This window comes from Dipodomys merriami, unplaced genomic scaffold (genome assembly GCF_024711535.1).
Source record: "Dipodomys merriami isolate MVZ:Mamm:240054 unplaced genomic scaffold, mDipMer1.0.p SCAF_71, whole genome shotgun sequence".
NCBI lineage: Eukaryota > Metazoa > Chordata > Mammalia > Rodentia > Heteromyidae > Dipodomys > Dipodomys merriami.
The window spans coordinates 1,517,958-1,798,162 of NW_027206302.1; the positions used below are offsets into that span (position 1 = coordinate 1,517,958).

A 280,205-nucleotide genomic window follows, 5' to 3' on the forward strand; every position below is an offset into this window, starting at 1 on the left:
CTAGCACTCTACAGCTCCACTTACAGCTTTTTTGCTAGTTAATTGAAAATAGGAATCTTGGAAGTGGCACTGTGGCTCAAGCGGTAGGGTGCTCGCCTTGAGCTGAAGAGCATGCAGGGACAGCGCCCAAGCCCAGAGTTCAAGCCCCATGACAGACCAAAAAAAAAAGCTTTGAAAATAAGAATCTCACAGATTCTTATGGTAGGGCTGGCTTTAAACCTTGATCTTCAGATCTCGGCTGTCTTAAGTAGCTAGGATTGCAGGCATGAGTTACCAATGCCTGTCTCAAGTGTACATTTTTCCTCCTCTTCTTCTTCCTCCCCTCCCCCTCCTTCCCCTCCCCCCTCCTCCCCCTTCCTCTCTTCCCCCTCTCCCTCCTCTCCCTCCTCCCCCTCTTCCTCCTCTTCTCCCTCCTCCCCCTCCCCCCATTCCCCACCCTCTCCCCTCTTCCTCTTCCTCCTCCTTCTGCCTGTCTTGGAGCTTGCAATCAGGGTTTGAGTGCTGTCCCTGAACCCCTTTGTGCTCAAGGCTAGTACACTTGAGCCACAGTGCCACTTTGGCTTTTTCTGAATAGTATAACTGGGAGTCTCAGGGACTTTCCTGCCCAGGCTGGCTTCAAACTGCTATCCTCAAATCTCAACCTCCTGAGTAGCTTGGATTGTAGGTATGAGCCACCAGCACCTGGCACGTGTACATATCTTTCTTTTTTTTTTTTTTTTGTCAGTCATGGGGCTTGAACTCTAGGCCTGGGTGCTGTCCCTCAGGTCTTCAGCTCAATGCTAGGGCTTTACTGCTTGAGCCACAGCGCCACTTCCAATTTTCTGAGTGGTTTATTGGAGATAAGAATGTCACAGACTTTCCTGCCCAGGCTGGCTTTGAACTAGGATCCTCAGATCTCAGCTTCCTGAGTAGCTAGGATCACAGGCATGGGCCACCGGCACCCATGAGGCTTGAAACTAATCAGTTATTTATTCTGCCTAGTAATAACTGGGCAGTAAGTGTTCAAAGTAGTCTGGGTAAAGACTGACAGTAGAGAAAAATAACTTGACTTTCTCCCTTCTGCCCTCTAGCGCCCTCACAAAGCTAATGCTGAGGAGATGACCAAGTACCACAGTGATGACTACATTAAATTCTTGCGCTCCATTCGTCCAGACAACATGTCTGAGTACAGCAAACAGATGCAAAGATGTAAGTCTCTTCTGTTCCCTCACTACTCTTAGTCCCCAGCTGGACTTCCCTTCCATTAGAAACGCTGTTTCTGTCTTCCTTGGGCTTCCTTTTGACTAACATCTGTTTTTTTCCTAGCTTCCACGGGTGCCTTTTTTCCCCCCCTCAAGTCTGGTTTTCTTTGTTTCCTGATTGTAAATAATAGAGGTTAGACATTCTCCAATTAGGTTTATAACTATCTTGAATATACAGTCATTGTAATGGGAAAAGCACTGAGCTGGGAAGTGGACAATGGGTACAGGGCCATCTTTTAACTCTTCACTGACTGGCAGGTCACTTCCCCTTAGATTTGTCTTTTGTAAGATGGGTTGGGCCATGTGATCTCTGACTCCTGTCCAACTGCACCTGGTCTGACTTTGTGAGAATTGAGAGTTTAGACGCTACTTGATAGACTCTAGATGATCTCATCTTTGAGATGAGGTGATTCTATGCCTTGCCCCCTGGGACCTGAAACCCTAGAACCCATCCTCTCTCAGAAGCCACACATTGAGTGAGGATTACTTTCGCTCTGGGAAAAATCTCTTCAAATTTATGATAGGCTGGGAATGTGGCTTAGTGGTAGAGTGCTTGCCTAGCTTATATGAAGCCCTGGGTTCGATTCCTCAGTACCACATAAACAGAAAAGGCCAGAAGTAGTGCTGTGGTTTGAGTGGTAGAGTGCTAGCCTTGAGCAAAAGAAGTTTATGAGTTCAAACCCCGGGACTGGCCAAAAAAAAAAATCAAATTTATGATAGCCAAATATGGTATATGTACCTGTAATCCCAGTACTTAGGAAGCTGAAGCAAGAGGCTCTCAAGTTTAAGGCTAGCCTGTTCTATACAATGAGACCATGCCTTTTAAAAAGTGGGGGGAGGAGCCGGGCGCTGGTGGCTCACGCCTGTAATCCTAGCTACTCAGGAGGCTGAGATCTGAGGATCTCAGTTCAAAGCCAGCCCGGGCAGGAGAGACCGTGAGACTCCTATCTCCAATAAACCACCAGAAAACTGGAAGTGGCGCTGTAGCTCAAGTGGTAGAGCGCTCGCCTTGAGCTGAAGAGCTGAGGGACAGCGCCCAGGCCCAGAGTTCAAGTCCCACAACCGACAAAAAAAAAAAAAAGTGGGGGGAGGGAACCAAATTGTCACATCTGACTTTCCTTTATGGTTATCTTATATCACTTAGGGTCTCATAAAATACAACAGTATTTAAGTATGTTCTTAAGTTATGTTTTAAAATGGCTCTGGGAGGGCTGGGATGTAGCTCAGTGGCAAAGCGTTTGCCTAGCAAGTGCAACGTCCTGGGTTTGATCCCCAGTACCAAAAAAGAAAAGACAAAAAAAATAGTTAAAAAAAAAACCCCAAACTAAATGGCTCTGGGGTTTTAAACTCAGAGTCTCATACCCCAGCATTTTTTGCATTAATATTTTTTTGTGTTTGTTTGTTTGTTGCCGGGGCAAATTCAGGGCCTTGTGCTTACTTGGATTGGCTTGGTCACAGCTGGTATTCTATCTTATGAGACGTGCCTTCAACCCAGTTTTTTGCTGGTTAATTAGAAATGGTGTCTCATTTGGTCATGGGGCTTGACTCAGGGCTCTGGCACTGTCCCTGAACTATTTTGCTCAAGGCTAGCACTCTACCACTTTGGACTACAGTGCCACTTCTGGTTTTCTGGTGATTAATTGAAGATAAATCATACTTTCCTTCCTGGTCTAGCTTTGAACTGTAATCCTCAGATCTCAGCCTTCTGAGTAGCTATGATTACAGGAGTAAGCCACCAGCGCCAAGCTTTTAAATTTATTTATTTTTAGGGTTTTTTTTTTGCGTGAACTCAGGGCCTCAGCACTGCCCCTGAGCTTCTTTTGCTCAAGGCTAGCAGCCACTTGAGCCATAGCACCACTTCCAGCTTTTTCTGTTTATGTGGTACTGAGGAATCAAACCCACAAAGCACATTCCCAGCCCTTAATATTTGTTTGTTTGTTTGTTTACCAGTCCTGGGGCTTGAACTCAGGGCCCAGGCACTGTCCTTGACTTCTTTTGCTCAAGGCTAGCATTCTACCACTTGAGCCACAATGCCACTTCCAGCTTTTTCTGCTTATGTGGTGCTGAGGAATCGAACCCAGGCTTCATGCCTGCTAGGCAAGCACTCTACCACTAAACCATCTTCCCAGCCCTTAAAAATTTTTTTAAACGGGGCTGGGAAGGTGGCTCAGTGGTAGAGCGCTTGCCTTGCATGCATGAGGCCTTGGGTTCAATTCCTCAGCACCACATAAGAAGAAAAAAAAGCCGGAAGTGACACTGTGGCTCAAGTGGTAGAACGCTAGCCTTGAGCTGAAGAGCTGAGAGACAGCACCCAGGCCCAGAGTTCAGGCCCCACAACTGGACCCCCACCCCCCCAAATTTTTTTTTTTATTTTAAACAAGCTTTAGTACCAAGGATTTGAGCTCAGGGTTGTGTGTACTCTGCCTCTTGAGCCATGCCCAATTCTTTTCCTTTAGTTTGTTTCACAGATAGATTAAATGGCTGGCCTGGAGCTGTAATCCTCCTCTCTCTACCTTTCAAGTAGCTAGGATTGCAAGCATAAGCCACCTGACCTGGTTTATGAAGCTTTCTTTTTTTTTTTTTTTTTTTTTTAATCAGTCGTGGGGCTTGAACTCTGGGCCTGAGCGTTGTCCTTCAGCTCTTCAGCTCAAGGCTAGTGCTCTACCACTTGAGCCACAGCACCACTTCCCATTTCCTGGTGGTTTATTGGAGATAGGAGTCTCACGGACTTTCTTGCCTGGGCTGGCTTTGAACTGAGATCCTCAGATCTCAGCCTCCTGAGTAGCTAGGATTACAGGCATGAGCCACCAGTGCCTGGCTTTTTGATGCTTTCTGTGTGTGTTGGTCCTGGGGCTTGAACTCAGGGCCTAGACACTGTCCTTTATCTTTTGTATTTAAGGCTAGCACTCTACCTTTGAGCCACAGCTCCACTTCTGGCTTTTTTCATGTTTAATTGTAAATATGAGTCTCACACTTTCCTGCCCAGGCTGACTTCGAACTGTAATCCTTAGATAATTGCCTCCTGAGTATGAGCTACCTGAACCTGACCTAACGCTATTTTTTTTAATGGACTTGACCACTCATAGATTTTGGTTTCTGATTAATATCCTGGAACTAAGCCTTTCGTTGACACTGAGATGACTATTTCTAAATATGATACATATGAAATATTTCAAATACAAAAATTATTTTTTTTAAAAGTCATGTAGCAACTACTAGCCTAAGAAAGAAGACATGGTGCAATACAGTTGAAGTCTGCTTCTTGATCATATCCACTTTCTTATGGTCATTACAGTATAAGCTGTGCTCTAAAGTTCATGTTCAATCCTGTATATCTCTGTATAGGATAGGATTCCTTTGCTGTGTTTTTGGAGTTTTTACTTTGTTTTCTAGTACTTGAGTTTGAACTCAGGACCTTGCACTCCCACTTGGCTTTCTACTTCAACCACCTCCACTTTCGAGTTTTTACAGTCTATCTACCTGAGCTTAGTCTGAACTGTGATTCTAAGATCTCAGCCTCCTGAGTAGCTTGGGTTATAGATATGAGCCACAGTGCCCGACTTAATTTGCTTATTTGTTTTCTGAGTTTCAGAAGGTTGTACAAGGGTATACAATCTAACATGTCCATTTAAGTGTCCAGGCTAGGTGCCAGTGGCTCGTGCCAGTTTTTCTAGGTACTCAGAAGGCTGAGATCTGAGGATCATGTTCCCAGGCAGTTCTCGAATTAACCACCAAAAAAACTGAAAGTGGAGTTGAAGTGTCATTGCTGCACACTGGTTACTTTTCTTTTTGAGATTGGGTTCTTAGATGTGTTGCCAGGTTGGTCTCAAAGCTGCAATCCTCTCGCCTCAGTTCTTAGTGAGTGCCACTGCTCTGAGAAGGTGATTATCTGTTTATTCATTTTCCCTTTTCCCACATCTAATCCCATAGGTCCTTGAACCTGAGGAAAACAGATTGGCTGCTGGATTAGTGCCCGAAGGAAAATATTTTTTTCCTCATATCTAAAATTTTTACTCCCATGGTGACTTCGAACTCCATATGGGAATATAAACAAAACTTTATTTATTTATTTTTTTGGGGGGGTCCGGTTGTTGCGCCTGAACTCTGGGCTTGGGCACTGTCCCTCAGTTCTTTAGCTCAAGGCTAATGCCCTACCACGTGAGCCATGGCGCCACTTCTGGCTTTTTTCTTTTTGCTTAGGTAGTGCTGAGGAATTGAACCCAGGGCCTCATAGCATGCAAGGCAAACACTCTACCACTGAGCCACCTTCCCAGCCCTATTTATAACTCTATAGTAGAGAGCTAAAGCTCTTATTGACATAGCCTCCCAGTGTTTACCCAGGAAAGGGTAAGGAAGAGCTGCCTATTACTCACTTCCTGTGCAGCTACAATGTCAGAGCACCAGATCTTTGGCACCCTCCAAGTTAGAGTGCCAGTGTTGGTCAGTCTTGAGGTCATCACAGATTCTGAGCTTCAGCTGTGTCTTGATGTTAACCACAATCAGGCTGGCTTCTCCCACCCTCTTCATCTCAAGGCTTTTTCTCCTTGCTGCACTTTGGGAACCCATGATTAACCATGGGAAAAACCCAGGGGTGAGGGATGGGATCTAGCACAACTCCTGTCTCTGACTTCTACATCATTGAAGCCCCAGTAGTGTCATTTCCTGTGAGAGGAGACAGCGCACTGGGCTTCCTCTTTAGCTCTGTGAGACTACGCTGTCCAGGTGTGCTTTCCTTCCTGTCTGTTTTGTTTCATTTGCATTACTGTTTGCATGTGTTTCCACATTATGCACTAATGTGTACTTTTACCCCTAGAGGCCTGAAATAACTTTGGTGTAGCTCTTGTGGGTGTGGTAGAAAGCACACAGAGTGTGGGAGTTCAGACACTTGGGCTCTTGATTCTGGCTCCATGGTTCTGTTGTCTTGGACAGGTCACTCAGCTTCTCCCTGTTCTTTTCCCTCTGTATAGTCGGCTTGATATCTGTCTGGCCTGATTCATGGAGTTGTTGTGATCATCAAACAAGATTGTATACATGAAAGCCCCTCTGAAAAGGAAAAGGACACATTTCCCTCAGGGTATATTCTTTTAGGCTTTTAGGACAAGCTTGAAGCTGGAATACTGATTTCTCCACTTATAAGATTTGACCAAATCCTACCTGAGATTTTGTGAGGATAAATGCACCAGGTAACAAAAGCAATTAGCATTGTGGTGTGTTGTGAGCACGTGATGAAGGGTAGTTATGTAGGCCTTTGTTCTTCATGTCCTTCTTGATCATCTGGAATCAACTCAGGTTGGAAAAAGAAGAAAAGCTTTCTCAAAACCTCAAAGAGGTAGCTCAGTGGTAGAGTGCTTGCCTTGCATGCATGAGGCCCTGGGTTCAATTCCTCAGCACCACATTAAGCAGAAAAAGCTGGAAGTCGTGCTGAGGGACAGTGCCCAGGCCCAGAGTTCAGGCCCCATGACCAACAAAACAACAACAAGAACAAGAAAGACCTTAAAGAACTAACTACCTGGGGCTGGGAAGGTGGCTCAGTGGTAGAGCGCTTGCCTTGCATGCCTGAGGCTCTGGGTTCAATTCCTCAGCACCACATAAGCAAAAAGAAAAAAGCCAGAAGTGGCGCTGTGGCTCAAGTGGTAGAGTGGTAGTCTTGAGCTGAAGGGCTAAGGGACAGCACCTAGGCCCAGAGTTCAGGCCCCACGACCGGACCCAAAAAAAGGTAGATAGTTCTTTTTTTTTTTTAACCTTTTTTTTTTTTTTTAAAGTTGCTAAAGACCTCTCCATGTAAGATTTCTGATTCTGGATGCAGTGTTTGCCTATAGTCCTGGATTGCTTGACCCTAGGAGTTTGAGACCAGTATGGGCAGCATAGCAAGATCATGTTTTTGTAGTGCTGGTGGTGATAGTATTTGTTTTTATTTATTGGAGGGAGGGTTGTCTTTTTAGGGAAGGTAAAGGGAAGTACAGAAAGGTAGGTATTTAGTATATATATTGGGTGGAAAATAAACTATGTAACTTGTGGGCAGCAGGATGCGAGAAGGATAAGTGGGGAAAAGTGAAAGAAGGGGTGACATTGCCCAAAAAGGAAATGTGCTCGTTACTTGGCTTATGGCATGTAACCCCCTGCACAACATTTTAATAATAACAGTAAAATTACATAAAAAAGAAAAAAAGAGCTGGGTGCTGGTGGCTCACACCTGTAATCCTAGCTACTGAGGAGGCGGAGATCTGAGAATCACGGTTCAAAGCCAGCCTGGGCAAGAAAGTCCATGAGACTCTTATCTCCAATAAACCACTAGAAAACCGGAAGTGGCACTGTGGCTCAAGCCGTAGAGCGCTAGCCTTGAGCTGAAGAGCTGAGGGACAGCGCCCAAACCCAGCGTTCAAGCCCCACGACCGACCAAAAAAAAAAAAAAGAGGTCTTAACCCCCATTTCCTGCTTGGGGAGCGGGAAATGTTTCTCTTCTTTATTTCTCCCTATCTTAACTTGCTGTACTATAATGTAGGTCTTGTGAATATATATTCTTTGTGGCTTTTTGTTTTTTGTTTTTTGTTGTCCCCTCATCCTCCATCAGCTTATTAAGTACCTAAACAAAAAACAGAAGAAAATTGTGGAAACTGACATTTGGCTTCTCTCTTTCAAGTCAATGTAGGTGAGGACTGTCCAGTATTTGATGGCCTGTTCGAGTTCTGTCAGTTATCTACCGGTGGCTCTGTGGGTAAGGAATATAAATCCCCTGCCCCAGGGCTGTGCTGCACTTTTCTAGATCAAGATTTTTAAGGGTGTGATGTTATCATAAGGAATACTCCTGTGGCTTTTTCCTTTGGGTCTCAAAAGTGTCCTTCTAGATCAGTCACAACCTAAGTTCACTCTCTGGTATGGTACTGATAGGTGTCCTTAGCTGTCCTCTCCTTGCAAGAGATTTTACATGTGGGAGTTTCTTGCAGGCCTCATGGTGTTGTTGAGACACTATGCAAAAGCAATTTGTAAACTGCAAAGTGCTATAAAACAGAAGTGTCATCATCTGTGTCTAACGAAACAGTATGGTAATTAACTTCAGAGGTCATAAATATTCCCTCCATGTCTGCTACTTCCATTTGTAACTCCTGGGTTGCCTCTAGGATTACTCCAAGACACTTATTTTTTTCTTTTCTTTTTTTTTGGGGGGTGGGTAGAGGGACAGTTTTGGGCCTTGCTCTTTCTAGGCCTAGTACTGTAGGCCATGCTTGCAGCCCTTCTTTGCCCTAATTATTTCTTTATTTGGGGGGTCCAGTTGTGGGGCCTGAACTCTGGGCCTGGGCACTGTCCCTCAGCTCTTCAGCTCATGGCTAGTGCTCTACCACTTGAGCCACAGCCACTTCTGGCTTTTTTCTTTTTGCTTATGTGGTGCTAAGGAATCGAACCCAGGGCCTCATACATGCAAGGCAAGCGCTCTACCACTGAGCCACCTTCCCAGGCCTGCCCTGATTATTTCTAACGTGTTAAATGTCTGGACCATGATCCCCCTATTTATGCTTTTCAGGATGCTAAAATGACAGGCTAAGCTACTGACTACAGTTCTTGTTTGAGAAGGAATCTTGAGAACTTTTTTTATTTTGCCTGGGCTGCCCTTGAACTACAGTCCTCCTTATCTCAGCTTCCAATTATCTAGAATTGTAGGCATGAGCCACTGATACATGGCTTAATATTGTTACTGTTGTTATTTGCCCTACTGGGTGTTAAACCTAGGATTTTATGTGTGCTGGACAAGCATGCTACTACTTTACCCATATTCCCACCCCTTAGCCTGATTTCTAGTGGCTATGTGATTTCCCCATGTTGTGGACTTACTTTAATTGATTTGAATAATTCCATGCTCTTATTGCTATTAAAGTCAATACTGCCACAAATACACTTAGGTGTATATTTCTCTCACTTCTTCTTAGACCTATTACTTTGAGCCAACATTATCTGTGGTAGCTTTTCTGTTTTTTGACTATGAACCATAGTAAGAAATACTTTAACACATGCACCCTGTGGTGCATTTGTGAATGTGTGTACTTTCATTTCTCTCATTCACTGATGTCCAGGTTTTCACAAAAGACTATTTTCTCTTGCTATAATTGATACTTAATTATGAGCCACTAAATCAGTATGAAAGCTTACTAATAGATTACTGTCCTTAGTTTGGAAAATAGTTTTTTAAGGGTAGGGAAACAGAAAAAGAAAATTGAAGGATGAATAATTTTGGAATACATTGCAACTATGAAAGTGACATGAAGAATTTCAATGAAAATTGATGGTCAATAGAGGGTTGGGGGCAGGGAAAGGAAAGTAATAAACAGGATTATTCTGATTAAAATATACAAAAAAAAAAGTAGCCATGTTTATTTTCCGTTGGACTAGGGTAGCAAGAGGGAGCTTACTTATGAGTTGCAAAGTGCAGTGTCAAATAGGCAAGTTCTAACCTCTCACTGAGTTCTCTGGGCTTCTTGGAAGAAGGTGAGAGTAGTTTAGTAACTTATATTCTTTCTTTCCTTGCCCCAGCAAGTGCCGTGAAACTTAATAAGCAACAGACGGACATCGCTGTGAATTGGGCTGGGGGCCTGCACCATGCAAAGAAGTCTGAGGCATCTGGCTTCTGTTATGTCAACGATATCGTCTTGGCCATCCTGGAATTGCTAAAGTATGCCTGCCTGGCCTTGTCTCTTGGAGGAGCATGTTAGGCCAGGTTCCCACTTCCCTCTCCCTCTGGGCTTGCCTCCCTAGTTTGCTTTTCCTACGGTGTGCTGGCTAGGATGTGTTTGGTGAGTGTCTCTGGCCATCCTCTCCTTGGCGAGGGTCTTGGTTTGATCTGAGCCCACGGCAAGATCAGGGGCAGGTGCTGCTCAGATCCTGCCTCCAGAGGTCCCTGTGTGGCCGGAGTTGACCCTGGCTGTAGAGTAGGAAGATCGGACTTGGTCGGCTTGGTCAGGCCTCTGGAGACACCCGGCCGCTCTTCCACCTTCCTTCAGCCAGTTTCTACGTCTCTGGTGCTTAGAGATACCTGAGGGAGGCAGCTAGCCTGGTAAGCTGGGACCTGGCGCCCTTGGCGCGTCCCATCCCCAAGAGCCCCCGGACCCCTGACCCCTTTCTGATCCTAGGTATCACCAGAGGGTGCTGTATATTGACATTGATATTCACCATGGTGATGGCGTGGAAGAGGCCTTCTACACCACAGACCGCGTCATGACTGTGTCCTTTCATAAATATGGAGAGTACTTCCCAGGAACTGGTGACTTACGGGTGAGAACTCCCTTTAGGGGCCAACCAGATCACAGTTAGCTACTAGCTCTTAAGTATCTTATCATATACCACTAACACCTACTTTCTGACTCTTCTGCCACTCAACACTGCAGCCTGAAACGCCTACTGTGGTGTGTGTCTGTGTCTGTGTCTATGTCTTTCTCTCTCTCTGTGTGTCTTATTCTGTAGGAAGGGAATGATAGGACATACAGGATCAGAGAAAGAACATGGTCTCCAGATTCATAGTAATTCCTGGCCACAATTGGGTTGCATCATACTGCTTCTTGTGACCCATAAGGCCTTAGATTGGGGATAGGAATTAGAACTTATATGTCTCATTTTTTGCTCATCTTTCCCATTTGGTCATCTGACTCAAAGCAAAGGACATACCCCAGAAAAGTACATGGAGTTTTACATGTAGAACAGTAATATGTAAGCCTCCTTACTGAAGCTGTTAACTGTTAGCTTGAATACAGTGAAATCAGCCACTTTGCCATCCCAGTAACCCTTGTGTGGAAAAGTGGCACTAATTTAGATGCTTGCTATGACTAGCATTACAATAACTGAGAGTGGACTGTTTGGAAATTAGTTGGAAGAACTTGTCTTCCTCCTTCAGACCTCTCTAGAGAGAACAAAGGATAGAGTTACACATTAAAACTCTCTGGAAAGGAAAGGGTTGTTGGGGGTGGATATCATTTCTGTGATCCAGCTGCCTGCCAGCTCTAACTCAATATGCTTTGGGGTAGGTTAGGCAGCTCTCAGCTTCAGTGTCTCCAGAAATGTGAACTGGACTTGCCAGTTAAGGAAATGGTACTAACCAAGGTTACCCTGGTTCTCTCTTGGCTCCCCTTCCTGAGCCTACTTGACTCTTTCCTTAGTCTTGTAGCCCCATCCTTGTGCTCCTTCCTGGCTTCATTTAGCAGTTTTACTTTTTATTGTTCCTCTTGATTAGGATATTGGGGCTGGCAAAGGCAAGTATTATGCTGTTAACTACCCACTCCGAGATGGCATCGATGATGAGTCCTATGAGGCCATCTTCAAGCCGGTAAGTGGCTTTATCCACCCCTTGGGCTGCAAATAGGATTGGTCTAGGGGAAGGGTAGCAAAGTACTATACCCTGCCCCAGGGTTCTCTCCCATTACAGCTTTTGGGAAAGGAGAGGTGGTTCAGTACTGGATTGTGTGGTTAAGGGAAGAAAATTTGTTGATGTCTTCTGTGGGTCTTGCTCACTGCTAGATGTAAGAAATTTGTTTTTGGTCGGTTGTGGGACTTGAACTCTGGCCCTAGGCACTGTCCCTCAACTCTTCAGCTCAAGGTGAGCACTCTACCACTTGAGCCACAGCACCACTTCCAATTTTCTGGTAGTTTATTGGAGAGAAGAGTCTCACAGACTTTCCTGCCTGGACTGGCTTTGAACTACAATCCTTAGATCTCAGTCTTCTGAGTAGCTAAGCCACCAATGCCTGGCTAAACGCAAGAATGTTTAAAGCAGTGGAACGCTGTGGTTCATGCCTCTAATCCTAGCTACTCGAGAGGCAGAGAGGAGCTAGAAATGTGGTTTAATGGTAGAGTGCTTGCCAAGCATTCATGAAGCCCTGGGTTCAATTCTTCAGTACCACATAAATAGGAAAAGCAGGAAGTGGTGCTGTGGCTCAAGTGGTAGAGTGCTAGCCTTGAGTAAAAGAAGTTCAGGGAGCCGGGAACTGGTGGCTCACACCTGTAATCCTAGCTACTCAGGAGGCTGAGATCTGAGGATTGCGGTTCAAAGCCAGCCCGGGCAGGAGAGACTGTGAGACTCCTATCTCCAATAAACCACCAGAAAACCGGAAGTGGCGCTGTAGCTCAAGTGGTAGAGCGCTTGCCTTGAGCTGAAGAGCTGAGGGACAGCGCCCAGGCCCAGAGTTCAAGCCCCACGGCCTACAAAAAAAAAAAAAAAAAAGAAGTTCAGGGACAGTGCCTAGGCCCTGAGTTCAATCCCCAGAACTAGCAAAAACAACAAAAATCAAGAGGAAGAGATCTGAGCATTGAGGTTCAAAGCCATCCCAGGCAGACAAATCTGTAACTCTTACATCCATTTAACTACCAAAAAGCCAGAAGTAGATGTATGGCTCAAGTGGTAGAGTAACAGTCTTGATTGAAAAAGGCATAGTGCCTAGTCCTGAGTTCAAGCCCCAGTATCAGCACAAAAATAAATAAAATGTTTAAGGCATGATCTTTGCCCTCATAGTCTAGAATGTTTGGTGGGAAGTGTAGAATGTGGTCAATCCATTTTATATCACCATTTCTTGGGGGTCTGTTTTGTTTTGTTTTGTTTTTATCTGGTCCTGGGGCTTGGACTCTGGTCCTGGACGTTGTCCTTGAGCTTCTTTTGCTCAAGGCTAGCGCTCTACCTCTTGAGCTACAGCACCACTTCCAGCTTTTTTGAAGTTTATTAGAGACAAGAATCTCATGGGCTTTCTTGTTTAGGCTGGCTTCAAACTTCGATCCTCAGATCTCAGCCTCCTGAGTAGCTAGGATTATAGGCTTGAGCCACCAGCACCTGACTCCTGGACTTTTTTTTTTTCATATTTCTTTTTTCCTTGACATTTGCACATTTGAAGAAGTAGAATTTATTCTAATTTTTGCCCTGTGACTCTACCTAGGAAAGCCCTTTACTATCAGCTTATTCAGATATTCTGGGAAGGTCTTCAGGTGGTATGTTCTATAGGCAGGCTGCTTACCAGAGTCCTTGGGCAGATTGGTGTGGGGCTTATGTTTTGAACAAAAGTGAGAGACAAGGGGCTGGAAATGTGGCTTAGTGGTAGAGTGCTTGCCTAGCATCATGAAGCCCTGGTTTTGATTCCACAGTACTATATGAACAGAAAAAGCCAGAAGTGGTGCTGTGGCTCAAGTGTAAACTGCTAGCTTTGAGCAAAAGAAGTTCAGGGACAGCTTCCAGGCCTTGAGTTCAAGCCCCAGGACTGGCAAAAAAAAAGTGAGAAACACCTACCATCCAGGCTGGCAGAGGATAGTCAAGGATGAGTTCACAAAGATAGAGACATTGGAACTGGAATCGTGAGGGACGTGTTCGTGTGAAGGAGGTGGGGAAGAAGAATGGCATTCAGCAGAGGCAATAGCAGAAGGGCAGAGGGGCCAATGTATGGAGTGGCATGTAGACAGGTATGTGTGGGAGGAGTGAACTAGTAATAGGAGATAGATGTTGGAGTCCATGTTTCTTTTTTCTTATTTTTGCCAGTCCTAAGGCTTAAACTCTTGAGGGCCTGGGCGCTGTCGCTGAGCTTCTTTTGCTCAAGGCTAGCTAGTGCTCTACCTCTTGAGCCACAGCATCACTTTTGGCTTTTTCTGTGATTTAATTGGAGATAAGAGTCTCACAGACTTTCACAGACTTTTCCTATCTGGACTGGCTTTGGACATGCTTTGAACTATGATCCTCAGATCTTGGCCTCTTGAGTAGGTAGGATTACAGGCGTGAGTCCTTGGGGCCCGGCTTTTTTTTTTTTTTTTTTTTTTATAATTAACTTGTATTGGATTCTGTGTATTTCAAAGGGAATCTTGAATGCCACACTAAGGTGTTAGATCTGCACTAATGTGCTGTTAAGAAGCTTAAGCCAATTCAGGTAGACCCTCTGCAACAAATAAGCTGCAAAAATAAAGCCTATATTCCTAGCTACTCAGGATGCCCATATTTGATGATTGTGTTGGTTCAAAGCCAACCTTAGCAGGAAAGTCCATGAGATTCTATCTCTGATTAACCAGCAAAAGATCATAAGTAGAGCTCTAGTTCAAGTGGTAAAGCACCAGCCTTGAACAAAAAAGCAAAGGGACAGAACACACAGGCCCTGAGTTCAAGTCCTAGTACCAGTGTTAAAGATAAGTAAAGGGCTGGGAAGGTGGCTCAGTGGTAGAGTGCTTGCCTTGCATGCCTGAGGCCCTGGGTTCAATTCCTCAGCACCACATAAGCAGAAAAAAAAGCCAGAAGTGGCGCTGTGGCTCAAGTGGTAGAGCACTAGCCTTGAGCTGAAGAGCTGAGGGACAGAGTTCAGGCCCACGACCAGACCCCCCCCCCCCCAAAAAAAAAGTAAGTAAATAAATACAGCATCTTTGTAATATAAAGCTAGAGTCAAATGAGTACAGCACAAGCAGTTTGGAGTTGGGGAGCTTCCCAAAGGAAGTGGCATGGCAGGGGAAGTTTAGGGAATTAACAGGGAGACTATTCAAGGTTCAGAATTAGGAAATCTCAGCGATCCTTTCACATTGTGTCCGTAACACAAATGAGAAAGAATGATAAGAAACAGAAGAAAATGTTGTGCCCACCTTCTCTACATGGTTTTTCTTGAGGTTAGTGACCAATATGTGTACTTTTAGGTCATGTCCAAAGTAATGGAGATGTTCCAGCCTAGTGCAGTGGTCTTACAGTGTGGCTCAGACTCCCTGTCTGGGGATCGGTTAGGTTGCTTCAATCTGACCATCAAAGGTGAGAGCAGGTAGCACAAGTGGAGGTGGGTAGGGTCCTTGCTGGGTGCTCCTGTAACACGGCACTGTTTCTCCAAAGGGCATGCCAAGTGTGTGGAATTTGTCAAGAGCTTCAACCTGCCCATGCTGATGCTAGGAGGAGGTGGTTACACCATTCGAAATGTTGCCCGGTGCTGGACATATGAAACAGCAGTGGCCCTGGACACAGAGATCCCAAATGGTATTAGCTCCAGAGCCAGGGTGGGTGGGGTGGGAGCTCGTGCTCTTATGCCATTGAGGATACACCTCCCTCCCCATTTGATTGTAAGATTCCTCATCTTCTGACACCAGTCACTGAGTCTTCTGCCTAGCCTCCTAGGTTGCAGACCAGAGCCATCAGCTTTTCCCTAGTCCCTTTTTATTCAGTCCCCTCCCTCCTGCTTTTGGAGTGAGCATTATCAGTGCTTGTTGACAGCTTTGGAATTTCTGCTTTAGGGTAACTGCATGAGTGAAAGGAATGCTCACAGTGAGCCATGCTTAGTGTCCTACACCAGGAGCTCACTCCTTCCCTTTCTAATTACACGTGTACAAGTGGACACTAGAGAATGGTGTTGGAAAGGTTAAAGTTCAGTGGTAGAGAGCCTGCCTGGCAGGCAAAAGGCTCTGAGTTCAAACCCCAGTACTGAAAAAAAAAACAAAAAAAAGAAACAAGAGATTAAAATTCTGTCAGTACTCTGTTCTCACACCATCTTGGGGGATTCTTACTCTTTTGTAGATGGGTAAAACCTATAGAATCTTTTCTCAGAGTTCCATGGTATCAGGTCTCTTGACTCTTCTCTCCCCTACCCCAATCAGAGCTGCCATACAATGACTATTTCGAATACTTTGGACCAGACTTCAAGCTTCACATCAGTCCTTCTAATATGACTAACCAGAACACTAATGAGTACCTGGAAAAGATCAAGTGAGTGAATTCCCCAGCCATCCTTTGGCTGAACGTGCCATGCTCTGGTGTTCCTAACTAGAACCTAGCCACCTTTTCTCCCTTGGCCATAGACAGCGGCTCTTTGAGAACCTGAGAATGCTACCCCATGCACCTGGGGTCCAAATGCAAGCAATTCCTGAGGACGCCATCCCAGAGGAGAGTGGTGATGAGGATGAAGAAGACCCGGACAAGCGCATCTCAAGTAAGCAAGAGCCTGTATCTCCCCACTCAGTGGGCAGCTTGGACTACCCTCCACCTTTTCTGGGGCCCATCTGTTGAAAACTTAAGTTTCAAGTTCCAGCGCCTCTAGGAACAGGTTACAGAGCCCAAGACCCCTCTCTTTTCCCTGGTGCTAGGTATTGAACCCATGTCCTATGCTAGGCAAGTACCCTCTCTATTACGAATATGTCTAGTGTGCCCCCTCCCCCATCACATGGATGCGCTAGGCACAGGTCCTGAGATTAAAAGCCCCTTGCTTTCTCACCCATGTTTTCCATCCACTGCCTCAGTCTGCTCCTCTGACAAACGAATTGCCTGTGAGGAAGAATTCTCCGACTCAGATGAGGAGGGAGAGGGTGGCCGCAAGAACTCTTCCAATTTCAAAAAAGCCAAGAGAGTCAAAACAGAGGATGAAAAAGAGAAAGACCCAGAAGAGAAGAAAGGTGGGTTTGTGTTGGCCCGTACTTGGGTCTAGCGTCCTGGGCCCTGGAGGATGAATCTATGTAGGGCACCAGGGGGAGGGAATTGACCCAGGCCCTGCCAGCTCCTGTGGGGCTCTAACTCAGCTCCTTGGGCCTTTCAGTGGCTCTCAGAAGTGGCCGGGCCAAAGAAACAATGACACTCTGGCTCTCACATACCACCCAAGCCCTTTTCCCAGCACTTCACCCCAGTTTCCCAGGGGGCTGCCTCCGCCCACCGGGTTCTGGCTCCAGCAGGCTGTGAAACCGGTCCAACCTGTTTGTTTTTAACAGGGCTCACTGGGAGGACCTGGGATGAGCTTTTCTTGCTTTTCTATGTCCATTGAGCTGTCGTGTAGGGAAGGGGTTTCAGAGGAAGTGAGGATCCCACGTTCCCCCCCCCCCCTTCCCAGCTCTTTCCAGAGCGGCTTCCCTTAGCCATCCCTGCACTTTTTATGTTCTAGAAGTTACAGAAGAGGAGAAAACCAAGGAGGAGAAGCCAGAAGCCAAAGGGTGAGGAAGGAGCTGTCGGCCATCCCCTGGCATTGGAGCATCACCCCTTTTGTCCCCCCACTCTGAGAGGAAAGGCACAGGGACAGCTGGTCCAGCTTACAAAGGCCCCTTTCAGGGACCAGTCTGTCTGTCTCTGCAGTCCTAGGCAGAGCTAGGAAGCCCCAGCTCCCAGCAGTCACCTGGGCAGCCAGGGTCCTGTGGAAGTCATTGTATTCATACTTGCCTCAAGGCCTCTGGAGTGGATTTATCTCATGCCAGTCTCTGTTTTCTCCACAGGGTCAAAGAAGAGGTCAAGTTGGCCTGAGCAGACCTCTCCAGCTCTGGTTTCTTAGCAAGTTCCCTACCTTTCTCCCTAACCCCTCAGATTTTATATTTTCTATTTCTCTGCGTATTTATATAAAAATATATTAAATATCAATATCCCCAGGGACTAGATAGGAACCAGGGCCCTACGCCCAGGGCAGCAGTGCTGGGGGAACTTCCAGCAGCTGCCTTGCCCCCATCCCTCCCCAAGTCCTAGTTCTGAAGCATAAAAGGTGCAGGTCTGGGTGAAGGATGCAGCCATGACAAAAATCCTGAAATACCAAGTGCCTGCTTAGTAGTCCTGGAACAATGCCCTTATTAAGAAATAGTGGCTGGGTCTTCAGGCACCTCCTGTTCTAAATACTATCAGCCATTTTTAGACTGGTTCTGTTTTCATACCTTGCCATTGGCCTCAGGTGAGTCAAGAAACTCCTACTACCCTGTCCTCCCCAATTCTGTAGGTGGTTGGTAGTCTAGCTTCCTTTTTGAGATACTATTTTCATTTTTGTGACTCTTTGTAATAAAATGGTACATTTCTATACCCTTCTGAGCTTGTTTGCCATCAGTATCCCCAGCTCTACTTTCCTGTTTCTTTGTCCCTTCTAGGTAACCCCATGCCCAGGAACCTACCTATCCTAATCACCACCCACCCAGGGTCCCCCAATCTTCTCACCCTACCCCCAACACCACCCATTAAAGCACTACTAAAGGGACAACATTTATTCCTTTTCCAAATGTTACAGTAAAACCAGGTGAAAGAGGATGGTTTTAGCAATTAGAAAAAAAAAAAGTACAAATCTGGGATTTGGCCATTAAAAGTTATTTACAACAATGGGAGAAAAAAAAGACAACAAGAAGTTGTTTCACATTACAGACCTCCCTCCCGCCCCAAAGCCTAATACTTGCTTACCAAGTCAAAAAAGAGACACAGTTGATTCACAAGCTGGAGGTTTGAACTTGAGTAAGACATTTATAAAAACCTAGACAGGGGCAGTGTCCTCCCCAGCCCAGGTGCCACTAGGCACAGCACAGAGACTAAAAAACAACAGGGGAAGGCTGGACACTAGGGTTTGGGAGTATAAGCACCCCACTTCTGGCTCAGGGATTCGAGGAGTAGGATAAACAAAACCTACTTGGAAAAGAACTGGGGGAGAAAACCAGCAACTGCCTTCTGCAGGGGTGGGATAAGAAGGAAGGTAGGGCCAGGAAACAGGAGCATTTCACATCACTAACCTAACTTGGGAAACTGTAAGGGACCATCTCCAACTGGCAGTAAGAGAAAGCCCAGATGGATGATGGGAGAATCCACAAGAGGGAGAGGAGAGGGAACGTGGCTAGGAGGGGGGCAGTAAGCCCGCCCTTTCTGGGCACAGGAAGGCAGCCAGGGCACCAGATCCAGGCAGTGACCTCTTAAGGGCAGCACAGTTTTTGCAGCTTCGAGAGATCACCCACCTGCCCCCACCCAGCTACTCATTCTGCTCAGCGCTGGCCGATGCAGGGCCACTCTCAGGCCCCGAGGGAGTAGACGGCTCTGCAGCCTGGGGCCCTGCCTCCTCTTCTGCGTCTCCTCCCTTGGAGGCAGCACTAGCCTCTGCCCCTTTGGCCTGGGGTTCCTGGCTCTCAGGGGTGGCAACAGCCTTCCCTTCCTGGGCAGTGCCCTCGTCGCTGCAGGCGCCGATCTCTCCCTGCTCCTGCTCTTCCTCTGTGGGTGAGGAGGCAGAAGAATCACCCCCGCCCTCCTTCCGATTTCTCTTGAAGGACAGGCCGCTCAATTTGAAAGGCTTCTTGAAAGAGAATTTCTTCTTCTTCTTGGGGGTCTCCTTGGGGGGAGCCTCCCCCTTGGCCTCGGCGCCCTGGCTAGGGGGTGCTGGCTCAATGGCATCGCCAGCCGCCCCAGCTGCCTCTTCTGTTCCGTTCACGGGGGGCGACTCCCCTTCACCCTTGGGGGATAAGTCTCCATTGCTTTTCACGTGGCCATTCTCCTGCAGGGCAGAGGAGACAGCAGCAGTGAGGCCCAGACTCTGCTCCCTGTCCCCAGACCGGTGCTAGCCCCTCCCAAGCAGCCGAGGACACCACTAAGGTCTACGGCACCCCAAAAGCCGGGCTCTGCCTTCCACCCACACCCGGGATTCCGTCAAACATCGTCCTCGCCCCTCATGGGGCGCGCCGGGACAGCCATGGCGGCCACGGCCGGCAGGAGGCGCTGGGGTCCCGGGCCCCCCCCTGCCTCCCCGGGGGGGCGCGCTCTCCCCTCGAGGCGGAACCGATCCCAGCCTCGGATCCCGGGCGGGCCAGCGAGCCCCCACCCCCCACCCCCGGGCGGCATTGGGCGGGAAGCCGCCTCGGGGCGCTGCCCCACCACACCTGGACGGCCTATTCCCCCGCCTCCCGCTTTGTGTAAACGGCCCCCACCCACCCCGGCCTCTGCCCACATCTGGCTCCCCCCCTGCCCCCAAGGAGAAAGACCGCGGACCACCGAGGCCGGGCCTGCCCACGGGTGGGGTGCCCTCCCCGCCGAGCACCCGCCCCGCGGCCCCTGGGCGCCCCCTTGGCGCGGCCCGGCAGCGCCTTTGTTCCCCCGCGCGGCAGTCGGGGCGGCCGGGGGGCAGCGCCGGGGCCGGGACCGCGAACAAAGAAGGCGGCGGGGCCCGGCCGGCGCCCCCTCCCCGCCCCTCCCCTCGCTTCGCCCGCGGGGGCTGCGGCTCCGAGAACAAAGGGACCGAGCGGGGGAGGGGGCGCCGCGTGTCCCGGGCCGGACAAAGCGCGCGGCCCCGGCCCCAGGCTCGAGAAGGGGCGAGGCGCGAGTAGAGGGGCCCGGGACCGGAGGAGCCGAGCGCACCCACCTGTCCGTTGGCCTTCGCGGGGGAAGCGCCTGCAGCCTCGTCGGTGGTCACGTCGCCCCGGGGAGCCTTGGAGCTCTGGCTGCCCATGATGGGGGGGGTCTGCTGGGGGGAACGCCCGGAGCCTCCCCGGGCCCGCGCCGCAGGGGGTAGTTCGGTGGGGTCGGCCCGGCGGGCGCAGGGGTGGAGCTGGCGCCTGAGGGGGAGGGGTGTGGGAGAAAAAGAGGGGGGGGAAACAGCTGCACCCCGGCACCGCGGCCGACCCGCTAGCTGCGCCCGCCGCCGCCGCACTCCGCGCCAGAATGCCGCCCGCCGCCCGCCGAGCCGCCTTTATATATGCGCCCAGGGCTCGGGGCGGGGCCGGGTATTTAAATAAGCGCCCAATCGAGGGGCGGAGGCGGGGTCGAGTCGCGAGCCCCACTTGCGCAGTGGGCGACGCTGAAGGTCTGATGCCCCATCCCACCCCACTGCCAAGGGCAGGTACGGTCCGGCGCGGGAAGGAAAAGTGTGGTTTTCCAGAGAGCTGGTCGAGGAAGGGCGGAGCGGGGCGGTGGATGGGGGGGGGGGGAGTCCTCGAGGAAAGGGGGCGAGCATTCTCCGCCCTCCCCGCCCCCTCTCACGGTGGGCGGCCCTGCACGGCGGAGTGGCTCCCGAGGTTTGGTCCTGCACTGGCAGCCCCGCAGCCTCTCCTTGAACTCGGGAGGGCTCACTTGCCCAGACTCGTCAGACGGCTGGTCCCGAGTTGTGCTCCAAAATACAGTATGTGGTCATCGCAGCTGCAGGGCCTCGCACAGAGTTCGGCACCACCTTAGGCCAGAGATTCCACCCACGTCCCTGCCTGCCTGCTGCAGCCAGCCTGGGGGGGTCGGACGCGACTCCGTGTCACTCTGGTCAGACTGTGAAGGACGCCCATGATCTCTCTCCTCTCTGCTGATTGGTGGCCTGGCATCCTGATCCAGAACGGAGAAATCAACCCTACTGCCTTCAGCCTGGACCCATTATGAAGTTCAGCTAGGGGACAGGAGTGGGGGTGCCCTTGACGGATATCTCCACGGTCCCTTTGAAAATCGAGTGGTGTGAAGCTCAGATATGCTAGTATAATTTGTCTGACTTGCGGTAGAGCACTTACCTTGAGCTGAAGAGTGCAGGGACAGCGCACAGGCCCAGAGTTCAAGCCCCACAACCGACCAAAAAAAAATAATATTTTTGTCTGACTTGATTTTTATGTCCTCTCCCCCTAGGTCTGCTTCCCTACATCAGAATTCCCCTCAGAACCCCAGTGTGGGACTCAAACACTCCAGCTCTGAAGGATAGGGGCACACTCCCTTAGGAACAACTCCTAAGACTGCCCATCCTTCAACCCTGCCTGAGAACTTGGGAGCTGGAAGCAGAGCAGGGTAGAAGGTGGCTGAAGACCTTTTCCCTCTTCTACATCTTCCAGCGAGAACCCCAGACTACTGGATAGCCACAGATGTATGTCCATGGCTGTCTGCCCTCAAATCCCAGGAGTACAGTGATGATAGCTGGCGGAGGCAAAGTTTTGCAAAAGTAAGGCTGTGTCCTAAATGGTTCAGCATGTCCCTCCCTCCTACAGGCAAGGCTTCCTGGGAGGCCCAAAGCTGTGCAGTGTGTTGACACCCCAGGGCCTGAGAAATTGGAAACTCCCCACAGATCTAGCCACAGAGCATTGGGGAGGGCCGAGGTGGCTTCTGTATTGGTTACTTCTGCATCCTTCATCCCTCGCCCCCACTCTGAAACCATAGAATACTTTATTAGCCTCACCCTCAAATTTTAGAGACCTGGATATCAGGTTCAGAATGGGAAAACCCAAATGCACACAGCAGTTCCCTGTAGCTGAGGGTGAGAGAGCTGGGAGAGATCTGGGCTACCCAGATCTCTTTTCCAGGATACCCCTGGAAGAATTTCTTGTTGAGATTTAGTGAAAGCTAGAAGCAAGAGCTAGTTTGGGGATGGGGAGAGGCACCATGCTCCTACAGCTCACTAATAGTACAGTGACTTCACCTGCTACTACTAAGGGATGGCCATCATGACCTGATCTGTCTCAGCCACAATAGGAACTTGCAGTGTTGCCAAGAACTGGCTAGTAGGATTCAAATGGACACCCTGTGAGTCCTGGGAGGGCTGAAGTCAAAGGTTCTAAGCAGAACTCAAGGCATTGCCTGGCAGGGATAAGAGGCAAATCTAGAGAGAGAGGAGCCATCAAGGCTGAGAGCCTGAAAGGGAGTCTGGTTCACTCCAACAGGCATCCCAGGAGTCTGGGGAAGGAGCACCTGGGAGCCCAATCACTGAACACATCCAGGCCCCAGAAGAATCTGACTTCTGGAAGAGGGAAAAGGAGGGTTAGGATGCTTAGAATGAAAGTACAGCACCCCCACAGCCTCCTCTGTCTACACTGTGGCTCCTTTCTCCCCAGCTGCTGCCAAGCCAGACAATGTATCCATTGTTCTGAGTCTCCCAGGGCCAGTGTACAACTGTGTGTGTCTGTTTTTCTCTGTTTGTGACTGTGTGTACTGCTCTGTGTCTGTGTGTAAGACTTTGGGATGGTTTTGTGGGGGGGGGGGGGGAGGGGAGAGAGAGAGACCAGGTGTGTACATTTGTGGCTGTATATGCCTGAACCTATGGATTCAAGAGAGAGCCTTGATATGATAATGCCCAGAGATTTTCTGGGTGTGTGTCTGTCCTTCCTGAAGACTGTTAGTGACTTTGTCTGACTGTGATTGGGTGTGTCAGTGAGTGGCGGGGAGAAGGAGGCCTGGGTGAGTGAATTCTGCAGGTGTGGGCATGGCCCCATTGCTACTTTCTGGTATGAGTATTCCCATGGGGGTCTGTGTAGCACAGTGACTCACTGAGACTGTGGTAGTCAGACATGTGAGGTGTCGCCAGAACGGAAGGACAGGATGATGAGAATGGACAGGGGAAGAGAAGCTGCAGAGACCCGATGCCCATATTCACACATCCCCTATCTGTCCCAATTCTCTGTAAGGGAGGGCTCAGACCCAGAACCTAGGGATTAGAGTTTCTAGAAGAAACCTGGGGCCTCTGCAGAGATACAGTGTGAGATGGACAATGGAAGGATAAAAGAGAACATTGCCGCCGGGCGCTGGTGGCTCACGCCTGTAATCCTAGCTACTCAGGAGGCTGAGATCTGAGGATCGCGGTTCAAAGCCAGCCCGGGCAGGAGAGACCGTGAAACTCCTATCTCCAATAAACCACCAGAAAACCGGAAGTGGCGCTGTAGCTCAAGTGGTAGAGCGCTCGCCTTGAGCTGAAGAGCTGAGGGACAGCGCCCAGGCCAGAGTTCAAGCCCCACGACCGACAAAAAAAAAAAAAAGAGAACATTGCCCCCTGAAGAAGAGGGTACTGTGTGGCCGCTGAGGCCCTGGGGAACCTGAGGCTAGATTAGATGCCTGGTAAGGGATGGGTGGGAGTATCTAATCAGAGGAGGAATGAGCTTCCTGGTGAAGGAACTTGCCTGTGTAAAGGCCTCAAAATGAAAACAAACATCGGCACAACTCCATTCCAATGGAAGCTGCAGGGACTGTGACTTAGCATAGCCTAGTTCCCAGCAACAGGGGCCACATCTCTGCTGGGGGCATCTGCTTCACCTGGAGTCCTCAGTCTTGCTGAGCTTGGCCTCTTCCTGCTCTCACCTGCTCTGTGCACCAGTGCCCTCTCAGCCATCAGTGTGCTTATCTGTACAGTAAGAAGATAGGCACCTGATTCATAGTCTCAGAGACTCCAGTCCCTCCTGCTCACACTTGAGTGGCTAAGTAGTGAATCATCCAAGATCCCTGCTTTCAGGGGTTTTCCAGGCAGCTAGGAGGTAAGCCATTGCCTATCTCTCTCCATAAGGGGGAGAGAGGACAGGTATGTGCAGTTGGGGGTGGAGGGAAAGACCTAGTCTAGAGCAAGGTTTGAGACAGAGGATTCCAGGATTCAGACTAACTAGGTACTGTGATCATGGGGACATAAGAGGGGTGTTAGCAATGCTACCACTGCATTTCTTTGAGTGAAGCAGATCCATTGACTGAGGCAGAAGAACTTGGAAAGTTGCTGAAACTCACTGAGTTTGCGGGGCCCTGGGAACATTCCATCCGGCGGATATCAGCAGGCAGACTGAGGTCAACACTGCTTTAGCCCACACATGCACACATTTCCTGAGCCAAAGGCCAGGGCCCAAAGTCTGGCTAGTGACCTTATGGGGACAATAGCTGTAGAGGTTTTAAGGCAGGACCAGCCCCAGGAAATCTGGGCCTCTGGTGGCTGCCAATAAGAGGGTAACTGCAGTCCAGGAGTGCAGGCAGCAGCACCAGGAAGTACCTGGGCAAGCAGGAACTGCATGGGTGGAGCAGGCAGGAGGGCCAGGAAGAGGCCAGCAGACTAGAGACAGGAAGGACCTCAGAGTGCCCAGCCGTGTATGGGGAAGACATAGGAAGGTGGGAAGGAGGCGGGAGCTTGCTAGTGACTCACACCTGTAATCCTAGCAACTCAGGAGTCTGAGATCTGAGGATCATTATTTAAAGCCAACTCAGGGAAGAAAGTTCATGTGACACTTAGCTCCAATTAACCACCAAAAAAACTGTAAATGAAGGTATGATTCAAGTGGTAGAGTGCCAGACATGCAAAAAAAAAGCTCAATGAGATTGGGTAGACCCTGAGTTCAAGGACCAGTACCTTTAAAACAAAAAAAGGAACAGCAAAGCAGGAAGGACCAATATATACTAATACTCATGTCTGTGAACATTGACTAAGAGTTTACTGTATGCCCTGCCCTTCTGACTGTTCTCTATACCTTATTACGTCAGGACCTGGTGAGCTGTGCACCATCTGATGGTCCCATTGGAGAAGAGGAAGCTGAGGCCAGGGAGTGGAGAGTGCTGATAGGAACAGAGCAAGAGGGGGGACTAAGAGAAGTTTCCAGAACTCTTGATAGTTTGGTAGTGCTTGGCTGAAGCTCAGCCATCCTGAAAGGCACTTCAGGCTGAGAGGGCAGTCAGGGGTTTGGCAAGGAGAAGCAAGGCAGCTGCAGGGACTCCCACGGCCTCACTCCCAGAACCAGGGCTCCTCATGGGCGTGGATTTGCTGAATTCTGGCTTGGCCATCAGCAGTACCTGGTCTGTAGCTTCCCTGCCATTGATAAGGCCTTGAACTCAGAGATAGACTTTGGGCCACCTCAGGGATTCCCTCCTTGGGACCCAGCATCCAGTGATCAAATCACAAGGACAGGAATTCTGAAAATTCAGAACTTTAAGCCTGCCAGTTCTTCTGTTTCTCCCCTTCCCCTTCCCCTGGAGTGTAGGAAGGGATTGGAGTGGGAGGCAGAATAGGTGGTGAGGAAGAGAGGGGAGTAGGACATGGGTTGATGCATAAAGTACATGGAGTCCAATCAGTCTCCTGCAGTAGAGCTGTCTCTGGTGCTTAGTTCCCCCATAGCCATGAGGCCCATGTTCCTAGCTTACCTGCTTACCTTTGCTGAGTTGATGAGGTCATCAGAAATCCAATCCATTCATCTTGGGCTTCTGCTCTCCCCCCCCCTCCCTTCTTTTCAACTCCCTGTGTCTATGAGAAAGGACTGGCCTAGCAGTAGAATGTGGATTGCTTATAACTTTCCAGCCAAGGGGAAGTCCCTTCAAAAGGGAAACTGAAGCTCTCTCCCTGTCCTGTCCCTAATCACTCCTACCCACTCCTCCATCTACAGGATGTAGCTTCACTCCTCAGCTCTCTTGTTTCAGCCTCTTCCCCCCAGATGATCTGGGCTATTCCTATTGCTACCTTCCTGCTTTGTCATTCTGGACAAGTCCCTACAGTGAGGGGGGGGGGGGGGATTCTGGGGATTTAACTCAGGACCTGGACAGTGTGCCTTAGCTTTTTTGTTCAAGGCTAGTGCTCTACTACTTTGAGCCACAGTTCTACTTCTGGCTTTTGGGGTGATTAATTGGAGATGAGAGTCTCAAACTGTGATCCTCAGTCTCAGCTCCCTGAGTAGCTGGGATTAGAGGTATGAGTCACTGGCACTATTCTTTTCCCATGGCTGAGCCTTGAGTCTTGGCCTCTCTGGCCTTAGTTGTGCCCTAGCTGTTCCCTACTATTTCAGGGTCAATTTCCAGTAGAAAAATACATCTGAGCATCCGGGTGCTAGATGGAACCCAGGGTCTCATGAATTTAGGCAAGTGCTCTATCACTGAGTTATACCTATCTGACTGAGTTATACCCCCAGCCAATACTTGTTGACAAGACAAATGGAACAAATGAATGAATGAGTGAATAAAATGTGAAATTACACATTCTCCCCTTTGGATTTAAGCCTTCCAGTGGTTCCCTAGGGCTCTTAGAAGCAAGTCTGCACCTTGCATCTAAGTTCTTCCCAATATAATCCCTACCAAATGGCCTGGTTTCCAGCCTAGCCATGCCTCCTTCTCCTTCCTGCCTCTTCCCAGGCAGTCTTCTCTGCTGGATTGTCCTCTTTCTCTGCCCCACAGGAGCTCGGCTCTCTGCAGTAATCCAGGCCAGAGATGATGAGGCCCGAAGGAAAATGGCAGGGAGAGGCAGCCAACCCCAATCCTCTCCGAGGCATGTGTTCTTTTTTTTTTTTTTTGGTCCAGTCGTGGGGCCTGAACTCTGGGCCTGGGTGCTGTCCCTCAGCTCTTCAGCTCAAGGCTAGCGCTCTACCACTTGAGCCACAGCACCACTTCCGGCTTTTTTCTTTTTGCTTATGTGGTGCTGAGGAATCAAACCCAGGGCCTGAGGCATGCAAGGCAAGCGCTCTACCACTGAGCCACCTTCCCAGCCCCGAGGCATGTGTTCTTCACTGCTCTTAGTGCTGGGCTAAGAGTGTAGCCTGGAGCCCAAGTTGGAGATGTTTAGATAGGCCCCTGGGGACAGCAGGCTGGCAGCTAGTGGATAATGGAGGCTGAACTTCAGAGATGTCTCCTGTTAATGTAACAGCTGGAGGTGACCACAAACTTGAAGCCCTTGGACTGATGAGATCTACTGGAGGCCAAGTGTGGCTTAACAAGACAGAAGACTCTGCATGGAGCTGTGGGGTTGGAGACGGGAAGCCCCCTGGGTGATTCAGTGGTGGCCAGTGAGGAGGAAGTGAGCCTGGGGAAGGGGTGTCCTCAAGGATGAAGGCAGAAATGGTTTCCAGAGGGACCAGATCCACGGTCAGATGCTGCTAGAAGGCAGAGGAAAATAAGAAGTGAAGGAGAGGGGGAGGGGTTCAGGGCAGCAGACAGGATGTGAGTGAGGAAGAAAGGCAGTGGATGCTGCTGAGGATCTGGCTGGGGCCAGTGTGGAGGAGTAACCACCCCACACTGCAAGGCTTAAGGAAAAGTGTTGGGTGTGTGTGGAAATAGAGGTTGGGTGGGGCAGGCTGACTTGAGGAGGCTTTGGGATATCATTAGCTCTATAGGTCTGGGATGGGGAGAAATCGTCATTGGAGAGTAAGAAAAAAATAGATCTGGGGCTGGGAAGGTGGCTCAGTGGTAGAGCGCTTGCCTTGCATGCCTGAGGCCCTGGGTTCGATTCCTCAGCACCACATAAGCAAAAAGAAAAAAGCCAAAAGTGGCACTGTGGCTCAAGTGGTAGAGCGCTAGCCTTGAGCTGAAGAGCTGAGGGACAGCGCCCAGGCCCCACGACCAGACCCCTCCCCCTGCAAAAAAAAAAGATCTATCTGATAGATCTGTCTGTGCTTGTGCCCATTTCTCTCCTTTGTCCTATGTGTATCTATGAGACAATCTATGATGATGACTGGAATTAAGCTCTTCAGCCCAGACCTCTGTTCAGTAATCCAGCTGCCTTTAGAGGTCACCCTGGATGGTCCACAGAGACTTGTAGAGCACAGATATCAGGCCAGGGAGGCTCTGGGAGAGACAGGATTAGAGGTAGGGAGCCCAGTAAGAATCTATTGGCCTGGGGGCTGGGAAGGTGGCTCAGTGGTACAGTGCTTGCCTTGCATGCATGAGGCCCTGGGTTCAATTCCTCAGCACCACATAAGCAAAAAGAAAGAAGCCGGAAGTGGTGCTGTGGCTCAAGTCTCAGAGTGCTAGCCTTGAGCTGAAGAGCTGAGGGACAGCGCCCAGGCCCAGAGTTCAGGCCCCATGACTGGACCAAAAAAAAGGCGATAGTAGCTCTAACTTGAGAGATGTCCAGGGAACAAAGAGCCCAGGGATGGAGCTGGGCTGTTTGTGGAGGAAGGGAGCTGGCAGTGGCAATCTGTTCTCATGGGCCACCTCTGTGGTTAGAGGTTTATGTGATTGAGAGTCCCACAAAGGGCCAAGGATGCTGAGAAGTGGGTCTATGGACTGGGGAGGATGGGCCACTGAACAGAGGCATCAGAGTGGCAGCCTGAAGACTCATTCCTTTGTCAGTCACCCCTTTGTGCCACACCTTGGGTAGGACTGCTGCCAGCTTCAGTCCCACATTTGACCTGGAACAGTGGGTAAGAGAAAGCACAGGGGGCTGGGAAGGTGGCTCAGTGGTAGAGCACTTGCCTTGTATGCTCGAGGCCCTGGGTTCGATTCCTCAGTACCACATAAGCAAAAAAAGAAAAAAGTTGGAAGTGGCACTCTGGCTCAAGTGGTAGAGCACTAGCCTTGAGCTGAAGAACTGAGGGACAGTGCCCAGGCCCAGAGTTCAGGCCCCACGACCGGACCTCCCCTCCCCCCCCCAAAAAAAAAAAAAAGAGAAAGCACAGGGACAGGCATCTTGAGGCCCTGAAACCAGTCAAGGGCCAGAGATTCCTGCCCTTCCCCTTGGGCCACATTCCTCCTCTTGACACTGGTTTGGAGTTTCCTGTTTCCTCCTGTACCAAGTCTTCTTTCTGGCCATAGAGGTGCTTGAAGCTCTGGTCCTTGCTGGAGGACCAGAGGGCCTTGCCAGAAGGCCTATCTAGCTGCCAGTCTCATGGATGGTTATTGGAATGACCATTTCAGCCTGTAATTATACCATCCCTCTTCCTAGAATTCTGAGTCCTAAGTACAGCCTCCTACCTGTCAAGGGCTGGGAAGGGCTGGGAAGGAGTCTTAGTGGTAGAGTGCTTGCCTAGCATGCATCAAGCCCTGGGTTTGATTCCTCAGTACCATATAAACAGAAAAAGTGGCACTTTGGCTCAAGTGGTAGGGTGCTAGTCTTGGGCAAAAGAAGCTTAGGGGCCAGGTGCTGGTGGCTCATGCCTGTAATCCTAGCTACTCAGGAGGCTGCAATCTGAGGATCACAGTTCAAAGCCAGCTTAGGCAGGAAAGTCTGTGAGACTCTTATCTCCAACAAACCACTCAGCAAACCAGAAACAGCATTGTGGCTCAAGTGGTAGAGTGCTAGCTTTGAGCTGAAGAGCTGAGGGACAGTGCTCAGGCCCAGAGTTCAAGCCCCATGACCGACAAAAGAAGGAGGAGGAGGAGGAGGGGAGGAAGAAGGAGGAGGAGGGGAGGAAGAAGAGGAAGAAGAGGAAGAAGGAGAAGAAAAAGAAGAAAAAAGAAGAAGAAGATGATGATGATGAAGCAGTAGCAGAAGCACCAGCAGCAGGAGCAGCAGCAGCTCAGGAACAGTGCCCAGGCCCACAGTTCAAGCCCTGGCATTGGCAAAAAAAAAAAAAAAAAAAAGAACCAGCTCAAAGCACCCTCTGGAAATCTTTCCTGACCAATCAGAGGACTCACTGTACCCAAAACTGCCACTCTCTTGAGACTCTATTCAGCTGTAGGTCTCTCCTTTCTGTGGTGAGGAAAGTGAGAGAACAAGAACTGGTCTGGCTGAACTGACTTACCCTTCTGGGGGTTCATAAGTGGGACAGTGGGATAGGTGATGTAGGCCAAGAGAGTGGGGGGACAGCAGCCCCTACCTCTGTAGGTTCAGTCAGCTTAGAGTATGTCAATGGAAACAAAACAGATTATATTCCCAAGAAAGTGGAGTCGGCCTGAGAGAGGCAGGAGCTCTTTTACTGGGAGCATGAAGGGCAGAAATTCAGAAGGTCCAGGAGGGAAAAGTTGATCTTCATCCAGAGAGAAGGACAGAGGACCTTGGATGGTGCCATCTTCCTGCTCATCCCTGGCTTGACACAAATCTACTTTGGGATCATCCTGCAAAGAGCCTAAATGAAGCCTGTGTCCCCAAATCCCTGGAAAATAGGGGCATGTGACACTTCTGTGGAGCCCCAGGCTATTAGGAGTACAACTAAGCAAAATGGAGGCCTGGATTCCAATCCAGTTCTGACATGAACTCGATGGTGTCTTCGGAGGAGTCATTCAATGGCTGTGAGCCTCAGACTTCTCTGAAGACAATGCAGATATTGATGGCACCTACCTCACAGGGCAGAGATGAGGCTCAAAGAGGACATAGTCCTTGGCAGAGTAAGTATAGAATAAATACTAGTTGTTGTTATTGCTTTGTGTGTGTGTGTGTGTGTGTGTGTGTGTGTGTGTGCTGATCCTTGAACTCAGGGCCCAGGTACTGCCCTGAGCTTTTGTGCTCAAGGCTAGTACACTACCACCTGAGCCACAACTCCACTTATGACTTTTTTCTGTTGGTTACTTGGAGATAAAAATGTCATGGACTTTCCTTCCCAGGCTGGCTTCGAAGTATGATCCTCAGATGTCAGCCTCCTAAGTAGTTAGCCATCTGCACCTTGCTTGTTATTGCTATTTTATCAAGACACTTGTCTTCTGGTCCCCAGTTCTGCCACTGTTTCCCTCTCTGTACCTCCCTGAGTTTCCATCTTTAAAGTGGTTTAATAAGGATTTAATAAGACAATACACATGAGAGGAGCTACTAATACAAGTGATTATCCTTGACTTTTGAGGTTTATCAACTTGGTACACACACACACACACACACACACACACACACACACACACACACACACACACACACATACACACACACACACACACACAGAGCCATGTCTTTACTTAGATCCTTGTCCAAGCCAGCCCATCTCCTCCCCTCTTCCCACATGAATGAAAGGAAAGGGCTTGGGTTGCCTCAGCAGGGGCTGTGGTTAGACAGGACTAAAGACTTCCTTCCCAGCTGCAGGATGCTGCCCTACGTCAAAGGCCTAGGTCATGGGACCGATGCTGCTGGGGGAGGAGTTGCTTCCAGGGGAGTGGCTAGGTCCTGCTGGTCAGTCCAGAGTTGGCCAGTGGAGTGAATTAGCTTGGCAAATACCTTGGGGACCTAAGAGGGGCCCTGTTTAAATCCAAGCTAGGTCTCCTTAGATCACAGACACAATAGATAGGAATAAAGAGAACAATAAGATTCTCCATCACAGAGCCAGAAGCAAGGGATCACCAACCACACATACTCTGTTCTTCCCAGCCCCAAAACTTCTCAGGGACTGGAAATAACCATCCTGCATCCTTCAAGACTAGTTTAAGACTTAGCTCTTCAGACAGACCCTCTTGACCAACCCAGTAACTCATTCAACATTATGGAGCTCCACCATGTATCTGGCACTGTCTAGACCTGTCAGCAAAACAAAATCTCTGCCCATCCCAGGTAAAGAGCACTTGGCCCACCTCTGATCTTCTCACACACCAGGCAGTTTGTCTCCGACCTGTTTTGATGGCTCCCCAGAGTTCAAGCTCCAGGAGAGCAGAAACTTCAACTACCCTATGAATGTGTACCAGTGATTAAGTTGATGTATAAACCTGGGACAGGGCTGGGAATGTGGCTTAGTGGTAGAGTGCTTGCCTAACATGCATGAAGTTCTGGGTTCCATTCCTCAGTAACACATACACAGAAAAAGCCGGAAGTGGCACTGTGGCTCAAGTGTAGAGTGCTAGCCTTGAGCAAAGAAGCTCAGGGACAGTGCCCAGGCCTAGAATTCAAGTCTCAGGACTTAAATGCCTGGTCTGACTCTGAACCTAGATTCTCAGATCCCAGCCTCCTGATTATGGGTGTGAGCCCCGGGCATCTGGCCCAAATCCTGATTATGGGTGTGAGCCCCCGGCATCTGGCCCAAATCTTTTACTAACCCCTTTAGGGCCGTTTGCAGGCAGGGTGCCTCCCACTAGGATTCAACTGCTTTGTGTCCTCTGACCTCTGACCAAATCTGCAGGTGACAACTTTAGCTCCACCGGGCCCTTCTCCATACCCCCAGCTAGCTCCGCCCCTCACGAACCCCGCTCTCCGACCACTCCCTCTGTATCCCCGCCCCTCACTAGTTCTCAAGGGCCTTAGGCTTCTCTTCCTTTTGCCCAGGTACCGGTAGTTAACGTTCTGCCACCAGTACTTCCACCTGCAGCTGGGGAGCCACGGGTAGACAAGGTAGAGACTAGGATCCCTCATCTTCTGGGTCTTCACCCCCTCCACCCCGCCTCGCCCCTTCGCTTCCACGCCTGTAGGTATCCACCCCCTCATCAGACCACGCCCCCAGCAGACCACGCCCATCTCGCCCACCAGGGCTCCGCCCTCCGCTCGCGCCGTAGAAGCTGGGTCAGTGTGTGGACCGCACGCCAGCCAGCCCGGCTGGTGGTCCCCGGCTGCAGCTGCAGTTTGCGCGCCGGCCGGCGCCGGGCAGCCTGGCTGTGCCATTGCGGGCTCAATCAGTAGTCACCCATGCTGCGGGAGACCGCTGGGCTCCAGCAAGCTTCCTCCCCACCCCTGCACACCGCCCTCCCTCCCCCTGCCCCAGAAATAGCTCCTGGTCCAGGTGGTGTGGGAGCGTGGCCTGGGGCCTTCTCTGGGGGAGTCGGTCACCCCAGAGGGCCTGCTCACCTGGGGTTGACGAAGCCGGGCATGGGTCAGGGTGGATCTGGTCAGTTTAGAAGGATGGAGATTGGGAAGGAGATTGAGGGACCCCCACCGTCACCTTCCCGAGGACCTAGGCCATGGGGGCTTTATCTCACCCCTGCCCTCCTGTGGGCTCCTCAGCCGGACAGAAGAAAATCCACCACGAAGTGGGCAGCCTCGGTGAAGAGCATGCTTGTCCCAGTTTTGGCCTCTTTAATATCTGGGCTTGGAGGGGCAGGTCTGAAAGCCCTGTGTGTCCCCCACCCCAGGCGTGCTGTTTTTAGCAGGCGGCATCAGCCGGCAGAGGGGTCCAGGAGCTGAGAGGGTTGGGACAGAGCTGGTGCCGGGTTAGGCCTAGTCTGAGGTTTACCTCTACCAGCCACATCAGCCCCACTGATCACCAGATCTTCAAGTTCCCCAGAGATATATCCCACCTACCAGGTGCTGGTGGCTCATGCCTGTAATCCTAGCTACTCAGGAGGCTGAGATCTGAAGATCATGGTTCAAAGCCACCCTGGCAGGAAAATCTGTGAGATTTATCTCCAATTAACCACTAGAAAACCAGAAGTGGGGGCTGGGAAGGTGGCTCAGTGGTAGATCGATTGCCTTGCATGCCTGAGGCCCTGGGTTGGATTCCTCAGCACCACATAAGCAAAAAGAAAAAAGCCAGAAGTGGCACTGTGGCTCAAGTGGTAGAGTGCTAGCCCCACGACCGGACCCCCCCCCAAAAAAAAAAGGCAAAAAAGAAAACCAGAAGTGGTGCTCCGGCTCAAGAGGTAGAGCACTCAGCAGAGGCAGTGAGAGCAAAAAGATCTCCACTGAGAGAATTCCATTTCCCCCTCTTATCCAGGGGCCTCCAGCCTCTACTTTCCCACCCTGGACAGAATCCTCAGAGGAAACTACTCTTTTTTTCCCCCTGGATTGTAGGGCTTGAACTCTGGGCCTGGGCGCTGTCCCTGAGCTCTTCAGCTCAAGGTGAGCGCTCTACCATCAGAGCCACAGCGCCACTTCCGGTTTTCTGTTAGTTTATTGGAGATAAAAATCTCACAGATTTTCCTGCCTGGGCTGGCTTTGAACCATGATCCTCATATCTCAGCCTCCTGAGTAGCTAGGATTACAGGCGTGAGCCTCAGTGCTCAGCTAGGAAACCCACTCTTCATAGTCCCCTCCTTAGCAGTCTGTAAACTTCCAAGCACACATGTTTGGAAAGAATAGAAAATGCTTCTTCTCAAGAAAAGTTAAAAATCCTTGGTCTGATTTGACTCACTCTTGACTAAAGCAGAAACTGAGGTTCAAAGAGAAGTAGAGAGAAACAAAAGTAAAACCCAAGCTTCTGACAAACCTACCTAAACCTGTGAGTAGTGTGCGCCCCCCACCCCACCCCTCCCCGCCAATGTATGGCCCTGTGCTACTCAGAGAATGGGGTTCAGGGCTCCCAGCCCAGGCTGGGCTCTACTCCTTGCCCCCCTGGGGATCCTGAGGAACTTGCTGGCCCAGCTCCTTTTCCCACACTGCCAGTTTGGGCTATTTCCCCCCCAGTGACTCACCCTGGCTGCCAGGGATAGTGGGCAGCTGTTTTGAGCCCCCAGAGCCCAGCACAGGCCCTGGCTTGTCCCCACCCCCACCAATTGTGCAGCCATATTTAGGAATCTAATCTCTTTTCCTTCCTTGGGGGAATCTCCCTCCTCCAATCCCCTTTTCCCATTTTCAACCTATCCCTCCCTGATGGCTCTTTACCAACAGCAAACAAGCAAGCTCCAGTTTGCCTATCTTTGAAAGAACAGAAAACCCTCCTTGACCTCACACCCTGCTCCAGCTACTTTTACAGCCAGAATTCTTGACAGAGTTTGTTTCTCCTTCTTTGTCTGACCCCTTGCAATCTGACTTCCTCCCCCACCATTCCACGGGAACAGTTCCTCAAGGTCACCCCTGACCTCCTAGCTGCTAAAGCTAAGGGATGCTTGCGATTCTTTATCTGACTTGATCCTTCAGCAGAGGCAGACTTGGACCCAGTCAAAAACTCCCTCCTCTTTGAAATACTTTGGGGCCCTTGTTTTCGGGACAGTGTGCCCTCTTAATTTTCTTGCTATCTTACCAGCTGTTGCAATGTTGCAAGATCCTCACTCTCTGCTCCTGGGCAATCGTGGCTGTTTTGGGGCTCTGGACAAGTCTGTGCCTGGGAGACTCATGGTTCCCATGCCTTCAGCCTGCGTCAGAAACATTTCTGTGCTTCAGCCCAGCCCCCTCTCTTCCACTCCATACCTATCTCCTGAAGGTCTCCCCTGGAGGCCCCACCTCACAGGAATCATCCCCCACGCCTGCTCTTCCCCATGTTCCCCCGTTTGGTTATTTTCTAGGTGCCTGAACCAGAAATCTGGGTTTGTTCTAGACTTGGCCCCATCTCCTTCTATCCATATTCAAGAAACCCTGCCCTCTCAGGGACACATCTAACATTACTTCCTTTTTTTTTTTTTTTTTTTTTTTGACGGTTGTGGGACCTGAACTCTGGACCTGGGCGCTGTCCCTCAGCATTTCAGCTCAAGGCTAGCGCGCTACCACTTGAGCCACAGGACCACTTCTGGCTTTTTCTGCTTATGTGGTGCTGAGGAATCAAACCCAGGGCCTCATGCATGCAAGGCAAGCACTCTACCACTGAGCCACCTTCCCAGCTGACTTCCCTCTATTTTTTACTATCTATACCTTGTTCAAGGTCCAATCACCCGACTCTGGAGAGGCTGCAACATCTTCCTGCCTCTTTGCTGCCACCCTAGATCTCCTATTGGCTGTCTCAACAGGGCAGCCAGGTTTGTCCTTCCAAACCATGGGTATGTTCTATGTCCCCTTGCAGTTTCCTCAGTTCCAGATCACACACAATCCCAGTGCAAGAACACTTTCTGCTCTTAAGTTTTCCTCATCTGTCAGTTTCTTAATCAGAGCCATACCCACTCCCGAGCCAGGCCAGGTAGTCCTGCTAGTTCTTTCCACAGCACCATGGCTGCACTGTGAAGTCTATGGGTTTATCAAGTAGCCATTCACTAGCTAGTCTAATTTGAAGGTTCCTGATGCAAGGAGGAATATGACATAGCCCTGCTCTCAGTGAGTCCAGACAGCATTAAACAGGGACCAGCAACGTGTGAGACAGCCAATGCTCCAGGAGAGGATGGGAGGAGAGTGAAATGGGAGGCAGGTACTCTGGAAGGAGTCCACCCTGACAAGTGACAACTGGTGGCAACCTGAGAGGTACATGGGGTTCTCAGGGAAACTGTTCCAGGCAGAAGGCACAGGTGCTTAAAGGTGGAAGGGATGGGCTGGAAATGGGGCTTGGTAGAGTGCTTGCCCAGCATGTATGAAGCCTTGGGTTCCATTCCTCAGTTACCACATAAACAGAAAAGGCCAGAAGTAGCACTGTGGCTCAAGTGGTAGAGTGTTAGCCTTGAGCAAAAGAAGATCAGGGACCGTGCCCAGGCCCTGAGTTCAAGCTCTAGGACTGGCAAAAAAAAAAAAATAAATAAAAGGTAGGAAGGATACTTTGTGAGGCACTGAGTGTTGTTCCAATGTGGTTGGACAAGGCATTGATGAGATTTCAACAAAGGAGTGGCATGGCTGGGGTTATGGTCTTTATGAATTATGTAATTCAGGGATCAATTGAGGAAGGACAAGGAGAGATTGGTTATGGAATTCCCAGAGGCATCTGATGGGTAGTAACCGGGGCCTCACTCAGGTGGTGGCAGTGAGCTTGGGGCAAAATAAATTGTGGTTGCCTGGACTGGGGGTTGGGGAAGAGGGAGGGAATGAGAGTGACTCTGTTCTTACATTTCAAGGGTGGTGGGGCCTGGTCACCAGTTTCCTGTGACGCTCAGCCCCTGTTCTACCTGGTATGGGGCTGATGTCCACTGCTTTCACTGTCCACCCTTCTTCTAATGCTTAAGAGGCCAGAGACTGCTGAGAAGGCCTGTACTAGGCAGCAGGGAGAAGAAAGTCAGGCTTGAACTCCAATATGGTAGGGCTTCAGCCTTGAATTCCCACTCTGGCCCCAATGAAGACCCCAGCCCTGGGATGTTCAAACCCTGAGGCCCAGTCCTTGGAAGTCTTGGGGCCCTCACTAGGGACTGAAAGGCCACAACCCTTCAAACAGGTCAGAAAGCTTGTCAGCTAATGTCAATGTGTATGTCCTGTGAGTGGAGCCCCAGCAGTGCTCACCCTAGCCCTCAGAGGCTGGCTCATCCCCATCCAACCCAGGAGCCAAGGGGTTAAAGAACTTGCTGAAATTCACACAGCTCAAATGAGGCAGAGTGAAGATTTGAACCAAGGTTTGACTGACATCAGAGTCTGTGCTTTTACCTCTTGTGCTATATTAAGCTTGTCCACCCCTTGGCTGATTGGCTCAGCAAGGGGAGGAGGCTTTGTGGGGGATTTGCTGATGGTTGGGGTGGCTGCCCCCCTCTCATATCAAGCAATGGGAAAGGGTAGTGCTGACGTCAATTGTTGCCATGGTGATACAGCAACCCTTTCCCTGCCATCTCCATGGAAACGTGGGGGGTCCATCTGTACTTCGCCCCCTTCTTCTAAAAGGGGGTCTCTTAGGGAGGGGCTGTCTAATGAAATGTCTGAGAGAGAAGTCAGGGAAGGCAGTGATTCAAAAATCCTCTGTTGCTGGTCCCTCCTCATTGCTCAGGCCCGGAAAATAAGGCTGAGGCCTGGAGGTCCTGCACTGGAGTCTGCGGATAGTTTTACCCTTCAGATGACAGAGGTAGTTCTGTCTTCTCAAAATGCCCCTCCTTTTAGAAATATCCTTAGGCTCCTGAGCAGAACTGTTAGGAAGTTGACAGATCAAGGCAAGAGGGTTTCCCCTGTCTCCTGCAGAGCTGGCCTTCACCCAGCCCTGGGGGGGGGGGGGGGGGGAGATATCGGTGTCCTAGGCTGGCTGGCTCTTTACTGCCCCCTGTAGCTACAAATTGGCATAACAGCAATCTCCACCTCTTTTTTCAAGGGGCTGTCCCAGGGATTGCCTCATTGTTGCAGAAGGTAACTTTAGTTCCATTTTCCAGATCTAAAAATGGAGGCTTAAGAGAGACTTAATGGAGGCTTAAGAGAGACTTAGAAAATCAGTCTGATGTTGTACAGTTAGAAAATGGGCCGGGCGCTGGTGGCTCACGCCTGTAATCCTAGCTACTCAGGAGGCTGAGATCTGAGGATTGCGGTTCAAAGCCAGCCCGGGCAGGAAAGACCGTGAGACTCCTATCTCCAATAAACCACTAGAAAACCGGAAGTGGCGCTGTAGCTCAAGTGGTAGAGCGCTTGCCTTGAGCTGAAGAGCTAAGGGACAGCGCCCAGGCCCAGAGTTCAAGCCTCATGACCGACAAAAAAAAAAAAAAAAAAAAAAAGAAAGAAAATGGGAGAGCCGGGCGCTGGTGGCTCACGCCTGTAATCCTAGCTACTCAGGAGGCTGAGATCTGAGGATCGCGGTTCAAAGCCAGCCCGGGCAGGAGAGACCGTGAGACTCCTATCTCCAATAAACCACCAGAAAACCGGAAGTGGTGCTGTAGCTCAAGTGGTAGAGCGCTCGCCTTGAGCTGAAGAGCTGAGGGACAGCGCCCAGGCCCGGAGTTCAAGCCCCATGACCGACAAAAACAAACAAACAAACAAAACAAAGAAAATGGGAGAGGCACGACTTGAACTTGGGCTTTTGCAGAAGGAAAGACAAAGGAACAGAAGAGAAATAGGAGAATGAAATGACACAGATTGGAGCCTGATACTTTGTCACCTACAAAGTTCGAATTCCTCAGCCTGTTTCTTTAAGTGTTCCTAATCTAGCTTCTTTTCTATTAAGCCATTCCTGATCCTTCGCATTAGATGGGTCTCTCAGCACCGGGGATGGGCCTGGAGTGTTTCAGTGAAAACTGAATTCCTTGAACTTGTCCTTCTGCTTCTGGATTGTACCCACAATGCTTACTCTACCTGGGGCCCCAGGGTCTGGCCCTCACTGGCAAGATCAGTTTCCTTTAAAAAACAAACCAAAAACAAACCAAAGACCAAGAACAGTAGGGAAGGGAAAGGAGAGAGATTAAAAGAGAAAAAGCCTGGCACCAGTGGCTCACGCCTGTAAACCTAGCTACTCAGGAGGCTGAGAGCTGAGGATTGCGGTTCAAAGTCAGCCCGGGCAGAAAAGTCTGTGAAACTCTTATCTCCAATAAACCACCAGAAACTGGAAGTAGCACTGTGGTTCAAGCGGTAGAGCGCTCACCTTGAGCTGAAGAGCACAGGAACAGCACCCAAGCCCAGAGTTCAAGCCCCACAACCATCAACAACAACAACAACAAGTCTATGAGACTCATCTCCAACTAACCATAAAAATCTGGAGATGGAGCTGTGACTCAAGTAGAAGAGCACTAGCCTTGAGCAAATAAAGCCTGGGTTAGTACCCAGGTTCATAAAGACTCTGGCTAAAGGCCTGGTAGTACATATCTAAATCCCAGCACTTGAGAGGCAGAGGCAAGAAGACCACAAGTTAGAGGACAGCCTGAGGTACATAGTGGCACACTATCAAAAAGGAGAAAGGGGCTGGAAATGTGGCTTAGTGGTAGAGTGCTTGCCTAGCATGCATGAAGCCCTGGGTTCAATTCCTCAGTACCACATAAACAGAAAGGCCAAAAGTGGTGCTGTGGCTCAAAGTGGTAGAGTACTAGCCTTGAGTAGAAAAGCTCAGGGACAGCACCCAGACCCTAAGTTCAAGCCCCATGGACAAGAAAAAAAAAGTGTCTATTTTAGTGACCACAGGATCTGAAGTGCACTAATGGAGAGCTTGGATTTCTACCCTGTGTGGGTTAGGGAAGAGATGATGAGTGAATTGTACTTGGATCTCAGCGGGCAAATGACTTGATATGTGTGTCCATTTTTTTTCCAATACTAAAAAACATATACAAGCTCCTGGTAGCAAAATTGGAAATTGCTCAGCTTAAACACTACCACACCTGGGCAGCCTTGGTGTCAACAGGCTTGCCTGTGGATCTTAAGGCATTAATCTGAGGAGTATACCAGCATTGCCCATCATCCGGGGGTTTTAGAGCAAGACCTTCCCCTGAAAACCAAGAAATGAAACCAAGGTTTTCCCAATGACCTCTTTACCCAACGTGGGAAACCAAAAGTCAAAACATTCTTGTGCAATCCCAAACCTCAACACCAAAGTCACGGGTGCTAGCAGGCACTGGTAGCTCATGCCTGTAATCCTAGCTACTCAGGAGGCTGAGATCTGAGGATTGCTATTCGAAGCCAGCCAGGGGAAGAAAAATTTGTGAGATGCATCTCCAATTAACCACAAAAAAGCAAGAAACGGAGATGTGGCTCAAGTATTAGAGAGCATTAGCCTTGAGCAAAAAAGCTCAGGAGCAGCACCCAGATCCTGAGTTCAAGCCTCAGGACTAGCACACAAAGCTACAAGTACTGCAAAACAGGAGGTTGCAAAACCTAATTTTAGAAGGCTAGGGTATAGTTCATGTGATAGAGAATTGGTCTGGCAAGCTGGAGGGCCAAAAACAAAAACACGAAATACAATTCCATCATGGGAGAATGACATGGGCATTGTATGGTCGTCTCTTTTTGTTTTTGCCAGTCCTGGGGCCTGAACTCTGGGCCTGGGCGCTGTCCCTCAGCTCTTCAGCTCAAGGCTAGCGCTCTACCACTTGAGCCACAGCGCCACTTCCAGCTTTTCCTGTTTATGTGGTGCTGAGGAATGGAACCCACCGCTTCATGCATGCAAGGCAAGCACTGTACCACAAAGCCACATTCCTAGCCTGAAGTCTCTTTCTGTTCTAAGCTGACATCTGCCCAGCAATTAGTTGGGGATGGAGAATAACACAGGCTGGTGCAGAAGGGCGGGGTCGCAAGGGCAGGGGCCAAGGCAGGAGGCCGTCAGAGCGAAAGGAAGGTACTACTGCACTCTGCCGGAACCGACGGACAGACACACACGGCCAGCCCGGAGTGGAAAGAACAGTTTATGCTGTGCTTTATTAAAATGTGCATCATTCTTTTATTTTAAAATGTGCATCATTGTCTCGTGCTCGGCGCGTGCGACCTCGGCGTGGTGGCCCGCAGCGGGCCTCGTCGGGCCTCTTCCAGCCCGGCTCCCGCGGAGCCGCCGTGCGCAGGCGCGCTCAGGTGGCGCGGGCCCGCGGGCTCCCGCCCATGGCCAGGTAGACGTCGATGGGCACGTGCAGCAGCGTCAGGCAGTGGCAGCCAGGGCAGCGACGCAGCGGCCTGAGGAAAGCGGCGCGGACAGGGCCGCTGAGGCCGGCAGGCCGGGCCCCCGAGCTGTGGGGGCGCCCCGGGGATCATCCGAGGCCCGAGTTGGGGGCGGGGTGGGAGCTGGGGTGCGGGGCGGGGCCCGCAGGGCGCCGGCCTCACCTGACAGGGTTGTGCTCGGTAGTGACCGGCTCCGGGCTGTCCTGGGCCTCGGGGGCGGCGGCAAGGCCAGGGGAGTCTCCGGCCTCAATGGGGAATCGTCGACCCTGCGGGGGCTCCTGGGCACTCATGTCCAGGCCCCAGGCGCTCTGCGCGGGCCGCCGGGCGCCCCCTGGGCGGTGGCTCACCTGCCGGAGGCCGAGGCCGAGGCCGGTCCCAGGCTGGAAGCAGCTGCCTGAGCCCAGGCCGCGGGAGGACGCTCCGGTCCAGGCGGAGCCGGGCAGGTGTCTGCGGCGCTCGGCGGCCGTGGCCTCCAGTGGAAGGGCGGCATTGTGACCTCACAGAGCCCGTTCCTCTGCCCGGGAACCCGGGCCGCCTCGGCACTTTGTGCAGACCCGATCCGGGGTCCCAGGACTTGGCCATTGCGTCTGGACATCCGGGCCCCCCACGATGGAGGCACTGGGGTCAAGGACGGCCTGCCGAGGCAGCATCCACACCGGGGGGCGTGGCACTCCCGAACCCCCACACACACCCCGAGCGCTCTCGGGGGCAGGGCTGCATCTCACCGCCGGGCCGGCGGCGGCGGGGACCTGGCCCAGGCTGTTTTGCAGGTGTGGTGCGGGAAGGTAGGGCTACTGCCCATTTTGGCCAAGGGTCACACAGCATTTACATCACAATTGGGCTAGAGTTTTAAAATGTCTGACCCTCTCCCTCCCCACCACCCGTGGCTGTGTCCGGACGGAGAATGTTCTAGCGCTGGAGGCGGCTGTGGATGAAGTCCTTGGGAGGAAAAGGAGCAGGCCGAGGGCGATGGTGGAGTAGCGCTGCCTCGCAGAGGCAGCATGAGCTGAGAGGGTGATAGAAGGCGCTAGACAGCATGGAGGAATTTCTGCTCTCCAATGGGTACCAGCTGGGCAAGACCATTGGGGAAGGGACCTACTCAAAAGTCAAAGAAGCATTTTCCAAAAAACACCAAAGAAAAGTGGCAATTAAAATTATAGACAAGATGGGAGGGCCAGAAGGTGAGCTGGGACCTCTCTGAAGGGGGGGAGGAAGGAAACATTCCTTCTCCTTTAGTTGGGAGCCCAGGAAAGGGAGCCAGATTATGGTCTGGGGGTGAGAAATAGCGGGATGTGGGAGTCCAACAGCACCCAAGACTAAGATTCAAGGTGAAGAATCCTGGGACATGTATTCCAGGAGGGGCCAGACTGGCAGAGGCCATAGCTAGGGCTAGTGGAGGGCAGGACCTGGTGCTAAGACAGGTAGAGATGGGAAAGGGGAAGCTCCGGCTCCAGGAAAGAACTAGTCAGTAAGCACTGGTGGGAGGAACTGGCTCTCCACTCTGGCTATTGGGCCTCCTGAGATTCCATCCCTCCACCCCAAGGCTTTGATATCTGAAGTTTCAAGGACTGCTCATGCTAATCCTTTTAAGTTGGCAGGGAAGAGTTCTTATGACAATGTATTAACTACCAAAATAAATAGATGTAAATTCTTTGCAATGTTCTGGCTGCTAGGCACTTTTGAGACCACCAGCCATAGTGGGTGGTAGACTGAAGGCTGGAAAGCAAAGTCAGGACTCTCTCCTTCCCATGTTTCCTCAGAGTTTATCCAGAGATTCCTGCCCCGGGAGCTCCAGATCGTCCGTACCCTGGACCACAAGAACATCATCCGGGTGTATGAGATGCTGGAGTCTGCCGATGGGAAGATCTACCTGGTGATGGAGCTGGCTGAGGGCGGGGATGTCTTTGACTGTGTGCTGAATGGGGGGCCACTGCCTGAGAGCCGGGCCAAGGCCCTCTTCCGCCAGATGGTCGAGGCCATCCGCTACTGCCATGGCTGTGGCGTGGCCCACCGAGACCTCAAATGTGAGAACGCCTTGTTGCAGGGCTTCAACCTGAAGTTGACTGACTTTGGCTTTGCCAAGGTGGTGCCCAAGTCACGCCGGGAGCTGAGTCAAACCTTCTGTGGCAGCACAGCCTATGCCGCCCCTGAGGTGCTGCAGGGTATTCCCCATGACAGCAAGAAGGGTGATATCTGGAGCATGGGCGTAGTCTTGTATGTCATGCTCTGTGCCAGCCTACCTTTTGACGACACAGACATCCCCAAGATGCTGTGGCAGCAGCAGAAGGGAGTGTCCTTCCCCACTCATCTGGGAATCTCGACCGAATGCCAGGACCTGCTCAAGCGGCTCCTGGAACCAGACATGATCCTCCGGCCTTCAATTGAAGAAGTTAGTTGGCACCCATGGCTAGCAAGCAATTGATAAAAGCAATGGCAAGTCCTCCCCAATAAAGTAGGGGGAGAAAGCAAACCTAAAAACCCGCTTCTAAAATGGTGATATATATTTTACATTTTAAGCTTACTTATCCTGAAACTAACATATACCCTTCCCTAGACTTACACTACTCTTCCCCTCTAAAGATCTTTATGAACCAAGGATCTCATTCACAATTCCCTTTTATTATTAACAGCTGGCAAGTACTTTTCATACAGGTGTTTAAAGCTAATTAAATTAGACCCCAGAAAGGGGAGGAGCGGAGACAAATGACTGGAGCAGTTGGAAACACTGTTGCTACAGCTTCTTTTCCAAATAAAAGCAGAAGTGATGGGAATGCAGAAACCACCTCCCGACTCCTTGTTTTGCTGAGAGGCCTACTGAGGCCCCGTCCCTTTCTCATCCCAGAGGACAAGCTAAGTCTGAGGTAAGGATAAGGTTAGGACCCTGGCTATGCCCCAACTTATACCCCCAGTTCCAAGTGGGAAGCTACCCTGCAGTGTGAGTCCTGCCCAGGCTCCAGTGTGGCTGCCATGGGGGACAGAAACAGATCCCTGGACACTTCCGACTTCTGTTGAATTTCTTTAATGCTGTTATGGCAAATCTGTAAAAGGTTCAAGACAAAGTTTTTTTTTTGTTGTTGTTCCTTTTAATTACAAAACTAACAGCTGTTAGAATCTTTTTTCTTTTTCTTTTTTTTTTTTAAACCTTTTCCTGTTTTCTTTTCTTGGCTACAAAATACTCTGGGGAGATGCATTATAATTTAAAATATATAATATTGCACAACAACCAAAAGGTTAATTAAACTAAAGAAGTAATTACAAAGAGAAAAACCCCATCCCGTCAAAATAAGATTGAGCATTCTCTCTACCCCACCCCTTATTGAAGGTTTGCAGTGAAGTGCCTACTACTCTTGTGTCCCCACCATGATCCCTTTAAATCACTGGTGGACACACCAGCTTACAAACAACAATCATCAGGCAACACCTGTGAAGCACCAGAGGTCTCCAGGAATCCCTGCAGTCCTCATTGCCCCAACAAAGGTTCAACTTCACCAGAGTAGAGGGTAAGAGCCATAGGCTAGCTTTGTCTTCTGAAGGATTGCCTCTGCAGAGTCTGCTAAGTCTCAGAACTTTTACCCAGCCCTGTTCCTTTGGAAGCAGAGGGCCGAGGCAGAGAAGCCTTACCAGAGCTCTTAAGTCCTCACTTTTTGCTCATCAATTCATACCACTGATAGCTACAGGGAGTCAAGGTAGGTAGCTGCTTGATTAGGTATTTTGTCAGGCAGCGCACAGAAAAGGGCCTGAAGTGGTCCCCTCCCTTGGGGAAAGGGAGAGAATGCAAGAGCAGACTCTTGCAGTGGCACAGCTGGGCTAAGGACTTGGGTGCATCTGATGTAAAGAAGCCCTAGGAAGTGAGGGGACATCCCAGTTTGGGCTGGAGGAAAAGGAGAGGGTTAAGATTTGGTCTTAAGATTCTGAACCCCAGTGAACTTTTCTAGGAGTAGAAAATGCCTTGGAGGGGGAGACTCCCGAGAGAGGCACATTTCCCAGGGATAAATGCCTCTTATCCACTGAGACAGGAGCAGTTTGGCCGTGGGCAGGTGGCTCGGCCCTCCTCCTGTGCTTATGGGAAGCCAGCGTTGTCTCGGCTTCCCTCAGGAGACTGGTGGCTCAACTGTCTCCACACAGAAGGGCTAGCGTTCTCCCCTGGGGCTTCCCAACAGAAGATCATGGGATCAGTGGACATTCAGCAAGAAATGTAGGCTCTCCAGTGACAGGGTAGTGTCCTTCCCCTTAGGTGATCCTAAGGTTGGCACAAGTCAGATTTCTGGGTTTTGGATTTAAGAAAGCCCCTTCCCAGGTGTGATCAGAGGCCCAAAGAGCAGCAGGGAGCCACCAGTCTCTGGATGGTAGAGACCTCTGGAGGGACATTCTCAGTCAGTGTCTTCCAGGGCTTGGCTGAGATGAGCGAGGGAGGTGAGAGGTGTCGCAGAGGTTGGGGAGCAGCTTGCGTGGCTCCCCTCATTCCCAGTCCTCCCACTCTACATCTTCCAGCTGCAAATGTAAGAGGATAATGGAGAACACAAACACACTTACTCCTCTGAGTCAAGCCCGGACCCAACTTCCCCTTGCTAAGCAAAGCCACCTCCATTCTGGATAGCTGACCCCAGCCCCAACTCTGAGCCATACCCTGGCCCTGCTGTGAAAGAGAATTCATGACCTTCCAGACAATGTAGGACCATATCTGGGCAAGAATGAGGGAAGGGCTTGTTGCTTTGACTGTTTCATACCCAAAGGAAGTACTGACACCAACCAATTCTGGACACTACAAGGGACACCTAAAGAACGAAACCCTTAAGTCATTTCCTTAAGAGAACCTGGCTCAGCTGGATGCTGGTGGCTCATACCTGAATTCTAGCTACTTAGGAGGCTGAGATCTGAGGATTGCAGTTCAAAGCCAACTCAAGCAGGAAATCCATGAGACTCTTATCTCCAATTAACTACTAGAAAACCATAAGTGGCACTGTGGCTCAGGTAGAGTGCTCACCTTGCGCTGAATAGCTGAGGGATAACGCCTAGGGCCAGAGTTCAAGCCCCCCCAACCAACCAACAACAAAACAACAACAAAAGAGAACCTGGCTCCTGTTGAACACACTTGGCACTGTAACTAAAAGCAGGATATAGTACATGTACATGCTCACAAGGTCTTTATCAGTGGCCAGCACCTTAGCTCTTGGCTTAAGTCTCTTTTCTCTTGCCTTGTTACTCCTGGCCTACTATCAGCTCATCCCTGATATGATGGGCTGCAGAATGACTGATCAGGTATACTGCATGGTAGGTTGGGGTTTATATTACATTGCTAAGGATCAAACCCAGGGCCTCAGCGCATGCTAGGCAAGTGCTTTACTACTGAGCTGCATCCCTAACTCTACTCATCAAGGTTTTTTTTTGTTTTGCCAGTCCTGGGGGTTTGAACTCAGGGTCTGGGTACTGTCCTTGAGCTAGCATTCTGCCACTGGAGCCACATGCCACTTCTGGGTTTTTCTGTTTATGTGGTATGGAGGAACTGAACCCAGGGCTTCATGCATGCTAGGCAAGCACTCTACCACTAAGCCATATTCCCAGCCCTACTCATCAAGTTTTAAAGAGAGTTGCCAAAGGCACAGAAACTAGCAACTGCTTATATATCATGAAAGGACACTGTGGGCCTTCTCTGCTGGGTACAGTGAAGTTCTAGGTCCAAAATAGTCTTGAATACAGGTCACTATGTCCTTTGAGGCTTTAGCTTCCCAACTGGAAAGACTAGACCTCCACAGGTCTTTCTAATCTGCCCATATGACAAAGGAATTACATGATTTTTTTTCTTTTTGTTGGTTGTGGTGCTCAAACTCAGGACTTGGGTGCTGTCCCTGAGTTCTTTTGCACAAGGTTAGCAATCTACCATTTTGAGCTACAGCACTATTTCTGGTGGTTAATTGGAGCTAAAAAATCTCATGACTTCCTGCCAGGCTAGACTTGAAACATGATCCTCAGAGTTCAGCTTTTTTTTTTTTTTTTTGGGGGGGGGGGGAGGGGGTCTGGTCGTGGGGCCTGAACTCTGGGCCTGGGCACTGTCCCTCAACTCTTCAGCTCAAAGCTAGTGCTCTACCACTTGAGCCACAGAGTCACTTCCGGCTTTTTTCTTTTTGCTTCTGTGGTGCTGAGGAATCGAACCCAGGGCCTCATGCATGCAAGGCAAGCATTCTACCACTGAGCCACCTTCCCAGCCCTAGAGCTCAGCTTTCTGAGTAGCTAGGATTACCGGCATGAGCCACCAGCGCCTGGTGGTATGATTCTTATGTAATAATGGAAGTAACACATCTATCTTTTCTAGACTGAACGTTTGGTCTTGTCAAAAATTAGCTGTGAGAACCTTTAGCTGTTTTAGACTCTCATTCTAAATAATCTCTCAATTGTAGGCAGTTGCCTAGTATGCATGAGGCTCTGGGTTCCTCCATTCCTAGCACCATAATAACCAAATAACCAAAGCCTCATTCTGGGAAGAAGCAAAGAGTAAAAGCAATTAAAGGCTTATTTAAGGTCAGTAACTGGAGTGGGTTTTTTGGTGTGCATCACTAATGTTTACTGAAGGCTACTATATAACCCAGTCACCATGGTTGACCTGTTTACATGCATACCTCATTGTAACTTATAAGTCAAGTAGTATCATCAATTCCATGTATTAGATCAAGAAAGGTCAAGTGAGTGACTTGCTGTCTATCACATTGGTCTTTTGTCTTTAAGGACAGGAACTTGCTGAGGCCCCACATTTGGGAACCATAAGTCATAAGGTCTGGGCAGGGCTCATTATCTGTAGCTATATATGTATCCATATTGAGACAGGGTCTTGTTATGTAGTCCAAGTTGCCCCTTGAGCTTATGCTTATGAGTGCTGGGATTACAGATTGACCCTGATGTATGTTTTTTTTTTTTTTTTTTTTTTGTGCTGGTACTGGGGCTTAAACTCAGGGCCTAGGAGTTGTCCCCTGAGCTTTTGTGCTCAAGACTAGCACTCTTACCACTTGAGCCACAGCTCCATTTCTGGCTTTTTGTGGTTAATTGAAGACAAGAGTCTCATGGACATTCCTGCCTGGGCTAGCTTCAAATCACCATCTTCAGATCTCAGCCTCCTGAGTAGATAGGATTACAGATGTGAGCCACTGGCACCTGGCTAGTATCTGTTAAGTAGTTCCTTGGTAAATTATGATACAAAGCTAAGGCCAAGGATTTTTTCATTCATCCACTCTTGAATTGAAAAAAAGCAGAGCTGCTACTGACAATTGTCAGGGGGTAGAGAGCTAGGCCTCACCTACTTCTTGTACAGCCTGCTAGCTCATCCAAATGCAGGGATACTCTCTGAGTGGACAGCACAGTTTTATGGGAAGTGTCTTGGAGCCTGGCACCACTGGCCTGGCTTGCCTGTGGCTGACTGGGCTCACTCACCTCACCAGAGGCATCCACTTTGGAAAGTGCCATCTGTACTTCTTCTTCGGTCATGTCCAAGTCAAAGTCTTTCTCCCAGTCCTCACTGATGTCTGTGCTTGAGCCTGAAACCACAAATCACAGTGTAAAAGGCAACACAGGACAGGAAGGGGGTATCTCAAGGGTTTTACTAGATGTAATAACAATCTTTAAAACAGCTGGAAATATACAACACAGCTTTTTGCTGTTCCTTTAGGGGCACTCATGAGGCTTTATTGCTCACAGCTGGTACTTACCATTTAAGCCATGCCTCTAGCCTTACAAGAATGGGCTTTTATTCCCGCCCCCCCAGTCGTGGGACTTGAACTCTGGGCCTGCACACTGTCCCTGCACTCTTCAGCTCAAGGCTAGTGCTCTACCACTTGAGCCACAGCATCACTTCCAATTTTCTGGTGGTAATTAGAGATAAGAGTCTCAGGGACTTTCCTGCTCGGGCTAGCTTTGAACCACGATCCTCAGGTCTCAGCCCCTTGAGTAGCTAGGATTACAGGTGTGAGCCTGGCTAAAAAGTAGTCTTTATAGACTACTTTACTCTTGGCTTAGTGATTTCACTTCTAGGAGTCTAAGGAAAAGTATTAATTCAGTTAAAAAAAAAAAGTGGTCAAACGATTTTCACTATAGTGATACACTATAGTGAAGAAAACTCAGAATAGAGAAAAACACAAATGGATGATAATAGTTACCTGACAGAAAATATGACTTTTTAAAGGGAGGCTGGAGAACTTTATATTATGGCAAACTAGTCTGAAACCATTAAGTTAGAAAAGGCAAGTGAAGAATGGAGAGGTGGACTGGAGATGTGTCAAGTAGCAGAGTATAAAGCAAGCACAAAGCTAAATTCCAGCCCCAATACTGAAAAAAACAGTGGAGAAGCACACTGGCCCAGAGGCCTTCAAGGAGCCACATGAATCTACAAGGAGAAACATGAGCCTCTTTCTCCTTACCATTCTACCTGCACTGACCTGGTTCCTATTGGCAGATACGAGGCAATGCCTTTTAGTGGTTGTTTCTATACCAGAATCCTCCTTGGTTATCTGTAAGGCCAACTTCCCAACCCTTCATGCTTTCCTCAACCTCACCTTTCTTCAACCTTTTCCAGCATATTTATCACTTTCTAATATATTACATAGTCACATTTACCATACTTACTAATAACACAGAGGCTACAATGGGAGAACCAGGAGCTTATGTATTCCTGGTACCCAGAACATGCAGGTGAATAATGAATATTCCAAGACCCTTTCTCTAAACCAGTAGGTGAAATCATGGCCCAGGGATCAAATCCAGCCTACCACCTTTTTCTGGAAGTAAAATTCCAGAATAAGCCATCCATTTGTTTACCTGTCTGGCCACTCTCACGTGTTCACAGCAGAGCTCAGTAGTTCCCATACAGACTGTATGGGAACATTTGTGACCTGGCCCCAGGCAATGTTTACCAACTCCTTATCTACATGAATCTACACCACTAAAGTATGGTGTCTAGACTACTGTCATAAACATTGCTACTTGGGAATGGTCTAATAGGCAAACTAAAAGCCTCCATGTGAAAGTTATCAGTAAGAAGTGAACTACATAAATTGGCTTGCTCTGCATTCTGTACAAGCGGCTAACACTGCACCTTCTTCCTCATCATGAGTGTTGTGGTCTCTGGAGCCAGCAGACCTGGTGGAGTATCACTCACTCCTAGACCTACTGTACAGTCATGGACAAATTATTCTGGGTTTCAGTCTATTTATAAAATTAGGATAAAATCACTGTCTTTGCAAAGAACTTTGGAAAAACTTATCAGAATGTAATTCCTAACCTCCCTATCTCCAGTCCCCTATGGGATTCAGCAACCAGGTGGTCGCCCAGGATTCTGCTTTACAAACTGGGTGATTCTTTGGAGACGTGGGCCTGCAGTTTGAGAAAAAGAATTAAAATATGAACGTAAAGTAACAATTACATATGTACACAGTGAATATGTACCCTCTAGTGTAGCTTGATGTAGCTCGGTAGCTTGACTTGGGAGTTGACTCTTCACCTAAGAGGTGTGGATGTGGCATGACATTTCCTTCAGTCTTCAGGACCTGAAATCCCCTCATTAGGCTTAAATGCTAGGGCAAATCCTTCCAGCTCTTTTTTTGTTGTTGTTGTTGGTCATGGGGCTTGAACTCGGGTCTTGGCACTGTCGCTGAGCTCTGTCAGCTCAAGGCTAGCACTCTACCACTTAAGCCACAGTGCCACTTCTGGTGTTCTGGTGGTTAATTGGAGATGAGAATCTCATGATAGGGCTGGGAAGGTGGCTCAGTAGTAGACTGCTTGCCTTGCATGCATGAAGCCCTGGGTTCAATTCCTCAGCACCACATAAGCAGCACCCAGGTTCAGGCTCCACAACCGACAAAAAAAAAAAAAAAAGAAAGAAAGAAAGAAAAATCTCACAAATTTTCCTGCCTGAACTGGCTTTGAACTGTGATCCTCAGATCTCAGCCTCTTTTTGTTGTTGTTGTTGGTTGTGGGGCTTGAACTCTGGGCCTGGGCGCTGCCCCTCAGCTCTTCAGCTCAAGGTGAGTGCTCTACCACTTGAGCCACAGCGCCATTTCCGGTTTTTTCTGCTTATGTGGTGTTGAGGAATCCAATTCAGGGTCTCACGCATGCTAAGCAAGTACTCTACCAATGAATCACCTTCCCAGCCTTCTGAGTAGCTAAAATTTATAGGCATGAACCACTAGTGCCAGGCTTTACCAGCTCATTTTTTTTTGGGGGGGGAGAGGTCCGGTCGTGGGGCCTGAACTCTGGGCTTGGGTGCTGTCCTTCAGCTCTTCAGCTCAAGGCTAGCGCTCTACCACTTGAGCCACAGTGCCACTTCCAGCTTTTTTCTTTTTGCTTATGTGGTGCTGAGGAATCGAACCCAGGGCCTCATGCATGCAAGGCAAGCGCTCTACCACTGAGCCACCTTCCCAGCCCTACCAGCTCATTTTTGAAGCATGTCACATTCATCCTCTGGGTAAATATACCAGTTGCAGTTTATACACTGAATGAAGGCTTCACCAGCAGGGTTGGAGGTGAATCTGGCCACCAATGGCCTCTTCTTGCCACCCTGTCCTGTCACATCATGAGTGTGCTAAGCTCTCTATTGCACTGTGCATATGACACCTGATCTATACAACGCAGGACTTCAAGACAGAGTCTGACTCCTCCTGGTTTTTGTTCTCAGTTGACTACTAACCTCAGAGCGAGGTTACAATTAATCTTATTTTGCATAAGTGGTTCTGCTTCCTCAGACAGACAAAAACGGCTTCTATGTTCTATAGTTGATGGTGAAGGCCTTCAAACCAGGGCCTTGGGCTTTAGACCTGCCCTCAGCTTCTCTCCCCTGACTGAGCAGCTGAACAGATAAACCCTGGGACATAATGCAGGTGGAAACAACTCTGCAATGACACAGGGTCTTGCTGTACCCAAAGGCCATGCTTTGTGTCATCTGAGGATATGGGTGTGTAAGGGAAAAGAGTCACAGTTCCCAAACCTCCATCTTTTTTTTTTTCTTTCATGCTGGGGACTAAACCCAGGGCCTTGCACATGCTACAACCACTAAGCTACAACCCAGCCTTCTTTTTTGGAAAGTCTCACTATATAACTCAGGTTACCCTGGGATTCTCTAGATAGCTCAGGCTGGTCTCAAACTCCTGATCCTCCTGCCTCTGTCTTTTGAGTGCTAGGAATGTATTACCAAGACTAACATCATTCTTTTAAGATTTCCTCCTGGGTTGGGGTGTGGCTCAGTGATAAGAATGCCTACCTAGGGGGCTGGGAAGTTGGCTCAGTGGTAGAGCGCTAGCCTTGAGCTGAAGAGCTGAGGGACAGTGCCCAGGCCCAGAGTTCAGGCCCAACAACTGGACCCCCCCCCCCAAAAAAAGGAAGCCTACTTAGCATTCATGAATACCTGGGTTGGATCTCCAGTACCTCAAAAAACAACGCAAAATCACGAATTTTTTTGCTAAAGGGGAAATTTTTTCTTCTACTACATTCCCACTGTTGTAACCTGTTCTAAGTCACTGGCTTTTCCCACCAAACTGACTAGTAGAGTGGCTGTGCATCATATCCACAGCTCCTCCTTTCACATGCCCTCAAATGTACTCAAGGCAACACAGAGTAGTTGAGTGCCTTTTCTGCAACTCCCCCATCTCAATTTCACCTCTCCAACCAGTACATTTTCTCTTTGCAGCCCAATTCCAAATGGAACCTATAATTCTTTAGCTCTAATTGTTTCACTACCCTCTCATTCCCTCCCCTACCCAGCTAAGAATACAAGACCACATTCTGATCATTTCTTACATATACTTTCCTTTTCTTACATTGATTTTTTTTTTTTTTTTTTTTTTTGCTGGTTGTAGGGCCTGAACTCTGGGCCTGGGCACTGTCCCTCAGCTCTTCAGCTCAAGGCTAGCGCTCTACCACTTGAGCGGCAGTGCCACTTCCAGCTTTTTCTGTTTATGTGGTGCTGAGGAATCGAACCCAGGGCCTCATGCATGCAAGACAAGCACTGTACCACTGAGCCACCTTCCCAGCCCCTCTTACATTGATTTTACCTTATTAAATGTGGACTCTAGTTAAATCCAACTTCCCATCTGCTCTGTGCCTGCACCTTTGCAACTGAATGTAGCTGGGAAAAAGTACAAAAGAAATGCTGGGTGTAGTGGTACATGGATATAATCTCAGCTCTCAGGCAACAAAGGCAAGAAGTTTGTGAGTTATAGGCTAGCCAGGTTACAGTGAGATACTACCTCAAAAAAAAAACAAAAGACAAGGTGCCAGGCACTGATAGCTTACACCTGCAATCCTAGCTATTCAGGAAGCTGAGATCTGTAGACTGAGGTACAAAGCCAGCCTGGCAGGAAAGTCTGCGAGACTCATCTTCAAAAACCAGGAGGTAGGGTCTGGGAAGGTGGCTCAGTGGTAGAGCGCTTGCCTCGAATGCATGAGGCCCTGGGTTCGATTCCTCAGCACCACATAAGCAAAAAGAAAAAAGCCGGAAGTGGCGCTGTGGCTCAAGTGGTAGAGCACCAGCCTTGAGCTGAAGAGCTGAGGGACAGCGCCCAGGCCCAGAGTTCAGGCCCCACAACCGGACCCAAAAAAAACCCCAGGAGGTATGTATAGCTGTGGCTCAAGTGGTAGAGTGTAAGCCTTGACTAGGAAAAGCTCAGGAACAGTGCCCAGGCCTGAGTTCAAGCCCCAGATGAGTTCAAGATCAGGTGTAGCATAGCTCTCTATTTAATTGGGAAATGGAGATAAGAGAAGAAGTTTGAGGCTAGCCTAGGCAAGTTAGCTAGACTTCCATCTCAACAAAACAAGCTGGGTACAGTGGTTCCAGACTGTCAACCCAGTCACAGATAGGATTATGGTCTGAGGCTAGCTGGGGCAAAAAGTATAAGACCTTATGTGAAAAATAACCCAAAAAGAAAAGGGGCAAGACTCAAGGGGTGAGTGCGTGCCTACCAAGCACCCAGGGTATGAACTTAAATCCCCATACTTTCAAAGGGCCCTGATGCTACCCATCCAGCCAAGTTACTATACCTGTCAGGCCCATCACCTTCTTTTACCCTTCTACATGGTTATTTTACATGCTGCTCAAAAATTAGTGATCTCGGGGTAAGTGATCTTAGGTTTCTACCAAACAAAAGATGAGAAACTGCACAGTTCTTAGAAGGCTTTGGGGAGGATTGAATGATAGGCACATTCAGTGCTTTGCATAGGTGTAGACACATAGAAAATGCTCAACAAATGTTACCTCTTGCTATTATTATCTTCACTTCCCAGGTCAGAGATCTCCCAAGTTTCCTGAGAAAGTCTATCCCAAAACAATTACCTTCAATATATTAAAGGAGTAAATAGAGGCTTACAGAAAATCAGAAATTTCTGAAGTCATGTGGCTTAGTAGCAAAGTTGAGACTTGAACCAAGAGCCTTAGATACAGAAAGCCTTAGCCTCTCTATCTGCTGCTTTATGGCACGAGGTCCAAACTTCTGATTCCAGCTTAAGATATTAAGCTCTTAAATTCTGCTCAAGAACCAATCCATCTGCCCTTCTTGTACCTCCCTCTCCAGGGAGACAACCGGAGTTGTCAAGGGAGTTTTGTCATCACCTATTAAACATGCCTTCAGCCTAGACTACCACCAGCACCTGCCCCACCTCTCCAAAACTGTCTCCTCGGTGAGACAGCGCTGATGCTCAGATTCCTTCTTTCTCTCAACACCTCCAGTATCTAGCCTGTCCCATACTGCTTCATGCTTCATCACAAAGATCTCCACTTCTGCCCCTCCCCCCTCATGTCTCATAAAGAGCAAGCAGGAGCTGAATGGATGACCTCACTGAACCAGGCAAAAAGAAAGCACTGTGTTAAGACACTGGAAACCCTGAAGTTTCCATCAGCAAGAAGAGAAGGCCAGGATGGGTCCATTGTCCATCCACTACATCAAACCAGTCCCTCATTGTGCAGTAGGCCAGGCCTCACCTGATAGACAAGCTTTAGGCTGTGACAGGTACTAAGTGTTAGTGCCAAGAGCAGCATGTGTGTCAAGTGGGGTGGGGCAGTCTTGCTAACAACTGGTAATCTCCAGAGAGGGGATTCTGTAGGTGACAAGCTAACATTATGTCTATCCTTGTCCTTTAATTCCTGGAGCTAAAGAGGTTGCTCTTTGACATAAATTGTAGTGTCTAGTCTAAATCTCCCTGATACAGATAAGAAACTAAAGCTCTATAATGGAAGCGGGGTCACCCCAAATTCATTCTCATTAAATAGTATGTGGAGCTTTTACTTATTTCCTAATAATAATGAACGTTTAGGGAAGCTGACATTTTTCCAAAGTTCCAAAGGGGAGAAGACCCTGCTGGTATGAACATCATAGAACTCCCAACCCAGGCAAGGTTGAACTGTCCAAAAGGACAGATATTGGCAGAGTATAGCAGTTATGAGCATGGCTATAAAATCAGGCAGGCTATACAATGAGGAACCAAGTCACCTAACATTTCTGGGCCTCATTTTCTTCCCTGTAAAATGAAGATAACAGTGCTGACCTCATAGGTTGTGAGGTGCAGATGAAACTGAAATGCCATGTGACATTTAGTACAAGGCTTAGCATACACCCTACTTCATTGACACTAATCCCAAATGTATGGCGCTGCCTTCTTTCAGAGACCATGTGCATGACAGACTTAATTAAAATACGTAACAATAAATACTGTCCTCATCAGTAGCTCAAAGAAAATCTGCTCTTAGAACTGTGAAAAGAACAAAGAGGCACATCTACCTTTTAAGGTGGCAACTCTTTCTTGGCCTGCCCACCCCAAGTTTGGGCTGCCAGACCTACCTTTCTTGCCATTGTTAGAAGGGGTAGACTTCCCACTATCTGAATTCAGTTCGAACACTCGTAAGTCTGTAGGTGCCTCCTCCCTCAGAGTCTCTACTCTGGCTGGAGGCCTAGGCTCTGGGCCACTGGGGCGACCAGCTGGGGTTAGAGGCTTGGAGGGAACTGGGGGTGGTGGACCAGTCTCTCCCTCATCCACAGTCAGGCTCTGTTCCTCCAAAGATGCTTCAAACAGCTTTTGGGACAGGTCTTTGGGTAGCACTGGTGCCTCAAGTGCAGTGGCAGGGTTGGCAATCTGTGTTACGAGTGAGATGCTCTCGCTGCTCTCTGATGGAGTCACCTCTGCTGGGGGCTCCACTGAGGTCCCAAGGGTCTCTTCACAGGAACCCTGGGGGACAGGCCTTCCTTCAGGGGATATAGAAGTTTTGGTCACAGGAATATTTGCCTCTTTTGGAGATGGTGAAATGCCCACAAGATCCTCTGTAGAGAAAGAAAGGTAGAAAACAGAGGGCAGTGACCCCAGCCAACTTCAAGACAACCAAATTTTTTACTCCAATGAAGACTAGCACCATTTCCTTCACCCCTGCCCCAACATGGTTCTTCTGCAGACATTCCCTGTAGTCAAAGTTCTGCTTGCTTCCAGGGCTCTGCTGGGCTGCTTGAAAGTGGGTTAGCTGGGGTTCAGACTGGGCTGTGCTACATCTTAAGTTCATAATTTGGCAAGCCCATTTCTCTTTTAACTTCCGGCCTCAATGGTGAAAGTGACAATGGAGTCCTTCCTACACAGTAAGGACTATACATATAAAGCTCTTAGCACAGGCTGGGAAGATAGTATAGTATAAATACTTAATAAATTAAAGTATCGGGCTGCGAAGGTGGCTCAGTGGTAGAGCGCTTGCCTTGCATGCTCAAGGCCCTGGGTTTGATTCCTCAGCACCACATAAGCAAAAAGAAAAAGAGCCGGAAGTGGTGCTGTGGCTCAAGTGGTAGAGCGCTAGCCTTGAGCTGAAGAGCTGAGGGACAGTGCCCAGGCCCAGAGTTCAGGCCCCACGACCGGACCCCCAAAAAAAAAAAAAAATTAAAAAAAATAAATAAAAGTATCCTTTCCCTCCACCCTCCCATTCCTGGGGCTTGAACTCAGGGCCTGGCCATTGTCCCTAAAATTCTTTTTCTCAAGGCTTAAGCTCTACCACTTGAGCCATAGCACCACTTCCAGATTGTTTCTGAGTAGTTTACTGGAGAAAAGAGTCTCAGGAACGGGCTGGGAAGGTGGCTCAGTGGTAGAGCGCTTGCCTTGCATGCGTGAGGCCCTGGGTTCGATTCCTCAGTACCACATAAGCAAGAAGAAAAAAAAAGCCGGAAGTGGTGCTGTGGCTCAAGTGGTAGAGCGCTAGCCTTGAGCTGAAGAGCTGAGGGACAGCGCCCAGGCCCAGAGTTCAGGCCCCACTACCAGACCAAAAAAAAAAAAAAAAAAAAAAAGGAGTCTCAGGAACTTTCCTGCCCAGGCTGGCTTTGGGACAGGATCCTACAGTCTTATTTAAAGGTAAGGGGGGCTGGGAAGGTGGCTCAGTGGCAGAGTGCCTGCCTTGCATGTATGAGGCCCTGGGTTTGATTCCTCAGCACCACCTAAGCAAAAAAAAAAAAAAAAAAGCCCAAGTGGTGCTGTGGCTCAAGTGGTAGAGCACTAGCCTTGAGCTGAAGAGCTGAGGGACAGCACCCAGGCTGAGTTCAGGCCCCAAAACTGACAGAAAAAAATAAATTAAATAAAAAATGAGGAAGGGAAAATCTGGATTTTTCATTCTGTTCCCAGGGACAATGAAGTAATTGGTCCAGGACAGTATGTCCAAATGACAGTGGTGATTTCTCTAAACGTAGGTTTCCACCAACCTTGTTTGACATTCTGTTATCCACCTATGCTCAGCACATATACTGTGCTCACTGGCTAGAGCCTCACAGACAGACTTGTCATTTCCCTACCACACCTCAACACCACTTACCTTCTTCCTCTTCCCAGCCAGGCTCTTCAGTGACACTCTGTTCTGCCCGCTGCTTCAGGGCATCCCTTCGGGCCTCCTCCTGCAGAAAGGGGAGGAATGTCTAAGAACAGTCAAGGTACCCTCTTCCTAGTCTCAGCCTGCTTTTTTTTCTGTACCCCAGGCTGAACGGTTACCTCCCAAGTTAGACCAGCATACCTGCTCTAGTTGATGGACTTTATAGAAATACCGATGCCAGAATTCTGAATGGGAAACAGCTGCTGGAACCTAGATAGAGGGCAAAGTAGAGGTGAGAATTTGTAAATATTGTGCAGGTTTTGGGTCCCCAGCCTTATCAGTCTGCCCCCAGGCTCTGAATTGCAGACTGAGAAAGTGGCTTTGCAGTTAACTGTACAAGTTCTTCTATCTCACCTTGTTTGAGCCACACCCACCTTCCCTTGGAGCTTGGCCAAGAAAGGACAAAGTAACTCCCATCTGGCTTTGCTGGCCCTTCCCTTTCTTACCATTTTCTGAGAGCCAGAGCCTTGGCCAACCTGCCTCTTTTATGCAGATTCTTGGCTCAGGACAGTCTGGCATGTTTTCCCATTGCATATGTCCCTCCCACTTCCCAACACCTCAAGCCTGGAGCCAGCAGAGATCTTGCTGACTGAGCCCTCACCATCTTGGTGTAGAGGGCCCGGATGGAGGGGCTGCCTACAAGGAGTTCTGAGATCTCCCCCTTCTTCTCCTCCAAGCAGAACTGGGAAAGCCAGGCGTCAAACAATTCCGGGGGCCCTGCAGGGGGACAGACGCTGATGGTCAGATCCCTGGGTCTGGGGAAAGAACATGGGGCCTACAGAATATACTTAAGGCTGGACAAGGGCAATAAAGAAAACTTAAGGTTTTTATTCTTTTGGCCCAAGGTTGGGGAGAGGTCAAGGTGAGAAAGTGGTTGGGCCCTACTAGGATGAGGGTGTAGCACCTCAGTGATCTGTAGAAAATGATGTGCTCTCCATTTTCTCATGCCCCAGCTAGCATTTAATCCATTGCACCTGGCTATTGAGTCCCCATCTCTGAAATAGCTGTCCTCAGGTCACCAGTGGATCCAAGGATTCAGTCACTGGCTGCTTTCCTGTCTTCTCTCATCTAGCTGCACAAATCAATTCTGACCAGGAGCTCCTGGTTTCTGTGAGTCTTCATGGGCTGCTTATTTTTCTTTCCTTTCCTTTCCTTACCTCTTCTCACTTTCTATTTTACTCATAAGATAATCTTCACTAAACCATGAATTTTAACCTTCTCCTCCCTCTTTTTAAATTTATTCAAAAATATTTTGGTACTGGTACTGGGACTTGAATTCAGGGACTTGTGCTCTTGTTTGGCTTTTTTTTTTTTTGCTAGTCATGGTGCCTGAACTCTGGACCTGGGCACTGTTCCTCAGCTCTTCAGCTCAAGGCTAGTGCTCTACCACTGGAGCCACAGCGCCACTTCCAGCTTTTTCTGTTTATGTGGTGCTGAGGAATCGAACCCAGGGCCTCATGCATGCAAGGCAAGCACTCTACCACTGAGCCACCTTCCCAGCCCCTTGTTTGGCTTTTTTGCTTAAGACTGGTGCTCTACTACTTGGGCCATGCCTCCACTTCTGACATTTTTTGCTGAATATTAGAGATGAGTCTCTTGGATTTATCTTCCTGGGGCTGGCTCTGAACCTTGATCCCTAGATCTCTCCCTCCAAAGTAGCTAGGATTATAGATATGACACACTAGTGACCAGCTCTCCCTTTTTTTTTTTTTTTTGGCCAGTCCTGGGCTTGGACTCAGGGCCTTGGTGCTATCCCTGAGCTCTTTTTGCGTAAGGCTCTAACACTTGGGCCATACCACCACTTCTGGCTTTTTCTATGTATGTGGTACTGAGAAATTGAACCCAGGGTTTCATGCATGCTAGGCAATCACTCTACCACTAAGCCACATCCCCAGCCCCTCTGACTATTTTTGCAACCCAGACTACTCTGCTGAGCTTCAGATTCATTGCAAATCTGTGTGCTCATTTTTCTTCTGAGTTGCCCATCAGAAACCTGGGGGCTATTTGAAACTCCTCCTTTGTCTACTCACTCTTACTTACCCAGTGTCTCCTACATGCACTCCATTCCATACCATCTCTGGTCTTGCCTCTGACATAGGGATTCCTATCATGCCTCCTACTTCATCTCTGTCTGTCTATTTCATCCTTTACAACATGGCCTCAAAGGTTACTTCATGATTCAATAAGTGATTACCCCAAGCCTCAAAACCCTCCAACAATTCTCTACAGGAGGGCTTTTTGTAGGGTCCTCAGATGCTTTTCAAAGGGTCAAAGAATTCCCACACTGCACAAAAAAAGCTGTCATTTTCAATAGGTTTTTTTTTTTTTTTTTGTCGGTCATGGGGCTTGAACTCTGGGCTTGGGTGCTGTCCCTCAGCTCTTCAGCTCAAGGCGAGCACTCTACCACTTGAGCCACAGCACCACTTCCGGTTTTCTGGTGGTTTATTGGAGATAGGAGTCTCACGGTCTCTCCTGCCCGGGCTGGTTTTGAACCGCGATCCTCAGATCTCAGCCTCCTGAGTAGCTAGGATTACAGGCGTGAGCCACCAGCGCCCGGCTTCAATAGGTTTTTAAAAGGCCTCTGTGACTAAAACAGGACCAGAACTACTACTACGAACCTTTCAGAGCCAAATTAAAGCTGCTTGGCCTGGCACAAACAGCTCTCTGTACCTGGTTTTCTCAGCACTCAGCCTGCCTTCACTATCCCATGTACTCTCTTTAATCCAGTGTCACCAAAATGTGACGAGCTCTCTGCTCAGATCTACCATTGCCTTGCCTGAATGCCCTTCCCTCCTTCTAAAAATAAAACATTTAATTTACTACTAATTCATCCTCTCCCTCACCCTCCCCACCTCTCTTTTTCTTTCTTGTTGGTCCTGGTTCTTGAACTCAGAGCCTGGGTGCTGTCCCTAAGCTTTTTTTTTCCACTCAAGGCTAGTGCTCTACCACTTGAGCTACTACCACTTGAAATACTTCTGGCTTTTTAGTGGTTAAATGGAGTTAAAAGTCTCATGGACTTTTCTGCTCAGGCTGGCTTTGAACTGTGATCCTCAGAGCTCAGACACCTAAGCAGCTAGGATTACAGGCTTGAGCCATGGGTACCCACTCTAATTCATTATTAAGTCCTCAATTCAAGTTCACTTCCTAGGCTCATTTAGTTGGTTTAGTGTTCTCTATCTTCCTGCAGAAGCAGGCACTCTACTCCTTACCATCTCTGCTTGATTCTCCTTTCCCTTTGTCTCCCTCTTAACAGCCTGCTCCTGGAAGAATGGGCCAGTTTGAGGGTTTGACTCTTCCTGGTCTCTAGTTCCCAGCATAGGGCTCACTGAGTGACAGGGTCTTAGCGAACAGGAACTAAACAAATGCAGGTACGGAAGGGCTGGGAGGAGGCTGGGCAAAGAGAGTAAAGAGCAAGGTTTTTAAGCAAAGTCTCTGTAGAGGACAGAGCTGGAGTAAAGGCAGTGAGGAAGAAGGACCACCAAACCATCCCAGGATGAAAGGTATGTGAATCCTCAACTTAGGAGGTATTTGGCCCTGAGACAAACTGAGCCCACCATGCATCCCTTCTTGGGCTGCCTGCCCCACAAGTCCCTCACTGCTACCCCCTCACCATCGGGTTCATTGCAGTAGGTTGCTGGGTCTGACTGCAGACTGTAGAGACGAGCCTGTGAGGCAGAAAAGGGAAAAAGAAATTCTGCAAGCTGGACATAGAAAGTATCCTTCTATATAGGATATCAACCACAACCCAATTCCACAAACCCACAGGGCCCATGGCACTGGACTAAAACCTAGAACTGGGGCTCCCCAAAAAGTGCTCTTTAACTCAATATTCTACACCAGGAAACTATACAAATAAAGTAAGCAGGCTATAAAATTGTTTAAAATGCTAAAATAGGTGAAATTTGAGAGACAGAAAATGCAATTATATTAATAGGGTCCAAATTTAGTGGCAAGTCATGAAATAATCCTACTATCCCTAAATTGAAACCATTCATCAATCATTTCTAGGGCTAGGAGTAGAGTGGCAGGTAGCTTACTCAGCATTTATTAGGCAAAAGGCTCAATACTCTAGCAATGAAAAATTTTAAAATTCAAATTCTGGCACTGGTCAGCCAAGTGTCATATATGCTATGTTCCCACTAGGGCCACAGGGGGGCAGAGCTCAGTTGATAAACAGAAATGTTTATCTTTCTCAGCATTACATGAAGCACAGAACTTCAGCAAATGGTTTTGGTGATGAGTCATTGTTGTCACAACTTAAAATCTTATACTTAATAACTTTCAAGCCGGGGGGGCCAGTGGCTCACGCCTGTAATCCTAGTTACTCAGGAGGCTGAGATCACGGTTCAAAGTCAGCTTGGGCAAGAAAATCTGTGAGACTCTTATCTCCAATAAACCACCAGAAAACCAGAAGTGGCGCTGTGGCTCAAGTGGTAGAGTGCTAGCCTTAAACAAAACAAGCTCAGGGACAGTGCCTAGGCCCTGAGTTCAAGCCCAAGGACCAGCAGAAAAACAAAAACAAAACATAAAGTGCCTATTTGTTAAAAAATAAAAACTCCAACCTATCTTTACCTGTGTTTGAACAAAAAGAAATGGAGGGCTATAGACCAACAAGAAGTCAGATTATCATTAGGTGATGCAATTAGGGGTTTAATGATACAGTAAGTATCTTCTCCTTATTGGTGTTCTCTATTTTTTGCCAGTCCTGGAGCTTGAACTCAGGGCCTAGACACAGTCCCTGAGCTGCTTTTCTTTTAGTCAAGGCTAATGCTCTACCACTTGAGCCACCATACCACTACTGGCTGTTTATGTTTTCTGTTTATGAGGTACTCAGGAATCAAACCCAGGGTTTCATGCATGCTAGGAAAGCACTCTACCAATAAGCCACATTCCCAACCCTTTTTGTTCTTATGAGTGGACCAGAGTTGGAAGCTAAGACCTAACATATATTCAGAACACTGTCAGTAAATACCTTGGTGCCATCATAAGGCTCAGCTGTGCCAGAGGGAGTGCCCATCAGGGTGATGACATCGCAGTCAATGGTTTTGTCCGGTGAGGGGGCAAAGGTGTCTGAGATCACCCCTAAGAAGTCAGACAACCCCTTCTTCACTTTTTCTGTTGCCCCTGAGGAGCCTTCAGTCTATAGAGAGAAGCAATAGAACAAATGTTCCAGAGGCAAGCTGCAATCTGGGATCTGGAGCACAAAGCATCAGAGCAAAGGTGTACCAATTGTGGGGACAGAAGAGTGCTCACAACTTTGTACCCTATCTCTGGGGCTGAAGGAGAGGGAAGGAAACAGAGCCCTCTATTCATAATGATACAGAAAGGGTCAAAGTAGTCCTGTGTAGATCAGAGCAGAAATCTGAGTGGCTATTTCATCAAAATATCAGAGCCAATTAGGCTAATCAAAAATTGTCAAGAGCTGGGCGTGGTGCACACCTGTAATCCTAGCTACTCAGGAGGCTGAGATCTGAGAATCATGGTTCAAAGCCAACTTGGATAAGAAAGTCCATGAGACTCTTATCTCCAATTAACTACCAGAAAATTGGAAGTGGCACTGGGGCTCAAAGCAGTAGAGTGCTAGCCTTAGGAAAAGAACTCAAGGACAGTGCCCAGGCCTGGAGCTCAAGCCCTATGGCCAACAACAACAACAAAAAGGACAAAAGTCACATGCTCTTGGATTACAGGCATGCGCCTGTAATCCTAGCTACTCAGGTAGCTGAGATCTGAGGATTGCAGTCTGAAACCAGCCTGAGCAGACAAAACTGACACACTTATCTCCAATCAACCACCAAAGCAGGAAAGACTTGGGGCTCTAGTGGTAGAGTGTTAGATTTGGGGGGAGGGGAGGAGAGGCAGGGTTGGTTGGTGACAACGTGCAGGCCCTGAGTTCAAGCCCAAGCCTTGAACCAAAAAAAAAAAAAAAAGGGGGGGGAGGGGGGAGGTGGGGAAGGGAAGTGAAGGGTAAACAAAGGAGGAGGCTGCAATGCTTGGTAAGAAATGTATGCATTATCCTGCCCATGTAATTGTAGCCCCCCTGTACAGTATGTTCTCAAATAAAATAAAATACAATTAAAAAAAAAAAAAAAAAAAAAAAAAGACCACAAAACTACAATTTCAAATGATCCTTGTTTTGGGGCTGGGAAGGTAGCTCAGTGGTAGAGCGCTTGCCTTGCATGCCTGAGGCCCTGGGTTCAATTCCTCAGCACCACATAAGCAAAAAGAAAAAAGCTGGGAAGTGGCGCTGTGGCTCAAGTGGTAGAATACTAGCCTTGAGCTGAAGAGCTGAGGGACAGCACCCAGGCCCAGAGTTCAGGCCCCACGACCAGACCCCCTCCCCCCCCCCCAAAAAAAATCAATCAAATGATCCTTGTTTTGAAAAAGAAATGTACAGTTATATCTGGGAAATGTTTTTTTTTATTTTTACTACTCTTTTATTTGTATTTGGGGGGGGGGGGTGGGTTGGTTGTGGGGCTTGAACTCTGGGCATGGGTGCTGTTCCTGAGCATTTCGGCTCAAGGCTAGCGCTCTACCACTTGAGCCACAGAACCACTTCCAGTTTTCTGGTGGTTTATTGGAGATGAGTCTCACGGACTTTCCTGCCCAGTCTAGCTTTGAACCTCAATCCTCAGATCTCAGCCTTCTTAGTAGCTAGGATTACAGGCGTGAGCTACCAGCACCCGGCTCTTATTTGCAATGACTTTGCTAAAATAGTAGGTATATGCACATATGTGTGCAATATATGCACACATATGTAAATACATGCACATATAGTGTGTTTGCACATATGTAAACATATATACATACATATACATATGTGTGCATATGTATATATACACATATATACAGTGTGTGTGACAAGCAAAATTCTTTCAAAATAAGAGAGTATTTCTATAGTTTCCCCACATAGAGGAAAAAACAGTCACCTAAGGACAAAAAGTTGGGGGTCCTCACCAGGATCCAGGGCAGGGCAGGATGTGAGGGGCAGTCACTCAAGGTGTGGACAGTACTTACAGCCAGCTTCTCCTTGACCACGCTGGCTGTGGCTGCGATGGTGCAGGCCGTGTCATGCTGTACCACCTGAGTAAACTCCGTCAGGTCCCGCTTCATGAACTCCAAAGCTTCAGAGGACTATGGGAAGATAGAGAAGGATGACAGCTGTCGGAGCACCATCACTCCTATTCTTTTTTTTTTTTTGGTTGGTTGTGGGGCTTGAACTCTGGGCCTGGGTGCTGTCCCTCAGCTCTTCAGCTCAAGGCAAGTGCTCTACCACTTGGGCCACAGCTCCACTTCTGATTTCTGGTGGTTAATTGGAAGTAAGAGTCTCATAGACTTTCCTGCCCTTTCCTGGCTTTGAACCATGATCCTCAGATCTCAGCCTTCTGAGTAGCTAGGATTACAAGCATGAGCCACCAGTACCTGGCCTATCACCTCATTCTTATTTGCTGTGCTCCTTCAGAACCAGACAGCTAAAAGGAAATGGCAAGTGACATGGGGGCCTGAGCTCAGAAACAATGCTAACTTCCCCAATTCCACAACCTGGAATTACTGCTAGCAGAGAGAGAAAAGACCCCTACTCCTTGGCACAGGGACTGTGTCTCAGCCTAGGAGTTCACAGTTGTGGGGCTACGAGTAAGTCTCATCTGGTCCTCGTTTTTTTCCTCATAAATGTGGAAGGCAGCCCAGGTCAGTGATTGGGAAAGTGGGACACATTCTGTAAATAAAACAGACTTTGAGAAGCTGGGCACTGGTGGCTCACAACCCAGGTAGTAAATTCTTAGGATTCTTATCTCTAATAAAAAAAAAAAACCCTGGGAGCATGGCTCAAGTGGTAGAGCACCAGCCAGGAGTAGAAAAAAACTGAAAAAGTGAGTTCTGTGCAGCTACTGGGGCTTGAATTCAGGGCCTCTCATTCTTGATAAGCTTTCTTTGCTCAAGGCTGGTATTCTACCACCTGAACCATGCTTGCAGTTCCAGCTTTTTGCTGGCTAATTAGTCATAAGTCTCTCAAATTTGTCTACCCAGACTGGCTTTGAACCTCAATTCTCAGATCTCAGACTCCTCAGTAACTGGAATTATAGGTGTGAGCCAGTGGTACCTGAATGAGAATAAGGTCTTTACCAAAACATAGTATTCCTCTCCCTGAAGCTAACTCTTCAGAACAAACAAGCAAGAAAACACATGACTGAACCCTCTCACCAGGTTAACTCATGTTAATCATTCTGGTCTAAGCTTCAATGTCACTTCCCTAGGGAAACTTCCTCCATCCCTCCTCACACTTGGTTTCTCCTACTCAAATTTACCCCTCTGGTCCTAGGGTTTGAACTAAGGGCTTTGTGTTTGCTAAGCAGGTGCTCTCTATTTCTTTAGCTACTCTGTCACCCCTTGCTCATTTCTTCTTAAACATCTACTATACTGTAAATTCTCCATTACTTGTTAACTGTCCTTGTCCCTAGATAAAGCATGAATGCAGAGACTGTATGTTTTACTCACTGATGCTCACCTGGTATACATGCTCAAACACTGTTGCTTGGCGAACACCTAGCTCGCAAGCTCAAGGCCCTGATTTCAAACCCCAGTGCTGTCCCCTGCCCTCTAAAAAATAAACCAATCAGAACGTATTGTTTGTTACATGTACCAAGGCAGTTTTAATTATGCAACCATTAGCATGATTATTCCATGAATGGTTGTCTCCTCCACTAAATGTGAACTCTGAGGACAAACAAATACACATGGTGCTGGCCTGTAAGAAGGCTGCAGTATGTTGGGGAAGTGCTCACATAACAGAAGAATGGGCAGGGACACAGCAGAGATGGACACTTTATGGGGAGGTAGGGTGAAGGGTGAAGGTTGAGGTGAAGGGAAGCCTGGAAAAAACTCTTTAAAAATGAACAGGAGGGGCTGGGAAGGTAGGTCAGTAGTAGAGTTCTTGCCTTGCATACATGAGGCCCCGGGTTCAATTCCTCAGCACCACATAAGCAGAAAAAGCCAAAAGTGGCTCTGTGGCTCAAGTGGTAGAGCACTTGCCTTTAGCTGAAGAGCTGAGGGACAGCCCCAAGGCCCAGAGTTCAGACCCCATGACCAACAACAACAACAACAACAACAACAAAAAAAAAAAAGAATACAAATCAGCTAAGGAACTCTGGGGACGGGGTTTACTGAAGCTTTTAAGCATTTCAGTCCTGAGGAACACAAAATCCAAAGCAAAAATGGTGAGGAACAAAGCTTGAGAGGTGGCTGGATGCTAGTGGCTCACACCTGTAATCCTAGCTACTCAGGAGGCTGAGATCTGAGGATCACAGTTCAAAGCCAGCCCAGGCAGGAAAGTCCATGAGATTCTTATCTCCAGTAAACCACCAGAAAACCGGAAGTGGCGCTATGGCTTAAGTGGTAGAGCACTAGCCTTGAGCTGAAGAGCTGAGGGACAGTGCCCAGGCCCAGAGTTCAAGCCCCACGACTGACCTACCCTCCTACCCTCCCACCCTTCCCCCCCTTCTTCCCCCCCCCCCCCCCGCAAAAAAAAAAAACTGGAGAGGTTGCCTTTCTCTGGTAGAGGAGCCACCAAAGGTGAAGCAGGTGGGACATGTGAGATTCCCTTTCACTCTAGGTTACTCTAGTAATGCTTAGAGGATTGGTCCAAGGGTGACAAAATTAGGAGAGTAAGGGAAAACAGGAAGCTATTATAGTAACCTACGAGGGGGGCAAGATGGGGTGAAAAACATGAACCTGGTGATTAAACAGATAGGCAGTAAAACAATCAAGGAAGGAGAACTGGCTATAAAACAGGTGACTGACTAAATCAAGTACTGCCAGCAAGGTGAAAAAGTACTAATGAAGAGAAGGTTTAGAGCAGAGGTGGGAAACCTTTTTTCTGCTAAGGGCCATCTGGATACTTATAACATCTGCAGGCCATACAAAATTACCAACACGGGAAGATGGCCAAAAGCAGTGCACGAGCCACCTACAAGCATATTTGTCTGTCTGTCTTATCATGTACCAAATAATTTCAAAGGACCTATACTGCTGGATGCTGTCCATTTCCAGTAATGACTTTGGGCATATAGAATCTGAGGTGATAGCTGGATATCTAAGAGAGTCATCCAACAGAAGCGAACCTCAAACACTGAAGCACAGGGGGAAAAAAAAGAAATCACCTTAACATGAAGGGAGGAGCACACCCACAGAAGAGTCTGACAGTGAATGGAGAAGTATGCTGAAGACAAGCATCCTCAGAACCCACCTTTATGGGGCAGGCAGAGGAACAGGAGCTCACAATCACAAGGTAAACTAGAGATATATATGGTAATTGGGTGAAAACCATGTCAAGAGTTTCAAGGAAAAGAAGTAATCACTAGTTTTGAATACAGCAGGTCCAGGAAGATAAGAGTTGAAAAACCACCCATTAGATTTGGCAAGCAGTAGGTGAAGCAGAGTATGACTACAGATAAGTTTATAGGCAGTGGCTTCAGTAAATTCAGATCATGTGTTGACCTCAAATTTCAAAAAGTATGGGAGGTTGTCTTGTGGGAATGAAAGGGACAGAGCTGTGGAACAGGACCATGAGGGAAGACTTTCTTTTTTTTTTTTTTGTCGGTCGTGGGGCTTGAACGCTGGGCCTGGGCGCTGTCCCTCAGCTTTTCAGCTCAAGGCGAGCGCTCTACCACTTGAGCTACAGCGCCACTTCCGGTTTTCTGGTGGTTTATTGGAGATAGGAGTCTCACAGTCTCTCCTGCCCGGGCTGGCTTTGAACCAGGATCCTCAGATCTCAGCCTCCTGAGGAGCTAGGATTACAGGCGTGAGCCACCAGCGCCCGGCTGAGGGAAGACTTTCTGAAGCAAATTCAAAGCTGAAAGGCTTTCTGAGGAGCGCTCTGGCTCAGATGAGGTCAGGTCTTTGGTGAACCAAAGATCAATGTGCCCTTCTCTATTAGTGTGTATGTGCTAGCATTCATGAGCATACATAGGACACAACAGGAGGAAGTGAGGAGCAGAGGAAGGAAATTACAGCCCTCTCAGACCTATAAGGACCAGGTATGTTAATGGGAGTGGCCCTAATGGAATCAGGACAGGAAGTAAGACCAGGAAAGGAACCAAAGACCAAGAAAAGAAATGGTTGGAGCTGGGTGCTGGTGGCCTATAATCCTAGCATATTCAGGAGGCTGAGATCTGGTTCAAAGCCAGACTGGGCAAGAAAGTCTTAAGACTCTTAGCTACAAAGAGCTGGAAGTAGAGCTCAAGTGGTAAAGCACTAGTCTTGAGCAAAAGAAGCTCAAGGGTATGCACAGGTCCTGAGTTCAAGCCCCACATAAAAACAAAAAAGGGCCAGGCACTAGTGGCTCACGCCTGTAACCCTCGCTACTCAGGAGTCTGAGATCTGAGGATCCAGGTTCAAAGCCAGCCCAGGCAGGAAAGTCTGAGATGCTTATCTCTAATTAACCACCAAAAAAAGGAAGTGGCGCTGTGGCTCAAGTGGCAGAGCAATCGCCTTGAGCTAAAGAGCTCAGGAATAGCACATAAGCCCAGCCTTCAAGCCCCACAACTGACCAAAACAAACAAACGAAAAGGGTAGAAAATAGACTGATAATGCTGCCCAAGAGTTTTCCTAGCATTAACACATGCTTGTAAGTATTTAATGTTCTAAGAATTATTTTTTGTGTATTATATTCATGTAATTCTCATTTCATTTAATTCTCATGACAATCACATTAGGTAGGAATTATTTTCATTATACACTTGAGCTAAGGCCTCAAGAGGTTAAATAATGTGTTGAAGTTCATATAAAAGTAGTATATAAGAAAGGAAAATTAAGTCTTTACATTCCAAAAAAGCAGAAACAATATCCATCATCTCTCCTGCTTTAAACTGGGAATTCCAATTTTAGGCTGACCAACTACCTTCCTAGTTTAGGCAAGAACATCCCTCAGAGAAATACACAGGAGGCCCTCCTGCAAAACTTTTTTTTTTCCTGGTTTAGGCAAGAACATCCCTCAGAGAAATACACAGGAGGCCCTCCTGCAAAACGTTTTTTTTTTCCTGCAAAACTTCTGAATGTTACTTTCCTTCCATGATTACTGATCAAAAGTAAGCGCACTACTCTGGGTCTCTCATCATTAACATAAACAGCTCTGGGTATTTTCTAATTTGCTGAGCTGTAGCTCAGAGAAGTAAAGGGCTAACCTTGAGCAAAAATATCTCAGGGACAGTGCCCAGGCCCTGAGTTCAAGCCCCAGGACTGGCACCCAAAAAAAAAAAAATGCTGCCAGAGAGTGGATGGCTGAGTCTTCCTAAAGCAAGACTCACTCTGCTTGCTTGCAGTAGATAATAATTTTTCCACAACCCAATTGGCTGTTTTTTGTTTTTGTTTTTGTCTGTCCTGGGGCCTGAATTCTGGGCCTGGGCACTGTACCTCAACTCTTCAGCTATAGCCCAGCGCTCTACCACTTGAGCCTCAGCCCCACTTCCGGCTTTTTCTGCTTATGTAGTGTTGAGGAATCGAACCAAGGGCCTTATGCATGCAAGGCAAGCACTCTACCACTGAGCCACCTTCCCAGCTCCAAATGGGCTCTTTTAAACAAATTACTGAATATCCATTAGCATTACCCACTGTAAGGACAAGAGCTGTTTATCTTACAGGGATTGCTTAGCTAGCCTGCAAAGATTTCCACTCTATGAGTATGGAGCTCTCCAGCCCTCTTTGCAAATCATTATTCAATGAGAATTCATCAGGCATCAGTGTGTATGCCTGAAGCTCTTCACTGGCCTGGGTTCTTGCTCCTCACCCTGTCTGGGCAGGTTGGCTTGGATAGCCTTTCCTCATCCCTTTCCTGTCACGTCCTTGATTACCTAGACTGGACAAACATTTTGGTACTCTCCTTTCACAGCACTTACTATATAACAGTAAGTAAACAGCCTTTTGTGGGGGGGGGGGAGGACACTGGGGCTGGAACTCAGAGTCTAGATACTGTTCTTTAGCTTTTGTGCTCAAGGCTGGTGCTCTGTCACACCTCCACTATTGACTTTTCTGCCTGGTCTGACTTAGAACCGTGATCCTCAGATCTCTGCCTCCTGAGTAGTTAGGTGACTGACTTAAACAGCCATTTTTGACTATTTGGTTAATGACTGTCTCCCCACCAGACTCTGAGCTTTGTAAGGTCTGCAGCTGCTTCTTCATCAGGACGTGTCAGAGTGTGCTGGTTGGCACATACTTTAATAATTCAAATGACTATAGGAATAAGTTTTTTCATTGTTAGAACCCTTCAAGGCTTGCAGTCAATGTCCTCGGTCCCACCAGGAAGTTGTCAATTTCCTGAGCTCGAATAAATAGTTCTTTTCTATGGATTCTTTGGAAAGGGTTGCTTCAGTTTTTTTTTTAAACAATCTGTAGCTGGTATTACACTGGTCTGAGTTGGGACCCACCTTCTCATAGTCAGGGGTCAGGGGACGTGGGGCTCAAGTAAGCCTCAGGGAGGCCAAGGGCCCCAAAAGTCGGGCAGGACAGGTTGGACCAGGTCGCAATACGGCGGCGCAGAGCCCGACCGGGCAAAGAAAGGCGCTGGTCCAACTTACCTTCTCTTTGACGGCCTGGTAGCTCTGCTGCAGCCAGCTTCGCCACCACCCCACGTCCTCCCTGCGGAAGACAGACACATCTGGCGGCCCCGCCGTGCCACTACGACCCTCCATTTCCCCCTCCGAGGTGTCCCTCGGCCGTGGCTTCGCAGGCCGCTGCCCCACCCGCCCGGACTGTCGCCCCACTCTGTCCTCTCGGCTCCGTCCGAGCTCACGCTGATCTCCTGTTCCCCACAGGCACGCTGGCCAGGCAATCCAAACCCCAGGAGGACTCAGGCCCCAACGCCTGGGAGCCGAACGACAAGCTCACCCTTCCGCCATCTTGCCTGCATGACATCACCACTATTTACCGACCTTTGACTTCCGACACGGCACCGCCCCCTTAGGCACCGCCCCGGAGCACACCGCCCAATCCGTGCACCGGCCCCACCCTCAACCCAATCCCTCCTTCCGCTCCATCATTAGGCTCCGCCTCTCTAAGCTCGGTCCAATCTCAGCTCGAAGTTAGCCTTTAAACTCCGCCCCTAAACTCTCGACCCAATCTCGATTTAGTTCTGTCCTCAGGTCCCACCCCCCCACCAACCTTGGTTCTTTCTGGGTAGCGGCGGACATGAGTTACGGTGGCCCAGTGGGCTAACTTTGGGGTTGTCGGGGGCCGAGGGAGGAGGGAGGTGGGAGGGAAGAGGGGGCCGGGCTCGAACGTCTGGATCCCGGAGCGCAAGGCGAGGACCGCCCCCCTTTGTGAAACCAACTGCGTAGTCGCAGCTCGGTGTCTCTTCAGGGTGATTCAACGTACGCAGACTGCGGGGCTCCGGGGCCGAGTTTGAAGGGGTTGCAGAAAAATTAAGAGGCGACTGCGAGGCCGCCTTTGGGGGATTCCTGGGGGATGCTAGAGAAGCGGACACAACTTCAGTTATCGTAGCTCAGAATACACAAGCTAACCGTCCAGAATAATCTGGAGGCCACCAGGAAGAGGGAGATTGCGTTTCTATGAGTTTGGCGAGGGGGAGTGTCCGCAGATCTCACCGCCCCATCGGCCACCTCCACCTCCGCCTCCATTCTTTCCCTTCCCTCCTGCAAGGGTGCTTCTTACCTGTGGTCAACCGACCAACTTGATCCCATAGCTTTTTGTCTGCCTAAAGACCATCTCTGGTGGTCCACCACTCCAAACCACATGTTTTCCCCTCTTCAACGAGATCATTCCTGCTGTTACACATGTTTTATCTCTTGTCCTAAAAGCAAGCAAATAATAATCCCCGCAAGCCATGCTCCCAGGTCTTTTCCTTTTTGTGGTGTTTTTTGATATTTTACTGAGCAGCCTCTGTGATCTTTATATTTTTGTCTACCGAGTAGATGGCTGTGGGGCTTGAAATCATAGCCTAGGCGTTGTAGCTGACCTTTTTGCTCAAGGCAAGCACAACTTCCTGCCTTTTTTTCTTTTCTTTTCTGGTTTAATGGAGATAAGAGACTCTTAGACTTTCCTGCCTGGGCTGGCATCAAACCTCCAACCTCAGATCTCAGCCTCTTGAGAAGTTTAAATTACCTATATGAGCCACCAGCATCCAATGATGGCTTGTTTTAGAGACTGGGTCTTGTTGACTTTTTTTGTTGTTGGTCATGGGGCCTGAACTCTGGGTCTGAGTGCTGTCCCTCAGCTCTTCAGCTAAAGGCTAACTCTACCACTTGAGCCACAGCGCCACTTCTGGCTTTTTCTGCTTGTGTGGTGCTGAGGAATGGAACCCAGGGCCTCATGCATGCAAGGCAAGCATTCTACTACTGAGCCACCTCCCCAGCCCACTTGTTGACTTTTTGATCAAGCTGGCTTGGAACTGCAGTCCTGTTTAGATTTTTTTTTTTTCAAGGGCTGAGGACCGAACCCAGGGCCTTGCGCGGGCAGGTGCCCTACTGCTGGGCTAAACCCCCAGCCCCAGTCCTGTTTAGTTTTAAATTGCTGAAGTTATAGTTTTGCACCACCACACCTAACTTCTACTCTTCCCCCCTCCTGCCCCCCCTCCTTTTTTTTGTTTTTGAGACCAAGTCTTGTGGTATAGTCCAGACTGGTCAGGAATCTGCTATATAGTCTAGCTAGCCTAGAACTCAAAACTCCTGCCTTAAGCTTCTCAATGTTGGGAGTACAGACTTGTGTGTGCCTCCACATCGTGTGTGTGTGTGTGTGTGTGTGTGTGTGTGTGTGTGTGTGTGTGTGTGTGTGTGTGTGTGTGTGTGTGTGTGTGTGTGTGTGTGTGTGTGTGTGTGTGTTGATCCAGGGGCTTGAAAGGCCTAGGTGCTATCCCTGAGCTTTATCTACTCAGTTGCTCTACCACTAGAGCTACAGCTCCAAGTGGTTAGTTGGAGATAAGAGTCTCACAGACTTTCCTGCCTGGGCTGGCTTTGAACCGCGATCCTCAGATCTCAGCTTCCTGAGTAGCTAGGATTACAGGTGTGAGCCACCATCACCCGGCTAAATTTTTTAATTATTATAAAAGTGAGTTACAATTAAATGAGTCAGATAAAGAGTACATTTCCTTTTGGACAGTGTCACCCCTTCCCTTGCTTTCTCCCAGTGTAAATTTTTTTTTTTTTGGGGTCCGGTCGTGGGGCCTGAACTTGAACTCTTGGCCTGGGCGCTGTCCCTCAGCTCTTCAGCTCAAGGTTAGCGCTCTACCACTTGAGCCACAAGGCCACTTCCGGCTTTTATCTTTTTGCTTATGTGGTGCTGAGGAATCGAACCCAGGGCCTCATGCATGCAAGGCAAGCACTCTACCACTGAGTCAACTTCCCAGCCCTTTTTTTTTTTTTGGTTGGTTGTGGGACTTGAATTCTGGGCCTGGGCAAAGTCCCTCAGCTCTTCATCTCAAGGCTACCGCTCTACCACTTGAGCCACAGTGCTACTTCCGGTTTTCTGGTGGTTTATTGGACTTGCCCAGGCTGGCTTTGACGGGTGATCCTCAGATCTCAGTCTCCTGAGTAGCTAGGATGACAGGCATGAGCCGCCAGTGCCTGGCCATTTTTTTTTTTTTCCTAAGACAGGGTTTCAGTATGTAGCTGGCTTAAGCTCTCTGACCTCTTGCCTCAGCTTCCTGAGTGCTGGGATTATAGGTGTGAACTACCATGCCCAGCCTCACTAAAGTTTTCAAATAAGAATGTAACTTGGGCTTTGAAGATGATATGATCAAATGATCATGTGTTACTAAAGATCTAACAGATGGATTGGGATGTAGCTCAGTGGCAAGACACTTGTCTAGCAAGAGAAACTTCCTGTGTTTGATCCCCAGTATCAAAAAAGAAGAGACAAAAAAAATACAGCTAAACAAACAAAAGGAGGCTGGGAAGGTGGCTCAGTGGTAAAGTGCTTGCCTTGCATGCATGAGGCCCTGGGTTCAATTCCTCAGTACCACATAAGCAGAAAAAGTAGCCGGGCGCTGGTGGCTCATGCCTGTAATCCTAGCTACTCAGGAGGCTGAGATCTGAGGATCACGGTTCAAAGCCAGCCCGGGCAGGAGAGACCCTGAGACTCCTATCTCCAATAAACCACCAGAAAACCGGAAGTGGCGCTGTAGCTCAAGTGGTAGAGCGCTCGCCTTGAGCTGAAGAGCTGAGGGACAGCGCCCAGGCCCAGAGTTCAAGCCCCACGACCGACCAAAAAAAAAGCAGAAAAAGTTAGAAGAGGCACTGTGGCTCAAGTGGAAGAGCACTAGCCTTGAGCTGAAGAGCTAAGGGACAGCGCCCAGGCTCAGAGTTCAAGTCCACTACTGACAAAAAATAAATAAAACAGGGGCTGGGAAGTTGGCTCAGTGGTAGAGCGCTTGCCTTGCATGCCTGAGGCCCTGGGTTCGATTCCCAGCACCACATAAGCAAAAAGAAAAAAGCCAGAAGTGGCGCTGTGGCTCAAGTGGTAGAGCACTAGCCTTGGCTGAAGAGCTGAGGGACAGTGCCCAGGCCCAGAGCTCAGGCCCCAGGACCGGACCAAAAATAAATAAATAAATAAATAAATAAAACAAACAGAGCCACCAGTCAAACAGGTGAACATTTTGTAAAGAAATTAAAATTCAGGGGCTGGGAAGGTGGCTCAGTGGTAGAGCGCTTGCCTTGCATGCCTAAGGACCTGGGTTCAATTCCTCAGCACCACATAAGCAAAAAGAAAAAAGCCAGAAGTGGTGCTGTAGCTCAAGTGGTAGAGCGCTAGCCTTGAGCTGAAGAGCTGAGGGATAGCACCCAGGCCCAGAGTTCAAGCCCCACGACCGGACCCCCCCCCCAAAAAAAAAAAAAGAAATTAAAATTCAGAGCTGAGAAGGTGGCTCAATGGTAGAGTGCTTTGCTTTGCATGCATGAGGCCCTGGGTTTGATTCCTCAACACCACGTAAACAGAAAAAGCCGCAAGTAGCACTATGGCTCAAGTGGCAGAGTGCTATCCTTGAGCTGAAGAGCTCAGGGACAGTGCCCAGGCCCAGATTTAAAGCCCCATGACCGACAAAAATAAATAAATAAATAAATAAAATTCAGAGAAATGGAACTTCTTTCCAAGGTCACAGAACTAGAAAATGACAGAAATCTGATTTGAATCCAAGGCTGTCTGCCCTTGTACCTCTCATAAGTTATGACTTACCCGCCAACCTTGCATTCCACCAAGATAATAAGCTGCAGACAAGCAGGGACTCTTTCCTGTTCTTTGATCTATGCAGCATAGCTCATCTTTCCACCCCAGGCCTAGCAGAGTGCTTGCCCATGTGATCCTCAGTGTTTGTGTACCACATGGAACTCTTCACTTAGAATTCCAGTCTTCCTCGTTTGTTCATTCTCATGCCTGGACTCCTTTTCCTTTCCCTGGTATAACCTTCCCTTCTCTGGTATCAAGAGGATATGGGAGGGGCTGGGAAGGTGGCTCAGTGGTAGAGTGCTTGCCTTGCATGCCTGGGGCCCTAGGTTCGATTCCCCAGCACCACATAGGCAGAAAAATCCGGAAGTGGGGCTGAGGCTCAAGTGGTGGAGCACTAGTCTACAGCTAAAGAGCTGAGGGACAGTGCCCAGGCCCAGAGTTCAGGCCCCATGACCGACAAAAAAAAAAAAAGGATATGGGTTCAAACCCCACCTCAGCCACTTCCCAGTAATGTGGCCTGAGAAAAGGTAGCTTTCCCAAGCTACATGGGAAACACAAGTAGGAGGATCATGACAGAAGCTGGCCTGGGTATACAGTGAGTCCCTACCTTCTAAATAACCAATGAAAAAAGGGTCTGAAAGCTGGGCACCAGTGACTCACTCCTGTAATCCTAGCTACTCAAAAGGCTGAGATCTGAGGATCACACTTCAAAGCCAGCCCGGGAGACTAGGAATGAGGCTTAGTAGTAGAATGCTTATCATGAAATCCTGGGTTCAATTCCTCAGTACTACATAAACAGAAAAAGCTGGAAGTGGTACTGTGGCTCAAGTAGTAGAGTGCTAGCCTTGAGCAAAAGTAGCTCAGGAACAGTGCCCAGGCTCCAAATTCAAGCCCAAGGATGAAGAAAGAAAGAAAGAAAGAAAGAAAGAAAGAAAGAAAGAAAGAAAGAAAGAAAGAAAGAAAGAAAGAAAGAAAGAAAGAAAAAGAGAAAGAAAGATGGAAGGAAGCAGAGAGAGAAAGAAAGAAAGAAAGAAAGAAAGAAAAAGAAAGAAAGAAAGAAAAAGAAAAGAAGGAAGGAAGGAAGAAAAGAAGGAAGAAAGAAAGACAGACGATGGGCTGGGAAGGTGGCTCAGTGGTAGAGTGCTTGCCTTGAATGCATGAGGCCCTAGGTTCGATTCTTCAACACCACATAAGCAGAAAAAAGCCAGAAGTGGCGCTGTGGCTCAAATGGTAGAGTGCTAGCCTTGAGCTGAAGAGCTGAGGGACAGCGCCCAGGCCCAGAGTTCAGGCCCCACAACCGACCAAGAAAGAAAGAAAGAGGAGAGGGGGCTGGGAAGGTGGCTCAGTGGTAGAGTGCTTGCCTTGCATGCATGAGACCCTGGGTTCGATTTCTCAGCACCACATAAGCAAAAAGAAAAAAGCCGGAAGTGGCGCTGTGGCTCAAGTGGTAGAGCACTAGCCTTGAGCTGAAGAGGTGAGGGACAGCACCCAGGCCCAGAGTTCAGGCCCCACAACCAGACCCCCCCAAAAAAAAATAAAAGAAAGAAAGAAAGAGGAGAGGAGAGAGAGAGAGAGAGAGAGAGAGAGAGAGAGAGAGAGAGAGAGAGAGAGAGAGAGAGAGAGAGAGAGAGAGCACACCCCAGCCTGGGTAGGAAATTCCATGAGACTCTTTTAGGGATAGTGTCCAGGCCCTGAGTTCAAGCCCCACAACCAACAAAAAGGAAAAGGAAAGGAAAGAAGGTAGGAAGGAAGAAAAAGTAGCTAAAATCCGTCACCAGCACTTCACACCTTTTTTTTTTTTTTTTTTTTTGTCAGTCATGGGGCTTGAACTCTGGGCCTGGTTGTAGTCCCTCAGCTCTTCAGCTCAAGACTAGCATTACAGTTGTGAACCACTAGTGCCCAGCTACATCTTTAATCCTAGCTACTCAGGAGGTTGAGATCTGAGTATCAGTTTAAAGCCAGGCTGGACTGAGAAGTCCATGAGACTCTTATCTCCAGTTAACCATCAACAAGCTGGAAGTGGAGCTGTAGTTCAAGTAGTGGAGAATCAGCCTTTAGCAGAAAAACCTAAGTGAGAGTGTGAGGCCCTGAGTTCAAGCCTCAGTAGTGGTATACACAAAAGAACATTGAACCAGCCGGGCGCTGGTGGCTCACGCCTGTAATCCTAGCTACTCAGGAGGCTGAGATCTGAGGATCGCGGTTCAAAGCCAGCCCGGGCAGGAAAGACCGTGAGACTCCTATCTCCAATAAACCACCGGAAAACCGGAAGTGGCGCTATAGCTCAAGTGGTAGAGCGCTCGCCTTGAGCTGGAGAGCTGAGGGACAGCGCCCAGCCCCAGAGTTCAAGCCCCACGACCGACAAAAAAAAAAAAAAAAAAAAAGAAGAACATTGAACCAGGCACTGGTGGTTCATGCCTGTAAGCTTAGCTACTCAGGAGGCTGAGATGTGAAGATTCTGGTTCAAAGCCAGCACTAGGAGGGAAGTCTGTGAGACTCTTATCTACAATTAATCACAGAAAAAGCTGGAAGTGGCACTGTCCTGGGTTTTTCTGTTTATGTAATACTAGCATGTACTCTACCACTAAGCCACATTCCCACCACTCATGGAGACTTTTCTACTGGGGCTGGCTCCAAACCACAATCCTCAGTGTAAGCTACCAGCATCTGGCAGGTGCAACATTTTTGCTTGTAAGATCTTAGCTGTTTCCCAAAAATGCCCTGATACCCAATGGCCACTAGATGATGCTGTATATCCATGTGTGAAGCCTGTTCCTAGTCCTCAGCCAGGGTTGATGGGAGAGCCTCTGGAAGGCTCTCTGGCTCTGTACTTGGAAGGCAGCCAGGCCTGGGAGGATCCTGAGAGGTGACTCAGTCTTTAGACTTCCCAGTAACTTCAAATGCCCAAGTCCACCCTAGTTCTGCTGTGGATATTCTAGTATAGGGTTGGCAAGCAAGAAAGGCACACTGGGATCCAGTGTAAAATTAAAATGCCTAAGTTGCTGACAGAGGCACATGGAATGACTAAAAGCCACCTGGGTGGTTCTAGTCCAACCTTCTAGGTTCTAGTTCTAGCCTTCTTTTAACTAGTTGTTGAAGTCATTATAAAGTATTAAATTAAATAAGCTTTTTTTTTTTAAATTGGTCCTGGGGCTTGAACTCTGGGCCTGGGCACTAACCCTCAGCTCTTCAGCTCAAGGCAAGGACTCTACCACTTGAGCCACAGCACCACTTCCATTTTCTGGTTTATTAGAGATAAGAGTCTCACGGATTTTCCTGTCTGGGCTGGCTTTGAACCGAGATCCTCAGATCTCAGCCTACTAAGTAGCTAGGATTGCAGGCGTGAGCCACTGGCGTCTGGCTAAATAAGCTTATAATTAAATAAACTATATTAAAATGAACATACTAAATATCTGAAACTCATCACTATGTAATGGGGCTTGAACTCAGGGCCTCAGCAATGTCCCTGAGCTTCTTTTGCTCAAGGTTAACACTCTACCACTTGAGCCAGAGCACCACTTCCTATGATGAATTTTTTTTTTTTTTACTGTGAAAATACCGTATAGAGGGGTTACAATTAATTACATGGGCAAGATAAGATGATTTTTTTGTGTGCGACAAGGTCTCACTCAATTGCTCAGCCTGGATGGAACCTGTGATCCTTCTGCCCCAGTCTCCCAAGTAGCTAGAATCACAGACTGCAATTGTTTTTATATAGTTCACTATCATTTATGTGTGTGTGCATGCATGTGTGAACACATGTACATGTGCACACACATACACATAGGTTTGGACTCAGGGCTTCAAGCTCTTGCTCAGCTTCTTGCTCAAGACCGGCACTCCACCACTTGAGCCAAGCCTCCACTTTGATATTTTGTTGGTTAATTAGAGCCTCTTGGATTTGTCTGTCCAGGCTGCCTTTAAACTGAGATTTTCAGATTTTAGCTTCCAGAGTAATTAGGATTACATGCTTGATCCCCTAGTGCTTATGGGCCTAGAAACTAAGGGCCAGACTATTTGGGGCCTGATTCCATCTAGGAAACAGGGTCCTTTATTTGTGATAAACAGGAATCAGAGAGTCAAAGAGAGTATTGTTTGTCAGAAAAGCGAACTAATCAATGTTTGCACAAAATGCTACCTTAGGTACACACCCCAGTGGCATCTGGATATCAGGTGTACTTTATGTAAAAATCTGTTTGTTTTTTTTGGGGGGTCCGGTCGTGGGGCCTGAACTCTGAGCCTGGGCGCTGTCCCTCAGCTCTTCAGCTCAAGGCTAACGCTCTCTACCACTTGAGCCACAGCGCCACTTCCGGCTTTTTTCTTTTTGCTTATGTGGTGCTGAGCGATTGAACCCAGGGCCTCATGCATGCAAGGCAAGGGCTCTACCACTGAGCCACCTTCCCAGCCCTAAAAATCTGTTTCAAAAGCTGGCTTGCACAAGTCTTGAATAAAACAACAACAAAACAAACAGCAACAACAAAAACCCAGAACAATTCTGACTGGCAAATTAACTTCCCTGTGGTTGGGGTATAAAAGACCAAGTCAGAGTTACCCACGGTGGCTTGAGATGTCCTCAGCCCCTGCAGCAGTTGTGGAATCCAGTCTTGTCATTGTTTTTGTGGGCACCAGACAACAATTCCAGCTCAATCACTACTTAATAAAGACAGGTTGCAGGTGTGCAAGGAAAACATTTTGGTGCAGGTACTAGGGTTTGAACTTAAGGCCTGGGCGCTGTTCCTTAGCTTATTCCTCTCCAAGCGGGCACTGTGCCACTTGAGCCACACCTCCACTTCCGCCTTTGTGTAGTTAATTGGAGATAATAGCCTCCTGGTTGGATTTGTCCAACCAGTCTGTCTTTAAATCTCGATCATCAGGTCTCAGCCTCCTGAAGTAGCTGGGATCACAGGCATGAACCACCAGCACCCGCTAAGGAAAACCTGTGGAGCCGATGAAACCTTTTCGCTCATTTCAATTTCTGCCGAGAGCTCGGTGCGGACTGCTAAGTCATAGCTTTTCTTCTCCAGGCTGCATTACTATCCACGGCCTGATCGTTCAACTCTCGGGTCAAAGAGTCTCATTCTTGGCGAGTCTCTTCGAGTGAAACTCAAAAGACCAAACCGAAATACAGTTTTTGCCAGCACTGGTCTTGCCCCTTGGCATCTTGGTACTTGTAGTTTGGTCCAAAAAGCGGGCGCCGAGACCACAACTCCCATCGCCCTGAAAAACGCTCGAGCCCTCAGAGCGCATCCTCCGGCGGGGTGCCAGGGCCATTGGCCAACCTGGTGGCTGAAGGTCCCGCCTCCCTGAGGCCACAAGCCTCGCCGATTGGCCAGCTGCCCTGCTTGTCAGCGAAGCGGGCTCCAGATGAATGAAAGGGGGGGGGCGTGTCGCTGCGTGTAGCTGGGTGGCCGTGCCTCTGGGAACCGGTGGAAAAGCGGGTTCGCGCTGCCGCTTTCATAGGGTTTGGGGGAGATTCTTTCTCCCCGCCGGAGGCCGACGGGGAAGGAGGACAGACAGGGCTGCCTCTGACAATCAGCCTCCTTTGGACCTCCTGGCCCTGGCAACTCCTAGGACCTCCAGGGCGCAAACCCGCGTTCAGGAGCGGACTCCTTCCCTCCTCCCTCCCGGGAGGCGCGGGCGAGGTGGCGCGCTTCCCACCCCTCGCAGGCTTTGGGATGTCTCTCTTGCAGTGCAGCCCAGGGCTGGTTGGCCAGGCGGGGACAGTGTCCTGCCGTGATTCCGATGGTCACTTTGTCCACCGGAGGCCTGGGAGGGGCCTCAGTGGAGGGAGCAGCTGCCTGGTTTCTGGTGAAATCAGGACGAGTGGTTTAAGAGTTGTCAGCAGTAGCTGGCAGCTCCAAGTCGGCCTCGGGTCATTCCTGTAGAGGGAGATGGTTTCGGTCGGGGATTGTTTGCCAGTCCTGATTGCTCACACCTCTTCTAGAAAATGGCATAGCGGGGGCTGGTAGAGTGCTTAGTGGTACAGTGCTTGCGTAGCATGCATGAAGCCCTGGGTTCGATTCCTTAGTACCACATACACAGAAAAAGCCCGAAGTGGTGCTGTGGCTCAAGTGGTAGAGTGCTAGCCTTGAGCAAAAGAAGCTCAGGGACAATGCTCAGGCCCTGGGTTCAAGCCCCAGGACTGGGGGAAAAAAATGGCATAGTATTTACATATGTAACGTAAATATACCCTCTCAGGCCTTTAGCAACATCTGTAGATTTTTTGCAATACCTAATATAATGTAAATACTATTTAAATGGTTGTTAGACTGCTATGAGGTTTTTTTCTTTTCTTTTTTCTTTTTTTTCAAGTCATGGAGCTTGAATTTAGGGCTTGGGTACTGTCCTTGAGCTTTTTTTTTTTTTTTGTCCAGTCGTGGGGCCTGAACTCTGGGCCTGGGTGCTGTCCCTCAGCTCTTCAGCTCAAGGCTAGCGCTCTACCACTTGAGCCACAGCGCCACTTCCAGCTTTTTTCTTTTTGCTTATATGGTGCTGAGGAATCGAACCCAGCGCCTCAGGCTTGCAAGGCAAGCGCTCTACCACTGAGCCACCTTCCCAGCCCTGTCCTTGAGCTTTTTTACTCAAGGCTAGCCAGTCTATCACTTTGAACCAGAGCTCTACTTCCTATTTTTGAGTGGCTAATTGGAAACAAGAGTCTCCTGAGGACTTTTCTGCCCTGACTGGCTTTGAACATGATCCTCAGATCTCAGCCTCTTGAGTAGCTAGAGTTATAGGCATGAGTCACGGGTGCCCAGGTTTTTTTTTTTTTTTTTTAACTGTAACTGGATTTGAACTGAGGGCCTCAAGTTTGCTGGGCTTGCTTACAACTTGAACCATTCTTCCAGACTTTTTGAGCCAGTAGCGAAGCTTGAACTCAGGGTCTGGGCACTGTCTCATAGCTTTTTGCTCAAAATTGGCTCTCTAATACTTCACTTCCGTCTTCTTTTTTTCTTCTGGTTAATTGGAGATAAGAATGTTATCTGGGTGCTTGTAACCCATGCCTGTAATTCTAGCTACTCAGGAGGCTGAGATCTGAGGATTGCAGTTCAAAGCCAGCTTGGGTAAGGAAAGTCTTTGAGACCCTTATCTCCAGAAAACCAGAAGTGGCACTGTGGTTCAAAGTGGTAGAGCCAGCCTTGAGCAAAAGAGCTCAGGGACAGCACTCAGGTCCTGATTCCAAGCCCCGTGACAAAACAACAATAACAACAAACAAAAAACAAGAATGTCAGATTTTTTTTTTGAGGGGGGGTCCAGTTGTGGGGCCTGAACTCTGAGCCTGGGCGCTGTCCCTCAGCTCTTTAGCTCAAGGCTAGCACTCTACCACTTGAGCCACAGCGCCACTTCCGGCTTTTTTCTTCTTGCTGATGTGGTGCTGAGGAATCAAACCCAGGACCTCAGGCATGTAAGGCAAGCGCTCTACCACTGAGCCACCTTCCCAGCCCAAGAATGTCAGATTTGTTTGCCAAGGCTGGCATCGAATGCTTTGAAGTGTGATCCTAGTCTCTTGAGGAGATTCACTAGTGTGAGACACTGGCACCCAGCCAGCCTTGTTTTTTTTTCTCTTAAACCTGGTGTTCTACCATTTTGAGTCAAACCTTCACTTGAGATCCTCAGATCTCAACCTCCTGAGTAGGTAGGATTATAGGTATGAACCACCAGCTCAACGATACTACTGTATACTTTAGGGAATAATTATAAGAAGAAGGTCTGCACATGTTCAGTACAGACACAATTTTGTCTCCCAAATATTTTCAGTACACAAGTAATTAAATATGTAGATGAGCTGGGCACCAGTGACTCACGCTTGTAATCCTAGCTGCTCAGGAGGCTGAGATCTGAGGATTGCGGTTCAAAGCTAGCAGGGGCAGGAAAGTCCGTGAGACTCTTATCTCCAATAAACCACTAGAAAACCAGAAGTGGCACTGTGGCTCAAGCGGTAGAGCACTTGCCTTGAGCTGAAGAGCACAGGGACAGCACCCAAGCCCAGAGTTCAAGCCTCACAACCAACCAAAAAAAAAAAATGTAGATGAATGAATAGATGCAAATGTGAAGGGTTTATTGTATTAGAGGAACTTCTCTGTGTTCAACGGATCAGTTGGTAAGGGAGTAATTGATGAATTCTTGTGATTTGTATGGTGGGTTATGGAAGAAGGGAATGCTTGAAAAAGAATGTAAGGATGTCTGTCTTTATGCTTCACCAGACAGATTTTCAACTTGATTTATACTGTCCTACTTAGCAGTTTAAAACGAAGTATGTGCTGGGCTCTGGTGGCTCACCCCTACAATCCTAGCTACTCAGGAGGCTGAGATCTGAGGATCTTGGGTCAGAGCCAGCCTTGGCAGAAAAATCTATGAGACTCTTATTTCCAAATAACCACCAGAAAACTGGAAGTGGCACTGTGGCTCAAGTGGAAGAGTGATCGCCTTGAGCTGAAGAGCTGAGGAACAGCTCCCAGGCCCAGAGTTCAAGCCCCATGACAGAAAAAAAAAAAAAGTATGTATGCCTTTTAACTTGAAAACATTTTATATCCAGAGCTCTCTGCCAGGTGCTGTGAGGGATATAAAACTGGATAAGACAGGACTCATCCCTTCAAAGGATTTGTGATTCACTGACAGAGTTGCCAGGAAAAAAATAATAGGAAGGAGCTAACCAACAAGATTTCAGTCAGGAGTCTGTCCATTGTAATAGAAAATCAAACTCAGACAAGCTAAAACCAAAAAAAGGCGTATTTGGCTTCTGAGGGTGTCCTCAGATCCCATCAGTTGAACTGGGCTAGAAACTTTCTCAGGCTGGTTTTCCTAGTCTGTGGTGGCAGCAGCCTTCACTTCCTGCATGCCCACACATGCATAGTACTCTCAGAAAGCTCAATAAGGGTTTTGCTGCTTTTCATTGGCTATGACTTAGCTATATGACCATCACTGAGCCAATCATAGACTATGTCGATCATAATACATCCTAACATACTTGGAACCTGGGGATGGATGACACTAGCTTTAAGCAAAGCACTTTGGCCAAGAACAGGGAGAAGACACTTAAATGAAAACCTGAGGGTGGGGGGTTTAGCCCAGCGGAAGGGTGCCCGCCTGGCGCGCGCAAGGCCCTGGGTTCGGTCCTCAGCCCTGGAAAAAGAAAAAAAAAAAAGAAAACCTGAAAGGAACTGGATGACTATAATGGGGAATTTGTGCTGATTAGTCCAGGAGTTCACCAAATATCTCCATAAAATGATGATAAAAGGTGTGAGACTAGATTTACTGGTCTCAAAGTCTAGATTGGAACTCTGGAGATTGACTATATCCTTTTTGTTGTTGGTTGTGGGGCTTGAACCCTGGGCCTGGGTGCCGTCCCTCAGCTCTTCAGCTAAAGGGTAGTGCTCTACCACTTGAGTCACAGCGCCACTTCCAGTTTTCTGGTGGTTTATTGGAGCTGAGTCTCACAGACTTTTCTGCCTGGGCTGGCTTTGAACCATGATCCTCAGATCTCAGCCTCCTGAGTAGCTAGGATTACAGGCATGAGCTGCTGCCTGGCTGACTATATCCTTTTTAGATTTGGGTCCTTCCTTCCTTTCTTTTTTTTCTTTCTTTCTTTTTAGTAGGTCTTGACTCAAGACTGCTTGCTCTCTCACATGGCATTCTATCACTTGAGTCATGCCTCTAGTCCTGCTTTTTGCTGGTTATTTTGGAGATGGAGTCTCTTGGACAATTTTGCTTGGGCTGGCTTTGAGCTTCTATTTTCCATATCTCAGCCTTCTGGATAACTAGGATTATAGGTGCAAGCCACCAGATTGGGTATTTTTTAAAATAATTTGAGTCTTGAAGATGGTAGTACACAGAGCCTAAAAGCATTGACCATGGAGGCCAGCACATCCAGTTCTGAGTCCTAGCTCTGTTAAGGCCAAATCATGTCCTGTTCTCCATTTCCTTATTGAAAACATCCGGGACAAAAATCAGTATTTTTGGAGTTGTTTTGTGTTTTTTTGTGTTTTTTTTTTTTTTTTCAGCCAAGGTGACTTCAAATTCAGGGTACTATTGCTTCAGCTTCCTGAACCCTGGGATTACAGGCATGTTCCACCATATCCCTGGCCCTTTTATGGTTTTTATAAAAATTCATAGAAATACGAAGTACTGGTGGCTCACACCTATAATCCCAGCTACTCAAGAGGCTGAGATCTCAGGATCATGATTCAAAGCCAGCCCCAGCATGAAAATCTCTGAGACTCTTTATTTCCATATAACCACCAGAAAAGCAGAAGTGGAGGTGTAGCTCAAAGTAGAAGAGCTCTAGCCTTTAGCACAAAAAGGTCAAAGATAGCATCCAAGTTCTGAGTTCAAGCCCTGGTACCAGGGGGGAAAAAATCTTTGTGAAACATATTATGCTCACAATGCAGTTAGCTATAGCTTTCCAAAAAAAAAAAAAAAAGTTTTGTGTTTTTTTTTTTGGTCGGTCATGGGGCTTGAACTCTGGGCCTGGGCGCTGTCCCTGCGCTCTTAAGCTCAAGGTGAGCACTCTACCTCTTGAGCCACAGCATCATTTCTGGTTTTCTAGTGGTTTATTGGAGATCAGAGTCTCACAGACTTTTCTGCCTGAGCCGGCCTTGAACTACGATCTTCAGATCTCAGCCTCCTGAGTAGCTAGGATTACAGGTGTGAGCCACTGGCGCTGGCTTTACAAAAAAAAAAAAAAAAAAATCTTTTGCAGCTGAGTGCTGGTGGCTCACACCTGTAATCCTAGCTACTCAGGAGGCTGAAATCTCAGGATTCTGGTTCACAGCCTGCCTGGGCAGGAAAGTCTGTGAGACTCTTATCTTCAATAAACCACCAGAAAACTGGAAGTGGCTCTGTGGCTCAAGTGGTAGAGCGCTAGCCTTGAGCTGAAGAGCTGAGGGACAGCACCCCAGGCCCAGAGTTCAAGATCTACCACCAAAAAAAAAAAATTTTTTTTTTGTTCTTTCTCATTGAGGTGGATAACCTCTTGTTAGATCTACAACAGCTATAACATAATGGCACAGTTGGTTTTAGAGGAATTTTTATAGCACATTCTAAGAACATTAGTATGGGGTTCAGTGGCCCATCTAGTGGGACACCAGCCTCTAGTTGCTTGCACAACCTGGGCATCACTGAGTTTCCCCTTTGTGCAGCCAGAACCAGGTAACAGTACAGTTGTCTTCTTCACCAATGCAGCCCACTATCCTCTTATTGCTGATGGATGGAACCAAAGTAGGGTCTTCCTTGGTGCCTGCAGCTGCTTTGGGGGCCAATATATTGTAAGGGTCCAGTCCCATTATGATCTCCCTTTCCAGTCAAGTAGCCTGCTCCTCATCAGTAGGAACACCACTTCTTGATGCTATGGAGTGCAACACTGGTGGTCTGTTGGGACCACGAGCCCGTGCTCTGGCTCTGCAAAGTAACCTTGAAGCCATAGCGCCTGCCACTAACAGCTGCAGTTTATTTATTTATTTTTAATGATGCTAGTACTGGGGCTAGAACTCAGAGCCGGGGCACTATTCCTTAGCGTTTTTGCCCAAAGCTAACTATCACTTAAACCATAGCTTTACTTCTGGATTTTTTGGTGGTAATTGGAGATAAGAGTCTCTGGGACTTTCCTTCCAGGGCTGGCTTTGCACTGTGATTCTTAGATCTCAGCCTCCTGAGTTGCAAAGATTATAGTCGTGAGCTATTGGGGCTGGGCTAAAAATGACCTCATAATTTTAAGGCTAGGATTTGTGAATTCGCTCAAATAAAAATTCTTGGCAGGGATACAAGCCCCTGGAGAGCAGAGCAGAGGTTGGAGAGATGGAGGTGCAGTCGTACTGTGCCAAGCTCCTGGGGGAGCTGAATGAACAGCGGAAGAGGGACTTTTTCTGCGACTGCAGCATCATCGTGGAAGGGCGCATCTTCAAGGCGCACAGGAACATCTTGTTTGCAAACAGCGGCTACTTCCGCGCCCTGCTCATTCACTACATCCAGGACAGCGGACAGCACAGCATGGCCTCTTTGGACATCGTCACCTCGGATGCCTTCGCTGTCATTTTAGATTTCCTCTATTCTGGGAAGTTGGATTTGTGTGGGGAGAACGTGATTGAAGTTATGTCGGCTGCCAGCTACCTGCAGATGAACGATGTGGTGAACTTCTGCAAGTCCTACATCAGGTCGTCGCTGGACATTTGCAAGAAGATGGAGAAGGAGGCTGCGGTGGCTGCAGCCATGGCAGCCTTGGCTGCAGCCGCAGCTCATCAGGACAGCAATGGGAGACCCAGTTCAGGCAGGGAGGGGACCTTCTGTAGTACTAAGAGCTGCCCCCCAGCCTTGGAAGAAGGGCTCATGGACCACTCGAGATCGCCCCCTCGCGATGGCTGCGGGGATTGTCACTCCTCGGAGCTGGTGGTGAACGACAGCAAGGGTGGTGGCTTGGCTGACAGTGACCACCTGTCTTCTCTGCCCCGAAGAGTAAAGCCCAAAGGGGAACTTGATGGGGCCAGAGCGGAGGTGGAGATGGGTGAACAGCAGCTGCAGTTCATGGCCCCGCCGAGCCTGGCCCACGTGGAGGAGGGCCTGCCCAGCAGCCCGGCGATGGGCTTGGCATACACCAGCTACCACATGAAGCAAGTCCTGGAAGCCCTCCTGCGCAGTGGGGCTGCCCAGAGCAAAGAACTCGCGGAACATCACTTGTCTCGGGGCTTGGAGGGAAGGCCAGTGGGTGCAAGAATAGCCATGAGTTCTGTGATCGACGTTCAGAATGACTGGTATGGAGAGGAGGACGCAGGTGAGCTCCCTTCACGTTCATCACCCCTGAAGGCATGTAGAGCGCACCTGGTATGCCTTCGGCTCCCGCATCATTGGGATTGTCATGGTCATCATCACCACCACCACCTCCAGTAGGTGTTAACTGAGCCTCTCATGTATACAAGGCATTGTTTCTACACGGGTGTTTTGTGTTTTACCTCTACAACCTCATTCCACAGCTGCTGCTTGAGGAGCTGGTTTCAGGACTGCCCTCTCATAATAAAGTCTGCAGATACTCATGTCTCCTGAATCTTAAAGTGATATACTTATATACATTTTTTTATATTTGAAATTTATTTTTGTATGTGTCAGTACTAGGGCTTGAACATGGCCTTGCTCTCTCCTTGGCTTTTAAAAAACTAAAAACTCAAGGGGCTAGGAAGGTGTAGAGTGCTTGCCTAGCATGCATGAAGCCCTGGGTTTGATTCCTCAGTACCACATACACAAAAAAATCCAGAAGTGACACTGTGGCTGAAGTGACAGAGTGCTAGCTAGCCTTGAGCAAAAGAAGCTCAGGGACAGTGCTCAGGCCCTGAGTTCAAGCCCCAGGACTGGCAAAAGAAATAGCCAAGGCTGGGCTGGTGCTCTACCACTTGAACCACAGCTCTGCTTCCAGATTTGTACTGGTTAATTGGGGATAAGAGTGTCATATATTTTTCTGTCCTAACTGGTTTCAAACCTCGATCCTCAGATCTTTGCTTCCTGAGTAGCTAGGATTTCAGGTGTGAGCCACTGGTGCCTGGCTTTGCTATGTGTTTTTATAGTTTATCAGGGGAGCTATACAATGCCATAGTGTGGGGAAATGACATGAAGACTCTACAGTGGCAGGAAGTAGGCAGCGTGAAGTATGAGCTGCAGCTTTTGTCCCAGGAAACATAATCTTTCCTGTTTTGTAGGAATCTCCAGCTCTGCAGTGAGATCTGAGGAAGATCATAGTTGACTGATGTCTCTAGCAGTAAGCTGTAAGATGCTGCTTTTTCTTAGGGAAAAGCAGATCAACAGATGTTGAAGTCACCATGGATTTTGCAGAATGTCAGGCATTAATTAGCAGGTTGAGAACTAGAAACCCAAGAGAATGATCTCCACTCTGATATGAAACAATGTTGGGCTCTCCCTTGAAATTCTGCTTGTCATCCTTTTTTTTTAATAGTACCCCAGCTAGACATTCTGAGAAGATATTAGAGAAATGAGTTACTCCATTGTTTATAGAGACTACAGAGCCTGGGCCACTTAATTGGTTAAGAAATGCTGTTAGGGAAGTGGTGCTGTAGCTCAAGTGGTAGAGTGCTTGCTTTGAGCTGAAGAGCTGAGGGACAGCGCCCAGGCCCAGAGTTCAAGCCCCATGACCGACCAAAAACAACAACAACAACAACAAGAAATGCTGTTAGGGCTGGGAAGGTGGCTCAGTGGTAGAGTGCTTGCCTTGCGTGCATGAGGCCCTGGGTTCGATTCCTCAGCACCACATTAGCAGAAAAATCTAGAAGTGGTACTATGGCTCAAGTGGTAGAGCGCTAGCCTTGAGCTGAAGAGCTGAGGGACAGCGCCCAGGCCCAGAGTTCAGGCCCCACAACTGACCAAAAAAAAAAAAAAATGCTGAGTTGGGGGCTGGGAAGGTGGCTGAGTGGTAGAGTGCATGCATGAAGCTCTGGGTTTGATTCCTCAGCACCACATAAGCAGAAAAAGCCGGAAGTGGCACTATGGCTCAAGTGGTAGAGCGCTAGCCTTGAGCTAAAGGCTCAGAGTTCAGGCCCACGACTGACAAAAAAAAAAAAAAAAGAAAGAAAAGGAAAGAAAAGAAATGCTGAGCTGCTAGGTGCTGGTGACTCAAACTTGTAATCTTAGCAACTGAGGAGGTTGAGATCTGAGGATTGAGATTTAAAGCCAGCCTAGGCAGGGAACTCTATAAGATTCTGATCTTCTATTAATGACCAGAAGCTGTGTCTCACCTTGTAGAGCACTAGTCTTGAGCTAAAAAGCTAAGGAACAGCATGTAGACCCTAAATTCAAGCCCCAGTTCTGGCATGGAAAAAAGGAAGGAAGAAGGAAGGAAGGAAGGAAGGATGGAAAGTAGGCAGGCAGGCAAGCAAGCAAACCATCTTTTGAGTTATCACTTTGGGCATCTTTGTCCATCCCCACATTCCAGTCCAGAAGTCTGACTTAGGAGTTTTTCAAACTTTCAAAGGCAATGAGATCAATTTAGAGGGTCACTATTAGCTCAGTTTCTGTGGCACAGTGGGACTGGTTGGGTGGTGTTCACAGCAATATTCCTTAGGGTTCTGAAAAACTGGGAGTACAAGGTCAAGGTGAAGTTGAGGCCTCTCTGCTGGTTTACAGACATCTACCTTTGCACAGTGCCCTTATGTGCCATTTGCTTTGAATGTGCCATGGGTGGGGAGGGATGGGACATGGAAGAGAGAGACAAAGGGCTCCCTAATCCTATCATTAGAATCCCACCTCTGTGACCTCATTTTTGCCTCAGTTAACTCCTTAGAGGCCTTATCTCCAAATATACTCACATTAGGGCTTAAGGCTTCAAGGTATGAACACATTGAGTATTATTTGAGGGTTTTTTTCCCCCCAGTTATGTGTTCTGAGATTGTAATATGAGCTGTATTTTTTTTTTTTTTTTTTTGTCTGGTTGTGGGGCCTGAACTCTGGGCCTGGGTGCTATCCCTCAGCTCTTCAGCTCAAGGCTAGCGCTCTACCACTTGAGCCACAGCGCCACTTCCGGCTTTTTTCTTTTTTCTTATGTGGTGCTGAGGAATCGAACCCAGGGCCTCAGGCATGCAAGGCAAGCGCTCTACCACTGAGCCACCTTCCCAGCCCAAAATTTAGAAGTATTTTTTTGGGGGGGGAGGTCCGGTTGTGGGGCCTGAACTCTGGGTCTGGGTGCTGTCCCACAGTATGAGCTGTATTTCTGAATGTGAGTCACATTCAGTTTACCAGTTAGTGCTGGACATTAGCACTGCACTTGACTCTGGGAGCCAAAGTGAAAATTTCATGGGGCATCCTGCTGATGGCCTTCTCCCTGGTAGAATCCTCCAACTCCCAATCCTGTCTGTTCACCAGAGGGTGGCTAGGGTTGTTGCTGCTTATAGTATAGCTAACCCAGTCTATTGGGTTCCTCAGGTGACATGCTGGTGGTCCCCATCAAGCTCCACAAGTGTCCTTTCTGCCCTTACACGGCCAAGCAGAAAGGCATCCTGAAGCGCCACATCCGATCACACACCGGCGAGAGGCCCTACCCCTGCGAGACCTGCGGCAAGAGGTTCACGCGACAGGAGCACCTTCGGAGTCATGCCCTGAGTGTAAGGACTCCTGTCGTGCATTTTCTGAGAACTGTGAACATAACATTTCTGCTAATGCGCTTTAGCAGGGCTGGTGGTATCTACAGAAAACTTAAGCCAGGTGTCAGTGGTGCACCTCTGTAATCCTAGCTACGCAGGAAGCTTTGATCTAAAGACAGACCAGGCAGAAAAGTCTGTGAGACTTTCTCCAATGAGCCACCAAAAAGCCATAAATGGTGCTGTGGCTCAAAATAGTAGAGCATAAGCCTTGAGCACAAAAGCTCAGGGACAGCACCCAGACCTGAGTTCAAACCCCAGGACTGGCCTATACATGAAAAAAGTTAAAACATACTAACAGACTAGTTTTCTAAGTGGAAGAGTCAGAAAAACTATTAGAAGGTGGAGGAGCTGGGGTGGGGGGTGGTTAGAGAGGGGACTGTAGGTCTCCCTCCACCTGTGTGATGCCAAAGGCAAGCTGCTGCCTCTCTTTCCCCACCAGCCCCAGCACTGGGGATGGGGCGAGGGGAAGGGCATACTTATATTTAGGTATACAAATATATTTAGGTATATAAAGGGTGCATTTGTAGAGGTGCTTGTGAACAGCAAATAGAGCTCCAGTCCAAGGGGGGACTGACTGCCCCTCTAAACTAGCTGCCTTTGGCACTGTTTCCATGTGCACTGGCAATTGCCATTGGCTACACAGCATTTGGACATTTACAAACATGTTGTATTTATGGTTGTCTCTGAGCCAGGTAATCAATCTTTGAAATAGCTAGTATAAAAATAGTTTGGACTTCCAAGAAGGCTATGAAGAATATAGCGCTTGGGGGGTGGAGTTCAGTGGTGGACTGCTTGCCTAGAATACTTGAAGCCTTGAGTTTGATCCTAAGAATTACGAAGGGATGGGGAGAGGAACAGAGGGAGGGAGGGGTAGAGGGTGAGAGAGGAAGGCAGGGAGGAAATGTAAAAATAGAATCAACACATTTGCAAGGCATATGTCTGGTAAGGGTCTAGAATATACAAATCAGGGAAGATCACAGTTCTAGGCCAGCCTGGGCATAAATGCCCATCTCAATCAATAGCTGGCTGCATACAACATATATCTCAGCTATGTGGGAAATGTAAATAAGCAGAATGCAATCTGGGTAAGACAGTACACAGGATACAAAAGTAATGGAGGAGCCAGGCGCCGGTGCCTCACGCCTGTAATCCTAGCTGCTCAGGAGGCTGAGATCTGAGGATTGGGGTTCAAAGCCAACTTGGGCAGGAAACTCCTTGAGACTCTTATCTCCAATACACCACCAGAAAACCGGAAGTGGTGCTGTGGCTCAAGCAGTAAGGCACTCGCCTTGAGCTGAAGAGCTCAGGGACAGCGCCCAGGCCCAGAGTTCAAGCCCCACGACCAACAACAACAACAAAAAGTAATGGAAGGCTGGGAATGTGGCTTAGTAGTAGAGTGCTTGCCTAGCATACGTGAAGCCCTGAGTTTGATTCCTCAGTACTACATAAACAGAAAAGGCCAGAAGTGGCACTGTGGCTCAAATGGTAAGAATGCAGAGTGCTAGCCTTGAGCAAAAAAAGCTCAAGGAGGGTTGGGAAGGTGGCTCAGTGGTAGAGCGCTTGCCTTGCATGCTCAAGGCCCTGGGTTCGATTCCTCAGCACCACATAAGCAAAAAGAAAAAAGCTGGAAGTGGCGCTGTGGCTCAAGTGGTAGAGCGCTAGCCTTGAGCTGAAGAGCTGAGAGACAGCGTCCAGGCCTAGAGTTCAGGCCCCACGCTCAGTGGTAGAGTGCTTGCCTTGCATGCATGAGGCCCTGGGTTCCATTCCATAACAACCACATAAGCCAAAAAAGCCAGAAATAGTGCTGTGGCTCAAGTGGTAGAGCATTAGTCTTGAGCTGAAGAGCTGAGGGACAGTGCCCAGGCCCAGTATTCAGGCCCCATGACTGACAGAAAAAAAAAAAAAAAAAGGCTGGGAGGCTGGGGATATGCTGCCTAGTAAGATCAAGGTCATAGTTCAACTCCCAGTGCTACAAAAAAATGTTTAAAATACTAATCATGGCCAGCCAGTGACTCACACCTATAACCCTAGCTATTTGGAAGGCTGAGATATGAGGATGGTAGTTCAAAGCCACGTTGGGGCAGGAAAATCCAGGAGACTCTTATCTCCAATTAACTACCAGAAAACTGGAAGTGGCACTGTGGCTCAAAGTAATAGAGCACTAGTGTTGAGTGAAAAAGTTCAGGGACAACACCCAGGCCCTGAGTTCAAGCCCTACAACCAACAAAAAATAAAATACTAATCAGTTCCCTGAATACCCTTAATGCCAAGCATCAAGGATCAATGAGGCCGCCTCTGCCCCTGCAGCCTTGGGACTTAATGACTATAAGTTTTAAATCAGTAGACTTAGTGAATTTTGCCAATAATTTGTTGGAAGTAGAGCAAAGGAAGATGCTTATAGCAACTATATAGCTGGGAGACCTAAGCTGGCACAGAACATCAGGGAAGCCTTCCATGAAAGGGATGAAGAGGGGGGAGAAGCTTGTGTTGGGGAGGAGGGAAAGTGTCATGTAAGTCCAGTGGCCCTGAGGGAGAAAGGATCTGAGACTGCATCACCAAAAAGGAAGAGAAGGTGGGAAATGAGAATGTCAGATCACAGAGAGCTCAGTGGACCCTGGCTCAGTCTTGGGCCAGTGACAGTATGTCTGCTTGTGATTACAGGTACACAGATCCAACCGTCCAATCACCTGTAAAGGCTGCAAGAGAACTTTCACAAGCCACCTGTCTCAGGGCCTGAGGCGTTTTGGGCTGTGTTATAGCTGCACCTGTGTTACAGACACTCACTATGAAGATGATTTGATGCCCATCGACCTTAGTCTGGTGGATGCCTCATTTGAAAGCCAAGAAAGGAGTGACACAGACAACGACTGGCCCATCTATGTGGAATCTGGTGAGGAGAATGACCCGGCTGCAGAGGAGTCTGATGAAAAGCCACAGATTCTGCCCGACTTCTCAGATCAAGAGACACTTACATAACCAGAAATCAGTGAGGAAAGATATAGAATGGTGGGGAAATATATAGAATGTGTTATTGCTTATTTTGTGCTGAAAGCCACTATCTGTTCAATGTTGTAGAACCCCAAAAGGTTCATGGTTATTATACTTGCATTTTACTAGACTACATAGTAGAAGTTAGATGTTGTGATAAAGACTAGTAACTTTTGCTGGCTATAGTGGACCACGCCTGTAATTGTAGCTACTCAGGAGGTTGATATCTGAGCATGACAGTTGGAATTTAGCCTGGGTAAGCAAAGTCTATGAGACTCCAATTAACAAATAAAAAGCCAGAAGTGGTGGTGGCTCAAGAAGGTAAGGGGCAGTGCCCAAATCCTGAGTTCAAGTCCTAGTATCAGCACACATACACAGAAAAAGACTAGTAACTCTGTGTGTGTGTGTGTGTGTGTGTGTGTGTGTGTGTGTGTGTGTGTGTGCAAGCTGTAAACCTGGGGGTTGAACTTAGGGCCTGACACTGTTCCTGGGATTCTTTTTTTTTGGGGGGGGGTCCGATTGTGGGGCCTGAACTTGGCCTGGGCACTGTCCCTCAGCTCTTCAGCTCAAGGCTAGAGCTCTACCACTTGAGTCACAGCGCCACTTCCTTGTTTTTTCTTTTTGCTTATGTGGTGCTGAGGGATGGAACCCAGGGCCTCAGGCATGCAAGGCAAGCGCTCTACCACTGAGCCAACTTCCTAGCCCCATTCCTGAGATTCTTTTTCTCAAGGCTAGTGCTCTACCACTTGAGCCACTTCCAACTTTTTCTGAATAGTTTATTGGAGATAAGAATCTCACAGACCTTTCTGCCCAGGCTGGCTTCGAACCATGATCCTCAGATCTCAGCTTCCTGAGTAGATAGGATTCCAGGCATGAGCCACCCAGCACCTGGTAAGACCACTAACTTTTTTTTATTGTTGTTTTGGCTATGGGATTGAACTCTGGGCCTGGGCGCTGTCCTTCAGCTCTTCAGTTCAAGGTTAATGTTGTGCCACTTGAGCCACAGCACCACTTCCCATTTCCTGGTGGTTTATTGGAGATAGGAGTCTCATGGACTTTCTTGTCTGGGCTGGCTTTGAACTGTGATCCTCAGATCTCAGCCTCCTGAGTAGCTAGGATTACAGGTGTGAACCACCAATGCCTGGCTAAGACCAGTAACTTTTGAGTGTGGTGCCTTTGGGTTTCTGAGGACTTGGCCAGCCTCTCCTCAGTTCTAGGTGAATTGAGTTTAGCCTCGAGGCTAACCTGCTGGTCTTTACACTGAGTGAGAGGAATACAAGAAAGCTCCACTCTTGTTTTCACATTGTCTCGGTGTCTGCATTCCTTCCTCACCCACTTTCATGAAACATGAAGTTTGGGGATCAATCTACCCTTTGCCATGCCTCTCCTAATGAATTCCACATTTTAATTATCTGGCAAGGTATTAAAGAGAAAGCTTCATTGATAGAAAGCAGGCAGGGCTACATGATCATAAAAGGTACTGTCTTAAATCTAAGACTGCAGTTCCAAAGACTGGTATATTTATGTGTAAACAGCATGGAAATGGGCTGAGAGGCTCATAAGGAAGCCTCATTTAATACCCAATTGAATTAAATTATATATGAACTTCCCAAGAAGAAAGCCTGTAAGCTAGGGTTGGGTAGTTTTCTTTGTCTGGTTTTGTATTTGGCAATTCTCCACACACAGATAACCTGTTCTGAGATCTCAAAATGTTCCCCTGCTTTTTCCAGCCACTTTTGTGAGATGTTACTGTGAAACCTGGAAATTAAGCCAGTCCAGAACTTTGATTGGTGGGAAAGTGTAAACCCATCTAAACAAATAGATATTTCACATCATTTCTGTATCACTTAGCACTGTTTTTGTTTTGTTTTTATTTATTTATTTATTTTTTGGTCCAGTCGTGGGCCTGAACTCCGGGCCTGGGCACTGTCCCTCAGCTCTTCAGCTCAAGGCTAGCGCTCTACCACTTGAGTCACAGCGCTACTTCTGGCTTTTTTTTCTGCTTATGTGGTGCTGAGGATCGAACCCAGGGCCTCATGCATGCAAGGCAAGTGTTCTACCACTGAGCCACCTTCCCAGCCCTTGTTTTGTTTTTAAATGGAGAGTCCCGAGGCTTGAACTCAGTGTCTAGGAACTGTCCCTGAGCTTCTTTTGCTCAAGGCTAGCACTCTACCCCTTAAGCCACAGCACTGCTTCTGGATTTCATGCATACTAGGTAAGCACTCTACCAATAAGCCACATTCCCAGCCCCTTGTCTAATTTTTATTCTTCTTATAAAGGTGATATAGCCGAGCGCTGGTGGCTCACACCTGTAATCCTAACTACTCAGGAGGCTAAGATCTGAAGATCACAGTTAAAAGCCAGCCCAGGCAGGAAAGTCCATGACACTCTTATCTCTAATAAACCACCAGAAAAACCGGAACTGGTGCTGTAGCTCAAGTGGTAGTGCGCTAGCCTTGAACTGAAGAGCTGAGGGACAGTGCTTAGGCCCAGAGTTCAAGCCCCATGACCGATAAAATAAAAAAAAAAAGGTGATGTATAGAGGGGTTACAGTTTCATAAGTCACATAATGAATACATTTCTCTTTCTTTTTCTTCCTCTTTCTTTCCTTTCTTTCTTTCTTTTTTCTTTCTTTCTTTCTTTATTTTTTTCCTTTCTTTTTGTCCGTTGTGGGTCTTGAACTCTGGGCCTGGGTGCTGTCCCTGAGCTCTTCAGCTCAAGGCTATAGCTCTACCATTTGAGCCAAAGCACCACTTCTGGTTTTCTGATGGTTAATTGGAGATAAGAGTCTCACAGACTTTCTTGCTTGGGCTGGCTTTGAACCATAATCCTCAGATCTCAGCCTCCTGAGTAGCTAGGATTATAGGCATGAGCCATTGGTGCCTGGCTGAGTACATTTCTTTCTTGTCAGTTGTGGGGCTTGAACTCAGCTATTTGAGTGCCCACTAGTAATTTCTTTTTGGACAATGTTACTCCTTCCTTCGCTCTCTTCCAGGTTTTCCCTTCCATCCCTAGCCACAAGTTATATAGTTCCTTTTCAACATAATGTGTAGTGAGTCCCACTGCTGCATTTGTTCAGCCTTTGTCCTTCCATTTCTTTTTGTTTGTTTGTTTGTTTGTTTTTGGGTCCGCTTGTGGGGCCTGAACTCTGGGCCTGGGCGCTGTCCCTCAATTCTTCAGCTCAAGGCTAGCGCTCTACCACTTGAGCCACAGCGCCACTTCCGGCTTTTTTCTTTTTGCTTATATGGTGCTGAGGAATTGAACCCAGGGCCTCACGAATGCAAGGCAAGCGCTCTACCACTGAGCCACCTTCCCAGCCCTGTCCTTCCATTTCTGTGCTCTCCCTTATTCTCCCACAGATAGATAAATCAACAAGATAAAAAGAAAACAAAAGCAACAACAAAGAAAAAAAAAACCCTCTTGTTTCCATTTCCTGGAGTTCATTTTGATAAATATTATTTTGTATGATCAGAGACAGACAGGCATTGCACCATTGTGTTCTTCCCCTAAGAATATCCTCCTTTGTAAATAAGGCCTGTTACATTGGAATTCCAGAACCCTGGAATCCAGGGTTCTGTTGGTTCAGGATTCTGTGATGGATGGGCTTTCTTTTGTTCATTGATGTCATGACAATTCTGTGAGGAAGGTGATGTCATGACAATTCTGTAGAGGAAGGTAACAGGCTAGGCTGCATGCACTAATCTGAGAGCTGTGGAGGGACTGCAGTGACCATTGGTCCACTGAACTCAGACTTCCCTTTGGCGCTCTGGGTTTTCTTGTGTGTCCTCATGCATTGCGAATACTTGCCTCTATGAAGTCTAGTAGGGGTAGGGAGGGGCAGGACTGGGTGAGGAATCTTTCTCATACTGTTTTGTATATTGCTGCTGTACTTTCTGTGGCTGGTTGCCATACCTTGCCTTATGCTTCTATGTGATCACATGATCTTCTAACCCAAGAGGGGGCACTTGATTCAGTTGCTTATTGAGGACAGTGTTGCATTGATTTTTGCTCCTTTTATAGCCTCTTTCTGCCTAACATACTATGTTTCTCAAGCCTTTCATTGTTGTGTTGGAAATTTGAATCATTTCTCTTAAACTAATGCTTCTGTAGAGATAAATGAAAAGTTTTTGGGGAAATAGAAGTTGTTTGTTTTCTTTTTGCTGGTCCTGGGGCTTGAACTCAGAGCCTGGGCACTGTCTGTGAGCTTCTTTTAGCTCAAGGCTAGCACACTACCACTTGAGCCACAGTGCCACTTCTGGCTTCTTTTTTTATTTTCTTTTTTGTCAGTCATGGGGCTTGAACTCTGGACCTGGGTGCTGCCCCTCAGCTCTCCAGCTCAAGGCTTGTACTCTAGCCACAGCACCACTTCTGGTTTTCTGGTGGTTTATCGGAGATGTCTCATGGACTTTCCTGCCCAGGCTGGCTTTGAACCGCGATCCTCAGATCTCAGCCTCCTCAGCCTCCTAAATAGCTAGGATTAAAGGTGTGGGCCAGCAGTGTCTAGTTCTAGCTTTTTCTGAGTAGTTTATTGTAGATAATAGTCTCATAGACTTTTCTGCCTAGGCTGGCTTCAAACTGCAATCCTCAGATCTCAGCCTCCTAAGTAGCTAAGATTACAGGTGTGAGCCACCAGTGCCGGCACTTTATTTTTGTTTGTTTGTTTGTTTTTGTAGGTCTTGGGGCCTGAACTCTGGGGCCTGGGCACTTATCCCTCAGCTCTTCAGCTCAAGGCTAGCACTCTACCACTTGAGCCACAGCGCCACTTCTGGCATTTTCTGCTTATGTGATGCTGAGGAATTGAACCCAGGGCTTCATGTGTGCAAGGCAAGCACTCCACCACTGATCCACCTTCCCAGCCCCCGGCACTTTAGTTTTTAACATGTTTTAGCTTTACCAGGTGACAGTAACTCACACCATCATCAGTGTGGATGATATGGGAACTTTGGCACTGAAGAAGGACATTCAGCACCTGTTTGCTTTTCCAAGTAGATAATTTTGCTACTGCCTGCCAGGTCTTTATTGACAACTATAGCTTTAGGGGTAGAAATTTTTTTTTTTTTTTTGTCAGTCATGGGGCCTAAACTCCTGAACTCTGGGCCTGGGCACTGTCCCTCAGCTCTTCAGCTCAAGGCCTGCACCACTTGAGCCACAGCCCCACTTCCGTCTTTTTCTGCTTATGTGGTGCTGAGGAATCGAACCTAGAGCCTCATGCATACAAGGCAAGTACTCTACCACTGAGCTACCTACCCAGAGTTACCTACCCAGTCCCTGGGGGAGAGATTTTTATATTCATTATTTGACTTTTTTTAGATTTTGTCAGAACTTATTAAAAGTCACTGATGTTAGGATGGGGATTATGTAACCTGATGAAGACATTTAGTAGTAACAAGCTTGGGAATCTGAAATAAGGCATTAATGGCAATCTCTATATATTCCTATCACTTGAGCCACAGCACCACTTCCAGCTTTTTTTGCTTATGTGGTACTGAGGAATCGAACCCAGGGCCTCATACATGCAAGCAAGCACTCTACCACTGGGCCACCTTCCTAGTCCATGAACTATGATCCTTAGATCACAGCCTTCTGAGTAGCTAGGATTACTGGCAGGAGCCACAAGTGCTCAGCCAGGATTTTCTTCGGAAGTAGAAAACACATGCTGTCTTTTGTACATCTTTTATCTACAACCCCTGTGGAGAATGTACTTCTCCCAGAAAAACAAGTAAATAATATTACCATGCCTTCCAAGGAGGCTACTTGTGCTTAGCTGAATGTTTAGAAACAAAGACTTATAACCTTGGCATCAGATTACTCTTACAATCTAGAATGAAAAGCACGGCTTGGGGCTGGGAAGGTGGTTCAGTGGGTAGAGTACTTGCCTTGCATGCCTGAGGCCCTGGGTTCAATTCCTCAGCACCACATAAGCAAAAAAAGAAAAAAGCCGCAAGTGGCACTATGGCTCAAGTGGTAGAGCGCTAGCCTTGAGCTGAAGAGCTAAGGGACAGCGCCTAGGCCCAGAGTTCAGGCCCCACGACCGGACCCTCCCAAAAAAAGAAAAAAAAAGAAAAGAAAAGCACTGCTTGGCAGCAGAGCAAAACCAGCTGTTGCTTCCCTATGGGGGAAACCCTGTAGTTGTCCATGTAGTGTATGGAGCTCAGGTTCATTGTACCAAAATGGGCAAGTTCAAATGTATCTTTTTCCACTTGAGGCTAGCACTCTACCACTTTGGGCCACAGTGCCACTTCCAGTTTTCTGGTAGCTAACTGGAAATGATTCACATGGAATTTTTGCCTTGGCTGGCTTTGAACCACAATACTCAGATCTCAGCATCCTGAGTAGCTAGGATGAGTCACAGAGGCCTGGCTAGAAGTATCTTTTATAACAGCCTCATACATAGTTTCCAGGGACTCTGTAAAAGACATGCCTGTTCTAATAACCTCTGTACTCAAGAAAGTCCAAAGCTCTGGCTTTCTATCAGACATTTATACTTCTCTCAGTCCAGGAGAAGTTTCCCATTGAGGGGTCATTTCTACCATATGTAATGTTGCCTAGCAACCTAGTTGATGTATAGCTCTTTTAGGTTGCCAGGGAGACAGCTAGGAAAGTTAAACAAAGGTCAAAAACTCATGCAGAAGGGGAATAGTTTCTGTTAATCCTTTCCCAAACAGTATTCAATGCGATTACATAATAGATACTCCACCTAATTCTTATAAAATACAACCAGAAGTTTTCTATTAAAATATGGCCAACACTAACTCATTTCTTCTCTTTTGAGAAATTTATTCTTCCTGCTTAGCTACTTATGATTGATACTCTCAAGTTTCTTGCTGAAGTATAAGAGTTGTATAAACAGTTAAAATGACAGCATAAAAATGTCCTATCAAGCCAGGTACCCGGTGGCTCACACCTGTAATCCTAGCTACTCAGGAGACTGAGATCTGAGAATCACAGTTCAAAGCCAACCCTGGGCAGGAAAGTCTGTGAGACTCTTATCTCCAATAAACCACCAGAAAACCAGAAGTGGCACTGTGGCTCAAGTGGTGGAGCACTTGCCTTGAGCTGAAGAGATAAGGACAGAACCCAGGCCCAGAGTTCAGGCCCAGAGTTCAAGTCCGACGACCGACAAAACAAAACAAAAAGTCCTATCAGATTGGCCCTGAGTTCAAAGCCCCAGTACCACCATAAAAAAAAAAAAAGTTAAAAAAAGTCATATATCCAGTCAGGTGCCAGTGACTCATGTCTGTAATCCCAGTTACTCAGGAAGTTGAGATCTGAAGACTAAGGTTTGAAGTCAGCCTGGGCAGGAAAGTTCCTGAAAGATTCTCATCTCCAATTAACCACCAAAAAGTAAAAAATGGAGCTATGGACCAAGAGAAGAAGAAGAAATTAGTGGATATAAAACTCTATAATCTATCATTTATTTTCTGTTTTCTTGGCATTCCATTTTTATATAAATCTTTAAAACATATGTGCATAGCTTTGATTTAAAAATAATTTCTGCTTAAACAACAGTTTTGAGTATTTTTCTCTTTTGAAGTCAAGAAGTTGGCTCCATTTCAGCAATGTTATTGATATCATTTTACAATTTTTTGAATGTTGAGGCTGAGTTTAGTTAAGATTAGCTGGGCTCACTGCCTGCTTTTGAGAAAAACATTTATAGGTTTTTTAAAAAAAGATTCCCCATAACAATATAGAACTGCTAACTAAATGCATTTTTCCATATGTTGGAAGACTCATTAACTCATAGTAGAAAAAGGAATGTTACCGGAATGTTACTGCTGGAAAGGGATTAGGCCAAATCATGCTTGCTGCCTGATTTTTTTTTGTGTGTGTGTGGGTTATGAGGCTTGAACTCTTGGCCTGGGTGCTGTCCCTGAGCTCTTCATCTCAAGGCAAGTACTCTACCACTTGAGCAACAGCACCACTTCCGGTTTTCTGCAAGTTAATTGGAAATAAGTGTTATGGACTTTTCTGCCTGGACTGGCTTTGAACCACGATCCTCAGATCTCAGCCTCCTGAGTAGTTAGGATTACAGGTGTGAGCCACCAGTGCCCAGCTGCTGCTTGATTTTTGTCAATAAAGTTACACTGGAACACAGGCATATGCATTGCTTTCTGCATTGTATATGCTGGACTTTGCATTACAGTAAGAAAGTTCAGTGGCCAGGAGAAACACCTTTTTTTTTTTTTTTCTGCCAGTCCTGGGGTTTGAACTTAGGGCCTGAGCACTGTCCCTGAGCTTCTTTTGCTCAAGGCTAGCACTCTACCACTTGAGCCACAGCACTACTTCTAGCCTTTACTTTTTATATGATACTGAGGAATTGAACCCAGGGCTTCATGCATGCTAGGTAAGCACTCTACCACTAAACCACATTCTCAGCCCAAGAGAGACACTTTCATCTGCAATGCCTCAAATGTTTGCTAAAAAGTTACTGTTCAGCAAGGCACTGGTGGCTCACACCTGTAATCCTTGCTACTCAGGAGGCTGAGATCTGAGAATTGCAGTTCAAAACCAGCCTGGGCAGAAAAGTCTATGAGACTTCACTCAATTAACCAGCAATAAACCCTTGAGCATAAAAGCTCAGGACAGCACCCAGGCCCTAGTTCAAGCCCTAAGACTGGCACCAAAATAAGTAAAGTTACTGTTCAAAGTTTTTCCATCTGTGATCTAGAATGTAGGATGGAACAGGGAGTCTGGTACTCCTCCTGTAGAGAGGAAGTAGAGTAGCTTGACTCTGCCAAGGCTGGCTTCAAACCCTGATCCTCAGGTGCTGTTGTCGACCCTTGCCCATAATCCCACCTACTCAGAAGGCTGAGATCTGAGGATGGGGGTTCAAAGCTGTAAGGTATATTATATAGGTAGGTTTCATTAGGTAGCTGATAAAGAGAACACCTCGTCTATTCAGGAAGGAGAAGTTTATTTACCAAACTGCTGACCCGGCCAAGCATGGTGGAGACGCATGGCTGAAAAAGGAAGGGGGCCACCTGCCCCTGGGCCAGGACTTAACCAGGCCAGGGACAGGAAGAGGTGTGGCCAGGTGGGGGCAAAACTGGATCCCGGTGTGACCTCAGGGTCTGGGACCCTCCTAAGGTCAGATGGGAGGCATGTGACCAGAGGTGGCCCAGGATGTGATCTAGCAGGAGGGGAAGGAGACTGCTTCCAGGTCTGCCAGTTACCTAGGTAACAGATACTAGGTGGAGACTTAGCCAAGAGGGAGGGAGGTGTCACTGTGCAGACCTTACAAAAGCCAGTCAGGCAAGAAAAGTCTGTGAGACTCTTATCTCCAATTAGCCACCAAAAAGTCGCAAATAAAGCCAGGGTGGATGGCTCATGCCTGTAATCCTAGCTACTCAGGAGGCTGAGATCTGAGGAACATGGTTCAAAGCCAGCCTGGGCAGGAAAGTTGGTGAAACTCTTATTTCCAATTAATTACCTGAAAATCAGAAGTGTGGCTTAGAAGAGCTCAGAGTTCAAGCCCCCTGTCTGACAAAAAAAAAAAAGTCACAATTGAAGCTGTGGCTCAACTGGTAGAATGCCAGCCTTGAGGGAAAAAGCCAACAAGAGATCAAGAGATAAAGCCCAGAGTACTGGCCAAAAGAAAAAGAATCTTGGACTGGGGTTGTAGCTCAAGTGTAGAGCACTTACCTAACAAGTGAAGGCTCTAGGCTCAATCCCCAATCAATCATGATGAAAAGTTATGGGAAGATTCACTCAAGGAAAGCATATTTTAGCCAATGCATTAATTTTTTTTTTTGTTCGGTTGTGGGGCCTGAACTCTGGGCCTGCTCACTGTCCCTCAGCTCTTCAGCTCAAGCCTAGCGCTCTACCACTTGAGCCACTGCACCACTTCCAGCTTTTTCTGCTTATGTGGTGCTGAGGAATCGAACCCAGGGCCTCATGCGTGCAAGGCAAGCACTCTACCACTGAGCCATCATCCTAGCCCCTGCATATTTTTTTTTTTTAATTCAGTTGTAGGGCTTGAAATCAGAGCCTGGCCACTGTCCCTGAGATTTTTCACTTAAGGCTAGTGCTCTACCACTTGAGCCACAGCACCACTTCTGGTTTTCGGATGGTTAATTGTAGTTCTCATCAACATTTCTACTTGGGCTGACTTTGAACTATGATCCTCAGATCTCAACCTCCTTAGTAGCTGGGATTATAAGCATGAACTACCAGTTCTTGGCTTGCATTCATAATTTAGATCATCTTCAAAAGTAGGCTCCTTCCTCACCTTATCTCTTAGAATACTCCCAGAAAAGCCATTCCCTTTCATATTGCCTATGCTGGGCTTTCTGCCCTATGCTTATCGCTTATCTCTTCTTCACACCACAGGCTCACATACACTCCACCGAGTTAAAGTTGTATTCTCCTTTCAGACCCAGTTCCATGAAGCTGCCTTTCCTCAAATCCCTGATCCAAATCTCTTTGCACAGAAGGCTTCCAATGCTGCTTTTCTTTCTTATGTTTGTTTGTTTGTTTTTTATTTGGTTCCAGTCCTAGAACTGGAACTCAGAGCCAGGGCACTGTCCCTGAGCTCTTTTTTTGGGGGGGGGTCCAGTCATGGGGCCTGAACTCTGGGCCTGGGCGCTGTCCCTCAACTCTTCAGCTCAAGGCTAGCGCTACCACTTGAGCCACAGTGCGACTTCCGGCTTTTTTCTTTTTGCTTATGTGGTGCTGAGGAATCGAACCCAGGGCCTCAGGCATGCAAGGCAAGCACTCTACCACCGAGCCACCTTCCCAGCCCCTATCCCCGAGCTCTTTTGCTCAAGGTTAGTGCTCTACCACTTGGAACTACAGTGCTACTTCTGATTTTCTAGTGGTTAATTGGAGGTAAGAGTCTCACAGGCTTTCCTGCTTGGACTGGCTTTGAACTGGGATCCTCAGATCTCAGCCTCCTGAATACTAGGTTTATAAGAATCAGTCACCAGATCCTGGCTTGTATATATTCCTTTTTTTTTGTTGTTGTTGGTCATGGGGCCTGAACTCTGGGCCTGGGCACTGTCCCTCAGCTCTTTAGTTCAAGGCTAGCTCTCTACCACTTGAGCCACAACACCACTTCTAGCTTTTTCTGCTTATGTGGTGCTGAGGAATCGAACCCAGGGCCTCAGACATGTAAGGCAAGCACTCTACCACTGAGCCACCTTCCTAGTTCCTGTATATATATATTCTTGTAGGAGTCAACCTTTGGGTGTTGCTGGCTCACACCTGTAATCCTGGCTACTCAAGAGGCTGAGATCAAAGATTTAGCCTTGAATGAAAAAGCTTAGGGAGGGTCTGGGAGGGTGGCTCAGGGGTAGAGTGCTTGCCTTGCACGCCTGAGGCCCTGGGTTTGATTCCTCAGCACCAGATAAGCAAAGAGAAAAAAGCTGAAAGTTGCACTGTGGTTGAAGTGGTAGAGCGCTAGCCTTGAGCTGAAGAGCTGAGGGACAGCGCCCAGGCCCAGAGTTCAGGCCCCACGACCGGACCCCCCCCCCCAAAAAAAAAGAAAGAAAAAGAAAAAGCTTAGGGACATTGCCCAGGCCCTGAGTTCAAGCCTCATGACCACCACCACCAACAACAAAAAGATAAAGCCCATCTGGTTGCCTGTGGCTCACACTTGTAATCCTAGTTACGCAGAAGGCTGAGATCCTGGAATCACGGTTCAAAGCCAGCGCAGGCAAGAAAGTCCTGAGACTCTTATCTCCAATTAACCACCAGAAAACGGGAAGTGGTACAGTGGTTCCAGTGGTAGAGCACTTGCCTTGAGCTGAAGAGCTCAGAGACAGTGCCCAGGCCTAAAATTTAAGCCCCATGACTGCCCCCCCCAAAAAAAGAATAAAGCTCAGAGATCATACAAAAATAAAAAGATAGGTTTTACTATACCAAATATCTTTTGCGAAATATATAAACTAAAAGATTTTTAAAGGTTGGAGTCATATTTGTCAAAGATATAATGAAGGGATAAAAAGCTCCTTTATTTAAGGTTTTGTCACTTGTGGGGCTTGAACTCTGGGCCTTGGCACTGTCCCTCAGTTCTTCAGCTCAAGGCTAGCGCTCTACCACTTGAGCCACAGTGCCACTTCCAGTTTTTTTGATGGTTTATTGGAAATAAGAGTCTCATGGACTTTCCTGTCTGGGCTGGCTTTGAACGGTGATCCTTACATCTTAGCCTCCTGGGTAGGTAGGATTATAAGCGTAAGCCACTAGCGCCGGGCCAAAGGGCTCCTTTAAAAGGCCCAAATTAGCCGGGGCGCTGGTGGCTCACGCCTGTAATCCTAGCTACTCAGGAGGCTGAGATCTGAGGATTGAGGTTCAAAGCCAGCCTGGGCAGGAGAGACCGTGAGACTCCTATCTCCAATAAACTACCAGAAAACCGGAAGTGGCGCTGTAGCTCAAGTGGTAGAGCGCTAGCCTAGAGCTAAAGAGCTGAGAGACAGCGCCCAGGCCCAGAGTTCAAGCCCCAGGACCAACAACAACAACAAAAAAAGGCCCAAATTAGGGGCTGGGAAGGTGGCTCAGTGGTCGAGCGCTTGCCTTGCATGCATCAGGCCCTGGGTTTGATTCTTCAGCACCACATAAGAAAAAAGAAAAAAGCCGGAAGTGGTGCTGTGGCTCAAGTGGTAGAGTGCTTGCCTTGAGCTGAAGAGCTAAGGGCCAGTGCCCAGTCCCAGAGTTCAGGCCCCACAACCGGACCCCCCCCCCAAAAAAAAATAAGTAAAAGGCCCAAATTGCCAGGTGCTGGTGCCTCAAGCCTGCAATCCTAGCTATTCAGGGTGCTGAGCTCTAAAGATGGAGACTTAAAGCCAGCCCAGCATGAAAGCCCTGTGAAACTCTTATCTCCAGTTAACTACCAGAAAACTAGAAGTGGAGCTGTGGCTCCAAGTGTAAAAGTGCTAGCCTTGAGCAAAAGAGCTCAGCAACAGGGGCTGGGAAGGTGGCTCAGTGGTAGAGCCCTTGCCTTGCATGCCTGAGGCCCTGGGTTCGATTCCTCAGCACCACATAAGCAAAAAAGAAAAAAGCCGGAAGTGGCGCTGTGGCTCAAGTGGTAGAGCACTAGCCTTGAGCTGCAGAGCTGAGGGACAGCTCCCAGGCCCAGAGTTCAGGCCCCATGACCGGACCCCCCCACCCAAAAAAAAAAAAGAGCTCAGCAACAGCATTCAGGCACTGAGTGCAAGCCCTACAACCAGAAGAAAAAAAAAAAAAAAAAGGCCTAAAACAAAAAGAATAAAATTTGGAGTAGAGCCAGGCATCAGTAGCACACTTGTAATCCTAGCTACTCAGGAGGCTGAAATCTAAAGGATCTCAAAGCTAGCTCAGGCAGCAAAGTGCGTGTGAGGCTTTCATCTCCAAAATAGCATGCAAAAAGCAGGGCTGGAAGCATGGCTCAAGGGGTAAAGCTCTAGCCAAGCAAGCTGAGCAAGCATGAGGCTGATTTCAAAGCACAATACAGTAAAATTCAAAGAATCTTTAAAAAAAAAAGTGCAAGCAGAGAGATGATTGGTTTATGTGGGCAGATCAAGAGCAAGCTAGAACATATAGGGAAGGACTGAACCTGTTAGTTTTCACTGTTTCCGGTCCTTTGTCACAAAGCAAAATATTTTCACCTGACTCAGGAGTCAAGCAAGAAGAAGGGGGCTGGGAAGGTGGCTCAGTGGTAGAGCGCTTGCCTTGCATGCCTGAGACCCTGGGTTCGATTCCTCAGCACCACATAAGCAAAAAAGAAAAAAGCCGGAAGTGGCGCTGTGGCTCAACTGGTAGAGCGCTCGCCTTGAGCTGAAGAGCTGAGGGACAGCGCCCAGGCCCAGAGTTCAGGCCCCACGACTGGACCCCCCCCCAAAAAAAAAAAAAAAGCAAGAAGAAGGTGGATGAGAGAAAGTATACTTCCAGGATCAGCTGCTGCTTCATGCCCGAGGAATGTCAGTAGATCACTAACAGTGGCTTACACACACTGATACATATACATACACACACACACACACACACACACACAACACACACATACAATGGTGTATCATGCCACCTTTAAAATAAGATCATCTGTTGTGATTTAGAGGTGGTTGAGCATGTCCCTCAAAGGCACATGTGCTGCAAGCTTGTCACTTAGGTGGCAAAATAGGACCTAATTCATCAAGAAAACAAACGTTGGTTGAGACTTGGGGAAAGGAATCCTTATGTACTGTTAGTGGGAATGTAAATCAGTACAGGCTCTATGAAAACCAGTATAGAGGTTTCTCAAAAAGACTAAAAATATACACACCACATAATCCAGCTACACCCCTGGGCATCTATCTGAAAGAATATAAGGAAGCATACAATAGGGACACCTGTACACCCTTATTTACAGCAGTACTGTAGACAATAACCAAGCTATGGAACTATGAAACTGGCTTAAGTGTATCCATCAACTGAAGAGTAGATAAAGAAATGTGGCATTTAAGGTTTTTTTTCTTTCTTTTCTTTTTTTTTTTTGGGTACACTCGTGGGGCCTGAACTCTGGGCCTGGGCGCTGTCCCTCAGCTCTTCAGCTCAAGGCTAGCACTCTACCACTTTAGCCACAGCACCACTTCTGGCTGTTTTCTTTTTGCTTATGTGGTGCTGGGGAATCGAACCCAGAGCCTTATGCATGCAAGGCAAGCACTCTACCACTGAGCCACCTTTCCAGCCCGGAAATGTGGTATTTATATCCAATGGAGTATTATTCAGCCATAAAGAATAAAATTGTGGCCAGGCACTGGAAGCACATGCCTATAATCCTAGCTACTCAGGGGCTGAGGTCTGAAGATTATGGTTCAAAACCAGTCTGGGCAGAAAAGTGTGTGAGACTCTTTAATGAACCACCAAAAAGCCAGAAAGTAGAGGTGTGGCTCAAGTGGTAGAGTGCTAGCCATGGGCCAAAAAGTTAATCAAGGGTATGAGGCCACCACAAAAAAAAAAAAAAAAAAAAAAAAAAAAAAGCCAGGCACTGATGGCTCAAGCCTGTAATCCTGGCTACTCAGGAGGCTGAGATCTGAGGATTGCAGTTCAAAGCAGTCCAGGCAGGAAAGACCGTAAGACTCCTATCTCCAATAAACCACCAGAAAATCGGAAGTGGAGATGTAGCTCAAGTGGTAGAGCACTAGCCTTGAGCTGAAGAACTGAGGGACAGCACCCAGGCCCAGAGTTCAAGCCCCATAACCGACAAAAAAAAAAGGTGAGGTAAGGAGGGGCTGGGGATGTAGCTCAGTGGTAGAGTGCTTGCCTTGCATGCATGAGGTGCCCTGGGTTCGATTCCTCAGCACCACATAAGGAGAAAAAAAGCCAGAAGTGCTGTGGCTTAAGTGGTAGAGGGCTAGCCTTGAGCTGAAGAGCTGAGGGGCAGTGCCCAGGCCCAGAATTCAGGTCCCATGACTGATTAACTAAAAAAAAAAAAAAAAAGAGGTACAGAGGGAAGGTGGGAGAGAAGGAGGGAAGAGGGAGAAAAGTGGAGAGATCAGAATGCAGATACTGTTCAAGAGAAGAAGGTAAGCCGGGCGCTGGTGGCTCACGCCTGTAATCCTAGCTACTCAGGAGGCTGAGATCTGAGGATCGCGGTTCAAAGCCAGCCCGGGCAGGAGAGACCGTGAGGGGGAGGAAAAAAAGACAATTTTAGAATATTTTTTGTGTTCACTTGTACTAGTCTGTACAATCCCTTCCACCCCCTCTAGATTAGAATACTGGGATATTTACTGGATTGGGAGTACTGCTATGGTGAGAAGGTCAGACAAGGTTTTGCTAAGGTAGTAGCAATGGCACCAACACCTAAATCTAAAGGAGCCACTCAGAGAATGAGAGTAAAGGGCCTGATGCAGTACCTAGAGCAGACAGTTCATAGAGGCTGGAAGTGACACTCCAGGTGGAAATGAGGACCGTACGACACAGTGGGCAGAGTTGAATCGTATAGGTTGATGAAAAACCTCAAAGGGGATAGCAATGAGGCTTATGCAAACATTGTGAATGTACTTAATGTTGCTCATTAATAGTACACTTGAAAATTGTTAAAATCATAAATTTAATTTCTTTTTGATGGTCCTGGGGCTTGAATTCAGGGCCTGGATGCTGTACCTGAGTTGCTTTTGCTGAGCTTCTACCACTTGAGCCACAGCTCCACTTTCAGCTTTCTGGTGATTTGGAGATAAAGAGTATCTAGGACATTGCTGCCTATGCTGGCTTCAAACCACAATTCTCAGATCTTGGCCTCCTGAGTAGCTAGGATTACAAACAGGCATAATGAGCTACCAGCACTCAGCATAAATTAAGTAAACTTTACATTGGAAAAATAAAGTTGAGAACATACATACACATGCATGTACACAGAAAGGCAGAGATAGGGAAGAAAGTAAGGAAATGAGGGAAGGGAGGGGAAGAAAAGAAAGAGGAAGGGAATAGCCGAACACTGGTGGCTCATGCCTGTAATCTTAGCTACTCTGGAGGCTGAGGTCTAAGGATCACCATTCAAAGCCAACCCTGGGCAGGAAAGTCTATGAGACTCTTATCTCCAATAAACCAATAGAAAACTGGAAGTGGGGCTGTGGCTCAAGCAATAGAGCACTTGCCTTGAGCTGAAGAGTGCAGGGACAACGCCCAAGCCCAGAGTTCAAGCCCATGACCAACAAAAAAAAAAAAAAAAAAAAAAGAAAGAGGAAGGGAAAGTAAGGGGGAACCAGCCAGCCTAGGTTTCCTGCACTGACCAAAGAAAGGCAAGTGCCAAGTCTTGCTGAGGAGGGCAGGTGGGCATTACCTCTGCCAGCCTTTTCTCTAGATTCCCAAGGCCAAGAAGCCACGTGGGGTCTCAGTGCCTATTCTTCCTAGGAATTAAAAGTTACAGCTTAGTGACATCAGATGGGAGGGGTCAGAGCAGAACTATGGTACCTAGCACTGGCTTCTCTGCAGCCACTCCCTATCAAACTCATCCTGACCATGTTATCTTTGCTGAGGTAATGACCAACCTCAAAGCCCAAAAGCTTACAACAGAGACCTGTCAACATTTTCCATAAAAGGCTAGAGAGTGAATACCTTGGACTCTGTGGGGCAGTATGGTCCCCCTTGTATGACTCAGCTTTGCAACTGCTGCATGATAACATCCGTAGGCAAGGTATAAATAAGTGCTGGGCACTAGTTGCTCATGACTGTAATCCTAGCTACTCAGGAAGCTGAGATCTGAGGATCATGGTTTGAAACCAACCCTGGTTAAGTCTGTGAGACTCTCTTTTTTTGTTAGTCATGGGCCTGAACTCTGGGCCTGGGCGCTGTCCCTCAGCTCTTTACCTCAAGGCTAGTACTCTACCACTTGAGTCACAGTGCCACTTCCGGCTTTTTCTGCTTATGTGGTGCTGAGGAATTGAACCCAGGGCCTCATGCATACGAAGCAAGCGCTCTACCACTGAGCCACCTTCCCAGCTGGAAATTTTTTTAAAATTATTTTTAATTATTTTTTTTGGTCCGGTCGTGGGGCCTGAACTCTGGGCCTGGGCGCTGTCCCTCAGCTCTTCATCTCAAGGTAGCACTCTACCACTTGAGCCACAGCACACTTCTGGCTTTTTTTTTCTGCTTTGTGGTGCTGAGGAATCGAACCCAGGGCCTCATGCATGCAAGGCAAGTGCTCTACCACTGAGCCAACTTCCCAGCCCTATTTTTAATTTTTTGCCAGTCCTGGCCTGAACTCTGGGTCTGGGTGTTGTTCCTCAGCCCTTCAGCTCAAGGCTAGTGTTCTACCACCTGAGCCACAGAGCCACTTCCAGCTTTTTCTGTTTTTGTGGTGCTGAGGAATCGAACTCGGGGCCTCAGCAAGCAAGGCAAGCACTCTACCACTGAGCCACCTTCCCAGCCCTGTGAGAGTCTTATCTCCAATAAACTACCAAAAAGCTGGAAGTTGGAGCTGTGGCTCAAGTGATAGAGCACCAGCCTTAAGCAAAAGAAGCTCAAGGACAGTGCCCAGGTATAGAGTGCAAACCACAGGTCCCAGGACCGTGTGTGTGTGTGTGTGTGTGTGTGTGTGTGTGTGTGTGTGTGTGTGTGTGTGTGTGTGTGTGTGTGTGTGTGTGTGTGTGTGTGTGTGTGTGTGTGTGTGTGTGTGTGCCACACACAAAACTAGCCTGGTATAGAGTGCAAACCACAGGTCCCAGGACCGTGTGTGTGTGTGTGTGTGTGTGTGTGTGTGTGTGTGTGTGTGTGTGTGTGTGTGTGTGTGTGTGTGCCACACACAAAACTAGCCTGGGAGATGAATCTAAAAGACTTTAATCAATCAGCAGAGTGTGAATTGGAGGCATGACTTACATGCTAGAGCACCAGCTGCAAGTGAAAAAGCCAGGTGAGATTGAGAGCTCAAAGCTCTGAGTTCAAGCCCTAGTCGTGGGTCCTGTGTGTGCGGACACACACCGCTGTCTTCTACTCTCTAACCTATCTATTCTCTATAAATATCTCCCAAGGGTAAAATCCTAAGTTGAGCTCCTGAAGTCAGCTCCTCTTTTTTTTTTTTTTTGTCGGTCGTGGGGCTTGAACTCTGGGCCTGGGTGCTGTCCCTCAGCTCTTCAGCTCAAGGCTAGTGCTCTACCATTCGAGTCACAGCACCACTTCTGGTTTTCTGGTGGTTTATTGGAGATAGGAGTCTCACGGTCTCTCCTGCCCAGGCTGGCTTTGAACCTCGATCCTCAGATCTCAGCCTCCTGAGTAGCTAGGATTACAGGCGTGAGCCACCAGCACCCGGCAAATGTTTCTTTCTTTTTTTATTTTTTTATTTTTTGGGGGGGGGTCCGGTCATGGGGCCTGAACTCTGGGCCTGGGCGCTGTCCTTCAGCTCTTCAGCTCAAGGCTAGTGCTCTACCACTTGAGCCACAGCGCCACTTCTGGCTTTTTTTCTTTTTGCTTACGTGGTGCTGAGGGACCCAGGGCCTCGAGCATGCAAGGCAAACGCTCTACCACTGAGCCACCTTCCCAGCCCAGTCAGCTCCTCTTGTTCTAAAGATTTACAAATTAAAAGACACAACTGCCTCATACCCAAAAGGCAATGGTGGAACAGGCAGGATAAACACTGTTAGCCTTCCTGTTCAAAATAGAGGAAACACTACACAAATGAATCACTGGGCCCTATGATTCTGAAATCCAGTTAAATAGAAACTCTTTGGTTAGGACTTAGAGCCCAGGATAATTATCCATCCGGCTTTTGGTTCTACCTCTGAACTGAGTTCTGTGCTAAGTCATCCTTTCTTTTGCAAGAAAGATAGGCCATCTTTGCAGTTGTGTATCTCACTAGAAATGTTAGGTCAGATGACATCTTTCCATTTGGTACTAGCTCTGATTCCTTCAACACAAGCTGGCATGTTCTTCTGAACTTTTTTTTTTTTTTTTTTGGTCGGTCATGGGGATTGAACTCTAGGCCTGGGCACTCTCCCTGAGCTCTTCAGCTCAAGGCAAACACTCTACCACTTGAGCCACAGTGCCACTTCCAGTTTTCTGGTGGTTAATTGAAGATAAGAGTTTCACAGGGAATTTCTTGCCTGGGCTTGGCTTTGAACCATGATCCTCAGATCTCAGCCTCCTGTGTAGCTAGGATTACAGGCATGAGCTACGAGCGCCTGGCTTGCTCTACCACTTTGAGCCACAGTGCCACTTCTGGTTTTCTGGTGGTTAATTGGAGAGAAGAGTGTCATGGACTTTCCTGACCAGGCTGGCTTTGAACCCCTATTATCAGATTTCAGCCCCCTGAGTAGCTAGAATTTCAGGCATGAGCCACTAGCACCTGTCATTTCTTAATTTTGGCATCATTTGCCACCCAGAAAGACTGGGGATTTTCAATCAGCAAGCTTTATCTTCCTTTTGTTTAATACTTCTTCAACTCATCTCTCTTCTCTGACATTTTAGAACAAGTTCTCACATTTTACTATAAGCAGCAAGAAGAAAGATTGCAGTTCCTTCAATACCCTGCTGCGAAACCTCCTTAGCTTTATAAGTTATTAGGTACATTTTCTACTTTTCACCTTACCTCCAGTATCTAATAAGGTATTTAGACATTGCCACAAGTCCTCACTTGTAGCTTCCTCAAAGGCCCAAGGAACTTGGAAAGCTCTTCAAGCTTTTACCTTGAAGTTCTTTTGGCTTCTAACCACTGTCTAGTACCAAAGTTACATTTTTAGATTATTGTTATATGTCTAGGTATCAGCATCTGTGTAAATTATCTATTACTGCATAACTTAATGTATTAAAACAAGCATAGGGCTCAGGGTGTAACTCACTTGCCAAGCAAGTGTTTCATGTAGGGAAGAAGAGAAGTGGGGGAAGGAGTAAGAGAGGGAAGGAAACTAGAAAGGAAGAGAAGGAAGGAGAGCAAGGAAGGAAGGAAGGAAGTAAGTACTATTCAAGGTTGTAATGGTCAGAAGTTCAGCATTTAGCTGGGCAGTGACAACTTAGTCTCTCATGACATTTCTGTCAAGCTATTAGCAGGAACTGCAATTGGCTGAAGACCGTCTGGGTCCACAGCTCATCCCCACTCAGTTAGTTGCCTTTTCCCAGAGCAACACATTAAAGCCAGATGAGTAGGAAGATGGGTGGTATACCTTACATACCTAGGGCTCTGAGAGTGCACACCATCATTTCCATTTTATTCCATTCTTAAGAAGCAAGTTGCCAAGTCCAACCCATATTCATGTGGAAGGGAATTTGGGTCTACCTCTTGAAGGGAATGGTGTCAAACTCTGTTGTCACTTTATAATCACTGTACCTAAAGTGGGTACTGGTAGCATACAGATATTAATCCTAGCTACTCAGGAGGCTGAGATCTGAGGATCATGATTCAAAACCAACCAGGGCAGAAAAGTCTGTGAGATTCTTACATCCAATTAACCACCAAAAGAACCAAAAGTAGAACCATGGCTCAAATGGCAGAGTACCAACCTTAAGCAAAAAAGCCATGCCAGCCATGAGTGGCTCATGCATGTAATCCTAGTTACTCAAGAGGCTGAGATCTGAGGATTGTGGTTTGAAGCCAGCCCAAGCAGAAAAGTCCACAAGACTCATCTGTAACAAACTATTCAGAAAAAGCTAGGCCCTCCAGCTTAAGTGGTAGAGCACTAGCCTTGAGCACAAAGAGGCTCAGGGACAGTGTCCAAGCCTTGAATTCAAGCCCCAGGACTTCCAACACCACCCAAAAAAGCCAACCCAGAATGAGGCCCTGAGTTCAAGGCCTCTGTGTGTATACCTATGACACATATACACAAACCCTGAAAAAGCCTCACTATACCTATTTGTGCTTTTCCCCTGGCCCTCCAACTGCAGGGGAGTAGTGAAGTCAACATTTTTCCTATCTGGGAGATATTCTCTTTGAGCTTGTTTGAATTCTTACAAATGCAGCTCACAAAATTAAAAAAAAATCTAACTCTTTTTCTAGTTTTTTTTTCTCTCTCTCTGAATGAATAGCAATTGAACTACCATCCAATTCCCCAAGTCAAAGGATAGTTGTCTTTATTCCTTTCTCCCTCATTCCCCATAGTCAAGTAATTGTACAGCTCTACTTTGTGTAGGCCAGGGCACTGTCCCTTAGCTTCTTGCTCAAGATTGGTTTTCTACCATTTAAATCACAGCTCCATTTCTGGCTTTTTGATGGTTAATTAAAGATAAGAGCTTCATGGACTTTGCTGCTTGGGCTGGGTTTGAACCAGGATCCTTAGTTCTCAGCCTCCTGAGTAGCTAGGATTACAGGTCTGAATCACCAGGACTCCTCTTTTCTCCTCTTCCCTCCCCTTTCTCCCGTTTCCTCTTTTTCTTACCTCCTCCTGTGAGCTGTTGGTAGTAGTAGAGTTTGAATACAGGACCACAGGCTTGTTAGGCACTCTTCATTACTTGAGGCATGTCCCAATCCTCTCCTTGATTCCCTCATTTCTCCCAATCTCCTCTGTTCCCACTCTACTTCAATCTTGCCTCATCTCAAACATAGTCAGACCATGGTCATCTACCCTTTCTTCCTTCCCATTTATTCCACAGTCATTTTTCCCACATATTTACCTTATCCAGTCACACACCTTACCCAGCTAAAAACATGTTAATAGCTCCAGAGTTCTTAACATGGCCCACAAAGCCATGCTCAACTATCTCATCCCCTAGCAGACCTTCTCATGTTAGTCTTGTGAGGCTTTTACACTAGGGTCCTTCCAAACACTCACCTTTATACATTTGTTCCTTCTAGGTTCAGTGTTCCTAACTGCTCATACCTAGGCTTGTTGATTCCCACTCCAGATTTCCAATCAAGGTAACTTTCTCAAGAAAGCCTTCCCCAAACAAGCCCCTTCTTTTTTATTTGGGGGGGGGGGGGTCTGGTCATGGGCCTGAACTCTGGGCCTGGGCGCTGTACCTCAGCTCTTCACCTCAAGGCTAGCGCTCTACCACTTGAGCCACAGTGCCACTTCCGGCTTTTTTTTTTTTTCTGCTTATGCATGCAAGGCAAGCACTCTACTACTGAGCCACCTTCCCAGCCCCACAAGCCCCTTCTTATATGACAGTTTCCTATCCCATCTATGTTCTCCAATTTACTTATTTATTTTTGATTGTGAGGTTTGAAATCTGGGTCTGGGTACTGTCCCTCAGCTCTTCAACTCAAGGCTAGTGCTTTACCATTTGAGCCACAGCGCCACATCCAGTTTTCTGAGTGGTTTATTGGAAATAAGAGTCTCACGAACTTTCCTGCCCAGGCTGGCTTTGAACCATGATCCTCAGATCTCAGCCTCTTGAGTAGCTAGGATTACAGGTATGAGTCAATGGTGCTCGGCCTGTTGTCCAGTTTTTGAACAATACATTTATTTGGTTACCATCTATCTCTGCTAGCAGAGTACAAATCCCATGAAAGCAAGAGTCAGGTAGAGATTTTGCTTATTGTATTCCTGACCCATAATAGATGCTGAGTATGTGAACATTGGAATTAATTTTCTTCCTTAAAAATTTAAGCTGGGGGCTGGGAAGTTGGCTCAGTGGTAGAGCTCTTGCCTTGCATGCCTGAGGCCCTGGGTTCGATTCCTCAGCACCACATAAGCAAAAAGAAAAAAGCCAGAAGTGGCGCTGTGGCTCAAGTGGTGGAGCATTAGCCTTGAGCTGAAGAGCTGAGGAACAGTGCCCAGGCCCAGAGTTCAGGCCCCACGACCGGACCCCCCCAAAAAAAATTTAAGCTGATGGCAGATGCCAGTGGCTCATGCCTGTAATTGTAGCTACTTAGGGGGCTGAGATCTGAGGATCATGGTTCAAAGCCAGCCCAGGCAGGAAAGTTCATAAGATTCTTTCCCCCAATAAACCACCAGAAAACCGGAAGTGGCACTGTGGCTCAAGTGGTAAAGCGGTAGCTTTGAGCTGAAGAGCTCAGTGACAGTGCCCCAAACCACAGTTCAAGGCCATGACTAAAAAAACAAAAAAAATTACACTGGAGCTGGGAGCTGGTGGCTCATGCCTGTAATCCTAACTACTTAGTAGGCTGAGATCTGAGGACCATGGTTGAAGACAGTCTGTACAGAAATATCTCTGAGACACTTATTTCCAACCATCAGAAAACCAGAAGTGGCACTATGGTTCAAATAGGAGAGCGCTAGCCCAGGCCCTGAGTACAAGCCTCAGGACCAGAAAAAAAAAGAAAAGAAAAAAAAAAGCAAGCTGGCTAGTTGCTGGTGACCCACGCCTATAATCCTAGCTACTCAGGAAGCTGAGATCTGAGGATCGCGGTTCAAAGCCAGCCTGGGCGGGAAAGTCCATGAGACTCTTATCTCCAATAAACCACCAGAAAACTGGAAGTGGTGCTGTGGCTCAAGTGGTAGAATGCTAGCCTTGAGCTGAAGAGCTGAGGGACAGCGTCCAGGCCCAAAGTTCAAGCCCCAGCTCCCCCCCACCCAAAAAAAAAAAAGAATAAATAAAAGCTGAAGAAATTTATGGAAGTACATTACTTGCAGGTGTGTAAATATCACAATGAAACTCCTTTGGGCAATTAAGTTATGCTAATAAAAATTACTTTATCTCCAATAAGTCACCAAAGATCTGGAAGTAACACTGTGGCTAAAGTGGTAAGAGTACTAGCTAGCCTTGAGTGAAAAAGTTCAGGGAAAGTGCCCAGACCCTGAGTTCAAGTCCCAGGACTGGTACATGTACACATACACACACACACACACACACACACACACACGGACACAAAATTATTGATGAAACCAAAGTAATAAACTCTCTTCAATATGACTAAGACTTAGGAGACAAACTAATAAAAAATTAAACCTATGCTTTGGAACTTGGAGTCTTTTCTCTAGCTTTACTATGATACAATATTTCTCAGCACGGGATTCCAGTATAAAGAGATAGAAAGTAAATTTAGTTTATACAACTTGGGTTGCTGTAGTGAGTGGATCTGCAGCAATTTACGATTTTAACAAATCAATAAGCCTGGTGTTTATCCTAAATCTTTAAGTATTGGAGATGGAATACGTCAGAAGAGAAAACGCTGCGCCACAAAACATCGTGTTAGAAAACATGAGATCTGCTATACCACTTGTATATAAACTATACAAGACCTGTTAAAGGATTTGTGTATTAACTGAGGATTCATGTCCTTGTGTCTCAGCTTCAGCAAGGTTAGACTGGTCTGAAAGACCTGCTGCTTCAGATGGGGGTGAGGGGGAGAGAAAGTCCTGGGGGGACCTCAGAAACATTTGACGTCGCTAAACTTGAGTACAATTGTCACATGTGCTTGTACAATAATGTCGCACGTACTTATACAGTAATTGTGGGCGCGCCTAAATCCCTCCCTCTCTCCTAAACCAATTTCTCCACATCCTAGAAATCCAGCCCTTCTGCCCGCCGGAGGCGCCTTTCCCAACGTTAAGTACAATGTTAAATTGACGAGAGGGGGAAAAAAATGATCCGCAGCCCAGGGCTGGGAGGGAGGGGGGCGGAATCTGGGTGCCCGGGTGCCTGCGGAGGGTGCAGCGGGGCGTGGGCTGGGGCCGGAGGAGTGGGCGAAGCCGCTGGTTGGTGCCTGGAATCTGTGCGTTGCCCCTTTAATTGTGTCCCCGGCCCTCGGGCGTTTCTGCCCAACGCCCACGTCAGCAAATACCTTTTGTTTCTCTCCCGTTGGGGCTACTAGTTTTAGGGCGCCAAGCCTCGGCTTCGGAAGTGTGTGGTGGAGGTGGGGGTGTCTCTCCCCGGCGCCGGGAATCGGGGAGCTTCCCTCCGGCAGTGCGCGCGGCCGGCCAGGGCGCCGGGGCCGGCGGTGAGTGGCAGGGCGAGCCCGGGCGGCGGGCGGCGGGCGGCGGGGCGTCGGGGCTGCCCGGGGCTGTCGGCCCGGGCCGGGTCTGTTAGCGGCGCCCACGTTCGCGTTCGCGGCGTGGGGAGGCGGCCCCGGGTTCGTCGCCCGTGGGCTTCTCGTCCCCGGAGCGGCGGGAGGCGCTGAGGCGAGCGGGCGCCATTTGCAGCCGTGGGGCGCAGCGCGGCGGCGGCGGCGGCTGAGGAGACTCGTGAAGGGCGGCGGGCGGCGGCTCGGGCTCCGAGGGCTGGAGACGCTTACAAAGGCGCGGGCGGCGGCGGCTGAGGAGACGGAGGAAAGGCGGCGGGCGGCGGCGGGCACCGACTCCATCCCGAGCCCGTCCGCGGCCCTTCGGTGCGCCCGGCTGGGGCTGCGGGACAATGGCCGCGCCGTCGCCGCCCGCCGCCCATCGCCCATCGGGAGTCTCCCCAGCCGCCGCCGCCGCCACCCGGCCCGGCCCGGGGAAAGGCGGGAAGGCGCCACCGCAGCGTCGGGGCGGCGGCAGGGAGCCGGCGGGAGATGGAGCCGGGCGTGTCCGGAGCCGTCGGGCGCCAGGACTCAGGAAGGTCCGGGGCCGGGCCGGGCCGGGCGCAGGGCGGGCGGGATCGGACGGGACGGGAGCCCGGTTACCCCTGGGCGTCCTCCACCCTCAGCTTTAGCATCCCGGTGCGCCAGTCGTGGGCTCAGCACCGAGCCCAGATGGCGGCGGCCAAGCCCTGAGCCCCGGACGCCCCGCGCCGCCCGGACGGAGCCTGCGTGCGGGTCGGCGAGCAGCCTCTCCCGACCACAGGCGCTCACCCTTGCCTGCACTGTGACCGGGAGCCATGATGCACGCGCTTGCAGACGTGTTTGGAATCGGGTCCGCGCCTAGCGGGCTCCGCATGGCGCTCGCCCGTGTCACCTGTGCTCCGAAGAGATAATTCTATTTGCAGAACTTCATTAGGTGGAGTGCTTTCCGCGGTATGGAATATTCCACTCGACTTCACACAAAACCCGCCACCTGGTCAGGTGGGTGCTTATTCCGCTGGGCCAAGGGAACACGTGCCTGCTAAGCCCGGAGTTTAGCCCCAGGCCCGCGGCCCAACCCTGATGACTAGCCACAAAGCTCCCAAATCCTTCACTTTATCACTTCAGTCTTACTTTTCCACGGAGCACAGTTTCTAATAGGTTTAGCCCTTTCGGTGACAGTTAATGACATGTTACTTATGTCAGTTGTTTTCTTGTGCACGCTCCTGGGCATGCTTGTACTGGGACTTGAACTCGGGGCCGGGGTGGTGTCCCTTAGCGTTTTCACTCAAGGCTAGGACTCTACCACAGTGCCACTTCTAGTTTTCTGGTGATTGATTGGAGATAATAATAGTCTCAGGGACTTTCCTGCACCCGCTGGCTTCAACCACGATCCTCAGATCTCAGCCTTCTGAGTAGCTAAGATGATAGGTGTGAGCCACCAGCGCCAGGCTGATGTCAGGTTTTTGATACTCCTAAAGAAGTTTATGTTAACTTCTCTGCTCAAAGTTGAAAGGTGTCTTCTTGCTTCAATGGCTCCTCACATACCAGGCCCAAAACACAGGCTTCATAATAGTCTCCCTGAATGAGTGTCACATGTCCTGCTGTAGGTCTTCTGACCCATCTCCCGTTGCTCTGCCCACTCCTCCTTGATGTTCTCCCAACACCTTGCTAGCTCCACCTGAGGACCTTTGCACATGCTCTTCTGAATATTTACCTTCCTCAAATGCCATCTTTTCCGTGAGACTTCCAAATATGTTTTGATTCTAAGCATTTGAATACTTATTTATTTTTGTCCGTTGTGGGGCTTGATCTCTAGGCCTGGGCACTGTCCCTCAGCTCTTCAGCTCAAGGCTAGCAACTCTACCACTTGAGCCACAGCACCACTTCAGGCTTTTTCTGCTTTGTGGTGCTGAGGAATCGAACCCAGGGTCTCATTCATGCAAGGCAAGTGCTCTACCACTGAGCCACCATCCCAGCCCAAGTATTTGATACTTAATTCTGTCTTTCCTGTCTTAGTTCTCTTAGTCCATTTGTTCTGCTGTATATAACCAAAGACCCAATAGTTGGTAATTTACTTTATTTTTATTTATTTATTTTTCTGGGTCCAGTCGTGGGCCTGGGCACTGTCCCTCAGCTCTTCACCTCAAGCCTAGCGCTCTACCACTTGAGCCACAGCGCCACTTCCGGCTTTTTTCTTTTTGCTTATATGGTGCTGAGGAATTGAACCCAGGGCCTCAGGCATGCAAGGCAGGGGCTCTACCACTGAGCCAACTTCCCAGCCCCCAGCCCATTATTTTTAAATTCATTAATTTATTTCAGTGGTATGGGGATTGAACTCAGGAATTCTCATTTGCTAGGCAAGAGCTGGAAATTTATAAAAAAGAGGTATTTATTTCTCACAGTCCTGAATGGTGGAAAAGTCTAAGATGAAGTTGCCTGCCTTGCAGGCTATTCTGTGCTTCCAAGAAGATACCTTGTTGCTCCATTCTCTACAGGAAGTGACTACTGTGTTTTTGCTAGCAGAAGGGATGGAAGGGGCCAAATAATTCCCACAAATCCTTTTATAAAGGTGTTAATCCATACAGGAGGGCAGGGATCTATGGCCTGATAACTCTGAAAGGCTCCACTCCTAGATGATTGTTTCAACTTCACTTTTAGAGGGGATATATATGTTCAAACTGGAGCTTTTCAATGTTTTTGTACTTGACTCTAAATCTTCCCAGCCAAAGGATACATTTACCATTCCAGTAAACTGAATTCAGGGTACAGGGACTTGTGTGTGTATGTGTGGTTCTGGGGTTTGAACTCAGAGCCTTGTACTTATGGGTCAGGTGGTCTCCCACTAGAGTCTGCCACCAGCTCAGATCCAAGGATCGTGTTTGTGTGTGTTTATTAGAGATAAGTCTCAGGACTATTCTGCTCAAGCTTTGAACAGTGATCCTCAGATCTCAGCCTTCTGCTTAGCTAGGATTACAGGTGTTATACATTTGACTTTGGGTATATAATGGATATAATGTTTCAAAAGCATTAGTTTAAGAAAATCTGAAAAGTATCACCCATTGTATTTTATTATTTTTTGTCAGTCGTGGGACTTGGAACTTTGGGCCTGGGTGCTGTTTCTCAGCTCTTTAGCTCAACGCAAGCTCTCTACTGCTTGAACCACAGCTCCACTTCTGGTTTTCTGGTGGTTTATGTAGATTAGAGTCTCATAGACTTTCTTGCCTGGGCTGGCTTTGTACCGTGATCCTCAGATCTCCGCCTCCTGGTTAGGATTAAAGGCATGAGCCACCAGCACACAGCTATCACCCATTTTTTTTTTTTTTTTTTTGTTGGTCATGGTGCTTAAACTCTGGGCTTTGGCGCTGTCCCTGTGCTCTTCAGCTCAAGGCGAGCACTTTACTGCTTGAGCCACAATGCCACTTCTGGTTTTCTAGTAGTTTATTGGAGATAAGAGTCTCACGGGGGCTGGGAAGGTGGCTCAGTGGTAGAGTGCTTGCCTTGCATGCCTGAGGCCCTGGGTTCGATTCCTCAGCACCACATAAGCAAAAAGAAAAAAGCCAGAAGTGGCGCTGTGGCTCAAGTGGTAGAGCACTAGCCTTGAGTTGAAGAGCGGAGGGACAGCGCCCAGCCAGAGTTCAGGCCCCCCCCCCAAAAAAAAAAAAAAAGAGTCACACGGACTTTCCTGCTCTGGCTGGCTTTGAACCGTGATCCTTAGATCTCAGCCTCCTGAGTAGCTAGGATTACAGGTGTAAGCTACGGGCGCCCGGCTATCACCCATTTTTATGACTTAATTTTCGATAAAAATTAACCCTTACCTGGATACTGGTGGCTCAATCCCTACAACTGACCAAGAAACAAAAACAAAACAAAAAACTCTTGATATACTAGCGGTTGGGCTGGGCATGGTGGCTCAGTGCTAGAAACCCAGCTGTACAAATGTCAGAGATCAGATGGTATTGTGGTTCAAGGCTAGCCCAAGCAATCCACCTGCCCCCCCCCCCCACTCCCCATCCTTTGTGTTATAGTGTGTGCTTACGCACAGGAGGCATTAGCGGGGGTAGTCTAGGCTGGCAAAGTAAGAAAATGTGAGATCCTATTCCCCAAATAACTAAAAGCAAAAACGACTGGGCCCATTCTTCAAGTGGCAAGAGTGCCTTCTAGCAAACATAAGGCCCTGAATTTAACCACTAATACTACAAAAAAAAGATAAAAAAATTAAAAAATACTTGTAATTATTATATGTCCTGTAGAGTCAGTGTTATCAAGTTATAATTGCCTCTATGGATAGAACAATTTTTTTTTTTTTTTTGGCGTCAGCCGTGTGGCCTGGGTGCTGTCCCTCAGTTCTTCAGCTAGTGCCCTACCACTTGAGAGCCACAGCACCACTTCCAGCTTTTTCTGCTTATGTGGTGCTGAGGAATTGAACCCAGGGCCTCATGCATGCAAGGCAAGTACTCTGCCACTGAGCCTTCTTCCCAGCACGGATAGAACAATTTCTGTGTTCTTTAAAAAGTTTATTTTTGCTCCTTCCTGTCTCTTACTGCCATTGAAAGGTCTTAATATATATATATTGCCGATCATGGGGTCTAAACTCTGGGCCTGGACACTATCCCTCAGCTCTTCAGCTCAAGGCTAGCACTCTACCACTTGAGCCATAGCGCCACTTGTGGCTTTTTCTGCTTATGTGGTACTGAGGAATCGAACCCAGGGCCTCATGTATGCAAGGCAAGCACTCTACCACTGAGCTGCCTTCCCAGCCCTTCTTTTTTTTTTTTTTTTTTTTTTTTTTTTTTTGGTCCGGTTGTGGGGCCTGAACTCTGGGCCTGGGCGCTGTCCCTCAGCTCTTCAGCTCAAGGCTAGCACTCTACCACTTGAGCCATAGCACCAGTTCCGGCTTTTTTCTTTTTGCTTATGTGGTGCTGAGGAATCGAACCCAGGGCCTTACGCATACAAGGCGAGTGCTCTACCACTGAGCCAACTTCCCAGCCCCCAGCCCTTCTTAATAAATTTCTTACCCTCTGTTTTGGGGGGTGTATGTGCTAGGGATCAAACCATGACCTTGTACATTCCCAAATGTCTAGTCCTTCATTGTTGGGCATATTTTAACAAATGCCTTAAGTCTTTAAATAGGTCTTCCACATCCTTGTCCCTCATGCCAGTTCCTTTCCTTCATATGGTCTCGGGTTTCTTTCAGGTATGCAAATTGTATTATCATATCAACAATACATAAGAATTATTTATTCCGGTTGTCACTGTGCTTGCATCTCCTTAGTGATGAGCAAAGAGTGTAAGAATTAGCCATGCTGGCTTTGGGCTCAGTCTGCCTATAATCTTGATTGCTTTGCTCCTTGTGCAATCTTTGCCTCTGTTTCTTTACCTAAACAATGGGACTCACAATAGTATTTATTTAATAAGGTTGTTGTTGAAGTTCGAAACATGTCAAGATTATAGGCATGAGCCACTGGCACCAGCAAGTTTCCTTTATTTAGCTTGAGGTTTTAAAAAGGTTCATTCCTGTAGTATATATCAGTACTTTCTTTTCTGGGATTTGGACTTAGGACCTTCCTTATTATCAGGCATTCTACCACTTGAGTTATGCCCCAATAGGGTCTCATATTTATGTCCAAGTGAGCCTGGACAGTAATCTTCCTATTTACATATCCTCTGAAGCTAGAATGATCGGTGTGCTTCACCATGCCTAGCTTTTTTTTGGTTGAGATGGACGTCTTCTGACCTTTTTGCTTGGGTTGGTCTTGAACCCGGTCCTACCCATCTCAGCCTACAGAGCAGAGGATTTCAGGTGTGAGCCACCAGACAGGCAATGATGGTACTCTTAAGTATTTATATACAGTCTTCTGTATGGATAGATGTTTTCATTTCTCCTGGATATTTACCTAGTGGTAGAGATGTTGAATTGTATGGTAAATTTTATGTTTGTTTTTTTGAGAAACTACCAGAATTTGCTAAGTGGCTGCATCATTTTACATTCCTATTAGGCATTGTGATTTCATTGTATGGCTTATGCTTATTTTGTTTGTTTGGTTTTTGCTAGTCCTAGGACCCTGGGCACAGTCCTGAGCTGCTGCTTCTTTTTTTTTTTTTTGCGGGGGGGGGGGGGGGGGGGGGAGGGGGGAAGGTCCAGTTGTAGGGCCTGAACTCTGGGCCTGGGTGCTGTCCCTCAGCTCTTCAGCTCAAGGTGAGTGCTCTACCACTTGAGCCACAGCGCCACTTCCGGCTTTGTTCTTTTTGCTTATGTGATGCTGAGGAATCGAACCCAGGGCCTCAGGCATGCAAGGCAAGCGCTCTACCACTGAGCCATCTTCCCAGCCCCCCTGAGCTTCTTTTGCTCAAGGATAGCACTCTATCACTTGAGCCTCAGCGACACTTCTGGCATTTTCTGTTACGTGGTATTGAGGATTTGAACGCAGGGCTTCATACATGCTAAGCAAGCATTCTACCACAAAACCACATTCCCAGCTCCAGTGTTTGTTGTTTCACATTAAAAAAAAAAATGTCGGGCACCGGTGGCTCACGCCTGTAATCCTAGCTACAGGGGAAGCTGAGATCTGAGGATCTGGGTTCAAAGCCAGCTCAGGCAGGAAAGTCTGTGAGACTCTCCTGTCAATAAAGCACTAGTAAACCGGAAATGGCACTGTGGATCAAGCGGTAGAGCGCTTGCCTTGAGCTGAAGAGCGCAGGGACAGCACCCAAGCCCAGAGTTCAAGCCCTACCACTGACAAAAAAAAAAAAAAAAATTAACAGTGGTGATGCATGCCTGTAATCTCAGTACTATAAAGGCTGAGACAGCCGGGTGCTGGTGGCTCACGCCTGTAATCCTAGCTACTCAGGAGCCTGAGATCTGAGGATCTCGGTTCAAAGCCAGCCCGGGCAGGAGAGACCGTGAGACTCCTATCTCCAATAAACCACCAGAAAACTGGAAGTGGCGCTGTAGCTCAAGTGGTAGAGCGCTCGCCTTGAGCTGAAGAGCTGAGGGACAGCGCCCAGGCCCAGAGTTCAAGCCTCACGACCTACCAAAAAAAAAAAAAAAAAAATGCTGAGACAGTAAGATCTTCTTTTTCTTTTTTTTTGTTGGTCATGGGGCTTGAACTCTGGGCCTGAGCGCTGTCCCTCAGCTCTTCAGCTCAAGGCTAGTGCTCTACCACTTGAGCCACAGTGCCACTTCCAGTTTTCTGAGGTTTATTGGAGATAAGGGTTTCATGGACTTTCCTGCCCAGGCTGGCTTTGAATTACAATCCTCAGATCTCAGCCTCCTGAGTAGCTAGGATTACAGGCGTGAGCCACTGGTGCCTGGCAGTATGATCTTGAGCTCTTGATTGGCCTAGGGTACATAGCAAGATTATCTCAAACAAAACAAAACAAACAAAATTGTTCAGCCTGGGCATGATGGCACTTGTGAGTAATGCCAGCACTTGGGAGGCTGAGGCAGAAAAATGAATTTGAGGCAAGTCTGGGCTACATAGTGTGACTTTGTCTCAAAAAATGCCAAAGGGGCTGGGAAGGTGGCTCAGTGGTAGAGCGCTTGTCTTGCATGTATGAGGCCCTGGGTTTGATTCCTCAGCACCACATAAGCAAAAAGAAAAAAGCCGGAAGTGGCACTGTGGCTCAAATGGTAGAGCACTAGCCTTGAGCTGAAGAGCTGAGGGACAGCGCCCAGGCCCAGAGTTCAGGCCCCACGACCGGACCCCCCCCCCCCCAAAAAAAAAAGCCAAAATAGCCTAGTGGTATCTAGTCTTTTTTTTTTTTTAATTTAATTTAATTTTATTTGAGAACATACTGTACAGAGGGGCTACAATTACATGGGCAGGATAATGCATACATTTCTTACCAAGTGGTATCTAGTCTTGACTTGCATTTTTCCTAATAACAAAATAAAATCTCTCCTCTCTTGCGGTTGGTCTTATTCTATTATGTTATTTAATCCTCTTTTGTTTTTGTTTTTGTGCCAGTCCAGGGGCTTGAACGCAGGACCTATGCCTGTCCCTGAGCTTCTTTTGCTCAAGGCTAGTACTCTAGAACTTTAGCCACAGCTCCACTTCCAGCTTTTTGGTGTTTAATTGGCAATAAGAATCTCAGACTGGGCTGGGAAGGTGTCTCAGTGGTAGAGTGCATACATGAGGCCCTGGGTTCGATTCCTTAGCACCATTTAAGAAGAAAAAAAAAAGGCCGGAAGTGGCGCTGTGGCTCAAGTGGTAGAGCGCTAGCCTTGAGCTGAAGAGCTGAGGGACAGTGCCTAGGCCCAGAGTTCTGGCCCCACGACCAGACCAAAAAAAAAAAAAAAAAAGAATCTCAGACTTGGGCTGGGAAGGTGGCTCAGTGGTAGAGGGCTTGCCTTGCATGCATGAGGCCCTGGGTTTGATTCCTCAGCACCACATAAGCAGAAAAAGCCAGAACTGTGATCTTTAAACCTCAGTCTCTTGAGGAGCTAGGATTACAGGTGTGAGCCACCATTGCCCAGCTTCATTCTTAAAAATCTACCAAAAGGGCTGAAAATGTGGTATTTAGTGGTACAGTGCTTGCCTAGCATTTATGAAGCCCTGGGTTCCATTCTTCAGTACCATATAAACAGAAAAAGCCAGAAGTGGTGCTGTGGCTCAAATGGTAAAGTACTAGTTTAGCAAAAGAAGCTCAGGGACAGTGCCCAGGCCCTATGTTCAAGCCCGAGGATTGGGGGGAAAAAATCTATCAAAAGGAAAAAAAATTATTAAAAAAACTTACCAATGGCTGGGAAGGTGGCTCAGTGGTTGAGCACTTACCTAACATGCATGAGGCCCTGGGTTCTATTCCTTAGCACCAGATAAGCAGAAAAAGTGGGAAGTGGTCCTGTGGCCCAAGTGGTAGAGCGTTAACCTTGAGCTGAAGAGCTCAGGGACAGCGCCCAGGCCCAAAGTTCAAGACCCAAAACCGACCAAACAAAACAAAACAAATCTATCAAAAGGGTTCCTATAAAGTGGAAGAGCTTCATAGTCTTTCTTGTCATCCCTGAAGAATTCTGTTGTTTATATAGTTGCATTTAGCCCTTTCTAGAATATTCTTTGCCCTGTTTATCATATATGAATTTGTATCCATCCATCAAGACTCAATCCATACGTGTCTTTCTGACACCTGGAAATTTAGAGACCATCATTTACTTCCTGGGGTTTAAAATTCCTTCCTACTGCATTTTTTTCATTGTGTTGTAACATAGTTTAAAAGCCTCTTTTCAGCCAGTGGCTCATGCCTGTAATCCTAGCTACTCTGGAGGCTGAGATCTGAGGATCACGGTTCAAAGCCAGCCTGGGCAGGAAAGTCCCTGACATTCTTTTTTTGTTTGTTTGTTTTTTGGGTCCAGTTGTGGGGCCTGAACTCTGGGCCTGGGCGCTGTCCCTCAGCTCTTCAGCTCAAGGCTAGTGCTCTACCACTTGAGCCACAGCGCCACTTCTGGCTTTTTTCTTTTTGCTTATGTGGTGCTGAGGAATCAAACCCAGGGCCTTATGCATGCAAGGCAAGCGCTCTACCACTGAGCCAACTTCCTAGCCCCGTCCCTGACATTCTTATCTACAATCAATAACCAGAAGTGGCACTGTGGCTCAATTGGTAGAGCACTAGCCTTGAGCTGAAGAGCACAGGGACAGCGCCCAGGCCCAGTATTCAAGTCTCATGACCAATAAGGGAAAAAAAAAACAAAAAAACCAATAACCTCTTTTCTTCTGTTTCCTGATTACTCAGAGCTGCTTTTTTTTTTTTTTTTTTTTTTTTAATTGGTCATGGTGATTTAACTCAGGGCCTTGGCACTGTCCTTGAGCTCTTTTTGCTCAAGGCCAGTGCTTTACCACTTTGAGCTACAGTGCCCCATCCATGCAACTTATTTAAATAAATATAGATTTACTTTTTTATTTAGGTGTTTTGAAGTAGGATCTTACTATCTTGCCCAAGCTGGCCTGGAACCTTCAGCTTTCCAGGTGCTGGGATTGCAGTTGTATATCACTATTCCTGGCTTAAATGAATATTTATCATGTATTTCAGGAGATATGCCTGTTATATTAAAAAAAAAAAAAAGCACTGAAACATCTATTTTTCTCTCTCTACAGGACAATCCTCCTTGTGTGGGTGGTGTTTGACTTGAAATTTTCACTCCAGCTGATTTTTCAGGGTTTCAAGAGCAGCATTCATAAATTTCCAGGTATGAAAAAAGTGGGATTTTTTTTCTTTTGGTGTGGAATTGAAGCCAGAGCTTGAGCATGCTAAGTATAAATTCTACCACTGAGCTCCCTACCTTTATTCCAGGTATGAAAAAAATTTAATTCTTGATATAACTCATTTAAACATGTACATAATAAGTAAAATTTTTGCACTTTTTTATTTTATATATTGGAGAAAGGATTTACTAAAAGTAAATGAAGCCAGGTGCTGGTGGCTCATACCTGTAATCTTAGCTACACAGGAGGCTGAGATCTGAGGATTGTGATTTGAGCCAGCTCAGGAAGGAAACTCTGAGACTCTTATCTCTATCTTATCTCCCATTAAACACCCCAAAAAAAGCCAGAAGTGGAGCTGTGGCTCAAGTGGTAGAGTGCTATCCTTGAGCAAAAAAGCTCAGGGAGGGGCTTGGAAGGTGGCTCAGTGGTAGAGCGCTTGCCTTGTATGCATGAGGCCCTGGGTTCGATTCCTCAGCATCACATAAGCAGAAGAAAAAAAAAGCCAGAAGTAGTGCTGTGGCTCAGGGGTAGAGCGCTAGCCTTGAGCTGAAGAACTGAGGGACAGTGCCCAGGCCCAGAGTTCAGGCCCCACGTCGGGACTCAAAAAAAAAAAAAAAAAAAGCTCAGGGACAGTGTAGTGTGCAGGCCTTGAGTTCAAGTCCCAGGATTGGCACAAAAAAGTAAATTAAAGCATCTTGTTTTGATTACCCTCTTTTAGAACTATAGCATATCCTTCTTCATGTTTGCTAATTTTAATTCAGTGCCTCTCTTGTATATGCATCATTTTCCTTCTACCCTAAACAAAGACTCTTGTAACAAGGAACTAGATATGATCTATACCAACCATTTCAATTTGCCAACTAGGAAATTTAGCCTAGAAAGGGCAAGTTACCTATGGACATAGAACTAAATTAGTGCTAAAATTAGTGCCAGGGTTCTGGTATCTTGGAGTCACTGTTAAGTCCCGTTTTCTATAAATGATGGCAGTAATCACCTTGCTGACTATGGCTATGTGACATTAGATGAGACAGTGCACACTGTTGGTTGTGCCCTCTGACCTTTCATTTTTTACTGCTCCTTTCTAGAAACTTCTGCTCTGGCTCAGATGTCATAAGGCTCTGCTAATTCCCCCTGTTCTCTGTTATACTGTCTTCTCTTCTGCAGCCTGCTTCCCAGTCATGGATGATCCTCCAGGTTCTTATCTCAACCCCTTCCTTCCTGTTAACAGCTTAATTGCTATCTGCCTATGTCTCCTAAGTTGCTATCTTCAATTGTATGTCAGATCCATATTTCCAGTGGTCTTATGGCTATCTCTATCCAATTTCCCATTCACTGTAAGACACATGAAAACTGGGCCATTGCTTTTCTTCTTTTTTTTTGGTCAGTCATGGGGCTTGAACTCTGGGCTTGTGCGCTGTCCCTTAGCTCTTTAGCTCATGGACTTTTCTGCCTGGCTAGCTTTGAACTGTGATCCTCAGAACTCAGCCTCCTGAGTAGCTAGGACTATAGGCGAGAGCTACGGGCACCCGGCTTCCATTGCTTTTCTTCTAAAAACAAGTCTTCCTCTGGACTTCACAATTTCTATTAGTGATATCTTGGACACCTAGGTGTAAAGGACGTTGTTAAGGCTGGGCATGGTGGCTTGTGCCTGTAATACCAGCATCTTAAGAGTTAGACAAGAGGATGAATGTTTAAGTTCAGCCTAGGAAAGAAAGTTATTGAGACTCCCTTTCAACAAAAAGCTAGACATTGTGGTTCATATCTAGAATCCCAGCTATTCAAGAGGAATAGGAGGAGGATCATGGTCCAAGACCAGTCCAGGCAAAAAGTATGACCTTATCTGAAAAATAACTAAGCAAAGAGTGCTGAAGGTCTGACTTAGGTAGAACATCTGCCTACCAAGTATACTGAGTTTAAACCCCATTACCACAAAAAAAGGGCCTTATAGCTAGCCTTCTGTAACCAATGAACTGTGGAAGCCCATTGATTCCATTCCCATTTCTATCTTTATCACTGGGTGTAAGTAACCAGGCTAAGAATCACCATGAAAATGAGAGAATTGTTCACCTGCAAGTAGCTTGGTTTTCTCCCTCTAACTCCCTACTTCTTTCTTCAATAAAAATAACAGCTTCTGGAAAACTTGTTTCTACGTCCTGCTGCTCATTCTCCTGAGTGGCCTTTACTTTTTCTTTATTAAATAAGCTCTTTATAACTATGAAAAAAAAGCTTCTTTTTTTTTTTTTTGTCGGTCGTGGGGCTTGAACTCTGGGCCTGGGCACTGTCCCTGAGCATTTCAGCTCAAGGCGAGCGCTCTAGCAGTTAAGCCACAGTGCTGTTTCTGGTTTTCTGGTGGTTAATTGGAGATAAGAGTCTCACAGACTTTCCTGCCCCGGCTGGCTTTGAACCTCGATCCTCAGATCTCAGACTTCTAAGTAGCTACGATTACAGGCCTATTCCACCAATGCCTGGCATTACAGCTTCTTTATTCTCACAATAGAAAGCTAAAATGACACTTGTTTCTGTAGCATAAGAATCTTTTTTTTTTTTTTTTTTTGCCAATCCTGGGTCCTGGCCCAACACTGTCCCTGAGTTTCTTTTGAGCCAGCTCCACTTCTAGCTTTTTTTTTTTTGTAGTTTATTGGAGATAAGAGTCCTGTGATCCCCAGAGTCCATGATCCCCAGATCTTAGCCTCCTGAGTATAATAGGCATGAGCCACTGACACCCAGTTCTCCCCTCCCCCATCTCTACCCCCTGCCCAGTGTTTTATTTTACAATTTTTTTCTTTGCCAGTCCTGGGATTTGAACTCAGGTCCTGGGCTTTGTTCCTGAGCATCTTTTGCTCAAGGCTAGGAAACTACCACTTGAGCCACAGCCCTACTTCTGTTTTTTTTTTTTAAGTACTAGCCTTGAGTAAAAGAGCTCAAAACCCCATGGATGAACAAAAAATAAAAATAAATAAAGACTACTTTCTTCTCTAATGCACATTTTTCATTTGTGTGTGTGTGTGTGTGTGTGTGTGTGTGTGTGTGTGTGTGTATGAGAGAGACAGAAAGAAAGAGACAGAGAGTTTGAGTACTGACTGGGGCTTGAACTCAGGGCCTAGATGCTGTCCTTGAGCTTTTTGCTTAAGACTGTTTACCACTTGAGGCCACAGCTTTTTGGTGGTTAATTGGAGATAAGAGTCTTACAAATCAGCTAAGAATGTAGCTTAGTGGTAGAGTGCTTACCTACATAAACAGAAAAAGCAGAAGGTGTCCCTGTGGCTCAAGTGCTAGCCTTGAGCAAAAAGAAGCTGAGGGACAGTGCCCAGGCCCTGAGTACAAGACCAGGACTGGCAATAAATAAAATAAGAGTGACAGACTTTCCTGATCAGGCTGGCTTCGAGCCATAATGCTAGATTTCAGCCTCTTGAGTAGCTAAGATTATATATAGTCTCAAAGCACCAGAGCCTGACTATGTTTAGTTTTTTTTAATTTTTTTGCCAGTCCTGGGGCTTGAACTCAGGGCCTGGGCACTGTCCCTGAGCCTCTCTCTGCTCAAGGCTAGTGCTCTACCACTTGAGCCGTAGCGCCACTTCTGGCTTTTTCTGTTTATGTGGTACTAAGGAATCAAACCTAGGGCTTCATGCTTGCTAGGTAAGCACTCTACCACTGAGCCACCTTCCCAGCCCTCTTTCTTTCTTTCTTTCTTTTTTGGGTCCTGTCATGGGGCCTGAACTCTGGGCCTGGGTGCTGTCCCTCAGCTCTTCAGCTCAAGGCTAGCGCTCTACCACTTGAGCCATAGCGCCACTTCCGGCTTTTTTCTTTTTGCTAATGTGGTGCTGAGGAATCGAACCCAGGGCCTCTGGCATGCAAGGCATGCGCTCTACCACTGAGCCACCTTCCCAGCCCCTCTTTCTTTCTTTTTTAAATTTTATTTTATTGTAAAGATGCTATACAGAGGGGTACAGTCACATGAGTGAGGTAATGAGTACATATCTTGCTGAGCATTGTTGCTCCCTCCTTAGTTGTTCTCCCACTATCCCTTCCCTCCTCCCCCTTCCTCACTGCTCTCCCGCACCAAAATTGTAAAGTTCATTTCCAATATAGTGTCTTGTGGGTATCATTGTTCCAATGGGTCATCCTGTGTCCTTCTTTCACGGTTTTGTTATTCCCCTTTCCCTCCACAAATTAGACAAATGTATATACAAATGCAGGATACCAAAATTAAGTACAGTGACAACAGGGGATATAACATAGTGGGGAGAACATACAAAAGAAACAAAAAAAAATCACATAGTACATAAAAAAAATGACAACAAAGAACGACCTCTTGTGTCCATATCTTGGGTTTCATTTCACTTAGCACTATTATTATTTTTATTTTTTGTCAGTTGTGGGGTTTGAACTCTGGGTTTGGGCACTCTCCCTGTGCTCTTCAGCTCAAGGCAAGTGCTCTACCACTTGAGCAACAGTGCCACTTCCAGTTTTCTGGTGGTTAATTGGAGATAAGAGTGTCGTGGACTTTCCTGCCTGGGCTGGCTTTGAACCACGATCCTCAGATCACAGCCTCCTGTAGCTAGGATTACAAGCGTTAGCCACTGGTGTCCGGTTTCAGCATTATCTTATATGGTCATATGTACATAGCTTTTGAGCTTTTCTGCTCATCCGATAAAATTATACTAGAGAAGATACTAGATATTAAGCATCATGTTTGGACTGTATTGAAAATTGGGCCACTCATATAAGAAGGGTCATAATTTTGAGTTCACCTGATTCAGAGCTGGCTTGGGTTCTGAGAGCATCCCTTGTGAACAACTTAATGGTGCTCCAGGGGCACCTCCAGAGGGATTAAGTAGGGAAAGACACAAACTTAAATATCTTATCCCAGGGACTTTTTCTTTTTTACTCAAGACATTACAAAAAACATTTACTAGTCCAACTAAAGTTGCAGTCATTGGAGAGGTCCAACTTCCTACCTCTAATAAAACTAAGTTTATTATTAGTAAAAACCTAATGAATCATGACTAGCCCTTGCAGGAATGCTTGTAGCCAAAGCTCTGCTCCCTCTTCTCTGCTGGCATCTTGGAATTTGCTCTTCTTGTAAGCTCAGGCACACATTTAATAAGTTTGTGTTACATTTTATTTTATTTTATTTTTTTATTTTTTTTTTTGGTCCGGTTGTGAGGCCTGAACTCTGGGCCTGAGCACTGTCCCTCAGCTCTTCAGCTCAAGGCCAGTGCTCTACCACTTGAGCCACAGCGCCACTTCCGGCTTTTTTCTTTTTTGCTTATGTGGTGCTGAGGAATCGAACCCAGGGCCTCAGGCATGCAAGGCAAGCGCTCTACCACTGAGCCAACTTCCCAGCCCCATGAGCCAACTTCCCAGCCCCTGTGTTACATTTTAGCCAGCATCTCCAGAAATTATTGCCAAGAAGTCTACATTTTCTAGACCATCACTTTGCTGCAACCAGAATCTTTCCCTTCACTCTAAGACAGCTAATTCCTGATCCTTTTTTTTTCCTTGTTGGTCATGAGGCTTGAACTCAGGTCCTGGGCACTGTCCTAAGCTCTTTTTGCTGAAGGCTAGTGCTATACCACTTTGAGCCATAGCTCCACTTCTGGTTTTCTGGAGATTAGAGGGGCTGGGAAGGTGGCTCAGTGGTAGAGTGCTTGCCTTGCATGCCTGAAGCCCTGGGTTTGATTCCTCAGCACCACATAAGAAAAAAAGCCGGAAGTGGCACTGTGGCTCAAGTGGTAGAGCGCTAGCCTTGAGCTGAAGAGCTGAGGGACAGCACCCAGGCCCAGAGTTCAGGCCTCACAATTAGACACCCCCCCCCAAAAAAAAAAAAAAAGAGATCAGAGACTCATGGACTTTCCTGCCCAGGCTTGAACCACAATCCTTATACCTCAACATCCTGAGTAGATAAGGTTACAGGTGTGAGCTACCAGTGCCCAGCCCATGATCATTTTTGAGAACCAAGCTTAATTTTCTTTTGGGGGGTCCAGTCGTGGGGCCTGAATTCTGGGCCTGGGCACTGTCCCTCAGCTCTTCAGCTCAAGGCGAGTGCTCTACCCCTTGAGCCATAGCGCTTTCCGGTTTTCTAGTGTTTTTTATTGGAGATAAGAGTCTTACAGACTTTCCTGCCCTGGCTGGCTTTGAACCGTGATCCTAAGATCTCAGCCTCCTGAGTAGCTAGGATTACAGGCGTAAGCCACCAGCACCTGGCAGGAAAGTTGTTTTGATAAGACAAAGAGGCTTGCTTCTGGCTTTCTTTGTGTCATCCTAAATGGGGGTTGTTCTTTCCTGTGGTAACTGCCTGTGTCTCCCTGCAGAATGGAGATCTCCTCTCACCAGTCTCATCTCCTGCAGCAACTCAATGAGCAGCGCAGGCAAGATGTGTTTTGTGATTGCAGTATTCTAGTTGAAGGAAAGGTCTTCAAAGCGCATCGCAATGTGTTGTTCGCTAGTAGCGGCTACTTTAAAATGCTTCTTTCTCAGAATTCAAAGGAGACATGTCAGCCAACCACAGCTACATTTCAGGCATTCTCTCCTGATACTTTCACAGTTATCCTGGACTTTGTCTATTCTGGCAAACTCTCTCTTACTGGACAAAATGTCATTGAAGTGATGTCTGCTGCTAGCTTCCTTCAGATGACTGATGTCATTAGTGTATGTAAGACTTTTATTAAGTCTTCCTTGGACATTAGTGAGAAAGAAAAGGATCGTTACTTCAGTCTCTCAGATAAGGATGCCAATTCGAATGGCATAGATCATTCCTCTTTTTATAGTGGCAGCTGGCAAGAAGAAAGCAGTTCTCCACGTTCACACATCAGCCCAGACCTAGGAACAGGTATAATAAGTGGAAAGCCATGGAGTAAATATAATTACCATTCAGTCTCCCAAAGGAATACTCAACAACCTTTGGCCAAGTATGAACAAAGGAAAGATTCCATTAAAAAAACCAAACATTTGAGATTATCTCAGCCTTCTGAAGTTGCTCATTATAAGTCAAGTAAAAGAGAAGCACGGATATCTGATTCCTCCAGCCAGGTTTCGCCTCAGACTGAAGAACAAGCACAAGTTGATGCTGAAGTGAACTCGCCTCCTGTTGCCTATCCGTATAGCCAAGGAAATGAAGTCACTTCCCGGAGTTTTCCAGGTACTTAAAGCACAGCCCCCAACCGGGTTCAAGATTCCCATGGAAAACAATCCTATCTCAATATATCCTTAATTGTATGTGCTGTGAACAGTTGAACCAAATGATTTTGTTGTTGTTGTTGTTGTTGGTTGTGAGGCTTGAACTCAGGGTCTGGATGCTGTCTTTGAACATTTTTGTGCTCAAGGCTAGCACTACCAATTGAGCCACAGTGCCAATTCTGGCTTTTTCTGAGTAGTTTCATTGGAGATAAGAGTCTCTGAGACTTTCCTGCCCACGCTGGCATCAAATCAAGATTCCCAGATCTCAGCCTCCTGAATAGCTAGGATTATAGGTGTGAGCCACCAGTACCTCGCTAGTATATTAAAAAAAAAATTATTATAGGGGAAGTGGTGCTGTGGCTCAAGCGGTAGAGCGCTTGCCTTGAGCTTAAGAGCACAGGGTTAGCGCCCAAGCCCAGAGTTCAAGCCCCATGACTGACAAAAAAAAAAAAAAAAATTATAGGGCTAGAATGTGGCTTAGTAGCAGAGCACTTGCCTAGCATGAGGCTCTGGGTTAGACCCCCAGCACTGCAAAATGGAACAAAACAAAATAATGTTTACATATTAATAAGTATTCCCTGAGTAAAAACAACAACAACAAAACAAAAACCTATAGTGAAAATAGAGACTAAATCATTTAGAAAGACTTAATTAAATGTAATCCAACACATAGACATAGGTTTGGAAAATCATGGGTTTCAACCCTCAGTGCTGTATTTATTTTGACTGCCATTATTTATATCCAAGATTATTATGAATTAAACATTTTAAATTAATGTCCTGTAAGGCTGGGAATGTGGCTCAGTGGTGGAGTGGTTGCATAGCATGCATGAAGCCCTGGGTTGGATTCCTCAGTATCACATAAACAGAAAAAACCGGAAGTGGCAATGTGGCTCAAGTGGTAGAGTACTAGCCTTGAGCAAAAGAAGCTCAGGGACAGCATAACATAACAAAACATAAACAAAACAAAGTTAATGTAGTGAAAAATGAGCGGGCTGGATTAACACTGAGAAATCCTCAACACAGAGAACATACAAAATACAATTAAATCTTTTATATGAACCTTTCCCCCCAAGGATGTAGTAACTTAGCAACACATACTTATTTCTTCTAAAAAATAAAAGAAGGGTCCTATCAAATGACTTCTTTTTTTTTTTTTTGTCGGCCGTGGGGCTTGAACTCTGGGCCTGGGCGCTGTCCCTCAGCTCTTCAGCTCAAGGCGAGCGCTCTACCACTTGAGCTACAGCGCCACTTCTGGTTTTCTGGTGGTTTATTGGAGATAGGAGTCTCACGGTATCTCCTGCCCGGGCTGGCTTTGAACCACGATCCTCAGATCTCAGCCTCCTGAGTAGCTAGGATTACAGGCGTGAGCCACCAGCGCCCGGCTCAAATGACTTCTTGCAAGATGAATCATACATGACACTGTGATTTTCCTTTAGAAGTGTATATGGATCGGGATGATTGTGCCCTTTCTTTTTTTCTAAATTTTTTTTTTTTTTTGCTTATGTGGTGCTGGGGAATCGAACCCAGGGCCTCATGCATTGCAAGGCAAGCACTCTGCCACTGAGCCATCTTCCCAGCCCCTTTTCTAAATTTTTTTATTGTTATTATAAAGGTGATGTATAGAGAGGTTACAATTAGATAAGTCAGGTAAAGAGTACACTTCTTAGCCAGGCACTGGTGGCTCAAACCCATAATCCTAGCTACTCAAGAGACTGAGATCTGAGAATCATGGTTCTTTTGAGGTTGACCTAGGCAGAAAAATCCCTGTGAGATTCTTATCTCAAAGTAACCTCTCAAAAACCGGAAGTGGCACGGTGGCTCAAGTGGTAGAGTGCTTGCCTTGAGCTGAAGAGCTGAGGGACAGCACTTAGGTCCAGAGTTCAAGCCCCATGACTGGAAAAAAAAAAGTAATAGTAATAAATCCAGGCTTGGTATAGCATACCTGTAATTCCTCTACTGGGGGAATAGAGGTAGGAGGATTGAGAGTTGAAGGCCAATCTGAGCTTTGTTGGGAGACCTTGTCTAAAAAAAACAAAAACAAACACACAGACACACTATTACCACAACAGAGTTTCACCAGCATATGAAAAGTAAAGGCAAGAGGATAAAATGTGACAATAAGCTGCTTGAATATTAAGTCCTTTTACCTCTACTAATTAAGCCATAGCGCCACTTCCAAGTTTTTCTGAGATAAGAGTCTTCCATAAGCCCAGTATGGGTGGCTCATGCCTATAATCCTAGTTACTCAGGAGGCTGAGAGCTAAGGATCATGGTTGGAAGCTAGCCCAAGCAGGAAAGGCTGAGAGACTCTTAGCTCCAATTAGCTACCAGAAAATTGGAAGTAGCACAGTGGCTCAAAGTGGTAGAGCACTAGCCTTGAGAGAAAGCTCAGAGACAGTGTACAGGCCCTGAATTCAAACCCCACAACCAACAACAAAGTCTCACAGACTTTCTTGCCCAGCTGGCTTAGAACCATAATCCTCATATCTCAGCCTCCTGAGTAACTAGGATTCTATAGGCATGAGCCACCAGCACCTGGCTATATCTATAGTTTTAAAATCCAGTATTACCTTTTGACATTTAAAATCTGAATAGTGGACTGAGAATGTGGCTTAATGGTAGAGTGCTTACCTAGCATGCATGAAGCCCTGGGTTAGATTCCTCAGTACCACATACACAGAAAAAGCTGGTATTGGCAATGTGGATCAAGTGGTAGAACACTGGCCTTGAGCAAAAGAACCTCAGGGACATTACCCAGGCCCTGAGTTCAAGCTCCAGGAGTGGCAAAAAAAAGAAAAAAAAATCTTGCTGGGCAGCAGTGGCTCATGCCTGTAATCCTAGCTACTCAGGAAGCTGAGATCTGAGGATCGAAATTCTTTTATTTTTTTTTTTTTTTGTCGGTCGTGGGGCTTGAACTCTGGGCCTGGGCGCTGTCCCTCAGCTCTTCAGCTCAAGGCGAGCGCTCTACCACTTGAGCTACAGCGCCACTTCCGGTTTTCTGGTGGTTTATTGGAGATAGGAGTCTCATGGTCTTTCTTGCCCGGGCTGGCTTTGAACAGCGATCCTCAGATCTCAGCCTCCTGAGTAGCTAGGATTACAGGCGTGAGCCACCAGCGCCCGGCTGAGGATCGAAATTCTAAGCCAGCAATTCCAAGCCAGCGTGGGGAAGAAAGTCCATGATACTCGTATCTCCAATTAATGACCAGAAAACTGCAAGTGGCGCTGTGGCTCAAGTGGTAGAGCACTTGCCTTGAGCTGAAAAGCTCAGGGACAGTACCAAAGCCCAGAGTTGAAGCCCCATGACTGACAAAAAATAAAACAAAGCCGAGCGCCTGCCAGTGGCTCATACCTGTAATCCTAGCTACTCAGGAGGCTGAGATCTGAGGATTGAGGTTCAAAGCCAGCCCAGGCAGGAAAGTATGTGAGATTCTTTTTCTCTTTTTTTAATTTTTATTGTGAAATTCATGAGATTCTTATCTCCAATAAATCACTCAGAAAACTGGAAGTAGCACTGTGGCTCAAGTTGTAGAGTGCAAGCCTTGAGCTGAGCGACAGTCAGTGCTCAGGCCCAAGAGTTCAAACCCCATGGCCAAAAAAAAAAAAATAAAAAAAAAAATCTTAATAGCATTTGAAATCTACATTGTTAAATAAAAGATAAAGATGTCAGTCTAAATTTATTTAGGCTCTTTAAATATATAGATACTGCAGTTAAGAGTTATTTACACAAGATTATGTTGACAATCTAGTCTTAATACTTTCTTTTTTAATCTTTTCATTTTTTTGTATTTCTCATGTTAATACACTTGTTATTATAATGTCTCCAGTGACTTATTCACACTGTCATGACAGATGATCTGCCCAGGATGCGATTCAAGTGTCCATATTGTACACACGTGGTGAAACGGAAAGCAGACCTCAAGCGCCACCTGCGCTGTCATACAGGAGAGAGGCCCTACCCATGCCAAGCTTGCGGAAAAAGGTTTAGCAGACTAGACCATCTAAGTAGCCATTTCCGAACAGTATGTATATGATTTTCCATCATTTTACTTCTTGAGAAATATGTGCAATTATCTGCTTTAGGATAATCAAGTTTATAGAGGGAAATTTCTTTCTTTTTTTGGTGCTAGTCATAGGGTATTGTCGAGCTTTTTTGCTGAAGGTTAGTGCTCTACCACTGGAGTCACAATTCTACTTCTGGCTTTTTTGGTACTTAATTAGAGTAGATAAGAGTTTCACAGACTTTCATGCATAGGCTAGATCTGAACCATGCTCCTCAGTTCTTAAATATATAGAGAGCATCTACTACTATGTGCCAGATGAAGTGAAAAAAGAAAAAAGGTAGAATCTTTGCTTTTATTAACTTCAGTAGTGCACACCTGCAATCCTAGCACTTGGGAGACAAAAGCAGAAGATTTTCATATTCCAGCCTCGCCTGGGCTACATAGTCAGTTCAAGGACAGTCTGACAGTCGTAGCAAGACCCTGTCTCAAAAAACCCAACGGGCCAGCACCAGTGGCTCACACCTGTAATCCTAGCTACTCAGGAGGCTGAGATCTAAGGATTGCAGTTCAAACAGCCCAGGCAGGAAAGTCTGTGAGAATCTTATTTCCAATAAACCACTTCGAAAACAGGAAGTGGTGCTGTGGCTCAAGTGGTAGAGAGCTAGCCTTGAGCTGAAGAGCTCAGGGACAGCCCCCAAGCCCAGATTTCAAGCCCCACAATCAATAAACAAACAAAAAATCCACCAGCTGGGCTGAGAAGGTGGCTTAGTGGTAGAATGCTTGCTTAGCATGCATGAAGCTCTGGGTTTCATTCCTCAGTACCACATAAACAGAAAAAGCCAGATGTGGCACTGTGGCTTAAGTGGTAGAGTGCTTGCCTTAAGCAAAAGAAGCTCAGGGACAGTGGTCAGGCCCTGAGTTCAAGCCTCAGGACTGACAAAAAACAACAACAAAAAAACTTTACACACACAAAAAAAACAAGGGCCAAAATACTAATACTAATACTAATACTAATAGGGGCTGGGAAGGTGCCTTGCATGCATGAGGCCCTGGGTCCAATTTCTTAGCACCACATAAACAGAAAAAGCTGGAAGTGGTGCTGTGGCTCAAGTGGTGGAGTGCTAGCTTTGAGTTGAAGAGCTGAGGGACAGTGCCAAGGCCCAGAGTTCAAGCTCCATGACAGACAAGAACAACAACAAAAAAAAACAAGGGCCAGCGATGGAACTCAGTGACAGAGCGCCTGCCTGGCATGTGCAAGGCACTAGGTTCATCTCTAGGACTGCAAACATTTTTTACAAAATGTTTTTTTTTTTTTTTTGTTGGTCGTGGGGCTTGAACTCTGGGCCTGGGTGCTGTCCCTCAGCTCTTCAGCTCAAGGCGAGCGCTCTACCACTTGAGCTACAGCGCCACTTCCTTTACAAAATGTTAATAGAACAAAAGTAACAAATATATATTATAGAAAATAAGAAAACAGAAGTGAAGGCATTTTTTTGTTTTGTTTTGTTTTTTTGTCGGTTGTGGGGCTTGAACTCTGGGCCTGGGCGCTGTCCCTCAGCTCTTCAGCTCAAGGTGAGCGCTCTACCACTTGAGCTACAGCGCCACTTCCGGTTTTTTTCTGGTGATTTATTGGAGATAGGAGTCTCACGGTCTCTCTGCCCGGGCTGGCTTTGAACCGCGATCCTCAGATCTCAGCCTCCTGAGTAGCTAGGATTACAGGCGTGAGCCACCAGCGCCCGGCTAGTGAAGGCATTTTTCAGCAGTAGCATACCAGCCTAGCATGTACAAGGGCCTGAGTCCAAACCCTTGATCTTAAAAAAAAAAAAGCAGTAAATATAAAATACAAATACTATATTCCTAAGATTCAGATGTCACTATTATTAACAATCCTATTATGTATTTTCTTGCAAAATTTCTTCTTTGCATATATATGTGCTTTTTAACCAAGATGATATTATATTATACATGTTGTTTTATAACCTGCTACCTTAGGGGAACAATCTGTGCTTTTATATCTGAATAAAATTTTATCTGCTGGGTTCAGGTGCCCACGCCTATAATCCTAGCTACTCAGGAGGCTGAGATCTGAGGATCACAGTTCAAAGCCAGCCCAGGCAAGAAAGTCCATGAGACTCTTATCTCCAATAAACCATTCAGAGAACAGGAAGTGGTGCTGTGGCTCAAGTGTAGAGCGCTCGCCTTGAGCTGAAGAGGGTAGGGAAAGCGCCCAGGTCCAGAGTTCAAGCCCCACAACCAACAAAAATAAAAAATAAAAAAATTATCTCCTACCAAGTTGAATTTCAAATTTCATCCTAGTCCCCACTAAATACGTTTCATAGCTGGTCTGTCCAAGGCAGAGTCTGGTCCAGGATCATATATTTCACATCACTGCTAATCCTTTATCTACAGTTTTGGTTTGGTGAGGCTTTTTAGCAGTACTGGGGTTTGAACTCAGAGCTTTGCACTTGCTAGGAAATCTCTCTACCTCTTCAGCCATACCTCCAGCCCTCTTAAACTATGCTTTCAATGAAACATAATTTCCCCCATGTATGTATGTTCTACTTACCATGAAACTGGATTATTGAAGATACTGAATCAATTATTTTAAAAAATTTGCGTCTGAATTTGTTTGCTTCCACATGGTATCATTAACTCTTGCTTATTCCCTCTGCATTTTCTTTCTTTCTTTTTTTTTTTTGAACTCTGGGCCTGGGCGCGGTCCCTCAGCTCTTCAGCTCAAGGTGAGCACTCTACCACCAGAGTTACAGCGTCACTTCCGGTTTTCTGGTGGTTTATTGGAGATAGGAGTCTCACGTCTTTCCTGCCCAGGCTGGCTTTGAACTGCGATCCTCAGATCTCAGCCTCCTGAGATATAGGCGTGAGCCACTGGCACCCAGCTCCCTCTGCATTTTCTATAAACTAGTTTTATGTAAGCCCTAATGGATTCAAGTTAAGCACTTTTGGCTAGAACACATCAAAATAGAAGTTGTATATTTCATATTATGTCACATTAGTAGAGACATAATGCGGTGTGGGTTGGGTTGGTCATTGATGGTTTAAAATTAGTCAGCTCTGTGTAGTGAAACATTCCTGTTATCCTAGCAGAGGTAGGGATAAAAAATTTTTAAAAAAATTAAAAAGAAAAAAAGCTGGAGGCATAGCTCAGGTGGTAGAGTGCCTGTCTCCCATGTGAAAAAGCTGGCCCTGGCTTCAATGTCCAGTACTGCCCCTCCCCCCAAAAAATGTTGATTTCTGTCTTGAGGTGATGGTACTGTGATTTTCCATCAGCTACCCAAATAAACCAGTTGCTAATCTCTATCCAAATTAATAATTTTACCTGGGGTTGTGAAATGATTTCCTGATTGTTTCTCATTCCTCCTATACTATTAGCTCGAAACCAACAGAGTAAATCCTTCTTTCATTACTTGTGGCTATTTCGTTACTTTGAAATACTTTTTTAAAAATTCTATTTATTGTTTTATAAGTCATGGGGCTTGAACTCTGGGCCTGGGGGCTATCTCTGAGCTCTTCAGCTCAAGGCTAGCACTCTACTACTTGAGCCACAGCGCCACTTCTGGTTTCCTGGTGGTTAATTGGAGATGAGAGTCTCATGGACTTTCCTGCCTGAACAGCAATCCTCAGATCCCAGCCTCTTGAGTTGCTAGGATCAGAGGCATGAGCCACCAGTGTCCAATTACTTTTTTTTTTTTTTTTTTTGTCCGTTGTGGGGCTTGAACTCTGGGCCTGGGTGCTGCCCCTCAGCTCTTCAGCTCAAGGCAAATCCTCTACCACTTGAGCCACAGTACCACCTCCAGTTTTTTGGAGGTTTATTGGAGATAAGAGTTTCGCAGACTTTCCTGCCTGGGCTGGCCTTGAACCGTGATCCTCAGATCCTCAGATCTGAGGATCTCAGTCTCCTGAGTAGCTAGGATTATAGGTGTGAACCACTGGTGCTCCGCTCCCAGTTACATTTATTTTTATTTATTTATTTATTTGCTTATTTATTTATTTTTGTTGGTTGTGGGGCCTGAACTCTGGGCCTGGGCACTGTCCCTCAGCTCTTCAGCTCAAGGCTAGCACTCTATCACTTGAACCACATTGCCACTTCCAGCATTTTCTGCTTATATGGTGCTGAGGAATGGACAGGGCCTCATGCATGCAAGGCTAGCACTCTATCACTGGGCCACCTTCCCAGCCCCTACATTTATTTATAGTTATCACTTTTTATTTTATTTTTTGATTCACAACAGTGTTTTTTTTTTCTTTTCTTTTCTTTCGCAGTCCTGGGGCTTGAATTTAGGGCCTAGACACTATCCCTGAGCTTCTTTTGCTCAAGGCTAGCACTCTACCATTTGAGCCATAGTGCCACTTCTGGCTTTATTTATGTGATACTGGGGAATTGAACCCAGGACTTCATACATGCTGGGCAAGCAGTCTATCACTAAGCCACATTCCCAGCCCCACAACAATATTTTATGTTTGAAGGTTTAAGTAATCCTCCTGCCTTAGCCTCCCCAGTGGGTAGGACTAAAGGTGCCTACCAGAGCTGGGAAAGGTGGCTCAGTGGTAAAGCACTTGCCTTGCATGCTTGAGGCCCTGGGTTCGATTCCTCAGCACCACATAAGAAAAAAGCCGGAAGTGGCGCTGTGGCTCAAGTGGTAGAGTGCTAGCCTTGAGCTGAAGAGCTGAGGGACAGCGCCCATGCCCAGAGTTCAGGCCCCACGACCGGACCCAAAAAAAAAAAAAAAAAAAAAAAATTTAAAGGTGCCTACCACTACATCCATCTCTCTTTTTTTTTTTTTTTTTGCCAGTCTTGGGGCTTGAACTAGGACCTGGGCACTATCCCTGAGCTTCTTTTTTTCATTCAAGGGCTAGCACTCTACCACTTGAGCCACAGCACCACTTCTGGTTATTTCTGTTTAAGTGGTACTGAGGAATTGAACCCAGGGCTTCATGCATGCTAAACATTCTACCACTAAGTCACATTTCCAAGCATACCCCCTACCCCACCCCTGTTTTTTTTTTTTTTTTGGCAGTTGTCATGCTTGAACTGAAGGCCTGGGTGCTCTCCTGGAGCCTCTTTGTGCTTAAGAATAGAGCTGTACCAGTTGAGCCACAGCACCATTTTGGTTTTTGAATGCTTAATTGGAGATGAAGAGTCTCACCAGGACTTTTCTGCCAGGGCTGGCTTTGAACTACAATCCTCAAATGTCAGCCTCCTGAGTAGCTAGGATATAAGAGTCTCATGCCAGCTTTTCTGCCCAAGCTGGCTTCTCACAGTGATCTTCAGATTCAGTCTCCTGAGTAGCTAGGATTACAGGCGTGAGCCACTGGCACTGGGCTTTTTTTTTTTTTTTAAACGTTATTTGGTGACTTATTTCTATGCTACTCTAACTTTATCTAAATGCATATTCCACAAACATTGTTCTAACATTATGCAATTAACTCATAATTTTAGAATAGAATTCATAATTTACTACTCTAATAGCTGCCATTAGAACTGCTGATCACTAATGGTAATGATGATAGATAATCATTCACTGGTTACAACATTTTTTTGTTGTTGGTTGTGGGGCTTGAACTCTGGGCCTAGGCACTGTCCCTGAGCTCTTCAGCTCAAGGTGAATGGTCTTCCACTTGAGCCATAGTACCACTTCCTGTTTTCTGGTGGTTAATTGGAGATAAGAGTCTCACGGTCTTTACTGCCCAGGCTGGCTTTGAACCATGATCCTCAGATCTCAGCCTTCTGAGAAACTAGGATTACAGGCGTGAGCCACTGGCACCGTCAGGCTACAACTTTTTTGCTTGTTTGTTGTTTTGGTCTATAATGGGGCCTGAACTCTGGGCCTGGGCACTGTCCCTCAGCTCTTCAGCTCAAGGCTAGCACTCTACCATTTGAGCCACAGTACCACTTCTGGCTTTTTCTGCTTATGTGATGCTGAGGAATTGAACCCAGGGCCTCATGCATGCAAGGCAAGCATTCTACCACTGAACCACCTTTCCAGCCCCCCCCTACAACTTTTTTTAACCAAAACATTAATTTATTTGGTCCTCACTTTAACCCTGTGAACAGTATCCGTATTAGTAATAAGGAAGAGGCAAGAATGTAAAAGAACCACTTGATTATTTATAAGCAGTGCCCTTTTGGACAGTTTTCCTATTTGTGTGAGGCCTGTGTCATACTAGTTATATATATATATATATATATATATATATATATATATATAATTTTTTTTTTTTTTTTTTTTTGCCAATCCTGGTGCTTGAACTCAGGGCCTTGGCACTGTCCCTGAGTTGCTTTTTGCTCAAGACTAGCACTCTGTCACTTGAGCCATAGAGCCACTTCTAGCTTTTTCAGTGTATGTGGTACTGAGGAATTGAATGCAGGGCTTCATGTGTGCAAGGGAAGCACTCTACCACTGAGCCACATTCACAGCCCTAGTTACATGTTTCGACTTTCACTTTGAAAGCAGCGTTACATTTAATAGTACTTGCTCTAAGTTGCATGGTTAATAAATGACAAAAATAATGACAATACCCTAACAGATGCAACAGTTCCTAATGTGGTTCTCCTTCTAAGGACTTAGTAATCCTTTCACTCAAAATAGTGATAAATTCATATTTAAGACAATATTTTCTTTAGCTAAATAACAAAAAAATGCATGAAACAAGGCTGTTTCCTGTTCTCCCCAAATTAAAATATATATACTCCTTGGATAGTATTTAGTAAATGTTTGCAATAATTATCCTTAGAAGGTATTCCTTTGTTACCTCTGGTAGCAAAATACTACTGAGTGGATAAAATGATTTTAACTTTGGCCGGGCGCTAGTGGCTTATGCCTGTAATTCTGAGTACTCAGGAGGCTAAGATCCCGAGAACTGAGGTTCAAATCCAGCTCAGGCAGAAAGATCCATGAGACTCTTATCTCCAATTTACCAGCAAAAAAGCCAGAAGTAGAAGTGTGGCTCAAGTGATAGAGCACTAACCTTGGACAAAAAAAACAAGCAAGAACTAAGGCTTAGGCCCTGAGTTCAAGCTCCAGTACTAGCAAAATTATTCAATATTAATAATAAAAGCATTCTAAAGCCAGGCGCTAGTGGCTCATGCCTGATCCTAGCTACTCAGGAAGCTGAGATCTGAGGATCTCGGTTCAAAGCCAGCCTGGGCAGGAAAGTCCGTGAGACTCTTATCTCCAATAAACCACTCAGAAAACCAGAAGTGGTGCTGTGCCTCAAGTGGTAGAGTGCTCGCCTTGAGCTGAAGAGCTGAGGGACAGCACCCAGGCACCAGAGTTCAAGCCCCTTGATCCAACCAAAAAAAAAAAAAAGCATTCTAGCTATTATTCCGAGAAAGCTGATATCTAGTATTTCTGTGACATCAATTTGCCACCAAACCTTGTTATTGCTTCTAATCATTATTCATTTTTTTAGTTGAATGCATGGCTTTGGACATCTTAATTTATGAATTGATAACCTAAAGTATCAAACTGACCTGCTTTTAAAAATCATTTATTATCACTATTTAAATCTCTACACAGATTCACCAGGCATGCAAACTAATCTGCAGAAAATGCAAACGCCATGTGACTGACCTAACAGGGCAAGTGGTACAGGAAGGAACCAGGCGCTACAGACTGTGTAATGAATGTCTTGCTGAAGTTGGCATAGACAGCCTCCCCATTGACTTGGAAGCTGAGCAACATCTTATGTCCCCATCAGATGGAGATAAGGATTCCCGATGGCACTTGAATGAAGAGGAGAATAGATCCTATGTGGAAATTGTAGAGGATGGGTCTGCTGATCTGGTCATACAACAGGTTGATGATAGTGAAGAGGAAGAAGAAAAGGAAATTAAACCCAATATTAGGTAGCTATATTATGAACTACTAGATCTGGCATGTCTGCAATCTGCATTGACTTCCTATAATTCTCTCTTTCCATGGCTGGAGTCTAGTGCACATATTTATCCTACTGACTTAAAAGAAACACTCTGATATAACTTGCATGCTTTCTGAACAGGCCATTGTATTCATTCTGAACTTTGTTCCTTAAAACATGTTGCTGCACCGGAAAGAAAGACCTGGCTTGAGCTGGCATGATGGATGAATAACTGTCCTTTTATGTTATTATTGATACCTTTTCTCTTTTAATGTTGGAAAATCTATTTAGCAAACTTTTTTCAAAAAAATATTTTAAATAAATTTATCACAACCAAACTTTATGTAAGACAGTTTTAAGATTTTTCAAACAAACACACACACACACACACACACACACACACACAGTCTCTCTCTCTCTCTTTCTCTCTCTTTCTCTCTCTCTCTCTCTCTCTCTCTCTCTCTCATTTTGACAATATTAAATTTCACAAGGAACCAAGTAGAAATATAGTTAAGGGTCTCATAATCATCTGCCTGACCGAATAAATCTTTCTACTAATTTTAGATCTGAAATGACCTATCATTATTCCTGTCTCCTGAGTGGTTTAGGATTGTGGCAGAAGACTACTATGCTTCATATTGAAATTTTTGGCTTTAAAAGGCATTCCTGTTTTTGTTTTTTGGGCCAGTCCTGGAGTTTAGAACTCAGGGCTTGGGCACTGTCCTTGAGTCTTTCTGTGCTCAAGGCTAGCACTCTACCACTTGAGCTACAGTGCCACTTCTGGCTTTTTTGGTTTATTGGTACTGAGGAATCAAACCCAGGGCTTCATGCATGCTAGGCAAGCACTCCGCCACTTGAGCCACATTCTTAGCCCCTAAAGTCATTCTTTTAAAACAAAACAAAAATCCTAGATACTGACCAAAGAGTATATGCTGACATTACTTTTTAGCTTGCTTTGAGTTTTTTTTCTTTGTTTCATTTTTGTAGTAGAGTTTGTCAAAGATCTTAGATTGACGAGGTAGGCACTCGTCCACTTGGGCAATTCCCCCAGTTCTATTTTTTCAGATAGGACCTAAGCTTTTTATCTGGTATAGGCCTCAAACTGCCATCCTCCTATTATAGCTCTCCCACATAACTGGGACCACAGCCATTTACCACCATACCCAGCTTGTTTTTATTGTTCTTGTTAGGTAGTGGTGGTAACAGGGCTTGAACACAGAGCCTCATATGCTTACTTAGTTTTGTTACAAATGGTGCTCTACCATCTGAGCCACAGCTCCACGGTGGCTTTTTGGTAGTTAGAGTTTTATGAACTTTTCTGCCTTGGCTGGCTTTGAACCTTAGATCTCAGCCTTCCAAGTAGCTAGGATTACAGACATCAGCCACCAGCATCCAGCATCCATCTTGTTTTTGAGAAAAGAGTCTTGCTAATAACTTTTGCCCCAGCTAGTCTTATTTTTTTTGCCAGTCCTGGGGCTTGAACTCAGAGCCTGAGCACTGTCCCTGAGCCTTTCTGTGCTCAAGGCTAGCACTTTACCACTTGAGCCACAGCACCACTTCTGGATTTTTCTGTTTATGTGATACTGAAGAATCAAACCCAGGGCTTCTTGCTTGCTAGGTAAGCACTCTACCACTAAACCACATTCCCAGCTCTCCTTCCTTCCTTCCTTCCTTCCTTCCTTCCTTCCTTCCTTCCTTCCTTCCTTCCTTTTTTTTTTTTTTGCCAGTCCTGGGTCTTGAACTCAGGTCCTAGGCACTGTCGCTGAGCTTCTTTTGCTCAAGGTTAGTACTCTACCACTTGAGCCACAGCACCACTTCTGGCTTTTTCTGTGTATGTGGTACTAAGAAATTGAACCCAGGGCTTCATGCATGCTAGGAAAGCACTCTACCACTAAACCATATTCCCAGCCCCATCAGGCTAATGAAGACTGAGTAGCTGGGATTATAATGTATACTGCCATGTCTAGTCCTTGTTTTGTTTTTGAGACATGGTCATAGTATGTATCTTAGGAAGGTCTAGAACTCATAGTATAGTCCAGGATGGCCTTGAACTCACCTGCTTCACCCTTCCAAGTGCTAAGATTACAGATATTGCCACCTGCCTGACTTCAAAATATCTCTGTGTGTGGTGTGTGTGTATGATTGTGTGTGCGCATACACTGGTCCTAGGGCTTGATCTCAGGGCTTAGGTGCTGTCCCTGAGCTCCTCTACTCAAGTCTAATGCTTTACCACTTTGAGCCACAGTGCCACTTCTAGTTTTTTGGTAGTTAATTGGAGATAAGAGTCTCATGGACTTTCCTCCCCAAGCTGGCTTTGAACCACAATCCTCTGATCTTAGCATCCTGAGTAGCTAGGATTACAGGTGTGAGCCACTAGCACCCAGCTACCAAATATCATTTTTTTTTTTTTTTTTTTTTTTTTTTTTTTGTCGGCCGTGGGGCTTGAACTCTGGGCCTGGGCGCTGTCCCTCAGCTCTTCAGCTCAAGGCGAGCGCTCTACCACTTGAGCTACAGCGCCACTTCCGGTTTTCTGGTGGTTTATTGGAGATAGGAGTCTCACGGTCTCTCCTGCCCGGGCTGGCTTTGAACCGCGATCCTCAGATCTCAGCCTCCTGAGTAGCTAGGATTACAGGCGTGAGCCACCAGCGCCCGGCCCAAATATCATTTTTTAAAATGGTTTGTGCAGAAGATATATCAATATAGTTCTCTTACTCTTTAAAGAAACAAAAATAAATCCAACTAGGATGTTCTTACCAGTTCTTAATAATCTTTGCAGGGCTGGGAAGGTAGCTCAGTGGTAGAGTGCTTGCCTTGCATGCATGAGGCCCTGGGTTCAATTCCTTAGGACTGCATAAGCAGAAAAAGCTGGAAGTGGCACTGTGGCTCACATGGTAGCACACTAGCCTTGAGCTGAAGAGCTGAGGGACAGCACCCAGGCCCAGAGTTCAAGTCCCCGGACCAACCAAAGAAAAAAATTTATCTTAACTGCCTATAAGCCTAGCTACTCAGGAGGCTGAGATGTGAGGATTGCATTTCGAAGCCAGCTCAGGCAGGAAAGTCTGAGACTCTCATCTCCAATTAATCACAGAAAATGCCAGGCATAGTGTTGTGGTTCAATTGGTAGAGTGCTAGCCTTGAGCAAAAGGACCTCAGGGACAGTGCCCAGACCCAAAGTTCAAGCTCCAGGACCATCTCCCACCTCCTCCCCCACAAAAATGTATCTTAGAGTTAGTCACATAGTACTAGTAATGCTGTTGATAAACTTATATGTTAAAACTATTTATATGAAAATTTAAAATATAAAACCATTTGAAGAATTATTCTCTCTTTAAATGCTTTGGGCATTATCTTGTTTATATTTTTTCAAAATAAACTTTTCCTTTTGGATACAAAATTAAACTCCTCCCCTGTGTGAACTTAAAAAATTCCCAAAGTATAGCTAAATTAAAGAAGTATTATTTTTAGTTCTAAAGATAAAACTTAAAATATCAAGTCTAGAGATGTAGCTCAGTGGTAAAACACTTCCCTAGCATGTGAGGCCCTTGGTTCAATCCTAAGAATTAGAAAAAAGCTCCGGGAAATTGGCTCAGTGGTAGAGTGCTTGCCTCACATGCATGAAGCCCTGGGTTCCATTCCTCAGCACCACATATGCAGAAAAAACCAGAAGTGGCACTGTGGCTCAAGTGGTAGGGCACTAACGTTGAGCTGACGGGCTGAGGGACAGCGCCCAGGCCCAGAATTCAGCCCCCACAACCAACAACAACAACAAAAAAAAAACTAGAAAAAAAAATGTAATATCCGAAGAAACAAATGTCACTCATAAAAATCTCTGCAAATTACCACAGTGAAGCTTAATGTAATTAATTAGAGATGTAAAGGCTCTAGATATTACACTATCATCTTTTAATGCCATGACATACCACCGATGTCTCTTCTGCTGTTGACATGTCTTACAATGTAGTCCAGGCTGACCTCAAACTCATGATCCTCATGCTTCAGCTTCCTAAGAGTTGGTATTACAGGTGTGCACCACCATACCTAACAGGGTGGTGAAAATAATACCTTTTTGGTTTTTTTTGTTTTGTTTTTGTTAGTCATGAGGCTTGAACTTGGTCTGGGTGCTGTCCCTCAGCTCTTCAGCTCAAGGTAAGCATTCTACCACTTGAGCCACAGCACCACTTCCAGTTTTCTGGTGGTTAATTGGAGAGCAGAGTCTCATGAACTTTCTTGCCTAGGCTGGCTTTGAACTGTTATCCTCAGATCTCAGCCTCTTGAGTAGCTAGGATTACAGGCATGAGCCACCAGTGCCCAGCCATTATTTTTTTTATTTTTTTATTTTTTGGTTGGTCGTGGAGCTTGAACTCTAGGCTTGGGTGCTGTCCCTGCGCTCTTCAGCTCAAGGCGAGTACTCTACCGCTCGAGCCACAGCGCCACTTCCAGTTTTCTAGTGGTTATTGGAGATGAGAGTCCCATGAATTTTCCTGCGCGGGCTGGCTTTGAACCTCAATCCTCAGATCTCAGCCTCCTGAGTAGCGAGGATTACAAGTGTGAGCCACCAGCGCCCTGCTACATTATTTTTTTCTTATAAATGATTTTCAGTTTGTGGGCTACAATGATTACTTTCTTTAAAATTTTTTCTTTTTTTTTTTTTTGGGTCCGGTCGTGGGGCCTGAACTCTGGGCCTGGGCGCTGTCCCTCTCAGCTCTTCAGCTCAAGGCTAGCGCTCTACCACTATGAGCCACAGCGCCACTTCCGGCTTTTTTCTTTTTGCTTATGTGGTGCTGAGGAATCGAACCCAGGGCCTCGAGCATGCAAGGCAAGCGCTCTACCACTGAGCCACCTTCCCAGCCCTAAAATTTTTTCATAAATAGATGAATAACTACTTTGTTTTAGAATACTTAATTTTGAGACTTTTCCAAGATATACTTGATGGCCAATTTTCAGTTGTTTTAAGACTGGCTGGGGCTAGGAATGTGGCTTAGTGATAGAGTGCTTGCCTAGAGTGCTTGCATGAAGTCCTGGGTTCAGTTCCTCAGTACCACATAAACAGAAAAGGCCAGAAGTAGCTCTGTGGTTCAAGTGGTAGAGTGCTAGCCTTGAGCAAAAGAAGCTTAGAGAAAGTGCCCAGGCCCTTAAGTTTAAGCCCCATTACTGGTACATTTAACTCATTGTTCCCAACATGACCTTCTTTTATTGTTATTAACTAGTTGTATCCTAGCAAAGCAGGTACCACTTGCAGTGTCTTATCAGAGTGAGGATAGCATTTGGCAGAATTATAAACTGATTTTTAGTCGTTAGACCAATAAGTAAGATGGCCAATTTGAGCTTTACTTACATAGTGCTTTCATGTATGTATCTTAGTGTACTTTAGTCTATACTCTGTTTTTATGCTACTAACTTCTGCCTGCACAGTCCTTGCATCAGCATGAATATTAGGAAAGTCCACCTAACACAGAATCACCGTTGCTTCTACTGGCCTTCTCACAAACAAGGTTTTCTAATAATTGCTTCTAACGAGCAGTAAACGGTTTCCATAAACTAGTGCTCACCTTCACCACAAACTGAGCAGCCATCATCTTAACATAAAAAATGTTTGTACTAATTTAAGTAATGACTCCATTTATCATAGCATGTATCTAAGATTTTAGGGACCAGTTGTGTTCTAGAGTAAAATTATTGATAATTTCTAAGAAATGATTATTTGGCTTTTACATGTGAATGTTACATTGGGGTATAATCAGTAAGCTTTATTTATGTCAATGATTTTTTTTTTCATTGGAAAAGTAATAGATGTTGGTTAGACCAAAGTTTGTTTTTACAGAAATGCTGGTCATCAGCTTCTGAGTGTCCTTTATAACTCTACTTTTCTGAAGGATGTCTACTAGGCAGGATAGCTCGTAATAATATAGTATCACTGCATTTTGCCTAGCATCTGCAGGAAGCATCATGGAATATATCAGCACTTTAAAAGATTATGATAATAATGACAACAGATCGGCACTTTAAAAGACGATTATGATTTTATACAAGAAACTTTTTAATGAATTGTTTCAGAGAAGCTCAGTATTTGAAGGACAAGTTCTAAAAAGTACAATTCTTACCCCACTCCCATATCCTTCCTTTTCTCCAGGTCTCTCTGTGTAAGTTAGAAGGACAGCACTGAAAACTATAAAGTCAAATGACTTCTTAAATTCCCTCCTGTTATTCTATTTATAAGCAAGTAACTATGGGTGTCTTAGTGAAGAAATCACATCTTAGTATAGTGTTTGTTCTATGAGTATCAGGTCTTAAGATGCTTTAAGAACCAATGTTTTAAATCTTTTTTACTATTATATTTTTTAAGTACATGCTAATTAATATTTTTTAAGTACACATAGGGCCTAGCGGCAGTAGCTCAGTGGTAGAATACTTGCCCAGCATGCATGAGGCCCTGGGTCGGATTCACAGCAGCATACACAGGAGCGTGTGTGCGCGCGCACGCACACAGTAGTTCCTGCTTCTTATGTGGCCAAGTTATTGCTTGATACATAAAAAAAAATTGATGTTTCAATTACTTATGATCTCAGAACTCAATTGATGAAAACTATTTTTCCAAGGCATGCTAAGATATATTGAAATTTCCATTCATATTAGGTTTTTGGGGTTTTGGTCAGTCATGGGGCCTGATCTCTGGGCCTGCTGTCTCTCAGCTCTTCAGCTCAAGGCTAGTGCTCTACCACTTGAGCCACAGTGCCAGTTCTGGCTTTTTTCTACTTATGTGGTGCTGAGGAATCAAACCAGGGTCTAATGAATGTGAGGCAAGCACTCTACCACTGAGCCACCTTTTCCCATCCCTACATTAGTGTTTAAAATATATTGAGTCCTATTAACATTACGGAAAAATGTCTGAAGTGCAGTACATTGTAAGAAGACATATTTAACTGAGAAAGGGACAACAGGTACAGGAGAACCAAACTTTAGATTTTACTGGGAAATTTTTGTTATTTTATATGAGTATAGCACTATTACTATTTATCATTTATGAAGTACTTGTATTTGTAAAATGTTTAATAATTTGTACATTTCTCTCATGTATGAAGTATGACAGATATCCTATATAAAAGATAAAGCAAAGCACAAAGCAGTGAAGCCCACCAATGAAGTAATGGTGGAAATAGGAGTTAGGCCAGGTACTAGTGGTTCATGCTGCTACTAATGAACCTGAGATCTGAAGACCTGTTTGAAGTCAGCCTGCACAAACAAGTACATGAGACTTACCTCCAGTTAACTACCAAAAAACCAGAAATGGAGGTATAGCTCAAGTGACAGAGTACCTGCTTGAGTCAAAAAGCCAAGCAAGAACTTGAGGCCCTGAGTTCAAGATCTATTACTAGCCAAAAAAGTTAGAACGGCCAGATTTTCTGAAGTTTAAGTATCAGCTGAATTCTGAAATATTATTCTAGTTTATAAAATGACTACAAGTTTTAAAGCTAATTGTTTAGTCTTTGCGTTTGTATAAGTCCTCTACAGAACAAATACTATGTAAGATGTGACTTTAGTTATGAGGTTTTTTCTTTCTTTTTTTTGCTGGTCCTGGGCCTTGAACTCAGGGCCTGGGCTCTGTTGCTAAGCCTCTCTGAACTCAAGGCTAGCACTCTACCACTTGAGCTACAGCACTTCTGGCCTTTTCTGTTTATATAGTACTAGGATCGAACCCAGGACTTCATGCATGCCAGGCAAGCACAGGTTCTCATAGAAATATTGGTATTTATCTTTTCACAAAATTTTATTAGTTGTACAAAGATTTCACTGTGACATCTCACAGGTATACAATGTATCCCAATAGAACTCACCTCCCCCCCCCAATCACATTCCTTCCCACTTCTGAAACAATTTAAAAAGCTGGGCGCCAGTGGCTCATGTCTTTAATTCTAGCTACATAGGACACAGATCTAAGTAAGGATCAAGGTTTGAAGCCAGCCCGAGAAGAGAAACCCAAGACATTTTCCTGCCCAGACTGGCTTCAGACCACCATCCTTAGATCTCAGACTTTTTTTCCCCATACCCCCCAGATCTCAGCTTCTTATACAGCTAGGATTACAGGTGCTCAGCTCAGTTTCTTTCTTTCTTTTTTTTTTTTAGTGTGTATAATGATGCGAGGACTTTCACGTTGATATCCAAACATGCATATATTTTAATCAAAATAATCTTTTCTTTCCCATCTCCCTGTTTTTTGTTTTGTCAGTCACGGGGCTTGAATTCTGGGCTTGAGCGCTGTCCCTGGGCTCTTCAGCTCAAGGCTAGCCCTCTACCACTTAAGCTACAATCCCACTTCTGGTTTTCTGGTGGTTTATTGGAGATAAAGAGTTTCACAGCCTTTCCTTCCCCGGGCTGGCTTTGAACTGTGATCCTCAGATCTCAGCCTCCTGAGTAGCTAGGATTACAGGTGTGAGCCACCAGTGTCCAGCCCCATCTCTCTGTTAATCAACAGCCTTCACTGAGATATTTTTTGTTGGTGGTGGTCATATAACTTGAACCCAGGGCCTGGGCATAGTCCTTGAGCTGTTTTTGCTCAAGCCTACTGCTCTACCACTTTGAGCCACAGTGCCACTCTGGTTTTCTGGTAGTTAATTGGAGATTAGAGTCTCATGGACTTTCTTACCCAGGCTGGCTTTGTTTTTTTTGTTTTTTTTTTTGTCGGTCGTGGGGCTTGAACTCTGAGCCTGGGCGCTGTCCCTCAGCTCTTCAGCTCAAGGCTAGCGCTCTACCACTTGAGCTACAGCGCCACTTCCGGTTTTCTGGTGGTTTATTGGAGATAGGAGTCTCACGGTCTCTCCTGCCCGGGCTGGCTTTGAACCGCGATCCTCAGATCTCAGCCTCCTGAGTAGCTAGGATTACAGGCGTGAGCCACCAGCGCCCGGCTCCCAGGCTGGCTTTGAACCGCAATCCTTAGATCTTAGCTTCCTGCATAGCTAGGATTACAGGCGTGAGCCACCACTGAGATTTTTTTTTTTCTTTTGGGGGTCTGGTCATGGGGCCTGAACTCTGGGCCTGGGCCCTGTCCCTCAGCTCTTCAGCTCAAGGCTAGTGCTCTACCACTTGAGCTACAGCACCACTTCTGGCTTTTTTTTTGGGGGGGGGGTCTGCTCATGGGGCCTGAACTCTGGGCCTGGGCCCTGTCCCTCAGCTCTTCAGCTCAAGGCTAGTGCTCTACCACTTGAGCCACAGCACCACTTCTGGCTTTTTTCTTTTTGCTTATGTGGTGCTGAGGAATTGAACCCAGGGCCTCATGCATACAAGGCAAGCGCTCTACCACTGAGCCACCTTCCCAACCCAAACCACTGAGATTCTTATGTCATCTTCATACACATATGCTCTTTCCTTTTCCCTTGTTTTCCTCATTCCCATGAACAATCCCATAGTTTCAATAGTGGGTTTTTTGGGGGGTTTTTGTCAGTCATGGGGCTTGAACTCTGGGCTTGGACGCTGTCCCTGCACTCTTCAGCTCAAGGCGAGCACTCTACCACTTGAGCCACAGTACCACTTCTGGTTTTCTGGTGGTTTTATTGGGGATAAGTGTCTCATGGACTTTCCTGCCCGGGCTGGCTTTGAACCTGATTCTCAGATCTCAGCCTCCTGAGTAGCTAGGATTACAGGCGTGAGCCACCAGCACCTGGCTGAATAGTTTTTTTTTGTGTGTGAAAATACCGTACAGAGGGGTTACAATTACCTGGGCAAGGTAATGAGTCCATTTCTTATCAAGCATTGTTGCCTCCTCCTTTGTTTCCCCTTTCCATCTCCCCACCTCAATAGTGTTTCGTGTGTATATACTCACATCCATGAATATGTCCTTTCAGTCTAGCTTCCACATGATGAAAAACATGCAATGTTTTACTTTTAAGCTTAGTTCATCTTGCTCAACATGGTGTTCTCCATTTTCCTGCCAATTATTTGTCTTTATAGTACTTCATGTGTATATGTACAATATCTTTATCCATTCATCAGTTATTGGGCACTTTCGCTGATTACAGTTTGGCTATTGTGAGCAATGCTGTAATAAAGATGGGTATATAGGTACCTTTCTTTTATATTGATTTCCACTCTTTCAGATATATGCCCAATACTACAGCAGGCCTTGAAGTAGGTCTATTTTCAGTTTTTGAGGCACCTTCATACTGATTTCCATAGTGGTTGTACTAGTTTACATTCCCACCAACAGAGTTAAGAGGGTCCCCTTTTCTTATATTCTTACCAGCATTTATTTGTTGTTTGTTTTCTTAAGGGTTGTCACGTGGGGGCAAAATGGAATCTTTATGTGTTCTTGATTTGCATTGCTTTTATGACTAAGAATAATGAACATTTCTTCACATATTAGCCATTTGTACTTTGTCTTCTGAGAATAATAAGTATTTGTTCTTTTGGTTTTTGTTTTGTTTTGATCGGTGGTGGGGCTTGAACTCTGGGTCCAGGTGCTGTCCCTCAGCGCTTCAGCTCACAGCATGTGCTTTACAACTTGAGCCATAGCACCACTTCCAGTTTTCTGGTGGTTTATTGGAGATAAGAATATCACAGGGGGCCGGGCGCTGGTGGCTCACGCCTGTAATCCTAGCTACTCAGGAGGTTGAGATCTGAGGATCCCGGTTCAAAGCCAGCCCGGGCAGGAGAGACCGTGAGACTCCTATCTCCAATAAACCACCAGAAAACTGGAAGTGGTGGTGTAGCTCAAGTAGTAGAGCGCTAGCCTTGAGCTGAAGAGCTGAGGGACAGCGCCCAGGCCCAGAGTTCAAGCCCCACGACCGACAAAAAAAAAAAAAAAAAAAGAATATCACAGGGGCTGGGAAGGTGGCTCAGTGGTAGAGTGCTTGCCTTGCATGCATGAGGCCCTGGGTTCGATTCCTTAGCACCACATAAACAGAAAAAGCTGGAGGTGGTGCTGTGGCTCAAGTGGTAGGGCGCTGGCCTTGAGCTGAAGAGCTGAGGGACAGCGCCCAGGCCCAGAGTTCAGGTCCCACAACCAGCCAAAAAAAAAAAAAAAAAAAAAAAAAAAAGAATATCACAGACTTTCCTGCCCAGGCTGGCTTTGAACTGCGATCCTCAGCCTCCTGCGTAGCTAGGATTATAGGGTGAGCCACCAGTACCCAGCTGTTTCTTTTTTTGAGCTCTTTATAGATTGTGAATATTAATCCTTTATGTGTTGAATAGCTTAGCCAGCTGTTTTGTATGTTGTTAAGTATAATTAACATTTTATTTTTATGCAAGAGTTTGTTAACTACTCATGCTAATAGACCAGCAAAATGAAATCCACATATTATCTATAAACTTTATTGAACATATAAACCCTCTCTTGTAGGAAGGCTTGCCACCATCAATCAAATATTTTGATATAGTGTTAACAAGAAAAACTACCCATACAGCTGGGTGCTGCTGTATACATTCACCTAAAGAGCTGCTTTTCAAACACCAGGCTCTTGGCTTGCCTGCATTAAACCCTAATTTTTTTTTATTTTTTTTGCCAGTCCTGGGGCTTGAACTCAGGTCCTAGGCACTATCCCTGAGCTTCTTTTGCTCAAGGCTAGCACTCTACGGCTTGAGCTACAGTGCAACTTCTGGCTTTTTCTGTTTATGTGGTACTGAGGAATTGAACCCAGAGTTTCATGCATGCTAGGCAAACACTCTACATTAAGCCATATTCCCAGCACCATTAACCCTACTTTTAAGTATCCAGAGAAAAATAATCCAGTGCTCAGGACTAGGAATATGGTTTAGTGGTAAGAGTACTTGCCTAGCATACAGGAAGCCCCAAGTTCAATTCCCCAGTACCACATAAACAGAATAAACTGGAAATGGCACTATGACTCAAGTGTTCGAATGCTAGCTTTGAGCAAAAACAGCTCGGGGACAAAAGTGCTCAGAACACTTGAGAGCACACAGCTCTAATTCTCTCAATTCAAGGTGAACATAATGTCTGGCACCACCTAGTGGCAATTTTATGAAGTTGTGAGTAAATTACCCAATTTAGCGATCACAAGAGAATCCCTCAATCAGTGCAGACTAATGCTGTAATCAAACCAAGTAATTCTTAAAAAAAAAAAAACAAAAACAAAAAAAACCTACTTCCAGGGCTGGGAAGGTGGCTCAGTGGTAGAGTGATTGCCTTGGATGCATGAGGCCCTGGGTTCGATTCCTCAGCACCACATAAGCAGAAAAAGCCAAAAGTGGTGCTGTGGTTCAAGTGGTAGAGATCTAGCCGTGAGCTGAAGAGCTCAGAGACAGTACCCAGGCCCAGAGTTCAGGCCCCATTACCAACAAAATTCAAAAAACAAAAAATGCTGGGCACTGGTGGCTCACGCCTGTAATCCTAGCTACTCAGGAGGCTGAGATCTGAAGATCACGGTTCAAAGCCAGCCGGGGCAGAAAAGTCCGTGAGATTCCTATCTCCAATAAACCACTGGAAAACTGGAAGTGGAGCTGTAGTTCAAGAGATAGAGAGTTAGCCTTGAGCCGAAGAGTGCAGGGACAACATCCAAGAGTTCAAGCCCCATGACCGACCAAAACAAAACAAAACAACAAAAACCCACTTTCAGTCTCCAACACTGAAAAAAATTCAAATACTTCAAAAAGTCTGAATTTTGAGGTTACTCCCCCTTGTTTTATTAAATATTACAATCTTGTTAGAAGGGAGGATTCCTTTGTAAGATGTCAATTTTTTCTTGTAAGAAACATGAGCCAGTAATCCTAGCTACTCAGGAGGCTGAGATCTCAGGATCCTGGTTCAAAACCAGCCCTGGTAAGAAAGTCCCTGAAACTCTTATCTCCAATTAACCACCAGAAAACCAAAAAGGCCCTGTTGCTCAAAGTAATACAGTGCTAGCCTTGAGCAAAAAAGAGATCAGAGACAGTTCCCAGGGCCCTGAGTTCAAGCCCCAGGACTAACAAAAAACAAAGAAACATAAAATCATCATTATCACTTTGTAAGGAGTACAGAACAGTTCCTAGAGAAAGGTCTAATTAGTTCTAAGAAAACTACATGGAATATAGATGATCTGTCTTAATCTAAAACAAAACCTCCTTAATCATACATATCTGATCCATTCTGGAAAAAAACAAAATTCTAGGTATAAAAATCTGATTTTCTCAGCCAGGCTCATGTTTGTAAGCCTAGCTACTTAGGAGGCTGAAATCTAAAGCCCATAGTTTAAGGACTCTTATGTCCAACCAATCAGCAAAAAGCCAGAGGTGTGGCTCAAGTGGTAGAGGGCCAGCCTTGAGCAAAACAACCAAGTGACAACATGAGACCCTGAGTTCAAGCACCAGTACTGCACACACAAAAAAAGTACCTTCTCAAATCACTATTTTTGTTTTTTTTTGGCCAGTCATGGGGCTTGAACTCTGGGCCTGGGTGCTGTCCCTCAGCTCTTCAGCTCAAGGCTAGCACTGTTCCACTTGAGCCACAGCACAACTTCTGGCTTTTTTTCTGCTTATGTGATGCTGAGGAGTCAAACCCAGGGCCTCATGCATGCAAGGCAAGCACTCTACCACTGAGCCACCTTCCCAGCCCCTCAAATCACTATTATTGTTATCATCATTGGTACTGGGGTTTGAGTGCTAGGCAAGCACTTTACCATTTGGTTCAAAGACTCAGCTATTTTTGTCGTTGTTGTTGGTTGTAGGGCTTGAACTCTGAGCCTGGACACAGTCTCTCAGCTCTTCAGCTCAAGGCTAGTGTTCTACCATTTGATCCACAGCACCACTTCTGGCTTTTTCTGTTTCATGGTGCTGAGGAATCGAACCCAGGGCCTCATGCAACTAAGCCACCTTCCCAGTCCCTTAGCAATTTTTAAAATTTCTTTTGAAACAGGGTCTCATTATTTAACTCAAGCCAGTCCTAAATTCCTTCATCCTCCTGCTTCAGCTTCCTGAGTGCTGGGATTACAGGCAACTACTTCTTACACGGGTCACTGATTCTTTCTGGGAACAGGCTGGAAATGTTTCATTCCATTGGAAAGGTGTGAGGCACCTCCTGCTACAGCAGGGAATTAACAAAGGAAGCACCTTAATATCTCCTTAAGAATCGAAGAAATTACTATAGACCAAAGCTTTGCCCTGATTTTCTATTTCTGAAAGTCAGACTTAAAGTTAAAAATTTCTGTTCTGTAAACTTCCATTTAGCAAAAAGATACTATAGAAATTAAATCATTATATTTTCTCAAAAAGAAAAAAAAATTAGTTCTTCATAGGAGTGTTTTCTTTCTTTCTTTCCGGTGTTTTAAATGTCAATGATCACAAAAACTTCCGCCTTATCTTCATTATGGACCTGCATCGCTGAATATGTTATTGCTTTGACTTCTGTTCCCTAAAGTTGGGATTAGAGAAAAACAAATATGAAAATGAGAAACTGGAATCAAACTCTTTAGTAACAATTGGCATAAAGCCCAGAGTGAAATATTATTCTGAAAAATTAAAAAGCTTTAAGCAATGTGTTATCAAATTAGCACAGTAGTATATCTCATTCGATAAAAATGAGAGCAATATGTGCCCATCAGAAAAATCACTGCTGTAGAGCTAGGAGTTAAGAACCCTAATCCAGGATGTGGTTACACAAGAGCAGGGAAACTGTCTGCCTATCCAGGCATATGTTTTTTCCATTATAAAGTGACTTGTACCAGGCATTAATAACTCACACCTGTAAACCCAGCTACTCTGGAGATGACATCAAAGGATTGTGGTTCAAAGCTAGCCCAGACAAGGAAGTTTGTGAGACTCTTATCTCCAATTAACCACCCAGAAAACCAGAAGTGGCAGTGTGGCTCAAAGTGGTAGAGTGCTCAGGGACAGCAGCCAGGCTCTGAGCTCCCACCAAAAAAAAAAAAAAAGTAAAAAAGTAATAAAGTGGGCTGGGAAGGTGGCTCAGTGGTAGAGCGCTTGCCTTGCATGCACGAGGCCCTGGGTTCAATTCCTCAGCACCACATAAGCAGGAGAAAAAAAGCCGGAAGTGGCGCTGTGGCTCAAGTGGTAGAGCACTAGCCTTGAGCTGAAGAGCTGAGGGACAGCGCCCAGGCCCAGAGTTCAGGCCCCACGACCGGACACAAAAAATAAATAAATAAATACATAAAATAAAATAATAATAAAGTGACTTGGATTCAAGAACACAACTGTTGCTACTCTTTGGCTCCTCTTGGTCTCCACCTACTCTCTCATGCTGTGTCTTGGCCTCTTTTCAGAGGCCAATATTCCCTCACCTCTTGGGACTCTGTTGTCTTTAACTCTAGCTGGAGTGACATAGTTCCCCATGTCAGAACCCTCCACAGGATTCTGATATAAAACACTCCTCACACACTGCCCTCATTGGAACCACAGGATTAGATGTTCTCTTACGTCCCTTCTAGCTCTAAAATGGAACCTATAACAATCCTGTGTACCACCAGATGGCTCGGGCAATGGGTGAATAGCATTTGTTAGGTCTACAGCACAAAATACATACAAAGATTTCACAGGAGGTATGAGTGGGACTGTCTCTGATTTTCCCCTTGGCCATTATCTCCCACAACCTGCCAAGTTTACCTTTCTGCCTGATGTGCCACATTCACTTGCACCCTCAGCACTACTCCCTTATCACACGGACAGCTTCACTCCCCTCCTCCCTCTCTGAGTTCTCTGGTATCCCTTTCCGCATTCTCACTCAGTCAACAATGTTTCCAAGAAAAAGAACAACTAGGAAGAACTAGCTCATCCTACCATCAACTTAACATCTCTATCTGTTCTGAAGTCAGCCTCCCCTACAGCGACAATGGAATCTGTCCCAGTCCTGCCAGACGGCCATGACTTCCACCTGAGCACCGGATCTCACACACTCCCCCCCTTACTGCATCCATAGTTCTGAAATCATCGTTTCTCTGTCTTTACATACAGCAAATCAATTTTCTTCTCCTTCCTAAGTCATTTCCACTCAGCATGCAACGGTGCTATAAAATGTCCCAGCTCAAACAAAACAAAACCCTTCTCTACTAGCCACACTTATCTCCAACTAATACTTTCCTAAGGATCTATTCTCCATTTTACAACTGTTTCAAAAGGTACAATTAGAACAAACAAGCCAGAAGTGGTGCTGTGCTCAAGAGGTAGAACAGTAGCTTCAAGCAAAGGAAGCTCAGGAACAGCATCCAGGCCCTGAGTTTAAGCCCCAGGACCTGAACTGAAAATATATGTGGATGTGAATGCACATGCACATGTGCAGGCACATGCAGGTACACAGGCTCTTACACACACACACACACACACACACACACACACAATCTGTCTTTACTTTCTCATCATTTTTCACTTCTTCCTTCTTTTTTTTTTGCATCCAAATAGGGACATAGAACCAGGAGGCCAGTGGCTTATACCTATAATCCTAGCTGCTCAGGAGACAGAGATCTGAAGATTTTAATTCAAAGCCAGTCCAAGCAGGAAAGCCCAGAATATTCCTATCTCCAATTAATCAACTAAAAAGCCGAAAGTGGAACTATGGCTCAAGCAGTAAGAGTGCTAATCTGACACAAAAAAGTTCAGGGATGGGGCTGGGAAGGTGGCTCAGTGATAGAGCGCTTGCCTTGCATGCATGAGGCCCTGGGTTCGATTCCTCAGCACCACATAAGCAAAAAGAAAAAAAGCCGGAAGTGGTGCTATGGCTTAAGTGGTAGAGTGCTAGCCTTGAGCTGAAGAGCTGAGGGACAGCGCCCAGGCCCAGAGTTCAGGCCCACGACCGGACACCCCCCCCCCAAAAAAAAAAAAAACCTCAGGGACATATCCAGGTCCTGAATTCAAGTCCTAGGACCAGAACAAAAACAAAAATGGACAAACATGACTATATTCTGATTAGTAAATGTAACAGCTGTTGGATACTTGGCTTTTCTTGTTTGCTCTTTTTTTTTTTTTTATCAGCCTCTCTTTTTCTCCTTTCCCTTTTAGCTCCTCTTCCAAACTTCATGGCCAGGACTCAATTACTTTTTTTTTTTTTTTGGTTGGTTGTGGGGCTTGAACTCTGGGCCTAGGTGCTGTCCCTCAGCACTTCAGTCCAAGGCTAGCACTCTACCACTTGAGGCACAGCGCCACTTCCGGTTTTCTGAGTGGTTTATTGGAGATAAGAGTCTCACGGACTTTCCTGCCCAGGCTGGCTTTGAACCTCAGATCTCAGCCTCCTGAGTAGCTAGGATTATAGGCATGAGCCACCAACACTAGGCTAGGACTCAATTACTTCTACTACTCTTTCTTACATTAGCTCCTTGGTAATCTAATCTAGTCCTATTACTATAAATACCTGATTAGTGATGACTCTCAAATTTTTACTTCCAGCCAGGCACTGGAAGCTTATGCCTGTAATACTAGCTACTAAGGAGGCTGAGATGTAAGAATGGAGGCTCAAAGCCAGACTGGGCAGAAAAGTCCCCAAGAGACTCTTATCTCCAATTAACCACTCAAAATCTGGAAGTAGAGCTATGGCTCAAAGTGGTAAAGTGCTAGCCTTGAGCAAAAGGAGCTCAGGGACAGTGCCAGGCCTTGAGTTCAAGCCCTACCATAGGAAAAAAAAAATTATTTCTAGACATTGCTGTCCCCTGAACAAGTCATTCTGTAGCTGAATGCCTATAATCTAATATTTCCATTTAGATGGCTAAGAGGCAGCTCAAATGGAACATATTCATAGCCAGGCATGGTGATGTAAGATTGTAATCCCGGTTACTAGGAAGGCAGAGGAAGGAGAACTGCAGCTCAAGACCAGCCTAGGACCTGTCATCCCAGCTAGGACAAAAATAGGTGGATTGAGTATCAAGCATACACCCATGCAGGAAGTTAAGACCCAATCTCAAATAAACAGTGCAAAAAAGGGCAGGAAATGTGGCTCAATAGTAGAGCTCCTGCCTAGCAAGCACAAGGACATGAATCTAAACTCTATTAATGCAAAGAATAAAATTCAGTCCAACATTTTCACTGTAGAAGAAACAAAAGCTATGGGCTGGGAAGGTGGCTCAGTGGTAGAGCGCTTGCCTTGCATGCCTGAGGCCCTGGGTTCGATTCCTCAGCACCACATAAGCAAAAAGAAAAAAGCCGGAAGTGGCGCTGTGGTTCAAGTGGTAGAGTGCTAGCCTTGCGCTGAAGAGCTGAGGGACAGCGCCCAGGCCCAGAGTTCAGGCCCCACGACGGGACCAAAAAAAAAAAAGAAAAAAAATAAAAAGCTCAAGAAGACAAATGGAGACAGGAACTGGTGGCTCGCTCTTGCAATCCTAGCTACTAAGTAGGCTGAGATCTGAGGATCATGGTTTAAAACCAAACTAGGCGAGAAAGTCAATGTTTTTTTTTTTGGGGGGTCCGGTCGTGGGGCCTGAACTCTGGGCCTGGGCGCTGTCCCTCAGCTCTTCAGCTCAAGGCTAGCGCTCTATCGCTTGAGCCACAGTGCCATATCTGGCTTTTTTCTTTTTGCTTATGTGGTGCTGAGGAATCGAACCCAGGGCCTCATGCATGCAAGGCAAGCGCTCTACCACTGAGCCACCTTCCTAGCCCCAGCCCATGACTTTTATCTCCAATTAACCACCAAAAAGTGAGAAGTGGAAAGTGGAACTGTGCTCAAGTGGTAAAGTTTCAGCCTTGAGAGAATAAAGCTAAGGTATACCACCCATGCCCTGAGTTTAAGTACCAGTAGTAGCAAATGTGTGCGTGAGCGCGCACGAACATACACAAACATACACACACACACACACACACACACACACACACACACACACACACACACACATAGACAAATGAGTTATTTTCCACAGCAATCTGTAATACAGTATGTAATAACAAATCTGACCCTACAGTACAGTGCTGACTCCTAATCTAATCTAATGTGTGAAAGTATAGTTTTCACATATGTAGACAGGTTAGAACACTTGAAGAAAAACTTAGCATACTAATTAGAATGAGTTAAAGTTTACTTTCACATATATAGTCTTTATGGAAAGGAAATACAAAGTGTTTCCAATGGTCAGAGTTTAAAACATACCTGAGGGTGCTTGGACAGTGAAAATTCTTCTCCCCACCTTGAGAAGAAAATTAAAACATGATTGAGAGTTTTAAATTTTGCATTTATTCTCCTTATGTATTTTTAAATAAGCCTTACAAATGTGGTTCAGCTACTAAAGAACTAAAGGCAGAAGTCTAAACAGATATCATTTATCCACCAGCAGATACATATGTGAAGGACTTAAAGAAAACAGCCACTCCTACTCTCAATGTTGACAATGGTCTAAAATTGTTTATAGTAGAGTCTCAAATTTTTTTTTTGTTGGTCATGGGCTTGAACTCATGGTCTGAGCACTGTCCCCAAGCTCTTTTGCTAAAGGCAAGCACTCTACCACTTTGAAACACGGTGCCCCTTCCAGTTTTTGGTAGTTATTTGGAGATAAGAGTCGCAGAGACTTTGCTGCCCAGTCTGGCTTTGATCCATGATTCTGACATCTCAGCCTCCCAAGTAGCTAGGATTACAGGCAGCACCTGGCTCAATAGATAATCTTTAGTGGACAATATTTCAGGATAGTGTATAATACTCAAAAATCTCACTATACTTAGAGCTAAGAGAAAACTTCTGTGGAGAAAGTTGGCCTGAGTACTATAAACACTAGATTAGAAATAAATTTGAGCTTAATTTGTCTTTATAATTTTTTTTTTTGGTGCCAGTCCCAGAGCTTGAATAGCAAGACTAGTGCTCTACCACTTGAGTCATAGCTTCACTTCTGGCTTTATTAGTAGTTCTAGTGGAGATAAGAGTCTCACAGACTTTCCTGCCAGGCCTGGCTTCAAACTGTAATTCTCAGATCTCAGACTTCTGAGTAGCTAGGATTATAATAGGTGTGAGTGCCCAGACCCCAGCTCGTCTTTACATTTTTTTTTTGTCAGTCATGGTGCTTGAACTCTGTGTGTGGGAGGTCCCTGAGCTCTTAAGTTCAAGGCCAGCGCTCTACCACTTGAGTCACAGTGCCACTTCCAGTTTTCTGGTGGGTTATTAAAGAGTCTCGGGGCTGGGAAGGTGGCACAGTGGTAGAGTGCTTGCCTCGAATGCATGAGGCCCTGGGTTTGATTCGTCAGCACCACATAAACAAAAGAAGAAGAAGAAAAAAAAGAGTCTCACAGACTTTCCTGCCTGGGCTGGCTTTGAACTGAGTATCTAGGATTACAGATGTAAGCCACCCGCAACAATTTTTTTTTTTTTTTTTGCCAGTCCTGCAGCTTGAACTAGGACCTGGGCACTAGTGATCCCTGAGCCTCTCTGTGCTCAAGGCTACCATTCTACCACTTGAGCCACAGCACCACCTCTGGCTTTTTCTGTTTATGTAGTACTGAGGAACTGAATCCAGGGCTTCCTGTATGCTAGGCAAGCACTCTAACACTAAGCCATATTCCCAGCCCCCTTTTTACAACTTTTGTCAAGATGTCCACACTGAGTTCAATTCCAGGACACACACACACACACACACACACACACACACGCACTCATGCACGCATGCACGCGCACGATGTTCACAGTTTGTACACAGATAGCTCTAGAAAGATATGCTCCTAAAACTTGGAAAATGCTCTACTCTCTCCCTTTCATACCAAACTGGTTAAGTATTACAACATAGCATAATAGAGCAAAGTTTAGAAATTCTGTTCAACCACTTTTAGCTAAGAACCTTTAAACAAACAAGGTTTTTTATTCATTGAAAAGAAAAACATACACATATACACACAAAAAAACAAACCAGGAAGATGGGCATGTTAATGCACCTGTAATTCTAACACTAGTGAAGCTGAGGCAGATGGCTCATGGGGTTTGAAGCCCGCCTGGACTACACAGTAAGTTTACTGGGCCAGCGGTATGCCTCAAGTGGTAGAGCTCCTGCCTGGCAAGTGAAAAGTCCCAAGTTTAACAATCACTGCCAACCTGCTCCCCATATTAGTGTTTCACTAAATGATTTATGTTGTAACAATGACTGCATTTTTGGGTACTAATAAATGCCATGAATTAAAAAAAAAATTACTGCCACTCAGGAGGCTGAGATCTGAGCATCGCGGTTCAAATTACAGTTCTAAGCCAGGCCTGGCAGAGTCTGTGAGACTCATATGTCCACTAGAACTACCAATAAAGCCAGAAGCGAAGCTATGACTCTAGTGATAGAGCACTAGCCTTGAGCTGAAAAGCTGAGGGACAGCGCCAAGGCCCAGAGTTTAAGCCCCATGACCAACCAAAAAATAATTAAAAAATAAACAACAACAACAATAAAGAATTAGGGCTATGAATGTAGCTTAGTTGTAGAGTGCTTGCTAGCATGCATGAAGCCCTGGGTTTGATTACTCAGTACCATAAACAAAAAAGGCTGAAGGGAGCTATAACTCAAGTGGTAGAACACTAGCCTTGAGCAGGGGACAGTGCCCTGGCCCCTGAGTTCAAGCCCCAGGACTGGCCAAAAAAAAAAAAAAAAGATTAGACATAGTGACTTTGCAGCCAACCAGGGCTATTACAAAAAAAGATAGGGGCTGGGAAGGTGGCTCAGTGGTAGAGCGCTTGCCTTGCATGCCTGAGGCCCTGGGTTTGATTCCTCAGCACCACATAAGCAAAAAGAAAAAAAGCCGGAAGTGGCATTATAGCTCAAGTGGTAGAGCACTAGCCTTGAGCTGAAGAGCTGAGGGACAGCGCTCAGGCCCAGAGTTCAGGCCCCACGACCGGACCCAAAAAAAAAAGATAATACAGCTGGGTACTGGTAGCTCCTGCCTGTAATCCTAGCTACTCAGGAGGCTGAGATCTGAGGATCATAGTTCAAAGCCAGACCAGGCAGGAATGTCCATGAAACTCTTCCCTCTAATTTACCACCAGAAAACTGGAAGTGGCACTGAGTCAAGTGGTAGAGCGCTTTACTTGAGCTAAAGAGCTCAGGGACAGTGCCCAGGTCCAGAGTTGAAACCTGTGACCAGAAAAATAAATAAATAAATAAATAAATATAAATAAATAAATGTAATAAAATACGTCATTTTACTAAAAGAAAATAATAAGATTCAGTATTAAATGGAAAAATACTATATAATAAGCTGAAAATATTGAGGCTGGGAAAGTGACTCAGTGGTAGAGTGCTTGCCTTGTATGCATGAGGCCCTGGGTTCGATTCCTCAGCACCACATAAGCAGAAAAAGCCAGAAGTGGTGCTATGGCTCAAGTGGTAGTGCACTAGCCTTGAGCTGAAGAGCTGAGGGACAGTGCCCAGGCCCAGATTTCAGGCCCCACAACTGACAAAAATAAATAAATAAATAAACTGAAAATATAATATCTCACTGAATAAACAAAGTCAAGGTAAACTTGGTCAATTGTTTGCAAACATTGAAAGGAAAAGAAGATATAATTTATGTGGATGTAATTGATTTCAGTAGGTCTAGAAAGATGGGAGTATGAGAAAGGGTGACTTTGTATTTCTCATCCAACAAGCTAGGTTGGTATGCTGTGCCCTTTAGCAATTATACACACACACACACACACACACACACACACTCTCTCTCTCTCTCTCTCTCTCTCTCTCTCTCTCTCTCTCTCTCTCTCTCTCTCTCTCTCTCTCTCCCTCTTTCTTTGTCCTCCACTAACAACAAAATCAACAAATTGAAAATCAAAATCAATTTTTGTTTGCTCTTGTGCCAGTACTGGGACTTGAACTCTGGACCTGAGCACTGTTACTTAGTTTTTTGCTCAAGGCTGGTACTCATCACTTGAGCTACAGCTCCCCTTTTGGCTTTTTGCTGGTAAACTGAAGATAAGAATTCATGGGGAAAAAAAAAAAATTTATGGGGCTGGGAAGGTGGCTCAGTGGTAGAATGCTTGCCTTGCATGCATGAGGCCCTGGGTTGGATTCCTCAGCACCACATAAGCAGAAAAATCTGGAAGTGGCTCAAATGGTAGTGTACTAGCTTTGAGCTGAAGAGCTGAGGTACAGCACCCAGGCCAGAATTTAGGCCCCATGACCAAAAGAAACAAACAAACAAAAAAAAGAATTCACAGAGGCCGGGTACAGGTGACTCATGCCTGCAATCCTAGCTATTCAGGAGGCCAAGATCTGAGGATCACGGTTTAAAGCACAGGAAAGGCCGTGAGACTCTTTTTTATCTCCAATGAACTACTCAGAAAACCAGAAGTGGTGCTGTGACTGAAGTGGTAGAGTGCTCATCTTGAGCTGAAGAGCTGAGAGACAGTGCCCAGGCCCAGAGTTCAAGCCCCATGACCAACAACAAAAAAAGAATGCATGGACTTTCTTGCCTGGCTGGATTGGATTTAGGCCAGGATCCTCAGATCATAGCCTTCTAAGTAGAAACGATTACAGGTGTGAGCCACTGCACCTGGCTCATGATCAATTTTATTCTGAAAAGTTCTGATCCTTCAAAGCTCAGCTGAATCTACAGGGCTCTGCCAAGCCCAAGTGGTCCTCTGAATTAACATGTTGATGTGACTTTCTTCCCACGTCCAATTCAGAATATAACATTCAAAACTTACCCAATTGACCGTAGTTTAAAATTTCTTAGGTCAATATTAAGTACTTTCACTTCCTAAAAAAGAAAAAATAAAATTTTATTTAAAAAAATTGTTCCATTAGACTATCTACTAAAACATGTTTAAGTGACCATTTTTCTAAGAAATAATAGCTTTGAAACAACTTCTCTGAAGCAAAGATTAAAATGGAACAAGCTAAGTATATTTCAAGCAATACTTCAAATATATACAAGATAAAAACATGAATCAAGGAGCTGCTGCAGATAGAGCTTAGTGGTAAAGCATGTGCTCAGCATGCATAAGGCCCTGATTCAAGATCTGTTGCCAACACAAAAAAACAAAAAGCCAGCCAGGCATGGTGTATACACTTGTAATCCTAGCCCTGAGGAAGCTGAGGTAGGAGATGGAAAATAAAAGGACAGCCTGGGCTGTGAAGTAAGCGAAAGACCAGTGTGGGCTATATAGTAAGACCATCTGAAACCAAAAAAATGATAAGTAAGACTATCTCTGAAGGAGGATATGAGATTCTAATCACTTCTATTTTTATGTAATACTTTAGGCACCTGAGTGCTGTCAGATGACTGATACAGCTGGTATAGTATATATAGCAGAACTGCTAAAGGAGAGGATGACAGAACCAAGAAAGGCATGTGAGATAACAGTGAAGCTAGAGGAATGTTTATTTTGGTAGGTTGCAGGGCTTGAACTCAGGGTCTGGGTGCTGTCCCTGAGCTCTTTGGCTCAAGGCTAGCACTCTACCACTCTGAGGCACAGCTCCAATTTGGTTTTTGAATGGCCCAGTCTGGCTTTGAACTGTGATCCTCAGATCTCAGCCTCCAGTAGCTAGGATTACAGTCATGAGCCACTGGCGCCCAGCTTAAAGGAGTATCTTTCTAGAGGCTGACAGAAATAAACAACTTCCTTTTTTTACATTAAGGAAAACTAAAATCAGCTATTGTTGAACTTAGGCCAAAGTGACAGTTTCACTTGAAATGGAACAAAAGTAATATATGAATGTCTATAAGCATCAAATTTGGGAGACATAAAGAGTGTAGATGAAACCAGGTGTGGTGGCTCATGCCTGTAATCCTAGCTACTCAGGAGGCTGAGATCTGATGATCAAGGTTCAAAGCCAGCCAGGGCTGAAAAGTCTGATATACTTTTTTTTTTTTTTTTTTGTCAATCACTGGGCTTGAACTCTGGGCCTGGGTGCTGTCCCTCACCTCTTCAGCTAAAGGCAAGCATTCTACCACTTGAGCCACAGCACCACTTCCAGTTTTCTAGTGGTTTATTGGAGATAAGAGTCTCAGGGACTTTCCTGCCTGGGCTGGCTTTGAACCATGATCCTCAGGTCTCAGCTTCCTGAGTAGCTAGGATTACAGGAATGAGCCACTGGTGCCCACCTCATAAGACTTTTTTTTTTTTTTGGTTCCAGTCGTGGGGCCTGAACTATGGGCCTGGGCGCTGTCGCTCAGCTCTTCAGCGCAAGGCTAGTGCTCTACCACCTGAGCTACAGCGCCACTTCCGGCTTTTTTCTGCTTATGTGGTGCTGAGGAATCGAACCCAGGGCCTCATGCATACAAGGCAAGCACTCTACCACTGAGCCACCTTCCCAGCTCCATGACTCTTATCTCCAATAAACCACCAGAAAACCAGAAGTGGCCCTATGGCTCAAGTGGTAGAGTGCCAGCCTTGAGCTGAAGAGCTGAGTGACAGTACCCAGGCCCAGAGTTTAAGCCCCACAACCGACAAAAAAAAAAAAAATTAATTAATTTTTTAAAAAGTGCAGATGAAGAATGAAGGTGTATTTTTTTTTCTTTGTTTTCCTTCTTATTTTGCAGGTACATTCTTTTTTTTTTTTTTTTTTTTATGTCGGTCATGATGCTTGAGCTCTGGTCCTGGGTGTTGTCCCTCAGTTCTTCAGCTTAGGCTAGTGCTCTGCCACTTGAGCCACAGCACCACTTCCTGTCAGTACCATTTCTGGTTTTCTGGTGATTTATTGGAGATAAGAGTCTCATGGACTTTCCTGCCTAGACTGATTTTGAACTGTGATCCTTAGATCTCAATCTCCAATAGCTAGGATTACAGGTGTGAGCCACTGGTACCCTGCTCAGGTGCACTTTTTTTTTTTTTTTTTGGTCGGTCGTGGGGCCTGAACTCTGGGCCTGGGCACTGTCCCTCAGTTCTTCAGCTCAAGGCTAACACTCTACCAATTAAGCCACAGCTCCACTGCTGGCCTTTTCTTCTGGTGCTGAGGAATTGAACCCAGGGCCTCATGCATGCAAGGCAAGCACTCTACCACTGAGCCACCTTCCCAGCCCCAGGTGCATTCTTATACAATCCTAACTAATGACAAGTGCTACCTATCAAATATCTAAATACAAAATGCATGCATATAGACAAACTCAGGTTAACAAAAAAGTGCTCATAATTTATGCAAATTGGTATCATCTCATATGGCTATATAGACTTTTTTTTGGGGGGGAGGGGTCAGTCATGGGGCCTGAACTCTGGACCTGGGCACTGTCCCTTAGCTCTTCAGCTCAAGGCTTACACTCTACCACTTGAGCCACAGCACCATTTCCAGCTTTTTCTGTTTATGTGGTGCTGAGGAATTGACCCCAGGACCTCATGCATGCTAGGCAAGCACTCTACCACTGAGCCACCTTCCTAGCCTGACTTTTTTTGGGGGGTCGATCGTGGGGCTTGAACTCTGGGCCTGAGTACTGTCCCTCAGCTCTTCAGCTGAAGGAGAGCATTCTACCACTTGAGCCACAGTGCCACTTCTGATTTTCTGGTGGTTTCTTGGAGATAAAGAGTTTCACAGCCTTTCCTGCCCTAGCTGGCTTTGAACTGGGATCCTCATCTCTCAGCCTCCAGAGTAGTTAGGATTATAGGTGTGAGCCACCAGCACCTGGCCCGACTTTTTTTTTTTTTTTGATCAGTCATATTTTCAATCATTTGCTCACGGTTTTGTTTTGTTTTGTCTTGTCTATCGTGTGGCTTGATGTCTGGGCCTGGGAGCTGTTCCTGAGCTCTTCAGCTCAAAGCCAGCATTCTACCACTTGAGCCACAGTGCCAGAGATACGAGTCTCATGGACTTTGCTGCTCAGGCTGGCTTTGAACTGTGATCCTCAGATCTCAGCCTCCTGAGTAGCTGCAGGAGCCACCGATGCCCGACTTCATTTGCTCAGTTTTAAAATATAAGCTAAGAGCCCACTTGTTTAAAAATAGAACACAAAAAAAACCTTTCTTACCCGGGGTATGAAGAATTCATCAGCACTGAACTTATAAAGCCATTCATCCAAAAAGTGAAACAGAAGAGATAGTAAGTCATCTCCTACATAGGATCAAAAAAGGTCACAACAGTATGCTTAATCATTCTGGTCAGTAAAAATTTGTTTCAATTTTAAAGGACGGTGAATTTTTTAGCTAGTTTATGGACTCATAATCATTTTGTTGTTTGCATTGTGAAAAAAATACTCAGATCAGGGAGAATACCACACATCTGTCTGCCAAAGTTTTCCTTTGAATAAATGTTACCTTGAGTTTCCACCTCGACTGTTTGGAGGGGCTCCACAGTCCCAGTATCTGTCATGTAGCCAAACATGGCCATTGCACATTGCTCAAATGCTTCCTCCAGCGTATCTCCCCAAGCGTGTAACCTAATGAAATACACATGTACCTTATGTAAGGTATTCCATTGCAACAGACCAAACTCAACAGCAAAGTCAAAATAAAATCAGTACAAGAAGTACAAAACTAAAACTCTAATTTAATAGTACCAAATTTGGGAGTTTTTATTTTCCTCCCAGGAAATGAAAACATGTTTTCTTTTTAAAAAATAATAATGCAGGGGCTGGGAAGGTGGCTCAGTGGTAGAGCGCTTGCCTTGCATGCATGAGGCCCTGGGTTCGAGTCCTCAGCACCACATAAGCAAAAAGAAAAAAGCTGGAAGTGGTGCTGTGGCTTAAGTGGTAGAGCACTAACCTTGAACTGAAGAGCTGAGGGACAGTGCCCAGGCCCAGAGTTCAGGCCCCACGATCGGACCCCCCCCAAAAAAAAATAATAATAATGCAGCGGTGGCTCACATCTGTAATCCTAGCTATTCAGGAGGCTGAGATCTGAGGATCATGGTTTAAAGACAGCCAGAACAGGAAAGTCCGTGAGACTCTCCAATCAACTACCAGAAAACCAGAAGTAGTGCTGTGGCTCAAGTGGTAGAGCACTCACCTTGAGCTGAAGAGCTCAGGGACAGCGCCCAGGCTCAGAGTTCAAGTCCCACAACCCTCAAAACAAACCAAATCCTCACTATTATATTGTTAGGGTTTTTTTGTTTGTTTGTTTTGGTTGGTTGTAGGGCTGGAATTCTGGGCATGGGTGCTGTTCCTCAGCTCTTCAGCTCAAGTCGAGCACTCTACCACTTGAGCCACAGCACCACTTCTGGTTTTCTAGTGGTTGACTGGAGGTAAGAGTCTCAAGGACTTTCCTGCCCAGGCTGGCTTTGAATGGTGATCCTCATATCTCAAGCCTCCTGAGTAGAATTACAGGTGTGACTCACCAGCACCCAGCTTAGTGAGGAAATCTTAGACAAACATAAAATGAGAAAAAAATTCAGATATTACCTTTCTATGTAATGCAGGCTTGCCTGGACTTAATTAATTAATTGTGCCAGTCCTGGGGCTTGAACTCAGGGCATAGGCACCGTTCTTGAGCTTCTTTTGCTCTAAGGCTAGCACTCTGCCACTTGAGCCACAGAGCCACTTCTGGCTTTTTCTGTTTATGTGGTACTGAGGAATCGAACTCAGGGCTTCATGCATTCTCGGCAAACACTCTACCACTAAGCCACATTCCCAACCATTGCCTGGAATTTATAATCTTCTTATCTCAGCATTCAGAGTGGCATCTATCTGCATTCAGGGGAGCAAATTTGGGAGTTTTTAAACCATCATTTTCATATGTAAAACTAAATTAAAGGAGAAAATTAAAGAACTAGAGACATCTAAATTAAAACATTCAGCTTGGGCTTGGGATGCAGCTCAGAAGCAAAGTGCTTTCCTCGCAAGTGCAACACCCTGGGTTTGATCCCCAGCACCAAAAACAAAAAACAGGTAAAACATTCAGACTTCCTATTTAAAGACACAGTTTCAAAGGAACAAACTCAAGCTATACTCACTGAACATCTGCTGTATGATCCAAATCTGAAAGAGAGGAAAAACATCTGTAAGTCAGTAATATTGACTCCAAGTCATAAGAACTCTAGGGAGGCTGGGAATGTGGCTTAGTGGTAGAGTGCTTGCCTACCATATAAGCCCTGGGTTCGATTCCTCAGTACCATATAAACAAAAAAAACTGTAAGTGGTGCTGTGGCTCAAGTGGTAGGGGGCTAGCCTTGAGCACAGAGAGGCTCAGGGACAGAGCCCAGGCCCTGACTTCAAGCTGCAGAACTAGCAAAAAAAAAAAAAAAAAAAAAACCCACAAAAATTCTAGGGAGGTAACAGGCAGTGACATGCTGAGAAAAACAAAATACAACAATAAAAAATATATTTCATTATTACTATTAAGAAAATCATCCTAGAGTCGGATGGCAGTGGCTCACACTCATACTCCTAACTATTCAGAAGGCTGAGATCCGAGGACCAAGGTTTGACATCAGCCAGACAGGACAATCTCTGAGATTCTTTTTCTTTTTTCTTTTGGCTGGTCATGGGTCTTCTGGTTTCTGGTGGTTTATTTGAGATAAGAGTCTCATGAAGGGCTGGGAAGGTGGCTCAGTAGTAGAGTGCTTGCCTTGTATGCATGAGGCCCTGGGTTCGATTCCTCAGCACCACATAAGCAGAAAAAGCCAGAAGTGGCTCAAGTGGTAGAACGCTAGCTTTAAGCTGACGAGAGACAATACCCAGGCCTAGAGTTCAGGCCCTACGACAGATTTAAAAAAAAAAAAAAAATCTCATGGACTCTTCGGCCTGGGCTGTCTTTGAACTGTTATCCTCACATCTCAGCCTCCTGAGTAGTTAGGATTTTAAGTATGAGCCCCCAGTGCCTGGCACACAATTTTTAAATTTTTTATTTTGTTGGTTGTGGAACTTGAACTAGGGCCTGGGCACTGTCCCTGAGCCTCTTTGTGCTCAAGGTTAGCACTCTACCACTTGAGCCACCTTCCCAGCCCCTATGATTTTTTTTTTTTTAATGTGTGTGTGTACTGGGCAGGACTGAACTCAGGGCCTGGGTACTGGCACTTAGCTTTATTTGTTCAAGGCTAATGCTCTATTAACTTGAGCCACAGCTCTACTTTGGGCTTTTTGCTAGTCCACTGGGCCTAACAGTATCACATACTTTTCTGCCTAGGCTGACTTGTGTTATAAATATATTCTCCAAGAATCACTGGAGTCACATGATAAGCTCAAAAACAAAGAATTGTTTCAGCAAGGCAAAATTTCCTTCGAGAGAAGGGTGATCCATCAACCAAAAACCTAGCAAGCACACAGAGCAGGCATGCTGTATCCCTAAAGCAGGAGGCCCTACCCCTCAACTCGTATTGGTTGGGCTCAGGTTCACAATCTAGTTATATAAGGGGACCTTTAAAGACTCTGAAATAAAATAGTACACAAGCAATCTCAAAACATAACCATACCCTCTACTTCCTGAACAATTTGAGATATGTCTTCTGAAGTGTGTCTTAATTCTAATTAGGAGAAAAGCTTACATTTCAAAAATGTTTTACATCCCAACATAGTTCCCCTTTTCCTTGCTAGCCTCAGGACTAGCAAGAAAAAAATAAAGAAAAAAAAAAGAGAAATTAATATAGCCAAAAAGGCATGTAAAATTGTTTACAACCCAGCCTTAGTGGTACTCCCCTGCAATCCCAGAACTCACGAGGCAGAGGCAGAAGGTCTCCAAGTTTGAGGCCTGCTAGGGACACACACACACACACACACACACACACACACACACACACACACACACACACACACACACACACACACACACACACACACACACACACACACACACACACACACACACACACACACACACACACACACACACACACACACACACACACACGAGGCCCATCAGAGCTAGAGGGGCTGGGAATGTGGCTTAGTGGTAGAGTGTTTGCCTAGCATGCATGGAGCCTGGGGTTCTCAGAAGTGACATTGTAGCCCAAGTGCTAGAGCTAGAGCACTAACCTTGAGCACAAAGAGGCTGAGGGACAGAGCCCAGACCCTGAGTTCAAGCCCCAGGACCAGCAAAAAAAAACTACATAGAAAACAAAAAAACAAAACAAGGACTAAGCCAGCACTGGTGGCTAACACTTGTCATCCTAGCTACTCAGGAGGCTGAGCTCAGAGGATTGATGCTCAAAAACAGGAAAGTCTGAGACTCTTATCTCCAATAAACTACTCAGAAAAAGCTGGAAGTAGGGATGTGGCTCAAGTGGTAGAATACTAACCTTGGGCCAAAGAAGCTCTGTGATAGTGCCCCAGAACACATATGCATACACACACACACACACACACACACACACACACACACACACATATGCATATACACACAGCTAGAGATGGTGTTGGTAATAGCGCACTTGCCTAGGATGTGCAAAGACCTAGGTTTGATTCCCAACACCACAAAATAAACTTAAAAAAATTTTTTTTTTGCTAGCCCTGGGCGGGGGCTTGAACTCTGGGCCTGGGCACTGTCCCTGAGCTCCTTTGTGCTCAAGGCTAGCAATCTACCACTTGGGCCACAGCTTCACTTCTGACTTTTTCTGGTAGTTAACTGGAGGTAAGAATCTCACAGCCTTTCCTGCCTGAGCTAGCTTTGAGTAGCTATCCTCAGATCTCAGCCTCTTGAGTAGGTAGGATTACAGGAGTGAGCCACTGGTGTGTGGCTATTTTTGGGGGGAGGAGGGGGAGGGGTTCATCATGAGGCTTGAACTAGGTCTGGGTGCTGTCCCCGAGCTCTTCAGTTCAAGGCAAGCACTCTACCACTTGAGCCACAGCGCCACTTCATTTTCTGATGGTTAACTGGAGATAAGAGTCTCATGAGGGGCTGGGAAGGTGGCTCAGTGGTAGAGTGCTTGCCTTGCATGCATAAAGCCCTGGGTTCCATTCCTCAGGACCACATAAGCAAAAAGAAAAAAGCTGGAAGTGGCGCTGTGGCTCAAGTAGTAGAGCGCTAGCCTTGAGCTGAAGAGCTCAGGGACAACGCCCAGGCCCAGAGTTCAAGCCCCATGACTGGACCCCCCCCAAAAAAAAAGTGTCTCATGAAAGGCGGGGTGCTGGTGGCTCACGCCCGTAATCCTAACTACTCAGGACACTGAGATCTGAGCATCATGGTTCAAAGCCAGCCAGGGACAGGAAAGTCCAGGAGACTCTTATCTCCAATAAACTACTCAGAAAACTGGAAGTGGCGCTGTGGCTCAAGTGGGAGAGCACTAGCCTTGAGCTGAAAAGCTGAGGGACAGCACCCAGGCCCAGAGTTCAAGCTTCACAACTGACAAAAAAAAAAAAAAAAGTCTCATACACTTGCCTACCCAGACTGGCTTTGAACCGTGATCCTCAGATTTTAGACTCCTGAGTAGCTAGGATTATAGGTGTGAGCCACCAGGGCTGGGCTCAGCTATTGATAATTATGTTAACATGAATCCAAAAATAATGTAGAAAACTGAAACACAGAACTACTGTCAGTCTGTGACAACTTCACCTGAGTCCCTGCACTTGACCTGAGTCCCTGCACTCTAGTATGGCTTCTAGTAGTTTAATGCCACACTACTAAAATAGGGGGTAGTAGGGACATTAAAATACCTGACCGAGAAAAGTTCAACAAAGGTAATTCAGTATTTGTTCTAGTCACCAACTGACATAGGCCTCTGATCTCCCTTTGTTTCAGTATCCAAACGGGCTTACCAAAAGAACTGTGAACATGTATCTCTTCCAACTCCAAAGTATCTTTCTCAAGGACCTGAGAGACATTCCTTTGAAATGTAATCATCTCTACAAACTGAACCTTTGCTGCCCAATCTGTAGGAGGAGAGCATCCTAATTCTGTAACTGCCAGCAAGCAGATATAAGCAGCCTTGGCCTAGGGGTGCTTAACATCATTTACAATGACTGGCCCTTTGTACTTTTTCATATCTTTTAACTACTGAGCCCTAGGTCTGTACCCTCCCTCATTTCTCTTGTAAAACAGTATCTTTATACAAATTGAAATAGTCAGTAGTGATTTCAAGCTGGGCCCTGGGGGCTTGTAATCCTAGTTACTCAGGAGGCTGAGATCTGAGGATTGGGGTTCAAAGCCAGCCGGGCAGGAAACTCCATAGACTTTTTTTGGGGGGGTCCAGTCGTGGGGCCTGAACTCTGGCTTGGGCGCTGTCCCTCAGCTCCTCAGCTCAGGATTAGCACTCTACCACTTGAGCCACAGCGCCACTTCTGGCTTTTTTCTTTTTTCTTTGTGGTGCTGAGGAATTGAACCCAGGGCTTCATGCATGCAAGGCAAGAGCTCTACCACTGAGCCACATAGACTCTTATTTCCAATCAACCACTGAAATTGGAAGAGGCACTTTGGCTCAAGTGGTAGAGCACTAGCCTTGAGCTGAAGACCTGAGGGACAGGGCCCGCGTCCTGAGTTCAAGACCCACAACTGACAAAAAATAAAAAATAAAAAAATAAAATCCAACCTCGTGCTGAAGTGATAGCTCAGTGCTAGAGTGCTTGCCTACCAAAGTAAACATGCATGTGGCCTTAGGTTTGAATCCCAGAACTAAGGAAAAGACAACTAAATCCAACCTCACAGGTATGCAAGAGAAAAAGACACTGAGCATGAGAGAAGGCTAGCAAGGTGTAGTCACCTATAATGCCAACATTATGGATGCAGTAGAATCATGAGTTTGTGGTTAACTTAGGCTACAATAGCAAGAGCAAAGAAAGGATAAGGAAAGGGGGATAGAGAAAAGAAAGGAAAAGAAAGCAGGACTTTTATATATATTTTTAATTTTCTTATTGGGGGGGGGTTCAGGTACTCAGGATTGAACTCAGAGCATCATTCATGAAGCCCCAAGGTGTAAGCCAAACTCCAGAAGAGCATTTAAATAGCTTTTTCAAATGACACGGGTATGAAACCAAGCTTGTACACACTAGGCCCAAAGTCCAGAAATTCCAAATTAGGTCTAGCCACATGCTCCAAAATGTCAAACAAGAAACATGGTGAATGGTAAAGAAAAAAGACTTGCTGGGTGCTGGTAATCCTAGCTACTCAGGAGGCTGAGATCTGAGGATCATGGTTCAAAGGAGCCGGAGCAGGGAAGTCCATGAAACCCTTATCTCCAATAAACCACCAGAAAACCAGAAGTGGCACTGTGGCTCAAGTGGTAGAGTGCTGGCCTTGAGCTGAAGAGCTGAGGGACAGCGCCAAGGCCCAGAGTTCAAGCCCTACTACCAACAAAAACAAACAAAAAACAAAGGAGACTTATTACATGGCAGTTGGGAAGACAGCACTTCAGTACACCTTCAACCATCTTCAGGGGTACAGGCATCAGGTTAAATAGGGAGAATTGGGGACCAGGGGGTAAGAAGGGTATACTTAGTTAAACCAGTCTCAAATCAGAGGAGTGGCCAGGTAGACTATTATCTCTCTCCTCCTGTGAGTTCTGGAGAACAGTTATTACCTTACATTGGAATGGGAACAGGCACAAGTTTCTTGGTAGTGTAGTGGGGAAACTGAGTCACAGCCATCCCTGTGCCTGGCCAGGTTCTGGGGCTTTTGGTTTCACAGACATCCTGAACCCTATTACCTGGCTAGGCTTCAGTTTCCCCACTACAGTAGGTGATCTCCAGTTTTGGGCTATTTCCTTTAAGATGGTAAGAAGGGGGCAGAATAGCTTATTTAACAACTGTTTGTCTACCACATTTAAATACTTAATAAGGAATTCACTCTTCCCAGAAGCCCAAAGTGGTTATTCTGACTACAGCAGAGAATGAAGTAGACATTGTTACCACTCCCTAGTAACTGTGTTCCTGGCAAAGGCCAATTTGCTGGAATGTGGCTAGGCGAAGCAGTCTCTCAGAATGTGGGCTTTGGGCAGACTAGGTAGGGCTACCTGGATTGATAAGAGAAAGTCCACAAGGTAATTTCGAAATTGTACCCCTGGCCTGAAGTTGATGTTACCTCTACTAGACTGTTGCCTTTCTGATTAATGACTTGTCTATGTGTGTAATATAAAACCCAGGGACTCTCCTCCCTCGCTATCCAAACTTCTTTCTAGCATTAGCCTGGTTTGGATCACTAGCAATAAACTTTTTTTTATCCTTTCTAAAAAGTGGTCTTGATCTCTGCTGGTCTGCGCTGCCTTAATGGGAATGGTAGATCAGGTCAGGCACTGGTGGCTTATGACTGTAATCCTAGCTACTCAGGAAGCTGAGACTTGAGGACTATGGTTCAAAGCCAGCCTGGGCAGGAAAGCCCATGAGATTCTCATCTCCAAAAACTAAAAGTGGAGCTGTGGCTCAAGATGGTAGAGTGCTAGCCTTGAGCAGAAAATTTCAGGGACAGCTCCCAGGACCCGAGTTCAAGCCCCAAAACTTACACTCACCCCCAAGGAAAAAAAGAACAAGAGATCAAAGTGAACAGATATAAAGTTGGAGGACTTTTAGTTAATATATTGGTTCCAACAAAAGAGGCAGCTTTTAGGATGCCTCTTATAGCTTTTTTGATGTTAACACCAAAATGCAGAATGTGGTAGATGGTTGTGGCTTATTTGTTGGAGGACAGATTTGTTTTTGTTTTTGTCAGTCATGGGGCTTGAACTCTGGGCCTGGGCCCTGTCCCTCAGCTCTTCAGCTCAAGGCTAGTGCTCTACCACTTGAGCCACAGCACCACTTCTGATTTTTTGGTGGTTAATTGGAGATAAGAGTCCCATGGACTTTCCTGCCCTGGCTGGCTCTGAAGGATGATCCTCAGATCTCAGCCTCATGAGTAGCTAGGATTACAGGCTTGAGCCACCAGTGCCCAGCTGGAGGATTTTTTTTTTTTTTTTCTGGTTGGTTGTGGGACCTGAACTCTGGGCCTGGGTGCTGTCCCTCAGCTCTTTAGCTCAAGGCAAAGGCTCTACCACTTGAGCCATAGCACCACTTCCAACTTTTTCTGTTTATGTGGTGCTGAGGAATTGAACCCAGTGCCTCATACATGCAAGGCAAACACTCTACCACTAAGCTACCTTTCCAGCCCCAGGGAGGCCAGGTTTTTGAGACAGGTTTTCAAAAAGTTCAGGCTGGTCTCCTGCATCAGCCTACCATGTAGGAAAATGTCATTTTATCAAAAGTTAGTTATAATGTAAAATTTAAAGCTATAACAAGGGAGTTGCATATTATGTAACACAATATAATCCAGTGGTATCTTACAGGTTTAAAATGGACTTTATACAAGCAGGGAGTGGTGACACAGTAATCTCAGTATTCAAAAAGCAGAAACAGGAGGATCTAGAATTTAAGGCCAATTGGAACTGTCTCAAAAACTTTATTATTTTTTTTTGGTCAGTCATGGAGCCTGAACTCTGGGCTTGGGCTCTGTCCCTCGCTCTTCAGCTCAAGGCTAGCGCTGTACCACTTGAACTAAAGCTCCATTTCTTGCCTTTTCTGCTTATGTGGTACTGAGGAATCGAACCCAGGGCAAGCGCAAACACTCTACCACTGAGCCACTTTCTCAGCCCCTCAAAAACAGTTTTTAAGTACACGTTTTCTTCTGTAAAACAATCTGAGAAATTTATTCTACATCTCTACTGGCACAATACAATGGATGTAAATTCATTGCTGCATTGTTCCAGTCTCAAAACTGAAATATTCTACATGTCCCTCAACTGGAAATTTAAGTAAATTCCAGAACATTTGTGCATATATACCTAAGAAAAAGGCAACTGTAGTTGATTTAGAGATGACTGAGGATTTTAAATTGTTTCTAATCTAAGTGAGAGAAAGACATGAAAGAGAGAGTCTGGGTCCTGAAAGCATAGAACCAAGAATGCTATGGCAAATACTTGCACTTTTTATACAGAGGACAGTGGAAAATTAATGAAAGATTTAAAACAGAGAAATGAGACTGATCTGTACACCCAAACAATAGTCACCCTTAGGAGTGACAGCTTAACTTTTATTAACAGACTTTAAAGAGACTGGAATTGGGGATGTAGCTCAGCTTAGTGGTACAGCTTAGCAAGTATGAGGTTCTGAGTTCAAACCCTAGCACACACACACACACACACACACACACACACACACGAATTTAAGAAAAGGCAGTATACTTTGCTATGCATTATCATTATGGTGCTAGGGATTAAATCCAGAGCTTTATATATGCTGGGCAAGGCTCTACCACTGAACTACTTCTTTAGGCTACTTCTTTATTCCTCAGACAAAGGAACTAAATATAAAGTGCCTAAAATCACTAAGCTGATAAATGATAAAGCCCAGATCATTTTACTAACAACATGATTAAGGTTAAACAAAAGTTAGAAATCCACTCAAAAAAAGCTGGAACTGGTGCTATGGCTCAAATGGTAGAGCGCTTGCCTGGAGCACAAAGAGGCTCAGGGACAGCGCCCAGGTCCTGAGTTCAAGCCTCAGGACCGGCAAAAACAAAAACAAAAACTAAACAAGTAGTTCCCAAGGGGCCGCTGGTGGTTCACGCCTGTAATCCTAGCTACTCCTGAGGCTGAGATCTGAGAATCTTGGTTTGAAGCCACCGTGGGCAGGAAAGTCCTTGAGACTGTTATCTCAAATTAATCACCAGAGGACCGGAAGTGGCTCTGTGGCTCAAAGTGGTAGGGCTCTAGCCTTGACCAAAAAGAGCTCAGACACAGTACCCAGGCCCTGAATACAAGCTCTACGTCTAACCAAAACAAAACAAAACTTAAAAACGCAAAACGGCAAAAAACAAGGCACAACTGAACCTGCTTGAAACCCCTACAGGGCAAAGTTAAAGGAAAGGCCAGAGGCCGCAGGCAAGGAGCCAGGGACGCCCCAAGTGTTCCAGCCTGGTGAAGCGAGCTACCTACTCACATTCATACTTCTGATTGATTGGAGGATATTTGGCCTTGATCGCCTTCTGCTCCTCAGTCAAATTGTAATCCCTATCGTTTTTCTCTAGAGCCATGATTGCAGGATTGTGCACGCTACTTCCGCCCTTTACCAGCTGGTCCTCGGCCCGGCGTTACAACTTCCGCACCAGACCCCGCCCCTTGGAACAGGCTCTTAAAGGAGCAGGAACCCGCTTCAAACTCAAAGCAGGGCCTACTCGATTCTAGGTTCTGCCATCTGTATGTCATATGGAAGACCAAGGCTCCATCTGCTGCCGCTTGCTTTATCAATAATACTCTCTAAACACGTAGTAAAGCAAGGCCTTAAATTAGGTACAATGCTCTGGGTTTACGTGGTGAGGCCTTTTCTTCCTTCTCGTCCTCACTGTTGATCACTAGAGCCAGAAGCATGCCTGGCTTTTTAGGGTACTCTGAAAGTTAGTATAACGGCCCTTAAGAAAATGGCTGCCCGCGGGAGCGTGCAGACAAACCTCTCACGTGATGTGGATGGGCACAATCCCATCAGCCCGGGCGCGCGCAATCGCTGGAAATCATCTCCGAGCGGTGGGGGGGAGAAGGGGAGGAGCGGGTGCCTGGGCCCCGCCGAAAACGGCTCTGTGCGTCTGGATAGGCTGAGAATGCAGATTCCCCGCCCATTTCACCGCTCGCTGCGCTCCGATTGGCCGACGTTGGCGCGAAGGTGCGCGAGCCTACCCTCACGCAGGGGCCGCAGGAAACAATAGAGGCCGCGCGCGCCGAGCGAGCGCTCGCAGCCTCCCCGCCCCTCCCGCAACGTACGACCCCGGGATTCCCCCCTCCCCTCGGCTAGCCTGCCGCCATGGCCGACAAGGAAGGTGAGAATGCTGAGGTTTCCTCGGCAGGGCGTGGGGTGGCCGGGACTGCGGCGTGGCCCCCTATAAGGCCGAATAGGGAAGGCAGGCCCGACTACCCAACGGAACGCAGCCCCAGGAACGCGGCCGTGAGGTGGGAGCTAGCGGCGGGGCGGGCTCACGGCGCGCCCGCTCCCCGGGAGCGGATGCGGGGCGACGCCGACGGCTGGGGCCCCGGCGGGTGTCCTGCCTCCCTCGCGCTCGCAGTCGGACCCTCGGCCTTCCTGGGCTTCCCTACGCCGTTCCCTCCCCCTAGGCCCGGTGCGCGGGCCGTCTCGCCGGTCCTGCGGACTTCCCCCGCGCAGGAGCGGGCTTCGGGGTCCCAGGAGCCGTCGCCCCAAACGGGTAACGGAGTGCGTGGCCCGGGCGGCCAGAGCATTTCCGGCCTGGCGAGGTGGAGAGCCGCGCTGGTGGCTGCGTCTAGGGAATTTCAGACAGATTCCCTCCATTTCAAAGTCGGAACGAAGGAGCCATTCCCGGAGCTTTGGGGAGGGTTATTTTCCCCTTGTTTTGTGTTGCTGTTGGCTAACTTAAGTTGTTACTGTTTACAACAATTGTAGCAGCCTTTGACGACGCAGTGGAAGAGCGTGTGATCAACGAGGAGTACAAAATATGGAAAAAGAACACTCCCTTTCTGTACGACTTGGTGATGACCCATGCCCTGGAGTGGCCCAGCCTCACTGCACAGTGGCTTCCCGATGTGACCAGGTGACAGGAGTCTCTTAAACGTTACTTTGATACCTCTTCAATATAAATGTCCTACGTTGATTCTTCATGTTTTTTCTCTCTTGTCACCTCCCCCCAGAAGCCATGTGATCAGAGCCTGTTAATAACATTTGTCTTTCCTAGCCCCAAAAGTGAGGCAGATTGTAAAATTATTTTGTGGACTTACCAGGCAAGAGATAAACGTTTTAAGTCCAGTTCATTTCAGCAAAATGTGTAGGTTGATTATGGGGCTTGAACTAAAGGTCTGGGTGCTGTCCCTGGGCTTCCCCGCCCCCCAGGTCCAGCCCTCCACCACTTCGTTTAGAGGTAAGGATCTGCAATACATTTCCTGCCTGGGCTCCCTTTGAACCTTAGTCCTCAGATCTCAGCCTCTTGAGCGAGTGGGATTATGAGTGTGAGTCCCTGGCTCCCAGCTTTGTGTAGTTTGATTTAAGAAGTTGAAAATAGTAAGGGCTTTCGACTAGCATGATTCCACCTATCAGTATAATTACAAGCCTGTGGCGGTAGGGTTTAAATCAAAGGGGAAATACATCTACTTGGTAGGTCCAGAAGGGAGTTACAATGCAAACCTGAAGGTAGCTGGAGATAACTGTTAGTGTAGTCTGTGTACAGTCAGTGTCTGTTGGAATAATTGCTTCACTTTTCAGAATATTAGGAAATTAGATTTCAAACTAAGATTAACAAGTGATATTTACAAAATGGTACTGGACTGATTCAAGTCTACAGGTGTGGGAAGTTTGCCATACATATTACTTATAAGAATGGCTTAAGGGGAGCTGGGAAGATGGCTCAGTGGTAGAGCGCTTGCCTTGCATGCATGAGGCCCTGGGTTCGATTCCTCAGCACCACATAAGCAAAAAGAAAAAAGCCGGAAGTGGCGCTGTGGCTCAAGTGGTAGAGTACTAGCCTTGAGCTGAAGAGCTGAGGGACAGCGCCCAGGCCCAGAGTTCAGGCCCCACAACTGGACCCAAAAAACCCCCAAAAGAATGGCTTAAGGAAAGATAGGGATTTTGATGCTAAAGCTTTTGAACAAAGCCATACCTAGATACTTGGAATTGGAAACTTTGTAAATATTGGAAGTTCCCAAGTTTAACTGATTGCTGATCTTCTGAAATACTTGGAATTCTGGCTTGGGCAGATTTCTCCTGTTTTCAATGATAAAACACTGAAGAACTTGTATTGTTTGCTGGGTGTGGTCACACTGAGATGTTATCTCACTGGTGGCTCTGGCATTTTTTTTTTTATGGATTTGGGGTTGAAGACTGGGCTACGAAATAAGACCCTGCCTTGAGCTGAAGAGCTCAGGGATGGCGCCCAAACCCAGAGTTCAAGACCCAAGACTCCCCCCTCCCCCCCCCCCCAAAAAAAAAGAAAATGGTTAGATTGTAATTTCAATTTGCTATAATCATGTACTAAATTTTGGACCAGTGAGTACCTATGTCTACTAAGTCTGTCGTGTGCCCCCCCCCTTCCCAGCTGATTACTGATGTCTTGGTTTGTAAAGCAACACAGACTAATTTCCCCAAAGCAGAAATCTACATATTTAGTAAAATTTCTGCATAAACAGATCTATAAATAATATAAGGTGTGAGCAGTGTCTGGTTTAAGGTGAAGATTACAAGTGCTTACTCTTTCTGGGGGGCTTTTCTATTGTTTTTTAATCCTTTAATTTGTTTTTTTTCTTTCAAAACACGGCTGTAGGTTCTGCAACACTGTTATTCTCCCTCTTTTCTATTTTTTTGCCTAACTTCCTAAACAGACGTTTGCAATTTTCTGTTTAGGTCCTTTCTTTCCTGTGTTCTTTTGCTACATAGAGTAGATATTCCTAGTATATTTGCCTGTCAGAGTTATACAGAGACGTTTATATTGGTATCTCTAGACCTAATGTTGAGTTCTTGCTGTTTGGCTGCCTACTGGTTTCTTTCTTTCTCTTTTTTGTTTTTGGTCTGTTGTGGAACCTGAACTCAGCCTGGGCCCTGTCCCTGCTTAAGGCTAGCACTCTACCGCTTTGAGCCACAGCACTACTTCTGGCCTTTTCTGTTTATGTGATGCTGAGGAATTGAACCCAGGGCCTCATGCTTACTACATAAGCACTCTACTACAAAGCCACATTCCTACCCCCCTATTGGTTTCTTCTCTGGGGTATCTTACTATTTCTCCAATTTAACATCTTCTGATAAAATCTCCATAGTTTTTTTTTTTTTTTTTTGACATTTCTTAGATTTTTCTCTTCATCCCTTTGAATAATTTTTCTTTTTTCTATTTTCTTTTTTTTTTTTTTTCTTTTTTGGGTCGGTCGTGGAGCCTGAACTTGGCCTGGGCCCTGTCCCTCAGCTCTTCATCTCAAGACTAGCGCTCTGTGAGCCACAGTGCTACTTCTGGCTTTTTCTGCTTATGTGGTGCTAAGGAATCGAAACCAGGACCTCATGCATGCAAGGCAGGCACTCTACCACTGAGCCACCTTCCTAGCCCCTGAGTAGTAGTATTTCTTTTTTGGGGGGGGGGGGGTCTGATCGTGGGGCCTGAACTCTGGGCCTGGGCACTGTCCCTTAGCTCTTCAGCTCAAGGCTAGCGCTCTACCACTTGAGCCACAATGCCACTTCTGGCTTTTTTCTTTTTGTTTATGTGGTGCTGAGGGATTGAACCCAGGGCCTCATGCATGCAAGGCAGGCGCTCTACCACTGAGCTACCTTCCCAGCCCAGTAGTAGTATTTCTAATGTGAACATATTTCCTAACTAGACCAGGGGTTTTCAAATTGTGATGTACAACAATATAATCAACTGGAGATGTAAAATAGTGTGTGCACCTCCAAGGTTCTTAATTCAGTAGGTCTGAAGAGAACCTGATCATTTTTATTTCTAACAACTTTGCAGATGATCCTGATACTAATGGTCCTAGGATTATACTTTTTTTGGTTTTTTGTTCTTGGTTTTTTTTGGGGGGGTGGGGGGGGTCCGGTCGTGGGGCCTGAACTCTGGGCCTGGGCACTGTCCCTCAGCTCTTCAGCTCAAGGCTAGCGCTCTACCACTTGAGCCACAGCACCACTTCCGGCTTTTTTCTTTTTGCTTATGTGGTACTGAGGAATTGAACCCAGGGCCTCAGACATGCAAGTCAAGCATTCTACCGAGCCACCTTCCCAGCCCCTTTTTGTTATGTTTGAGATGTGATCTCACTGTTTAGCCCTGGCTGACAGCAATGCATGCGTGTGCCTCAACATCCTGAATGCTGGGATTACATGTGTACATTAGTACACCAAGGTTCTTGCACCACACTTCATACTGTTAGATTAATCCTGAAGGGAACACAAATGATGTTAAGCTATGTCCCTGTTTAGAAATTTACCATAATTCCTTGTTCTCTACAATTTACAATTTATCCACAAAACCTTTTTAAGTTCTCATTTAGGACAGAGTCTCATTATGTAGCTCAGGCTGATTTCTTCTCTTCTTTCTCCCAATGTGCTTTTCTACCTCAAAAGGTAGAGGGTTTGTAAGAAAAAAAAAAAAGGTAGAGGGTTTGAAAAGATGGCTCAAGTGGTATAGAGCACCAGCCAGTGAGTGAAAGTCTCATAAGGAGTTCAAGTCAGGGAAAGGACAAAGCTAGATTTGGACTTTAGTCTTAGTTTTTTACTTATTGGTTGTGTAATCGTGGATTGCTTTAATTTTCCTAAACTTCAAGTATCTTCATTCTCAAATAGGAATACTGCTAGTGATGATAGAGTGTTTAAATAAATAGTGTGTGTAAAGTACTAACATGGTGTTATGTTTGAGACTGTTCTGTTTAATCTGTTTAGTCCTGGGGCTTGAACTTGAGCCCTGGACACTGTCTCTGAGCTTTTTTTGCTCAAGGCTAGCACTCTACCACTTGATTCATAGTTCCACTTCTGGTTTTTCTTTGGGGTAAGAGTCTCAGGGATTTTCCTGTCTGGGCTGGCTTTGAGCCATGATCTTTAGATCTCGGCCTCCTGAGTGTCTAGGATTACAAGTATGAGCCACTGCCATCCTGCTTTGAGTTTGATCTTTTAACTTAAAGTTTTGTTTTGTTTTGTTTTGTTTTGTTTTTTTCATTTTAATTAACCCCCCCCCTTTTTTTTGTGTACCGTTCATGTAGTATATATTTTTATTTTTTCCAGTCCTGGGGCTTGAATTTGGCTTGGTCACTGTCCCTGAACTTCTTTTAACTGTTTTTTTTTTTTTTTTTTTGTCTTTTTTCTTTTTTGGTACTGGGAATTGAACCCAAGACGTTGCACTTGGTAGGCAAGCGCTTTGCCACTGAGCTACATCCCAGCCCTCCCTGAACTTCTTTTGCTCAAGGCTAGCACTTGGGCCACAACACCACTCTGGCTTTTTCTAGGCAAGCACTATATCACTAAGCCACATTCCTAGCCCTGTTATTTGTTTTCCTCTATCTCTTTCCCAGCTCATTCTCTTCTTTCTTCCCTCTACTACTGTTTGAACTCAGTTAAGTTTACCCAGGGTTCTTTCTGTTTACCTAATGTTCTTTTCTTTGGGGAGTCAGATAGGGTGCTAGGAATTATTATACTGATGGTATATTAAAAGTAGGTCTTTAATGGGTTTTCCCTTTCAAAATCTATGTTATAATAAATTTTGCATATATGTGATATCTCTTGCTGTTACTAATTAATAAGTGACTATTACTATTACAGACCGGAAGGGAAAGATTTCAGCATTCATCGTCTTGTCCTGGGGACACACACATCGGATGAGCAAAACCACCTTGTGATAGCCAGTGTACAGCTCCCCAATGATGATGCTCAGTTTGACGCATCACACTATGACAGTGAGAAAGGAGGTATGAATATTAGAACATACATAGGTTTTATTTTTCATGTTTTTGAATTATAACAATATAGCCAGTTTGATAAAGTAGCCTCTCAAGTTAGAACTAAATTTTTTTTAAGCTTGAAAAAGCTGAGTTTGCAATCTAAAAGAAATGTTTAACATATACTTGATTCTGAGCCTTTGTTCTAAGCTTCTTAATAAAACGGAGTAGCCATTTTATTATGGAGTAGCTTGTACCTATAATCCTCAGCTCAGGAAGCTGAGATCTGAAAACATTTGGAAGCTAGCCTGGCAGGAAATCTGTGAGACTCCATTCAGCAAAAAGCCAAAAGTGGAGCTGTGGCTCAAGTGGTACAGTGTTAGTTAGCTCTTGGCAAACAACAAAAAAGATAAGGGATGGTGCTGAAGTTCTGAGTTCAAGCCCTAAACTAGCACTAAAGGGAATAAAAAGATGCTGGTGGGATTTCTGCATTAGAAGCAAAGACCTACCTATATTTATTACTGTGCATTCTTGGAGGAAATATTGGTGAAAATTGGATATGAGTGAATATAAATCATACTCATTGAAGCCAGACACTGATGGTTCATACTACTCAGGAGGTTTAAGTTCTGGAAAATATGGGCTGGGAAGTTGGCTCAGTGGTAGAGTGCTTGCCTTGAATGCATGAGGCCCTGGGTTTGATTGCTCAGCACCACATAAGCAGAAAAAAGCCGAAAGTGGTGCTGTGGCTTAAGTGGTAGAGTTCTAGCCTTGAGCTGAAGAGCTTGAGGGACAGCGCCCAGGCCCAGAGTTCAGTCCCATGACTGACTAAAAAAAAAAAAAAAAGTTCTGGAAAATAACAGTTTGAAACTTGGGCAGAAGAGTCCATAAGCCTCTCAACCTGCAAAAAAACTAGGCTGAAACTATGTTGTAAGTGATAGAGTTCCAGCCCTAATATTATCACCAGAAAAATACTCAAAATACCTTTTCTTAAGTTTTTGCCTACCTGATGCATTTTGACCAAGGACTATAATTTGTTGTTGTGTTTTTTTGTTTTTTGTTTTTTTTTTTGGCCACTTCCAGCTTTTTTCTTTTTGCTTATGTGGTGCTGAGGAATCGAACCCAGGGCCTCATGCATGTAAGGCAAGCCCTCTACCACTGAGCCACCTTCCCAGCCCACGGACTATAATTTGTAAATTTAAGAGGGTGAGGTAGGGTGGCACAGTGCAGCATAGCTCAAATGGTTAGAGCATTTTTGTATAAAGTCTAAGGTACAACCCAGTGTTGCCAAAACAAAAATGTTAAATAGGAGCACTTGTGTCTCCCTTTCTTCAAAAGAAATGGTATGGGGACAAGAAGGGATGATCTTTCATCCCAATCCAGAGCTTCAAATGAATCATGTGAAGATAGACTCTCCAGTGCCTAATACTGTAGTTTAATAGTCATTAAAATAGTAACTTGTTTGCTCATTCAGCATCTATGTTTTGTACCTTAATTTCTTTTCCTTATTTTTGGGGGCTTGAGTTCAGGGCCTGGGCACTGTCCCTAAGCTGCTTTTTGCTCAAGGCTAGCACTCTACCACTTGAGCCACAGGGCTACTCCTGCTTTTTCTGCTTATGTGGTACTGAGGAATTGAACCCAGGGCTTCATGCATGTTAGGCAAGCACTACCACTAAACCATATTCCCAGCCCCAGCCCCTTAGCTTTTTTTAATTATTACCATCTTTTATGTAGTTCTACAAAGGGGTTACAGGGCCGGGAAGTTGGCTCAGTGGTAGAGTGCTTGCCTTGCATGCATGAGGCCCTGGGTTCTATTCCTCAGCACCACATAAGCAGAAAAGGCCACAAATGGCGCTGTGCATCAAGTGGTAGAACGCGCTAGCCTTGAGCTGAAGAGCTGAAGGACAGCACCCAGGCCCAGAGTTGAGGCCCCACAACTCGCAAAAAGTGGGGGGAGGTTACAATTAATCAATGTCATTCCTTTTATCTTTCCACTCTATTTAATTTTAGGTCAAAACGTACCAAATGAGGATATTTTATACTTAACTACGTGTCTGGAGTCAGAAGGGTCTGAGGCACTTGGTGGTGCTAACAAATGTCTAGTGTTATATGTCTTTACTGGGAAAGGGTTTGCCTATGTCTTTACATGCTAGATGATACATACAGAATAGCTCTTATTTCTCTCTTACTTAAGATTAATTTGTTTGCAGAATTTGGAGGTTTTGGCTCTGTTAGTGGGAAAATTGAAATAGAAATCAAGATCAACCATGAAGGAGAAGTAAACAGGGCTCGCTACATGCCTCAGAATCCTTGCATCATTGCAACAAAGACTCCATCCAGTGATGTTCTTGTTTTTGACTACACAAAACATCCTTCTAAGCCAGGTACTGCTGCTTTTTTACATTCACTTATTCTAAGTTTAATTGTTTCCATTGCTTTTTATATAATTTAACCTGTTGGAATTTATATTGATTCATGTGAATAGTTTTCTTGCATATTACTTCCTTCAAATAAAAAATGCTTTACATAAAACAGAACAATTATGCCACTTAAACATGTATTTATTTAGCTGTAACATTTTTTGTTTGTGAGTGTTAAGAAGCTTTAGACTTCATGATCAGTACTTTGTTTTGTTTAGTAGAGAAACAGTGGACTTGATAGTCTTGATATGTTTGTTAACTTTTCAGACCCTTCTGGAGAGTGCAACCCTGACTTACGTCTCCGTGGACATCAGAAGGAAGGCTATGGGCTTTCTTGGAACCCAAATCTCAGTGGGCACTTACTTAGTGCTTCAGATGACCATGTGTGTATCTTTGTAATTTTGAAGCACATCTGGGCTAGTTACTAATTAGTTTCTTTGGAGGGACTGGGGGGTGGAGAGTGAGAATCTTTGAATTTTTTTTTCCTGGTCCTGGTGTTTGAACTGAGAGCCTAGGCATGTCTCTGAGTCTCTTTGTGGTCAAGGCTAACGCTCTACCACTTGAGACAGCACCATTTCTAGTTTTTTCTGAAGATGAGAGTCTTACAAACTTGTCTGCCCCAGCTGGCTTCAAAGCATGACCCTCAGATCTCAGCCTCCTGGGTAGCTAGGATTACAAGTATGAGCCACCATCTCCTGGCCTTTTACATAATTTTAAATTTAACCTTTAAGATGGAGGCTGAATAATTTTGAAATACATCACAACTATGCATAAAGAATCTCAAAGCTGTTGATCAATAGGGAAGAGGGGAAGCAGGGAAATAAATAGATAGGGCTTACTGTTTTTGGGTTTTTTCCCTGCAGGCTTGAACTCGGCCTGGACACTGTCCCTGTGCTTTTCTGCTCAAGGCTAGCACTCTACCACTTGAGCCACAGAGCCACTTCCTACTTTCTCTGTTTATGTGGTACTTCCTGCAGGCTAGGCTAGCATTCTAATCATTAAGCCACCTACATAGCCCAAGATAGGGCTTATTTATTATAAACAAAATAAATATATGCACATCTGAGAAACTTAAGTGAAACCTGCGGGTACAGTTAATATTCACTAACAAAAACAATGACTAAAGTTGTGGGTCAAGTGGTGGAATGTTAGCAAATGAAGCGTTTGCATGAGGATAGACATCATGGTGGTAGTTTATTTGAAAGGGAGATGAAAAGTATAGGGGAAAGATAGAGTAAGGTTGATGGGAGTACATTATATACATACATGGAAATCACAGTGAAACTTTGTGTAAGTAATGTATGCTAATTTTAAAAATTTAAGACCATCTGCTTATGGGACATCAGTGCAGTTCCAAAGGAAGGAAAAGTTGTAGATGCGAAGACCATCTTCACCGGGCATACAGCAGTAGTAGAAGATGTTTCCTGGCATCTGCTTCATGAGTCTCTTTTTGGGTCAGTTGCTGATGATCAGAAACTTATGATGTGAGTAGAACCCGTTGTTTAGTTTTTATTCACACATTATTTAAGTTTTATAGTAGTCACCATTTCATGCTTTTTTCCATTTGCTCTTTTTCTTTTTTTTTCCTTTTTTTTTTTTTAATAACCAAAGTTGGGATACTCGTTCAAACAATACTTCCAAGCCAAGCCACTCAGTTGATGCTCACACTGCTGAAGTGAACTGCTTATCTTTCAATCCTTATAGTGAGTTCATTCTTGCCACAGGATCAGCTGACAAGGTCAGTTTGGTTTATTTTAAAGGAATAAATACATAGGATAAATTTCCGTAGCATCTTTTAAATATGAAGCAGTCTTGCACTTAATGAATTTGCTTTCTCTTACAAAAACATTATTGATCTTTTCTTTTTTGTACATAGACTGTTGCCTTGTGGGATTTAAGAAATCTGAAACTTAAGTTGCATTCCTTTGAATCACATAAGGATGAAATATTCCAGGTAAGGGAAACCAGTGCTGCTCTTTTTTTTTTTTTTTTAAGACTATGGGAAGTGAATGAGTACACTTATGTTAACATTGCTAAAAATAACAGAAGTCTTGTGTGCCATTGCTATTTCTGCTCCATGAGAAGACAATAGTAGTTATTGGATAACTACATTCTTCAAATGTTAACCAAACCTAATGTTAATACAGTGGTACATACCTGTAATTCCAGTATACAGGAAACTGAAGAAGGAAGATTGATAGCTGGAGGCCAATATGTGCTACACAGTGAGGTTAGGCCAACCTCAGCTACCTTTTCTCAGAAAGATTAGTGCCTCATTTAATGAGTCAGCCTTGTTCCTGTTTATTTTCTTTTTTTTTTTTTTTTTTTTTTGTCGGTCGTGGGGCTTGAACTCTGGGCCTGGGCGCTGTCCCTCAGCTCTTCAGCTCAAGGCGAGCGCTCTACCACTTGAGCTACAGCGCTACTTCCAGTTTTCTGGTGGTTTTATTGGAGATAGGAGTCTCACGGTCTCTCCTGCCCGAGCTGGCTTTGAACCACGATCCTCAGATCTCAGCCTCCTGAGTAGCTAGGATTACAGGCGTGAGCCACCAGCGCCCGGCTTACTTTCTTTCTTAAAAAAAAATTTTTTTTTTTATTATTTTATGGATGAGGTATGGCTGATCCTGGGGCTTGGAACACAACCTGGTTGCTGTCCCTGAGCTTTTTCACTCAAGGCTAGTGCTATATATGAGCCATAGCTCTGCTTTTGGCTTTTGTGGCGAACTGAAGATTAGAGTCTCTTGGACTTTTCTGCCTGGCTGGCTTTATAGCTTGGACCTGTGTTTGGTTTTTTGTTGTTGTTGGTTTTTTTTTTGTTGGTCGTGGGGCCTGAACTCAGCCTGGGCGCTGTCCTTTAGCTCTTCAGTTGTCGACTAGCGCTCTACCACTTGAGCCTCAGCCCCACTTCCGGCTTTTTCTGCTTATGTGGTGTTAAAGAATCGAACCCAGGGCCTCATACATGCAAGGCAAGCACTCTACCACTGAGCCACCTTCCCAGCCCCCTATGTTTGGTTTTATACCAACCTAAACTATTAGCTTCGTATTTCCTACTTCAGCAGTTTAGAGCTCCTTTCTTAACATTCAGCTCCCTCTCAGTAAATAATTGCACTGTGTTCAAAGTTAAAACACTGTAAAGAGTATATGTTATATAGTTTTGTCAAAAACTTGAAATTTCATACTGAATCTGGAAATTATTGTAATGTTTCTGTAATCCCAGCACTTGACTGGTTTAAGGTCAGAAAAATAATGTTTAAGAGCCAGATGCCAGCGGCTCACGCCTGTAATCCTAACTGCTAAGGAGGCTGAGATCTGAAGATCACAGTTCAAAGCCAGCCCAGGCAGGAAAATCCATGAGACTCTTATCTTCAGTAAACCACCAGAAAACCAGACATGGGGCTATGGCTCAAGAAGTAGAGCGCTCGCCTTGAGTTGAAGAGCACAGGGACAGTGCCCAAGCCCAGAGTTCAAGCCCCATGACTGACCAGAAAAACGAATAATGTTTAAGGCCAGCCTGGGCTGCCTAGAGCCTGTTGTGAAAAAAAAGGGATGTATATAGTAGAATACACCTATAATCTCAGCTACTTAGGAAGCCAAGGTCGGGAGAATCTCTGGTTAAAATCAGCCCAGGCAGAAAGTTAGCAAAACCTAATCTCAACCAAGAATAATGGCATACCCGTAAAGGGGTACGTGGGAGGAATAGCCCCAGGATCAATATACACAAATAAGTTATTAACAGTGAAAAATTTTGATGAAGATCTGGTTTTTGTTTTGGTTGTTTTTTGTTTTGGTTGTTTTTTGTTTTTGTGGCTTGGCTCGGTTTATTTTAATATAGCATCTCCTTATGTAGCCTAACTTAACCATCCTCTTGCCTCTGCTTTAAGAATGCGGGAACTAAAGGCATGTACCACTACACCCTGTGGATCTCTTTGTCTTGGTTTATAGTGGTGTTCTTGCTTGACGAGTATCCCAACTTTTCTTAGCCCGCTGCCAATATAATGCCCTCTTTGTACCATGAGACAGCACTTTTTTAACAATATGTGTATAATTTTTTCATTTTTTTGAGGGGCGGTCCGGTCGTGGGGCCTGAACTCTGGGCCTGGGCGCTGTCTCTCAGCTCTTCAGCTCAAGGCTAGTGCTCTACCACTTGAGCCACAGTGCCACTTCCGGCTTTTTTCTTTTTGCTTATATGGTGCTGAGGAATCGAACCCAGGGCCTTGAACATGCAAGGCAAGCGCTCTACCACTGAGCCACCTTCTCAGCCCTAAGTGTATAATTTTTTGCATGTTTGTAGTTAACTTTTTGTCTGCTCATATAAGATTGTTTTATGGAATTTTAAGTGTAACAAGGGTTGGTGGGAATTGACCTCAGGACCTCCTGAATAGGCAGTGGTGTATATTCTATTAATGAGCTGTACACCCAGCTTTCTCTTTCTTTCCTCTTACATTTTTTTTTTTTGGTTTATTTATTTTTATTTTGTTTTATTTTTTGTCAGTTGTGGGGTTGAACTCTGGGTCTGGGCACTGTCCCTCAGCTCTTTAGCTCAAGGCTAGCATTCTACCACTTTAGCCACAGCACCACTTTCATCTTTTTCTGTTTATGTGGTGTGAGGAATCAAATCCAGAGCCTCATGAATGCGAAGCAAACAGCACTCTACCACTGAGCCACCATCCTAGCCCTCTTTTCTAATTCATTGCTTTTTTTCTTCATTCTTATGTATAGGTTCAGTGGTCCCCTCATAATGAGACTATATTGGCTTCTAGTGGTACTGATCGCAGACTGAATGTTTGGGATTTAAGGTAAGTCTTGGGTCTGTTCTCCATGGTAATGTTGGCTTTCTATGAAGTTATTATCTTTATTTCCACTTTCCAAGGCTAGTTACGCAGGATAACTTTATTGTTTTTTGGTCGGTGATGGGGCTTGAACTCTGGGCCTAGGCACTGTCTCTGAGCTCTTCAACTCAAGGCTAGTGTTCTACTACTTGAGCCACAGTACCACTTCTGGCCTTTTCTGTTTATGTGGTGCTGAGGAATCGAACCCAGGACTCCATGCATGCTAGGCAAGCACTCTACCACTGAGCCACCTTCCCAACCCTCCCCCCCTCTTTAATTTTTAAAAATTTTTTTGAACTTAGTAAAATTGGAGAAGAACAATCCCCAGAAGATGCAGAGGATGGCCCACCAGAGTTGCTGGTATGTAATAAGCACTGAGACATATTGAATAGTCACTAATCTTTTTTCACAATTTGTAATTTCTGTCTACATTTTATATATTTTTGTTCCTCTTTAGTTTATTCATGGTGGTCATACTGCCAAGATATCTGATTTCTCCTGGAATCCCAATGAACCTTGGGTGATTTGTTCTGTATCAGAAGATAATATCATGCAGGTGTGGCAAATGGTAAGTGTTTTCAACTGGTGTGTGTGTGTACATGTACATGTACGCACGCACGCCATTGTACCAGTACTGGGGCTTAAACTTGACCTCATGGTCTCACTTGTTTTTTTTTCTTTTTCCTCTCCTTTGTATGCAGTGCATTACTTTTTAGAATTTTATTGTGAAGGTGATATACAGAGGGTTACAGTTATATATAAGTAATGAGCACATTTCTTTTTTTTCTTCAGTCCTGGGTCTTGAACTCAGGGTCTGGGCACTGTCCCTGGGCTTCTTTTTTTTGGGGGGTGGGGGGGTTGGTTGTGGGGCTTGAACTCTGGGCCTGGGCACTGATCCCTCAGCTCTTCAGCTCAAGGCGAGCGCTTACTTGAGCCACAGTGCCACTTCCTGTTTTCTAGTGGTTTTATTGGAGATAGGAGTCTCACGGGCAGGGTCTTTCCTACCCTGGCTGGCTTTGAACCGAGATCCTCAGATCTCAGCCCCCTGAGTAGCTAGGATTACAGGCGTGAGCCAACAGTGCCTGGCTGTGAGCTTCATTTGCTCAAGGCTAGCACTGTACCACTTGAGCCACAGTGCCACTTCCAGCTTTTGCTGTTTATGTGGTACTGAGAAATGGAACCCAGAGCTTCATGCAAGGAAGAATATCAAAACATAACATAAAGCCAGGCACAAACCTATAATCCTAGCTATTTAGAAGGCTGAGATCTGATCACCACCAAAAAGCTGGAAGTGGAGCAGTGATTCAAGCCATAGTTAAGTCAACAACTCGGCTTTCAGCCTTTTGGTGTTTTAATTGGAGGTTAGATTCTCATGGACTTTCCTGCCTAGAATACTTTGAATTGAGCTCCTTAGATCCCAGCCACCTGAATAGCTAGGATTATAGGTGTGAGTCACTGGCACCCAGCATATAAACTGTTTTATTGTTTTTTCCCTAAACAATATAGATAGCTACTATTTACATAGGATTTCTATTATATTAGATACTGTCAGTAATGGAGAGATGGTTGAAGGTATACATCTGGCTTTAAACCACCATCCTCCCGGTCTCAGCCTTCTGAGTACCCATAGAATTACAGGCATGGGCCATCAGTGTTGGGTTTGTAGTTGGTGTTGTAATGGGAAAGTGAATTGGGCAGCCTTTATGATAAACTGTCAGTTAAAAGGAAGCTGGTTGTGGCTGGCTCATGCCTGTAATCCTACCTACTCAGGAGGCTGAGATCTGAGGATCACAGTTTACAGGCAGCCTGGGCAGGAAAGTCAGTGAGACTCATCTCCATTTAACAACATTGAGATTTGGAACATAGGGTTTGAGGAAGGTTTTTATTTAATATTACAATTCAGTGTTTTTTGTTAGTTATGCTCATATTACCACAGTTTTAGAATAATTTTCATTGCTTCAAAAAGAAACCCTGGGGGCTGGGAAGGTGGCTCAGTGGTAGAGTGCTTGCCTTGGATGCATGAGGCCCTGGGTTAGATTCCTCCGCACCACATAAGCAGAAAAGGCCATAAGTGGCGCTGTGGCTCAAGTGGTAGAGTGCTAGCCTTGAGCTGAAGAGCTGAGGGACAGCGCCCAGGCCCAGAGTTCAGGCCAGTGACAGACCAAAAAAAAAAAAGGAAACCCTGTTCCCCATAAACAACTGCTTTGCTTTCTTTTGCTTCCTTTTTGTTGTTGTTTAGTCATAGGGCTTGAACTCTGGTCCTGGGCGCTGTCTCTCAGCTCTTTAGCTCAAGGCGAGTACTTTATCTCTTCAGATACAGTGCCACTTCTGGTCTTCTGGTGGTTAATTGGAGATAAGATTCTTACAGACTTTCCAGTTGGAAAGTGGCTTTGAACCACTGTCCTCAGATCTCAACTTTCTGAGTAGCTAGGATTACAGGTGTGAGCCACTGGCACACCTGGCTTGTTAATAGCTTTTTTATTAGACAATTATTTGATGGACAGGATTTTTCCCATCAGTTGATAGACACTGGACTTTTTACTTTTTTGGCTATGATTAGTAATATTTCATCAAAAGACTTGAGAATATTGGTTATGAAGACAGCAACTAAACCTAATGCTTGCACCTCTGCCTGACCAGCTAACCTATTTTCTGTGTAGTATACCATTATCATTCATGATTCATGTCTCATATACATTTCCTGTTTACTAAATATATTGTTTCTTGTTTTTGGACAGGCAGAGAACATTTACAATGATGAAGACCCTGAAGGAAGCGTGGATCCAGAAGGACAGGGATCCTAGATATGTCTGCACTTGTGGTTTTAGACTCCCCTTTTTATTCTTTTCTACCCTGAGATTGATTTAACACTGGTTTTGAGACACAGACTTTGTTCAGCTATCCCTCTATAATAGTACCACCAACAATGCCATTAATCTAAACAGTGGGTATTTTCTAAATATTAACTGGGGGACTTAATTCAACAAAGCCACAGATATGTATTTAAATATTCTTCAGGAATTTTCTAGTAAAAACCCAGGTCTAAAGTAGCTCCAGAAAGGGATATGTTATGTGTGATTATTTTTCTTCTTATGCTATATCCCCAGTTTTTCAGACTAAAGGCTAGAGTGAGTAAGGAATAGAGCCAAATGAGGTAGGTGTCTGAGCCATGAAGTATAAATACTGAAAGATGTCATTTTTATTCAGGAATAAGGGGAGATTCAAGTCATATAGAACCCTAAAGACTTCACTTCACACCTGACTTTCCAGGATGCACATTTTCCTACATAGACCAGTTTTCTCTTGGTTTTCTTCAGTTAATTTGAAACTACATGTTCCTCCTTGCCCATATATTTTTGCTCATTAGTGTATTTCTTGGGCTGTTTTCATATTATGCCTTTCCTTTCTGTGAAATGGTTTTTGTTGTGTTGTTTTGTTTTTTTAACTTGGGACCACCAAGTTGTAAAGTTGTATGTTTTTACCTGGCAGTTGTACCACAGGTGGACTGTCAAGTTAAGAAGAGTGAATTGATAGCTTATATTTGTTCTTAAAATTAAATTAATCCTTGATAAAAGTTGCTTTTTTTTTTTTAGGAGTTAGTCCTTGATCACTAGTTTGATACCATCTCCATTTTGGGTGACCCGTTTCACCAGCAGGCCTGTTAATCTCCATGACTAACTGTGTAAGTGCTTATAATGGAATAAATTGCTTTTCTACATAACCCTATGCTATAATGGGTTTTATTTATCATATAACATTCATCAAACAACAGTCTCTGGCTTTTAGAAGAAAGAGTATTCTGATGACAAGTTGTTTTCAATGGTCTTTGTAGAAAAGGATTAAATATAATACACCCAAACCTATAGAAAAGAGTTTTTACAGTAGAAATAAAAGACAAAACACGGAACTAGAAGTGAATGGACTAGTCTGATAAAATGACATCTTTTTAAGTCCTTAGGTATTGTACAGGCTTTGAAGAAAGTCAAAGGCAGAGTGGTAGAATTTAAGGCACAATTTAAATTTGGAAAAGGTTTGAGTATTTAACCATGACTTGTACTTAAAGTATTAATGTTTATCACCAAGTGCCATAAAATGCTAGGTCCTTAGCAATACAGTTTTTGTTTCCTCTGAGTAAATCATTGGCCTAAAAAATAAACCTAAGATCTTTGGAAAAAAAAACTGAATACTTAAGCCATTAAGTTCAAGTGTAAATTGTTCCTTTTCTTCAAATCTAGTTTTAGGATGTAGGTGAAAATTAACTCCAGGTTTTAGTTTGTTTTTGCTGGTACTGGAGCTTGAATTCAGAATCAAGCCTGTACTCTCACTGGTTGCTGGCAATATACCACTTAAGCCATAGCTCCACACAATTGTAAGAGTAAACTGAATCTTCATAGACTTTCAGGAAAAGTAAACTTTGAAAGAAGATCCATTGCAAACCTGATACTTATTATGGCACAAACAAATTTAAGTTGTAAACCCTTACAATTTGGAAATTGGCTCTTTTTTTACCCCAGCTTTGTCCCCAAAATACTCCTGTGGTTTGGGTCAACATAAGGCAACATACATTCTTCATAATCTTGCAAAGGTATGTCCATACATTTGTCCATTACTCAGTGTGAAGGTAAAGGTGCTGCCAGAGAATAGAGTCTTATATTTTCATTCCTGTGTGTTGATAGCAGTACCAGCAGCCTGAGAGGTGGAATCCAGATAAAAAGTTGAATGGTGTTCTGCTTCTAACCAGCACTAGAAATTGTTGAAGCAGGTCAAGTCAGTATTTGCAAATTTCACAGAGTGAATTGTTCACCAAGTTCTGACTTTCTTGTCTGTTTCAGGGGGAAATATGTCCCAGGAACTTAGTGATCCTTTGCTAAGAAGTTGTTTCTAGGTTACAGATTTATCCACACATTTCTAAACAGCCCCTGTAAGGTTGAGGGAAAAAAAAAGAATAAACTTGTACTTTCTGCAATTTCAAATACAGTAGAGAGAGTTTGTTAACGTGAATGATGTCCAAGATTTTCTTAACAGTCTTTGGGTGAGATTGCTACAGTCATTCATATATGATCAGAGATAACATTCCAGTAAAAAATAGGGAGCCTCCTGTTTGCAAAATAGAATAAATGGTAACCTGTGTGATGAAAGGGGGGTAATTAAGATTTTTCTAAACTGACATGGTGGCACATTTGTAATTCTACCACCTAGAAAGCTCAGGCAGGAGCCAGGCACCAATGGCTCATGCTTGTAATCCTAGCTACTCAGGCTGAGATCTGAGGATCATGGTTCAAAGCCAGTCTGGGCACGAAAGTCCATGATACTCTTTATCTCCAATAAACTACTTAGAAAACCGGAAGTGGTGCAGTGGCTCAAGTGGTAGAGCACTAGCCTTGAGGTGAAGAACTAAGGGACAGAGTTCAAGCCCTATGACCAACCAAAAAATAAAAAGCTGAGGCAGGGAGATAACAAGTTTGGGGTCATCCTGGGTACACATGGAGACTATATTAAAAAATGTGTGAGGGTGAAGGTGGGCTGTACCTCAAGTAGAACTGCCCAGGGAAGCATAAGGTCCAAGTTCAAATAGTACCCAATAGTACTCAATAGACAAAAAGCATATTCAGGCTGGAAAGGTGGCTCAGTGATAAGAGTGCTTGCCTTGCATGCATGAGTCCCTGGGTTCAATTACTTAGCACCATATAAGCAGAAAAGGCCAGAACTGGCACTGTGGCCCAAGTGGTAGAGTGCTAGCCTTGAGCTGAAGAGCTGAGGAACAACGCCCAGGCCCAGAGTTCAGCCAACAAAAAAAAGTAATAAAAGTATTTAAATTTATTTTTCCACTGCCCAGGTTAACTGCCTGAGACTCTTCAAGGTATTGGAACTGCCTTGTGCTTACAAAGGGGTTATTAGACCTTCAGTGTTCAGCCTCTTGAGTAGTTCTGCTCTTTTGCTGATTATTTTAGAGGTGGAGACAGGCAGACTTTTTTGGTTTTGGGTTTGTTTTTTTTTTTTTGTTGGTCATGGGGCTTGAACTCAGGTCTTCGGAGCTGTCTCTGAAGTCTTTAGCTGAAGGCTAGCACTATACCACTTTGAACCATAACTCTATTTCTGATTTTCTGGTGGTTAATTGGGTCTCGGGAACTTTCCTGGCTGGGCTGGCTTTGAACCAGGATCCTCCTATCTTAGACTCCTGAATAGGATTACAGGCATGAGTCACCAGCACCTGGCTTGCAAATTTTTAATTGTGTGTTTTTCTGTCGACACACAAGTGTTTAGCAGATTGTCATCCTTTAATAAAGGATATAATCTCATAAACAGTAAAAATAACTGCCTAAGCCAAGTGCTGGTGGCTCAATTCCTATAATCCTAGCTACTGACAAAAGGCTTGAGTTCTGAGGATTGAGGTTCAAAGCCTTCCCAGGCATGAAACTCCATGTGACTCATCTCCAGTTAACCACCAGAAGTGGCACTGACTCAGTGTGGTAGAGCATTAGTATTGAGTGAAAAATCTTAGGAATGGCACCCAGGCCCTGAGTCCAAGCCCCACAACTTTGCAAAAATAACTACTTTTAAGCCTGGTTCCAGTGGTTTAAGCCTGTAATCCTAGCTGCTCAGGAGGCTGAGATCTGAAGATAATTGAGCTTAGAAGCCAACCTGGACATTCAATTCCCTGTGAGACTCATCTTCATTTAGCCACTCAAAACCCAGCTTTGGACAGCTCAAGGTGGTAGATAGAGCTCTAAAACCTTGAGCAAGGGCTGGGAAGGTAGCTCAGTGGTAGAGTGCTTGCCTTGCATGCATGAGGCCCTGGGTTCAATTCCTCAGCACCACATAAGCAAAAGAAAAAAGCCGGAAGTGGTGCTGTGGCTCAAGTGGTAGAGCGCTAGCCTTGAGCTGAAGAGCTGAGGGACAGCGCCCAGGCCCAGAGTTCAGGCCCCACGACCGGACCGAAAAAATAAAAAAATAAAACCTTGAGCAAAAGAGCTCAGGGACAATGTCCAGGCCCTGAGTTCAAGCCCCACAACCAACAGTAACAACAAAAAAATCCTACTCCTGTTAGAACTTTTATTTACTTTTTTTTTTTTCTTTCAGTCATAGGGTTTTAACTCTGGACCTGGGCACTGTCTTTGAGCTCTTGAGCTAAAGACTAGTGCTCTGCCACTTGAGCCATAGCGCCACTGCTGGTTTTCTGGTGTTTCATTGGAGAGAAGAGTCTTCACAGACTATCCTGCCCAGGCTGGTTTTGAACCATGGTCCTCAGATCTCACTAAGGCTCCTGAGTAACTAGGATTACGGGCGTGAGCCACTATACCCAGTTGGAAAGGATTGCTTTATGTCCCAATCTAGCCTCAAATTTGTGATCCTCCTACCTCAGCCTCCTGAGTGTTGAGATTACAGGCTTGTACCACGATGTCTGGCAAATATAACACTTTATATAGCATATGAGAATATACTGGCAAGTAGGCCTTCAGTTTTGCCTTAAAAGTAAGTCTGAAGTATGAATAGCTTTCTCCCTTCTTTCTAAAACAGTCTTTGAGTATTTTGTAATATAATGAAATTAATGGTTGGTATGTTAGATAATTCACATATTAAACAATAAATCTGATAAGTAAAAGTCAGGGGTTTTTATGGTTGCATAGTAATTTCGCCCTCTTGTTGGCCTCTTGTCACAGCCTGAATTTGATACCCACAGCTGCCTTCTGTATTCCAGCATATGGGATAGGGCACAGAACTAAAATGCTCAGTGTAGATGCTTTATGTATTACAGAATTTCTGGTGGACATTAGGTATATTTTAAGGCCTACGAAAAGTGAACTGAATGCTTGACCTAGGCATTTTGGAGGCATGAGTTAGATAATCCTAGGTGATTTGTCATTAAGAAACTTTTTGTGTATGTGTATGCCAGTCCTGGGGCTTGAGTTTAGGGCTTAAGCACTGTCAGCTTCTGTGCTCAAGGCTAGCCTGCTACCACTTGAGCCATAGCTCTACTGGCTTTTTAGTGCTTAATTAGAGATAAAATTCTCATAGAGGGCTGGGAAGGTGGCACAGTGGTAGAGCGCTTGCCTTGCATGCCTGAGGCCCTAGGTTCGATTCCTCAGCACCACATAAGCAAAAAGAAAAAAGCCAGAAGTGGTGCTGTGGCTCAAGTGGTAGAGCACTAGCCATGAGCTGAAGAGCTGAGGGACAGCGGCCTGGCCCAGAGTTCAGGCCCCAGGACCAGACCCCAAAAAAAATATATATTCTCATAGATTCTTCTGTCTTGCTGGTTTCAAACCATGATCTTGAGGTCTTAAGTTTCCTGAGTAGCTAGGATTACAGTACCCAGCTAGGACAAATTTTGTTCTAAAAGTATTCATGGGGCTGGGAAGGTGGCTCAGTGGTGAGCGCTTGCCTTGTATGCCTGAGGCCCTGGGTTCCATTCCTCAGCACCACATAATGCAAAAAGAAAAAACCCGGAAGTGGCGCTGTGGCTCAAGTGGTAGAGCACTTGCCTTGAGCTGAAGAGCGCAGGAACAGTGCCCAGGTGCAGAGTTCAAGCCCCACAACCCACAAAAAGTATTCATGGGCTAGAGGTAGTAGACCAATAGTAGAGTGTCTGCCTAGCAAGCACAAGGCCGAGTTTAAACCTTAGTACCACAAAATAAAATTTAAAGGCATTAATTAACCAGTGCATAGCAGCATTAATGCTAGCTACTCAAAAGGCAGGCCAGCTTGAGTAGCTTAAATTAGTAGTATTAAGAAAGCATTTTTTTAAAAAAAGCAGTAATAGGGCTGGGAAGGTGACTCAGTGGCACAGTGCATGCACAAGGCCCTGGGTTTGATTCCTCAGCACCATATAAGAAGAAGCTGGGGGGCTGGGAAGGTAGCTCAGTGGTTAGAGTGCATTCCTTGCAAGCATGAGGCCCTGGGTTCGATTCCTCAGCACCACATAAACAGAAAAAGCCAGAAATGGCGCTGTGGCTCCAGTGGTAGAGCGCTAGCCTTGAGCTGAAAAGCTGAGGGACAGCGCCCAGACCCAGAGTTCAGGCCCCATGACCGGCAAAAAAAAAAAAAAAAGAGAAGCCGGAAGTGGCACTGTGACTCAAGTGGTAGAGCTAGCCTTAAGCTGAAGAGTTGAAGGATAGCACCCAGGCCCAGAGTTCAAGCCCCACAACTAACAAGCAAAAAAAAAAAAAAAAAAAAAGCAATGATGCAAACACCACTCTTCTACCCACAAAGATCACCTTGGGACTGTGTCTGGGTTCCGCCTGCCTGAGAAGTGGGAACATCAGCCTCGTCCAGGCTTTTGGGTAGCATAGCCCTTTAAAAAGAGAGAGTTGTTTTCCATCTGTTCATGAATGAGCACAATTTGAAAGTAATTTCCCTAAATTTTACTGTCAAATAAAATTATCCCTGCTCCCTCCCCACTATACTCTCAGCCAGTATTAGGTGAGATTTGAGTAGCAGTGAAAACTGACTTATAAGTTGAGAGTTCTTCAGCAAGACTGATCCTTAGTTGCTCCATCTCTTTGTTCTTCTGTTGCTGGAGTTGTACTCCACTTCTTAACTGCCTTTGCCGCTCTTCCATTTCCTCCAGCTGTTCCTGCATAAGATGGCCAAAAACATTTCTAATGAGCCAAATAATATTTTTAAAAATAACAGGTATTTGAGGCTGATACCATAAATGATAGGTTAGGAAACAAGTCCAGGAAGATGGTACTGACAAAGGGACAACTGTTTTTAAAAATGGTAACCTTAGCCGGGCGCAGGTGGCTCACGCCTATAATCCTAGCTACTCAGGAGGCTGAGATCTGAGGATCGTGGTTCAAAGCCAGCCCGGGCAGGAGAGACTGTGAGACTCCTATCTCCAATAAACCACCAGAAAACCGGAAGTGGCGCTGTAGCTCAAGTGGTAGAGCGCTCGCCTTGAGCTGAAGAGCTGAGGGACAGCGCCCAGGCCCAGAGTTCAAGCCCCACGACCGACAAAAAAAAAAAAATGGTAACCTGAGAGGGCTGGGAAGTTGGCTTAGTGGTAGAGTGCTTCCCTTGCATGCATGAGGTCCTGGATTCAATTTCTCAGCACTATGTAAGCAGAAAAAGCTGGAAGTGGCACTTTGGCTCAAGTGGTAGAGCGCTAGCTTTTAGTTGAAGAGCTCAGGGACAGGGCCCAGGCCCAGAGTTCATGCCCCACAGCTGGCAAAAAAAAAAAAAAAAAAAAGTCTCAGACTTTCCTGCCCTGGCTGGGCCTCCTGAGTAGCTAGGATTACAGTTGTGAGCCACCAGCACCCAACTCCAAGGTTTTTTTTTTTTTTTTTTGCTAGTCATGGTGCCTGAACTCTAGGCCTGGGCACTGTCCCTCAGCTCTTCAGCTCAAGGCTAGTGCTCTACCACTTGAGCCACAGCACCACTTCCAGCTTTTTCTGCTTATGTGGTGCTGAGGAATCGAACCCAGGGCCTCATGCATGCAAGGCAAGCACTCTACCACTGAGCCACCTTCCCAGCCCCCCAAGGTTTATTCTTTTTTTTTTTTTTTTTTTTTTTTTTTTGTCGGTCGTGGGGCTTGAACTCTGGGCTTGGGCACTGTCCCTCAGCTCTTCAGCTCAAGGCGAGCGCTCTACCACTTAAGCTACAGTGCCACTTCTGGTTTTCTGGTGGTTTATTGGAGATAGGAGTCTCACGGTCTCTCCTGCCCGGGCTGGCTTTGAACCACGATCCTCAGATCTCAGCCTCCTGAGTAGCTAGGATTACAGGCGTGAGCCACCAGCGCCCGGCTCCAAGGTTTATTCTTAAAGTCGTGGGAGACTTCATAAATTATTTACAGGCCTCTGGGATTTAAAGATTATTTCAAAAGTAAAACCAGATTCAAGAACTTGTACGTGTAAAAAATAATTTCCATGCTGGACATCAACTGTGCATACTAGTTGAATGTTCTACCACTAGGTCACATCCCCAGCCCTATTCAGAAGTTCAAAGTTGAGGGCTAGGAAGGTGGCTCAGTGGTAGAGTGCTTACCTTGCATGCATGAGGCCCTGGTTCAATTCCTCTGCACCATATAAGCAGAAAAGCCAGAAGTGGTGCTGTGGCTCTAGTAGTAGAGCAATAGCCTTGAGCTGAAGAGCTGAGGGACAGCGCCCAGGCCTAGAGTTCAGGCCCCATGACCAAAAAAAGAAGAAGTTCAGAGTTGGGATATGTGATGCCTGGGAGGCCATTGAGCCTTCAGAGAAACTTCATTTCCCATTCTGTCAAAAACATACTAGAGATGCACTCTGTAATTGTCTGCCTGGGATTAATGCCTAGAAATGAGGTAAGGAAGATGTCAGTGAGCAGTCTCTGGCTTAGCTACTAGCTGGCTTGGATCCTTATAAGAATGAGGAGAAAGGGTGTTGATGTGGCAATGTATATTATAAAAAGACAGTTGACTTCACCGTAGTTGTTTTGGCTTTTTTTTTTTTTTTTTTTGGTCAGTCGCAGGGCCTGAGCCACAGCACCACTTCTGGCTTTTTCTGCTTATGTGGTGCTGAGGAATCGAACCCAGGGGCCTCATGCATGCAAGGCAAGCACTCTACAACTGAGCCACCTTCCCAGCCCTTCACCTTAGATTTTTAATTCTCTGAGTCAGCCATGATACTGTGCTGTGAGACAACACTGCAATGTTTGATCCTCTTGCTGGATCTCATCTTCCATTATCATTGTCAAAAGGGTTTATTTTACTGCAGAGCTATGCTTAGGCACCACACAGGGACGCACCAAAGAGTCTCATCTGAAGAGAGGCATCTGCACACTGCTGCCGTAGTTCCTAAGCCATGCTGCCTAACCTGTTTTGATAAGGCACAAAAGTACATGATTGGCCAAGCGCCATGGCTCGTGCCCATAATCCTACTAGTCAGGAGGCTGAGATCTGAGAAAAGCAGTTGGAAGCCAGCCCAGGCAGGAAAGTCCATGAGACTCTTCATCTCCAATTAATCACCAAAAAGCTAGAAGTAGAGCTGTAGCTCAAGTGAAGAGAGCACTAGCCTTGAGTACAAAAGCTCAAGACAGCACCCATGCTCTGTTCAAGCCTCTAGGACTAGCGCACACACACATACACAAAAGGTACATGATTAATGAAGCAGTCTGCACTGAGTGACAATCTGCCAAGCTGGAATGAAAGTGGCAGTAAAGAGTCTGCAGTCCTGCCTAGTGCACTACTAAATTAACCTTTCAAAAGTAGATTTACCCTCTCAAATCCTAATGCTTTCTTTTTTACTGGAATTTAGAACCCTAAGTTTGATCCCTGTGTCTAACTTGAACCTCCATTACTCTGCCATATCAATATTTCCTCTTCTTTGCCCCACTTTCAAAAGGAAAGCCACATGTAGCTGGTGGACATTTTAAGTATGGCTAGTGTGAATTGGAATGCCTGCTAAAACATAGCAAAGCCAGGTGCTGGTAGCTCTCGCCTGTAATCCTAGCTACTCAGGATACAGATCTGAGGATCCTGGTTTAAAGCCAGCCTGGGCAAGAAAGAAAGTCTGTGACATTTTGCTTTCTTTTCTTTTTCCTTTTTTTTTTTTTTGTCTTTTTTTTGTCAGTTGTGAGTTTTCTTGGGTACTGTCCCTGATCCTCTTTGTTCTCAGGGATAGCATTCTACCACTTGAGCCACAGCACCACTTCTGTTTTTTTGTTGGCCAGTCCTAAGGCTTGAACTCGGGGCCTGGGCACTGTCCCTGAGCTGCTTTTTTCTGCTCAAGGCTAGCACTACCACTTGAGCCACAGCACCACTTCCGGTCTTTTCTGTTTATGTGGTACTGAGGAATCTAACCCAGGGCTTCACATATGCTAGGTAAGTACTCTACCTACCACTAAGGTACATTCCCAGCTGACCACTTTTGTCTTTTGAGTAGTTAATTGGAGATAAGAGTCTCACAGGGACTTTTCTGCCCAGGCTGGCTTTAAATCGTGATCCTCAGATCTCAGCCTTCTGAGTAGCTAGGATTACAGGTATGAGCCACCGGTGCCCAGTTTGTGACCCTTTTTTTTTTTGTCGCTTGTAGGGCTTGAACTCTGGGCCTCGAGCGCTGTCCCTCAGTCTTCAGCTCAAACCTAGTGCTCTACCACTTGAGCCACAGTGCCACTTCCGATTTTCTGGTGGTTTATTGGAGATAAGAGTCTCAGGGACTTTCCTGCCCGGGCTGGCTTTGAACTGTGATTCTCAGATCTCAGCCTCCTGAGTAGCTAGGATTACAGGTGTGAGCCACCAGCGCCAGGCTTTTGTGACACTCTTATCTCTAGGTAGATCCTGAAAACTGGAGGTGGCACTGTGGCTCAAAGTGATAGAGCAAAAGAGCACAGGGACAGTGCCCAGACCCCGAATTCAAGCTGCACAACTGACATACACACACCAAAAACACAACACAACACAAAACACACATAGCTAAAAGCCACAAGTGACTAGGTGCCAGTGGCTTATGCCTGTAATCCTACTCAGGAGGCTGAGTTTCATGATTCCAAGTCAGCTTGGGCAGAAAAAGTCCATGAGACTCTAATTTCTAGTCAGCTACCACAAAAGCCAGAAGTGAAGATGTGGCTCATAGCAGAGCCACAAGGAAAATGCTCAGGCCCTGAGTTCAAGGTCCAAGGCCTGCACAAAAAAAGAAAATTAGGCAAATGAAATAGGGGATTTGGGGCAAACACAATTTAGGAAGCCCTTTCAGAAGAATTAGGGCCATGTTGGCTTATACCTCTAATCCTAGCCACTCAGGAGACTGAGATCAGAGAATTGTAATTTGAGGCCAGCCTGGACAGAGAATTCCAGGAGAATCCATCAAAAACTACTCAGGAGGCTGAGATCTGAGGATCACCGTTCAAAGCCAGCCTGGGCAGGAAAATCTGTGAGACTCTTATCCCCAATTAACCACCAGAAAACTGGAAGCGGTTCTGTATCTTAAGGGTAGAGCACTAGCCTTGAGTTGAAGAGCTAAGGGACAGTGTCCTGGCCCAGAGTTCAAGCTCATGACCAACAACAATAAAAAAAAAAATTAGGAGCTGAACATGGTGTCCCATCACTCCAGAGTCTGAGGCAGGATTATGAGTTTGAAGCCATTTTAGGCATATAGCAAGCAAGACCTTGTCACAGAAACCTTGGGAAGATACTCATTGTGGTGATTGCTGCCATTTTCAATAATCTGTGCAAGGACATAAGATAATTAAATTTATACAAAGGAATGCATATCTCAAATAGTGCTATAAAAAAGGCCACACTAAAGTCTCATAGTGCCCAGCAGATTTAACTCAGCACTTACCTATGTGTTCTCTGATCCATGAGTGGTGGAGAGAATAGAGATAAATATCCCTGTCTTCTGAAAGCCCAGTCTGGAGGAGCAGACGTAATTGTTTATTCACTTAGTATTTATATCCTACTCTGGTCTAAAAAGGGATTAGAACTGGCTCACACTTAATCAGAAATAACTTGGATATAATGAAGATGGTGACATGCACAAAAAAAAGGAGAGAATATTTATGGGCTTCAACCTAGTCTAAAGACTGGACAAGGGGCCGGGAAGGTGGCTCAGTGGTAGAGTGCTTGTCTCACATGCATGAAGCCCTGGGTTCAATTCCTCAGCACCACATAAGCAGAAAAAGCTGGAAGTGGTGCTGTAGCTCAAGTGGTAGAGTGCTAGCCTTAAGCTGAAGAGCTAAGGGACAGCGCCCAGGCCCAGAGTTCAAGCCCCATGACCAGCAAAAAAAAAAAAAAAAAGACTGGACAACTTTAAATGAAGTGGAACTTAGATGACTGAGGCAGAAAAGAAGGAATGAATTTATTCCATCTGACCTCATTCCTTCCAGCTCCATATATCCACCATTCAATTAGAATTAGAAAATGGAACTAGGTGCTGGTGGCTCATACCTATAATCCTACCTCAGGAGGCTGAGCTCTAAGGACTGTATCACAGTGCAAAGGCAGGCCTGGCAGGAAAGTCCATGAGACTCTTATCTCCAAGTAACCACCAAAAATCCAGAAGTGGAGCTGTGGCTCAAGTGGTAAAGCACTTGTAATCCTAGCTACTCAGAAAGCTGAGATCTATGAGCTGGGAATATGACTTAGTGGTAGAGTGCGTGCCTAGCACATGCATGAAGCCCTGGGTTTGATTCCTTAGTACCACATAAACAGAAAAGGGCAGAAGTGGCACTGTGGCTTCCATGGTAGAATGCTAGCCTTGAGCACAGACAGGCTCAGGAGCAGTGCCCAGGCCCTGAATTCAGGCCCCAGGACTGGCAAAAAAAAAGCTGAGATCTGAGGATGACAGTTCAAAGCTAGCCTGGGCAGACAAATTCAAAGAACTCATCCCCAATAACCATTTTTAGCAAGCCAGAAGTGGAGATACGGTTCTAGAGGGAGAGCACCAGCCTGGAGTGGAAAAGCTAAGCATGAATGAGGAGCCCTTAATTCAAACTCTAGTACCAGCACCAAAAGAAAAAGATGGAGAACCAGGCACTGGTGGCTCACGCCTGTAATCCTAGCTACTCAGGAGGTTGAGACCTGAGGATCTTGGTTCAAAGCTAGCCCGGACAGGAAAGTCCGTGAAACTCTTATCTCTAATAAACCACCAGAAAACCAGAAGTGGCTCTGTAGCTCAAGTGGTAGAGCGCTAGCCTTGAGCTAAAGAGCTCAGGGTCAGTGCTCAGGCCCAGAGTTTAAGCCCCAGGACAGACCAAAACTAAAAGAAAAGATGGAGGCCAATGTGTACTAGAGTAAAATGTTAGAAGAGAGAAAATAAAGGGAGAGAGGGAAAGAAAAAAATTCTCCTAGGATTAATGTGACGATCAAATGAAATAGGTGGTCCAAAAATGCTGAGTAAACAAAATGCTGACAATGAAATAAAGAATGGAGAAAAGGACAGGATCCAAAGAACAAACTGTTCTTCCAACACAGGATAATATCCTCCAGCCCCAGAGATAAGAGATCCTAGCCACTCTTTCCCTCCCCTCATTAAGAGAAGGCACTTGATTGTACAGCCGAGGGGCCTACCCTGTACTGCTGGACCTCTTCATCTCGTTTCTGCCTCACAAGTGTGATCTGATTTTCGAGGTTCCTGTTTTGCAGGTGGAGCTGCCCAGCCTCTGCTTGCAAGGGCCTCAGAGCCTCCTTCATCTCTTGGATCTCTGCCTGGGTTTTCTGTAGAGCCTTGGTCCCTGCTTCTTTCCTCTCCAGGAGCCTCAGCAACTGTGGTTCATACTCCTCTTCCAGGCCCTGGCGGCTCTCTGCCAGGAGACTTTCAAACTGGGTAGACAACCGCCGGCTCTCCTGGAGAAAGTGGCCATCCCTCTGGCTTGAGGGTGCTTCCAGTTGTTGCCTCAACTGTTCCTTTTGCTTCTGATAGTCATCTTGGAGTTGGGACAGCTCTCCTGAGAGCTGGGCTGCCTTGGTAGTCAGTTCCTCCCGAAATTCTGCAAACTGAGCCACGTCATGTTGGCGACACTCCAGCTGGTACTGATAGGCCACACATTCCTTGGTCACTTTAAAGAGCTTCTGCTTGACCAGCCGGATTTCCTCCCTTAGCCCATCCCTCTCCAGCTCTGCCTGGGCATGCAGTTTGTAGGCGGCCAGGATGTCCTGGTGGACTTGCTGCACCTCCTGCAGGGCTGGTTCCCGGAGCAGCACAAGCTCATGGATGAGCTGGTCCCGCTCCTCTTCTAGCTGGGCCACGGCTTGCACACACTGCTGGAAACGGCCCTCCAGCCGTTCCAGGTCCTCTGCGCTCAGGCTCTCCTCTGTGCTGGGACTTGGCTCAGCTCCGAGACTTTCTTTAGGCTTAGATTTCTCCTCCCTTGTGACCATCTGTCCTTCACAAATAATCTGCTTTGGGCTTGGGCTCTCAGCTGGCTCCACCGGCTCCCCCCGACATTGTCCCTCATCTGGTTCCACGTGCAATGTCTCATGAGGACTCACGGGCTCTTCCAAGTCCAGTGCCTCCTCAGTCTGCCCTGACTCCTCAATAAATAGGAGCTCCTCTGGCTTCTCAGTCTCTTCCACGTAAAGAGTGTCTTCTAAGTCCCCTCCCAGATAGAGAATGTCTTCTAGGCTCACGGTCCCCTCCAAAGATAGAGTAGCTTCCGGGTTCAAGGTTGTAGCCTTACTCAGGGACCCAGAGTTTTCCTCTTGAAGAGAACTGGCCTCTGCTCTTGTTCCCCTGCAAGAAAAATGACTTAAAGTGAAAGTGCACCCCCCAATGCCAGGAGATTGGTGATTTAGAACCATTGCAGGCCTCAATTATAGAATGTTCTCAGATCTCTGTGGTCACCCATCTGCTCCCTTTCTGGTATCATTCTACCTCCTACACACAGTCCATTGTTATAGTTCCTTTATCACAAATGTTCATAGCAGCATTGTATGGAACAGTCACAAACTGAAATGTCAGGTGAACAAATTGTGCCATAAAAGTAGAATGGAGCTAAGTGCTGATGGCTCATGCCAGTATCCTAACTACTCAGGAAGCCGAGATCTGAGGACCACTGTTGGAAGTCATCTAGGGTAGGAAAGTTTCTGACACTCTTATCTCCAATTAACCACCAAAAAGCTGGAAATGAAACTGTGGCTCAAAGTGGTAGAATGCTAACCTTGAGCAAAAAAGTTCAGGGATAGCACTCAGGCTCTAAGTTCAAGGCTCAGGGCCTAGAACCAAATATATATATATATATATATATATATATACATTTTTTGGGGGGGGGGTCCGGTCGTGGGGCCTGAACTCTGGGCCTGGGCGCTGTTCCTCAGCTCTTCAGCTCAAGGCTAGTGCTCTACCACTTGAGCCATAGCTCCATTTCTGGCTTTTTTTCTTTTTGCTTATGTGGTGCTGAGGAATCGAACCCAGGGCCTCAGGCATGCAAGGCAAGCGCTCTACCACTGAGCCACCTTCCCAGCCTCCATATATTTTTTTTCTTAATCATTTACTGCACCCCATCTAACACCTCCTGAGTCCCTGGTTTCCCTCCATGCATGTCAGAATATCCTCTGGAACTATAAAAGTTCCAGATCTGGGGCTGGGAAGGTGGCTCAGCGGTAGAGTGCATGCCTTGCAAGCATGAGGCCCTGGGTTCGATTCCTCAGCACCACATAAACAGAAAAGGCCGGAAGTGGCTCTGTGGCTCCAGTGGTAGAACGTTAGCCTTGAGCTGAAGAGCTGAGGGGCAGCGCCCAGGCCCAGAGTTCAGGCCACACGACCGGCAAAAAAAAAAGTTCCAGATCTTGGCAAAAAAAAAAAAAAAGATACCACTAGCTTCATTCTACCCAACACCTGCACAAAAGTTTTTTCTTTTAAATTTTAATTTTTATTTTGTGTGAACATACTGTACAGAAGGGTTACAATTACATGGCAAGATAATGAGTACATTTGTTATCAAGCATTGCAGCCTCCTCCTTTGTTTACCCTTCACATCCCTTCCCAGCCTCCCCCCTCCCCCCAAGTTGTTTTTTTTGTTTTGTTTTGTTTTTTTGTCATAGAGCTTGAACTCAGGACCTGGATACTGTCCCTGAGCTTTTTTGCTCAAGGCTAGTGCTCTACCACTTTGAGCCACAGTACCACTTCCTTCCAGTTTTCTGATGGATAACTGGAGATAAGAGTCTCATAGAAGGGCTGGGAAGATGGCTCAGTGGTAGAGCACTTGCCTTGCATGCATGAGGCCCTGGGTTCAATTCCTCAGCACCACATAAGCAAAATGAAAGGAGCCGGAAGTGGCGCTGTGGCTCAAGTGGTAGAGCTCTAGCCTTGAGCTGAAGAGCTGAGGGACAGCGCCCAGGCCCAGAGTTCAAGCCCCACAACCGGACCCAAAAAAAAAAAAAAAAAAAGAGTTTCATATTGGGGCTGGGAAGGTGGCTCAGTGGTAGAGCGCTTGCCTTGCATGCGTGAGGCCCTGGGTTCAATTCCTCAGCACCACATAAGCAGAAAAAGCCGGAAGTGGCGCTGTGGCTCAAGTGGTAGAGCGCTAGCTTTGAGCTGAAGAGCTGAGGGACAGCGTTCAGGCCCCACGACCGGACCCAAAAAAAAAAAAAAAGGAATCTCATAGAGGGCTGGGAAGGTGGCTCAGTGATAAAGTGCTTGCCTTGCATGCATGAGGCCCTGGGTTCGATTCTTCAGCACCACATAAGCAGAAAAAAAAAAGCCAGAAGTGGTGCTATGGCTCAAGTGGTAGCGTGCTAGCCTTGAGCTGAAGAGCTGAGGGACAGCGCCCAGGCCCAGAGTTCAGGCCCCATGACTAGACCCCCCCTAAAAAAAAAAAGTCTCATAGTTCCTTCCTGCCCAGGTTGTCTTTGAACCTCAATCCTCAGATTTCAGACTCCTGAGTAGCTAGGATTAGTTGTGAGCTACCAAGCATCCAGCCGCACCAAAGCCATCTATTTGAATGAATTTGCCAGAGAGGAGATGGCTTGCAGTTTTCTTCATCTGATATCACCCAAAATTATTGTTCTTCTGAAGCTTTCTGTATATTTATCCTTCAGCTCAGAGAAATACATGCAAGTTGACCAGCAAGAAATCTTTAATTTTTGTGTGTGTGTGGATACGAGGGCTTGAACTTGGCACCTCATATTTGCTAGTTAACTGGAGATAAGAGTCTCATGTACTTTTCTGTCGGAGCTGGCTTCAGACCATGATCTCAGATCTCAGCTTCCTGAGTACAGGATTATAGGTGTGAATCACCAGTGCCTGGCTCAGGAAGAAATCTTGAGATGCCTCTTTCCCTGCTCAATTCAGCCAACTCAACTGAGAATATTTCTACCTCAGAAAGTCTCTGGTCTTCCTCCTCTCTTCTCCAACCCACTGCCAGGGCCCTACTCCAAGTCATTCTCTATTCCTACATCCTACTCCAGCCTTCCAGTGGACCTCCAGGCTCCTCCTTACTTCAGCTGTTCTCTATAGTCCCACAGTTAGCTTGTACAACATAAGGCTGCTCCACTTCATGGGCTCAAAATCTTCAAGATGTGACCCCCAACTTCCCTTTTTTAGCCCAATTCACATTACTCCCACAACCCACCCAGTGCCCAACAACCCAGAACATGTGTTAACTTTTCACACCTCCCACTCTAAGCCCACAATATCTGAAGATCTGTCTTAGAAATACAGCTTCCCAAACGCCATCTGTCTAGTGAACAGCCCCACATTACCTGGGAAGGTATAGCTCTGAGGCCCAGGCAGATGCACCTGCTCAGTCAGCCAGGCACCTTGTGATGCAAGGTGATGTATTAGGTTGGGCACTTTTGCAGTTTCCAGAAACCACTTTTAACAAGCAGGAAGATAAACCCCTGGGGCTCATGGGGTGTTAGATATGAGGATAGTGTGCATGATTTTGAAGAAAATAATCTTTATTGGGTACTTAGAGTTAAGTTAGAGCTTAGCATGTATCCTAGCCAAGAAGGACCTTCCCACCATGCTCCTGCAGAACAGCACTTTGGAGTCACTTACCATGTTCAAGGCACTACTCTAAGCATCTTACATGAATAACTTACTTGTAGAATTCTCTTTTCCTATCCCCAACTGTACAGATGGAAATCCAGAGCATAGAGTAAAGAACTCACTTAAAACCTGGGTGCTTGCTTGGCTTTGATGGCTCACACCTGTAATCCTAGCTACTTAGGGGGCTGAGATCTGAGGTTAGGAGGTTAGAAGCCAGCCTTCCCAGAAAGTCCAGGAGTCTCTTATCTCCAATTAATCACAGAAAAAAAACAGAAGTGGCATTGTGGCTCAAGTGATAGAGCACTAGCCTTGAGCAAAAAGGAGCTCAGGGACAGTACCCAAGCCAAATTTGAGTCCCAGGACCAGCCTCCCTCCCGTGCCCCCCCCCCCAAAAAAAATCTGGGCAGTAGTGGTTCATGACTCATAAGGCTAGCTGAGTTTGTGGTTTGAAGCTAGCCCAAGCAGCAAAGTCTGTGAGATTTTTTTTTGTCGGTCATGGGGCCTGAACTCTGGGCCTGGGCGCTGTCCCTCAGCTCTTCAGCTCAAGGCTAGCACTCTTCCACTTGAGCCACAGCACCACTTCTGGCTTTTTCTGCTTATGTGGTACTGAGGAATGGAACCCAGGGCCTCATGTATGCAAGGTACCTTCCCAGCCCAAAGCCTGTGAGATTCTTATCTCCAATTAACCAGCAAAAAAGGAAGAGATGGAGTGAAAAAGTCAAATAAGTACAAGGCCCTGAGTTCAAGCCCTAGTACCAGCATACACACACACACACACACACACACACACACACACACACACACACACACACACACACACACACACACACACACACACACACACACACACACACACACACACACACACACACACACACACACACACACGAGAAATAATAGACACACAGTACTCAAAACATCTTTCTAAGGCTGGAAAGTGTGGCTCAGGGACAGAGCACTTGCTCTGTGGGAGGCCCAGAGTTTGAGCTCTAGCACTGGAAACAAAACAACCTATTTACCTAACACATTTTTTTTGTCAGTTGTGGGGATTGAACTCTGGGACTGGGCGCTTTTTTGCTCAAGGCTAGCCCTGTATCACTTTGAGCCACAGCACCACTTCAGGTTTCCTGCTGTTAAATAGAAAATAAGAGTCTCTTGGAGGCTGGAAGGTGGCTCAGTGGTAAATCCCTGGTAGAGCCCTTATGCATGAGGCCTAGGGTTTGATTCCTTAGTACCACATAAGCAGAAAAAGCTGGAAGTAGCGCTGTGGCTCAAGGGGTACAGTGCTAGCCTTGAGGTGAAGAGCTAAGGGACAGGCCCCATGACTGACAAAAATAAAAATAAAGAGTCTCATGGACTTTACTGCCTGAGCTGGCTTTGAGCCTTGATCCTCAGATCTGGGCCTCCTGAGTAGCTAGGATTACAGGCTTGAGCCACCAACATCCAGTTACCTAGCAACTTCCTACTCCTTCTTCAAGCCCAGCTCATACTCCATCTCTTCTGAGACACATTACCCAAGCAAGTGCACCTATATCACCACACTGATTGCAGCTCAGCTTCACTCCTGGTGCTTTGCACTACTGAAGTGCACACGTCCACCTGGTTGAATTCCTGAGGACAGCAGAGTTCTGCTTTTGGGCTCCAGTGTGGGGTCCTAGGAAGACAGGCAGACACCCACAGAGTTCCCAGGAGGAAACTTGCCCAAGGTCAAGTGTTCTAGCAGGAAATAAAAGCCAGGCATCCCACCCCCCAGGCGTGGCCATCACCCCACCCTGGGTGCCACCTGCTGTCCTCCTCTCTCAGGAGCTGGGAAAGAAGCAGATTGGGAGAGGCCCAGAGAAGTGAGCTGAGCTGGGGGGGGGGGGGGGGGGGGGAGGCTGACCTTAAGCTTCCTTGGGCCCCAGGCAGCCTGTCTCTGCCAATCTATCTCTAGAGAGCTCCAACAACTCCCTACCCTGTCCACCAGAGCTGTGGCTGGGTGTGGCACCAAGCAGGCCTGATTCCTGCACGTGACAGACAGGGTGCAGTTCCCCCTCCACCTCTTGGCACACTAGGAAGACCTATGGTCATAGTCTGACCTGGAGCACTCCTATCCTCTCAGCCACAGGTCACTTCCTCCAAACTAGTGGTAAACCCACAGTGATGAGATGGGGCCCTGCCAAGCCCAGGCCCTCCCATTGAGCTGAGACAGTTGACCTTCCCTGCCCCCTCCCTAAGCCACACCGGGGAGAACGAGCTGTCTGAACAGACTCTTAACTTCAAGCAGGCACAAACCCAACCTTGCACCAAGAGGCTTCCAGCAGCCAAGTCACAACTAGCTCTCGGCTCGCCATCCCTAGTTGACATTTGGAGTAAGGACTACAAACGCTGTCTCTGGCCAGGTGGGACAGGGAGGATGGCCTGGAAAAGGCCCTTCATTAACCCAGAAAGGGTTAATTCTCCCACAGCCTGGAGGAGGGGGAAGGGATGATAAAAAGCCACAATCAATAGGGGTGCCAGGACCCCAAGCCAGGGCTCCCCAGGTCCCTCCCCCGGTAGGCCCGCCCCGTGCCCCACCCAGGCTGGACCACTACTCCCAGCCCAGTAAAAGGGGTCACGGATGAGAGGAGAGAGCCAGTCCCGCACCCTCGTCCCCAAAGGACGCCCCGATAATCCTACCTCGGGGCCTGGGTGGTGCCGTCCCCGCCGGGCTCCGGGCTGGCCATGGCTGCGCGACCCGGGCTCCGGCGGGCGCGTTATTAATAGCCGGGCCCGCAGGCGGCTGCTCGGCGCCCGCCCCGCCGCCGCACTGCCAGCTGCAGCCGACACCGGATCCTGGCCTGGGCCGGGCGCGCCCACTTGGCTCTGGGCGCAGGAGGGGGGGGCGGGGAGTGGCCGTCCCTCCCCTGCCAGGCGGGTGTGGGGGGTGTATGGGGGGGGGTTCTGAAGGGGGGGGCGATGAGAGGGCGGCCTAGCCCGCCCAGAACTCTTCCAGAATCTTCCTTCTCCGGATCCTGGTTGGAAGGGAAGAAGGGGGTACTGCAGACCCCGGGAACCCTTGTCCTGTCCGTGGGGAGGTGCAGAGTTTGAGGGAGGGATGCCCAGAGGGATCTAGCACCCCTAGCACCCCTTGCCCGCAAGGTCCCTCAGGATCCCCACCGCACTGGGGGTGGGAACAAGTTGACACGCTTGGTGGAGGGTTGGGGCAGGGCGCTGGGAGAGGGAGTGCTGGGGGGCCCCACTTGGGCCTCAGGAGACACTCAGGGCCTGGGGTTAGGGGAGGTTAGGGAGGATGCGCCCCCCCCCCCACTCCCCAGGGGCTTCAAGCTCTTACTTGGAGTGGAATCTATTTAACACAGCTCACTACCCCCACCCTGCAGGTTTATAGGGGTCTCCTTCAGCTCCACCCCCACCCATCACCCCCACTCAGCTTCAGCCAACTTCACAGCAAGTCCACTCCCTCAACTCCTTGGCCCCCCCAAAGCTTCTTCCCTCTCCAGACCTGGGCCTCACATTCTGCCTCATTTGATTCTTTCTTTCCCCTCAGTCCCTGTGTTGGGGGAGGGGGGCTTTGACTTAATCACAGAGAAAAAAAAAGGAAAACCAAGAACACTAGGCACTTCACAGGCCAAGGGGCTGCCACCTGGATTTCATCAGAGAGATCCCGAGTGTGGGCTGGGGAGGGAGGGAAGTCATTGTGTGGAATGGGTGTAAGCTGTGTGTTGTGATCCATGGGCCACAGCTGGGAACATGGTTGTTTTTTTGTTTTTGTTTTTTTTTTGGTCGGTCCTGGGCCTTGAACGCTGGGCCTGGGCGCTGTCCCTCAGCTCTTCAGCTCAAGGCGAGCGCTCTACCACTTGAGCTACAGCGCCACTTCCGGTTTTATGGTGGTTTATTGGAGATAGGAGTCTCACGGTATCTCCTGCCTGGGCTGGCTTTGAACCGCGATCCTCAGATCTCAGCCTCCTGAGTAGCTAGGATTACAGGCGTGAGCCACCAGCGCCCGGCTATGGGAACATGGTTTTGTGTGTGGAGTGGAAAATTGTGGGAGTGTGTGTCCATGTGTGACTGGTGACATCTGGAGGGTGTGTGTGTGTGTGTGTCTGTGTCTGTGTATGGTAAAGGTACACATGGTGAATTAATTAGTTAACTAATTAGTGCCAGTCCTGGGGCCTGAATGCAGGGCCTGGGCACTGTCCCCTGAGCTTCTTTTGCTCAAGGCTAACACTTTACCACTTGAGCCACAGTGCCACTTCTGAGTAGTTTACTGGTGGTAAGTGTCTCACAGACCTTCCTGCCCAGGCTGGCTTTGAACCCTGATCTTCAGATCTTAGCCTCCTGAGTAGTTAGGATTACAGGAGTGACACCTGCAGGATTGAATTTTTCTTTAGGGGAAATGGGGCATTGGTGAGAGCAACTTTGTGGGGCACATGTGATTGTGATTGTATGACTGGGGGCAGCTGCTTGACTGTGATGGGGGTGAAGGGATCCTCACAAGCAGCCGTGCTGAGGGGCCTCTTTGTGACTAGGGCTGTGTGAGTCCATTCATCCACTCTGAGGGTGCCGCTGTGGCTGTGTATTTATATCTCTCTGTCTAGTGCGAGGGGGTGGGTGGAACATTAACACCCAAGGCAGCCCAATATACCCTTGTAAGGTATGCAGGAGAAAAAGCCCGGTTTTGGAGGCTGCTGGTCATTTTCTGACTTAGCCCTGAAATATTCAGGGGAGGAGGTTGGCAGCACCTCAGCAGCTGCTTGTTTGACAGCTGCTGCCAGTCAGAGGGGAGCTAGAGAGGAAGGGCCAGCCGGCCAGCCTGCTGTTTGCTGTGGGTACTAGGCAACAGACAGTAAGGGTGGCATTCAAAAGGGCCATTCCTTCCCCTCAAGCCTTTCTCAGGAGCTGATTGAGCAGTCCCCCAAGATAGCATCCTTAACCCCTCCTTGCTTTCCCTAAGCCTCTTTTTTTCTCCTGTGCCAGTACTGGGGCTTGAACTCAGGGCCTCACATTCTTTTTTCTTTCTTTCTTTTTTTTTTTTTTTTTGTCGGTCGTGGGGCCTGAACTCTGGGCTTGGGTGCTGTGTCCCTCAGCTCATCAGCTCAAGTCAAGCACTCTACCAGTGAGCCCTAGCGCCACTTCCAGCTTTTTTGCTTATGTGATATTGAGGAATCGAACCCAGGGCCTCATGCATGCAAGACAAGCCTCTACCACTGAGCCACCTTCCCAGCCCAGGGCATCACATTCTTGCTTAGCTTTTTTGCTCAAGGCTGCTGCTTTATCACTTGAGCTAACCTCCACATATAGATTTTTGCTGCTTAATTGGAGATAAGGACTTTTTTTTTTTTGGCCAGACCTGGGACTTGAACTCAGGGCCTGGGCACTATCCCTGAGCTTCTTTTGATCATGGCTAGCATTCTACTACTTGAGCCACAGTGCCAGTTTTTACTTTTTCTGTTTACTTTTTTCTGGTACTGAATTGCTGAACCCAGGGCTTCATGCATGCTAGGCAAGCACTCTACCACTAGGCCTAGATCATCCTCAGTGTATTCCTGAAGGTAGGCATGTACCCAGTTGCCCACCAAAGAAGCTTGAGGTAGGCAAGTCACAGGAATTAGTTCCTTTAGCACACATTGGCACTTGGTGTGTGCTGAGGCTACATTAAAGCTAACTGCTTTATTTAGCTCAGGCCTTCAAGAAACTCATTTTAAGAGGAGGCCAGAACTACAGTGATGTGGTGAGGGGGAGGCCATGGGGTAGAGGCTGACTCAGGAATGGTCATTGCTGCCTGTGGACAGTATAACCTGAACCTGGAAAAATGGGAGAGGGTTTCAGAGTCAGGCACAGATGCTGCTCTGAAAGACAAGTACAGGGGCTAGGAGGGTAGCTCAGCGGTAGAGTGCTTACCTCGTATGCATGAGGCCCTGGGTTCGATTCCTCAGCACCACATAAACAGAAAAGGCCGGAAGTGGCACTGTGGCTGAAGTGGTAGAGCACTAGCCTTGAGCTGAAGAGCTGAGGGACAGCGCCCAGGCCCAGAGTTCAAGCCCCATGACCGACAAAAAAGAAAAGAACAGAACAGAAGAGAAGAGAAAAGAAAAATACAGCCACAGCTTGCCTCCTCCAGAAAGCAAAATCTGGGAAAAAGAGACAACCATGCTGGCTAGTCTCCACCTAACTTCATTTTCTTTTTTCCTTTTTTTTTTCTTTGGTGCCAGTTCTAGGGCTTGAACCCTAGGCCTGGGCGCTGTGCCTGAGCTCCTTTTGCTCAAGGCAGCAATCTACCATTTGAACCTCAAGTCCATTTCTGGGTTTTGGTGGTTAGAGATAAAAGTCTCAGGCTGGAGCCCAGTGCCGATGGCTCATGCCTGTAATCCTAGCTATTCAGGAGGATGAGATCTGAGGATCACTGTTCAAAGTCAGCCCATGCAGGAGAGTCCGTGAGACTCTTATAGCCAATTAACCACCAGAAAACTGGAAGTGGCGCTGTGGCTCAAGTGGGAGAGCGCTAGCCTTGAGCTGAAGAGCTGAGGGATAGTGCCCAGGCCCAGAGTTCAAGCCCCATGACTGACAAAAAAAAAAAAAAAGCCTCAGTGCCTCTTAGCAAAATTAAGATTAATAGACTTTGCTAGAGAACCACACAGACATCCAGGTACATAGAACAAAGAAAGGTTATTGCTGGGGAAGGGGGCCAGCAAGACTCCTTCTCACAAGGGAGGAATGAGAAGAAGCACCTGCTATTGTCTGGGGTGACCTATATAACCTAGGGGGTTTAGGAGGGGCTAGAAGGGGCTAGGAGGCAAAGACCCTGGTGTGGACATGAGGGCCAGGGGCTTCATCATGGTGGACTAGGATTTATGGCTGCTGACAAATGGTAGATAAGGGTCCTGCTGCTGCCCAGACCTGAAGGTCACTCTAAGGGGCTCCTGTTGCCTTATATGGTGGTAGCTGCCCCAGAGAAGTGCCTGTACCAAGGTAAAGGGAACTGGAAGTTGATTATTTACTGCCTTTACTAAATGGGCCTAGTGTTGCCTAGGAAGGGAGCATGTTAAGCTGTGGAGAAGGGAAGGAATGGACTATGCTATGGGAAGGGACTCATTTTGCTAACTGTGCCTGCCTAGCATGCATGAAGCCCTCGGTTTGATTCCTCAATACCACATAAACAGAAAAAGCCAGAAGTGGCACTGTGGCTCAAGTGATAGAGTGCTAGCCTTGAGCAAAAGAAGCTCAGGGACAGTGCCCAGGCCTTGAGTTCAAGCTCCAGGACTGGCAAAAAAAAAAAAAAAAAAAAAAAAAAATAGGAGTCTCATAGACTTTCCTGCCCAGGCTGGCTATGAACCATGATCCTTAGAGCTCAGCCTCCTGAGTAGGATTACAGATGTGAGCCACTGGCACCCGGCTCTAACTTCATTCTCTATGCCTCTTTGCCCTGCTCTGTCCTGGGACAGACTCCTAGGTATCTCACAGCACTCTGGCCTGCTGGCTTCAGGTGAGGGGTTTGGTCAGTAGGAGATATGCAGGAACAGAAGGAGGGGGATGGGAACTGATCTGGATATTTATTCTCCGTCCCTTTCTCCTCCCTTCCATCCTCTGTGAATTTTGGTAGTCACTGGATTCTTCTTCTAAAAGCCCCAGTTCCTGGATGGCCTGGTTCATTGGCAGGGCTCCCTCCCCCCATCCCTGAGGCCTAGGGGAGTCGCTCCATGCTCTGCTGCCCGCTTACCGCTTCCCCATTCCTGCAGTCCCCGGGGAACAGTCCCTCCATGAGCCCTCTGGTGGCAAAGGTTTAGAGTGAGCCTGTTCCCTGCCGGAAACTTCTAAGGGTAAGAACTGATCTCTGGATATCTGAGCCCTGATAGAAAAGTAGAACATTGAGGAAAACCTTTCTTCTAACCCTCCACCAAAAAATCAGAATTAGAAAAGTTGTGACAAAGACTGAGGCTATAGCTCAATGGTAGAACTCTTGCCCAGCATGTATAAGCCCCTAAATTCTATAACCGAGCACAGGAAAAATAATAAATAACAAGAAGAAAGGTGTGAGCAGATGCCATCTTGGGTGAAAAGTGAGCTCTTGTTCAGCCCTCTGGCCAGGGTCCCTCTTATGCCTTTTATGTTGTGGGACAGGGAGGGGATAGGAGGAATGAGTGGCAGAGGGGTGTGCTGGAAATTGGGGCACCAGAGGGCAGCAGGGAAGTAAAACCCTCTTCCCAGGAGTGTGAAAGGCAATCAAAGAGAGTTGCAATGTGAGGACCACATTCCGGTCCCATTGCTTGGTACAGGTGGAGGCCGTCCTGCTCAATGTCTCTGTGCCAAAAGCTCCCATACACAACCAAGAGGCAGAAAGCGGGGAGTACCACGGCTCCTTGAGCCAAAGTACAAGTCCAAACTTTGGAGGCAAGAGGCTTGAGCCTGAAGCCTACCTGTGTACTCAGTGTGAATTCAGGAAAGTCATTCTACCTCACAGACTCTTTCCTGTGAAATTAAGTATATATATATATATATATATATATATATATATATATATATATATATATATATATGAGAGAGAGGGAGAGGTAGTGGTTCTTGAACTCAGGGCCTTGTTAGGTTTTTATAAAGAGGTAGCCGAGTAAGAACTGCACCAGCACGCACGTGGTATTCAGATAAGGGGTAGGTTTATTCAGTAGACCTGCTGGGACCAGGCAAGGTTGGCACTCCATGTGGCTGGGAATGAGAGAGAGCTGGAAAAGAACAGAGAGAGAGCTAGAATAGAACAGAGAGAGCAAGAAGAGAGCAGCAAGAGGGGTAAGAACAGCAGCACTCACGTGGTATTCAGGTAAGGGGTAGGTTTATTCAGTAGACCTGATGGAACCAGGCAAGGTTGGCACTCCACGTGGCTGGGAAAGAGAGAGGAAAGAGCTGAGCAGAGAGCACTAGAAAAGAAGAGCAAGAGAAGAGCAGCCAGAGAGCGTCTGGGCCTGGGCTAGGCCTTATCTAGGGTATGGGCGGGGAAAGGTGTGGCCACATCAAATTCAGATGTGACCTCAGCGGATGCAGATGTGACCTCTTCCAGGTGTCCCAGTTGCCTAGGTAACGCAGGTACTGGGTGGAGACTTTGCTGCGAGGAGGGTGGAGTCTGCTCGCCATCCAGGAGCGGACCTTACAGGCCTCAGGTTAGGTTTGCCCAAGTTGCTTGCTTAGTTGGTTGCTTGTTCAACCACTTAAGACACTTCTCCAGCTCTGCTTTTTTTTCTTTTTTTTTTTTCTTTGGTCAGACATGGGGCTTGAACTCTGGGCCTGGGCACTGTTCCTCAGCTCTTCAGCTCAAGGCTAGCACTCTACCACTTGAGCCACAACACCACTTCTGGTTTTCTGAATGGATTATTGGAGATAAGAGTCTCACAGACTTTCCTGCCCCAGCTGGCTTTGAACTCAGCCTCCTTCATAGCTAGGATTATAGGTATGAGCCACCAGCGCCCAGCTTTTGCTAATTTTTTTGTTTGTTTGTTCTGGGATTGAACATAGGGACTCCCACATGCAGGGAAGTGCAATACACTCTTATGCCCCAAGCTCCACTCACTATTGAAAAGCTAAGGGTAGGCTAGTGGCTCATGCCTGTAAATCCTAGCTATTCAGGAGGCTGAAACTGAGGATCCTGGTTCAAAGCCAACCTGGGCAGACAAATCCATGAGATTCTTTTCTTTTTTTTTTGGTCAGTCATGGGGCCTGAACTCTGGGCCTGGGCACTGTCCCTCAGCTCTTCAACTCAAGGCTAGCTCTCTACCACTTGAGCCATATCACCACTTCTGGCTTCTTTTTTCCCCCGCTTATGTGGTACTTAGGAATCAAACCCAGGGCCTCATGCATGCAAGGCAAGCGCTCTACCACTGAGCCACCTTCCCAGCCCCCTCCATGAGATCCTTATCTCTAATTATCTAGAAAAATATTGACAGTGGAGATATGGCTTAGGTGGAAGAGTGTCATCCTTGAGCAAAATAGCCAAATGAAAAATGCAAGGCACCAAGTTCAAGCCCTACTCCCAGCACAAAAAAAGGAAGGTAGAGGGCTTGGAAGGTGGCTCAGTGGTAGAGTGCTTGTCTTGCATGCATGAGGCCCTGGGTTCCATTCCTCAGCACCACATATGCAGAAAAAGCAAGTGGCGCTGTGGCTCAAGTGGTAGAGTGCTAGCCTTGAGCTGAAGAGCTGAGGGACAGCACCCAGGCCCAGAGTTCAGGCCCCACAACAGGCAAAAAAAAAAAAAGGAAGGTAGATTAAAAAAAAAAAAAAAAAAGGAAAGGAAAGAAAAAAAAAACCTGAGTTTGGGGAATATGTGAGGTAATAAAGATTTTGGTCATAGCCTAGTACCAGTGGCTCCCACATGTAATCCTAGAGGCGCAGGAAACTGAGACCTGGAGGACAGAGGTTCAAAGCCCGCCCAGGGAAAATAGCTTGGCTGGCGTCAATGCTCAGGTATTAGAGCACCAGCTATAAAGACCCTAAGTTCAAGCTGTTATCCCAGAACACAAAAGTAGGGATGGGTTTTTCGTTTTTGTAATTTCAGCATTCAGGAAGCTGAGCTGGATGAATCTGAGGGCAGTCTGGCTATATAGTGTGAGACCCCATCTCGAAAAAAAATGTGGGGCTGGGAATGTGGTTTAGTGGTAGAGTGCTTGCCTAGCATACATGAAGCCCTGGGTTCGATTTCTCAGTACCACATAAATAGAAAAAGCTGGAAGTGGCGCTGTGGCTCAAGTGATAGAGTGCCAGCCTTGAGCAAATGAAGCTCAGGAACAATGCCCAGGCCCTGAATTCCAGCCCTAGGACTGGCAAAAGAGAGAAAGAGAGAAATGTTTTAATGATGTATACACGTTCCTAGAATTTAGCACATTGGCTTAGTAATTGTTCAACTGAATGAAGACTTGTGTTGCAGTTAGTCACTCCCAGTGTACTGCTTTGGACAGAGAGGGAGAAAGAAGTAGTTCTAGCTACTTGGAAGACTGAGGCAGGAATATGACTTGAGCCTCCGCTAGTAGGTCACCAATGTCATGATACCCTTGTCATCCCTGATCTCTGGAACAGGCTGGTGGATCTAGTGTCCTTTTCCCCCTTCAAACATATTCCCTACTATGGCCTCAGATTTGTTTTGTGTCTCTGAGCAAATTAATCTCTCTGAACCTCTGATTCTGCTTCTGGGAAATGTTAGGTGGATGTTAAATGAGAAAATGAGAAATGTCCAACACCTGAACCAGTACATACAGGAAACTCAGTAAGTGCTGATCAATGTTTCTTCTCTACACGCCTTCTCTGACCACTGTCTGGAATGCTGGCTTGAAGATCTCCCACATTGAACCAAGGATGCTGGATGATGGGTTCAGGGTCGCTCTATGTAGATTGGGCTCCCTAACAATACCGATCATGACCTATAGAAGGCACCATCACACTGGTCCCTGCGCCATTGGGGCTTGGTCATTCCCTCCAAAGCCACGCGGGGTCGCCATCGGCCCTGAGTTTTCTGGACCCCCAGGGCTGACAGCCAAGGAGGGCAGGCCCTCAGCTAAATCAAGACTGTTCTTTGATATTAACAGTAATAATCAGTAATAAACAACGGGGATAGGAGTGTAGCTATGCATGAGTTCCTGGATTTCTTCCCCAGCATGACAATAAACAAATAAAAACAATAATATCAGGAGGCTGAGATCTGAGAATTATGGTGCAAAGTCAGCTTGAGCAGGAAAATCTATGAGAATCTCATCTCCAATTAACCACCATAAAAAGCTAGTGTGGAGCTATGGCTCAAGTGGTCAAATGGTAAAATGTTAGCCTTGATCAGAAGAGTTCAAGGGATAATGCCCAGGCAAGAGCACAAGGACCAGGACCTGCACAAATTAATAATAATAATAATAACAATAATAGCACTCAGACTCTTTAAAAGGCACATTTGTAAGCTGTGGGGCTGTGGGCTCAAGGCTGTTAGCCTCAGACCAGGATGAGAATCTAGCACCTTTATCCTACTCTGCACTCTGTGCCAGTTTACCTTCAGACCCTCAGTCCCCCACACCCACCACTTATCAGACTGAAAAAGAGGCAATTGCTTTGCTGGGCCCTGTGAACTAACTATAAGTCCTCAATTTTGCATCTGTTTCCTTTGATCGGAGCTATTCTCTGTTGTTGCAGTCCCTTTACAATCACATTGAGCTCTAATAAAGATGATTCATTAGTAAGCATCTTGTGTAGAAGGCAAACTGCCTCTCAAACAGGCAAAGCCTTCTTCTTACCATGGTGTGTGTGTGTGTGTGTGTGTGTGTGTGTGCGCGCATGCGCGCGCACTTGCACACACACATGCGTACCAGTAATGGGGCTTGAATTTGGGGCCTCTGTGGCTTGGTTTTTTTTCCACTTAAGGATGGCATTTTACCACTTGAGCCACAGCTACACTTCCAGCTTTTGTCTGGTTAACTGCAAATAAAAGTCTCAGATTTGTCTTCCTTCAACTGGTTTTAAACCACAATCCCCAGATCTCAGCCTCCTAAGTAGCTAGGGTTATAAATGTAAGTCAGGGCCCTGCCTTGTCATCTTGTCATCTTTTTTTTTCGGTTGGTCATGGGGCCTGAACCCGGGGCCTGGGCACTGTCCCTCAGCTCTTCAGCTCAAGGCTAGCACCCTACCACTTGAGCCACAGAGCCACTTCCGGCTTTTTCTGCTTATATGGTGCTGAGGAATTGAACCCAGGGCCTCATGCATGCAAGGCAAGCACTCTAACACTGAGCCACCTTCCCAACCCTCATCTTGTCATCTTATTTTTTTTGGGGGGGGGTCCGGTTGTGGGGCCTGAACTCTGGGCCTGGGCACTGTACCTCAGCTCTATCAGCTCAAGGCTAGCGCTCTACCACTTGAGCCACAAGCGCCACTTCTGGCTTTTTTCTTTTGGCGCTGAGAAATCGAACCCAGAGCCTCAGGCATGCAAGGCAAGCGCTCTACCACTGAGCCACCTTCCCAGCCCCTCATCTTGTCATCTTAAAGGAAATAGCCCAAAACTCAGGAGATCAGCCATCAGACAACTTGTTCCTGCTCCCATTCCAATGGTAAAGTGTTAAGAATTCTCCAGAACTCCTCCAAAGACTTATTGAGATTATTATATACCTGTGCTTACCCTTCTCACCTCCTGCCCAGCTTTTCCCTATTTAACCTGATGCCAATGTTTATACCACTGAAGATGAACTGAAGTGCTATTTTACCATGGCTGTCATGTAATAAAATCTCCTTTCTCTGCCCTTCACCATGTCTCATTATTGTACTAACTTGAAACTTCTTGACTTTTGGCCTAAAGCCTAAAACCCAGGTTTAATCCATTTACCTCTTAGAAAATCTATCCTGGAAGTGGTGCTGTAGCTCAAGTGGTAGAGCGCTCGCCTTGAGCTGAAGAGCTGAGGGACAGCGCCCAGGCCCAGAGTTCAAGCCCCACGGCCGACAAAAAAAAAAAAAAAATATTTTGCCGGGCGCTGGTGGCTCACGCCTGTAATCCTAGCTACACAGGAGGCTGAGATCTGAGGATCTCGGTTCAAAGCCAGCCCGGGCAGGAGAGACCGTGAGACTCCTATCTCCAATAAACCACCAGAAAACCGGAAGTGGCGCTGTAGCTCAAAGTGGTAGAGCGCTCGCCTTGAGCTGAAGAGCTGAGGGACAGCTCCCAGGCCCAGAGTTCAAGCCCCACGACCGACAAAAAAAAAAAAAAAGAAAATCTATCCTGGCACAGTTCAAGCCCCACAACCAACAAAAAAGAAAAGAAAATCTATGCTGGGTACATGCATTCTCCTTAGGCACACACCTTTGCCCGTGCTGTTCCCTCTAGTAGCTTTTTCCCCAGTCTTAAAACCCATAATATGCCAAGCACTCATGCCTGTAATCCCAGCTACTCAGGAGGCTGAGATCTGAGGATCATGGTTCAAAGCCAGCCCAGGCAGGAAAGTCTGTGAGACTTTTTTGTTGTTGTTGTTGTTGTTGGTTGTGGGGCTTGAACTCTGGGCCTGGGCACTATCCCTTAGCTATTGAGCTCAAGGCAAGTTTTCTACCACTTGAGCCACAGCGCCATTTCCAATTTTCTGAGTGGTTTATTGGAGATAAGAGCCTCACGGACTTTCCTGTCTGAACTGGCTTTGAACTGTGATCCTCAGATCTCAGCCTCCTGAGTAGCTGGGTTACAGGTGTGAGCCACCTGCGCCCAGCTGTCTATGAGACTCTTATCTTCAATAAACCACCAGAAAACCAGAAGTGGCGCTGTGGCTCAAGTAGAGCATTTGCCTTGAGGTAAAGAGCTGAGGGACAGCACCCAGGCCCAGAGTTCAAGCCCTAAACGGTTCGGGGGCGGGGGTGGTGGTGGTGGTGGGAGCACATGGTGTTGGCAACAACTTCTCAGCCTCCTCAACCTGGTCTGTGGTTGTTATAGCAACAGAAAATAGATTAGGTCACTATGTAGGTAGGTAGTGGGCCCACTAACTCACTGAGCCTTCCCAATGGTGTCAGTTCAGCGGCCCAAGCACTGAAGTCCACATGGAGCCAATTCAGTCACACACAATCTCTGAGCCACAAATGAAGTCACAAATCTTTCCATCTGACTGGTGGCTCCTGACAACAAGCTGTTCCTTCCTGATCCCTCTCCATTTCTACCACTTACTATCCAGACCCTGTCCTCACCATGCAATCACATTCTGAGGGGCTGGCAATGGGGAACCCCTAGGAAATGGTAGGACAGGAGTGGAGTTCAGCATGTATGAACTGGCCTAGCTCAGGATATTCTAGCAAGATCTTAGATTCTGTCAGCAAGCCGGTCCTGAGTCCCTAGGTTGTCCTTTATTAGTCTAGGATGCCAGTTAATTCAAGGATCTGGAAGGTAGGTATGTCTATCAGCTCCTTTTGTACCAGAGGAAATGGAGTCCTGGGGGGAGGAGCCACTTGTCCTTTGGCTGGGAAGTGGCTCTGCTACCCACTCCCTTAAACCTTCTCCCTCCTCCCCCCAGTTTAGAGATTCCACAGGGAGCCAGAGGTGTGGAGGTGACGCCAGGTTTCTGGCTTGAAGCCCAGATACTACTGGCTTCCTAAAGGAGGACTGCCAGGGGGTGGGAGTGTCTGCTTGGGAGAGTAGGAACAGGGAGGGACAGGTTGCACCAGCAGCCAGCCAGGGCCATCAGGGAGTAAGCCTGGACTCTAGCTTCTCAGTGTCAGCATAATCTTCTTCTTCCCACCTGGCTCGGAGCCTAAGAGTCCTGGGTTCAAGTCCCATTCACCATCTGACTCCTCTCCAGGCTTTTCCCCATCTGGGAAACAAGGACAACAGGCAAGGTCACATGGGAAGTCCTGTGCCTTTAAGGCCTTTCCCAGTGGGAGGGTGTGGCTCAACTGCAGGTGAGCTACAAACCTGCCACCTCAGCAGGGTGAGCCCGCCTTCCCCGTACTCCCCCACACTAGAGGGAGGCCCCACAGGCCCCAGAGGATGGTGGGAAGTAGGTGGGGAGAGGGAGCCTGGTTGGCTGGAGCTTCCTGAGGAATGGCTGCAGGGGTGGGGGTGGGGGGCGGTAAGGGAATGCTGAGTGAGTTTACCTGACCCAGCTAGCTCCTGTGTGTCTCTAAGCGTGTCTGTGAATGTTCCAAGGTGTATAGCAGCATGTATAAAATACAAGCATGTCTTTACCGTGTGGGTACAAGTTTGACTTCGGTGTAGGGTTTGTGTGCAATTATGTGAACAGGTCTTTAAAGCAAGTCTTTGTGTCATTGATTGTGGGAGTTCCTGGATGTGCAGCAGTGAGAAGGTTTATGTGAATGGACTCCAGTACAAGTGTGTATGGATGTGTGCCCTCCACCCAGTCTGTGTGGATACTGTTGTTGGAAGTGTGTGCCTTCATGTGGATGTAGCTGAATATAAAAATGTGTGTGATGCCAAGTGCTGATGGCTCACACCTATAATCCCAGTACTCAGGAGGCTGAGATCTGAGGATCCTTCTGGTTCAAAGCCAGCCCTGGCAGGAAACTCTGAGACTCTTAATCTACAGTTAACCACCAGCAAACCGGAATAGCACTGTTGCTCAAGTGGTAGAGCACTAGCCTTCAGCTGAAGAGCTGAAGAGCTCAGGGACAACGCCCAGGCTCAGGGTTCAAGCCCCATGACCAACCCAAAAAAAGATGTGTGTGAATACTGGGTGCCAGTGGCTCATGCCTGTCATCCTAGTTCCTCAGGAGGCTGAGATCTGAGGATCATGGTTCAAAGCCAGCCAGGGCAGGAAAGTCCATGAGAGGCTCATCTCCAGTTAGCCACCAGAAAACTCGAAGTGCTGTGGCTCAAAGTGGTAGAGTGCTAGGCTTCAGCAAAAGAGCTCAGGGACAGTAGCCAGGCCCTGAGTTTAAGCCCCATGATCGACAAAAAACCCCCACAAAATTACAATGTACATGCATGCATGCTGGTTCTGGGGCTTGAACTCAGGGATGGGTGCTGACCCTTAGCCTTTTTTTTTTTTTTTTTTTTTTTTTTTTTTTTGCCATTGTGGGGCCTGAACTCAGCCTCGGCGCTATCCCTCAGCAGTTCAACTCAAGGCTAGTGCTCTGCCACTTGAACCATAGCGCCACTTCTGGCTTTTTCTGCTTATGTGGTGCTGAGGAATTAAACCCAGGACCTCATGAGTGCAAGGCAAGCACTCTACCACTGAGCCATCTTCCCAGCCCCCTTAGCCTTTTTGCTCAACCACTCTATATTTGGCCACAGCTCCACTTCAACTTTTTTTTTTTGGTGGTAATTGGAGAAAAGAGTTTCAGGACTTCCCTGCTCACCCTGGCTTAGAACTTTAATCCTCAGATCTCCACCTCCTGAGTAGCTAGGATTACAGGTGTTGAGTCACTGCTCAAATGTTTGTTTGTTTTTTATCTTGGCTTATCTTGCTCAACATGATTTTTTCTTGTCCCATCTATTTTCCTGCCAACTACATGATTTCATTTCTGTTTTTGGCTGTGTAATATTCCATGGTATATTTGTAAGATATTTTCTTATGTATGCTTCTTCATTTGGGTACTTCAGTTGGTCAACAGTTTAGCTACTGTGTACAGTGTTGCAGTAAACATGGGTGGGTAAGCAGGAATCTCTCTTGTAAATTGATTTATACTCCTTCAGACATATGCCTGATAGTGGTATCACAGGATCATAAAATAGGCCTATTTTTAGTTTTTGAGGAACCTCCATACTAATTTCCATAGAGGTTATACTAGTTTACATTCCCATTCTCCTCAGAGGTAATTTTATTTTCTTTCTTTCTTTCTTTCTTTTTTTTTTCTGGTCCTGATCCTGGGGCTTGAACTCTGGGCTTGGGCTTTGTCCCTAAGCTTTTGTGCTCAAGGCTAATGTTCTACCATTTTGAGCCACAGTGCCACTTCCGGTTTTCTGGTGGTTAATTGGAAATAGGAATCTCATGGATTTTTCTACCCAAGCTGACTTTGAACTATGATCCTCGGATCTCAGCCTCCTGAATAGCTAGGATTATAGACATGAGCCACCAGCACCCAGTTCGCTTCTAGCTTTTGGTAGTGAATTGGAGATTAGAGTCTCATGTACTTTCCTATCCCAGCTGGCTTTGAACCACCTCAGATCCCAGTCTCTTGAGTAGCTAGGATCACAGGCGTGAGCCACTGGTGCCTGGTTTATTTCACTTTATTTTTGGTGGTGCTGGGGATTAAACTCAGAACCTGTCAAATGGTAAGTATTCTCACAGAACTGCACCCCCAGTCTGCCAGCCCTAGATTTTCTCAGAAATGTACTACAGCATGCCTAGGGTCACACAATTGAGAAGGAGCTGAGCTAGTATTTGCACCTAGGCCTATTTGGCTCTGGAGTCCGTCTTACTAAGGGCAGTTCATCTTATTGTACGAGATCAGTCTGGATCCTAGAGTGTGGGGAGGAAAGCATGATAAGACATGGTAGAAATAGGAGGCTATATAACTCCTCTGTGTCACTGCCCATTCTGGGGTGACACAGACTCATGTGAGCCCTAACAACAGTTCCTGCAGGACTTCCTGTTCTAACTGGAGTCTTGCTCCCTGCCTTAGAGGTCTGGGTTGGAGAATAAAACATGATTAAGTGGGTAAGGCTTGAGCAACCACAACCTCACCCTGCTGGCTTGTCCCGAGGGTCTGGGGTTCCACCATTCCACTGACCTGCTTCCTGCTCGGGCTCCATTGTAGCGCAGAAGCCTGGCGTCCCCTGTGGAATGGGCATAGAGCAGTCAACAGGATAAGAGGCTAGCTCGGAGGCGAAGGGCAGGCCTCTGGGGAAAGCTAGAAGCTGCTCTCCTCACCCATCGCTTCCTTTCATCCTTTCAGCAGCCTCTAGGGCAGCAGGCGCTTCTTGTTTCTGATTAAGAAACTGAGATCTGGGCTGGGAATGTGGCTTAGTGGCAGAGTGCTTGCCTAGCATGCATGAAGCCCTGGGTTTGATTCCTCAGTACAACATAAACAGGAGGAAGTAGCACTGTGGCTACTGTGGCAAAAGAAGCTCAGGGGCAGTGCGCAGGCTGAGTGCAAGCCCTGGGACTGGCATAAAAAAAAGAAAAAGAGCTGGGCACTGGTGGCTCACGCCTATAATCCTTGCTACTCAGGAGGCTGAGACTGGAGGATCCCGGTTCAAAGCCTGCCTGGGCAGGAGAATCTATGAGACTCTTCCTCCTCCCCCCCCCACCTGGAACTTGAACTCTGGGCCTCAGCTCTCCAGCCCAAGGCTAGCACTCTACCACTTGAGCCACAGTACCACTTCTGGTTTTCTGGTGGTTTATTGGGGATAAGAGTCTCATGACTTTCTTGCCCAGGCTGGCTTTGAACCGCGATCCTTAGATCTCAGCCCCCTGGGTAGTTAGGAATTACAGGCATGAGCCACTGGTGCTTGGCCCATGAGACTCTTATCTCCAATTAACCACCAGAAAACCAGAAGTAATGCTGTGGCTCAAGTGGTAGAGCACTCACCTTGAGCTGAAGAGCTGAGGGACAGCACCCAGGCCCAGAGTTCAGGCCCCACAATTGGCAAAAAAACAAAAACAAAACAGAACAAAAAAATCCAGATCTAGGAGCTGGGAAGGTGGCTCAGTGGTAGAGCGCTTGCCTTGCATGCCTGAGGCCCTGGGTTCGATTCTTCCGCACCACATAAGCAAAAAGAAAAAAGCCGGAAGTGGCGCTGTGGCTCAAGTGGTAGAGTGCTAGCCTCGAGCTGAAGAGCTGAGGGACAGTGCCCAGGCCCAGAGTTCAGGCCCCACGACCGGACCCAAAAAAAACAAAACAAAACAAAAAATCCAGATCTATAAAATCAGGATTTGGGTCTTGACTTTGGACTCCCTCAAGTTCAGGCCTTTTCTTACCATTGTGGCTTCCTATGGCTCCTGGGCCTGGCTTTAGCTTGTGGAGGGGTCCTGAGAGGCAAGGATATGAGAAGCAAGAGAAAACTCACCCACATGCTTGGGGAGGCAGGGGCTTGTTGTCTAAGGCTGCAGAAGGTAAGAAAGTCAGGGATGGGGCCTGGAATGTGGCTTAGTGATAGAGTGCTTGCCTAGCATGCATGAAGCTCTAGGATTGATTCCTCAATACCACATAAACAGAAAAAGCCAGAAGTGGCGCTGTAGCTCAAATGGTAGAGTGCTAGACTTGAGCAAAAGAAGCTTAGGGACAGTTCCCAGACACTGAATTGAGGTCCCAGGACTGGTGAAAAAAAGAAAGGAAGGAAGGAAGGAAGGGAGGGAGGGAGGGAGGGAGGGAGGGAGGAAGGAAGGAAAGAAGGAAGGAAGGAAGGAAGGAAGGAAGGAAGGAAGGAAGGAAGGAAGGAAGGAAGGAAGGAAAGAAAACAGGGCTGCTGTTCCCTACCTCCAAGTTCAGGGAATCTTTACAAATAGCAGGAATCAGAACAGATCCACAGACTTGGGTGCTGTGTCTTTGCTTAAGTTGTGTGTGTGTGTGTGTGTGTGTGTGTGTGTGTGTGTGTGTGTGCTGGAACTGAGGCTTGAACTCAGAGCTTGGGCTCAGGCAGGATCAGGCACCAGTGGCTCATGCCTGTAATCCTAGCTACTCAGGAGGCTGAGATCTGAGAATCACTGTTTAAAGCCAACCTAGGCAGGAAAGTGTATGAGACTCTTATCTCCAATTAACCACCAGAAAACCAGAAGTGGAGCTGTGGCTCAAGTGGTAGAGCACTAGCCTTGAGCTGAAGAGCTCAAGGACAGCACCCAGGCCCAGAGTGCAAGATCCACAACTGACAAAAAAGAAAGAGAAAGAAAGAAAGAAAGAAAGAAAGAAAGAAAGAAAGAAAGAAAGAAAGAAAGAAAGAAAGAAAGAAAGAAAGAAAGAAAGAAAGAAAGAAAGAAAGAAAGAAAAAAGAGTTCAGGGATAGTGCCCAGGCCCTAAGTTCAAGCCCATGACTACCACCACCACCACCACAAATAACAACAATAAAGTCTCACAGACCTTCTGCCCAGACTGGATCTTTAGATCTCAGCCTCCTGAGTAGCTAGGATTACAGATATGAGCCAAGGGTGCCTGGCAGCTGTAAATGTCCAATGCTCCTGATTTTGAGATCCCAGAGACTCCCTGGAGCTGAGTCTCCATTTGGGTTTTTCCTCCAGGTCCTGTCATTCTAGGGTCCTTCTGCCTGTCTCTCTATAGCCTTCTTTGGTCACTGCCCTCCACCCAGGAGAGGAGCCACTTGGGTTGCTGAATTTAATTCATAGAGGGCAGCAGGTTCAGGCCAGCCCATTTCTTGGGTCACTAGGCAGTTGAGCAAGGGCCAGGTCCTGGGTCAGGCCCACCTGCAGCTCACTTAGTCCTAGGGCAACTGGGTTATGGGGTTTACAATACAGTGACCTCTAAAACCTTCAGAATGATATGGGTGAGGTAGGCTCTTAGAACATAAGCCACTCTCTTGAATCCAGACCTTGATTCCAGCCACTTGATGAAGGTAGGACAGCACCATTTGGTCTCTTTGCCCCTAGTGTCTAACACTAGGAAGACTGATGTGAATACAATGAGCCAAGGAGCCCGAGGCTCTGCTCAGAACCACAGCTGCAGAGTGGGGCTTGTGGTTCCTAAGTCCTCGTCTGGGGCACTTCAGGATCACCTGCACCCTGAACCAGCCTGCTTCTGCATCTGTCTGGGCTTTGCTCCCTCACAGGGGCCTGCTTCTCCATGTCCTGACATGTCACGTGTACTTGCTGCCACCCTCGCCTCTTGGCCTACAGGGCTACCAATATCTACCCTACCCTGGGGCTTTCTCCCTTGCTCCCTCACTGCCTGGGTGTCCTGTTTCCTGCTCCATGGGTGGCCTCGTCTGACCCTGGCCTGGCCTGAGGAGCAAGGAGGGGGTGGAGGGTGTTCACAGAGCCGCTCTTGTTCAGGGGATGGGGGAGGAGGGCTGCTCAGGGTTCCAGCCCCTGGCTAGAGTCTTGGCAGAGGAAGGGAGCTGCCTCTCTGGTGGCAGCAGCATCATAGCCTGGGTGCCACTGGTAAAGCAGCCAGAGTGGTCGTGGTGCTGCCAGACAGCGTTAGCTGAGTTCTGCCCCCAGACTCCTACTGATTGCTTTGCCCCTGGCTCCTCCATCTCATACTGCACAGCATGGGCCATGAGGAAGGCAAGGATGTGGCTGGTGTGGCTATGGCAAAGACTGAATAAACTGCCCCGGCAGTGCCCCATGGCTGTCATTCCAAATGTCCTATCTGGGAACTGGAGGGTGATATCTACCAGGCTTGACTAAGGAGCTAAGAATCCAAAGAAGGGATGGGGGGGTGGGGCTGGGAAGGTGGCTCAGTGGTAGAGCACTTGCTTTGTATGCCTGAGGCCCTGGGTTCGATTCCTCAGCACCACATAAACTAAAATAAAAAAGCCGGAAGTAGCGCTGTGGCTCAAGTGGTAGAGCGCTAGCCTTGAGCTGAAGAGCTGAGGGACAGCGCCCAGGCCCAGAGTTCAGGCCCCACGACCGGACCCAAAAACAAAACAAAACAAAACAAAAAACCAAAGAAGGGATGGGGTTATGGGAGGGGCCCCAGAAAGGTATAGGGTTCAGGAAGGGAGCAAGGAAAGGTGAGTGACAAGACTCAGGAAGGGGATGGGGCTCAGGGAGAGGGTGAGGTTCAGTGAGGGCCAAGTAGGAGAAACGGAAAGATAAGGCTCTGGAGCAAGTCAGCTTCTTACCCCTTGAATGTCTCTACCTCTGTCTACTCAGCTTGACCAAAAGGGACATGGCTGGGTGTCTTGCTTGATGTCAGGAAGTCCCTCTGAACAGTTCTGTGGAAACCAAAGACTTGTGTCTGTTAGGATGGGAATGGACAGGTCACAACCACCAACCCTGACCACCAAATGTGGACACCTGAGATGTGGAAGCCAAAGCTAAGGGGAGCCCTTGAGGCTGGAGGGAGGCCTGGGTGAGCAAGAGGGCCTTGCACAGGTTTTCTTGTTTTTCTGAGGTTTCTACCATCTCCCTAAGGCCCTGAATAGGTTGGAGGAAGCTCTCAGAAAACCGTTTTGAGTGCTAGGAATAAAAGGGGGCATCTCTATGACATTAGGGGTGTCTCCTTACACCTTCACGTTATAGCCCTTGCCCCTTGTCAAGCCTTTTTTTTTTTTTTTTGGTCTGAGACCAGGACTTGAACTCAGTACCTAGTGCTTTTGCTCATTGGCTACTGTACCAACTGAGCCACACCTCCAACCTCTTGCTTTTGATTAAGTCCTGGCCTCTGGTGGGTCACCCCAGCCTTGCCCCTGGTTTGATGCTCAGGGCTGTGTGGCATGGCCTGTCCGGTCCTACCCTACCAGGTCTCTCGTTTCCACTCAGATGTTCAGAGGCCTACCTGGCACCAAAGTGCCCAGCCACTTCGGGTCCTTAGGGTCAAGTTGAGTGGAGGCTGCAAGGGTTGCCGAACTTGCTGAACTGCAGTTCAGGCAAAAGAGTGTATTAGGAGAACCAAATTGCCCGCCTGCACCAGATGTTGGTGTGCAGAGAGAACTTGTGGTGAAAGAGAGATTATAGAGGGGAGGGTGAGGAGGAGGTGTGGCCACAGTGGATGTGGAAGCAACCTCAGAGCCTGGGGGACCTCTCACTGTCCCAGCGAGGGGTAACCAGGAATGACCTCAGAGCCTGGGGGATTCTCCAACTGCCCCCAGGAGCACCAGCTACCTGGGTTACAAGTAACTTCCTTCTAGGAAGGGCCACATGCAGAGAACAAGGGGAAGAGGTTTTTTTTCTTCTTCTATTGCTTGTGAGGCTTGAACTCTGGGCTTGGGCGCTGTCCCTGTGCTCTTCAGCTCAAGGCCAGCATTGTACCGCTTGAGCCACAGTACCACTTCCCATTTTCTGGTGGTTAATTGAAAATAAGAGTCTCACAGACTTTTCTGCCTGGACTGGCTTTGAACTGCAAACCTCAGATCTCAGCCTCCTGAGTAGCTAGGATTACAAGCGTGAGCCACCAACAGCCAGCTGGGGCAAGAGTTTTATGTGCAATTTTGTATGGAGAGAAAACAAAGGGAAGGGGCCAATTTTTCTGGGCAGACCTAAGAGAGGCCAGGTTCCCAGTTCTCTGAGACACTGTCCTCTTAGTGAGCTCAGGCCACTCAACCTTGCAGGACTCCTGATACAGACTGGGCCCTTCCTTCCAATGAAATGTTCAGGTGCCTGTGGGGAGATATGATTTGACACTGGCCCCATCCACTGTGCCTGTGCTGAGGCCTTATTGCCCAAAGAACTGGGCTTATTTGCACTCATTTGCATTGGATCATTTACTATTCAAATCTTCTGCCCTAGCCAGACTCCCAAGGTCACTGTGCTGAGAACCTGACTTGGGGAAAGCCTTGGTTGGGCTCCACAGACAGGAAAGGTTTGCTCTTACAAGGTTGAAATTGAGGGGCTGGGAAGGTGGCTCAGTGGTAGAGCACTTGCCTTGCATGCTCGAGGCCCTGGGTTCGATTCCTCAGCACCACATAAATAAAAAGCCGGAAGTGGCGCTGTGACTCAAGTGGTAGAGCGCTAGCCTTGAGCTGAAGAGCTGAGGGACAGCGCCCAGGCCGAGTTCAGGCCCCATGACCGGACCCAAAAAAAAAACAAAAAAAAAACAAGGTTGAAATTGAAGTAGTACTTAGGATTTCTTCAAGAATATAATGGCAACAGGAGTATGTACATACTATCCCTGCTATTTTCTACTGCATGGCAGACATGACTAGTTGATACTGGCACAACTTTCCTAGAACCCAGTGCTGTTTCACTCAAATCAGTACTTGTCCTTGGTAAATCCAACCCTTTCTTTTCTAGGATGAAAACTATGGCCAGAAAATATCAGCCACTCCCCTTCCCTAGCCTATGAACACATGAGTCACTCTCCTGGAGTATGAGGAAGGATAATTCTATTTTGTTTAAGAAACCAGGAAACAGAAACAAGGTTTTATCTTTTTTGGTCCGGTCATGCAACCTGAACTCTGGGCCTGGGTGCTGTCCCTCAGCTCTTCAGCTGAAGGCTAGCACTCTACCATTTGAGCCACAGCGCCACTTCCGGTTTTTTCTGCTTATGTGGTACTGAGGAATCAAACCTAGGGCCTCATATATGCAAGGCAAACACTCTACCACTGACCCCAGCCCCGGTTTTTTTCTTTTTGATGTTTTTGTTTTCTTTACTTTTTGCTCTGTTAGTTCATTTATCTGTCTTTGAGGAATGTAAGGGGAGGCAAAGAAATGGAGGGGCAAAGGGTGAAAAAATGCAGCAAGGGGAGTCACTGGACACTTTTTGAAAATGAACTATATATCTTGTGGGTGGGATGCGAGGGAAAAACTTGGAGACAAGGAGGGAAGGGGTGACATGGTTCAGAAAAAAATGTACTCTTTTTTACCTGACTTAATGTAATTGTAACTCCCTCAGCACATCACCTTTATTTTATTTTTTATTTTTTTGGGTCCGGTAGTGGGGCCTGAACTCTGGGCCTGGGTGCTGTCCCTCAGCTCTTCAGCTCAAGGCTAGCGCTCTACCACTTGAGCCACAGTGCCACTTCCGGCTTTTTTCTTTTTTCTTATGTGGTGCTGAGGAATCAAACCCAGGGCCTCAGGCATGCAAGGCAAGCGCTCTACCACTGAGCCACCTTCCCAGCCCTAGCACATCACCTTTATAATAACAATAAAATATTTTTAAAAATCATCACAAGAAAGAATTTTGGGGTGGAATCATGATTTTTATTTATAACTTTTTTCATTTCTGCATTTTCCAAATTCTTTCTGAGCATGAATTCATTTTCTGTCAACAGAAATTCCCTAATAGGGCACTGGTGGCTCACGCCTGTAATCCTAGCTACTCAAGAGGCTAAGACCTGAGAATCACAGTTCAAAGTCAGCCTGAGCAGGGACATCTGTGAGATTTACCTCCAATTAACCACCAGAAAACCAAAAGTAGCTCTGTGGGGCTGGGAAGGTGGCTCAGTGGTAGAGCGCTTGCCTTGCATGCATGAGGCCCTGGGTTCAATTCCTCAGCACCACATAAACAAAAAGAAAAAAAAAAGCCAGAAGTGTCGCTGTGGCTCAAGTGATAGAGCGCTAGCTTTGAGCTGAAGAGCTGAGGGACAGTGCCCAGGCCCAGAGTTCAGGCCCCAGGACTGGCCTCCCCTTCCTCCCCCCCACCCCCGAAAAAAAGAGTCCCAAAAGTGGCTCTGTGGCTCAAGTGGCAGAGCGCTCACCTTGAGCTAAAGAGTTCAGGGTCAGTGCCCAGGCCCAGAGTTCAAGACCCACTACCGATGCCCCCCTTCCCCCCAAAAAGAAATTCCTTAATAGAGTGAATGAGGATGAATAAGGCAAAAGCCGTTTATTTGCATGTATAATATAGAACAAGGAAACGTACTGAAATTGTTTTAAGAAGAGGAGACAGGAGTAAACAAGAGTGATAGAAAGGGAAAGCTCTCTATTTTTATTTTTATTTATTTATTTATTTATTTATTATTTATTTATTTATTTTGGGTCCGGTCATGGGGCCTGAACTCTGGGCCTGGGCACTGTCCCTCAGCTCTTCAGCTCAAGGCTAGCGCTCTACCACTGGAGCCACAGCGCCACTTCCGGCTTTTTTCTTTTTGCTTATGTGGTGCTGAGGAATCGAACCCAGGGCCTCAGGCATGCAAGGCAAGCGCTCTACCACTGAGCCACCTTCCCAGCCCTCTATTTTTATTTATATATACAGGTATGGAAGTATCACGATGAAACTCCTCTTGTACAAGTAATGTATGTGGTAGGGGAAGCTAGGCATTGGTGACCATGCTTGTAGTCCAAACTACTCAGGAGACTGGGATCTGGAGGAACTCAGTTTAAAGTCAGCCCGAGCAGAAAAGTCTCCAAGATCTCATCCTCAATTTACCAGTAAAAAGTTGGGATAGGAGCATGGCCAAACAAGCAAGCTGAGTCTTGAGTTTAAACCCTAGCCAGATGCCATTAGCTCATGCCTATAATCCTAACTACTCAGGAGGCTGAGATCTGAGGATCACTGTTTGAAACCAGCTCAGGCAGGAAAGTCCGTGACACTCTTAATTAACCACAAGAAAACCACTAGATGTGGAGTTGTGGATGAAAGTGGTAGAGTGCTAGCCTTGATCAGAAAAGCTCAGGGACTACACCTAGGCCCTGAGTTCAAGCCCCGTGATTGACCAAAAAAAAAAAAAAAAAGCTAGAAGTGGAGCTGTAGTTCAAATGGAAGCCCCAGGACCAACATGTGTACACACACACATACACACACATGCACGCATGCACACACACGCACATACCTGCAATATCGCCAAAAAGCAAAACAAAACCAGTATCTTTCAATATTAGATTTTTTTTCCAGATATTACTGTATAGTCCAAGTTGGCCTTGAAATCACTCTGGTGTCCTGATACAGATGATTTTTCTGCCTCAAGTGCCTTACTCTCCAGAGTTCTGGGATTATAGGCATGTACAACCATACCTGGACAGATATATTTCCCCCTCTGAACACTATGTGATATGTGCTTTAGGCATTATCAAATCAACCCTGACATCCATTTTGAGGAAGAAGTACTATTGTTTACTCCCATTTTATATTTGCTGGAGAACATGAGCAATAGTCATTATTCTTATTTTATTTTGCTAATTCGTGCTTGAACTCAAGGTTTTGTGCTCTCACTTCCTTTTCTTGCTCCCAGGTGACACTCTAACAGGAGAATCATGAGTTTGAGACCAGCCTGGTCTACATAGTAAGACCCTGCTTCAAAAAACCACTTAAGCCAGGTGCCTGTGGCTCATGCCTTTAATCCTAGCTACTCATGAGTCTGAGATGAGGATTGTGGTTCAAGGCCAGCCTGGGTAAGACTCAATTACAGAATTACTCCAAATTACCCCAATTACTCCAAGATACAGAAGTAGAGCCGTGGTTCAAATGATGGAGCAGCCAAGCACTAACCTTGAGCATAAATGACCAGGGACAGCACTCAGGCTTTGAGTTCAAGCCCTAGCACCAAAAGGCAAACAAAGCCATTTAAGAGAGGGCTGGAGGCATGGCTCAGATGACATAGTGCCAGCCTATGAGCAAAAGCACTACGCCCTGAGATCCAGTCCTAATCCTAGGGGAAAAAAAGAAACATTTAAGGGGCTGGGACATGGCTCACGAATTATACTGCTTACCTAACAAGTGGAAGGCCCTGACTAAAAACCCAGTACTGCCAAAAACAACCCAACAAAGAAAAACATGACAAGAAAAAAAAAGAAAAAAAAAAAAGAAGAGGAAATGAAGACTTAGGGAAGCTCAAAAACTTGTCAGAAGGTCAAACAACAAATGGTACAATTGTGACTCTCTACCACATTGTACACAATTAAAGCAGTCAAAGCTAACCTTAGGCATAGGTTGGATCTATGGGAGAATAAGGATTTGCAGGATCTTCCGTATGATCATAGGTGGGATGCATCACACCAGGAGGAGGGAAGTGACTTGCCCAATATTACAGTGGATGTTGTATAGAAAACAAGCCTGGGTCTCAGAGAACACTGCTGGGCAGCCTAGAGAGAAATCAGAAGCCCTGGCATGCTCTGTGCCCCTCCCTCAGACCTGCATGTCTCTCTCTGCTCAGGACAATGGGATCACTGTGCCCTGGCAGGATACAGGATGGCAGGACATCTCCTGCCAAGGTCCCTCTCAGCATGGAAAGGTCAGCATGGAGGGGTGGAGAGAGGACAAAAGATGCTGAGAAATGGGAGAGAGTGTAAGAGGAGAGCCAACAACAAGATGGGCAGAGCAGCAGGGGTAGGTGGGGAATAGGGACGGGAAGGATAGCCCTCCTTTGACCATGACCTGGGTAAGGGGTCATTTGGTCAGGAGCATGGGCTGTCTGTCTCTTGCCACCCATCTTTTGCAGTGATCACTCATGAATATGCCTTGAACCCCTGAGGGCCTTTGTCTACTGTCTCTAAATATGGCTTCCTCCTGTGTGACTGACACACAGCACTGGGCCAGCTCTCCAAAGCCATGTGATCTCGCACAGGCCCCGGGATGCTTAGTTCTCTCACTGTGCCACTGGGGTGATCAGCCCTACTTCCCAGGCTGCTTTAAACATTAAAGACAATCACAGAAACAAAGGACCAGCTGAGGGGTAAAGCAGATCAGCAAAGATAGGGTGGGGTGCAGGGGCTCCCAGGCTAGGATTTCTTTCCCAGTCTGTCCCACACAGCTGACTATGGCTAGGCCCAGCCAGGAGAGCACTATTCGGGGAGTGCCTTCTTCCTTCCTGCCCTTTCCAGCTGGGTATCAAGATCTGAGACCAGATGTGCTGCCTCTGAGTGATTCAGCTCTTTCCTGCCTGGAAACTCCTCCCTCCTGCCTCAGCAGGCTGGGCCAGCAAGGGTGAGACAGCACATTGTGGGCAGGGGTGGCCTGTCTCGGACCATCTCCTGGGAACCAGGGGATGAGGGCGAGGAAAGGAGGAATGAGGAAGGCCTGGTATGGCCTGCTAGGTGGAACAGGGGAGGTGGGAGGTTGGGAGTACAAGTGTCCTTATCCACCAAATGCTCAGCCTCCTCCTCTTCCTACCTGCTCATATCCCCCAATGTGTCCAGGCTTCTTGGGCCTTCGTGTTCCCAGCATGCTCTCTGCCTTCCCTTCTTTTTCCTCCCCTTTCCACCATTCACTTTCCACTGCCTCACCTTGTACCCACAGGCTGCTTACTACTGCTCCAAATCCCTGGAGATAGCTCTCCCGAAGGCTGCAGTATCCCTCACCTAACTCAGCTTGGCCTCTCGGGGACGGCAGGTACCTACCACCTGGCCCTTCTTGGAGCTCTTTTCTTGGCCTCAAATGGCATTCGGCTGATTTCCATCCTATCTCTTGAACAGCTCCTTCTCTGATAGCTCTCAGTCCTGGGGATTGAACCCCGAACCTCAAGCCTGCTAAGCAAGCATGCTACACTTTGCTCCTCCCCAGCCCTTTTGTTTTCTTTTCATTTGTTTTTTGGCAGTACTGGGGTTTGAACTCAGATCCTCAAGCTTTCTAGGCTAAGCAATACCAGCCTTAGGTTGTTTTTTAAAAAAAAAAATTCCCCTAGTCCTAGGGCTTGAATTAAGGGCCTGGACACTGTCCCTGAGCTTCTTTTGCTTAAGTCTAGCACTCTACCACTTGCCACAGCACCACTTCTGGCTTTTTCTGTTTAAGTGGTACTAAAGAATTGAACTGAGGGCTTCATGAATGCTAGGCAAGCACTCTACCACTAAGCCACATTCATAGCCTTAAAAAAATTTTTTTTAAAGTTTGTTTTGGGGGCTGGGAAGGTGGCTCAGTGGTAGAGCGCTTGCCTTGCAATTGAACCCTGGGTTCAATTCCTCAGTACCACATAAGCAAAAAGAAAAAAGCCGGAAGTGGCGCTGTGGCTCAAGTGGTAGAGCACTAGCCTTGAGCTGAAGAGCTGAGGGACAGTGGCCTGGCCCAGAGTTCAGGCCCCACAACAGGACCCAGAAAAAAAAAAAGTTTGTTTTGTTTTTTTGCTGGCTATTTTGGAGATGAAGTCTAGTTGGTCTTTCCTGCTTGGGTTGGCTTCAAACTGCCATACTCCAGATCTCAGCCTCTTGAGTAGCTAGGATTACAAGTATGCACCACTGGTGCCTGGCTTAATTTTGTCTTCAAGAAAAGGTCTAACTACTTCTTTGGCAGAGGCTGGCCTAAAACTCATGATATCCCTGTCTGCATCTCTGGAGTAGCGAGGATTAAAGGTGTGCTCCATCAAACCTGGCTATAAACTTAATGAGTTCTAATCTACCATCTGGAAGAGGTATTAGATGAATGGACATTGGTATCATATGACCTGAGTTCAAATACTACCTTTTATTTACTGTGTGACCTTGAGTAAGTTGGTTTACTTCTTTTTTTTATGACTTGAGCTTTTATTTTATTTTCTTTCTTTTAAATAAGTTTTTTTTTATTGTGAAAATACTGTACAGAGGGGTTACAGTTACATGAGCAAGGTAATGAGTACATTTCTTATCAAGCATTGTTGCCTCCTCCTTTGTTTTTCCCCTACCATCCCTTCCCTCCCACTTCCACAACTACACCCCCCCCCCAGTTGGTTTACTTCTTTGAGGCTTAAGTTTCTAATGAGTCGATATTACCTGCCTCTTTTGGAGTAGATGGAACATTGCATATAAAGCCTTGAACCTGTGGTCTGGCACAGAGTAAGGAATCAATGAATAATGGCATTTTCAGTAATGCCTTTTCTTTCTGGTTAGTTTTTCCTCCTTCTCCTCAGTTGCTACCTTGGATCATGTTTAGCTTGGTGGCACTTCAGACTCCAAATGACCAAAAGTAAAATTCCATCCTTTCTTTTTCCTCCCCAGACATCAGCTTCTCTGTCTCTGTCTAGACAGTCTGTCTGTCTGTCTGTCTGTCTGTCTTTGCCAGTCCTGGGGCTTGAACTCAGGCCTTAGGCACCGAGTTCCTTTTGCTCAAGGCTAACATTCTACCACTTGAGCCACTTCCAGCTTTTTCTGTGTATGTGGTACTAAGGAATTGAACCAAGGGCTTCATGCATGCTAGGCAAGCACTCTACCACTAAACCACATTCCCAGCCCATACATCAGCTTCTCTTGATGGCTCTACTTCTAATAATGCTTCTGCAGCTCCCACCAACCCTCAAGGATGTTTATACATTCATTCCACAAGCACTTACCAAACATCCACAACCGCATGTGGGGAAGACAGACCTGGAAAATCACTGTCTTTACCCTTAAGGAGCCCACAGTCTGGTGAGAGAGACAGGCAAACAAGTATAATAAGCTAGGGCTGGGGGTATAGGTCAATAATAGAACACTTGCCTGGCATGTGTGCCCACACCCACAGCCACATGCGCTCATACACACATTAAGATAATAGTCTGAGCCAGGTGCTGATGGCTATAATCTAGCTACTTGGGGGCTGAAATGGGGAGAAGTATGGTTCGAAGTCAGTCCAGGCAGAAAAGTTTGGGAGACCTTTCTCAACCATAGTTGGGTGCCATGGCACACTCCAATCATCTCCAAGCTACTGGAAGGATCCTGGTTCCAGGTCAACCAGGTCAGAAAAGTATGAGAGAGTCCATGTCACGGAGAAAGCTAGATACAATGGCATACACCTGTAATCCTAGCCACCACAGTAAATGTAAAATAGACAGATTGAGACTCAGGTGTGAACCCCATCTTAAAAATGAACCTGAAGGGGCTGAGAAGGTGGCTCAGTGGTAGAGTGCTTGCCTTGCATGCCTGAGACCCTGGGTTTGATCCCTCAGCACCACATAAGCAAAAAGAAAAAAGCCAGAAGTGGTGCTGTGGCTCAAGTGGTAGAGTGCTAGCCTTGAGCTGAAGAGCTGAGGGACAGTGCCCAGGCCCAGAGTTCAGGCCCCACGACCTGACCCCCCCCCCAAAAAAAAAAAAAAAAAGACCCATGAAAAACAGGGCTGGACTTGTGACTCAGTGGTATTGCATAAGCCTAGCAAGCTGAAGGCTCCAAATACTGGCAAAGAAAAGTGATAAAGAGGTTTGTATGGAGGATATTGTGCGCATAGAAAGTGTGTACAACTGTTGTTGAGTCAGGCTGTGAAGATTTCCTAGAGAAGAGGTTGGCTCCTCTAGGCTGAATAGGAGCTTGAAAGGGGAGGAAAGGGAGACAAGAAATCAGCCATAGCCAGGCGGCAGTGGCTCACGCCTGTAATCCTAGCTATTTGGAAGGCTGAGATCTGAGGATCACAGTTCAAAGCCAGACTGGGCAGGAAAGTCTGTGAGACTCTTATCTCCAATAAACCACCAGAAAACCAGAAGTGGCGCTGTGGCTCAAGCAGTAGAGCACTTGCCTTGAGCTGAAGAGCTAAGGGACAGCACCCAGGCCCAGAGTTCAAGCCCCACAACCAACAAAAAGAAAGAAAGAAAGAAAGAAAGAAAGAAAGAAAGAAAGAAAGAAAGAAAGAAAGAAAGAAAGAAAGAAAGAAAGAAAGAAAAGAGGGGCTGGGAAGGTGGCTCAGTGGTAGAGTGCTTGCCTTGCATGCATGAGGCCCTGGGTTCAATTCCTCAGCACCACATAAGCAGAAAAAGCCAGAAGTAGGGCTGACCCCACATGACCGACCGAAAAAAAAAAAAAAAAAAAGAAAATCAGCCACAAAGGTGAGGTCTGAGAAGCAGGGACTAGAAACTCGCTCTCCCCGCCCTCCCCCCCCCCCCACTTCAGATGAATATCTCAATATGTGGCCGAGGCTGGCCTCAAACTCTCAATCTTTTGCCTTAGCCTCTTGAATAACCGGGACTACAAGTATGTGCATGCAGCTTTTCTCTTTTGTTTTTTAGAGAGTAGGAGCAGCATAGAGGATGTTAGAGGGGCAGATGTGAAGGTAGTAGAGATGGGGAAGATGTTTATTTTAGGTCCTAAGGATGGAATCCAGGGCCATATGCATATTAGACTCTAGGACTAAGCTACATCCTCAGTCCTCCCCTTCCCTGACACCCCCAAGGTAAGATTAGGTCCTAAATATTTATTCTTGCTCTACTTTGCAAGGCCTGTGCAACCTTGGGAAAGTCACTTGACCTCCCTGAGCTTCTATCCCTCATCTGTCAAGTGGAGATAATAATAGGTACCCATGGGAATTCTGGGGAGGGCTGCATGAGCTAATGGAAGGGAAAGTGCTGGGCAAGTGCAAGCTGTTTGTATTGTAGAGAATTCACCAGGGCAGGCTGTGTTCCAGCCACTGCCACACCTCAAAAAATGGCCTCCCTGAGCCTCCTCCAAGCTGGGCTGACCTCCTCTCCAACTGGGGGGTGGGGTGGGGTGTAGAATGCAGAGGAAGGATATATGCACACCTGATTCTGGATCCCGCCTCGGCGGGCTCTGTGACCTGGGCCTTGTGTCTTTCCCCTTCTGAATCTCATTTCCCCATGGTTGGAAAGATTCTGTGGTACTTGGTATGTGATCAATAACTACAGACAGCTCCTTGTCCCCTCCCCTCCTTCCTCTCCTCTAGAGCCTTCACCAAGCAGAACAGAGTGGGAAACAGTAAATATTTAATGACAGATTGGCTGAGAGATCCAAACTGAAGAGAGACTTGGAAGAGCCAGAGGACACCTGCTTCCCTAGGCAGGACACACATGGCCATCTCTGGGATTCTGGGGTGGTCACAGGCAGACCACAAGGGGACTCCTGCCTTCAATGACTTCCTGGGGGAGATCCCAGGTAGCAGGCAGGGACCCTCCCAGGGCACTGCACTTGGGGACAGTCCTACTCAACAACCATTCTCTAAGCCACCTTCTACTGTGCCAACTCTTTGCTGGTACCATAGATTCAGAGATGAAGGGGAAGAAGGCCAGCCCTTGACCTTTGAGCGCTGTGGTCTGACTGGGAGAGCAATGGCAAACATGTTTGCTAATTATGAATGCATGTGGTTTGACAAAACTCTGTCTCTGTCTGTCTGTCTGTCTGTCTATCTCTCTCCCCCCTTTTCTTCCCCCTAAATATTGGGGCTGGGACTCAAGGCCTGGGTGCTGTCCCTGAGCTTTTTTGCTCAAGGCTAACATTCTACCACTGAAGCCACAGCTCCACTTCAGCTTTTTGGTGGTTCATTGTGGATAAAGTCTTATGGACTTTTCTGCCTAGGCTGGCTTTGAATTGTAATCTGTAGATCTCAGCCTACTGAGTAGCTAAGATTATTACAGGTGTGAGTCACCAGTGCCTAGCTAAGGACAGACTTTTGAGAAAATTGGACCTGGAGGGGCCTTCCACTCAACCATCTGTAAAATGGGAAGAATAATTCTTACCTCCCTAGGGCTGTTGTAAAGATTAATAGGATGATGATGTCATGCAGTTGGGGCAGGACCTGTACTGAAGTCAAAAGGTTCCACAGGAAGTGCACTAGCTTCTTACAAGTTGAAAAGTGCTTTGAGCTAGCTCCTAAAGGTTGAGAAGTGCTCTGGCAATGAAAAATCAGAGAGATGGGGGTTTAGACTTATTAGTGAAGGACCCTATGTGCCCAAGAGACTGGGATTTACCACAGAGACCTAGGAAGGGATTGAAGCAGCAGAGCAATGAGCTCCAGAGTTATCCAAGAAAAGGTTGATGTGGAGAATGGAGGGAGGGAGAGCGGGGTTGGGGAACAGGTGACCAGTGTGGTGGGGGAGGGGAGGAAACTGTGCCTGTCATCACTTAGTCACCAACAAGTCAGTGACTCAAAGATTCCTTCCCGGGGTATATATCTAGCCCTTAACAGGAATTGAGCGGGATAGTGCCTGTGGCCAAGAGGGGCCACCCAGAAGGCTGAGACCTGAGCTGGAGAAGCTGTGGAGCTTCCAGTCTTTTCCAGATCAGAGGTCTCACCCCTCCCCCTGCCCCTGCGCCTGCCTCCTCTTTGGGGGTTGGTGTCTCTGTGGTTGTCTGTGGGCTGAGGCAGCAGAAAGTCAGGGCTAAATCCAAATCCTGATTCTACTACTAACTAGCTGTATGACCTTGGCTGGATTTCTCATCCTCTCTGAGTCAGATTGGTAGAAAATGTTCCAACTTGCAATATCTGCACGTGTGTATGGAAATGCACAGAAAAGGGCTGGAAGGATATCTCTCTTTTCTCTCTCTCTCTCTCTCTCTCTCTCTCTATATATATATATATATATATATGTATATACATTCCACTATATATGTATGTATATTCCACTAACATTGATAGTGGCCAGGTGGGGTGAGGGAGGGTGTGTTCAAAGAGCTACTCCTTCCTTCATTTCTTTCTTCCTTCCTTCTTTCTTTTCTTTCTTTCCTTCCTTCCTCCTTTCTTTCATGCCCATTCTAGTGCTTGAACTCAAGGGCCTGGGCTCTTTTTTTTTTAGCTTTTTCCACTCAAGTCTGGCACTCTACCACCTGAACCACACCTCTACTTCTGGCTTTGTGCTGGATAACTGCCTTTGAACTTCTATCATTAGATCTCAGCCTCCTGAGTAGCTAGGATTACAGACACGAACTTCCAGCTTCTGGCAAAGCACGCATATTTTGCAGAACTGATGATGCTATCAACCTCACAGATTGTTGGAAGGGTTTTAAAAAGATCCAAGCGATAAACTTCCTTTCTTGTGCCTGCTGCAGAATCATCATCAACTATTAATTCTCTTCTATTGCAGTTGCCTGGATCAGTGTTTTCACTTGTTACTGTTTGTCTTTTTGTATGTTTGTATAACCAGCTTGTGTATATCTCTCTTTGTGGTTTATGGGCTGCTGAGCATCTGTGTGTATTCTGATCTTGTATCAATGAATATTTATGCATCTGGAATGTGTGCTTTGTGTATGTGAGTATATCTGTGTATCAGTGTCTCTTTGAGTGTGTTAACAGTGTGTATGCCTGTATATATGAGTTAATATTTCAGTGTGTTTCTATGTTTATTAGTGTTTATATCAGTCTGAATTCAGTCTGTCTTAGTATACCTGACTGCTCACAGGTATTTAGATATGTTTTTCTGTAGTAATACAATCACGTATCTGAATGTGTATGTGTGGCTGTGTCGACTTCTGTGTTTCCTCGTGTTTAGGTATGCCACTTTGTAGATGGGAAGGTGGAGTGGAGGCAGGGAGCCCTGAAAAATCTTCCTTCAGCTCTTTCTCTGAGCAGGTAGTTCAGCTTTTTGATCTCTCCTCCAGCTTCCAGAAAGCCCTGTACGTGGGTGTTTTTCTCCTAACCCTGCCCTTGGGCCCAGGTCCAACTCTGCTGCCCAGAACTCAGAAGTGGGTGTCTGCAAACACCTAGGAGAGGCCCCTCCCACGCCCTCTCCAGAAAACCTTTCTAACTGGCAGGCCAGGCTGTTCATCTCTCTGCTTGGAAGTACTGAGCCCCTGTCCTTGGAGAGCAGCAAGACTTTTGAACCTCAGGGTCAGTAAATCCTTGCTCTGCCTAGGTCAGTGTCCATCTGGCTGAGCTTTTTGTGTTTGTCAGATGCAGCTAGACAGTTGGGGAAACAAAGCATATCTCCATGGTAACCCGCCTCCACTTTCCAACGTGGACCATTCAGTGGTTTCCTGGGGCCCTCTCTAGTCCCAGTGCTGGGATGGGGGTTAGTGTGAATAAATGAGACTGTTGCTTATGTGCACACACTCCAACATACTCCAATAGTTCCATGGGTACCTTTCTTTCCCAGATGAAATTAGATGCTGAAGACTGGTGTCCAGACAGTGGCAGGACCTTGATGAGAGCCAGATTAGCTTCAAGACTCCTTTTATGCCACATGTTTTTCTCATTCTAGGATTCAACAGTCTTCTGTACTGGGGCTTGAACTCAGGGCCTGGGCATTGTCCCTTAGCTTTTTCACTCAAAGCTGGCACTCTACCAGGCTTACATTCCAAAACATTAGCCTTATATTGAAATATTAACACATATACACAAGCACATATACTTTCTAACACATAATACCATATCTCCACTTTTTTCTCCTGGGTACTGGAGTCTTATGGATTCTTTTATCCAAGCTGGTGTCAAACCTTGATCCTCAGAAATCAGCCTTCTAAATAACTATGATTACAGACATGAGCCCCTGACCTCTCTTTTATATTTTTAGTGGATAAAAATGTCATTACTGGGGCTGGGAAGGTGGCTCAGTGGTAGAGCGCTTGCCTTGCATGCCAGAGACCCTGGGTTCGATTCCTCAGCACCACATAGCAAAATGAAAAAAAGCCGGAAGTGGCACTGTGGCTCAAGTGGTAGAGCGCTAGCCTTGAGCTGAAGAGCTGAGGGACAGCGCCCAGGCCCAGAGTTCAGGCCCCACAACCGGACCCAAAAAAAAAAAAAATGTCATTACTGCTCTTACTGTTTAACTTCATGGTAAGTAAAAATTATATTTTGATTTTTCCTTTTTAATGGCTTTTAAAATTTTTATTGTTATTTTTATAGAGGGATGTACAGAGGGCTTACAGTTACATTAGTCAGGTAATGAGTACATCTCTTTGTTGTTGTTGTTAGTTATGGGGTTTGAACTCAGGACCTGGGCACTGCCCCTGACCTCTGTTGCTCACTGCTAGTGCTCTACCATGTTGAGCCACTGTACCACTTCTGTTTTTTTTGGAAGTTAATTGGAGATAAAGGTCTCATGGACTTTCCTAGCTGGGCTAGCTTTGAACTTAGGTCCTCAGATCTCAGTCTCATGAGTAACTAGGATTACAGGCCTGAGACATTGATGCCCAGATTATGAGTACATTTCTTTTTGGACGTCACCCCTTTCTTTGTACTCTCCCCTCATTTTTTTTTTTTTTTTTGGCCAGTCATGGGACTTGAACTCTAGCCCTGGGCACTGTCCCTGAGCTCTTCCGCTCAAAGCGAGCATTCTACCACTTGAGCCACAGGGCCACTTCTGGTTTTCTGTGGTTTATTTTTTGTTTTTGTTCTTTGAAGGACATGGGGCTTGAACTCTGGGCTTGGGCACTGTCCCTCAGCTCTTCAGCTCAAGGCCAGTGCTCTACCGCTTGAGCCACAGTGCCACTTCCAGTTTTCTAGTGGTTTATTGGAGATAAGAGTCTCACGGACTTTCCTGCCTGGGCTGGCTTTGAACCATGATCCTCAGCTCTCAGCCTCCTGAGTAGCTAGGATTATAGGTGTGAGCCACTAACATCCTGCTCCACCCAGATTTCTTTTTTTTTTTTTTTTTGGTTGGTCATGGAGCCTGAACTCTGGGCCTGGGCACTGTCCTTCAGCTCTTCAGTTCAAGGCTAGTGCTCTACCATTTGAGCCAGCGCCACTTCTGGCTTTTTCTGCTTGTGTGGTGCTGAGGAATCAAACCCAGGGCTTCATGCATGCAAGGCAAGCACTCTACTACTGAGCCACCTTCTAGGCTCTCCCAGATTTTTTTGAAGACAGAATCTCATTCTCTTGCAGGTTGGCTTTGAACTGACAGGCTCAAGTAAGTGATTCTCTTGCCTTCTGAGTAGCTGGGACTTATGAGCACCCTGCATACGCCACTGCACTCTATTAGGGAAGCTTGGATCCTACTTTTCTATACTTCCTACAGCTAAGAAAGATCATCATTGATTATCTGTGGTCAGTCTCTTGAAGCCTAGAACACAGAACTAATGCTGAGGAGATACCTGTTGAAAGAATGAAGTTGGAAAAACATTCTGTTCCACATTGGAGACCAGGAGGCAACAGCCACCTCTTCTCCCTCTGTTCTCTCCAAATTCTCTTTCCTTTTTCTCCTCAGCTTCCCACAAGCTGGCACCAACATGGAAGCAGCATCTCCTTTCAGCCACACATCAATCCAGTGGGGGGAGGAGGGATGGGAAAAATTAGGCTTGGGGTGTGATTCTAAGATATACCAGGAAGATGAAAGAAGACTTCAGCAGGGAGGCTGTTTGAAATGTTCACAAGACTGCTCCAGAAGCTAGGAACCATGATTTAGGGGACACAGGAATGCTAGTTGTATGACAGGACCAGCAGAGGGTCCCCCAGGTTTGCTGGTGGAGGGGCTCTTCAGTAGAATTGTTTCACTCTCCACCAAGATTGCTGACCATCCAATTGGTCTAAGAAAGAGGTAAGGTAGAGGCAATCCATTCCCACCTCCAGGCTCTGGTTCTCTTCTTGAACCTTCCCTATGAAATGAGGGAGGCTCAGCCACATTCTAGCCTGGATGGAATGAAGTATGGCGAAAGAGCTCAGGCCAAGCCAAGTGCTGGTGGCTCTGTCTGTAATCCTAGCTGCTCAGCAGGCTGAGATCTGAGGATAGCGGTTCAAAGCCAGCCTGGGCAGGAAAGTCTGCGAGACTCTTATCTCCAATAAACCACTAGAAAACTGAAGTGGTGCTGTGACTCAAGCAATAGAGCACTCGCCTTGAGCTGAAGAGCTCAGGGACAGTGCCCAAGCCCAGAGTTCAAGCCCCATGACTGACCAAAAAAAAATAAAAAGAGGTCAGGCCAACAGGGACACAGCTGGCATCTGAGAGACAGTTCTAAGCAGTCTGGGGGTGAGAGAGGCAACCTTCATATGAATCTAGGCTCTGTGTGTGAGTGTGGGGGGGCGCAGGGGTGCCAGTACTGAGGTTTGAAAATTTTTTTTGGTCAGTTGTGGGGGCCGAACTCTGGGGGCTGAACATGGGTGCTGTCCCTCAGCTGTTCAGCTCAAGGCTAGCATCCTACCACTTGAGTCACAGCGCCACTTCTGGCTTTTTTCTGCTTATGTGGTGCTGAGGAATCAACCCAGGGCCTCATGCATGGGAGACAAGCACTCTACCACTGAGCCAACTTCCCAGCCCTCCTTGGGCTTTTGTAATGCTTTTTTGCTCTTCCACCTGAGCCATAGCTCTACTTCCTGACTTTCCCACCTGGTCTTTCCTTCCAATCTAGGTTCTCAGATCTCTACTTCTGAGTAGTTTGAATTACAGGTGTGAGCAGTTTGAATTTATCCACCTGAGCCCGAGGTTTCTGGGGTTTCTAGAAACAGTAGAGTAAAGCTGGAGGGGCCTTAGGCTGCTGCCCCTAGCTTGATGGCTAGTTCCTCCCTGGGGACAAGTTGGCAATTTCCTGCTAGGTCAGGTGACAGCCTGGCTCCAAGTTGGACTTTGGGCCCAACTCCCAGGGACTGCTGGGATGTCGGCTTCCTCTGCAGCTTGTATAGCCAGTGAAGAAAGACAGCTGAGTTGAACAATCATTAATCCAGAGGGTGGACTCAGCTGTAGCTAGAGCACAGGCTGGCCCTTCCCAGGATAGGTGCTCCAGAAGCTTGTCTGTCCACTAGGCCAGGGGACAAAAAGAGAAACTGGGCTGCTGCTGTTGAGGTAGTCTAGGTGGGGGATGAGAGGTGAGGATTCTAGGTGTTGATAGAAATAATGAAGGTAATATAATCCTGACCCCTTCTTACTGCCACTATCCTTCCTCCTCCAATCACAAGATCCAATCTTGAGTTGCATCTTGAGGAACCTTCTAGACTTACATGAGCCACTGGCAGGGCTGTTTTCATAGGTATGTGAAGTCCACACAACCATGGGTCCAGAAAGGCCTGGTGCTGGTTTGAATGCTTTGCTGTTACAAAGAGTTGGGTGGGGATGGAACCCAGAAGAGTTTGGTCCCACAAGAGATAGGGGAAATCCTGGAATTCTTTTGCTAGAGTAAGAGAATTTGGAGAATCTCCTCTAATATCTGGAAATGCCTGCTTGCTAGGCAAGTGTTCTACCACCAGGCTAGGGGGTAGAAGTTCATGACTATATGGTTGTTCTTGTTGGTACTAGGGTTTGAACTAAGGGCCTTCCGCTTGCTAGGCAGGTGCTGCCTTAGTAATTTTTGACAAAAGACTCTGCAAATTATGTTAATCCCAGTCACTGGGAAGAAAGTGCTGAAAGAGCTGGTGCTGAGCAAGATTAGCCAGCATTCCTTTCCTGACTCCCCCTTCCAAAAGTCAGAGTGTGCTTGCCTTCCTCCCCCTCCTTACACCATGTATCCAGAATTATCCCACAGTCCAGGCCCTGCACACCACTCTCTGCAAGTCTCAGTCCTGCCTATAACACCTCTCCTTAGAGACTCACTAACTAACCCAGGAAGGGGTGGGGCCCTTAAAGGTGAGAGTTAGACTAGGGCAAGAGCCCTGAATAGATGCTCAGGGATGAATGATTGGCCTTACCAGGAAATTGAGGTCCGGCAAGAACAGGGTGTGATCTGTGGAGCAGACCAGGTTGTGGGAGTATCAGTAATGCCCAGATTTACCACAGCTGAGTCTTTGGGGACACTCAAGGGCTAATGCAGATTAGGTCACCCTCTGCCCTCTAGTCATCTACAGTGTTACAGTTATTGCAGTCTACAGTGTTTCAGGACAGACTGAGCTGCGTGACCCCTGACCTCAAGGAGGAGACCAGGACCAGGAGAAAAACCTTGTGTCTAAGGTCAAGTTGATGATGAGAACAAACTCCAAAGGTGGGGTGATCACAATATCCTGCTGGGGACCCATCCAGGGGGATCTGTGGTACTGAAACCCAGAGATAAGACCCAGATGTTGGCCTGAGCTCCTCTGCTGCTCATCACTTGTGTTCTTGGGCAATCACTGCCCCCCCCAACTTCCTTCCGGTATGAAGGATAACAATCTCTGCTTCCCTCTTACCTGGCTGCGGACGTTATAATAAGAGTCAGAGATCTGGAGGAAGTGACTCTTACAGGTTTCCTTTCCTACCTGCTTCCCTGTCCCACGGCCCCAGACACACCCTACATTAATCAGTTTTGAGCATCTCCTTGGAAATTCTGACCCAGACTCAGGTGCCCTGCCTGGAGTAATCAAAGCCTAGCTAAGGGTAAATCGAGGAAGGATCATCCCAACCACAGTTATAGCTGAAGCAGGAACGCAAGAGGCCTGTGCTCTGAGAGGAGACCACTGAGCCTGGGGGGAAGAGTGGCTCGGACCGAGGGGGTGACCACCGGCCGTCCCATGGGAGGGGCGTGGCGGCTGCCAGTAGCAGGCCTCAGGTGTTTCTAAAGCCGACTCCTTATTGTCCGGGGCCTGGAGTTTTCCGAATCCGCTTATTTCAGGAAAAAAAGAAATCCAGAATCATCCATCTCTTCTCGAGTCCAACTTGGGGTGTATCTGGCTGTCTTGGGGGTCTAGTCCCAGCATTTCGCCTTCCCTATCCCCTCCTGTCACCCTAACTTGAGAACGGAACTGTTCTAGGGCCGCCTTCGGGACAGACCCGCGGTACCTTCCCTCCCAGACCGGCCTCGCGACCCCTCCCACCGGGCCGGGGCGGAGCGCCGCACCCGGGCTCCCGGGACCCCGGGGCGGGGGGTGGGGGGGACTGGCCCACGCCCTCCCGGGCCCCCGCAGCCGCCGCGTGGTGGGACGGCGGGGCCGCGCCGCTCCCGCCCGGCGGCCGCTCCCTCCCGGCTCCCCCGCCCAGGCCGCCTCCGCGCCCCGCCCGCCGGCCCCGCCCGCGCCGCCCCCGCCGCGCGCTCGGCCTCCGCCGCCCAAACTTTTCTCCGGGTGCGTCTCCCGCGGCGATCGCCCCGCGGTCGGGGCGCCGCGCCGCAGGCGGCCTGACCCCCGCCGCCCGGTCCGCCCCGAGCCGCACCATGGCGGCGCGTGCGCCCCCCGCCGCACCTGCGGCCGAGGAGCCCGGGGGTCCCGGGGGTCCCCCGCGCAGGAAGAAGTCCCGCTCGGGCCTCCGCCGCGCCTTCAGCTGGCTGCGGGTCAAACGGCGCAAGAAGAAGGCGGCGGGGGCCGAGGGAGCGGAGCCGGCCGCCCCCCGGGCCAAGAAGGCGGACGACAAGGCCAAGAGGGCCAAGGGCAAAGGCCGAGGTAAGGCGGCCGGACACCTGGGCAGAGCGGCGGGGGCGCCGAGGGTGCAGCGCCGGGGGGGGGGGAGTGGGGAGCTCCGTAAGGGGCGGGGTGTGTTGGAGTTGAAATGGTGACCCTTTGGGTGCTGGTACTGGGGAGCGAAGAGCTCAGGGTTCAGCCCAAATCCCCGTCTTGTGCCCCTAAGACGCAGCACGCTCCTCTCCTGAGGTGAGAAGACCCCGACTTGGTTAGGGATCCCTGGCTTAAGCAGGAAGTACTAGCATGGCACCGAGGTAATTCTCCCTCCCTCAGGCTCACCCAGGTTTTACCCTCTGCTGAGTCAGGGGGTGAAAGACTTGACACTCTGGCCTGTGGCCTTTGGGAGAGGCAGGTGGCCTTAGGTCTCTGGTGGGAGTCCCCTAGGACCTAGAAGGTCAGCGGCCTTCACACGGGAGTTTCTGCCCTCCAGGTGGATCCGGGTTTCCAACCCCACAAAGGGCCCAGCTTGGGGCATAGCATACCTGAGGTTATTAATAGTGTTAGCTTTTCCCTGTCCCCACCCCCCACCTCATCACTCACCTGGGCCAAACCGCAAACACGCCCCATTGGGGGTGGTGAGCTCATTATCTCAGCACCAGTAGCCCCTCCCCATCTCTGGTTCCCCAAACCCTGTTACTAACAGTGTTGAAGTGGGCTTACAGACAGGAAACTGAGGCCCGAGCTAAAGGGACTGGGGTTGGATACTTAGAAGAGCAGCGATTTCTCCTTCTTTCCGAGTTGGAGTCCCTGATTCCCCTCAGACCTGATGGGTCTGCGGTCTGTGAGGAGGGGAAGTGGATCTGGCCCATCGCAGCTAGGGTTACTGTACTTTTCTGCCACTTGTTTGGTTTTTTTTCTTCCAATTCTCCCTGTTCCTGTCTTCTATTTGGTGGAGAGGGCCTCAGTCTCTCTAAGAAGGCGAGTCCTCCTTAGGCCTGCTGACCTTGGAAGTCTACCTTTTCTATACTTCTGCTACTCAGCTGGAGGTGAGGTGCGGAAATGGCAGGGTGTGTGTGTACCCATCCCTTCTGTTTACTCTCTCACAGTCCTTTAACCACCTCCTTCTGGAGGAGAATTAGAAGGCACAGGGGTCAGGAAGAGGGTGGAAAGCCTCTTGTGGGATTGCATCCGGTGTGATCTTCCTTTTGGATAAAGGCCCTGAACGTCTGGAGCTCAGCCACAAATAGAAGCCTGGGCACTGGGGCTGGCATGGCTGGGCCAAACCCTGAGGGAAGATCTGGGTAAGGGGTATTTCCAAAGGCTCTGCCGCCCAAAATGGAGGGGAGTCTGTTCCAAGACTCCACCATTGGGATTCAGTATGCAGTCATCACCATCTCCCTCAAGAGGACACAGGTCAGAACTGCAGCAGGATGGGGTATAGTCAAACCATTAGGCTGGGCAGGCAGATTAGTAGACTAGTGATGTACCCCAGGACAGTGGACACTTTTCCCAGCTTGGAGGCAAGGGACTGGAAATACTGTGGCTCCTGGCTCCAATAGCCTACTTTTAGCTAGGTGCTGGTGGCTCACATTTGTGATCCTAGCTGTTCAGGAGGCTGAGATCTGAGGATCACAGTTTGAAGCCAGCCAGGAAAGGAAAGTCCATGAGACCCTCCAATTAACTAACAAAAAAGCCAGAACTGGAGTTGTGGCTCAAGTAGAGTGCTAGCTTTGAGCACAAAAGCTCAAGGACAGTCCCCAGACACAGGAATGGCATTGGGTTGATGGCCAAACCTCCTTCTGCCTTCTTTTTTTTTTTTTTTATTTTTTTGTTGTGGGGCTTGAACTCTGGGCCTAGGCGCTGGCCTATAGCTCTTCAGCTCAAGGAGAGCACTCTACAGCTTGAGCCACAGTGGCACTTCCAGTTTTCTAGTGGTTTATTGGAGATAAGAGTCTCATGGACTTTCCTGCCTGGGCTGGCTTTGAACCATGATCTTCAGATCTCGGCCTCCTGAGTAGCTAGGATTACAGGTGTGAGCCACCGGTGCCTGGCTCTGCCTTCTTTTTGATATTGGGTGTTACTCGGTTTCTGGGCAGTGGGTCAGCTTAATTGAGTCCACGTGCATGGGCAACACCCTTTGCCCCTAAACTGTTGTTTCCCTAGCTCTGGAGGAGGTTCCAGGTACGACTGAAGGAAGTCTTGTTCCCTTTTTCTTCAGCCTCCTATTATTCTAATTGTTTCCTTGTCACCTGCTTGGCCCAGCTTCTCTGTTTATTAAGAGAAATAAATCTGATCTCTCTAATCTCCACTGGCAAGGCTGGTCAGAAAGGGAAAGCCCAGAGGCTTAACTCTTTCAGAGAGAACATTCAGAGCAGAGATGAGGGAACGTGGGAAGGAGAGTATCTAGAAGATTCCTGGGAAGTCAGGAAGGAGATTCAAGTCCTGGCTCCTCTCATTTGGCTACCTTACTATAAGAGGACACAGGTCAGAACTGCAGCAGGAACATTGAGCTTCAGTTCTCCAAGGTTCCTGTAATGCCCTCACTATCCTGAGCAGACTTAGCAGGAAAGAGGAAATCTGACACTGATTATTCTGAAGAGGTAGGAAGCTCTGTATCCATTATCTCATGAGATCCAATTTGCAGATGAAAAAACTGAGGCTCAAAGATTGTGACTGATTTGACAAAGCTGAAACTGATTGAATCTCAGATCACCTGCCTCAAAGGTGCTCTTTCCATGATTTTCCCAAGGAGCTCAAGTTGGGGTGAGGCTTATAGCTTATCTTTTCCTGCTCATTCTATAGAGGGGAACCATCCAGAGAGAAGTGAGGGACCTCAGTTGAAGGGAGAGTGTTATCAGAGTTAGGCAAATGAATGTTTAAGTTCTGGTGCTGCTATAGCAAAAACCCTAACATTGAACAAGGACTTAGTTGGCCAACAGGTTCCATTACTGTCTCATGAGGCCTTCTCATAGGTGGAATTCTCTGGACAAGGCCATGATTTTTTTTTTTTTGTTTTTGTTTTTGTTTTTTGTTTTTTGTCAACCAGCCATGATGAGTTTGAGACTTTTCTTCAAGATTCTTCTCACAAGAGATGATATGAAAAGTATATTAGGGCTGGGTGCTGGTGGTTGACATCTATAATTCTGGTTACTTAGGAAGCTGAGATTTAAGGTCCAGCCAACCTAGGCTGAAAAAAATCTATGAAAATCTTATTTCCAATTAACCATCAAAAAGCTGGAAGCGGAGGTGTGGATCAAGTGGTAGAGCACCACTCATGAGTGAAACAGCTAGCAACAGCACAAAGAAGGCCTAAGTTCAAGCCCTAGTACTGGCACCAACAAAAAAATAAAAAAAGGAAAATAACATTATATTAAAAAGAAGTTGCTGTAGAAATGAAAAATGGTTCTATTACTGTGTTTGTAAGTTCCATTCACCTGAGCTCCAAAGATCAAGTAGAATGTGCTTTGCTGTCCTTCTCACCTTCCCCCCGCCCCTCCAGCCACATGATACTGGCAGGTTATTCACCCCTCCAAACCTCACTTTTCTTATCTGTAAAATAAGGAGAACAAATCCTCGTTTTATAAGAGTGTTTCAAGGATCCACTTAGATTAGAGGCATGAAAGTACGTTCGAGAGCACATGCAGATGATAGCAAGATTCTGCTGTTTGAGGCTGGGCACTTGAGCACTAGTTAGTTCATCTGATCCTTGTTTGAAAAAACAACTAACTTGGTTATATACCTCAGCTAGCCACAGTGGTGATGATTACCAACTGGGATTCCAGAAGCTGGAGCCTCACTTTTGCCTGACTGGAAGACTTAGATAAAAGAAGTTAAAAACAACAAAAGCAAACAGAAATTCATATTTTCCAGAAATATCACCTGGACTCTAGACAAGTGTGTGGGGAGGAAGTGTTTCTAGGACTTACGCCAGCACTGGGGCCCAGCAGGTAATCAGGGAGGTGCTCAGAGGAGGTGAGCTGGGTGTGGAAGGAGAGATGGCTAGAGAACTAACAGGAAGGCTGCTCAAATGCCAGACCCAAGCTGGGCATTTTCCTGGGTTAGGAGGTGAGCAGTTATCACTACATAGGGGTGAGGAAAACCAAAAGGCCTCTAAGAAGGAAAGCAAGTTGCGCAAGGTCACTGGGCTTCATGCCTTTGAAAAGGACATACTCTTTCCTAGCTGGGATCAGGTCTTGTTCGGAGAATGCCTGAGGATGAGAAGGCCAGTGCAGTGTTGTCTGTGCAGTTGTCTGTGTCTGTGCAGTGTTGTTCCTACATAGCAGGGACAGTGACAGGGTTCCATGGTTTGCCCCAAAACGCCACACTCTCCAAAGTAAAGTAAATTTGTGACTGTGGAATCTTAGGCAGGACCATAACTCCCCCAGTGGCTGGAGTGGTGATGTGGTTCTGATAGAGTTCAGGCTCATCAGAGACTGAATTGTAATCCTAGGAGCTCCCTGCAGCCTCACTGAGAAAGGGTATGCCTTGGTGTGGTCCAGGGGTTTAAACTGAGGGCTTTTTTTTTTTTTGGTCCGGTTGTGGGACCTGAACTCTGGGCCTGGGCTTTGTCCCTCAGCTCTTCAGCTCTAGGCTAGCGCTCTACCACTTGAGCCACAGCGCCGCTTCTGGCTTTTTTCTTTTTGCTTATGTGGTGCTGAGGAATCGAACCCAGGGTCTCATGCATGCAAGGCAAGCACACTACCACTGAGCCACCTTTCCAGCCCTTATCTTCACTTTTTTATTCAGTGAAAACTCCTATCCCTCAAGTCCCAGCTCCCGTTCTTTTTTTTTTGTGCTGGCCCTGGGGCTTGAACTCAGGGTCAGTCCCTGAGCTGCTTTTGTTCAAGGCTAGTGTTCCACCACTTGAGACACAGCTTCACTTTTGTTTTTTTTTTGTTTTTTGTCAGTCTTGGGACTTGAACTCTGAGCCTGGGTCTGTCCCTCAGCTCTTCAGCTCAAGGCTAGCGCTCTACCACTTGAGCCACAGCACCACTTCCAGTTTTCTGAGTAGTTTATTGGAGATAAGGGTCTCACAGGCATTCCTGCACAATCTGATTTTGAACCATGATCCTCAGATCTCAGCCTTCTGAGTAGCTAAGATTATAGTCGTGAGCTACCGGTGCCCAGCTACTTTTGGCTTTTTAAGAAGTATATTATAAGAGAGCTGGGAATGTGGCTTAGTGATAGAGTGCTTGCCTAGCATACATGAAGCCCTGGGTTTGATTCCTCAGTACCAACCACATAGACAGAAATAGCCAGAAGTGGTGCTGTGGCACAGTTGTAGAGTGCTTGCCTTGAGCAAACGAAGCTCAAGGACAGTGCTCAGGCCCTGAGTTCAAGCCCCAGGACTGGCAAAAAAAAAAAAAAAAAAGTTTATTATGAGTTTCACAGACTTTCCTGCACGGCTGGCTTCACACCAGGATCCTCAGATCTCAGCCTCCTGAGTAGCCACCTGTGTTCCTGGCTCAGGTCTTTGTAATACTCTCTAAAGCCCCTAGGATTTCTCCAGCAGCCTGCTGAAGAGATTTGGAATTGGGCAGTGTTAGTTTTTGAGGTTACCTTCTTCTTGGGGTATCTCAATGTCCTTAGCCTGGGGCCTAAATCAGTGTAATGGGGTCAAGGACTTCTCTCTGCCATGGGGTACATTCTACAGTAGAGTGTGGGTACTATAGCAAAATATGCTTGCCCAGACAGGATAGAAACCTCATGTAATGAAACAGGCACTATCGTGAGGATGAATAAGAGAAACAAGGTCCTGGTCCTCATGAACCTCAGAATTTCAGTGGCCTGGTTGGAGAGGCTCAGACAGCAAGCAAATAAATAATACTAAAAAAAAAAGGAACCAAAGAAGAAACACAGAAATCTCTGGGGGAGATTCAGGGATGGCTTCCCTGAAGAGGTAACACCTGTGCTAGGAATTTTGGAGGATCTGGAGGGTGGAGGAATGGAATTACCTGAGTGTCTGATGGGCTAAGCTAGCTTGGCTTTCTGGGTTCTGTGGAGCACAGGAATGACCATTCTTCACTATTTGGATAACCCTGAGGTCAGGAACTAGGCTGACTGACTCTTCTCTATTCTGCCCTGCCAGTACAGTGCCTGGCACTAAGTGGCATCTGTAATTAAGAGATGATCCAATATGGGCTTCCACAGCATAGACTTCTCAAGATCCTAGATACCCAAAATTGGTGGTCTGCCAGGGGGAACTTGCATGCCACATACAAACCCAAGCATGGGGCTGGTAATTCTAGCTACTCAGGAGGCTAAGGATCAAGGTTCAAAGTCAGCCTAGGCAGGAAGGTCTGTGAAACTCCTATCTCCAATTAACCACTAGAAAACAGGAAGTGGTGCTTTGGCTCTAAGTGGTAGAACTGTTAGCCTTGAGCAAAAGATCTTAGGGATAGTGCCCAGGCTCTGAGTTGAAGCCCCATGACTGACCAACCCCCCAAAACAAACAAACAAAAAAGCAAAACCCAACCCAACCCAAACCACCCCAGAAGATCACCAAACAGCTGAGGCCCAAGATCAAGATCACACAGCAGCCAGCCTTAGAGGCAGGATCTGGAGCCTATACCTGCCTGGCTGCTTTTAGCTTCTCTACTCCTTTGTTCAGACTTCCAACAGAAAAGTCGTACCCAGGGTTGGGAAGGTGGCTCAGTGGTAGAGCGCTTGCCTTGCATGCATGTGGCCCTGGGTTCGATTCCTCAGCACCACATAAGCAAAAAGAAAAAAGCCGGAAGTGGCGCTGTGGCTCAAGTGGTAGAGTGCTAGCCTTGAGCTGTAGAGCTGAGGGACAGTGCCCAGGCCCAGAGTTCAGGCCCCACGACTGGACCAAAAAAAAAAAAAAAAGTCATACCCAGAGAGGCAGTTCTAACAGGAAGAGATGAAGGAAGCCAGATTTCTTTCTCCACTTCCTCCTTTACCTCTTTCCCTCCAGTATATACCTTCAAGCCCTGTTCCCCTACATCCCAGTGTTCTGCCAGAACTTCTCAGGTCTGGGTGAGATCCTCAATCAGTGGGTTCTCCCCCCTCTGTTCCTTCTGAAGTTCTGGAAAACAGGGTTGCCAGGCAAGGCTGCTGAACTGGGGGTTGGGGATAGGGTCCAAACCTGGTGGTCAGGGAAGTCTACACACTGATATCAGCAGAGGGCAGAGTGGCTCCCCCTTCCCCTCTGCCCCTTGGAAATCCCCTCTCCACCAGCTTTCAGAGCTTCTTTTTTTTTTTTTTTTTTTTTTTCAGAGCTTCTTAACTGCTCAGAGCCTGTCACATGCTGAAGAAAACTATTGAGAGGAGGCATTATTCATTGTCTGAATGTGCACAGTTGGGTGGGGAGATAGGGTGGGCAAACCCCCAAGGCCACTTCTAGCTCCTTGGCTGACTTGGGGAAGGAAGTGGGTGAAAGCAACCCCTTAGAGTGAAATCCCTGCCTACCCCTGCTGTGGTCCTATACTACTCTACTCTATGCCCTTCTGCTCCGCTGTCCTTGGGGCTGGCCTTGACAGTGAGGGACTGTCAACTCCACTTACTGGGTACCCAGCTCTGTGGGGAGTTGGAGGGAGCCATAGAGACATCTCAGCTTATATAGGCTTTGAATCTTCATCTTGTGGCAAGTGTGACACCCGCAAGCAACTCCTGTGTGTGTGTGTGTGTGTGTGTGTGTGTGTGTGTGTGTGTGTCAGAGAAACAGACTGACTGACTGACAACTCCTGGTGTGTGTGTGTGTGTGAGAGAGAGAGAAACAGAGACTGACTAACTGAGGCCAAGTTAGGCCTCCTTTTGGCTTAAGATACCATCTCCTGTAAGTTTTTAACCAAAAGGCACCCAAACCTAATCCTGTCTCATGAGCTTTCTATACCAGCCCCTTCTTTCTCCAGCCCTACCTTGCCTCACCTTGCTGGGACAGAGGGCAGTACTCCTCCTCAAAATCTTGGATTAGGCACTGTCTTTTGTATTTTTTGTTAGTCATGGAGCTTCAATTCAGGGCTTGGATGCTGTCTCTGAGCTTTTCTGTTCAAGGTTAGTGCTCTACCACATTAGCCACAGCTCCACTTTAGGTTTTCTGGTAGTTATTTGGATATAAGAGTCTCACAGACTTCCCTGCCCCAGCTGGCTTCAAATCTCAAGTCTCAGATCTCAGCATCCTGAGTAGCTAGGATTGCAGATTGAGCGCTCAGCTAGGCACTGTCTTTGTGAACAAACGTGTCATCACTACCACCAACCATCACAACCACAACAGCTATCAGATCTAGTACCCAAGTAGCCACTACTGCTTCTGCACATAGTTAGGCAACCCTAACCATTTCCTTCTCTACCAGCTTCTAGATAGCACACAGGGCACACTGTGCTGAGCCTGGGGTCACTGAGGAGTGAGGCAGTCCCTGCTCCTGGGAAATTGCTGGTTGGAAAGACAAACATAAATAAAAATAAATGGGTGTTTGTTTGTTTGAAGATACAATCTTGCTATGTAGTTCAGACTCGTCTTGCATTTGAGATTCTCCTGCCTCAGCTTCCTGAGTGCTGGAATTACAGGTGTGCCCTACCACATCCAGCTATAAATGGATGTCTTGAGGAAAGTGGGAAAGGGATGGTGGTATACAGGGTGCTGTGGAACCCTGAGGTTTGAGCAGTAGTGTATTAGGGTGGCCCTCATGGCTATGAGAATACAGAAAAGAGCCAGGTATAGGGGTATGCATAGGAAAACAGTGTCCAGCAGGGGCTTGTGGAGGAAAAAGCATCTTCTAGACAGAGGTGGAAGAGGCCAGCCTGGTGGGTGATTGCATCTCCTGCAATAATACATTCCCAGTTTCCTTCAAGACTTTGCTCACCTGAGCTCAACTCATGCCAAGGGATTTGTACTTACCTTTGAGTAAGTACTGCTTACTGCTCCCTCATACTACCTATCCCCTCTATCAGCCTTAGTTTCCCCATCTGTAACTGAGAAGTCCTTTCCAGCTTTGACACTAGGACCCTCTATGAAAAGAGGAGAGACTGGTGCACATAACTTGGTACACAGGGTATGGCATTTTTGTGGGTTAAAAGATACCAATCCTTAAGGGGCTGCACTGATGTTAAAACTCTTAGAGAGGGATGGGATCAGCTTTTCTTTATTTTTTTGTGCCAGTAGTAGAGCTTGAACTCAGGACCTGGGTGCTGTCCCTTAGCTTTTCTGCTCAAAGCTGGAGCTCTACCATTTGAGCCATAGCTCTGTTACAGGCTTCTTGTGATCAATAGGAGATAAGAGTCTCAAGACTTTCCTGCCTTGGCTGGCTTTGACTCCTGATCATCAGATCTCAGCCTCCTAAGTAGCTAAGATTACATGTATAAGCTGCCAGGGGCACCAGGGGTTTCTTGACTTTGCAGGGAGAGAACAGGATACCCTGGAGCCACTGGACAGAAAGGCAGCATAATGTAGTGGAGGGGCTTGCCCAGCTGGGAGAAATGATGAGTCATGCCACACAGGGATTAGAACGGAGGGCTCTGGACTCATGCCCGGGGCTTTCTCCTCTGCTATACCATGCTCGCTCCTAGTTGGAGAGACTGCACAGACTGACGGTAGTGACATTGCTCAGGCTGTAAGACAGTGTTGGGGAGATTCCTGAACAAAAATGTGTGTAAGGGAAGATGCTTCAAAGACACAAGCTGCATAGATACAAGCGGATAAGGGCCTTTCACGTTTATCTACAAGTTCCATTACTTAACATATACACAAACAATCCAAGTACAGACACAGTCAGACACTCCACAATCATAATTATACTGATATATGCAAACACAGATGATTAGTTTTGTTTTTGTTTTGTTGTTGTTATTGGTAGTGGTGGTGATGGGGCTTTAGCTCTGGGCCTGGATGCTTTCCCTGAGCTCTTCAGCTCAAGGCAAGCTCTCTACCACTTGAGCCACAGTACTACTTCTGGGTTTCCAGTGGTTTACTGGATATGAGTCTCAAGGACTTTCCTTCCAGGGCTGGCTTTGAACCATGATCTTCAAATCTCAGCCTCCTGAGTAGCTAGGATTCCAGGCGCGAGCAACCAGTGCCCAACTAGATGACTAGTCTTATAGACAAACATTTATACATACATGTATAAAGACTGCTTTATATACTCAAACACACAAAAATCTGATATTCAGCCCATTGAGACAGTCACAATTATATAAGCAAACACAAACACACAGCTGGGAGCCAGTGGCTCCCAGTATTTAAGCCAGTGGCTTAAATACTCAAGAGGTTGAGATTCGAGAATGGTGCTTTAGAGCCAGCCCAGCTAGACAAATCCAAGAGACTTTTATCTCTAATCATGAGCAAAAAGCTGGAAATGGAGTGTGGCTCCAATGGTATGGGTAAAAATGATGAGGGAAAGGTTGAGGTTCAATCAAGTCTCTTGTACCAACACACACACACAAACAATACATCCAAACATGCAAACAGATTTGATGACATGAAAAAAAAAACATGATTGGACAGATGAATCTACATACTCAAGATCCAGCTATAGAACTATGTAGTTAGGTTCAAGCATATGATTATACACAAATGTACAACTACTGTCATCCTTGCAGGTTGTATAGAGACAATAAGGGGAGAAGTGTTGACATGGAGCAGTGGGTATTGGCTTCAGTCTGGTCTGGTTCCTTCTCAGTAAAATGGATATATACTTTTACCTTATGGAATTATTTTGTAGATGAATGACATGATTCAGGAAAGCAGGTAACAGTGTTTCATATGTATTCATAAGTATTAAATAAAAGAGCCAGGAGCTGGCAGCTCACACCTGTAATCCTAGCTACTCAGGAGATTGAGATCTGAAGATTGCGGTTCAAAGCCAGCCCAGGCAGGAAACCCTGTGAGATTTTTTTGCTGTTGTTGTTCGTGGGGCCTGAACTCTGGGCCTGGGCGCTGTCCCTCAGCTCTTCAGCTCAAGGCTAGCGCTCTAGTCATAGAGCCACAGTGCCACTTCCGCCTTTTTCTGCTTATGTGGTGCTGAGGAATCGAACCCAGGGCCCCATGCATAGAAGGCAAGCCCTCTACCACTGAGCCACCTTCCCAGCCCTCCATGAGACTCTTATCGCCAATAAACCACCAGAAAACTGGAAGTGGCGCTGTGGCTGAGTGTGGTAGAACTCAGCCTTGAGCTGAAGAGCTGAGGGACAGCGCCCAAGCCCAGAGTTCAAGCCCCACGACCGGCCCCCGACCCTCCCCCCCAAAAAGTACATAAAAGGCTGTTACTGCTGGGCATGGTGGTTTACAGCTATAATCCCAGCTACTCGTGAGGTAGAGGAGACCTCGTGATCTGGGAGGAAACAGCAGCCTGGGCAAAAACTTGAGATCCTATTTGAAAAATAACTAAAGCAAAAAAAAAAAAAAAAAAAGGCTGCGAGTTATAGCTTAAGTAGTAGTGTCTGCCCAGCGCCAAAGCGATGCCTTGGGTTCCAACTCCCGTACCATTACTTTGAACACCACAAGTGCGGAAGTACAGTTCTCTACATTTGTATACTCGAGCGCCCTGGAGATCCACAGACACATGACACTCATGGGGTGGTGGCGGGTGGGACTCAGCAGCAGCAGGGGTCCGGACCCTGCCTGTCTGGAGGCCAGCCCCCAGTTTTCCCAGATCCCTTGCGGTCCTCGTTGAGGCGGTCCCTGGTCTGGGAGAGCGGGGCCACTCGCCGGCCCCACCTGGATAGGCAGAGCCTTTCCCCGGAGCGCCCTGGGCGGGGCGGCTCAGCAGGTCTCCCAGGTCCAGGGAGGGGCGGAATCCACCCGACGCGAGCCAGACCCCGCCCACATTTGACCACGCCCCTTAGTGGCCATTGGCCGCAGAGCACGGGGGCGTGGCCGGTCTGGGGCTGGGGGCGCCCGCGGAGGCAGCCCGCGCGTCTCGCTGCCTCCCTCCCGGGGCTGCGGGCCCGCGGCCGAACTGGCTGGGCCGCGCTCGGGTTTCCGCGCCGCCTCCCGTGCCCACCATGGGCAACTCACACCACAAGAGGAAGGCCCCCAGCGGCCCACGGGTCCGCAGCTTCTGGCGGTTTGGGCGTTCGGCGAAGCGGCTCGCAGGTAGGGGGTGGGGGCGGGGCAGGGAGGAGGGTCTCTGCGGCGGCGGCGGCGGCCTCTGCGCTGCCCCCTCCCGGGGCCTGATGGGCTTGAGTTGTGCGGGGTCCGAGAGTCCCCGACCAGACCCCACCCCTCACTTGCACAGACACTCACGTACACACGCTTGCCCACGCGCGGACACATGTACATGTTCACATTTTACATAGTCGCGCACACAGATGTGTGGACATGCGGAGACAAAAATCACATACACAACCACAGCTACACGAAATGGGATGAACAGATCCTGACACAGGTATATATACATACCTGTGCCTGCTGCTTACATGGCCACACGAACTACACCCACGCGCAGATGGAGACACACGGGCACACACGCCAGGCATGTAAGTGCTGGTGCCCAGCGTCTTAGGAACACAGATAAACACGCGGTTCACTACCGCACAGCCCACCAGACTCAGGCTCACAAGCAGGCTACCCGAAGGCACGAACACACACACACACACAATCACAATCACAGTGTTCCCCAAGCCTTATCCCCCACAGGCTGAAAGTTTGCTGGAGGGAGGGGAGACAAAGGTGGAGGGGAGAAGCAGGAAACCCGGGGTTGGAGGCTCCGGACCGCCTCCATCTGGCGCGATCGGGAGTCGGACTGGTTCTCTTGGCTCCCTCCCTGCCCCCACCGCGCCACCGGGGCCTCTCCCTGTTCCCCAACCCCCTGCAGTCCCCGAGGTCGCTGCCGCATCTCCCCCCTTTCAATGCAGCCACCGAGCTGGAACGCAGCAGCAGCAGCAGCAGCCCTACCCGGCGTGCTGCGGGATCCCTCCGCGGGTCACATTCCAGCCTCTAAGGGTGGGAGCTTAGGGAATGGGGGAGGGCTTCCAATCCCAAGGCTGGGACATGGCATTCCTGGTTTCTCCAACATGTGCGGCGATTCAGGATATCCTGAGAATTCCTTGGGGTGCTGTAGGAGCGGCTGTTTAGGGTGCCTGTTTTTCCCACCTTGTGAATCCAAGGTGGGAAAAACCCTGTCCCTCCAGGTACGGGATCTTCAACAGATGCGGGTACCTTAGGGATACCTGCTGGTCTAGAGGAGTGAGAAACCCGAGGACAGGGTGGAGGGGCTCCTGTAGTGGGAGAATCCACGGTATGTTCCCAGGATGGCTCACATTCCTAGAGGTTCAGCACCGGATTAAGCACCGAGTCTGATGATCTCATCTCTCATCAGCCCTCCACATAGGGGGCTATGGGAAGAGCCTCACTGGAAGAGACTGGATCTGTGTTTTCTGTGTGGCTCTGGCATAGGTTCTAGTGACCTTGGGCAGGTTCCTATGATTTTCCTGGGTCTTCCTGACTCCTTCAAGGAGACTTATCTATAAATTAGGTAACTATAGTGTAAGTGATTTCTGGGACCCCTATAGCTCTGGCTAGTTATCTCATGGATGCAAAGACCCCTGAGGTCTAAGAAGAGGGCCTTGTTCAAGGTCATTTGCATATGGTGGTTTCAGCAGTAATGATGCTCAAACTAACATTAGGAAGGGTTAATTAAGTTCAGGTGGGCTCTCAATTCTCAGAAAGTGGATGTTGGTAAGAGATTCCCGTAGTGTTCCTACAGTTCTCAAGTTCTGGCTGTGGCTGAGCCAGCTGGGCTGGGGTTGGTTTGGTCTGGATAGGCTCTTCATCTGTCCACTGATAGCTGCTCTGATACAGTGGTGGTTTCCTGAGAACCAGCTGTGGGTCCATGCTTGTGACTATTTGTGATAAGAGAGAAGATAAGAAGTCTTGTTAAAACTAGTTGTCCACTGCTCACTGTTGTAACCCTAGCTTCTCAGAGGCTTAGATCTGAGGATCAAGATTTGAAGTCAGCTCAGGCAAAAAAGTCGAGACACTCTTATCTCCAATTAACCAGCAAAAAAGCCAGATTGGAGGCGTGGCTCAAGTGGTTGAAGTGCCAGTCATGAGCAGAAAGGCTAAAAGTGGGAGGTTCTGAGTTGGAGTCCTAGAATCTGTGTGTGTGTGTGTGTGTGTGTGTGTGTGTGTGTGTGTTCATGTGCGCATACACACACAAACACACAAAGGCTGTCCTAGACTCATATGCAGTGATACACTCCATAACACTCTATAGAGTTCCAGGTAGCCTGAACTACTTAATGAGATTCTGTCTCAGAAAACTAAAACAGAACATGTTTAAGGTTTCCTACCCACTGGAGAAAGAATCCTGGGGTTTCCAGCAACCGTTATGCCCTACTGACACCTGCTGCCCCTTGAAGGTTAACCAGGCTTTATTTTGTACCTAAAAAATCAGAAAAGCATTGTCAAAGCAAATAGAAATGGCCAGGGCTGAGGGATATCTGAAGCTACAACAAAAGCTTGGGAGCTGGGGGTCAGCTATAGAAAGCTGAGCTATGGTCTTAATTCTGTCTTTTTAAGTACAGGATTGGAGTTGATCCTGTATTATTGATTAAGTGAGAGACCCCAGGAGGGGCAGAGAGTTGGGACTGAACTCGGGCTTAGAGATAAAAGTAGTAAAGTCCCCTTCCTTTACTTGTGCTGAGCAGTCACAGGTTTCTTAGACTCAGTCTCTTCTGCTCTAGGTGTGATATGTTTGGGGATTGAGTACTTACTCATTTGATTAGGTGAGAGGAAGAGGGAGAAAGCACAAGGCAGCCAGAGAGGGCTGAAGTGTGTAGGCCATAGGGAGCCAGTGAAGATGTTTGAGCAAGGAAGAAGCCTTACAAAAGTGTGTTAGGAAGATGGCCCTAGGGCTGGGGCAGGTGCCGGCAGGACAGGTTGGGGAGTGGAGTGGTGAGAGTGGAAGCTCAAGCTATTGCAGTAATTCAGGGGAGAGGTGATGAGGTGAGTGCTGGGGGCCGGGTGGGGGCTGTGGGAGTGGAAAGGAGAGGAGGAGTCAATAGAATTGACAAGATCTGGGATTAATCAGATGGTAAACTAAGGGGTAGGGAGGGCTGCTTGGTTATGAGATGGTAGCAGAGATGGGAAGGCAGAGATAAAAAATAAGGTCCTATGGTAACTGTTTACATTAATTCATTTGTCTTGCAACAGTTCAGTAAACAAGAAGGTGTGTGTGTGCAAGTATGCATGTATGTGTGTGTGCATGTGTGTGCACACACTGGTACTGGGGTTTGAACTGGGCTTAGGCACTGTCCCTTAGCTTTTTTTTTTTTCCTGTTGTTGTTGTTGGTTGTGGGGCCTGAACTCTGGGCCTGGGTGCTGTTCCCCAGCTCTTCAGCTCAAGGTTAGTACTCTACCACTTGAGCCATAGCACCACTTCTGGCTTTTTCTATTTATGTGGTGCTGAGGAATTGAACCCAGGGCCTCATGCATGTAAACACTCTACCACTGAGCCACCTTCCCAGCCCCTCCCTTAGCTTTTTAGTTCAAGGTTAGAGCTCTACCATTTGAGCCACAACTCCACTCTGGTTTTTTGGTGGTTAAATGGAGATAAAAGTCTCACAGATGGGGCTGGGAAGGTGGCTCAGTGGTAGAGCCCTTGCCTTGCATGCCTGAGGCCCTGGGTTCAATTCCTCAGCACCACATAAGCAAAAAGAAAAAAGCGGTAAGTGGCGCTGTTGCTCAAGTGGTATAGCGCTAGCCTTGAGCTGAAGAGCTGAGGGACAGCGCCCAGGCCCAGATTTCAGGCCCCACGACCCGACACACACACAAAAAAAGAGTCTCACAGATTTGTTGACTTGGCCTGGCTTTGGCCCTCAGTCCTTAGATCTCAGCCTCCTGAATAACTACAACTACAGGCATGAACCTGTGCCCAGCCAGGAAGGTATTATTCTCTTAATTTTGCGGATGAGAAAGCTAGGGTTCAGAGAAGGAAGTCATTTAAGGAAAGTCACAGAGGTGGCTGAACAGCCTAGCAGAGGATATAGTCTTCATGTTATGACTGTGTGGCTTTTGGGAAAAACACCCTGGGCCCTGGGAACTTGGCACTTACAGAGAGGACCAGTTGAGGAAGCAC

The 280,205-nt window shown here is 46.8% G+C and overlaps 11 protein-coding genes across 16 annotated transcripts in view; 6 read left to right on the forward strand and 5 right to left on the reverse strand.

Moving 5' to 3' along the window:
• The window catches only part of Hdac1 (histone deacetylase 1), a 35,143-nt gene extending 17,172 nt beyond the window's left edge, over positions 1-17,971 (forward strand). The window contains exons 3-14 of the mRNA XM_070008853.1: positions 1,071-1,188; positions 7,882-7,956; positions 9,765-9,903; positions 10,361-10,502; positions 11,455-11,547; positions 14,868-14,976; positions 15,055-15,195; positions 15,810-15,918; positions 16,011-16,141; positions 16,449-16,601; positions 17,081-17,129; positions 17,406-17,971. Coding sequence (XP_069864954.1) covers positions 1,071-1,188; positions 7,882-7,956; positions 9,765-9,903; positions 10,361-10,502; positions 11,455-11,547; positions 14,868-14,976; positions 15,055-15,195; positions 15,810-15,918; positions 16,011-16,141; positions 16,449-16,601; positions 17,081-17,129; positions 17,406-17,433 — 1,287 coding nt within the window. The 3' untranslated portion in view covers positions 17,434-17,971. The remainder of the gene's footprint in view (positions 1-1,070; positions 1,189-7,881; positions 7,957-9,764; positions 9,904-10,360; positions 10,503-11,454; positions 11,548-14,867; positions 14,977-15,054; positions 15,196-15,809; positions 15,919-16,010; positions 16,142-16,448; positions 16,602-17,080; positions 17,130-17,405) is intronic.
• Positions 17,972-18,137: 166 nt separating this feature from the next.
• On the reverse strand, positions 18,138-20,629 carry Marcksl1 (MARCKS like 1). The gene is made up of 2 exons (XM_070008854.1): positions 20,276-20,629; positions 18,138-19,414 (listed from the first exon to the last, which is right to left on the reverse strand). The coding sequence occupies exons 1-2, from the start codon at positions 20,360-20,362 to the stop codon at positions 18,899-18,901; spliced, it is 603 nt and encodes a 200-aa protein (XP_069864955.1). The 5' UTR covers positions 20,363-20,629; the 3' UTR covers positions 18,138-18,898.
• Positions 20,630-40,994: 20,365 nt separating this feature from the next.
• Fam229a (family with sequence similarity 229 member A) lies at positions 40,995-42,145 on the reverse strand. The gene is made up of 3 exons (XM_070008771.1): positions 41,602-42,145; positions 41,417-41,560; positions 40,995-41,269 (listed from the first exon to the last, which is right to left on the reverse strand). Exons 1-3 carry the CDS (start codon positions 41,847-41,849, stop codon positions 41,167-41,169), a joined length of 495 nt encoding a protein of 164 aa, XP_069864872.1. The 5' UTR covers positions 41,850-42,145; the 3' UTR covers positions 40,995-41,166.
• Positions 42,146-42,290: 145 nt separating this feature from the next.
• Positions 42,291-43,726, forward strand: Tssk3 (testis specific serine kinase 3). The gene is made up of 2 exons (XM_070008770.1): positions 42,291-42,435; positions 43,015-43,726. The coding sequence occupies exons 1-2, from the start codon at positions 42,291-42,293 to the stop codon at positions 43,674-43,676; spliced, it is 807 nt and encodes a 268-aa protein (XP_069864871.1). The 3' UTR covers positions 43,677-43,726.
• A 140-nt stretch (positions 43,727-43,866) lies between these two features.
• Bsdc1 (BSD domain containing 1) lies at positions 43,867-72,351 on the reverse strand. Of its 2 annotated transcripts, none has more exons than XM_070008767.1 (11): positions 72,255-72,351; positions 71,672-71,732; positions 65,121-65,237; positions 63,079-63,246; positions 61,717-61,771; positions 58,708-58,823; positions 58,248-58,316; positions 58,053-58,131; positions 56,059-56,535; positions 48,674-48,777; positions 43,867-45,745 (listed from the first exon to the last, which is right to left on the reverse strand). In XM_070008767.1, the coding sequence occupies exons 1-11, from the start codon at positions 72,281-72,283 to the stop codon at positions 45,713-45,715; spliced, it is 1,308 nt and encodes a 435-aa protein (XP_069864868.1). In that variant the 5' UTR covers positions 72,284-72,351; the 3' UTR covers positions 43,867-45,712. The 2 variants fall into 2 exon arrangements, with proteins under 2 accessions (XP_069864868.1, XP_069864869.1); XM_070008768.1 differs by lacking the exon at positions 72,255-72,351 and adding an exon at positions 71,982-72,021 and having other exon boundaries at positions 43,868-45,745.
• A 15,704-nt stretch (positions 72,352-88,055) lies between these two features.
• Positions 88,056-95,398, forward strand: Zbtb8b (zinc finger and BTB domain containing 8B). Its single transcript, XM_070008710.1, has 3 exons — positions 88,056-89,025; positions 92,175-92,353; positions 95,054-95,398. The coding sequence occupies exons 1-3, from the start codon at positions 88,056-88,058 to the stop codon at positions 95,366-95,368; spliced, it is 1,464 nt and encodes a 487-aa protein (XP_069864811.1). The 3' UTR covers positions 95,369-95,398.
• Positions 95,399-120,343: 24,945 nt separating this feature from the next.
• Zbtb8a (zinc finger and BTB domain containing 8A) lies at positions 120,344-184,702 on the forward strand. Of its 3 annotated transcripts, none has more exons than XM_070008823.1 (5): positions 120,344-120,596; positions 130,727-130,818; positions 137,149-137,975; positions 141,866-142,035; positions 182,291-184,702. In XM_070008823.1, the coding sequence occupies exons 3-5, from the start codon at positions 137,150-137,152 to the stop codon at positions 182,441-182,443; spliced, it is 1,149 nt and encodes a 382-aa protein (XP_069864924.1). In that variant the 5' UTR covers positions 120,344-120,596; positions 130,727-130,818; position 137,149; the 3' UTR covers positions 182,444-184,702. The 3 variants fall into 3 exon arrangements, with proteins under 3 accessions (XP_069864924.1, XP_069864921.1, XP_069864923.1); XM_070008820.1 differs by lacking the exon at positions 182,291-184,702 and adding an exon at positions 149,553-151,608; XM_070008822.1 differs by lacking the exons at positions 120,344-120,596; positions 182,291-184,702 and adding exons at positions 121,327-121,637; positions 149,553-151,608.
• Positions 161,483-187,890, reverse strand: Zbtb8os (zinc finger and BTB domain containing 8 opposite strand). Its single transcript, XM_070008851.1, has 7 exons — positions 187,450-187,890; positions 178,572-178,596; positions 176,939-177,060; positions 176,653-176,735; positions 173,399-173,451; positions 168,893-168,929; positions 161,483-164,224 (listed from the first exon to the last, which is right to left on the reverse strand). Exons 1-7 carry the CDS (start codon positions 187,541-187,543, stop codon positions 164,138-164,140), a joined length of 501 nt encoding a protein of 166 aa, XP_069864952.1. The 5' UTR covers positions 187,544-187,890; the 3' UTR covers positions 161,483-164,137.
• A 279-nt stretch (positions 187,891-188,169) lies between these two features.
• Positions 188,170-204,832, forward strand: Rbbp4 (RB binding protein 4, chromatin remodeling factor). The gene is made up of 12 exons (XM_070008824.1): positions 188,170-188,320; positions 188,917-189,064; positions 193,750-193,895; positions 196,076-196,249; positions 196,553-196,668; positions 197,609-197,769; positions 197,897-198,023; positions 198,162-198,239; positions 201,002-201,078; positions 201,414-201,471; positions 201,569-201,679; positions 203,850-204,832. The coding sequence occupies exons 1-12, from the start codon at positions 188,305-188,307 to the stop codon at positions 203,913-203,915; spliced, it is 1,278 nt and encodes a 425-aa protein (XP_069864925.1). The 5' UTR covers positions 188,170-188,304; the 3' UTR covers positions 203,916-204,832.
• Positions 204,833-205,142: 310 nt separating this feature from the next.
• Positions 205,143-224,241, reverse strand: Sync (syncoilin, intermediate filament protein). Of its 2 annotated transcripts, XM_070008817.1 has the most exons (5): positions 224,166-224,241; positions 217,088-218,249; positions 210,558-210,682; positions 210,324-210,400; positions 205,143-206,030 (listed from the first exon to the last, which is right to left on the reverse strand). In XM_070008817.1, the coding sequence occupies exons 1-5, from the start codon at positions 224,210-224,212 to the stop codon at positions 206,020-206,022; spliced, it is 1,422 nt and encodes a 473-aa protein (XP_069864918.1). In that variant the 5' UTR covers positions 224,213-224,241; the 3' UTR covers positions 205,143-206,019. The 2 variants fall into 2 exon arrangements, with proteins under 2 accessions (XP_069864918.1, XP_069864919.1); XM_070008818.1 differs by lacking the exon at positions 210,324-210,400.
• Positions 224,242-263,893: 39,652 nt separating this feature from the next.
• Nhsl3 (NHS like 3) overlaps positions 263,894-280,205 on the forward strand; it is a 30,619-nt gene continuing 14,307 nt past the window's right edge. The window contains exon 1 of one of the 2 annotated variants that reach the window (XM_070008790.1): positions 263,894-264,213. In XM_070008790.1, the coding sequence (XP_069864891.1) occupies positions 263,988-264,213 (226 nt within the window). In that variant the 5' untranslated portion in view covers positions 263,894-263,987. Of the gene's footprint in view, positions 264,214-276,072; positions 276,221-280,205 lie in introns of those variants that run through there. The other variant, XM_070008792.1, reaches the window with a different exon arrangement.

Excerpts from the sequence above, each read along its gene's own strand:
- Marcksl1 (XM_070008854.1), bottom strand. The coding sequence starts at position 20,362 with ATGGGCAGCCAGAGCTCCAAGGCTCCCCGGGGCGACGTGACCACCGAC. Across the intron at positions 19,415-20,275 it reads CCGCGAAGGCCAACGGACAG|GAGAATGGCCACGTGAAAAG; the intron begins GTGGGTGCGCTC and ends TCTGCCCTGCAG.
- Sync (XM_070008817.1), bottom strand. The coding sequence starts at position 224,212 with ATGGCCAGCCCGGAGCCCGGCGGGGACGGCACCACCCAGGCCCCGAG. Across the intron at positions 210,683-217,087 it reads AAGAGGTCCAGCAGTACAGG|GAACAGCTGGAGGAAATGGA; the intron begins GTAGGCCCCTCG and ends CATCTTATGCAG. Across the intron at positions 210,401-210,557 it reads GAAGAACTCTCAACTTATAA|GGCTATGCTACCCAAAAGCC; the intron begins GTCAGTTTTCAC and ends CTCTTTTTAAAG.
- Zbtb8b (XM_070008710.1), top strand. The coding sequence starts at position 88,056 with ATGGAGGTGCAGTCGTACTGTGCCAAGCTCCTGGGGGAGCTGAATGAA. Across the intron at positions 89,026-92,174 it reads GTATGGAGAGGAGGACGCAG|GTGACATGCTGGTGGTCCCC; the intron begins GTGAGCTCCCTT and ends TGGGTTCCTCAG. Across the intron at positions 92,354-95,053 it reads TTCGGAGTCATGCCCTGAGT|GTACACAGATCCAACCGTCC; the intron begins GTAAGGACTCCT and ends TTGTGATTACAG.
- Rbbp4 (XM_070008824.1), top strand. Across the intron at positions 196,669-197,608 it reads TTAGTGCTTCAGATGACCAT|ACCATCTGCTTATGGGACAT; the intron begins GTGTGTATCTTT and ends TAAAAATTTAAG. Across the intron at positions 201,680-203,849 it reads TCATGCAGGTGTGGCAAATG|GCAGAGAACATTTACAATGA; the intron begins GTAAGTGTTTTC and ends GTTTTTGGACAG.
- Fam229a (XM_070008771.1), bottom strand. The coding sequence starts at position 41,849 with ATGTCCAGACGCAATGGCCAAGTCCTGGGACCCCGGATCGGGTCTGCA. Across the intron at positions 41,561-41,601 it reads TCGGCCTCGGCCTCCGGCAG|CGCCTGGGGCCTGGACATGA; the intron begins GTGAGCCACCGC and ends GCCCGCGCAGAG. Across the intron at positions 41,270-41,416 it reads ACCGAGCACAACCCTGTCAG|GCCGCTGCGTCGCTGCCCTG; the intron begins GTGAGGCCGGCG and ends CGCTTTCCTCAG.
- Zbtb8a (XM_070008820.1), top strand. The coding sequence starts at position 137,150 with ATGGAGATCTCCTCTCACCAGTCTCATCTCCTGCAGCAACTCAATGAG. Across the intron at positions 137,976-141,865 it reads CACTTCCCGGAGTTTTCCAG|ATGATCTGCCCAGGATGCGA; the intron begins GTACTTAAAGCA and ends CTGTCATGACAG. Across the intron at positions 142,036-149,552 it reads TAAGTAGCCATTTCCGAACA|ATTCACCAGGCATGCAAACT; the intron begins GTATGTATATGA and ends ATCTCTACACAG.
- Tssk3 (XM_070008770.1), top strand. The coding sequence starts at position 42,291 with ATGGAGGAATTTCTGCTCTCCAATGGGTACCAGCTGGGCAAGACCATT. Across the intron at positions 42,436-43,014 it reads CAAGATGGGAGGGCCAGAAG|AGTTTATCCAGAGATTCCTG; the intron begins GTGAGCTGGGAC and ends ATGTTTCCTCAG.
- Zbtb8os (XM_070008851.1), bottom strand. The coding sequence starts at position 187,543 with ATGGCTCTAGAGAAAAACGATAGGGATTACAATTTGACTGAGGAGCAG. Across the intron at positions 177,061-178,571 it reads GATCATACAGCAGATGTTCA|GTTACACGCTTGGGGAGATA; the intron begins GTGAGTATAGCT and ends GTATTTCATTAG. Across the intron at positions 176,736-176,938 it reads AGTCGAGGTGGAAACTCAAG|GAGATGACTTACTATCTCTT; the intron begins GTAACATTTATT and ends GATCCTATGTAG.
- Bsdc1 (XM_070008767.1), bottom strand. The coding sequence starts at position 72,283 with ATGTCCGCCGCTACCCAGAAAGAACCAAG. Across the intron at positions 71,733-72,254 it reads GCTACCCAGAAAGAACCAAG|GGAGGACGTGGGGTGGTGGC; the intron begins GTTGGTGGGGGG and ends TGTCTTCCGCAG. Across the intron at positions 58,317-58,707 it reads GGGCCCTCTACACCAAGATG|GTTCCAGCAGCTGTTTCCCA; the intron begins GTGAGGGCTCAG and ends CCCTCTATCTAG.